A 257,669-nucleotide genomic window follows, 5' to 3' on the forward strand; every position below is an offset into this window, starting at 1 on the left:
CAGCTGCACATTTCTTTGCGCATATTTGCTGCAACATTGATGCTGTAGACTAACTCTGTAGACTATAAACTGTCCAGAACGTATGTAGGAAGAGTTCCTAAAGCCCTATAAATCTCAAAATAGTCAGCAAATGTCTCTTGTGTGTTTAGACGCTTGTCTCTGCCTCCTCTCTGCTATACGTCAGATGTACAGTGGTACCTCAAGTTAAGTACTTAATTCATTCCGGAGGTCCATACTTAACCTGAAACTGTTCTTAACCTGAAGCACCACTTTAGCTAATGGGGCCTGCTGCTGTTGCTGCGCCGCCGGAGCCCGATTTCTGTTCTCATCCTGAAGCAAAGTTCTTAACCTGAAGCATTATTTCTGGGTTAGCAGAGTCTGTAACCTGAAGCGTATGTAACCTGAGGTACCACTGTATTTGTGAGTCTCTCTCAGGCACATCTGTGAAGATGTGCTCCTACTAAAACTTTTGCTGATTTTTTCCTCTGTCTTTCACATTCATTCATTCATTCATTCATTCATTCATTTATTTATTTGTTTAAAAATTGCAAACCATTACTTTAACATTTTCTAAGCAGAGTAATGACAGTCCAAACTGGAACACTGAAATAATAAAAAGTAAGTAAAGGTACATATCAATATACTAGTGGTCCAGGCCACAGTCTTATTGATCAGGGGGAACTTGTGAGATACATATGTCTGAAGCAAATAATTGGTAGCAGAGGGGAAGGCATTCAAGGGAGTTGGGGCAGGACCAAAAAATATCCATTTTCAAGTCACTGCCATACGATGTTTTGCAGGATGTGATGCCAAGAGTAAACTTTCCCCATACAATGTAAATGATCTACATAAAGGTGCAGGTGGTCTTTCAGATCACATGGTTCCAAATTGTTCGGGGCTTTATATGTCCTGAACAACTAGTGCAGAAACCAAAAACTATTGTAATTTTTAAATGGATAGTGCAATTTGTGCTAGTTTTTGTCACACCAAAAATGGGATAAGTCACATTTTGCTCCACCATCTTGATCTGAAATGGCACCCAGCACCCAAATCTCAAGGAAGACTGACACCCCCACCTTTAACATGATCCTTTACTAATTAATAGTGGCTCTCATAAAACAACAACATGTCGAACTTATTTGCTTAACAACAACCTTTATTAGAGGCAGACGTTTAAGGCTCTCCTGGCAGGGCAACACCTTAGGAGGTTATTTTTGTCCCATCACACTGCCATTGGACGCTCATGAGAAATATAAGAGGCAAAACTCTAGGTGGTCTCTTCATTTCATCAGCAAGCAAATTAGTTCAAAGGATGGTTCCATTTTCGTGTTTTAGAAGCTTAAAAGCCTTTCCGTGTTGACTTCAGTTGGACCCTCACTTCTTAATCTAGAGCTTTCACGAAAGCTTCCTTTCTCTTCAGCCACCAAATGATCTTCTACCTCCTTATCAGCAACACTAATAGCACAGAAATCTTCTCATTAGGGGAGCTGGCCTTCTGCCCCTGATGTACATAAGACCAGGACACCATAATACAAAAGACACTTCCAGATTTATAATGATGACAAATGCATGCCAATTTGTGAATCCAAGTCATGAAATGGGTTATTTTAACCCATCGTTCTTTTGAGCCATGGGTTTCTCATACAGAAAACGAGCACAGTGGGGAAAAGAAGACATGACTCCAAGATAATGGATGCAGACCATATATTCAAAGATGGTTTCCTTAACATTGTGTTCCAAAGATAAGGTTTGAGTATTCTCATAAGTGCAGAAGTAGGATGCCACCAACCCAGTTCTGTTGTTACTATGAATTTATTATTACCATGAATTAATTAACTAGATTTCTGTCCTGCCATTCCTCCCAAAGGAATCTGAGCAGCCAACACGCAAATGACAAAAGAGATTTTTCCTTCTCCTAGATGTGCTACCTTGGCATGTTGACAAGCCCCATCTGCTTAGTGGTAGAGCATGATTGCTGAGATGGCTCAGTTGGTAGAGCATGAGACTCTTAATCTCAGAGTCAAGGGTTCGAGCCCCAAGTTGGGCAAATGATTCCTGCATTGCAAGGGGTTGGACTTGATGACCCTTGGGATCCCTTCCAACTCTACAATTCTATGATTCTAAGATCTATTTTGCATGCAGAAAGTCCCAGATTCAATCCCCTAAATCTCCAGATAGGGATGGAAGAACCCTCCATCTGAAACCCTGGAGAGCTGCTGGCAGTCAGTGTGGACAATACTGAATTAGATGGAGCAGTGGCAGCTTCCTGTATTCCTACGACAGGCTTCCTCAACCTCGGCCCTCCAGATGTTTTTGGCCTACAACTCCCATGATCCCTAGCTAGTCAGTGGTCAGGGGTGATGGGAATTGTAGTCTCAAAACATCTGGAGGGTCGAGGTTGAAGAAGCCTGTCCTATGATGTGTAACCAGAGGTAAGCAACAGCAAAGAGCAATAAGGGAGAGTTGGGAGTATATGCTAAATATTTGAAGTGTGTTTGTAAAAAAAAAACTTGGGTCTGTTTACGTAGGATATATAAAGCACTGTATTTTGCTGCCTTAAATACTGAATTGATGAAAATGGGACGCTTTTTTCCATGATGGATATAACGATCATGTAATTCACAAAATATATGAGCCATTAAAGCCCTGTGACATCTCTTCCCCGTGCTAAAGATTGTAAGTGGGATTAATGGTACCAATAAATCCATTCCCATAGGGAAGACTATAACAACAACAATCCCAAAAAGGGGGGAAATGGTAGGAAATATAGCCCACCTGGTAGGTTTATGGCCTTTCCGAACACAGTAATCATTTTAAAGAGATGCTGATTAGTGCTGGCAACAAGATTGGAACTGGAAGCTTACACGACATCCATTTAAACCGGAGCGCTAGGGAGTCTATAAGATCCCATTTTGTGGCTCAGACGGAGATGATTCATCCTGGTTGCAGGTGCGGCTTGTTCCTTGCACGCTTCCACAAATGGATGAAGAAAGCAAAGTTTGCACAAAGGAATCAAACAACAGAATCCAATTCTCAATTTGCACAGGTGGGGCTGGTTTAGCAAATCGACACCAGTGCTGAGCCAAAATCTGTGCTCCAGTTGCGGTTTTGTGTTGCTGGTTTATCTGCATTGTGGTTGTTGTTTTGGTTTTTTAAAAAGAATTTCCTCCCTATTTTCAGGGCATGTTGAGATTTCTTTAGCATTTCTGCAGGAAGGAGTTATAGTTATTTTTATAAATATTTATAAACTGCACTTAAAAAAACACACACACACAGTGATGAAAGCACAAGGGATGGCAAACTATCAGGGAAGGGGGAGATGGAGTGGAATGTCCCATACAGGAGCACTCCAGACTGCAAAGTTTTGTATTATTGATTGAGATTCATTTTTCCGTTGAGACATTATAATTAATGGACTGTTCTAATTTCCTTTGAGACAACATTCCTAATTGCAGTACTTCTCACTTATGACTTCTAGGCATTCCTGTCGGCATTGATTCATTTCAATTTGCATTTCTGCACTCTTCAATTATGGATGCCCGGTCAATATAGGTAGGCCAGCGGTCCAGTCTTTTCTAAGGCTGCCTATCATTTCAGAGGGAGAAAGAAAGGAGTTGTCTGGTGGAAACTGAATGCTGCAATATGTCCTGTTCTTAGCTAGGTCTGATGGTGACAGGGCAGCATAGGTGGGCACAAGGGTGGGCACTGGATGTGCCCAGACACGCCTAAATGTTTCTTTCTTAAAAGGGGGATCAAGGGAAATAGAACGACAGAAAGAGATGCAGGCAGAATTAAAAAGCTGGAAGGGATCTGGAAGGAATTCTGCCTGAGTCTGTCTCTGGAAGCAATGGTGGGGTGATTGGCTCCAGCACCAGCAGTAAGCGGGGAACAGAAGCTCATTTGCTTCACACAGAAGCTGCGGATCCATTCCAACCTTTTTTTTCTGCCTGCATCTATTTCTGTCTTACAGCTCTGTCTCAATTTGAGCTCTGCTTGCCACCTTTTGTAGAGCGAGATCTGTAGGGGTGAGGAGGTGCTTTTGTGGCATGCAAGCAAGGAAGAGCCATCCTGCCCTCTGCCCTCCAGATCTGCCCTGCCTCTGGTCAGCTTGGCGTGGGTCTTCTACTGTACAGGAAAAAGATACAGTGGTACCTCGGGTTACAGACGCTTCAGGTTACATACACTTCAGGTTATGGACTCCACTAACCCAGAAATAGTACCTCGGGTTAAGAACTTTGCTTCAGGATGAGAACAGAAAGCAGCAGGAGGCCCCATTAGCTAAAGTGGTACCTCAGGTTAAGAACAGTTTCAGGTTAAGAATGGACCTCCAGAACGAATTAAGTTCTTAACCCGAGGTACCACTGTACCCTGTTTTGTCTTCTCGACCACTCTTGTTGTGGTTGTTTTGTTAGCTTTTGTGCCTTTTTACCCCTTCTTGTCCTTATTTCTTTCAGCTTGTCATTCCTACTGCTTTTTCCTTTGTTGAAATAAATAAACCTATACAAAAGCCCAGGTGCCCTGTGGAGTATCAGAGGCTGGAACCCTGACCACTTACACCTCTATCTGCTGATGGATGGCCACGCCGACTCGGCCCCGAACACACTGACCAGATGCTTGGAAGCTGTGGCTGGATGGTTTCGTGGGAGCCGATTGAAACTAAATCCTTCGAAGACAGAGGTCCTATGGCTAGGTCAGGATGGCATGGGGATGAGGGACCAACTCCCTTCTCTTGCGGGGGCCCAATTAGTGCCATTGCCTTCCGTTAAGAGTTTGGGTGTAATCCTTGACGCCTCCCTTTCCATGGAGGCGCAAGTTACAGCAACAGCCAAGGCGACATTTTCCCACCTTCGCCGCATCAAGCAGTTGGTCCCTTACCTTTCCCGTCCCGACCTGGCCACGGTGATCCATGCGACGGTCATCTCCAGGCTTGACTACTGTAATTCGCTCTACGCGGGACTGCCCTTGAAGCTGTCCCAGAAACTCCAGCGGGTACAGAATGCTGCAGCGAGGCTCCTCACGGGGTCTCTGCCATGGGAGCATATTCACCCAGTGCTTTTCAAGCTGCACTGGCTCCCGGTGGAGTACAGGGTCAGATTTAAGGTGCTGCTTTTGACCTTTAAAGCCCTTCACGGCCTAGGACCCTCATACCTACGGGACCGCCTCTCCTGGTATGCCCCACGGAGAGCCTCAAGGTCCATAAATAACAACACCCTAGTGGTCCCAGGCCCTAAGGAAGTTAGATTGGCTTCAACCAGAGCCAGGGCCTTTTCAACTCTGGCTCCAGCCTGGTGGAACGCTCTGCTTCATGAGACCAGGGCCCTGTAGGATCTGATTTCTTTCCGCAGGGCCTGTAAGATAGAGTTGTTCCGCCTGGCCTTTGGCTTGGAGCCAATTTGATTCCCTCCCTCCCTCCCTCTCTTTCTTTTTTCTTTTCCTTCTTCTCCTGCGATGAGGCTACATTTTAATATTTTAATGTTCCATTATTTTAATGTTGTATTTTATTTTTGTTTTTAAGTTGTAATCATTCATCTTGTTTTTATTATTGCTTGTAAGCCGCTCTGAGCCCGGCCTTGGCTGGGGAGGGCAGGGTATAAATAAAAAATAATAATAATAATAATAATTATTATTATTATTATTATTATTATTATTATTATTACAGGGTTCTAGTTCATTGGTTTCCAAACTTTCCCACCCTACAGGCTACTTGAAAATTGCTGCCTGTTGCTTAGCAGTTGTGATGCGCTGTGCTAGATGCTAAAGTATCTTCTTTAAAAAGTATATGAGATTCAAGTTTAACACAATAAAATGTAATAAGGCGCCAAGGAAGCAATTAAAATACAATTAAAAATCAATATTTGCAATTTAGCTGTAATGTCCTTGCTGTGCTGGTGCAATGTCGTGTTCAGCCACATGCTGGCATAGCCATTGGTGTTCCTCTGGTGTAAGAATGATCAGTCCATCAGAACAGTAAATAAGAGTTGGTCAACGTATAGACCAGAACTTGTGCAAGGAGCAACCGCGGGCAAGAGTGTAACCTTGCGAGCAAAATTCTCACGCAGGCAATTCCCTGTTTTAGACAACTTGCTCTGATAATAGATGCCTGCAGGAATCCATCGCGGAATTGTAACAAGAAAGTTCAGCCTGCCTCAACTCAAGGGACCTTCTGCATGAAGAATTGTTGCCCGTCCTGAAAACATAGGAAGCTGCCTTATCCTCCATCACAACACTTGCCCACCTGACTGGGAGTGGTTCTCCTGCATTTCAGACTGGGAACATTCCCCAACCTACCTGGAGATGTCCAGGATTGAACCTAAGACCTTCTGCATGTAATACTCTGACTACTGAGCTCTGGCCTTTTCCTGGGCTTCCAGAAACTCCCCACCGATTTTTGAACTCAATTCTTTTCTTTTCTTTTAAAACAGGAAGTATCCACAGGGACGCGGGCGGCGCTGTGGGTTAAACCACAGAGCCTAGGACTTGCCGATCAGAAGGTCGGCGGTTCGAATCCCCGTGACGGGATGAGCTCCTGTTGCTCAGTCCCTGCTCCTGCCAACCTAGCAGTTCGAAAGCACATCAAAGTGCAAGTAGATAAATAGGTACCGCTCCTGTGGGAAGGTAAACGGCGTTTCCGTGTGCTGCTCTGGTTCACCAGAAGCGGCTTAGTCATGCTGGCCACATGACCCGGAAGCTGTACGCCGGCTCCCTCGGCCAATAAAGCGAGATGAGCGCTGCAACCCCAGAGTTGGCTACAACTGGACCTAATGGTCAGGGGTCCCTTTACCTTTATTTTTATCCACAGAGACAAGCAGCTCTCACTTCAGAAGATCACCTTCCAATGCTTGGAGAGCAATCAGAATGGCGCCAGGAGCAGAACTAACACATCCCCTTGCAAGTTTATTTAAAATGAATGCTCAGTGCCTCAGACGGGGGCTGCAGTATTAGCAGAATGAGGAATGTGAAGAGAATACTTTATTTTCATGACAAGGCAGGAGGCGATGCTGAGGCTGTTTGCCTTCCCACCCACACCAGCTGTTGGGAATCAAGCCCAGGTTGAGGGAAGGTGGGAGAAAAACAGAAGATGGGAGGAGCTGTTTGTGTTTTATAAGCCACAGAGAACGATGGAGAAAGGATGGAGGACAATGCCACACAGTGCCCCAGGAGAAGATTTTGAGCATGGTTCATGGTTTGTAGGAGAGAGTGAGGGGGGGGGAGGAAAGCAGTTGTCTATCCCACCCCATGTTTAACCCAATGAAGGGGCTCTTGGATCCAAGAGCTGGGACTTCTGCCTTATCCTCTAGTGTAAGAGGAGTTGTGAACCCTCTGAGGAAAGCGGGGAGCAGGCTTGGGGGAGCTTGCCCACTTTTTTGGGAAGATGTTTACATGCCACCCTTCCTTCAGAGACCACGGGGCAGTTTAAAATAACAATTAAACAGTAAAATTAGAAATCTATCCCCAAACACAGAGGAAAATAAGGAAGGCAAGGATATGTGGTGTGCTCAGATTTGGAAGGCGGCTCTCGTAGAAAAGTTGACAGCGAACCTTAGATTAGTAAACACACAAAAGAAAACGGACATATTCCACGCCTCTCGGGAATGATTTTATCATTTGCACAGAGCACCAAGTAGCCCAATTTCCTCCATCGGCATACACCTGTCTATGGCTGAATTGAAGAAGGATTGGAGATTTTGAGACATCAACTGTAAGGGAACCAGAGGAAGGTTAATTTTCAACCCCACCAACAACAACAGCAACAACCCATCACTATTATCTTTACAGTGGTACCTCGGGTTACAGACGCTTCAGGTTACAGATTCCGCTAACCCAGAAGTAGTACCTCGGGTTAAGAACTTTGCTTCAGGATGAGAACAGAAATTGCACAGCGGCAGCGGGAGGCCCTATTAGCTAAAGTGGTACCTCAGGTTAAGAACAGTTTCAGGTTAAGAACGGACCTCCGGAATGAATTAAGTTCTTAACCAGAGGTACCACTGTATTCTTAATATTATAACTTTATAATCACAATTTCAAAGCATTTCAAATATGTATATTTTCAATAATCTTCAATCCGACCAAAAGTTCAAACAACTTTAGATGAGGCAGTGAAATGAAGAAGACCAAGTCTATTTAATATTTTTTTTATTTGCCTGGCTGTAAATGTTAATTTTTATGTGAGTTCTCTCTTTCTGTTAAACGAAATACTATGAGCAGAAGGGAAAGCTTAAACAGGTGTGCTATTCTTCCCCTCTTTTTCCTTTCTTTCTTTTTGTTACTTTTTCTTCTTCTTGATTTAGGTACAAGTTATGCAAAATGGTAGTTTATGTTGAGTTAACTTTGCTGCTGAATCTACAGATTAAAAAATCTGCAATATGCCCAACTTGATGTTTACTCAATCCATTCATTTATAAAAAAATAAACAGTGAAATTATATATCTATCCCAAACTATAGAGGATAATAAGGAAGACAAAGGACCATGGTGAGAATGATGAGGTTTTGTGAAGAAGCAGAGTCTTCCCTTGACTTCAGAAGGATAAAGGCAGGCAAAGGCAAGGAAGACAAAGAGGAGCAATATGGTCAGAATCTCATGCGAGATAAATCAAAGGGTCAATGTGCTCAAGACAGAAACAAGTGGAGCGAGATGAGAAACAGCAAGAAAATATCGCAGAAATCAATAAGGGATAAAATGAAAACCCGAGCCAAAGTTTTTGCAGACTTGATAGGAAGAAACAGATGGATCTGTGCCGTGTTGGAGAGATGAACATGACAAGACTTCACTGAAGAATTAATACAACGGAAACATGAAAAGGGATGAATCAAAGGAAAAGAGCAAAGCGATGGGCTTGAGGAGAAGCTTGGAGAGCAACACGATTAAAAGAGAATACAAAGAGTGAAGAAATGAGGGGAACCTTTACCATGAGGAAAGAAACATTTGGGGCTTTTTGGTTTAGAAAGAAAGGGGGGGGAGTAAAAGAGGACTTGACTGAGGTATATTGCCCAGACAGGGGCATTTTGTGGCTCACAAGAGCAGTGAAGTAACTGAGGCAGGACGCCATATCCAAGACCGTGTTGATTGGAAGCCCCTCTGTTCCCCTCAGATGGTCCCAAGTCTTCCATCCTGTCAAAACACCCAGAAAACAAGAACCACCCCCTCAAAAAAAATGCCTCTTCAATTTTGGGCCCAAGCAGCTCAAAACAAAAATTAATAACCCAAGTATGCCAATAATACTGCCTCCTAGAAAAGACATCTGAGGGAGTGGCCCTTGCCATTGTGCTGCCATCTCCCCACAAGTGGCTTTCTTCAAATGAACAGCTTCCCTTTGGTGCCATCTCCTTTAGAAACAAATGCAGTTGCCTCAGCTCTCTTGGAAGTTGAACACCCTCTCAGAAGCTCTGGCTTTCTTGGCTACAACCTCCCCTCCAGTCAAGATCTAGGCTTACCCAATGCCTAACCGCCTTACAAAATTGCAAGGATTGCTACAAGGTAGGCGAAAACCAGATGGCCAGCGCCAGTTGGCCAAATGGAGAAAAATCCTGCCCGGCCCCAAATATGGCAGCCGACTTCGTCCATAGCAAGGTCATAGCACAAGTAAAAGCAGTCAAAATTAAGGGAGGGAGGGTGGGAGATCTGATGAAAAAGACATAGGAAGGGTGCCAGGCAGGACGCAATTTAATCATCCGTGGAAGTGGGCCCAAGCATCCCTATTGGTTGGTTGGTTGGTTGGTTGGTTGGTTGGTTGGTTGGTTGGGCCTGCTATCTGAGCAATGTCTGGCCAAAGTCTCCCAGTATTGGCCAGTTTGGCCGACAGCCAGACAATCTGGCCTGCCATTTGTTGGGTCACTTGCATGGTCTGAGGACTGACCACAACACCACCCACTGAGGAAGGTGAGCGGACTTCTTGAAGTGAATTGTGGCAGTCAGGTGGGTATATCTGCTGGTGTTCTCCTCAGCAGTAGGAAATGCAGCAACAGGGCCCAGCTAGAGTAAAACAGGCACAGCTGTTCTGCAGTTGTCCCAGCGGTTGTGTTCGTTCCTACTGCTGGTGTCCTTCACTGTTGCACCATTTGATGTTGTTACAGAAAGGCTAGCTCACAATTCCTTAAAACAGGGGTGGAGAACCTGTGGCCCTGTCAGGGGATGATTGGTGAGTGCTAGAAGAGATAAGAGTCCGGGAATCCAGCCATATTTACAAGATTTATTGGTTTCTTGCTGCTATTTACATGGAGCTCTGAGAGTGCATCTGCATCATGGAGTGTCAGTTGCAGAGACTGACGAAGCTTTCGCTTTCTTCCAGCATAACCACTTCCGGAACCCTCCCCCTTTCCTTCCTCTATTATGAGAGTGGCTGGGCCCCGGAAGCTGCTCCCCCCTCTCTGATTCATTGCTTCCTGACAGCCCTTCGTCCCCCTCCTCATCTGAGGAAGTACAACTGCTAAGTATCGGAGGTTTATCTCTGTAGGTCCCCATTCTCTCCCCCTTCTCTGCCTCCAATTCCCTGACAGGCCCTCCCTGATGTTATTGGACTTTCTCACTGACCATTGACCATGCTGGCTGGGGCTGATGGGAGTTGGAGTCCAGCCACATCTGGAAGGCCACAGCTTCCCTGTCCCTGTCTTAGCACCTTAGATTCAGCCATGAGAGTTCTTGGTATTTTTCATGGAGTTGTGATTAATTTCCAAGACAAGGACTAAAAGAAGATGGAACACCATACTTTTAAAGCACATTCAACACACCTTTAAAGCACATGACTTCTCAAAAGAATCCTGGGAATTGTAGATTCCCTCTCGCAGAGCAGCAAACTACAGTCCCCAGGATTATTTAGGGCAAAACTCCATCTTTTGGGCATTCAACTCAAGAAAAGAACAGGCATCCATGTTGAAACAGCAGAAGTACAATCAGAATAAAAAGAACAAAGGATGAAAGAGAGGAGGCAGTAAGATAAATCTGGATGTCATGTACATAGCAGTGATGTTGAAGATAAAGTGAAGGAACAGAATCTGAACACGATTATAAGACTTTAAAGGGGCTGAAACACAGTGCAATGGCAGCTGATAAGGAAAACTAGGAATGTCAACATCCATTAACGTAAATTTTTAAAGAGTTAACACAAGTTAAGAATGAAACAAGAACAGGACAGTACTATTTTTTAAAAAACACACCCAAAGTGTGAAGATAAATAGGGGATAAGAGAGAAATCAACTAGGTCAAAAACAGGAAAGATAATGATTTTACAAGAAGAACCTTAGAAATCTTGCCAAAGGCCGTTTCAGGGGGTATAAGGAGCTAAACAAAGAGTTTCATTACAGAAATGAAAGACTCTGCAAAGTTCAAGAAGTTTAGATGAAAAACATAAATGCTAAAGGACAATCAATTAGCAAGAACAGAAGGGCCAAGAGTTGGCTTCTTAAGAATGGGTGAGATCACAGTTTGCTTAAAATTAGAAGTGGGAGTACCAGAAAGAAGGAGAAAGGTTGAAAAATGTAGGAAGTGTAGATAAAAAACAGCAAGAGCTCCAGAATATAGGAAATAATTGGGTAAAGGATCAAATTGGGGGGAGTATAATGGGCTTTATCAAGGAAAAAGAAAACATTGCCTGTAATAATGGTGTGTGTGGCTGAATGAATGAGAAATAACTAAGTAGTTAAAGGTGAGGAACTCCCTCCAGCTGTCCCTATTTCAATGGGACATTCCAGGAATTTCAGAACTCATCCCGGCTTCTGATTTGATCCTGGAATGTCCCGGGGACTCATCTTTTGGTGCCGTGTTCTCGCATCCCGATTTTCATCAGGGGGATGTTGGAGGGTAGGGGACTATCCATAAGAAAGAGGTGAAGAAACATCAAATGGATGAAGAGAAAGATGGATGAAAAGAAAGCAGGAAGTGGGGAACCTTTATTAACCCAAGGGCTCCAGGGTTCGGCAGGGCCAGAGGCAAAGGTTGGTGAAGCAATGGATGGCTTGCTTACCTCTGTGCCACACAAAAGCCAAAGGTTTCTACAGTCACATGTATCTTGCAAAGCAAAAGGCCGCAGACCATTTTGGTTGAGGCCTCAACCCTTCATCCCTCTTGCCAGATCCTGCAAAATGATTCAGTCTCATGAGATCTCATGATAGCCTAACAGGGAAGCAGAACTCTTCCCTCCTCACTGCTCTTTGCGCCACATGCCCACACCCTCCAATATTTCTCTTATGAAAATAGGGATGTCCTATTCCATTATTATTATTATTATTATTATTATTATTATTATTACAGTGGTACCTCGGGTTACAAACACTTCGGGTTACAAACTCTGCTAACCCGGAAGTAGTTGCTCTGGGTTGCAAACTTTGCCCCAGAATGAGAATGGAAATGCTCGAGTAGCTTTAAGAGTCTCTGGCGGCGCGGCGGCAGCGGAAGGCCCCGTTAGTGAAAGCACACCTCAGGTTAAGAACAGTTTCAGGTTAAGAACGGACCTCCAGAACAAATTAAGTTCGTAACCCGAGGTACCACTGTATTATCACTATACCCTGCCCATCTAACTGGGTTGCCCCAGCCACTCTGGGCAGCTTCCAACATATATCCAAGCATTATAAACTTCCCTATCCAATGCTGTCTTCAGATGTCTTGTAAAGGTTGCATAGTTAGTTATCTTCTTGGCTCGGGGAAGGGGGCAGTGTGGTGTAGTGGTTAAGAGTGGTAGACTCGTAATCTGGTGAACCGGGTTCGTGTCTCCACTCCTCCACATGCAGCTGCTGGGTGACCTTGGGCCAGTCACACTTCTTTGAAGTCTCTCAGCCCCACTCACCTCACAGAGTGTTTGTTGTGGGGGAGGAAGGGAAAAGGAGAATGTTAGCCGCTTTGAGACTCCTTAGGGTAGTGATAAAGCGGGATATCAAATCCAAACTACTACTACTACTCTTCTTCTTCTTCTCCTTCTCCTCCTCCTCCTTCTTCTTTGCCTCATAACTCCATACCCTCCAACATTTCTCTGTTGAAAATAAGTACGTCCTATCATACCCTCCAACATTTCTCTAATGAAATAGGAACGTCCTAAGGAAAAGCAGGACATTCTGGGATCAAATCAGAAACCAGGACAGCTTCAGTAAATCCAGGACTGTCCCTGAAAAATAGGGGCCCCTGAGCAAAGGAAGCTTCTGTGTAGTGTGCCTGGAACAAGGCTTATTTTCTGGTTCTCAGTGTCTATCTTTTTCTTTTTCGTACTGTTTTATTGTTTAACTACGTCAGCAGCAAAGCCACTTGGACATTAGGGGGCATACCAATAAATAAATAAATAGAAATAATAATTTCCATACATTCTCAGTGGTTCGCTTGGGATTTCAGGCACAACCTCAAGCAACCAACTTGGAGAAGTTTAATTCTCTCTCTCTCTCTCTCTCTCCACTGGCGTCTTGTTCCAAATAACTTGTTTTTGTTTCCATGTGAAGAGAGGCAAGGAAGACAGGGAGGAGGCAGGAGCTGTCACCCGCCTTTATGCTCAGTCACATTCACACTTCTCTCATTCTGATCAATCTGGCAGTTCTGCGGCAGGCCGGGGGAGGGGGCAAGAGAAAGCCCAAATAACAGTATTGCATCGGGTGGGGTGGGGGGGGAGCAAAACGAAACACAAAACAACATTACGGAGTGCACCAGCTGTGAAGGAGAAGAACAACAGGAGAGACGAGGGGAAGATTGATGAGGGAAGCCACGTTGAACTTAACGGCGTGTGGATTGGTCTCGTGCTGTATGGTTAGCTAATGGTTGTAGCCTGTGGCATTGGTCTTTGGCTGGTGGGTCTGGACCCACAGGTGGGTCGCATCCTGACCTGAGCTGGGTTGCATCAGCAACAGCGGGTTGTCTCCAACTAAATGTTTGCTCAGGCTCCATCTGCACCATATCATTAAGGCGGGATAAATCCACTTTAAACAGACATGGCTTTGTCCAAACAATCCTGCAACTGTAGTTTGTTAAGAGTGCTGAGATTAGTTAAAGGTAAAGGGACCCCTGACCATTAGGTCCAGTCGCGGACGACTCTGGGGTTGTGGCGCTCATCTCACTCTATAGGCCGAGGGAGCCAGCGTTTGTCCGCAGACAGCTTCCAGGTCATGTGACCAGCATGACTAAGCCGCTTCTGGCGAACCAGAGCAGCGCACAGAAACGCCGTTTACCTTCCCACCGGAGTGGTACCTATTTCTCTTCTTGCACTTGATGTGCTTTCGAAGTGCTAGGTTGGCAGGAGCTGGGATTGATAAACAGGAGCTCACCCCATTGTGGGGATTCAAACCGCCGACTTTCTGATTGGCAAGCCCCAGGCTCCCAGCACTGCAATTCTCAGAATTCCCTCTTCCAATAGAACTCTCTATGTAAGGCGATCCAAGAGGGCTCTATCCCAGACACATCAAACCAAGGTCTCCATATATTTGCACTTATATGCATACTTTAATGTAATATATGCTTATCCCCCCCCCCCACACACACACATTACTTGGCTGGAAAACTGCACTGCAAAATTCAGAGAAATGAGAATTTTAAAGGGTGGTTGTGTATAAGTTCTGACATTGCTTCAGAAAGTGTGAATTAGGCAAGTTTGCCTTTCAGTGCAACCCGCATCAAGTTTAACCCCCAATCCTAGTTGGGGAGCATTTGCTAATGCACTAGTCATTTTCCAACATATTACGCTTCAGTTAGATGGGGAAGGGTTGTGCCTCATCTGCCTCACATGCAATAGGGTCCCAGGTTCAATCCCCGCCATCTCCAGTTAGATCTGGGAGAGACCCCCCCCCCCCGGCTACAACCCCAGAGAGCTGGTCTTCAACTGGTCCAGACCCAAGGCCCACCTCTGACTCCCAACCTGCAACGTAGGACCCATTTTCACATATTCACTTAATAATTTATACTTAATAGTTTGTATTGAATAGTGCCAATGTGGCACATCATTAATCCTTGGGTGGCAATTCACAGAGCAATAGACATAGTCTTACCTTGGCATTGATGCAAGTTATTTTTACAGGTGTCCTTAGTCACAAGCATGAGAAGCTATTGAAAATCAGTGGGGGGGTTTTAAAAAATGACAAACACTGGGCAACCTCTGCATTCTGGCCCCCACAGTGGTATAGTGTGGGGGGCCCACAGGGGCAGTTATCCCAAGTGCAGAATTGTTAGGGATACAAAATTTCAATACCCAGCGCTGCCTCAATACAGCTGTGCACTTCCTTCGCTGGGCTCCATTAAAAACAGCTTCTCCGTGCGAACCAGGAAGTGATCTCTCCAGTCTATGGAATGAGTCTTCTATTCTTATCTCTGTGGCTGTGATCTCCTGGGTGACTCAGACACTCTTAAGCAGTTGAATGCACATGCGTACTCCGTCCATTTCCCTCCCACCTGCCCACCCTGCTCTGTGTGGACCTGGGTACTGGCAACCCACGCTACATCACTGGGTCCCCAGCATACTTCCATTCTGGGAGAGTTATGGAGAACCAGAGACACGGACTAGATAGAAAGTGTCCCTGCTCCCTAGAGAGCCCCCTCACTACAGGCACTGCCTTAGAAAGGTGGGTCAGAAATATATTTCTCCTTGGACTCAGCTATACAGCTGCAAATAAAATGCTTTAAATGTGTTGTAAAGTGCAATACACATGTGCGACACTAGATGGCAACAGTGAGCTAGGCCGAATTCAACGTATTTTTCAAAACGTTTCTTGAAAAAAAGCATTTTCACAGCCCTTTTTAATGTGTGTAGACTCCATTCTTGTAAAAGGCTCTTGCCTTTCTCCTGCCATTTTGCAGCACTCTCTTGTCAGAAGACTGTGCTCCTTTGGTTTGGTCAGCCTTTAGCTGGAGTACGGCATAACAGCGAAAACAGCTTTGCACTAGCCCCACTGGCAGAGGAAGAGGAGTGCGGGGGGAGCGCACTGCCCCCGGCAGCGCGATCCCAGTGGGGTGCTATCGCTGCTGCCCCCCACCTGTACTTGGTGTCACGCCCCCTCAGGTGGCACGCCATGCCCCCAGGGCGCATGCCACACCCCTGCGGGCGGTGCGCCATGCCCCTGGGATGCGTGCCAGCCCCACCCCGCCTGCTCTCCGCCCCCCAGTGCTGGAGCATGAAGCTCCACCACTGACTGGCCCACCTGGGATGACCTCACACCCCACCTGTGCTGTAGACAATATTGAGTTAGGATGACCCATGGTCTGTCACTGTATAAAGCAGGTTCCTATCTCTCCTTCCTTCTGTTGGAGGCCAATCCAGCCATAGGCCAACCCTACCTTTCTACCTTACAAATGTGCCCCCCCCCAGCATACCCTTGAGCCCAGATTAGCACAAATCAGGCTGGCTAACCAGATCTTGTGTTGCCCATCTGCTCAGAGGCAACCCACAATAATAAATCCAGAGGAGCCCAGCACAGCTGGTGTCTGTAACCGATACAGCCAGGCAGGGTGAGGAGGGGTAGCCGGATGGGGGGGGGGGGCAGTGGCTCAGCTCAACTTCCCAAGACGGTGTGAAGATGAATGAACATGTGAAGAGCCCTTTGAAAATAGAAAAGTGCTAAGTGTTATTAAGAGAAATCAAACCTGACCAAAAAGAGCAGCCCACGCATAATTTCTTTGAAAGCTGACAAAGCAATAGCTGTCACGGTCAGCACATAATATGACAAACAATTCCACCATATTAAAAAAAAAAAAGTCTGGAGAGCTGTACATTTTCTAGCTGTGAAGTTTTATTAAACCCGTTGTGTTTTTTTCCCTTCCTTCCTCCCACTCGCCGGCCCCTCCCCGCCACTCTCGCTTTTGAACTGTCACTTCTACTTAAAACCTTTTCAGTTTAGTTGAGTTTCCCCTCCCCCCACCACCACAACGGCTTCTGCTCCCCCCCTTCCCCTGCTGCAGATTTCATAGGAAGGCTGAAAAGCCTTTGGTGATTCATCGGTACTTTTAACTAACCACAGGAACATGGGAAACTGCCTTACACTGACTCAGACGGCTGGTCCATTGAGCTCAGCATTGTCTCGGCTGACTGGCAGGGGCTCCCGAGGGATTCAGATGGGGTCACCCCCTCAACCCCCCCCAACCCCACCTCAGAGGTGCTGTCTATTGAGCCCTGGGCATAGGTGTAGCTAGGGATGGGGGCGGGAGCAGCTGCCCTCCCCGTAAATCAAGTTAATAAATAAAAATACTTCACTAAAAGTATAAATAATCAGAATATTTGAAATTGAAATGCTCGCTGAGGTCACTTGGATGAAGTTGTGGTGCTCTAGCAACACAACTGGCAATCCGACTGAACGATAGCTGTGGCTTCCACAAACTGACCAATCGCGTCGCAGGTAGCTTGGTCCTTCTGCCGCCCACTCCACCCCCAACATAAATCCTGTGTGTGCCCGTGGCCTGGGACCATCTAGATCAGTGGTTCTCAACCTGTGGGTCCCCAAATGTTGTTGGACTACAACTCCCATCATCCCTGAGCTCTGGTCTTGCTAGCTAGGGGTGATGGGAGTTGTAGTTCAACAACATCTGGGGACCCACAGGTTGAGAAAGGCTGTTCTAGATGGAAATATTGCTCCAGATATTATATTGCTCAGCTACAGTCCTTCCTGCAAACATAGGATGCTGCTTTATGCTGGATCAGACCCTTGGTCCATCTAGCTCAGCATCGTCTCTGCCGATTGGGGATTTGGTTGGGCATCTCTCTCAGCCCTTCCTGGAGATGCCAGCGATCGAACCTGAGACCTTGTATGTGCAAAGTGGATTCTCCACCGTTGAGCTCTGGCTCTTCTCCCAAGACACAGAAGCTGCCTCACACTGAGTCAGACCCTTCGCCTATCTGATTCAGCATTGTCTCTGCTGACTGGCAGGGGCTGGCCAGGGTTTCAAGCTGGGAGTCTCATGCCAGGGATTGAAGCTAGGAACCTGCATTTTGCAGGCCCTGTGGTGGCTGCTTCCCAAATCTCCAAATGTGTTGGCAGATCTTTGCCTATCGCTAAGATATCGTATAGGTCAGGGTTCCTACACTGTGTGTAAAAATACAATTACATGTGACTCCCCACTTATGTGGGGGTTAGGTGTTGGGAAAAAGCACCAATGCAAAAGCCAGCTGCAAGTGGCTGGAATGCAAAACAGGATGTTGTTGTCTCGAACTGTACTGTTGGGAAAAAGGAGGAGTCTATTCTCTGTACTGAGCACCGGATGTTAGCTCAGAGGGTCATATGACCTGTGCTGGAAGTACAGGGGCGGAGTTGTGACTCTTCTGCTGGAGTCTGAAGGGTGCAGTCACGTTTCTATGTACTGCTGAATGACAGGAATAAAAGACATGTAAATAGGACTCTTGTCTGTCTCATTTCCCCTCCCTGGGGGGGGGGGAGCAGGGAGAGAGTAGTAGCAGAGGGTGTGTTCTTCTCTGACGGGGAGAATCGCCGATTTACGACCTTGCCTGCCGGGAGACGCAGACGGAAAGGTCATCAAGTATCTCACTCAGTTTGCCCGGGGGAGGCTAGTTTACCTCTGACTGTGAGCTGAGATACTGACATTAGGCTCCCAGGTACTGCACATATATGTGAATTCACATATAGTGGGGAGCACCATCTCAAAAGCTTCTAAGCACCCTCTCAACCTGTAGAAACCCTTGGAAAAAACAGCAGCACTTACCTGACTGGCAGGAATGGTGGCAATCGTGGCTCTCAGTCTTCCTCAGCAGCGGAGGACAACGTGTAAGCAATTACAAGGGGGTGTGTGCCAGTATCCCAAAGTGATGGGCTGTGGGTCAGACTGGGGTTGCAAAGGTTTGTGGGATTGCTAGCCATTTTCCTCACTCTTTTCGCACCGTTTTTGCAGTTTTTGTGCTCTTTTGGGGCCATCTTGGCAGCTCAAATCAAGTTATTTGTTTATTTCCACGTATATGTGGTTGCGCGTGAGTCAAATGAGCATCAGTGGAAAGTCGCCTGTTAAAATTAGACAGCCTCCAGCACAGTGCATTGCAATTGGTACAACAGGCAGGGAAAATCATTAAGTGGTCCACCAGCGCCACTGGCAACTTTCAAGTGGTCCATGGGGAGTTGGGGAAACTCTGGAGACCATTCATTTAGGTATTTAGTTGCGTTAAATATTCCCAGATATAGGAGAGGGTTTTCAGCGGCTGGGTTTGATGTGTCGCCATCAGCAGTTACAGAAGCGGGATTTACAAGGCTGCCTTGGCACTTGAGAGGCTGCGCTTGCAAAAGCGTCTCATCCAAAATGTTAGCCCATGCTCTCCTAAGCTGTAATTTTTATAGGGATGTAAGATTCCAATTTATCTCCCCGGTGCTTTCTCTTGGGAGACTTGGGTGAATTCTGCATTTCAATTTTAATGGCCCTAAGATTCCAGAAAATATAGCCAAGTACCTCGCCGTAGCCATGAAAACTAGGCCACAATTATTAAAGGGGAGGTGAGTAAAAATCACCAATATTTTTAGCCATTCATGATTGATCATGGATTTTGTTATAAAGCGGACCCGGAACTTATGCTCACTTTAAACACGTGATCACAACCGTATGCAGATGTGGAGGGGAAACAAACAAACAAACAAACAGAGAGTAGGGGAAACCTGCCGTTCCCTGCTCTACAGCTATATATTCCACCACCACCCAGGCATCCAGAGGGTTGTCCTTATTTACTGGGCCCTGGGGAGGTGACTTTGAATGATTTTGCCTTTGTGCACAGATGCCCCGAATCAATCCCTCACATTAGTGATGGGCCAACTGTACTCTTACTCTGGGTGGGTCCTTTTAAACTAGGATACTTGTCCATTTGCATAGGTCTGTTGCAAGTAGGAACAACGGGACATTGTTTGGAAAATTGTGTATGTTGGGCAAAGTTGCATACAAAAATGTGTGAATCAGGAGAAATGCTGAGATGCTGATGAATTTTCACAGGGACTTTTTTTAAAAAAAAAAAAAAAGCAAATTAACGTAGATATATGGAGAACTGAACCTATGACTGCAAAAATGAGAACCTGAAAGAAGTTGTCATCCACCCATCCCTAGCAGTGATATATGAGTTCTTGAATTCCAGACACCTGTTGTGGCATAATGGTTAGAGTAGTGGGCTACAGCTAATCATAGCTAAGTTCAATTCCCAGCCTAGCCATGAAACTGAGACACTGAGTGGCCTTCAACTTTGAGAGTTTTCTTCTTTACCAGTGCATAAGTGACCACCCTGTCTTTGGTCCTGACCAGTGGCTTGCCCCACAGTTCCTGGTTCAACTAAGGCTGTCCCCACAACCTAGCCCTCATACTGAGATAAATGTATGTAAAGAGCTTTGAACACTCACAGTTCTCTCTAGACTACACACATAGGCTTGCATCCAATATACCTGAAGGAGCATCTCCACCCCCATCGTTCAGCCCAGACACTGAGGTCCAGCTCCGAGGGCCTTCTGGTGGTTCCCTCGCTGCGAGAAGTGAGGTTACAGGGAACCAGGCAGAGGGCCTTCTTGGTAGTGACGACCGCCCTGTGGAACGCCCTCCCATCAGATGTCAAGGAAATAAGCAACTATCTGACTTTTAGAAGACATCTGAAGGCAACCCTGTTTAGGGAAGTTTTTAATGTTTGATGTTTTATTGTGTTTTTAATATTCTGTTGGGAGCCGCCCAGAGTGGCTGAGGAAACCCAGCCAGATGGATGGTGTATAAATAATAAATTATTATTATGATTACATTATCATATTAGTCCTACTCAGAGTAAACCCAGTGAAATTAACAGGTAAGACTAATTTAGGTTCATTAACTTCATTGGGTCTTCTTTGAGAACCAGTGTGGTGTAGTGGTTAGAGTGTTGGACTAAGACCTGGAAGATCAGGGTTCTCATCTCCACTTGACCATGAAGCTCATAACCTAACCTACCTCACAGGGTTGTTGCAAGGATAAATTGGAGGAGAACAATGTAAATCATCTTGAGCTTCCTGAAGGAGAGGTGAGATATAAATGTAATAATGAATGAAATGAATGGCGACCACCCAGAGTCATTGCATATTCGACTATGAGCTATCTTCTCACATGACCTATGTGTCACTGTTCCCTGTCACTAAAGTGGTGATGTGGGATTAGTTGGGCACCAGAGAACATTGGGTTATCACCAAAGCTGGTCTTATTCAAGGTATGTATATCCATTGAAATTAATGGGCATTACTAACTTGGGACCAATAATTTCAATGGATCCGCTCTCAGCGTACAACCCATTATATGCTTCAGTCCCACAATAGGCTTGTGGGGAGCTGTGGGGAATCAGTGGGGGTGGGGGGCTGCGCTGCAGAGAAGTTTTGTTTGATCATCTTCTGTTTTTCTCCATGCCTAATTTTTAATTGCTTTCCATTCATCAGTATTTTTGAACAAGGAAAATGATAAATGAGCCCGGGAGCTCAACAGAACAACAATTTCAAATGAACCTAAATCGCTCAGTTTGTATGCATGCAGTTTTGACACCTGTGGGGAGGCGGGGGGAGGGGGGGCGTTGTTGAAAAAATAATCCAATTTAATTTTCAGGTATGTCCATAAAATGTGCAAGCATTCTAATGGAAAAAGCATAATTAAAGTCAGCGGAAATATAAATGAGAAGATTGTGCTATGACTGGAATATTGTCTTGCGACAGAATGGTATATTACACAAACCAGATTATTAATTCATAGGTTTGGCATTTAAAAAATAATAATCTTCTAGAATATCAAAAAGAAGAAAGCTTCATTATTCCCATGCATAATTATTGGCTAAGCAAAAATGTGCTAATAACAGCAAACTCGGCATCCTAGGAATAAGTTTGGTACAGAAGGGAGGGTGGGCATCTTCATCATGAATGTCGCCAGAAGAAGCTGCTGGGGTGGAAAGTGGCAGGCGTGTCTGCAGAAAGAATCAACAAGAAGGGATACTGTCAGCTGCAGCAAAGTGAGATTAATAGGACGTGGAGCATGACACAAATCATCTCAGAGTGGGAGTTGATAACATGGGGGAAAGCCTTCCAGTGGTTTTCAACCAGTGTGTCGTAAAACCCTGGGGTATCTTGAATGATGGTCAGGAGTGCCTTGGGCAACACTGGCCTCTGTCCCTCTTTCTTTCCTTCCTTCCTTCCTTCCTTCCTTCCTTCCTTCCTTCCTTCCTTCCCTCCTCTGATGCCCTCTCACATCTCTGCCTCCCAAAGGCTTGCACACCTGTTTGTTGCAGCAGCCCTGGCTACAAGCTCCACAGGTGAATGGTGCCTCTGGGAGGTACCTTCTTTGGGGCGGTGAGGGGGGCAGCTCAGAGACCAGGGGCGGTGGCAGCAGCTGCTCAAAGGACTCCCAAGGAGCGGGGAGGGGAGAGGAGGCTGAGGAATCACTCCAGAAGGGAAGGTGTTTGAAAAAGGGAAGAGTCAGCGATCTCTGCAGGCAAGGGGTGACATAACTGGGATCCTGAGCCCCACTAATGCAGTAACAGCAAGTCAATTTCATACGTCTGTGTAGCTGTGTGTATTCATTCCTTCATTCATAAAGTCTTTACCCTGGCATTCGACACATACTTTTAGGGCCTGCCCTATTCTTTTGACGGTAAATTTGTTTTAAACTGATTTTAGGTTTCGATGTTTGAGGGTTTTTCCTACACTCAAGCAGTATGTGTGTGTGTGTGTGTGTGTGTGTGTGTGTGTGTGTGTGTGTATATATATATATATATATATATATATATATATATATATATATATGGTGGTTTTTTTTGAAATAAATAAATCATAGAATCATAGAGTTGGAAGAGACCACAAGGGCCATCGAGTCCAACCCCCTGCCAAGCAGGAAACACCATCAGAGCACTCCTGACATATGGTTGTCAAGCCTCTGCTTAAAGACCTCCAAAGTAGGAGACGCCACCACACTCCTTGGCAGCAAATTCCACTGTCGAACAGCTCTTACTGTCAGGAAGTTCTTCCTAATGTTTAGGTGGAATCTTCTTTCTTGTAGTTTGGATCCATTGCTCCGTGTCCGCTTCTCTGGAGCAGCAGAAAACAACCTTTCTCCCTCCTCTATGTGACATCCTTTTATATATTTGAACATGGCTATCATATCACCCCTTAACCTCCTCTTCTCCAGGCTAAACATGCCCAGCTCCCTTAGCTGTTCCTCATAAGGCATCGTTTCCAGGCCTTTCACCATTTTGGTTGCCCTCCTCTGGACACGTTCCAGTTTGTCAGTGTCCTTCTTGAACTGTGGTGCCCAGAACTGGACACAGTACTCCAGGTGAGGTCCGACCAGAGCAGAATACAGTGGCACTATTACTTCCCTTGATCTAGATTTACACATAAGCTAAACAAGCTATAAGTTTAGGGCCTCACTCTCTTGGGTGCCCCCCAAAAAATGTAAATGAAAAAAGAACTGGATGTACATTTCCAAAATGTAAGATAAAAAACAAATAAAATGAAACCTACACCATTTTAAGTTAGAGCTTAATAATTACTTCATTATTAATATAGTAAAGCTAAAGGGACCCCTGACCATTAGGTCCAGTGGTGGCTGACTCTGGGGTTGTGGCACTCATCTCGCTTTTATTGGCCTAGGGAGCCGGCATACAGCTTCCGGGTCATGTGGCCAGCATGACTAAGCCGCTTCTGGCGAACCAGAGCAGCACACAGAAACACTGTTTACCTTCCCTCCGGAGCGGTACCTATTTATCTCCTTGCACTTTGAGTGCTTTCGAACTGCTAGGCTGGCAGGAGCAGGGACTGAGCAATGGGAGCTCACCCCATCGCGGGGATTCGAACTGCCGACCTTCCGATTGGCAAGACCTAGGCTCTGTGGTTTAACCCACAGTGCTCCCCGCGTCCCTATATTATTAGTATACTCCTCCTTAATTGTATTTCAGTTCAACAATTACTTGGATAAAATACATATTTTGTTATGTGTAAATAAATGATATTGTATTTTTTATTGCTGTTATCTACCTTGGGGTTTTAGTGAATGGTTGTATAGAAATCAAAACAATGCTAATACTCATAATAATAGTAGTCGTAATTCCACCCTATTCCCAGCCCAATCTGTTGTTGTTGTTTTTTTAAAAAATCTGCATTAAAAAAATTAAACTCCTATTTTATCATAAAGCACATATTTAAATTTGCCTTTTATTTTAGTGCATGCACTTCCCAATGTATTTTACCCTAAAATCTGTCATTTTTTAAAAAAAATGCATTTTGGTACATTTTTTGAGCCATTTAATTGTATTGCAAGATTCAAAGGAGTGCGAAATCCCAAAGGATAATTTTGTTCCAGTTCAGGAGGTGCCAATTACGGTCAGTTTGCTTAACAAACAGAGACCAAAGGAAACTCTCTTCAATTCCTGATACCTGTATGAAAACTTTAAAGGAAGCAGGAGATGAAAATGAAGAGTGATTACTGCAAGCTGTGACAAACTGCACATATGCTGATTCTGGAATTAATTTAGGAATCTTCCTATTTGAATTGTTAATTCAGAAGGGAAGGGTGGGTGGGGAAAACTGGATCCAGGAACGGAACTCTAAAGGAATAGAACAAGGGGAAGATTTCATAAGACGAAGGCTCCATAAGGACACCAGAAATTGTCTTAAGCCAAATCAGACCATTCTTAAGGAAATGAGCCCTGAGTGCTCACTGGAAGGACAGATCCTGAAGCTGAGGCTCCAATACTTTGGCCACCTCATGAGAAGAGAAGACTCCCTGGAAAAGACCCTGATGTTGGGAAAGATGGAGGGCAGAAGGAGAAGGGGACGACAGAGGACGAGATGGTTGGATAGTGTTCTCGAAGATACCAGCATGAGTTTGACCAAACTGCGGGAGGCAGTGGAAGACAGAAGTGCCTGGCGTGCTCTGGTCCATGGGGTCATGAAGAGTTGGACATGACTAAACGACTAAACAACAACAACAAATCAGACCGTTAGTTCATCTAGCTCTGTATTGTCTATCTCTCTCGCTGGATTATCACCTTGTCATGGTGAGTGGTCTTGCATGTTCCTATAACCCTTGTGAGCGAAGCCATTTGTTTACAAAGCTATTGTACTACCAACCTTTACTGTATGCTTGTGAAACTTATAAACGCCATCTCCAACTCCTCAAAAGATTCTATCAACTGTGTCTCTGGAAAAAAATTACACATCACCTGGGAAGACAGGCGAACTAATGCCAGTGTACTGGAAGAAGCAAAGATCACCAGTGTCAAAGCAATGATTCTTCAACATCAACTTTGTTGGACTGGTCATGTTGTGCGGATACCTGATTATCGTCTTCCAAAGCAACTACTCTATTGCTAACTTAAAAATGGTAAGCGTAATGCTGGTGGTCAACAAAAGAGGTTCAAAGACTCTCTCGAGACAAATAAAAAAAAAATGTAGTATAAACATTGACAACTGGGAAACACTGACCTGTGAGTGTTCCAATTGGAGAACAGCCTTTACCAAAGGTTTCATGGGCTTTGAAGAGGCTAGAACTCAGGACGCATGGGAGAAACGTGCTAAGACAGGCATGTCCAAAGTCCATTTGGGGGTTCCTAATACGGCCCCCAGGCTGGTTTTATCCGGCCCCTGTGGCAGTTCATTTACTGGGGTCAAATCCTAAAAAAAACCTCAACAAGTTCAATCCTTTAAAAAGCTCAGCAACTTTGGCCGGCCCTCACACACGTTCATTTCATCAAATCTGGCCCTCTTTGAAAAAAGTTTGGACACCCCTGTGCTAAGAGGCAGGCACACTTGGTAAACCCTCACTGTGATCAACTCCCGCCTGGAAACCTATGTCCCCACTGTGGGAGGACATGTAGATCCAGAATTGGCCTCCACAGACACACTGACTATCAATGACTTCAGGATTTCAGACCTTCTCATCTCCACCTTGACATGCCAGGGATTGTCCAACTTTTAGTGATGTCTTTCACTGGGGTCCAAGAGGAGAAAGCACAACTCCTTGACAGGACATCTCAGCACCAGCAAAGACACCACAGATGCCCCTCTCCTGCCTCTCCGATTTTGCCTCTGAGTAGCTCTCAGCGTACGATGCCAGAAAAGAAATCATAAAGTACTGCTAGTCCTGAAAGAAAAGCTAGAAACGGACAAGCCAAGTGACTCATTCCATTTCTTAGTTCTCTGGCAAAAACAGAATGTGCTGAGGCAATCCATTCTGTCAAGCTTTGAAATGTTTCGAGAACATCACTTGTGGCTCAGAGAACAGGTAGGGGACCATAATTAGACACGTCCTCCTGTGTCATTTTGGGGATGGCCGGAGAGTATCTTTGGATATTAGAGGAGCAATGGCAGGGCGGAGATCTTTCATGTGAGATGGGAAATGGCATGAGTCTCTGCTCAATTTGACAGCTTGCATTGAAACAAATTTTGGAAGTCTCGGAGAGGTTTCTTTCATGGCTGTTTCTCTCCTGCAGCGTAAACGAGAAACCACAAAAACAGTTACTGAGAGAATAGTTGGGAAATACTTTTATTTATTTATTACACTTATATCTTCCAAGGATATCGAGGTGGCATACATGGTTCTTTTCCTCCCCATTTTAGCATCACAACAACCCTGAGAGGTTGGTTAGACAGAGAGACAGTGAGTGTCCCAAGGGCACTGAATGAATTCTATGGCTGAGTGGGGATTTGAACTCTGGTCACCCAGGACCTAGTCCAACACTCTAACCACTAGGCCATGCTGACTCACAGGTATTTCACATGCTATAATAGGGTGCCATGTGTCCTACTATACAGAGGACAGTCCTTTGTTTGAAGGCACCCTCTGTTTAAAGGGGGGGACTCTGGATCCCCCAGGGGCCAAAAGCAGCCCTCCAGTCCTCTCTATCTCAAAACTTTCCCCAGGCAACATCCTTCACTGGCTGCAAATTCTGCTGTTTCTTCACCCCTGGTCCACACTGACCAGAGGGGTGTCTGAGTGCATGTGGGAAATAGCCAACTGTACAGCCCGGGTGTAAATGGCTATGTGAACAATAAGAAATGGCAGCAGGTGGGTCCTTGAAGTTGCCCATCAGCAGTAAGCAGAGCTGGCTTGAAGGCTGACCCAAGGGTTGCATATGGAATAAGAGAAAATGCAGCCATAGGGAGCTTGCAAAGGCTTTAGTGAAGGAGGCAGGGCTGTGCAAATAACTCTGTGGAAACCCCGTTTGTGTGCATTGGAACCTGTGCAACCAGGCTGTGGGTGCAGGCTGAGCAAGGGGAAGAAGGGATGTGGAAGAATTCAGTTGTATAAGAACAGTTAAAGGCTTCTTTGCAGCTCATGGGAGGACACCCATCTTTCCTACTTTACAGAGGACAATCCCTTACCCGAAGGGCTGTCCTGTCCAGGTCTGGTTTCAAGGGAAAGAATCACAAGATGGGAGAGCAGAAAGAGCTTTGAAGCTGCCTGTATTGTATAGGACGGGTGGCAACCCTAATTGGCCTTGAGGTGGGTGTACAACTGCGGGTGGATCTCAGCAGGCAGCAAAAGGCTAAGCACAAACACACACACACACACAATCACACACACACATTATCTTCTGAGCAGTTTTCCTTTCCAGAGTGCCCATTTGTTTTACAAGGTGCAATTGGGAACTTCACTTTTCTATCATAAGGTATAATTCCACCCTTAGAGCCAGTCTGGGTACATATAAAGCGCAGCCCCTAAAGTGGTGAAGCCACTAACCGCTCACAATACAAATCCCACATGATTAATACTCCTACTATTCACTAAAAATTACTTGCAGACCAATTTGTTTCCTGAGGCACGCCCTGTATAATTACATTTCACTGAATTGCATCATCCACGGCTTTGCTTTTCAAATGAGAGGGGGGAAATGCCAAATTCTCAATTTAGCTTGGAAACTACTTTCTCCTTCCCTGAAAAACCTTGATCCTTAATCGCAGCTTTCGTGAACTGATGCTAGTTTGGGTTCTTCATGGCGGTGGAACACACATGTTCAAAAGAGCGTAAATCTTACATTCTGAGGATATGATCCAGCTCAGTTTAAACACCATTAAATGCTGCTGGTTTCAATAGGAGAGATGTAATTATGTGCTCGACCCATACAAAGAAGCACGGCTTCCGGTGCAATTCTGTGCCTGTCTACTCAGAAGTCCATTGAGTTCAGTTGGGCTTATTTCCAGGTAAATGGGTATAGGATGGCAGCTTTAAGCTTCCCTTTACTGAGATTATCTCCCAAATGAGTATTTCACTTGCTGATTTACTTCATTTATTAGTATTATGGAGCCACAGCCTCTGCCTCTATAAAGGGTGTTTATAAAACTTCATTCTGCCATTATAGTGAGAAATGATGGGGCCACGGGTGCTGTAGCTTATACTTAGAAAATGGCTCAACAACATAATTGGAAACTTTGCGACAAAGGAGAGGAAGGTTGAAGGGTAGTCAATGTCAAATTTGGGGGGGAAAGGATAAGGAATTCCTAACTTTGAACAAGTTAAACATTTGATTGGTGATTCTGGCATTTGGATAGGTACTGCACATTTTCTCCCCAAAGGTTTTGCTACGTTGGGCTTCAAGGGATTTCTCCACTTGTACTGCATCTTCTGGGTTTGTTTTGTTAGGTCAATGAGAACATTTAGGACTGTGCAGGATTTTTATTTCAGGTTTTCAAATCCAACCATGATCCTATGTACTGGAGATGTATGGGAAGAGTCAGAGGGAATGGCTCACCTGTGCCTACTAGGCACCCAGCAGGGGATTGGGCAACAAGTTTAAATGGACCTTTGATCTGGTTCATGAGGCCACTTGCTAGGTTTTTATGGCTAAGTAGAACCTCCAGGCTTAGGGGCAGTGTACCTTGGACATCCCTTGATGGGAAACAATCCTAGGAGGTGGGCTATTGCTTCATGCATAGGTTGCTGGATTCAGCAGGGCTCTTCTCCTGTAATGCTACAATATGTAAAGACAAGTTTGCCTATTATGGCCCTGGTCAGTGTTGGATTAGATGGCGTTCAGTTGTCCTCAAGGAAGAGATGTTTCCCCTTGCATGCAAGCATCTGCATCACATTAAAATATTGTTCCAACGAGAACACAGCTGGCTGCCAAACATTATAGGTGGATAGCAAAACATTTTCTGAAATGCAAAATTTCCAGGGCCTGGTTTATTTTTCCCTTCCACCTTGGGAGCCCCGAGAGGGGTAGACCTTGCTCACTTGCTGCCTTGCTCACTTGTGGCACTAACTGCAACAGTGCCTGTTTCCTCTGCTCTTCCAAGGGGCAGTCAGGACATGGCAACTCAGCTGTTTGGCAGGCAAAAACTCACCACTGTGCCGGATAGAGATGTCCAAAGGCACCATTTTCCATTCCGCTAAGTATTTGTCGCACGCAGCCTCGTTTCCGTTCTGCTGCATTTCATCTCCCACTGCATATTCATCTCGCCATCCACTGTGGCAAGATTACATAACTTATGCGATTTACATACTTAACTGCATAAATTGCACAAGCTACATTGTCGTTACATTATTCCACCGCTTTCATTTCAATGCAAAGGAAATGCAATGCAAATTACAGAGGAAGAGGGCTGAAATCAATTATATATTGCAAATTATATGGCTGGATAGGCTTGCAGAAATAAAAAGTTTTTAGCAGGCATCTGAAAAAGTATTTAGTAGGGTCCCTGCCTAATGTTAATCTTTATTATCGCACTCTCTCCCTTTGTCGTTGTGGGAGAGGGCTGTAACATTTTTATTGGTGTCGTCTTTGGCATAGGAATAAATACATGTGAGGGTTTTGATATTTTTATGTGTATTTTTTGTTTTGTTTTATAATGTAAATAAAAGGGTAAACAGGAGTCCGCTATTATTCTGTTCTCTCTCTCCTTTTTCCAGACATGATGTGCCAGAGCCAGTGTGGTGTAGTGGTTAAGAGCAGTAGACTCGTAATCTGGGGAACCGGGTTCGCGTCTCCGCTCCTCCACACGCAGCTGCTGAGTGACCTTGGGCTACTCACACTTCTCTGAAGTCTCTCAGCCCCACTCACCTCAGAGTGTTTGTTGTGGGGGAGGAAGGGAAAGGAGAATGTTAGCCGCTTTGAGACTCCTTCGGGTAGTGATAAAGCGGGATATCAAATCCAAACTCTTCTTCCTCTTCTTCTTCTTGCTGCTGATAATGCCAGTTGAGCCTAAAGATCCCTTGGTGCAGCAATCAAACTGCCTGGAGATTCCAAAACGTGCAGCCGAATCATGCAGTGTGTGTTTCCTGACTGTGCCAAGGAGGAGCTCTCATGGTTTAATGCTCCCCGCAGGAAGTAACATACTAAGTGAACCCCACCAAAGCTGTGAGGCCAAAGTTTCCCCTGGTGCAAATGGAAGGTTGTCTATTGGCTGGTGTCTATTGGGACTGGTTGGGTGGAAGGCAGGGAGACGAACAGTAGGTGGTGCCAGAGCCAACGATAGGCAGAGCCTACTCATTCTTGTTTTGTTCCCATCCTTCTCCTCTCTGAGTTCTGCCAGGGAAGCACTGAGACTATAGGAGAAGAAGGTGACAAACAGTGTCATCCCCTGGACTCATAAAGTTAGAAGGCAGGCTGGTGGGGACCGGCTAAGGTTGGTGGGGCAGTGCCACCCTTGTGTCCCATCCTCTGTTGGATTTTCTATCCTAAAGTTCATATGGGAGAGATGATTTTCATTGGGCCGATGGGGTGCAGGTTTAACCGTTCCTCCTTTTCCATGTGCCCTGACTCCAACCCTGATCTCTGCCTCAGGGCTGTTATTTGGAATAAAATAACTAGAAACATCCCATGCAATGGCTGGAGTGGCCAAGTGCCCACTGTCTGTAGGAATCCTCTGTTGGGAACATACCATACCTGAAACCCCGGAGAGCAGCTGCCAGTCAATGTAGACAATACTGAGCTGGAGGGCTTCCTGCGCTCATCCCAGCCCTTGGCACCTTGGCAGCAGACTGCAAATGCATGGGTGACATGGTCATAGTCTTCTCCAAGGTGGTGTGACTTACTGTATTTATATATAATTATATGAGAATCTACACCTATGAATTTAGGATGTGCATGTATATTTTTGTAAATCTTTGTCCTTTTTTTTTAGTGGTGCAATTCCTTCCTTCTTATGTAAAAATTGGGGTTTCGCTTTTGCTGCCCAACTCCCCATGGGACTCTGAGTCCCCTAACTCCATGATCAGAGAAAAATGGATGGAGGCTGGATCCAGTGGAAAACAAGGCAGATATTTATTTTTCTGTTGCAACAGAGTTCGCTACCCTCCTTCCAAGGAGGGAGAGAGCCTGAACAAAAGTGTGCAGGAACCTTTAAATGCTTTTGATATTGCCCAACCCTCTTAGCCAAAGACCACCCCCCAATCATCATCATACATACATCATAGGAGATGGTCTACAGCAGAAATCCTGTCTGCCAGGATACCTGATAATGGTCACCGATTGCATTACCTGGGCAGCCTGGCCGTTCTTTTGTGATGGTTCCTGAATCCAGGTCACAGGCCCACCATATTCATACAAGAATACACCCTTAATACAAGATTCGTAACCTAAAAGACAGTGGGAAGGCTTTCCCCATTTGTCTCCCTTACTGCAGAGGAATATTTGGGAGAGTCAAAATGGCTCCAGGATTGCTCTCCTGTACTATTTCAGACACATGGTTTATGTATATATTTAGATATGTGTGCATTTATGAATATTTATTCTATATTTGAGACCTTAGAATTCTTATAACACTCCTTCCTTCCTTCCTTCCTTCCTTCCTTCCTTCCTTCCTTCCTTCCCAATATCTAAGTGTCCAGCCCAGCAATCATCCATTTCACATCAAATCCAGTTTTCCCCTCGTTTAGCAATGTGGAGAAATCTCCCAGATTTTTACTGCTGAGGCAATTTCACCAACCTCCACTGTTCAGATGCTTTGCATGTCCTTTACGAAGACTGAAAACAGATGCCCTTGTAAAACTCTAGAAGTGCTTAAAGGGAGAAGAGAAGTTTCAAGATAGACCCATCTCCCTTAAGGGCTCTCAGCTAAATACTTGAAATCATCCGTGCTAGGCTTATCTGCTCCTCAGAGGTCACCTAGGATCTTAAACAGCATTTGCTTTTTAGATTTACCTGAAGTACTTGGGTTTTAAATGTGGACAGGGAATTAAAAAGAACAATCCAGATATTTTTTTTCTTTTAAGGCCATTGGTTTTTCTTTTTTTAAAGGAAAATTCACTGATAAAGTAAAGGCTTTTAAACCCCTGCATCTCTACTACTTGACTCTTAAACCGAGATGGAAAATTAGCAGATAATAGGGCTTGTTTTGCCAGTATGCTTGATAGGCTGCAGTCTTGCTGCTTGCGCAAGCAAAGGAAATAACCCCAAATTCCTTGGAAAGCCTGTGGTTGTGCATTACCCACAGTGGATAAATAAATACTACTTTGTTGTGTGTGCTGTTTAACAGGGTAGTTTAATAATTATTTATGCAGTGCAGAGGTGGGCAATATTTAGGACCTCACACAGACACGTACGTGTGAGCACACTCCTCTTTTTTCAGGAAAACCCAAAAGGTTTTTTTTGAAGGAAGAAGACCTCAATTTTTTGATTGACTTGCCAAAGATCCAGGACAACGCACCAGATGTACTGCAGTCCTAACTCTCACACACACAACGTTTAAAAAAAAAACTTCCCTATGCCTTCAGATGGCTTGAGGGTCAGATAACTCCATACCCTCCAACATTTCTCCATGAAAATAGGGCTCTCCTAAGGGAAACCGGACATTCTGGGATTAAATAAGAAACCGAGAGAGCTTCTGTAAATCCAGGACTGTCCCTGGAAAACAGGGTCACTTGGAGAGTCTGAGACATGCAAGAGGAAGAGAGAAGGTACACAATGAGATCTATGAAGTCTGCAATATCTCAAATACCACCTCTCCCAATATGAACCAATTCAAATCCTGCAATCATCATCTGATACCCTTCTGCATGTGCCTCTTCCTCAAGAGGTCTGGAGGGTGGCAACACAAGAACAGGCCTTTTTCTGCACTTTGTTGTTTAGTCGTTTAGTCGTGTCCGACTCTTCGTGACCCCATGGACCACAGCACGCCAGGTACTCCTGTCTTCCACTGCCTCCTGCAGTTGGGTGAAACTCATGTTGTGTGCTGGCCCCGGGGGGGAAAGGTACTAATACCGTAGCCGAAGTTCAGTCCAGAGTCACTAGCAGGGTAGACGAACACTGGATGAGACGCGAGGTCCGAAACAGGGAGCCAGGCAGGGGAACAGGAACGCTGGAAGGGCAGCAGCAGGAAGCCAGGCGGGGAACAGGAACACGGGTAGGTCCGCAGCGGGCAGCTGGGCGAGGAACAGGAACACCGGAGAGTAGTAGCAGGAAGCCGGGCGAGGAACAGGAACACCGGAGAGTCAGGAGCAGGAAGCCGGGCGAGGAACAGGCACACTGGGAGTGCAGATCTAGGTCTGGGTAAAGCAGGTACTCCACAACGACGTTGCTCCCGCAACCTGGGACCGGGCTGCCTGACCTTTATCTTCTTCTAAGGCCGGGGGCGGTCCCGGCCCCCAGGAGCCCCGCCTCTCCTGGCCTTAAGGCGAGCACCCCTCCTGGGAGAGACCAGTTCCCTTCGCCTCTCTGCCCTAAGCCTCTGCAGTTCAGGAGAGGCCGAAGGGTTACTGAGCCCCGGGGGAGGCTCACCTGTAGCCACTGAGTCCTCCAGCACTTCTGGGGCCAGAATGGTCTCACCTGGTGCCTGCCCCTGAGGATCTGGCACAGGTGCAGGCTCCTCAGCATCTAGGAATCCCAGGCCATCACATGTTGGTAGCTTCGAGAACACTGTCCAACCATCTCATCCTCTGTCGTCCCCTTCTCCTTGTGCCCTCCATCTTTCCCAACATCAGGGTATTTTCCAGGGAGTCTTCTCTTCTCATGAGGTGGCCAAAGTATTGGAGCCTCAGCTTCAGGATCTGTCCTTCCAATGAGCACTCAGGGCTGATTTCCTTAAGAACTGAAAGGTTTGATCTTCTTGCAGTCCATGGGACTCTCAAGAGTCTCCTCCAACACATTAATTCAAAAGCATCAATTCTTCGGTGATCAGCCTTCTTTATGGTCCAGCTCTCACTTCCATACATCACTACTGGGAAAACCATAGCTTTAACTATACGGACCTCTCTGCACTAGCAACCCACTTTTGGAGTCCTCTCCCCAGGGAGGCTTGCCTGGCGCACCTTCATTAACAAAACATTCCTTTCCACCCAGGCCTTTGGCTAATTAAACAATATTTGGTCTTCTAAATAGTATATTCCTGCCCATATAGCAGTTCAAAACACGTCAAAGTGCAAGTAGATAAATAGGTACCACTCTGGCGGGAAGGTAAACGGCGTTTCCATGCGCTGCTCTGGTTTGCCAGAAGTGGCCTAGTCATGCTGGCCACATGACCCAGAAGCTGTACACTGACTCTCTCGGCCAATAAAGCAAGATGAGCTCTGCAACCCCAGAGTCGGCCATGACTGGACCTAATGGTCAGGGGTCCCTTTAACTTTACCTTTAAATTGTATATGTTTAGAGGAGTATTCATCGAATCCTAGAATCGTAGAGCAGGAAGGGACCCAAAGGTCATCTAGTCCAACCCCCTGCAATGCAGGAATCTCAGCTAAAGCATCCATGACAGATGGCCATCCAACCTCTGCTTAAAAACCCCCAAGGAGGAGAGTTAAAGCCCTGCCCTGAGTTTCTGCAGAGATGGCTTCTGGGATCTTTGGAAGTTGCAGGAGAAGCCACCCAGCAGAACTGAGAATTAAGGGATATGATGGTTGCTTAAGTTACCTCCATCACCTTAACTATGAGTGAAGGAAGTTGAGGTATAAATAAATAAATCTACTTGTCATAGGAAGAGCACTCTGGACTGAGATCTCTCTTCTTATCACCAACTGCATTTCGTCCATAGCATCTGGTTCTCATTTGGGTCAGCTTCTCTGTCCAGATTGTTAGCAAACTAATGCCATACACCAATACAGAAGCTTGTTCCAAATTCTCCTTGGCTTCACTGGAGAGTTCTTAAGTACTTGACTCCAAGGGTGCTGTTCAGTCCAAGAAGCCCAGCCCTAATTTGAGGCATGGAAAAACTCAGAATGTGTAATGTCCTGTGATCAGACTAATGGCTTTAGTGCTGTGTTGAACCTGCCTGCCAATTTCTCAAAAAGAGATTTCCCCCCATGAAAGAGGTTTCAGTTTTTCTGTCTCCTTCATTTCACTGCTTAAGTGAGTACAAGGTTGAGCTTGTCTTATCATTGCGAGGTAGCTCCCAAGGGAAGGCATTACCTCATGAAACCTTCCCTCACATTTTAACTGAAGCACAGGAAGCCAAGGAGGCTGGCTTAGAGGTCACCGACACACTGCCCTCAGGAGGCACCAATGTGTCTGGCAGTACTTCCTAAGGTGCCCCCTAAAGATCTTGGTTTTAAAAAAATCCCCTCAAAAATTCACAGTGCACAAGAGACAGTTTGCATTTCCTGCTCAGTTCCTGTTTGCTCTGGCTCAGCCTCTTGTCCATTGAGCATGCCCCTTAATCATGTCCACATTTCATTGCATGACAGGGTTGGGCACGAAAAGAGGGAAAGTGCCAAGAGTGTCTCGGTGACTGAGCATGGTGGCAACTGATATAGGTGTCTTTTTCATTTTCTGTCCCTCTTTTTCTGTTCTTTTCGATGTGGCTGCCATTTTGTGTTCAGCCACTCACCAGTGTCAGCCATTTTGTGTACTTCCAAACAGGCCCATCCAGAGCTTAGCCCACCAAGGCCCAGGGCAAATGTACTCAGCTGCCCCCTCCATCTGCATGAGCCTGCTTCCACACACTTACCCATCACCAGCTGCCATTTTGTGTTGTGCCCCAGACCCTGCAGCAGCCATTTGTGACTGGCACCATTGGCGCTTTTTGAAAAAATTCAGATGCGCCTACCGGTTTTCAAAGGGCATTTCCTGGATGCCTCCTTAATTGATGGAGAATGTTTGGGGTGAGGGAACAGAAGAAATCCAACCTAAATCATATGGACAGAAATGTGATGTCTTTTGACTAAGTAATTCACCAAACAAGAGCATGAGTTTCTCCACAGTCAGTGGGTAAGAGAAGAATAATGTGTCTGGACTTAGCATAAATCGCTTTTGTTCAAAACAGGATCATATTTCTTCCCTGTCAGAATCCAAACTTCAATATTTCCACTACAAAACATTACATGTCACTTCCTTCTTGGTTACAATGTCAAAATAAAATAATTTCATGCATGATGAAGAAATCTCACTGCTGTATTCTGCTCTGTGAGAAACTATCATGACGAGGTTTAAGAATGAGTCAAGTACAAAAAGACGAGGCGGCTTTTTATTATTACTGCAGTTCACCTCCACTAAATTTACCTGATGGAAACAACCAGTTATGAAAAACGCTTAATCTAGACATGCTTTTTCTTTTAAAAAGGGGGGTGGGGTGGAGGGAGGGACATGATAGAGGTGCAAAAGATAATGTGTGGAATGAAGAAAGTGGATAATAACAGGATTTTTTTGTTTCCTTTTCTTATTGCTAGGACCCGGGATAAGCCAAGGACAGTAACTGGCATCCCATAGCCCTTGAAGACACACCTGTATACGTAAGCATTCCCTTGAACTTGTAATCTAATTGTTTAAATCAGTTTTTTAATTACTAATTGTTAAGCTTTTGCTGCATTTCTGTGGGTATTTTGCTCTTATTTCATTGCAGGTATTTTAATGCTTTTTATGGAATTGTTCCGCATTTTAATGATGGAAGGATTTCATAGTTGATTTTACCCTTGTAAAATGACTTGGAAGCCATTTTGGCATGCAAAGCAGCATATCAATTAAATGGTTATTATATTTACTGTCGCGTTTATAACCCATCTTTCCTCCGAGGGGCTCAAAGTGGCATACATTCTTTCCCGCCCTCTCTGCTTTATCTTCACAGCAACCCTGCGAGGTAGATGGGCAGACAAAACAGAAGTACTCTTTCACACAGCATGCAGTTAAACCATAGGATGTGTTGTTCCAAGATGTAGCAAGGGAGACCGACTTGGATGGCATTAAAGGGGAATGAGACTAATTCATGGAGGATAAGGCAACCAGTGGCTACTAGCCATGACAGCCATGTAATGCCGCCTCTTCCCATATGAACCAACCCCGGACCCTGCGATCATCATCTGAGGCCTTTCCTGGTGTGTCCCTTCCATGAGAGTCCTGGAAGGCAGCAGCATGAGAAAGGGTCTTTTCTGTGGTGGCTCCCCATTTGTGGGAGGCTCTCCCCAGGGAATCTCGGCAGGCACCTTCATTACATATCTTTCGGCACCAGGCAAAAAACATTCCTCTTCTCCTAGGCCTTTGGCTAATTAAGCTATCTATGACGGCCAGGGGTCCCTTTACGTTTACTATGGCTTTCTAAACTGTGTGGCAGGGAGGCCTATTGTTTTTGTTTGTTACTATATTATGCATTTTTGTGTTTTTATATTGTAAACGACCCTGTGATCTCAGATGAAAGGCAGTATAGAAATTTTATTATTATTATTATTAATAATAATAATACCTAAGTGACAAGCAGCAGGCTTCAAGGAATCCAAGGTTAGCAAAGGTACAGAAATTTGAGGGGGTAAAAAAATGCTACTAGAGGAACCTCAGTGACAGTTCAGTGAGGACTGAGCATGGTCAGTGTCCACAAAATGTTTACTATGTGAGAAGGGGAAGAACAGAATGCAGTGTCAGAAAACTCGTGAATAAGGAGCGCTCTGTTTTGCAGCACGTTGTTGATCTTGAGGTCCAGGGTGCATTCAGACAGCACTTGATTCTATTTCCCCGACATTTCCTTACCTGCTGTTTTTTGTGTTTTGTGTGATGTTTTAAGTGTTTAAAAGTGTAAAAGCCACTTTTAGGAAACGGGTAGAATCTAGTGGAATGAGTAATGCTGTCAACTTGAAAAAACTGCATTGCAATGTCACTTGACAAGATTTTGGGTGGTATCCCAGCATGCATCCTTTCCCACTATTTAAAATTCATCACAACGTGGTGGTTTGTGGATCAAAAGGGCATAGTTCCGTAACACAACTGGTAATGCAGTGTAAAAGGAATGTCTGAAATTGGGACGGGGCACCAGCGTTGGCAACCACTAAGGCCTTGTCCTTGTCTGAAGGCAGCCCCAATTATCACCTCACTAATTTGTCTTCACTTTCGAGTAGCCAGGTGAACTTCTCTCAGCCTCTCTGTTCTTCCTTATGAAAGCATTCTATCCTTTTGGCACGCAGCCTTGATTTAAGAACTCCACTACTTTGATGGATGTGGCCAAGATGATCTTTTGGTGGAACAATGCACGGAAAGAATCCTTACAGAATGCTCCCCTTGTAGCTGGTCCTTTGGCAGCTGATCCTCAGGGACGTGTCACATTTGAAAATGATTGATTATTCATTCGCCTGCACTGCCTTGCATGGAACAGAAGCTTCGACATGAGTTGCTTTCTGGTCCATATAAAACACCACCATCTTGGAATTTAGCACTCATGTCCTGTTTTGAGGCTTCCCATCTGGTTGGTCAATCTGAAAACAGCTTGTTGGACTAGATGGTCCATTGGCCTGATCCCGCAGCCAATCTGATGCCAGCCAGATACCCAACTTTCCCTAGTCCCTAGTCCTTTCTATTTATTTTTTAGTGCCTCAGAAAGGTCAGCACCAAATGCTGGCCATGACCAGACAATAAGCCAGGTGTAGGGAAGTTTTAATCCTGTTCTCCAGATGTTCCTGAACTACAACACCCACCATCCCTGGCTATTGGCCATGCTTGCTGGGGCTGATGGGAGTTGAACAACAACTGGAGGGCCACTGGTTGCAGCAAGATATCGCTGCTAATACATGGAATGCTCAATTAAAATGTAGGCATCTCATTGCACAAAAGCTACAGAGGGAAATGTCACAATTTATGCATAAACTCATATTTCAATTTTTGTATTATTATTTTATTGATGTATACACTGTTTACATACCAAAATGGCCCTTAAGCGGTCTACAACTATAAAATAAATTGCAAAATCCATGCATAATTAAAATACACAATAAAACTGTTCCATCAAAGCATTAAAACAGCCTTAATTAAAATATACAACAAAACAAGCCAGTTAAAAAGCATAACAAATAAAGCAGTTATCGTTTTATTTATCCAGTGGTTTTTAATATATTCAGTTGTTTTGTATTTAGTTTTTTTCTGTAATATGAAATGACTTCTAGACGATTCATAAATGAAATAAATGACAGCAATAAATAAAAGTTTAAAATTCTTAACTCTGCAATTGAACCATGCAGACACAGCCAGGTATATCATCCCTGACCACTGGTCCTGTTAGCTAGGGGTGATGGGAATTGTAGTCCCAAACATCTGGAGGGCTGGTGTTTGCCTATGCCTGCTTTAAGAAAGGGGTTCTGATGAAAATTCATCAGCATTTTAGGGCACGTTTCTTCTGGATTTACCATTGTATCTGCTATTTTACTGGGAGGAGCTATGGTAGCCACTTTTAAATATCTAAAGGGCTGCCACTTGAAAGATGGGGCAAACTTGTTTCCTCCTGCTCTGGAGGGTAGGACCCTCAAGTTAAAAGAAAGGAGATTCCATCTAAGCATCAGAAAGAACTTTCTGACAGCAAAAGCTGTTCAACTTTCATGAGTGGTCATGGATTCTCCTTCCTTGGAGGTTTTTAAGCAGAGGTTGGATGGGCACCTGTCTTGTATGTTCTAGTTGATATTCCTGCATTGCAGGGATTGGATTAGATGAGCCTCTGGGTCCCTTCCAACTCTACAATTCTATGATTCTATGACTCTGTCTTCCAGTGGTGGTCACTCCAATTCCCACCAGCCCCAGCCAGCAGGGTCAATGATCAGGGATTATGGGAGTTGTAGCCCAGAAACATTTAGTATGTTTAACCTGCAGAAGAGATGACTGAGAGGTGATATGATCTGTTGTTGTTGTTTAGTCGTTTATTCGTGTCCGACTCTTCGTGACCCCATGGACCAGAGCACGCCAGGCACTTCTGTCTTCCACTGCCTCCCGCAGTTTGGTCAAACTCATGCTGGTATCTTCGAGAACACTGTCCAACCATCTCGTCCTCTGTCGTCCCCTTCTCCTTGTGCCCTCCATCTTTCCCAGCATCAGGGTCTTTCCCAGGGAGTCTTCTCTTCTCATGAGGTGGCCAAAGTATTGGAGCCTCAGCTTCACGATCTGTCCTTCCAGTGAGCACTCAGGGCTGATTTCCTTCAGAATGGAGAGGTTTGATCTTCTTGCAGTCCATAGGACTCTCAAGAGTCTCCTCCAGCACCATAATTCAAAAGCATCAATTCTTTGGATAGCCATCTTCAAATATCTGAAGGGCTGTCACATGGAACAAGCTTGTTTTCTCCCGCTCCAATGGATTCAAATTACAAGAAAGGAGATTCTGACTAAACATTAGAAATAACTGTCTGATGGTAAGAGCTGTTTGACAGGAGAACCGGCTATGTCATGGAGGTTGGACGGCCATCTGTCAGGGAGACTTTAGCTGTGATAACCCGCATTGCAGGGGTTGGTCTAGATGAACCTTGGGGTCTCTTTGAACTCTATAATTCTATGATCTCAGCAGCCACAGGTTCCTCACTCCTGCTGTATTATATGAAGGGCATGTATGATATCACACTGGTGCTATGGGATCAGTATTGTAGATATAGCCAACAATTATATTTTTTTGGGGGGGGCAGCCTTTGATTAGTGTGGGAAAGAGTTTGGGGAATTTCAAGCGCATTTGTCTGGCCTTTGGCTGATTAGGTCACCATGACCATCTTCCACCATGCAAAATCAGGGCTCAGAAAAGAGGTTGCCTTTGGACATAAACCTTGCAATGTAAATCTGTATCCTTGATTATGACATGCAGTTTGGAAATCCTTGACAGAATACCAGGCTTTTACTGCACTCTTCTTGCCTAACTGATTTCAGCTGTTCATAACAGTTTTGAATGGCATGTGATGATGGCATAAAACTCAACTTAAAAGTGTAGCATGGAAAAGAGCAGCCAGCTCCAGCAGTGATAAGTTGAAATGTGTTTTGCAGAACTGGCTCCCGCAGTTTTCAAAAGCTGACAACAGAAGGGAAAAAATAATAACATTTGAGAGAGGGATGGGTGAATCTGTCAATTTCTGATTCTTTCATATTCTTGTTTTTCCATTTTTAAGCTTGGTTCTCCCCGTTTCCACTTGAGTTCACAAAAACTAATTTTTTTTTTAAGTCCTCGTGGAAGTTCATCAGCAATTTAAGTGTGATTTTTTCCTAATATCCAAATTTTTAATACAATTTGCCCAACATACACATTTTTGTAAGCAATTTCTCCTAATATAATGCATTGTGTGTGTGTGCTCTTTTCACCAGTATATGCATTTTAATGCACATTTACGTTTAATTTACATTTTATTGTAGCAAACGCATTGTTGGCAAAATTCAAAGAAGTGCAAATTTCAAAGAATGAATGTGTTTTGGTCCTCATAAAGTAGGTAGGTTTACCTTTAAATGTGAAGTGAGCTAAACTTCTCCCCCATCTCTAGTTTGGAGAAGGCAGAGACCTGCAATGGAAGCTGGGGCTTCTTCTTTTTGACAGGAACCTGTTTCTCATTTACAAAATGCAAAGTGCTGGGATTCATTCCCCCTGCCCCCAAAGCCATGCCTTCTGACCTAGAGATCTGTATATACCCCAAGCCCCTGCTTTATTGGAGATATTGAATGCCTTGGTATTGATGGGAAATCACTCTGCATATCCTCAGAGGCACTTGTGTTATATCAATACAACATTCCAAGGCTGAACCTTGATCCTAAAAATGTAGCTCATTAGCAAACTGTGGCTCAAATCAATCCCCGATAGTCACTTGTGGTAGCAGGAATATATGCCAGAGGTTTTTGCTTTTGTCTTAAGGGTACTTCAAAAATTGTTCCCAACAGAAATCTATATATTCTCCCCTGATATCTATAATATGATTAATGGAACTGACGTTCAAGAGAGCAGGTTCCCTGGGGGAAACTGTTTCCATGAGAACAGCTCCCAGACTTACATTTTTAAATGTAATTTTTGTATCCTTTTTTTTAAAAAAACTGAGAGCTGCACCGCAAGATTCAGACAAGTGCAAAATCTGAAGGACGGATGTTATGAAACCCACACATTAGTCTGAGAGGTGCGGACCAGGTCAGTTCAAATGGAATTCATGAAGAACAAATCCCCAACTCCCAAAAATAAAAGTCCACATATGTGTGGGTCCCTGTGGTGAGGGAACGGTACTCAAAACATTTCATATATGTATTTAACCAAATTTGTATACTGTTTAGTTGGAATAAAACCTCAAAGCAGTTAATAAAGAACATGCTATGGGGCATTGTTCGCTTTTTAAAAAATTTTGTGTACCTCCCAACTGAACCCAGGCCTTCTGAACTGAACTCCCAGGGTTGAGCCCTCGCTTCCATTAAGGTTTAGTTGCTGGCTAGATAATACTTCGGAGAGCAGAATACTTTTTGTGTGTTTATTTCCCATCATCTGTGCAGTTGTCCCCCCCCCCTTCAAAATATGCGCTGCGCCAGATAGAGATGTCTCCTCAATACTCGTGATGGATGGCTAACCCAAATTACTTTGAGGCATCTGAGTTTTCAAGAACTTCCATTAAGTTACCTCATTTCTTGCCTGTTTGTTCTGCAAGGCAACCCTGGGCAATAAGGCGAAGATTCCTGATCTTCGTAAACATGTCCTAGAGATAAAAAAAGAAATTGTTTCAAAATGCTTCACCCTCCTTTCCTCTGTATCTCCACATGCAATTTCCTCCTTGCCAGGCTTTGAATTCAGTAAACTCTCAGATGTGATTTTCCAAAACTCAAGCCCCTTCTTTTTAAAAGCTTTTAATCATAGCTGCCAAAGACTCATCCCCTGAGGCTGCAATCCTGTACACCAGTGGTTCCCAATTAGCTAAGTTCTGTGGATCCCCTGTTTTTCAAAAGCCAAGCCATGGACCCCCTTCTTTTGAAAATGATGATATCTCTGTAGTAGTTTATGTTGTGTGAATGGTGCCACCATATACCCTCCAACACGTCCCAGCACAAAATCAGGACGTGCATTTTCTGGGCCACAGTCTCACTTGATTCACATGAACCGAAAAATGGGATGGTCTGGACAGTTGATGGGTATGTGCCATGGGCCCTTTGGGGTCCGCAATCCGCCAGGTGGTAACAGCTGCTGTATGCACTTACCTGGGAATATTCCATTGCATTCAATGGGCTTACCTCTGTGTGCACATCTATAAGACTACACTGTCAATCAGAGGGTTCTTCTACTAGGCCATCATAGGAAAGTAAATGGCAGCTTTCAATGCAGCTACGAGCAGTTGCTATATTCTTGGGAGCCATCCTGTTCTTCAGATTTCCAGGTTTAGGGACCGTATGTGCATTATGGTGCTCAAATCAACCTCCATGTGAATCACTAGGCTCTGTAATAAACTTAAAGCATTCAATACTCAATAATGGCTGGTGCCCATTCGACCTGCAGAGGGAGAAGGCAGGGAGCCCAAACAGTAGATGGAGCCAGAGCTGTTGACCACCAGAGCTGACTATAGATTTATCTCCATTCTCCCCCCCTGCTGCTGCCGCCGGAGTGGTACCTATTTATCTACTTGCACTTTGACGTGCTTTCAAACTGCTAGGTTGGCAGGAGCTGGGACCGAGCAACAGGAGCGCACCCTGTCGCGGGGATTCGAACCGCCGACCTTCTGATCGGGAAATCCTAGGCTCTGTGGTTTAACCCACAGCGCCCCCCGCGTCCCTTTTTTGATATGTTTACAACCCACTTTTCTATTCATAGCAGCAACCAATTGGGAGGACCCCCCCCCAACCTACAACAGGGGTGGGGAAGAGATCTGGCAGGCTGGATCCTGAGCTCCTGCTAAACCTGCTGTTGTTGTTTTATTTATACCCCACCCATCTGGCTGGGTTTCCCCAACAACTCTGGGTGGCTTCCAGCACATATAAAAACATAATAAAATGTCAACCATTAAAAACTTCCCGACACAGCTCCATTCTGGCATTTGGAGGTGGGGGGGGGGAGGAATTTCCCAAAGGCAGCAGTGGCAAAGGCTCATCCATCAGATCTTTGACTTGCAACATGCAGCTGGAGCTGGTGAGCAACATCCTTCCCAATGTTTCCTGGCGGCTGGGCTGGAAGAAGGCCTGGGAATGTGCTGCATCGCATAGCACAGGGTGGGGAGCTTTTTCCACCTGGTGGGCCAGATGCTGGTTTTCCCCACCTCCACCAGGCCACTCTGGCCAGTGGGTTGGGGTGCCCACTTGTCCATTGCCTTACATAACCATGGCAGCAGGTGAGCTCAAAGGAAGATCCAAGGCAATCTGAGCAGGGCTTGAAGTCACTGTCCATCAGCTGATTGGCACAGACTGCAAGCCCTGCTTGCACTTAGCAGTCCCTTTTTAGTGTAACTGATCCCAGCAGGCTTGAGGTCACTGCCCATCAGCACTGACTGCAAGCCCTGGGCAGGGGTCAGCTGCACTACAGAGTTTCCCACTGGGAACGCCAAAGCACGGCCGATCCCAGTGGACTTGCTGCCACTGCTGATCAGCTGATGAGCAGTGATAACAAGTCTCCCTTGCCAAGGAATCAACAGGAGTGCCCTTTAAGTTCCCATTGGCACCAGTGGAAGCCTCCCATCAGACCAATAGCAACTTCATGGAGGGAGTGATTTTCAGCAAGATAATGATGCATAGGGAAAGGATGCCCCATCACAACCCTATTCACCACTCCCTCCCCCTACAGTGGCTATTTGAAGAATATAATACCTGAGCACTAAATGCTTCCGTGCATTTAATGTCACATATCATTTTCTGACATGCCCTGATGCTCAAGCTTGCAAGCTCTGGCCTTGATACTGTGCGCTGGAAATTCAGCAGTGCCCATACCCAGCAAACCAGCTGATGATGGACTGATGTGTATTTGACTTCAGACCCAGCAGGGTGAATGTGCATCAGGACTGAAAATTGAACTTTAGTAACACAGGTTTCCAAGCCAACGGCTAGAAGACTTTGTTTATACCCTCTTCTTTCAGTTTCTGATATGTCTAACTGATGCCGCTTTGCAGTCAGAGGGGAGACCATTGGTTGCAAAAATTGGCTAGACACAATAAACTGCTTTATTGTCATTAACTCTCCCCCCTCCCCAACCTCAATATGGGAAGCTTGACAAGAAGGCCATTTATACAGCACATTCCAAGACTTTGCTGCTTGACAATGCACCTTCTCTTCTACCAGAGGCCAATCCATATGGGGAAATGGGGCACTGCCCTATCAACCTCAGCCACCCCCCAACCTGCGTGCCTTCTTACTTCCAACTAGGGTCCAAGAACGAGCACTACCTCAACTTCCTACTCCTTAATCCAAGGGTGACTGATATCAGCTCCAATGTATGGCAAGATCTCATGAGAAGACTTTTTCTGAAGTGGTGGGAGAGCCACGAGAGAACCCCAGTTCAGCTGGACACCTGGAGTAACTTACTGTAGTTTTAAGGCTGTTCAAAGTAGCTAGTCTTCATGAATTTCACTTGTAGTGCTCTGTGTTGGCCCCTAATTCTCCCCCAAAACATAAGAACAGCAGTTCTAACTTAAGGAAGAGATCTTTATTCAGGCTAATAAAAGTATGGGCTCAGCAGCAAGCACAGTGTCTAAAAGTCATGATGCCTAGGTACACGAGTAAGGTGAAACATGCAGAACTGAAAGGATGCAATGAAGATGTCCCAACAATTTGTCATGCTGCTTCCACCAAGCTTTTAGATGTGAGGCAGGGCAAGCTCACTGACTCTCACTGACTTATGATACTACCATGCATGCAAATGCATGTTCTGTCTGGGCTGCTGCGTCTGACCCCTCGGTTCCCAATTTACAATAACTTTTGTTTGCAGTTATGTTGCTCTATCTTCTTCTCCCCTTTCTTGCATTCTCTCACTCACTTGTCCTTTCCTTCCATCTCAGTCTCTTCCAGTCTCATGTTTTCCTTTAGTTCCATCCAAGTTGCATTCACACTCCAAACTAGCCCTTTCTCCTGCAGCATAAATCTGCCAGAATTTATCCTTGTGGTCCTGGAACATCCTCCAAGACCCACTGACGCCACAGTGGTCTCATTCTGGGTTGGGTGGCCTGCAAGGATGACACTTTGATGGCTGCTGAGACCCTTCTCAGACTCTTTCTCTCCTTTGTCAGCTCACAGAAGCCAGCTGCAGCAGTCACTTACCTCCTGTTCTGCCTGCAGCTCTCTATTCACATTTGGGATGACAAAATCTGTCTATTTCTCATCGATGTCATTTTCACACATGTTCGCCTATAAGTCTGTTCCATCTGATTTTCGCATTAACTTCCATTTAAGAAATAATAAAGTCTGGACTGAAATTTTAAAGCATATTTCCCCTACAAAATGCATCTTTCCAAATGCCAGAGCAATTCGAAACTACTCTGACAAGTTAAGCGTCGGAGCACTACTTTGCTAGATTCAGAGAAAGTGACACATTCGGTGAGCAGCTAAGTTCTGATTTGCACATTTAGAGTTGCGAGGTGTGGATTAGGCCAGGTCATTATAGGATTTGCAAAGACAAAATAATCTACACGATTATTTTCAACACACCCACACAAAATAAATTGCAGTCATTGCTCAGTTGTTACGGGGAATCTGAAAGTGTTAAGATAAAAGTTCATTGCTTGCTTTAGGGACTCCTTGATAACACTTTTCAAGTCAGTACATCACTTGCTTTGGGGATTACAAATAACATTTCTCAAGCCAAATTTGCATTGCATAGCTAAAACCTTCTCCCTGTGTACAGGGGACTTTTTGTATGGAGGAACATTCTGGCCTATGAGCCCACAGGCTGATTGACTTCCTAGGAAAGGAAAGGGGAACCTGTGGACATCCAGATGTTCTTGATCTCCAACTCTCATCAGCCCAAACAAGCATACCCAAAGCCTGTCCAACCATCAGGCAGAGTCATACCTAACCCTGACCTGATGCCAAACACTGAGTCATCAGGGGATGAACCAAACATTCCACAGGTCAAGGAGATCTTGAGGGGCAAGCAGGGTCTCTTGTAGGCAGTGTGCCTGGAAATCCCAGGTGTGAGAGAAGCATCCCTGGGTAAGAAACCCTGTCAAATTGCAGTCAAAGGGGCTCAGGGGCTTTTGTGCCACTATCAAAGGTGATGGCAGGGAATTAAAAAGCATTCGTTTTCCTCTCTGAGGTTGTGCTTATATTTATTTATCCCTAGAATAATAGAATTGTAGAGTTGGAAGGGAACCCAAGGGTCATCTAGTCCAACCCCCTGCAATGCAGTAATCTCAACTAAGGGATCCATGACAGATGACCACCCAACCTCTGCTTAAAAACCTCCAGTGATGGAGAGCCCAGAACCTCCTGAGGGAGACCATTCCACTGTCAAACAGCTTTTACTGTCAGAAAGTTCTTCCTGATGTTTAGTCAGAATCTCCTTTCTTGTAACTTGAATCCATTGGTTCAAGTCCTACCCTCCGGAGCAAGAGAAAACAGGCTTGCTCCATCTTCCATGTGACAGCCTTGAGATATTTGAAGATGGTTATCATATCTCCTCTTACTCTCCTCTTTTCTAGGGTAAACAAAGCCAGGTCCTTCAACCATTCCTCATAAGGCTTGGTTGACAGACCCTTGATCATCTTGCTTGCCCTCCTCTGTACACATTCCAGCTTGTCAACATCCTTCTTAAACTGCGGTGCCCAGAACTGGACTCAGGACTCCAAGTAGGGTCTGACCAAGGCAGAATAGAGTAGTACTATTACTTCCCTTGATCTGGACACTGTATATACTTCTAATGATACAGCCTTGAATAGCATTAGATTTCCCCACCCCACCCCACTGTGTAAAGCCATTGTAAATCTCTCCTTCTGACTAAAAGAGAGGCATGCCAGTCATGGAGGACCCCTTTGGGAATGTGGTCCTGTGTCTACAAAAGTCTCCTTCCAAAGATCAAAATGAGAACATTGAACTGGGTCCGGAAGCTGTTATAGTGCTGGCATAATGCCGCTTTCCAAGAGAATACTATGAAGAGGTACCAAGTTGTAGGATTGAGTCACTAATCAGCTTAAAACCCAAAACTTCAACTTATCTAAATAATGCCCTTTGGCTGTGACTGGGCCAAGGACATTTCAAAGTTGACCACATAGAGCAAAAGTGCCTTCAGGGCTCTGTGTTTAGAGATGGCGCTTCTCAGTCAATGATTCTGGGCACTGTGGAAGCTCTAGTCACTTATGAGGAGGCAATGCATCCTTGTTAAAGAGTTCTGGCGATAGAAGGTGAGGGCAATTTGGTGACTTAACAGAATGGCCAAAATGAGAGAGTGGGAATGAAAGCTAGCTATGTATTACAGTGATGCTTTCACGAGGAAATGGACCGTGCATTTAATAGCCCATGTTATGACTAAGCCTATTCTGAGTTGGATGAGACCATAGGCTTGAAATTGTTTTGGATAATCACAGAGTCCTTTCATAGCAACCTTCAAATCCATTTCAGTGGAAGAGCTTGAGGATTAGAGCAGGCTTTGCAACTTTTGAGAATGTCTCTAGAGGATCCTCTAAAACTGGGGTGGGAGACCTTTTTGCAGAGGGCCACATTCCCTTCTGAACAACCTTCTGGGGGCCACTGGCCAGTATTAGGTGGGGCCAGAGGCAAAAGTAGATGGGCGGGGTACAGTCATCATCATCATCATCATCAGTGCTTTTTTTTATACAGAAAAAGGTGCTAGTACTCACCCTGAAGTTGTTAGAGTAAGTACCACACTTTTAATGGAGGGGGGAGGTACCGGTACTGCTTACCCTTGAATACCCTCAGAAAAAAAGCACTGAGATTCATCATCATCATTATCCAATGAAGAAGCTGATATAATGTATAAATCTCCTCTACGGTCTTTGTGCTGGCTTTAAAAGAAATATTGTATTTAAAATACACATATATTAATTGTGCAGTCTCACCACTGGCTGAGAAAGTGTCATGCTTTGGATAACAATTTTTCAAACAAAATTTAACACACTAATTTTCTTGGGATGAAGATCAAGTAGCTTTCCATTCAGGATGTACCTAGAGGGCAACTTGTTCAAGTTAAGCTTATTGAAACAGAAGCAACAGAATGTCAATTTGTGGTCTAACAGCATGTCATATCTGAGAATTGAATAAGCAATTACATGAGGCTAAATTGAATTTATTTCAGTGCCAGATTTGTAGTCCACTTGTTGTTGTTTTTTGTTTTTTGACTGAGATAAAATACTACTCTGTCTATACAGTAAACATGTTCTCAGGTGTCATAATTTTTAAGTTAGCAGCTTTAAAAGTTGGCTGTTTAAAACCTCCCCTTTAAAGTGAGATGTGCTACATGCTCTTTTACTAGACTGCAACCAGTTAAACATCACTGTAGGAAAAAGAGAAACAAGGAACTCTCCTGTGCAAATGAGTTGTAAGCAGAAACAATTACGCGTGTATGGAAAAAGTGGTTTCTGGAGACCCTACAAAATCAAATTGGAGTGATGGCATGGCAGTCCTCAGTTCAGATAAGTTTCATATTCTCTTCTTGCAAATTACATGATCGCCATTGCAGAAGTGATGTCATAGCATTGTCATAGCATCATCAATCAGATTTGGCTCTGTGATGACATCACAGAACCAAATCTAAATGAAGACAGCCACAAGCCCATCAGGTCTGTGTCCCTGCGTCAGTTCTGTCATGCGGAAATGTTGGTGAGTTTCCACGATGATTTTTTAAAATTGCAAACTGATGTGGAAGTGTGGAGAACTGAACTTAGCACTGGAAAAAGGCAAAACTAAAAACAACAACAACAACCTGGAAATAAATTCATCCATCACTCAGCACCTCCTGCAGAATGTGTGGCTGGAACACTGGGTTTGGTCTAGGAGGAAAAACAGACATGAATGAGACAGAGCACCTGGAATTTTGTTGGAGCAGCTCTTGAGAAACATGTGCTAATAAGTAGGAAGAAGAGACAGTGTGTACTTGGGGATCTGTGGCAGAAGCAGTATGTCAGTTTCTGAAAGGATGGGCGCTCGCTGAGTCAGACACGATTACTGGCATTGCCGCAGACCACCAGGATGGATTCTGATGCTGTTTGCTACTCATGTTTAATCTGGCCTAACTCCTTGGAAGGCTGTCCTTTGACATCTCTCTAAATCGGAACACGGTCCTCACACGCCTGGAGGTTCTTAAACAGCTGCCTGGGATTTGTTCTCAGGACCGCACCTTTCGACAGCCACCAAGGCAAACCGAGTAAGATCCTTAAGCTTGCAGCACAATAACAAGATTTTAAATGCTTCTTCACATCTTGCCTCTGAGCTCTCATGTCCGGGCTCCTACCTAGCACATGCAGAGCTAGACTCTGATACTTGGAAGCAGAAAAGGGATCTTTATTTGCGCAAGTAATCGTAGAGCATCGCCAGCAGGTGCCGTGCTCAGGAGTCACGACTCAGGAGCAAAGCGAGGAGCTCAGAACTGGACAGAAGGAGCAGAGAGGCTCTCACAGGTTTCCCCTCCTGGCATGCTTTTGAAGATGAGGCGTGGCATGCTCACTTGTGGCACGTTTCTTGTGCTGTGGGAATACCAGAACCTAAGAAGAACCTGCTGAATCAGGCCAATGGCTTGTCTAGTTCAGCATCCTATTCACTTATATATATATAATTTTTATTAAATTTTGTATTTTACAATTTAGAATACTCATTTAAACATCCTTAAAATACCAGTTACTTCCCTTCTTCTCTTTCCATGGTTCATTTTGCCAATCATAAAATCCTGCATATTTTACACATTTTATTCCATTATTACATCCATCAAAACTGTTGAATTTATCTTAATGCTGCCAACGTTTTCAAGTGTACACAATTTCCCCCCATATACAGTCATACCTCATGTTACGTTTGCTTCATGTTACATTCTTTCAGGTTATGTCCCATGGCGACCCGGAAGTACCAGAAAGGGTTACTTCCAGGTTTTGCCGCTCGCTCATGCGCAGAAGCGCAAAATGACATCACGTGCATGCTCAGAAGCAGCAAATCACAACCCGCGCATGCGCAGACACGCCACTGCGGGTTTCGCTCTTTTCATGTTGCGAAGGGGCCTTCGGAACGGATCCCGTTCGCAACCAGAGGTACCACTGTATTCCATAAACATTTTCCAATCTTCTCTAAACGTATGTTCTTCTTGTTCTCTTATTCTATATGTTAAGTCCGCAAACTGCACATATTCCATCAGCTTCAGTTGCCATTCTTCTTTAGCTGGGACCTCGCTCGTTCTCCAAAGTTCAGCATCCAGTTCTCACAGTGGCCAAGCAGACACCTGTGGGAAACAAGCAAGCAGGACCAGAGTACAACAGCTGTCTGCCCACCTGCAATTCCCAGCAGCTGGTATTCATAGGTGTTGGCTGCAGGTGGGCACTCCCATTGGTGGGTCTGCTCCCATCTGCAAAGGCATTGTCTGGTTCTAGGTGACAAGGCTGCACCCTCCTGATCAGGCCACTTGCTGTTCAGCTCCACATCTTGGCTGATCAAAGCACTCCCCAGGCTTCCCTGGGGAAGATCCTTGCTCCCCCTTCCACAGGGCAAAGAGGGGAGTTTCCTCCTCCTCCAACCCAGGTTCCCCCTCCCAATATTTCTGCCTCCTCTTCCATTGGATCCTGCCAACCCAAATCTGATCCTGAGAGTGTTGGGGGACTCACGGCATCTAATGTGTGTTCACCCATCAGCAGAACTATCATTATATCTGATTTTCAAACCTCATTGCAGATAACTCTCTGCCTTCCCTCTGCAAGAAATCCCTTGAGAATGGACCCCAGCAGTAAGGAACAGAATTTAAAAAAACAACCCAAAGAGGATTTCACCTTCTCAATGCATTTCTCATCTGAAGGGGGTCGGGTGGGGAAGCCAGCTCACATTCTGCTTCTTAATATAGATTAATTTAAATCCAATTGCTGTGCTGCAGGACGGTATAAAAATCAGGCCACCCAGTTTTTATTGCTGGGAAGTGGTTGTGATCCTGGGTAACAACGAAGAAATACAGAGCCGCAAGCAGAATGTTGCTTGCATGTTCCATAGCCCAGCAGTTCTATTCACTGGAGCTAAGGTAGGGCATGGTTCTTACACCAATCAGGCCCTGTTTTTCTTAATCTCACAGCAAAGATTGGAGAAACACAGATTTGTAGAGTTGGAAAGGACTGTGAGGATCATCTAGTCCAACCACTTGCAATATTTGTTTGTTTGTTTGTATGCCTCCCTTATCTCAGGGTGGTTTACAACATAAAACTATAATATAAAAATCACAAAATACGTAATCAAATAAAAACAAAGACAACCCAATAACCCCCCTTTCCAAAATACATTTTAAAAGGGCATCAGATGTCAGTCAGCCAAAGGCCTGGTTAAAAAGGAAAGTTTTTGCCTAGTGCCTAAAGGTGTATAATGAATGTACCAGCAGAACTTCCTTGGGGGAAAGCATTCCACAAATGGGGACCCACCACGGAAAAGGCCTGTTCTCATGTTGCCACCCTCTGGACCTCTCGTGGAGGAGGCACATGAAGAAGGGCCTCAGAGGATGATCTCAGGGTCTGGGTAGGTTCGTATGGAGAGAGGCAGTCGTTGAAGTACTGTCCTGAGACATTTAAGGCTTTAGAGGTCAAAACTCGCACTTTGAATTGGGCCCGGAAACTAATTGGCAGTCAGTGTGCTCTGGCCAGGATCGGTGAAATACGTTCAAACCATCTTTCACCCAACATGGGGCTCGACCCCACAACCCTGAGATTGGAAAAGGCAGTGGTGGAACATGTGCCTTGCATGAAGAAGTTTCCAGGTTCACTCTCCAGCAAGTAGGGCTGGGAGAGACCACCCCTGTGGCAAAAAGTGTGTGTGAAGAGCCCATCGCTGAATTTAGAGAGTGTTCCAATAGGCCAGAGTATATAAGGTCACCTAGTCTCCTAGTACCTGGAGGCAATGCAGGTCTGTGGCACCTTGTTCGAATGTGGTGCAGTGGTTAGAGCACCCTTTCTCAACTTTGGGTCTCTAAATGTTGTTGGACTACAACTCCTATCATTCCTAGGCAGCATGGCCAGTAGTTGGATATGATGGAAATTGGAATCCAACAACAGGCTGGGTTCGAGTGTTGGCCCTGGGAGACTTGGGTTCAAATCCTCACTTGGGCATGAAGCTCATTGAGTGACCTTGGGCTAGTCTAATCTACCTTAATGATTGTTGTGTGGATTAAATGAGGAAGTGGGTGGAAACCATGTATGTCACCATGATCTTCCTGAAGAAAAAAGTAGGATATGAATGCAATAAAGTAAACGAATAAACAGAATAAAAATAGTTTTCCTGTCTTGCTTCATGAACTCCTTGTGAGATTGATCTTGGACTGTTCCATAACCTTGTTTTTGGATTATGTTTTAGACTTGGACAGATTCTCTATGCTTGTGTTTGGCTTGTGAAGACTGATCTTCACCTTGAACCCTACTTTTTTGGGTGTTTTCGTAAAAGACTTTACCCTCTTTGGACTGAACCTCTGGCCCCTGGATCATGACAGGGATGGTAGAAGTTGTCACTCAAAACATCTGGAGAAAACCACGTTGGTGGGGATGCTGCTCTAACCACTGCACTACAGTACACACTAAGAGCTTACATGTGTTCTGAGGCACACTCTTGCCTTTTTCTGGATTCCCCACACCTCCCTGTGTAAAAAGCCCTTCTTTGTTTCTCAGATATGATACTGACCTGTCTGAGAACAGAAGTTCAATTGACCCACAGCTGGCCACAAGATGTTAGGCAAGTCTCCCTGTAACACTCCTCTCAGGCACCCCCATTCTCCTCCCTGTGGAGTTCTAGAAGGAGAACACTAAGACCAAGGAGGAGGGAAGCTATAGGCGGTGCTGACCTCTGGACTGGTTAGGTAAGGAGGTAGGCCTATGGGTGGGTGGGAGGTGGTGGAAGCAGACTGAGGTTGGTGGGGCAGTGCCCCACTGGCCATAGTAGGACCAGCCAGGACTGCGTGTGTGGTGAATATATCATTTCTCCAGGAAGGTAAGATTTGGAAGAAAAGAGCAGGGAGGGGGTATTATTTTGTGAAATAAGCATGCCCTAGAGTGATTGCTCTGTGCTCATAAAACAATTCCATTTTCTAAGTCCCTGACACTAAATCTCATGGTGTAAAAACAAATTGTTTGGAGAAAACCATGGATGTTACAAATCATTCCTGTACAAAGCAAACAAGCTATTTACTGAACATCATAATGCTCCCTTTAAGGTCAAACAAAAAAGTGTGTGTGTGTTTAAAAAACAACAACAGAACTGTTAAGCTCTGCTGTAGATCCCTAAGCTAAACACCCTTGCCTTTAAACAACAAATGTGAAAAATGAAAGGAGCACATATGTGGATTTATATGCACATCTGGCTTTGGGTTCTTTATTTCTAACCTCCAAAGTGAGCCGGCTTCAGAAGGCTGAATTCATATAGAAAATCCATGCCCTACTTGTGATTTATGACGCCACATAACTACTCCAAGATGGTGCGATCCAAAATATCTCGAGGAGGAGTAAGAAGCCCCATAGAGCTCTCAAATGTTCCTACTTGGCATTGAAGGTTTCAAAAACGGCTGAGAGAGAGGCAGGATTAAAGAATCTAGAGACAGTTTTCTAACAATGGCTCACAGCAGGGGGGAGGGAGCCCCGGGCTATCCTGACCTCTATCTGGCACTCGGGCTAGAGAACTTGTTCCGTCTGGGGGCCACATTCCTTTCTGGTTAATCTTCTGGGGTCCACATGCCATGGATGGCTGGGGCCACAGGCAAACGTTGGCATAGCAATGAATACGAATGTTGTCTTTCTACATAGTCTAATTTTTACACGTACCTCTGTCTATCCTCCATCCAGATAAGCATGATCAGAGTCCATCTTCAAATATCTGAAGGGCTGTCACAAGGCAGATGGAGCAAGCTTGTTTTCTGTTGCTCCAGAGGGTGTTGTTGTTGTTGTTGTTGTTGTTGTTGTTGTTGTTGTTGTTGTTATTATTATTATTATTATTATTATTATTATTATTATTATTAAAATTTGTATACCGCCCTTCATCCGCAGATCACTGGGCAGTTCACAACATAAAAATACAAAATGAAAACACAAGGTAGACCCTGAAACCATGAGTAAGAACAGATTCCAACAAAACATTAGGAAGAACTTTCTGGTAGTAAGAGCTTTTTGACAGCAGGATGGGCTGCCTTGGAAGGTGGTGGAATCTCCTTTATTGGAGGTTTCAAAACAGAAGTTGCATGGCCATCTATCAGGGATTCTTTAGCTGTGGTCAGTGCATTGCAGGGGTGGGACTAGATGACCCTTGGTGTCCCTTCCAACTCCATGATTCTAGGATTCTGTCTTGGTTTAAGCTACCTTGCAGAGTTGTTGTCAGGATAAAATTGGTATTGAGAGAGAGAACCAGGTGTGCTGCCTTTTGCTCATAAGAGGAAAGGCAGGGAAAAAAAAATTACAGCAAATAAATTAAAGCAAGTCTGGAGAAACAACATCTAGCACTTGTTTCATAGACCCTTAGTTTCTGAAAGAGAGTTTCTGCGACAAGCAAATCTTCTAAGCACAACAGATGTGTAATATGCTTGTTCTGTTCTTCTAAGAAGTAGCCAGCTGAAACCAAGAGGTACTACAATTTAACATGTTAAGCTTTGTGCCCCAAGCAATTAACAACACTTTTCAACCTGAAATCGGTGTTTTACACATAAGGCGGCTTGTTTTATGTGCAAAACAAAAGTTACAGAAGCACAGCTATTACCCGCCTCCCAAAACGTTATTTTGCTCAGTTCTGTGCGGACAAAATCAAGATTGAAGCATAAGGATGGCCTGGCTTGTGGGAACAGAGCAAGCTGCCTTATACTGGATTAGACCATTGGCACATCTAGCTCAGCTGACTAAACCAATGGCAACCAAGCTAACACCCACAGGATCTATGGCACCCCTGAAGACTTCTAGTGGCACCTATGACTCTGAGATTTCTTTCTTTTTAAAAAAAGTTTCTAGCCTTCCTAGATAGAACCTCACGGGGCAAAATGAACTACCTTGTGAGCAATTTCTGTGAAATGAGAGTGGTGTAGCTACCTTGTATTTTTCCTGGTATTGGGTGGCGCTGTGGGTTAAACCACAGAGCCTAGGACTTGCTGATCAGAAGGTCGGTGGTTCGAATCCCCGCAACAGGGCGAGCTCCCGTTGTTCAGTCCCTGCTCCTGCCAACCTAGCAGTTCAAAAGCACGCCAAAGTGCAAGTAGATAAATAGGTACCACTCCGGCGGGAAGGCAAATGGCGTTTCCGTGCGCTGCTCTGGTTCACCAGAAGCAGCTTAGTCATGCTGGCCACATGATCCGGAAGCTGTACGCCGGCTCCCTCGGCCAATAAAGCGAGATGAGCGCCGCAACCCCAGAGTCGGCCACGACTGGACCTAATGGTCAGGGGTCCCTTTACCTTTACCTTGTGAGCAATTTCTGTGAAATGAGAGTGGTGTAGCTACCTTGTATTTTTCCTGGTATTGAGACATGCTCAGGGCTATTAGATCTAGCTGATTCTTCTCGCCACTCCTCAGCACTCAGCCAGTCCATGACAGCAGCGTTTCAGGCAGGGGCCTCTTGTAGCCGTACCTGGAGACGCCGAGGACTGAACCTGGGACCTTCTGTGTGCAAAACAGATGCTCTGCCAGTGCTCTAGTCTATAGCCCTTTCCCCCAAAGGGCACAAAGAAGATCTGGCTATAAATTACTTTTAAAAATAAGATAGTTGAATGCTAACAAGCACTTGCTTGTTTTTGTTGTCTCGGAGCATCCTCGGCCTTCACCAGCGGGCCTGTGCAATCTACCCTTTGGGTTGTGACTTTTTTGTTAGGTCGATAAAAGTGTGCAGTATAAATATATTATCATTCACTGCACACAGTGCTGCCTTTTCAAATGCTTCCCCCCCCCCCGCCCCCGTTGTTGGCTGTTGGTCTCTCTGCCTCCTCCCCCCTGCTCCTTTTTCCTTCCCTCATCTACTTTTCTGACAAATGACCTTGATTTGTAATGCAGGCAGCAACTCGTCCCCCTTCGGCCCACGTAGGCCTCAGCGTTTCCTTCAGGGAGAGCAAACTTCGACAGAAAGCTCAATATTTGAGGACCCATTGGCACATTTCTCAGAAGCAGCCCCAAGACAGCCCATGATATGAGTGGCGTCTCCTAAAAATAACCTCCTTCCATAGGCGTGCCTGCACTGTTGCTTCACAGCTTCCCTGCTCAGGGGCTTCAACCTTCGCTCTAGCTGCTGGAGAAAAACGCCACAGTAGGGAAGGCCCATGGCTCAGTGGGAGAACATCTTTTTTTGTGTAGTGATGGTCCCAGGTATCTCTAGGTAGGGCTGGGAGATAGCCACTCCCAGAGAATCATCAGGGCAGACAGTACAAAGCTAGATGGGCCATAGTTTGATTCAGTAAAGTGAAGGGCTGTAACTCTATGATACTACTTTAAGCAGTCTGGGCTTCCCCCGAAAGAATCCCAGGAACTGTAGTTTGTCAAGGGTGCAGAGAGTTTTCATGCCCCTCACAGAGTTACAATTCTTAGAATAGTTTCATAGTCAATCTCTTTTCACAGGGAACTCTGAGAATCTTAGCTCCCTGAGGGGAATAGGGGTCTCCTTAGGAGACCCTTAGCACCCTTTACAAACTACAGCTCCCAGAATTATTTGGGGGAAGCCATGAGCACTTGGAAGTGGTATCATAGGGCTTTCAGGGTGTGGTGTGAATGTGGCCAGTACTAAGCTAAATGGTTCAATGGCCAAACTCTGTTTAAGGAAGCTTCCTCTGTTTGCACAAGTCATCCATTCTATTTCAACACAATAATGATGAGCCAGAATCTGCTCTTAAAAGGGGGTGGAGAACCTCAGGGCCAATAGAGAGATGAAACCCTGGAGAGTTGATGCCAACCAGCATAGACAATAGTAGATGGACCAATGACCTCCCTCAGTATTAGGGAGTGTTCTAGGTTCTTAAATGCAGCAAGTGGCTGAGAAGGCACACTCTGTACTACCAGAGAACAGGATGGTATCAGCTCAGCACAGTTTATCTCTCCCAGACCTTTACTCCAAAAATGCAGTTGAGAATCTGGCCCACTAACTTCTTAATTAAGAAGCAAAGTACCAATCAATTGTGAGGCTGTTGCTATGCGGGTGCCACATCACAAGAAAGGAGAGCAGATAAGGGGGGCACTTTGACTGTGCAATGAAAAACACGTAAGATAATATTTATTTGGTTCAGCTGAAAAGAAGTGTCACAAAACCTCAGCGTTTGAGGAAATAATAAAGGACAAAAAAGCTAATTGTCTTGAGTAGATTTTTGCAGGTTTCTAGAGCTACGGCTGCAATTGTAAGGCTGCTTTTAAGCAGGGAATTATTTTTACCTATCACAAACCTCTCTGCGTGGCATTCCAAGCGGCATGTTATTATTATTATTTTAAAAACTGAAATCTTTATATCCATTTGTTAGTAATAACCCACCTGACAGCTTTTATCAGCACAAGCTCTAACAGACAAAAGGCTGCGCATTTGCAGGAAACTAACAAGAAAAAGTTGTTCAGGTTTTGCTGAATAATTTAAGTATGATCAGTAGCAGTAATAATATTTTGCTCCAGTTATAGAATCTTAGGATCACAGAGCTGTAGAGTTGGAAGGGATCCCCAGTGGTGTCATCTAGTCCAATCCCCTGCATTGCAGGAATAACACCTAATAACAGGTAGGTGATGGCAGGTACACTGACATTTGAAATACTTAGTCAGCCAATGAGTTGTGTGGTGGCTTCTGGGTGTCCCCTCTGTTGAGCACTCCTCGTGATGTTTTTGAACAAAGCTGCCCGGAGCTTGGTTGGTAGCGGCTATATATTGAGCATTCATTCTGATTTGTTTGCAGGGAGGTTAGATGATGGTGATGCACCAGGCATTATCCCACACTTTCCAGTGCATTTCCCTCCCACTTTCTTTATCACAAAAGTCTTGCTTTTTGGAAGGAAGCGGATTTCATTGCACAAGAGCTCTGAATCAACTCTAATTGCGCAACCTGAGCCTGCTATTTATAGTAAAATAAGTGCTAGCGCTCATTTACAGATTCAGCTAACTTCAGTGAGGATTAGCCCTAAACAACTTAGGCCCACAGCACCTTAAGGACTGTCTGCTTCCTGATGCTCCACATCAGTCACTGAGATCTTCGGATGGAACACCTTTGATTGCCCTTGAGCAGGCATAGGCAAACTTGGTCCTCCAGATGTTTTGGGACTACAACTCCCACCACCCCTAGCTAACAGGACCAGTGGTCAGGGATGATGGGAGGTGTAGTCCCAAAACATCTGGAAGGCCCGATTTTACCTATGCCTGCCCTTGAGGTTTGGCCAGCCTTTAGTATGGCAGCCCTTGCGCTGTGGAACTCTGTCAACAAAGTTCAGATGGTGTGCTTTATGCTTTCTGTTAGGTCTTTTTAAATGGCTACTGTTCAAATAGGCCTTTGGAATGTGATTTGTTTTTATCGATGTTATTGTAGTATTATGTTGTCATGTTGCACACCGCCTTGTATGTGTGTGTGAGTTGCAACATCCTTATCAAAAGGGCTTTTTTTCCAAAGCTCCGCTTAAATGCAATCGACTTGTTTTCAGCAGGACTTACTCGCCAGCAGGTGCACAGTGGCGGAGCTCCATGCTCCGGCACCGGGGGAGAAGAGCAGGCGGGGGCGGGGCGCCCAGCGCGGGCGGGGGGCAGCCGCGATGGAACCCCACCGGGATCGCGCTGCCGGGGGCGGTGTGCTCCCCCCGCCCCCTCTTCCTCCGCCAGTGCAGGTGCATGCATAGGAATGCAGCCTTACAGTCCCGCTGAAGCCCGCAATCTTAGGCGCAGTGTTCCTCCAAACTGTGGCTGCGTACACACACCATCCATACATCCCTGCAAAAATCTGGGAACTGTAGTTCCCCCTCCACGGAGCAACAATTCCCAGCACCCTGAACGAACTGCAACCCCCGGGATTCCGCGGGAGGGCGGGGATGCGCTTGGGCGACGTCTGTGCACGCAGCAATTGCTGCGAGGCCAGAACAACGCGCGGGCGCGCTCCCCCCTTCACACGCCGACTCGCGTGCCTTTAAGAGCGCGGCGTGCTCTCAGGCAATAGCTCGGCACGCGAAGCAGCTCTCGCTCGGCCCAGAGGCTCCCAAAACTGGGAATCGCACCTGCTATAATAGTCGCGGATCGAGCCGCCCTTAAAGGCACAGCTGGAAAGGGGTGGCCGGGGACGCGGGCGCACGGCAGCTAAGCCGGGCGCCCCTCTCGGTTGCGAGCCGTGCCAAGGCGCATCCGGAGAGAGACGCCCCCACCCCCTGCCTGTCCAAAGCCCCCAGACCAGCTTCTCCTCCTCCTGAAACAAGGCGCCGCTCGCTCGCTCGGCTGCGCCGCCGCCGGCTCCTCCCCACCGTCTCCTTTGCGCGCACGCCCCTCGCCGGCCAAGCCCCTCTCCTCCCCTCGGCTCGTCTGGAGCGAGCGAGCGCGGGGCTGCCTCGCCTGCCTGGCTGCCGGAGGGCCGGGCCTCCTCGGCTCCTCTCGCCTGCCTGCCTGCTCTCCGCCTCCTCGGCCGCCTCCGCCTCCTCCTCCTGCTGCTGACGTCTCGTCCGTCTGAAAAACTCCAGGCGGCGGCGGCGGATGCGGCGCTTCTGAGTGGCTCAGCGAGCAGCAGCAGCAGCAGCAGCAATCCCGAGCAGCAGCAGCAGCAGCCGCCGCCGCCGCTGCCTCCGCCGCGAAGATGGTGGTGGTGGCCGCGTCGCCTTCGCCGTCTTCGTCCGCGGCCGCGTCGTGCGCCCGCCGCCTGGCCCGCCGCTCGCGCTCGGCGCTGGTCTTGGCGCTCACCGTGCTGCTCGTGCAGACGCTGGTCGTGTGGAATTTCAGCAGCCTGGACTCCGGCGAGGAGGAGCAGCAGCGCCCGCCGCAGGGCAGCAGCAGCCGCAGCGCCAGCCGCCGCCGAGAGAAGCGCGACCTGGAGAGCAGCAACCCTGGCCACGACGGGCACCGCGCGCACCAGCACCGCAAGGGACCCGGCGCCTTTCGCGCCAAGGCGGCGATGGTAAGGGGCGCCTTCCCTCAGCTCGCGGGAGAGGAGGTGAGGAGCGGGGAGAGTGAGGCTAGGAAAGGCAGCGGCTTCCCCCACCCCCCTTCCCTCCAAAGATGCTCTGAAGGGCAAGCCCTGGAGGGCGCCGCCGGTGGCCCTGGAGAAGACGCCGTGGCCGCCTTTGCGCGCCTGTGCGCCCAAGACGCCTTGGCGCGCGTCTTACCCGTCTGGCGGCGCACTTCTTCGGAAGGCAGCCTCCGCTTCGAAGGGACTTACTGCGGGGTTAGGGGTCGCAGGGTGGTGGGTTAACCCCTTCCCGCCTGCCAGCTGCGTCTTTCCTTCTCTTATCTCCCTCTCCCCGCCTCCTCTCTCGTACTCCCCGCGTGGTGATCTCGTCTATCGGACTGTGTTGGGTTTCTGTGATGGATGTCCCTTGGGGGGAAACAGTGTTGTTGAATTGGGCTCCTTGGGAATTTTGTACAGAGTGGACTTTAAAAACAAACAAGCACGCGCAACATACAGCCCAAGCCTGATCTAATGCGTTTTGGCTCCGAAGTGAGTCCCGCTGAGGGCAGAGCCGCACTATGCAATATATGGGCTTGCTCAAGAGTAAATAGGGATTTCCACCGTGGCAGGGCTTGCTGGAGGAGCATGCCTCTATGCGCTTGGTGGGACTTGGGAGGAAACATTCTTAATATTTGGGGCTGTCATTCTGAGACCTCGGGTGCCTTTTGGGGTTTACCTTTAGGTGGAAGAAGGATGGGGTACTGATGGTGAGTGGAGATGAAGTCCTTAAAAAAAAAAGACTTTAAGGTGGCCAGCACAGAGAAAAAGTAGTAAGATGATTCATGACAAGGTATGTGTGGTATTTTCCCCCTTTCCATTCTCAATCATGATGTTTGGTGTCTTGCTCAAAGAATAGTCCGGAGAAGTCCTGGGAGTCCTCTTTGCACTCTACAGTTCTTAGATGGAACGGGTTGTCTCGCAATGTCTTCTTCTTCATCTTTGCCAAGTAAGACTGCCTTCTATGAACACAGTCTTAACGATGTGTCCATAAGTGACTGCAGAGTCCAATTCTGGATCCACACCTCCTTCTTGCAGTGTGTGCCGTGGTTGTAGAGGTGTCTTAGGGTTGAGCATCAGGCAAGGGATGGATGGCAACCCAGGAGGCTTCCACATGCCAGCTTGCTTTGCACTTGGTGCAGCTCACACATGCAGGTGTACCACATCATCCACAGGATTACGTTGTTCTCAGGAAAATGCCATCACATATAATCTCCCCCCTATTATATCCAGATTTGCTGTTTCTGGGTTTTGGGTTTTTTTTTAAGAAAAAAAGCTTTCTGGATTTTCTGTTGAAATTATAACTCTGGATTAAATATGGGCTGGAAGGCTCTATTTATGAGAACCATGTCATTTGGGCTTAGGGAAAGTGCCCTGAGAACCTGTAGAAATATGTGTCTCTCTTTTATTAACTTGAGTGTATCCTGGTTTTAAATCTGTATCATAGGTGAGGGTGCGTGAACCAGTCAATTTCAGATTATCGTTTTTCCCTGTCTTAAGCTTGATTCTCCACATTCCCACAACTTGTGACAGAGTTCATCAGCATTTTAGTTCGAATTTCTCCAATATACACATGGTTGTATGCAATTTTACCTAAAGTATACATTTTTGCAAAGCAGTTCCCCCTAACTATAATGCATTCCTTTATGTTACTTTCACCTGCTATGTGTGTTTATATGCAGACTAGTATATGGATCTTTGTACATATAGGTTGGCTGAAGAGCTGCACTGCCAAATTCAGAGAAGTGCAAATTTCGAAGTTCGGCAGTGTCTTGATTTTGCTTATTGCTTCAGAAAGTGAAGGATCAGTAAGTTCACCTTTGAGTGTGAACTGAATTGAATTGCTCTCCAGTCCTTATCCAGGGGCAGGTAGCCAGGGTTTTCTTCTAGACACGGAGGAGTTTCTGAAAGTTGGATCTGGGTGCTAAAGGGAAGAAAAAGAAGAAAGAACTCAAAGCACACAATTTGGAAGTCTCTTCCAGCTTGCGATGTGCTGGTGTGGTGCATGTACTCCTACACCCTGTGGCATTTTCTCGAGCCGGGGTGGCTCACCCTGGCCATAGAGCAAACTTTTCTGGGACCCCACTGATTTTGGCAGAGTTGGGTTCAGTGGAGAGATTTAAACCTCTCTGCAGAGCCCAGATATGGATCACTGCCTGCCACCCCAGACATCGGATCAATCATTTGATGAGCAGGGAGGGCTGGCCGAAGGAGGCAGCTCTGTGCATGTGTGCGTATGCAACAATGTTTGATGGGCACGACTCCTCTTTGAGTCCCCTGCTATGTGCCTTGCCCAGGCTCACCATCCCTGGCGTAGGAGTCAACTCCTAGAGGCCAAGGTCCCTTTGCCCCCCGCCCCAATATTTGAGGTCTTGGACCCCCCCTCCAAGTTGAAGGGCATTGCCATTCTTGTGGTGTGCGTGTGCCGTGTCATATGATCGATTATGTGGGGTGAGGCTTACTTGGCTCCTTCCCCAATATTTTCTTCAATACCCCAGGCCTTGGGTGGCAAGTGCAAGCAACCTTTTAATCAAAAGAGTTGTTCAGTTCCCCATATGTTTTAAATATATGCTGTCTGGATTTTCGGAAGTGTTGAGCCAAGGCTTGGGTTGAAAACCTCCCTTTGAAGGCTTGGGCTGAGTCTTGGAGCACGCTGGAATCCTAAATTGGATGCCTCTGACCCTGTGCTGAGTGAATTCCATTGTCCTACCTCTGCAGGTAACACTGCCACTTCTTGTGCAGCTAGGGCAAGAGCTTGTCGAGCAAACCAATAAAATTTTGAGACAGAATCTTTCGAAACTATAGGGATGGTCTTTGCCCCTCTTGAAAGTGACCCAGTGCTTCAGCGGCATTTTCCTTCGCCAGGCTGGCTTTGCTTTCGACAAGCCTACCTGAGTCGACGTTTCCACAGCGCTGCTTTGTAAAGAACTCCTCGGTCCTGAGGTTTGAACCTCCTCCACCAACGCTTAATACAGCTGTAATTTTAAAAAGTGTCTGCCTTCATATTCAAGAAAGGTAGCCAGCACAACTCCTTTGCTGGCGGAGACTGCATGTCTGCCTCACGAGGATGCTGCAGTTTCATCCTGCGTTTAGTCAGTGAGTTGAGCTAGAAGGTGACCACTAAAGACCCTTCCCATTCTAGCTTCTAGAAGATCCCATCTGCCTCACTGTGGTGGCACTTTTATGACTTAAATTCTAAGCAACCCACCTTAATTCTAGCTCAGTCTGTTTGGATTCTCTAACTGGGGAAACTCCCTCCAAGTCAACCTTTTCTTGGAGGGGGGCAGTGCTGAGGTGTTCATTGGGTTAAGAAAGGCATTCAGCACATTCTGAGGCATCCTTTTTCACGTGTTCCATGGGACGTTGTTAAATAGGTCCAGAAAGATCTACAGTACCCCCCAAAAAAACCATTAAAAATCCCCCACTGTGTCTTGGGATCACAATATTTCCCTGAAGGAAATCCTGTAGATCCAATGAATTAACTCTACCTGGCGTGCCGGGTTTAGATCAACAACAGCACATTGCTCCTCTCCTTAAAATTACCCCAATGGTTCCCCAGGAAGGACAGAACAGCCATATTTTGGAACGCAAATATTTTTGTAGCTGGATGAAAATTTCGGTGCATATTTTATTTTAAGGGTAGCTGTCTTAAATCATTTGAAGTTGCCCTCTGTCCTGGCTTTGGGGTTTAACAGCTGAGCTGTAGCAAAAGCATCCTAGTTTTGGATCTCTCAGAAGGTCGTTTTTTTTAACTTTCAAAGCTGCTGTGAGCCGTGTCACACCAGTGCCGAGTTAACTTCCCTACTGAGCATTAATCTCGCTTTTTAAAACACACTCTTTTCCTTGTGCCCTTTGGCGGTTTGCTCAGCTGCTTCGGGTGTGGGAGCCCCTGGCTATCACCCACAATTCTTCCCTTTGGCTATCAACTGATAAGGGGAAGGGGAGCAAGAGGAGAAATGTCCCAGAGGCCTTCGGCACATCAGCAGTTTCCCCAACTACCTTAAAGGCACAGGCGCCTCCCGGATATCCACTGCATTTCTCTTCCATCTCCCTTCTTGCGTTTGCGACCCCGCCCTGCCTCATCTCACTGGAGCCCTTTAGCCTTGGAGCTCAACTTTTTCCCACTCTTTTGAGCCCAGGGGGAAGAGGAGAACAGAAGCCCTAAGTGACCTTTGTTTTCCTTTTGGAGGGTTTGCTGTGCTATACCCACCTGAGGAATTTCGTTCCCTGAAGCAACCAAACTATCCACAGGGGACCTAGTTATGAAACAGCAGAGGGGAAAGTGCTTTAACTGGGTTCTCTATTATTAGAAGCCCTCTTAGGGGACTCAATTATTTTGAAATGCATCGCTTGCTGAGTCATCAAAATCTCCCCCCAAAGTTGAGGGGCATTTTCCTTCGCTGCTAGGATATTTGCATTGGGGATTTTATATATATATATTTGCTTTCGTAGATATATATATTCTTCTCTCTGTGTATAATATTCCAAAGCAAAGCATGGTGCTGAGCGGTCCCTGAACAGGTAGATCAGGAAGGACTTGCGATGCTGATGAAATGGGCAGCAATGTTGCAAGGAATGCATGTGGTGTTGAAAATATTGCCCCCTCACACATATTTTTAAAAATGAACATTACGGGTTGATTTCAGGCGAGTTCTTTCCAGAGCACACCCACTGAAATGAAGGGACGCAAGTTAGTCCTGCCCATTAATTCCAGTGGGTATACTCTGAGTAGGACTAGCATGGAAAACAACTTTATATCTTTCCTGCTAGAACAGGCCAGGAAATGTTTGTTTTACTTACCTCTTAAGGTAAGTAAACCTTAGCTTTATCTTCTCCTGAAGATATCCTGCAAGGCAGCCAAGCATTAGATCAGGGTTTTCCTTCTTCTAAATGGGCTACCTTACCAAGTCGTTGATAAGCCCCACCTGCCCTTTACGTCCCTCTACAGCTCATGCAGAAAACACCTTCTTGACCATTGGACCCACTATTGGTCTCATTCGCTCAATCTGCCATAGCCTGTCTTCACATGCAGGGGGAGTCCCTAACTCACCAAGGGTTTGAGACCCATCGGCTGCCCTCACCTGGTTTAGCCGGCCAATCAAAGCGGCTGCTGTCACATGCTGACAGCTTCTGGGAGCCGCAGGTGAGAGCTGAGTGCAGGGTGAGGACCAAAGGTGGGCAAGCCACCCTCAAAGGAGCAGGATGTGTCCCCTCACCAGCGGTACTCCCCCTCCCGTAACGCCCCCATACACCCCCGGGTTGATATTACCTGTTTACTAAAAGGATTCATATGCCACTTTTCATTCAGGGTATCAAAGTTGTGTACAGCAAGATTTAAACAATGAAATATAATTAAAACTACATCAAATGATATATCAAACAAGGGGCATGTCTCTTGACGACATTCCTTTTTCAGGAAGCCTTTTCAAGCGGAGGTTTTTATCCTTGTCAGTTTCTTGTATCGGATTTGAAATTGCTTTTATTGTTGATGGTTTTTATCCTTAATTGCTCTGAGATGCTTTTATGGGAAGTGATTCATAAAATAAATAAATAAAAGTAAAAATAAGCATACAGTCCTCATACAGTAGGCACAAACGATTGAGCTGGTGATCAGTGGTCTTTAATTCACTCAAGCGTTTGCAGTCCAGTTGCCAACAAGAAACCACCAGTGAAGGTGTCCGCTGGATTTCTGAGGGGAGACTGTTGCACAAAACAGGTACCCCTACAGAGAAACAGCCTACTCCTGGTTGGTGCCAGGTGGGTCAGAGCAGGCTGTGGTGCCACACACGGGGGGTTCTTTATTTGGGGGATGGTGGACCAGGTCCTTATCTTCCCCCACCCCTCACAGGCCAAGTTTGACTGTTGGTTGGGGCCACAGCCCTGTCAGTCACCTGATGCCACTGTGATGCCATCAACCCATTTTTTGCATAGGGCTGCAAATGGAAGGCACAGTCAGCTGATCACTGGGCCTTCTGCTATGATCAGCTGATTGCCAGGACTTGTGAAGTGATGGGCATAGGACAGCCAACCAGCTGATTGTTGGGTGCCTGCAAAGTCCCATTGGCCCAGCCACTTCTTTCCCTGCACCTAATGCCCTATGGCAACAGGCGTAGTCCTGGTGGGTATGGCTTAGCCACAGCGACCTTGCAGGCCAAACGGGGAGCCCTGGCAGGCTGAATTAGACTTGATGCTCTATGTTCAGCCTTTTACCTCCAAGGCAAGGGTAGCCAACAAGGTGCACTGCAGATGCAGGTGGACTTGCAACTCCCATCAGCCTCAGCTAGCGCAACCAATGGCTGGGATTGACTGGAGTTGTAGTCCAGCAGTGTCTGGAGGGTGCCAAACTGGCAAACCTTGTTCAAGACACCACATGTTGATCTTCCCCTTTCCCAATTTTCCTCACTTTCAGCCCTATGAGGTAGATTGTGTACACACACACACACACACACAGAGAGAGAGAGAGAGAGAGAGAGAGAGAGAGAGACCCTTGAAAACCCAGTGAGCTATTTATGGCTGAGAAGTAATTTGAAGCCAGGACGTCTGGCCTGGTATGACTTCGCTATTGCACCTTCCTGGCTTTTTGAGACTGAAGGACTGTCATGAAACCGGAAACTGGACTTTGCCATTCATGACAGCACTGTTAGCACACAAGTGGCTGTAATAAGAATGACCAAAGGCAGTGGAGGCAACAAAATCATTTGACAATGGGATATTTTGGATCTGGGGGTCAAAAGAAAAGGAAAAGTTTCTGCCTGCCCCCCCCCCCTTTAGCACTGAGAGAAATCTTATTACAAAGCTTTCCGTTAACCAGGCTCTGCTTAATAAAACAAACAAATCTCTTCAGCCTCTGAGCTAATGTATGCATTATTTAAGAACACTGTTAAAAGGCGGCAGCCTAAATGGATGGGCTACTGTGTCAGTTGTCTCATTAAGTCTCTCTCTCTTAGGCTTTCTCTTTTTTAATTTGGCTTTTTACGGCCCACCTAAGATTTGAGACAGATTATAAACCACTTGGTTCATATTCACAGCATCTCTGATTGGTGGGCAAGTCGTGCGCTATTCCCGAATGCCGGATCTTTCAGAAGCACTCTGCTGTGAGCTTTGGCAAGTTAACGGAATGCAAAGGAACATAGGAAACTGCCCGGTCCTGAGTCAAACCATTGGGCCATCTAGCTCAATATTGTCTACACTGACTGGCAGCAGCTCTCTGGGGTTTCTGGCAGGGGACATTCCCAGCCCTACCTGGAGATGATGGGGATTGAACCGGGGATCTTTCTATTTATTTTCTCCAAGGAGCTCAAGATGCTACACATAGTTCTCCTCCTTGTTTAATCCCCGCAACAACCCTGTGAGGTAGGTTAGGCTGAGAGGCAATGAAGGACCTTCATGACCAAGTGGGGATTTGAACCCTAGTCTCCCAGGTCCTAGTCCAACACACTAACCACTGCACACCACACTGGTTCACTCAGCACCCTGAAACTGCACTGTGGGACAACCAGAGGGTTTGGATCATGATAGGTGCCTTGTTCTCACTACCCCCCTTTTTAATATTAAGGTTTCATTGGTCCACCAATTTTTCCCACTCCCCCCCAAAAAAATTTTCCATATCACTCTGCAGTTGTTCTTATTTGAAATTAAAGCCTATTCATTTTTCTGCTGTAACAAGAGAGGACCAGCTGTTGTACACAAGAAATCTACGCCTGGTGTGCATATCCCACCAAGTGTTGAAATTAACAGTATGAAATAAGCCATACGGTTACCTGGTTTGTATCTTTTCCTGAAAATACTTTTCTCGTCCTTAATTCTGTGTGTGTTCCGAAGATGCAACGTTCCGTGTAGATATTTCCAAAAACCTCATGTTGATGCTGGATGACTCGAGGGGAGAGGAGCATGAGCTGGGGTATAATTCGCAAATGTTGTTCAGAGCGTGCGGCTTGCAATTCTCCTGATTCGTCTCTGCAAAGCTGGAGTAAATTTTGCTCCTGGCAGAGTCAGTAGGGCCTGTTGCTATCCAGAACATAGGAAGCTGCCTTGCACTGAGTCAAACCATTGGTCCACCTAGTTCTATCTTGTCTACACCAGGGACATTTCTGGCAGGACCTGGAGATGCCGGGGGTTGCACCCGGACCTCCTGCATGCAAATCAGATACCCTACCTCTGAGCTACAGGCCTCCCACTTTTTACCCAGCTACAACTGCACAGCTAAGGTTTTCCTTGGGGTTGACCTTCTGCTCTTTAATTCAATTGTCCCATGTTTCATTAGCTTGCAGCCAGGCTTGAGGTGACATTAACTGCACCTTCTCATTTAACTTGTCCTTTACAAAACAAGCAAACAAAAAAAAAAACGCAGGTAGCACTAACTGTGTATGTGGCGGGTGACAATTATTAGAATCGCTGAAGACAGGGAGGAGGAACTTTTCCCTTTCCCTTTTTGGTGCTTTTCTGATGCTTCCATTGGCATCGAGGAGAAATCCCCTGTCGGTACTTACACGGGATTTTCCCCAAAGCAAATTTAAATCTTCTGAAGAGGGACTTTCCGCTGGACTGTAGCAAGGGAGGAAAGCATCAGAGAAGTTCCTCCTCCAGGCTTGCTGCAATCCCAGTAATTAACTCCCCTCCCGAAAAAACGGATGCTGCTGGCATTAAGCACAGTAGTGCCTGGTGTCCATTGAGACAGGGCAGAAGGCAGAGAAAAAGAAAAGTAGCTCTCTGCCCCCCCCCAAACAACCTGGTACCATCCAGATGTTTGGGAGTACTGTTCCCCATAGACAATGGTCAGGGATGATGGGAATTGTAGTCCAGACCATCTGGACGGCACCAGGTTTGGGGAAGACTGCCCATGATGATGTCAAAGGCTGTAAACCAGATCTTTTAGTGGCTGTAAGTGTGCACGTCTCTGTTATAGACTGTGGGGCTGTTCTGTTTGGTGGGTTGTTGTTGTTGTTAACACCAGCTGAGGATTCTGGCTTTAAAAAGCATAATTACTGTTGCTGTAATAATGGCATCAAACAAGCAATTATTTTTTTGTGTGTGTTTTAAATTTTGCATTGCGGAGCACAATTTCCTCCTTGGATCAGTGCAAACATTTTTATACGTTGTGCACCACAATAGGCCAATAACAATACAGAAAATTTATTCACATTTGTCATCTGGCTGTGCCATTTCTTGGTGTTAGAATAACGGGTTGCTGCCCCCAAGGAGTTGCCACGCCGAATTAGAAAAAGCCTATCCAGTGTCAATGACACTCAAAAGACCTGCACATAGGAATGGAAGGGTTTCCCTTTTTCCCCAGCATGGAGAAGGATGGGGAGAAAACTGGGGCCGGCTGGCTAAGACTGTCATGAGTAGTGTTAGAAGCTGAGGTTTGAAAGCTAGGAGCTAAACGGCACCTTAAACCTAGGTTATGGGCACAACAATGGAATGTCTAGGCGTGCTTTTCTTAAAACAATAATTCAAAGCTGAAAATGAATGAAGGCACCTAAAATATTATGTTCATTTTTCACATGGTCTAGTCCTTCCCCCGGGACGCGGGCAGCACTGTGGTCTAAACCACTGAGCCTCTCGGGCTTGCTGATCAGGAGGTTGGCAGTTCGAATCCCCGTGATGGGGTGAGCTTCCGTTGCTCGGTCCCAGCTCCTTTCAACCTAGCAGTTCAAATGCACCCCAAAAAGTGCAAGTAGATAAATAGGTACTGCTCTGGCTGGAAGGTAAACAGTGTTTCCATGCACTGCTCTGGTTTCACCAGAAGTGGCTTAGTCATGCTGGCCACATGACCCGGAAAAACTGTCTGCGGACAAACGCCGGCTCCCTCGGCCTGTAAACCGAGATGAGCGCCGCAACCCCAGAGTTGTTCACGACTGCACTTAACTGTCAGGGGTCCTTTATCTTTTTTAGTCCTTCCCCTACCCACCCCCCCTGATATTCTTAAGAGGGTCTCTTCTCCAGTCTACTCCAGAAAGTAGCTGGAAGTGGGAAAGCAGAAAAAGGTCCTTCTTTCCTTCCACTCTACAGTTCCACTCTGAAATCTTAGGTGCAGGACTGCGCCCAGAGCTCAGAAACTTCTCGCGCTAATGAAATTCCCTGTCACAAAACACGCCTAGAACAACGGGAGTTTCGAACACTGGTCATGAGCTCTGATGTCACCTTCTGTTTGTTTCCCTGCCAGTCAAAAGCTGCGCCAAATGAACCAATGGTCTATCTTAGTAAAAGGCAGCTTCCTGTGATAAATATGGAGCGCTGGCAAGAGTGATTTGCTCTTCCTGCAGCAGCTGACTGGGTGGGGAGTGACAGACAGAGAGGAGGAAGGATGGTTCCGCCCACCATTGACACATGACCATGGATAGGACAGGTGTGGCCAATGTCCCTAACTCTTGGCCTAGGCCTTGGAACTCTTTTCCCCCAAAATTCTCTTTTCTTGCTGGGAGGCAAGCAGATCTCGAGGTGTAGCATGCAGAATCCAGAGTGTACCATGGAGGATTACCAACTTTTTTAGGCTGGTGGGAACATTCAGAATTCTGAGAGTGTTTTGTGGGTGCCATTCACAAAATGGCTGCCATGGTGCATGGTGCTTCACAAACTGGATTTGTAGAACATGGTGGGGCATGGCAAAAACACAGAATGGATATTTCGTGAGATCTTTTGTGGGTGCCATAGGGCACACTGGAGGAAACTCATTGGCAACACCTGGGGTAACAAAATGGCGGAGTAATAACAAGATGGAACTGGAAGAATATTCTCATTGCTAGTTTCAACCCTACCATTCCAGGTACATCACGTGCATCTGGATTTAAGCATGTCAGTTGCCTCCTAAACCAAAAGGGCCTCCTACTGAAACGGTCTGGAAGGTCCAGAATCCCACTTATGCCTAGAGAACACGGAGCCCTTGGAAGCTTGACCCAAGTTCTAATCCGACCCTTGGGATGAAATAGATTCTCCACCCCTGCTCTGAACTTAACAAGTGTTTATACCTGCATAGCTTTCTGGTCATGCACTGTTTACCGAAGAGAGATTCGGCTTAAAGTTTCCTCACGGACTGTAGCCATAACTCATGAGTGCTGCAAGCATGTTTATATTCACTCCATAACTAGGAGAGTAGTCTCTTCGCTTACCACCATAAATGGTGAGGCTCGAGGAGTCGTGTTCCCGATTTCTGCACCGCATAGCTGTTGTTTCTCGTGCTGAGCAAAAACGGAAGGTTACTGTGGGACACTTGTCATCTGCCCTCTTATTTTGAGAGGCGATTTGGGAATTCTTCAGAGGTATACCATACATACAATTGGCCTCTTTTTCTTTCTTTCCCTGTTTTTTGTTTTTTTATTTTTTGGGTGGGAGTAATAATGGGTTGAAATGCTATAGTCAGTTATTTGGGGAGACTTTAATAAAATGACTTGGCAAAGAGCAGAAGGCTTCATTGACTATTTACAACAGCCTGGCTGAGGTTTTCTCCTTCAGGTTTTGGGGTGGGGCAGGTTTAGCTGTTTTCACATTATTGTTGTATCTGTGGTCTATTATGTTCGGGTTGTGTTCTGGTGAATGGGGCCTTTATTAAATAAATTGGCTGAAAGGAGTGGAGGGATGACACTGCAGAGTCCTGTGATCCCTGGGTTGTGAATAGTTGTTAAATGTCAAATTGCATCTACTCTTTTCTCATAAGATAGAGTTCATTTCAGCTGCGTCTTCCTACTACTATTATTCTTTTGATAAAGGCTAATTACTGTATACACTTGGTATAAATAGCCTGATCTTCAGAAGAATCATTTAAGTGTGTCTGTATGTGGCAGGGTGGACATTACCCCTGATGCCAGAATTTAATTTTGGGTAGGGATCAGTGAGCATCCTTGACCTTGTCCCAAAGGGTTGAGATCTCCAGAGCATTTTGAGATCATCCTTGGTGGAGGAAACTGCCTTATACCAAGGATCAGGCTATTGGTTTATCTAGCTCACTAACTGATGTGATGGGCACTGGTTCTCTAGGGTTTCAGACAGGTAGTTTCCCCCAGTCCTACCTGGAGATCCTGAGGATTGAACCTAGGACCTTCTGCATTCAAAGCAGATGCTCTATGACTGAGCTAAGAACTGCCCACCAAGGGACTCACTGGTATTTTTCATGCAGAATGGGTTCTCAAAAACCTAGCTTGGAGCAGAGGCAAAGGTTTAACTACTCCCGGTCTCTGGAGGAGTGGGCTGCCTTTTATCTTTGGGAACCAGACACCAAGTTCAAGCATCTCCCAACATTTTCCCTACCACACTCATCAAAGAGGAGGCTGTTGTCTGCCAGGATTGGGATGGCAATTTCCATCAGCCCCAGCAAGCATGGCCAATGGCTGGGGTAGATGGGAGCTGTAGTTCAGTAACATCTGGAGGGCTAAAGGTGCCCTATCCTTGATATAATCCAATCCGCTGATCAGTGCAGGAAATCCAGGGTTAGAAGATCTCCAACAAGCCTCTGTTTTGAAGGCAGCATAGTTGTGGGTCATGATGCCCATATGCTGCTTCCATTATCTGGGTCCCCCCGCCTCTCGATGAGTGAAATCTGCCAATTTCAGTTTCTTTCTCTTTCTCATTTCCTCACTCTTTAATTTAAATTCTCCAGTTCATTTCTGCATCAATTTGTGAATATTTTTAAAAATGAAAACTCACCTGCATTTTACTGCCGTTTTCTCCTAATATACACATTTTTGCAAAGGGATTTCCCCCAGTGGAACACATGTTGGAGTGTTATTTTCACTGATGTGTGTGGGGGGGTGTATTTTTTTTTTAATACTGATGTATGTGTTTTAATGCACACTTTACCCTAATATATGCACTTAATGTGCCCTTTACCTGGCTGGAGAACTGAGCTGCAAAATTCAGCTGAATTTCAGAGGGTGGTTGCATTTCAGTTTGTACTAGGTAGGTTCAGCACCCATGGGAATAGATAATTTCTCCTCCATCCTTACCTCTGAATACCTGTCATGGGGGGAGACAATGGGAGAGGGGTCTTCATTTGTTTATTCATTCTTCCATTTACATCCCACCTTTTCTCCAAGGAGCTCAAGGTGGCATCCACAGTTCTCTCCCTTTCATTTTATCATCACAACAACCCTGTGAGGTAGGTTAGGCTGAGAGACTGCAACTGGCCCAAAGTCAACCAGTGGAGCTTTGCGGTTGAGTGAGGATTGGAACCCTGGCTCTCCAGGTCCTGGTCTGACTCCGCAAGCACTGCACCACTTCCCAGAGACATCTGGCTGGCCACTGCAGAGAACAGGATGCTGGTCTGGATAAGGCATTTTCTCTGATTCAGAAAGGCTCTTCTCATGTTCATCCCTTGGCAAGGGCAAGCCCAACCACTTCTGTAGGTAATTGACTCCGTTGTTGAATTGTTCTTACCATCAAGAGGTTTCTCGCTAACGTTCATTTAAAATATCCTTGACCACTTGGATTTCCATGCCTTTTTTCTTTTGTGGTATTCGGAGCTGACTTTCAAACCACCCTAATGCAACAATGCCATGGCCCTCAATGGCATAGTAAGAGCCGTTCTGGCGTGGTGGTTAGACTGGGAAAACATGGGTTCGTATCCCCATTTAGGCTGCATACACAGCACACCTTTGAAGCATGCCCTCCCCTCCCCCCAAGAATCATGGGAACTGTAGTTTGTTAAGGGTGCTGGGAATTGTAGCTGGACTAGATGACTCTTGGAATCCCTTCCAACAATTCTAGGACACTATAAGTTCTTTTATCAAACACACAGAAGGATATCTCACCTATGCTCTGGGCACTTAGTATAATCTCAAGAATGCCATTACAATTATTAGTCACTATATTTTTCAATCTTAATGAGCCTTAAAAAAAAACAAAAAACCCACACTAGAATTTCCACCTTGCCAAGACTGCTAGGAGTAGCAGCAAAAGATACTTCAGTGTCATGCAGAGGCAGCCAACACGTTGCCCTCCAGATATTGCAAGACTATAATTCCCATAATCCCTTACCATGGTTGTGCTGTCTGGGGCTGATGGGAGTTGCAGTTCAACGACATACAGAGGGCCTTTCGTTGACTACCTTTGGCATAAAGGTACCACAGCAAGGATGGGAAAGCTTTTACAGCCCCAGGGCTACCTTCCCTTCGGGGGCCGCATGGCAGTGGTGGGTGGGGCCAGATGAAAAAGTGGATGGAACAGAGGATGCACATTCTCATCTGTGCTCAGTTTCTACAAGCTCAAACCCACTTGTGTCCTCCATCTGAATTCAGGGGCTCATTCCAACCAGGGAAACACAGAGTGTGAAGGAGGGCCAGTGAGGGGTGTGGCCTGGGGAGAGTTCCGAGAGCCAGTCAGAGAGACATGGAGGGCCGCATTCGGTCTCCAGGGCCCTTGGCTGCTCACCGCGGTACAGTAGCTTTTGCTGTCCGCACATTGGCACATCACAAAACTTCCATGTCCTGCAGCCCTGGCGCTAAGCTCAATTGAGGCAAAATGCCAAGATGTTTGCAATCTGAAGTACTGCATGACTACAAGGTATTATTCTCCTGCTGCCCACACTAACAGCTTTGCTGGCTTCATTTACACAAGAACTTCCCGAACAAGCATCCAGCTGCTATCAGGAGGCAGCTCCTTGAAGCAGAAAAGCAACATGGTTGAGGGCCTGTTATTACAACAGTAGCTGAGACTCACTTCAGCACGAGAGTCCCATTAGCAAGGTGTGTACCACATCCAGACATTTGGCAACCAACAACTTGGAAGGAGCAACAGGGGGAAAAGGGGAGGCTGGCTGTAAATTTTGAGAGGATCAACAAGGTTCTCCAGGCATGTGGTGGGTAATGTTGAAGTGCAAGAGCTCACTGTGACAGCCCTTAGAGCCACGCTTCCAAAGAGAGTCGAAAAATGCAGGCAGTTTTCCTGAACTCATTCACATACAGTGGTACCTCAGGTTAAGTACTTAATTAGTTCCGGAGGTCCGTACTTAACCTAAAACTGTTCTTAACCTGAAGCACCACTTTAGCTAATGGGGCCTCCTGCTGCCGCTGCACCGCTGGAGCACGATTTCTGTTCTCATCCTGAAGCAAAGTTCTTAACCTGAAGCACTATTTCTGGGTTAGCGGAGTCTGTAACCTGAAGCGTATGTAACCCGAGGTACCACTGTATATGTATCACACACACAACACACACACAGCAGTATGTAGCAGCAACAGTCCCTAGCGCAATGCCCAAACCCTATGCATAGTTTACTCCAATGCTATGACTCCAGTCCTATGCAAAGTTGCCCTGGAGTAAACTCCCTTGAGCTCAGTGGTGTTTAATTCTGACTGCATAGGTTCAGCTTGTAACACTGAGGTTTAACAAAAGACATTCAGCCAGCTGAAACGCAACTTTTAGTATTTAATAAGAGGTGCAAGCAACCTTGCAGGGAAGTGTAGGAACACCATCCAAAAAAAGAGAAAGAAGTACCCAGCCTCTATTTGATTCCTTGCCCCCATTCTCTGACTTTCTCTGTGGTAGTCTGCCACAAGCAATAGCAAAATCAGAAAGTCTTGTCACCACCTTTGCTTGCCCGGCTAAGAGTGGCAGACGATGCCATGACTCCTGCCCCCCCCAACCCTGTTCTGGAGCTGTTCTCTCCCTTTACTACGCAACCAACAATGATGTTATCAGCCTCTACTCCACTTCTAAGAACTGTGTTGTTTTTAATTTTTCATGTTCTTATTGTGTGGTTTGTCTTCTTTTTACTGTTATAAACAACTTTGATACATTTTTGCAATATTTTTAATAAATATAATTCCGGTGCTCAATTTTTAAAATTAATTTTACTTTATACACTGCCTTTCCTTGGAATAGTTCAAAGCAGAGGACCTGGTTCTCCACTCACCCTCTTTAACTGCTCAGCAACTCAGTAGAGGCAGGTTAGGTTGACTCTGTGTGTGTCTGGCCCAAGGTTTCCCTCTCAAGGAATCCCAGGAGCTATAGGGTGTTGGAAATTGTAACTCTGTGAGAGAGAAACTACACTTCCCATGAGTTGCAGTGCCTGTATCCAAAAAGCTTTTTACAAATATGGAGCCTTGCTTAAGCACCACTGACTTATGTTTAACAGGTCTTACTCTCAAGGAGGTCCATGTGTAGTAATGCAGCCTAACAGACCTACTGAAGTCCACAATTTTAGGCACTCGCTTCCTCCAAATATCGCACCACTGATTTAAAGCCCATTCTGCATCTCAGGCCTAGGGACTCAGGTGGCACTGTGGGTTAAACCACAGAGCCAAGGACTTGCCAATCAGAAGGTCGGCAGTTCGAATCCCCGCGACGGGGTGAGCTTCCGTCGCTCGGTCCCTGCTCCTGCCAACCTAGCAGTTCGAAAGCATGTCAAAGTGCAAGTAGATAAATAGGTACCACTCTAGCGGGAAGGTAAACGGTGTTTCCGTGCGCTGCTCTGGTTCGCCAGAAGCGGCTTAGTCATGCTGGCCACATGACCTGGAAGCTGTACGCCGGCTCCCTCGGCCAATAAAGCAAGATGAGCACCACAACCCCAGAGTCGGCCACGACTGGACCTAATGGTCAGGGGTCCCTTTACCTTTACCTACATCTCAGGAATTCTGAAAAATGTACTGTGCTGGACTTGATGGGCCTTTGGGATTGATCCAACAGAGCTTTGCTGAGTTCTTCTTAATTGCTTTCACTTCACTCATTCCTGCTAGCACTGGGAAGAAACTACCCACAACCCCTGCTCTAGCATTGTGGCTGAACAGGGAATCAGGTTTTTGTAATGGAGCAAACCATGGTGATAAGCTAGGGCTTGTCCTTGGCTCATCAACCATGGTTTGTTTGAGTTCAGAGATGGTGGTTTTTTCCCTCCCCAGGCTAGCAGGGTTGAGGGAAGCAGGGGCAATGAGCTCATGTGTGATAAGCTCTGGTTTATGGCCTATTGTGCCATGTGGGTGTGGCCTTTGAGGTGTTGAAGCTATTCTAGAACAATAGCCCAAAATCAAACTATACTGCTGCATATTGTGCTGAACACAGGCACAATAGTTCTGCTAAGTCTTCAAGGTGCTGACAAGGCTCTGTTGTGTCATACCAGAATATGTCTGTCTGGAGCCGCTTGACCTCAAGCTGTTTGTGTGAAGGATCAAAGAAGCCAGTCAGTTCTTCAGCTAAAGTGTGATTTTTAACAGATGTTTTGGTATCCTGGTTCTCAGATCTCCTCAGGCTCCCTTTAGCATGTGGATGCATGGCTAAGGGTTGCCCAGGTCATAGAAGCTTATGAGCTGCCTTTGATCATGTTAGATCTGACCCAACTCGCTACTCTAACTGGCAGTAGCTAACCTGTGGTCTCCAGCCAATGTCTTGCAGATGTTGTTCTCATCACTTGATGGGACCTTTGACGTGCACAGCACATACTCCACCACTCAGCCTCTCCCACAGGTCGACTTTGACATTGGAGCAACCAAACCAAAAGCTGAGACTCCATTAATTCTGGGATGTGGGATCAGCTTAGCAAATGGATGGGGCAGGCAGGGATGGTCACAGGTCAAACAGAACCTTCAAGAGTGAACACAACCCATATATAACTCTGGTGCGAAGGCCTATCCATCAAGGCAAAGTGGTGGCCGTGAGCACAATGGTGCTCTTGAGGCCTTCCCCTGGCACCCATGAGGCCTCTGAGCCTCTCCACTCAGCTGTCTCTGAGGACATGAGGTAGTGAGGGGAGGTTTCACCCTGACATCTCGCGGGGTCAGGCCACCGCCAGGGCCCAGCGCCCTGAAGGAGGAACAAGCTGCATTGGCTCTGGCGCTTCGCGTCTCATTCCTCCCTCGATTTGAGGGCCAGGGAGCGATGGTGCCTTTCCCCAGCCTATACTTCTGTTGATGCAGCCTAGAATAGCATTAGCCTTTTTTTTGCTGCTGCTGCTGCATCACACTGTTGACTCATGTTAAGCTTGTGGCCCACTAAGCCCTTAGATCCTTTCCCCTTGTACTGCTAGTAAGCCACAGATTCTGGCTACTGCTAACATGGAGGAGGCGGAGTAATGTGGTCTTCTAGCTACTGCTGGACGGCATCTCCCATCATCCCATGGGCCACGTTGGCTGGGCCTGATAGGAGTTGGGAGGTTCCACCAACATCTGGAGCCACCCAGAGTGGCCGGGGCGGCCCAGTTGGATGGGTGGGGTAAAAATATCATCCTCATCATCTAGAGGGTAACAGCTTCCTCATTCATGCTGTGCTACAGAGGAATGCTATAGATCCTCTTAACCCAGCTGACATGTTTCCGTTGAAACAAAAGTTGAAATGCCAGTCTGACCCATCCCCGCCAGTATGGTGCAAGTGATCACATAGGTGTTGGTGGATGTGGTTTCTGATGCAATCTGTTGCTGTCAGGCAAGAAGCAAGGCTGATTTTACTTCTCTTTTCTTTTCAGAATAATACTGTAATAATAAAAATTCTACGGATGTGGTAGGGGAGGGAAATCCTCTTTACCTCAACCAGGAAGACTCAAAAGCACTTTTGTTTTGTCAGTTTTTTGCGGGGGCGAGGTGTTAACAACTTACTTCTACACACCCTTTTCTTGGGAGTAAGCCCCACAGGTTTCAGTGGGGCAGTGGCTTTCAACCGGTCCAGATCCAAGACTCCCCTCTGACTCCCAAGCTGTGACATGGGACCCACTTTTACATTTTTGCATTTGAATTCTGCTTAATAGGGTTAATAACACTCGTTATTTGATCTTAAAAGGGCAGACAATAGGCAGTGTGTTACCTCAGGGTTCCTACTAAATGAAAACTAGTCCTGCAAAGTGGCAAGAGAAAGCTGTGAGCCTGTAGTTAACCAGAAATACGTATCTTATTTAAAAGAATGGTTCATCCCATTCAGCACTCGTGGAAATTGATAAAATGAGCTTCTAATCACAATAGCATGCCCTAGTCCAGACACATGTATAGTTCTGCTCTGATCTGGTCAGCCTAAGCTGGAATCCAGCATGGTAGTCCCAGCTTTGCTGCAGCCCACCTGGTATGGCCTCGCAATCTACCTGTGGGTTCTGACCAGTGTTAGAAACTCAGACATATAAGCTAGGCGCCAAATGGCCCCTTAAACCAGGGTTGTGGTCGCCAAAAATGCCTAGTTGCCATTTTGGGGCCAGACAGCTCGAAAATTGTATTTTTCAATACAACTTTTTGGTTCCGGAAATTCGTTCTGATTGTGCAGATAAAAAATAATGGATAGAATTCTATAGGATGTGTCGCTAATGTGTGAAAACTGCCAAGATCCAAGGATCCCCAGGCATGCAGCTCCGGATGGCGGAGAAGTCAGTTGCCATCCTGGCGCCTGGGCATCTTCACTTGGTCACAAGTGGCCGATAGCCAGGTGCAAAATGTTCCTGGCACCTGAATTTCAAACACTGGTCCCAACCCACTGCTTGAAGACCTGTGCAGTGGGATATACTTCTGAGGAAGCAGGCATAGGATCATGCTTTAGACCTCTTTCAGCAGAAAGAAATAGTGGTTGTATGGTATTGAAAGGCTAACGGATCGGTTTATAGCATCAGTTTTTGTGTTTTGGAGTCACACACCCAGGGTGAAGTAAAGCCTTCATGCATGCCGTGAAGCGGACTTCAATCTTATGATCAAATTATCTTTCTGTTTTGTTTTGAAACTTTCCTTTTGCTTGAAAATGTTCTCGGCTGTTACTGTTGCAGTGTGCATTTTGGTTTTCTTTTTTATGTTTTGTACACTACTTGCTTTTGTCTGAGCTTTTCATTGCTCTTGTATGCCTGCCTGTTGTGTGTGCACACACCTTAAGAGATGGTTTCAGGAAAAGGGGGCAAAGGCTTCAGCTGTGGGGCTGCCCCCTTTGAGAAGTCTGGTGCTGGCCATAAGCCTGCTGTACTTATTGAAGAGCAAGAGTTAGCCAGCCACTTTTAACATTTTTGATTAAAAGAGTAAATACACACACACATATCTGTAAAAAAAAAAAAATCAGAACATGCAATGTTCAAAATTAGCCAGGCACCCTGTGCATTTTGTGACTGGCATGGGTCCAGTTGAGACCATGTGAGATCTCTGGATGCTGGGTTGGCAACTGACACCTCCACCTGGCTGGCCCCTCCAGCTTTCTTAAGCAGGTAAGCAGAAGAGCCTGCGTACTGCATGTATATTCCACCTTTTCCTCCAAGGAGTATATAGTTCACCCTCCCCTTCACACTTAATGCTTACAATGACCATGTTAGGTAAATTAAGAGACTGCGATTGGCCCAAGGTTACCCAGTGAGCTTTATGGGTAGGGATTTGAACCCTGGTCTCCCAGGTGCTGGTCCAACACTCTAACCATGACCTTGGCTTCCTAGAGCAGCTATATAAATTAAGCAGGTAAATAACTATGGGAGAAACAAAATGTCACTCAGAGAAGGATCTGCGATATTTTCCTTGAAGCTTGCATTTGTTTTATTCAGGCTTGTTTTATTTGCAGTTTTAATGTATTGTCAACCGCTTTGAGATTTTTTTCTTTAAAGTCTAAAGCAGGCTTCGTCAACCTCGGTCCTCCAGATGTTTTGGGACTACAACTCCCATCATCCCTAGCTAACAGGACCAGTGGTCAGGGATGATGGGAATTGTAGTCTCAAAACATCTGGGGGGCTGAGTTTGCCTTTGCCTGGTCTAAAGTGATATTGAAATGAAATTTATAAAATAAGGCTCATTGAAGAAGAATAAAAAGTGCCTAGACATTCCGTTGTGGCAACTGTAACCTAGGTTTAAGGTGCCATTTGGCAATTAACTTACATATCTGAGTTTCTAACGCTGAGAACATGTGAACCATAATTATGTAGCCCAGCCAGGGCAACAAGCCCCATCCTATCTGATGGATGGCCCTGTTGGCTGTGACCAGTAATAGGCCTGAGATCTCCACTGCTTGGTCAGATACATCTAATCCACAGTGTTATTCTGCTGAGTTTGGGGTTGGGTATATTGCAGAAGGCCATCCCTGACCATTGGCCATGTTGGTTAAGCCTGAGGAAGTTGGGTGCCCAGCAGTGCCAGGAGGCCCACAGGGTCCTCACCTCTGGGCTGAAGACTGCTAAGGATGTGCTCTGGTGAGGGGAGCTCAGGAATCTTAACAGCAAAAACGCCTGTTGAAGGGCAAGCCATATGCACACCCACAAGCAAAGAGGAGCTGTGAGATTCACCACTGATGGAATGTCATGGCTGCTTTTGAAGTGTCAGTACAATTCCATAATGAGTATCATCAGCCAGATAACATCCCATAGATATGTTCCGTTTGATCTATTTCTGGAGCGTGCAGAATTGGGAAGAAAAATGAGGGAGATGCTTAATAATTTTGTGGCAAAAGCTAAGACTCCACCAAATTGTTGTGGAGACCGCTCCCAGCTCAAGGGATGTATTTTCTCCCCTTCTCACGCTGATATCACACAAGCTTTGTTCTGTGGGCTGCCCTCTCTGAAAAAGGAAACAATTTGTTTCATTCAGACCTCGAAATGTTTCTGTGTATTCCATTTCCAACACACAGCTGGGTCTTTCTCTCCCAGTGAATAGGGTGATCGTAGACGAGTCTGCTTGAAATTGAAGCTCATTGAGTTCAGTGGGATCTCCTTCCATATTGGTGGGTCACATTTAGGCTGCAATCCTATACGCAGTCATGTTCACTTCGTAGAGTCTGGTATGGTTGCTTTGTAAAGTCCAGTCAAAGCTAAAGCTGAAACTGGTTCCAAATTTTATGTCTTAAACCCATAGGTGGTCAAAAATGAGCCATGTTTGCAAGCCACCAACAAACGTGGCTTCACTCTGGCCATGACAGTGTGAACATGCTGGCTCCCAAGAATGTAGGAATGTTTTGTTCCTGGATTATTTAGGAAAACTTTTTGTTGCAGAGCATGGTTCAGGAAGAGGAGACATCATAATCCAGGGTTTGGACAATGTGCTTAAACCAGTAGTGTTCATCTTTTTCACACCCAGGATCCACCTTACCCAAGCATACATTTGGAGACCAATTTATTGATATTTTACCATGTATTTGTACAGTAGGTTGCGACCCACCTTGGATCCAGCCATGACACAGTAATGGTTCCCAAACCACCAGCTGAAGATCAGTGTGCTAAGCCCAAACCTTGGTTGGAGTGGAGCAAAGTGGTTGCAGTCTCTTCCTTGGAAGCCATTGTGTTTGTGCAATGCTGCTAAACCATGGTTTGACCCAGTGCTATGTGTGAATGAGGCTGTTGTGGTTTGCTGCCAGAAATCAAACCATGGTTAGTCCGCTGGGCTGGGGCTGGTTCTGAACAAACCACACTATAGCGAAAAAAACCCTGGCTTGGTATTGAGAGCTATAGTGTTTTGGCTAGGAGTTCATACCCATCCAACACATGAAGGGTGTAATAGAAGCCCTATGACCTTGCTCTCTGACCAATTATATGCATGTAAACAACTCCCCCTCCCATTTGTTGCCAATAACAAGACCCCCACCCTCAAACACCTGTGAATGCACAGACTTTAAGAGCAGGACAAGCGAGTTTGTGCATTGTCCCCTCTACATGTTGGATGTATGCACAACCCTAATGCCTTTCTCCATGTTAATATTTAGTCTCCCCTTTAAGTCTACTTATATAACTCTAGCGGGTGGTGGGATTTCTGGAGCGCAGTGCCTTTCTAAAACGGATATTGCTGTTTTTCTGAAAATTGCTTACTTTGTAAGATGGACTGTTCTATTTATCTGTATGCACCTGAGCATCCTTTATGTATCTCCCCCCCCCCCCCGCTGACTTCGTTAAGCTCCTTCTAAATTACATTGTTTTTATGGGGCTCAACACATTGCCTTGCTAAAGATGCTCATGCGGAAGGTAATTAGCATTGAATTTTGCAGTGTGATGGATTGTGGTGAAGCTTAATTGCAGCTTGTAGGTGCGTTGAGCTCTCTATACATATATTTATGCTTAGCTGTGTGATTTTTTTCTCTCTCTTTTGGAATTGCTACAAGCAGCTGAGTTTCTATTTTGATAGCAACTCACTGCTTGGCCATTCCATAAGAGTGTGTGTTGCTGCTGTCATTTTTTAAAAGTGAAAACAACATTATGCAATATAACACAGGGTCACTGCTTCAGACAAGGGGTGGGGCACCTTCAGCCCTCGAAATGTTGGATTGCAGACCATGCTTGCCAACCTTCACTGTGGCTTGTTGAAACCAGGCAGCTTCTTGGCCCATGGTCTAAAGTTGCCTTCCCCACCCCCCAAACAAACCATAGTTAAAATGAATCATACAAACCATAGTTAAGATTAATGGTTTTAAGTGGCATGACAAGCCACTCGCAGTAGCTCATTCTCATATGGTTTGATGTGACATCTAAACAGTGCCAATACTATTTCACTACTTTTGAGTTATTTTTATCTGCTTCTTCCTTGTAGCCATTATGCAGAACCAGGTCAGAACTTACTAATTTCCCGTACCTTACATTATTTTTAATGGAAGGTATGCCCATATCCATCCTTTTCTTTAGAATCTCTCAAGTTGATTCTACAAGCAATTTGTTCTGTTCTGCAACTGGTCTGCCAATCAGAGGTTGCAGTTTGAACTTATCACCCTTTGTCATCCTTTGTAGTGTTAGATTACCTTTGCTGTTGAGATTACAGGTGTCCTTCTCCTTGTTTGAGGCTGTTTTTCAAAAGGTGGAAGGTCACCAAAAACTCCTCAGTATTAAAGGCTGAGAAAACTCTGTTGTTTTATCCTTTCTTTTACTGCACGTTTTTACAGCTTCTATCATCTTTGACTGTCTCTTCCAGTTTCTCTGGTGCTGCTTTAAATTGTGGCCAAACTGCTGTTCCTTCTATTATCTTAAGAAAAGGAAAAAGTGGTTCCTGCTTTTCTTCACAGCATTCAATCAACCTTTTTGCTGTTTGCTATGCTCTATCTCAGCTCAGACGTCTGATTCGAGCCATTGCTAAGGGAAACTTCACTGTGGTTTGCAATCAGCTGGCAAACCAGAATTCGAAACTGTGGGTTGATGTTGCTGAACTTCTATGTGCCCTGCAGCTTTTGAAAGTTCAGAGTTAGGTCAGGGGGTGGGTATAGCGAAGGGGCAAAACTCTACCCACTACACCACACTGGCTCTCTGGGTAGCATCTCTCCAGGATTGGACTAGATGACCCTCATGGTCCCTTCCAGTTCTGTGATTCTATGCAAAGCATGCGCTCTTCCACCTAGTCACAACCAGCATAATGCAAAAATGGAATTGAACAAACAACAAAATCTAACATTTGATGCAGGAGCAGACCTGCTGGATTAGGGCAAGGGGGACAATTTGCTCCAGCATCCTCTCTCCAGCCAGATTCCTCTGAGACATTGGAATACAGTGGTACCTCAGGTTAAGAACTTAATTCGTTCTAGAGGTCTGTTCTTAACCTGAAACTATTCTTAACCTGAAGCACCACTTTAGCTAATGGGGCCTCCTGCTGCCACTGCGCTGCCGCCGCACGATTTCTGTTCTCATCCTGAAGCAAAGTTCTTAACCCGAGGTACTATTTCTGGGTTAGTGGAGTCTGTAACCTGAAGCGTATGTAACCTGACGTGTATGTAACCCGAGGTACCACTGTATAGCTTACTGATTGCTGTTGACTCCACCCCCCAACCACCACCAAAATTGAGTTTTCAACCCTTCTTAGGTTAATCAGTGGTGTCCTCAAAAGCTTAAAACTATTTTTGGATAACTTGAGCAAATATTGCCAATCCTGTTGGCTCAAAGTAGCCCCTTGAAAGGAAGAATGGAGATAAAGTAAAAGGAATCCCACATGACAAGCTGAGCAGCCTTTGGGGTAAAACTGGAAGATTTAGATAAGCCGCCTCTTCTCTCTAAATGCCTTGCCGTCCGGGTGCCAAAGAGGTCATCCTGGAATTTTGGCTTGCCCAACATTTAATCATTGTCTTAAATATCTCCTTTATGGGCAGATGCCAAAGCCGGATTATTACCACTCCTTAACCTTTGGGCAGTTTTGAGATATTTATGACTCCATTTTTTCCCCAGAAACTGAGGAAGCTGAAAAAGCTCACGCAGCAAGTGTTTTGTTACTTAAAACAAATCCGCCCAGGCAACAAAAAGCAGTTAGGATTGATGGCACATTAGGAGAGGGCCAGGGAAACATTTTTTGACCAAGGGCCACATTTCCTTGGGGTTCCCCTTCTGAGGACTGCATGCCATTGGTGGGTAGAGCAGCAAAAGTAAATTTTGCTTTCGGGCAGGTGGGATGTCCTCTAGATTACACTCACAGGGTTGTTCAGAAGGGAATGCAACGCTTGGGCTGAAAAAGTTTCTTCACCCCTGGCTTAACCGATTCTGGCCTGACTGCATTGGCTTCCAAATAGCTTCTAGGCCCAAATAGCTTCATAGGCTGGTGTTTACCTATGAAGACTTATGTGGCTCAGGACTTCAATACCTGAAGGACCGCTTCTCCCCATATGAACTGACCCAGACCCTGTGCTTGTCATCCAAGGCTCTTCTCTTTGTCCCCACTCCCCGAGAAGTTCGCAGGGTGGCAGCACAAGGAGAGGCCTTTTCTGTGGTGGCTCCCCATCTGGGGAATGCTCTTCCCGGTGAGGCTCGCTTGGCACCATCATTACAGGTCTTTAAGCGCCAGGCAAAAACATTCCTCTGTACCCAGGCCTTTGGCAATTAAGTAAACTCTGGCCTGTTAAAGGTGTGGAGGGGGGGACTGTTATTATAATTATTTTTATTACTATGCTTTGCTTTATGTCTTTATTATTATGCACCGTAAAATATGTTTTTAATGTTGCACACTGATAAAGGGCATTATATAAATTGAAATAATAATAATAATAATAATAATAATAATAATAATAATAATAATAATAATGATGATGATGATGATGATGATGATGATGCCAGGGATGTGAACCTGGGACTGTCTGTATGACAAATCATACATCCTACCATCAAGCTAAGCTCCCTTCCCAAGTATGAGTGGAACATAGGAAGTTCCCAGGCCTGATGACACAAACGGAGTACATTCTTTGTGATAAACCCTGTGTTGTGGAACTACCTCTCCACAGAGGTACATCTGCCACCTTCAATATATTTCTTTTGGTGAATAATGAACATGCACCGCTTAACCTTTACACCTGGGATGTGTGTTTTCAGGACCCACCCCTAACCCTGTGAGTGTAATTTGTTTTAGCTGTAATTCTGAATTTTAAATTGTTGCAATCTGCCCTGGGACTTGCTTGTGAAGTGTGTGTGATTAAATATTATCATTATGTACAGTGGTACCTCAGGTTAAGTACTTAATTCATTCCGGAGGTCCGTTCTTAACCTGAAACTGATCTTAACCTGAAGCACCACTTTAGCTAATGGGGCCTCCCACTGCTGCCGCACCACCGGAACACGATTTCTGTTCTCATCCTGAAGCAAAGTTCTTAACCCGAGGTACTATTTCTGGGTTAGCGGAGTCTGTAACCTGAAGCGTATGTGACCCAAGGTACCACTGTATATGTATGATATGTTAGGGAAGAGGTAATGCCTCTGGTGGGGGACATTTCCTTCTCCTTCTGGGGCATTTTGCCCACCTTTAGTCCCCATCCTGCACTGAGCTCCTGTGGCTCCTAGAAGCTGTCAGCATGTGACAGCAGCCACACACCAGGAAACAGCTTCAACTGGCTGGCTAAACCAGGTGAGGGTAACTGGTGGGTCTCAAATCCTCAGTGAATTTGGGACTTCCCCAGCAAATGAAAACAGGCTCCAGTGAATTGAGTGGATGAGACCAATAGTGGATCCAACCATCAAGAAAGCAGATTCTGCACATGCTGTAGAAGAAAGTGAGGGGCAGATGGGGCTGGACAACCAAGGAAGGTAACCCATCTAGGAGAAGGAAAACTCTGATCCTATTCTTCCACTGTCTTGCGAAATATCCCTAAGTCCCTCCTGCAGCCAAGCTGGTGCTGAATGTATTTTTCTGTTTTCCTTTGGACCACATCAGAGAAGTCCGAGAGGGGAGTCTTGTCATCTGGGCAACCCAGGAACTCCATACACCATCTTGTACACTGTGGAAGGTCACTTAGGTGCTGCTAACGCAGCAGATTGACTTCAACCCCTGGAGACACACCTCATTGTCTCTTGAGAGACAGTGAAAGGGAACAAACGGGTCATCTAGTCCAGCCCATGCAATGCAGGAGGGCTTGTTGTTATGCTGCTGCTGCTACAGCAACAATGGTATTGTGGCTGGACTGGAGGAAGGATCTGCACTTGGGAAAAAGGACTGCAGCATTATTATATGGGATAAATGTTTACTCTTTCCCATTGGCACCCGCATACACACACACACACACACTTTCTCCAACATGGTCATTGCCCCAGTGGCTAAGAAGGCGACAGACAGAGATTGTCATTGTGTTGGCACCCTGCTTAGCACTGCCACATCGATTCACTTTGGGAATGGGCTGGGGGCCGACGGCAAAGAAAACCATCTTAATGGGCTCTGAATGAGCCCCAACCGCCAGCCATTGTTGGATGCCGAAAGGCTGCAATCCCTGAGTTATGGCAGTGCCTGCCGAATGCTGTGCTAGATCAGGGTCAGGAGGCAGCTTAGCATGACATCAATCAAGAGCGGCAACACAGAGGGGGCCTGCTGAGGCTGGGGCGGCATTCCCAGGAAACGCGCAATGGGGGGAAGAGGGCTATTAAATGGTGTCTGTCTGCAGTGCTGGGCTTGGAGCTGCAGCTAGGGACAAAAAAAGGGACCAAGAGAGAGAGAGAGAGAGAGAGAGAGAGAGAGAGAGAGAGAGAGAGTGTTCTGACTCTACATGCTGAAACGTTAAATAGCTGGTTTTGAGCATTAGCGGAGATCTTCATTCCTTGGGCACTGCTAGCCCTCCCCCCAGAGCCTCTCTATCTCCCTCTAATGCCTCTGCTCTTCTGCACTGCCTATCCCATATGCTTGGAACCATTTCCCAGAACCTGTGTGATGCCTCCAGGATTCTTCATGCTTTTAATGTGCACCGGATTTAACGTTAAGTGTGTGGTGCAGATCTGCTCTCTGTTTCCATCGACTTGCTGTTCGCTTGTGAACTAGGGTCAAAAGCCTGTTTTCTGAGCAAACCCCGTGGTTTGATTAAACCAAGAAGCATCACATGCCAGGCAAAGGGAGGTGGAGGAGGGAGGACACAAGCGTTGGGTTCATATCCAGTTCTCCAAACCATGGCTGGGAGGGTCATCTGAATGCAGTCACAGCTAAAAATTATATTGGGATTTCAACAGTCCTCTCTGCACTCCTTTGCAGGCTTGTGTGGTGCAATTCAGATGTTGGACTTAATGTTCTCACCAGGACGGGGGGCTCTTTGGATGTTAATATGTATTGTTTCAAAAGGTGATGATCCAGCACTGTTGCATTTGAGAAACTTACTGCTCATTATTTGGATTGTTACCCCAGGCACCTGCCCAATGGCCTGGGGTGGTCCTTCTTTGCTTTAAAAGCTACATTTTGCTATTCATATTAAGGAAGCAGTGAGCTTTGGCCCATTGCATCAAAAATTTATCAGCTGTGACATTCCTTTTCCTGAGTTGCAATCTTCCCCCAAAACTGGGCATTGGGTTGCTTGAGATTTGACATAAATAACCCTGGAGGTTATTTGGATATATGGCAAGGTCCCATATATCAATGGAGGACTGTTCAGGGATTCTGAGTGACCTGGGATTTCCAGCACAAGATGTACAGAAATGAAGTTCTGAAGATCAAAAGTGGGCTTACAAGGTCATTAACATTAACTAGGTGGTAGGGAAAGGCAGTAAGCCAATATTACCGCACTTGTCTTCTAGATTTTCCTGATCTGTTTTCGTTTGAGTGATTGTTTTCACAACTTGTACACATACATGAACTCCTTGTTCGTTTGCATTAGCCTTGACCAGACTTCCTACAATATTTTGAAATCTAAAGGTCAGGGGTTTTTTTGGGTGAGGGGCTGGGTAGTGTGATGATATATGCCACTTTTATCTCTTATCTCTAAGATAAATGCTCTGAGAGAAATGCAAAATAAAATCTCTAAGATAAATGCAATCTTAAGAGCAAATCAGTACAGTTACTGTTGCCAGTTATCAAAGGTCGAGTTCAGTTGATTGTGGTTGTGCTTATATACGCATTTGCTTCTTAATAAAATGCCTGTTCTAAATTACTGGACTGAATCTGAAACGTCATATAGAATACAACACAGTAAGGTGGGTTGATAAATAGATAGGCCAGGGATGGGGACATTGTTTGACCCTCTTAGATGTTGCTGGACTACAACTGTCATAATTCCTTACCATTTGGCCATGCTTTGCTACAGCTGATGGGTGCTGGAGTCCAATAACATCTAGAGGGCCCTTGCAGAAGGGCCATAGGTGAGTGGTAGAGCATCTTGCTTGCATGCAGAAGGTCCCATGGCACTGTCCTTCTGCATTTCATGCCCTTATTAGTTGGCCACAAAACAGCCCTGTCGTCTCTCCACTTGCCCATCACCCTTCGTTGCTGCCTGGACTGCTCCAGCATGGAGCCTTCCGGGCCTCTCCTATGAAGAAAAAGCAGCGGCCTTAGGCCACGCCACCAGCATGTACCACAGGGGCCACAGAAGTGGATTGTATAGAAATGGGTTGTCCAGTTGATTTGATTTGAATACCTGCAGACAATTGGTTAACCGACTTGATTACTTTTAGGAAACTAATCAATTGCCTATTGATTGATTGATTCTTTTCTATTTTCTCTTTTTTCTGTGGAGGAGGTTACTCATATTTGGACAATTTAAGAACTAACCAGTAGGATTTTAAAAGGAGATGTCTAAGAAGAGAGAAAGGGTGGGCTTCAGTGGGATGGAAGGAAGGAGTGGAAAGGAAAACATGAACTTAGTAAATGTTTCCCCCCAAAATAAAATGACTACAAGGCTGACAGCATCATCAACAACAACAATGGGAAAATGTAGATTCAGATAAACCAAATTTGATAATAGTTTTGAGAAATTTGCTTCTGGCTAGTTCCAAAGTTTTGAAAGTGAAATTAAAACATTCAGAACCAATATAATAAATACTATGAATGATGCAGAAAGTGGATTAGCAAATAGATTGACCTTGTTAAAAACAAAGGCTGATGGAGCATGAAAATAATAAGAAACAAACATAACTAAGGCATTCAAACTATTGGAGCAAGACTTTAGCCAGCGAGAAGTAGACTTTGCATATGCCACAACTGAAGCAGTAGAAAATAAAGTCAGATAGCAGAATATTAGACACAGGGGCTTTAACAAGAACCTCGGGGTGAATTATATAAAAGCTTCTCTCTCTTTCTCTTTGCTGAATGTAAGATAGGAGATGCTAGGTAGAAAGCCTAGCTGCTCAGAGTGGCTGGGGCAACCCTGTCAGGTGGACAGGGTACAAATAATTATTATTATTATTATTATTATTATTATTATTATTATTATTATTATTATTACCACCACCACCATTAGTGATACAGGATCTAGGAATAAGAACATATGTACCCTAGAGACATACTAATTCTGTTTATGAGAAGAAGAAAAAGGGTTAGAACAACCTAAACAACCAGGAGCAACCTAAAGTTGAGAAGTGTTTATATTGACTGATCTCTGCCCAATAATATTCAAGAAAAGGAAAAAATGAACTTTTGAGCAGTTTTTATAATAAAGCACTGTTCTGCGATTGTATTGCACTGATCTGTTACTTTAAAAATTGAGGGAGGAATTACAGATAAAAAGTTAATTTATGACTATAAATGGGAATGGAATGGCCTGAATAGGGCAATTCAGAGATGAGGCTTAAAGAAAATTATATTTTATGACAATCCAGATATTCTGTTTGTTCAAGAGACACATTTCAATGAAAGATAAACAATTCCTGAAATAATTTTTGAGGGAATTATTTACCGTGCTGCTGCATAATAAAAAATGGGGTGAGTTATGCTAGAGCTCAAGACTGCAGGCATAGATAATTGTTAATAAAAAATGGATTCAGAAGGCAGATTCTAGTTCCTAAAAATAAAGATGCAGGACAGAATCACATCAATCCATATTCCTTCTGTTGGATTTTTCCCCCCAAGGACATGATATATCAAACTGCACACCGGATATTAACCAGAAATTTCAGTGTGCCAGTGCAGCTCCTGGAATATAGCAGATTGGTCCTCTAAACAAATTCTGGATTTTCTGAATCATTTTGACATTGTACTTTTACAAGAGGACTGACAAGTTGAATTCATAATTCTTAATAGGTGCCACTACCTGGCAGCTTTTCAGTCTGAGAAGGAAGGGATTGTTAGCATGCATTATTTTATTTTATTTTATTTTATTTTAGTTAAGGCCTATGATTTTTTGCAAACCTTTGGCAATTGCTGTACTAATTAGGCTCCCAGAAATCCTTCTGATGGTGGTCAATGGATACATATCACCCTGCTCTACCAGTCCCATCCATTATGATTAAAAGGATTACAGAATGTGAATAAGTATTTCATACAACAATGCATAAAGCCCCCAGAATAACATGTAAGGCAACAGAAAAGAGAAAAGAAGATGGTAGTCCTTTACAAATATTAGTGGATGCTCCTCGACAACTTATAAAATTTCAAATGCTATTATCTAGTTTAGTGTCTCCAAAGGAACTATTATCAGAAGCATGGAACATGCTATCAGGTATACAAAATGGCAGCCCTGAAGTTAAAACTTCAGTAGTCAGGATAAAAAGGTTTCAAATACTGTTCCCATGTTTCAGTACTGACAGAGACTGGTTCGTTACATATCGTGATGGTCACAAGACTTTACTGATGTTGTGGTAAAGGAAAACTTCTAGATGATGTGTGGTACTTGAATTCGCACAAATCACATGCAACACACACACGAATTACCTATCATTTTTAGCCAGTGGCGTAGCGTGGGGGGTGCAGGGGGGGCGGCCGCACCGGGCACAACATCTGGGGGTTAGGGTTAGGGGGCGCAAATCCACGGGTTTGCGGGCGCAAATTACTTGCCTTGCCCCGGGTGCTGACAACCCACGCTACGCCACTGTTTTTAGCTTAGAGTTGCAGCCAAGATCAAGAGGTATTTAGACACATTTGGCGGAATTACAAGATTATAATGATTTTCTGAATGATGATGATGATGATTATAAATGATTGAATTACAAACCACAATTAGAAATGAACCCCATCAAGGTATACACTTGTGCAGTGGGTCTTTCTCCCCCTCTCTTCCCCCTACATGTCCCCTAAATCTGGGGGTTACTCTACAAAACAGATTTTGGGTAGAGGGAGGAACAGGGGGAAAGTCCCATTTTGCAAGCATGTATCCCTGTGCAGACAGGATGATTACCTAGTGTTACATTGGATGCAAGCCTATCTATTTTGTTGAAATGTTCCAAAGGGAGGTGATAGGATCTGTTGAAGTGGATTCTGGTCCAGGAAAGCTTATGCTGAAGTGAATCTCTTAATCCTCGAAGCTTCTTGTAACCCTGTCTCTCTCTTTTGGTGTATCTGCTGCAACAGGCTAAGACGGCTTCTACGCTGCAAGATTTACTAATGTAATCTTTGCTTGCCAGATTCTCCGTTGGCTAATTCACAGGTTAGGAGTGCTGCTGCAGCCAGCCTTAAGTGGAGCCCTTTGTACATCTCTGGTCAGTTCCATCTTCTCCCCCACCAGCCCAGTGCGAGCTGTACAGTTGTACTTAAAGACAACCGAGCTGATGCAAGTTATTTATGCAGTAATGATCTTGGAAGCGGGCATTTATCATCCTTTTCTAAACACACGACACACGGCTCTGCCCTCAAGGAATACAGTTTAAAAACCAATATAAACATAGCTCTAGTCTGCCTGATTCCATTAGTCTTTGCTGTGCTGAGTGCATATTCAAGGACTCTGAAAGAAATGGCAGCGGTGGAAGGGAGTTAAAGAAACCATTCTTCATTTTGTAGTTACACTTGGGTGTAAACAGCACATTCGTTCAGCAAAATTGGGCGGCGTTTCTTTCTGTGTCTGTTGCCTTGATGGTCTGTTGTGAATAATTTTTGTATTAAAAAAACCCTCAAAAAGGCTGCCTAGATGGAAAGGTTGTCTAGAATTCACACCCTTTCCCCATAATCTTGGGTGATGGCAAGGGGTGTTGACTCACTGCCTTTCAGCAGTAAGTAGGGGGGCTCAGGGGTGCCAAATATTGAAATATTGGGGGGAGGCAGGTAAGCCCCGCCCTACATAATCAATCACAAGACAATACACACACACCATTTGAACACACCGTTAACTTTGGGGAGGGGCAGGCCCCTTGAATATATTATTGGGGGGAAGCTGAAGGGACCTTGACCCTAGGAGTTGGCTCCTGGGGGGGCTACCTTTAAAGCTACAGTATATCATTAAAGCCTTTAAATAATCATGGCTTTCGCCCAAGAATCTTGGGGACTATAGTTTGCTAAGGTTAAAAGGTAAAGGGATCCCTGACCATTAGGTCCAGTCGTGACTGACTCTGGGGTTGCGGCGCTCATCTCGCTTTATTGGCCGAGGGAGCCGGCGTACAGCTTCCGGGTCATGTGGCCAGCATGACAAAGCTGCTTCTGGCGAACCAGAGCAGTGCACAGAAACGCTGTTTACCTTCCTGCCAGAGCAGTACCTATTTATCTACTTGCACTTTGACATGCTTTCGAACTGCTAGGTTGGCAGGAGCTGGGACTGAGCAACGGGAGCTCACCCCGTTGTGGGGATTCGAACCACCAACCTTCTGATCAGCAAGCCCCAGGCTCTGTGGTTTAACCCACAGCACTACCCACATCCCTAAGGTTAGGAGGCTGCAAAGTGTTAGGAGGCCCCTGTTCCCCTAACAGTGCCAAAGTTCCCTTGTGGAGAGGGATCAATTTTTAAATCACTCCTGGAATTGTAGTCCTGGGAGGGACCTTGGGGTGTCCTGGCGCTGTGGTCTAAACCACAAAGCCTAGGGCTTTCTGATCAGAAGGTCGGCAGTTCGAATCCCCACGATGGGGTGAGCTCCCATTGTTCGGTCCCAGCTCCTGCCCACCTAGCAGTTCGAAAGCATGTCAAGTGCAAGTAGATAAATTATGCACAGCTCTGGCGGGAAGGTAAACGGCGTTTCCGTGCACTGCTCTGGTTCGCCAGAAGCGGCTTAGTCATGCTGGCCACATGACCCGGAAGCTGTACGCCGGCTCCCTCGGCCAATAAAGTGAGATGAGCGCCGCAACTCCAGAGTCGTCCGCAACTGAACCTAATGGTCAGGGGTACCTTTACCTTTAATAACTCTAAGTAAACTCTCCCCTTCAGTGGTTTCTGTCAACTGTATTCAGAAGCATTACTGTCTTTGACTGTGGAAGAAGCCTTATCCTCTGTGAATTTGTCTAACCCTCTTTCAAACCCATACAAGTTGGGGAGCATCACCACCTCGAAAGGAACAGGCAATGAGGAAAGGACCTTAGTTCAGTGTGTGTGTGTGTGCGCGCACACACACACACACACACACAGAGAGAGAGAGAGAGAGAGAGAGAGAGAGAGAGAGAGAGGTATTTTAGGTCTCTTTCATTTGGTTGGCCACCTAATTTGTTTTTCCTTGGTCTCGGCACTCCCATGTCATCCTGGACACCACGAGTTAACTTTAGGGCTTAGAAGAATCTGTCTGCGTTGGGCCTCCCTTGAAGGCCACATGAGAGGGGTTTGCTAAGTCTGGCTGGTGTATTAATGGCTTCTTTCATAAGAAGTGTAAAGACTGGCTTCATGTCAAGTTTGGACAGGCACTCTGCCCTGCCATTGCACACAGAACGGTGGTTCTTCAGAGAGCCACGGAGCCAGATGCAATGCGCTTTCTGTCTTTTGAGAAAAGCAGCCATTTCAGAGTGGTCTGCCCCTGACAAGGAGCCGATTGTGTGGCAGGGAGCCTCCTACGTCAGCCAAGGTCATCTGCGACTGAATCACAGTTGCTCTGCACTTCCTCAGAAGCAACTGTCTTAATATGCTGCGTTCCCTCAGCATGGAAGGAAGTAATTTGTAGTAGACTGCTTATAAAGTCATTTCCTTTCTCGGGAAGGGTTTTGACTATACTGCTGGGGGTTTTCATGGGGAAAAAGTGGTGGCAAGCTCAGCTACGTCATGTGCCCACAGGAAGCGGGGAAAGGAGGAAGAAAGGAGGTTCCATAAGTCTCTACCCCTATTGTATCCATGCAAGAACCAAAAAGCAGTCAGCAGCTACAGTCACTTCATATGTTAAAAGCACTGTGATGCCACGTGAAACACTCATGGTTCCACCCAAAGAATTCTGAGAGCTGTAGTTTGTTAATGGTGCTGCGAGTTGTTAGGAGACCTCTAGTTGCGTGTCGAGGTCCCCAGGTCCACCCCAATAACTCACACGTCACACAGAAGTTTTTGTTTAAGATTTTTGGCATAATTTTGGCCACAACTTTATTAAAATACAAATTTGTGAGTGGTTGCGTAGGCATTGGTTGCGACTATCTGCCCCCACCATGGGGGACAGACTGACATTCCGCACGATGCGAAAGTCAGAATGGTGGAATACACTTGGGGGTTACGCGGAGCAGGGAACCTGCCCTCACCCCAAATGCAACCAGGAGCTCATTGCTATGGCCCGAGCCCCCTTGACAGAGTGGACAAGCAATAGTTAGCCCCCAATTCCTTTAACGGAATCCCTTGCAGCAGCAGCATTAGAGGGGCAGGCACAGCCAATCCATGCCCCTCAACCAACCAAACCATAAACCAATGCCTAACCGCCACTGAGCACTCAAGCTCGCCGCCAACGCACTTTCTGGCTCCTTCAGTGGCAGCTGGACAGCGACTGCCACGCCAGGTGCGCCTCTTCAGCAACTGGGACCAAAAAACTTTCACACCCAGTAAAAACTCTGCCAATTCAACTAAGTCCCTTTGAATTGTAAAGCGTAAAGAACAACAGTCTGTGGCGGGCAGATCGTTTTCCCTCAACTGGAGCACGTTAGCTGAAGGGGGCCCTTCAAACCTCACGTGCTTCCGAACAAGGGGAAGCAATTCGGCCCACAGCATTCCACGTCTGGTCAGCCAGGACACCTGCACGTGATGAGGCAGGCCAAGATTGGGTCCAAGTCCACGGGCGAAAAGAGGAAGCTCTAGCCTCGTGCAAGGAGTTTTACTATTTCTGGCTGTCAATCAAAAATTGGCAACATTAACTTCTTCCCAACAACAAGGGAAGCCCCAATCGTATCAGTGGCCAACGATCAATTAGCCCGCCCCCCAACTTTGGAGTGTCCTGGCAGCCCCCACCGCAACACGTGCTCTCCATGAAGGAGAACACGCTTTCTCTCACTGAGTTACAGTGGTTTGACAGTCAACCCCTCTTCCCAGGGCCGGATTTAGGTTTGATGAGGCCCTAAGCTACTGAAGGTAATGGGGCCCTTTATATGTCCAGCCGTCCTTTGTCAACAACAAATTGTCTCTGTTTTTTGTGTTGAATATATGCGATATGGTAATTTATGGACCTAATAGGTATCTAAAGCCATTTGCCACTGCTGTTGTATGTAGGTTTTATTTTATTTGTTTATTTGTTATTTTATTTGGGGGGGCAAGAGAGTGGGGCCCTAAGCTGTAGCTTGTTTAGCTTATACATAAATCCGCCACTGCCTCTTCCCAGGGAAGGCCCATAACTAAAATTATGCATGTCCGGAAGCAGTCATCACCATCCCACCGTTCCAGAGGCCTGCGTGAATTGTTCTCTTTGCCTACACCTCCCTGCAGTTTATGTTTTTTCAAGTGGTAAATAAGAAAATTGAATGTTTAAAAGTAAGGCTCTGGAGGACATTGGATGATAGTGCTTGAAAAGCCTGGTAAGTGGGCTTTTGATTGGATACTCAATCTGATCGTGCGAGTCTCCTTCATTTCTACAGCAGCACCGCTGGTTTGTGTTACGAAAATTTTGGAATGCAGTCTTTTGAGGGAACGCCTGTTCTTCTGCTTCAGAACCCCCCATAATAGGATGAGATCTTTTCTTTCAAATCTTGGGAGTTCTTGGAAGTTTCCCTTTTCCCATTCCCCAATTACATAAGAGTGTGCGCTTTTTTTACAACTTGGTACATACAAACAGAAGTGTGCAAGAAACGAAACTGGACAGATGTGCAGGAAGCAATATATTGCGGCATATTTCTGTTGCTTTTGCAATTTATAAGAAAGTTGCCTTTTAAGTAAAGAGTCCATAGGGCAGGGGGGCAGAGTCTCAGATCCAAGGGCCAATGTGGCCCTCCAAGCTTCTTTGCCTGGCCCTTTAGACTCTCTCTAGGCCACACCCCTCTGAGACCCTGCTTTGCCTCCCGAGCATTTTTGCCTGACCAGAATGTATCCTGTTACTATTTCCTCCTTTTTTAGATGTAGCAGCCATTTTGTTTTACGCTAAAACCAAAGCAGCCATTTTGTGACTGGCACCTGCAGCGCTTCCTCAAAATTCCAAACATGCCCACTGGCCCAAAAGGGTTTAGATAGATCTGGTATGAAAAAATTAATGTGGATTTGCTCCCAAGTCCATTATGAGTTGACTCTCTTCTCCCACCGTCTAATACAAAGCAGTTAAAAAGCTTGAGGAAACCCATAGCAAGAGAACTTGCTATGCTAATAGGCTTAAAAATAATTTTTCCCCCTTGAGGAAGGATTGAGCAGTGTTGATTTGCTCTGAGAATGATGTTTTATATTCTCAAGTAGTTCACCAGAAAGAAAAGCTGATTTGACGTATCTATAAACAAGTTATTCCTTCAGTTGCAGGGTATTTGGTGAGAAAAGCCTATATATATTCTCTTGACGTTTGGAGTTTTTGCAAGAGGAGTGTTTTTACTTAAGAAGGTTTTGTACATCCAATGTACAATGTAATGTCACTTACAAAGATGCTTTTGCACTACTAACACATTTCTGGCCAAAGTCCCATGCCTACCTATGTTACATGGAAATGCTACAATTCATAGCTTCACCGTCCTCCTCCCCAAATGCTGACAGTCTAATGAACTAGATCAGGGATGAGGAGCTGGTGGCCCTGCATATGTTTTGGACTACAACTCCCATCATCCATACCAACTGAGGCTGATGGGCGTTGGAGTCCTTGAGTACCCGGTATATGTTTTGAACCACAACAGCCATCATTCCTATTGGCCATCCTAGCTGGGGCTGATGGGAGCTGAGAGTCCAAAACCTATGCAAGGCTTTGGGTTGGCAAGGGCTGGCCTGCACTGATAGGCAGTGTCTCTCCAAGGTTTCAGGCAAGGATCTTTCCCAGACCTACTTGGAGATGCCAGGGATTGAACCAGGGATCTTCTTCAAACAAAGTAGGTTCTCCATCAGGACTGCCGTTGAACCAGCAGCCCACCTGTCTTGTCCCAGTGTAACAAGATGTGTCTTGCTGAGCAGCCGGTCTTGCTGTGAATTGTTAAACAGTAGAGCACAGAGGGGGCAGACTGATGGGATCTTTCTGGATATACAGTCCTGATCTGGATTAGAGCCCCCTACATGGGCAACTACTGTTGTGGGTGTTTTAAAAAACCAAAAACAGCCCTGCACTTAGAAGGCATGATTCCGTATCTAACATCAACTCGTTATTTGGCCTTTAGACCTTCCTAAGGACTGCAAGAGATAAGGAGTGTACTCAGTGATGGATTCAGCCAAAATCGGTGCAATTAATAGGTTAAGGCTTGCGAAAAAAAGGAAAAGGAAAAATACATTATAAATGTCCATGTGTCTATTTTATGTAATTAGGAAGCTTGTAATGTGTCCAGTTAATGATTAATTGGCATGTTTTCTGCTGACATACCTGCTCCTCTTCATTACCTTATGGCACACAGCACAGCTAGAAGTTGCTGTGGCTAAGATATGAGACAGTAGGTTTCTTTTCAAAGCTTTTAGATCAGGGATGGGGAACCGTCGGCCCTCTGGATGCCCTTGGACTCCAACACCCATCATCCCTGACCATTGGCTGTACTTACTGGGGCAGGTGGGAGTTGGAGTCCCCCACCTTGTTCACCATCTCAGTTTTAGGTTACGTCAGGGCAGAATATAAAGTCCAAGTTCAAAATGTGGGATCTAAGGTTGTATCCAGTGCCAGACCTAGTCAGTGGACCCATTCAAGTTAATGAAATTGACAAACTATGTCTACAGAATCTCACATTCATATCTGGATATGTGCTGCTTCAAGTTCTCTCCATCGTTCTCTTATTGTTTACTTCCTGCATCCGCATTAACCCTGTTGTTAGTTTTAGATTGTCCACCCATCACATAGGTGGTCATCCCCTTGGTCTTTAAAAATTGTAGGGTCTTCATACTAACACTGCTTTATTCCATCAGCCTGAGCCATTTCATTTCACTTTTAATTTGTATACTGTACTGCCTCTCTGTATTGCTATACGCAAGGCAGTTTACAAGCTGAAGAAACAAGCAACAACAAAGATCGCACACCTTGTAACAAACTGATCCAGTACAAAAATATCCTAATAGAAACGTAACTTTAAACAACTTATATTAAATAAAGTAATATTCAATAATACATTTGAATATAACAGCACACCGTAAAATCAAATATCAACAAATAACAATTAAACAGAAATTCACTCTTAACAATTACAGTTAATAATTTCTAAACTATAATTAATAAAAGTCATCTCTTGCCACATGTCCTGTATATGTTGATTTTAACTTTGCGGCATTTCCACTACATCTGTGACTTGATCATGGTTGTATCCAGTTATTACTTTTTCTGTCTTTTAATGCTGTTCCTAACATTGCATGTTGTATTGTTCACAAGCTGTTGATGTTTCTCTGGGTCATGGTCCTGTTCTCTGCTCCGTAACACACCACAGGTAATGTGCATATATTGAACACGTTTTCAAAGGAAATGACTAATTTAGAGCCATTCGTTTCAGTGGGTCTACCCTGAACTGGATACAACCCCCCAGTGTCGCTTTTTTATGCGAAGCTGAATCTGAAGATGACCTTCTATAACATTGCAGATTCATATCTCCATGAGGCAGCGTTCTCATCCTGCAGGCAGGAATTTTAAAGCAGAATGGGAAGATAATGTACCATCCAGCCAAGCTGCAGCAGATTAACAGACTTTTTTTGTATATTGTGGAATGGATGTGTTTGAATTGCCATGTATCCAGTTCTTTAGTGCTCTTACAAATGATGTAAACAACTTTGGTTGTCCTTGTTTGGTCTTTCCACAAACAACCTAAGTTTATACTAATGAAGGGGAAAGCTCTTGGGTTGTATCCAGCAACTCAGAGTAGACCCAAAACACATTTGCTTGCAGTGGTGTTGGTGCTTCGTTGGTGCTTTCCTCTTGCTTCGGGGTCCCAACACCAACAGCCTCCCCCAGAATAGCTTTTTTGGCCTTGAGGGCTCAAGAGCAGCTTCTCTTCTGCTGAGAACATCAGCTTGGGAAGTGGGAGAGAAGCCAGTCCCAATACCAAGTGCACACAAACACACCACAGCTGTTAGTTGACACCCCATTTCCCCACCCCCCAAAAACAAAGTAGGTGAAGAACAATTGCACATTTTAGCAAGCCTGCAGCATGGCTTGGTGGAGGTGACATACTGTAAATAAGATGCTCTGTCTCCACAGTCAGAGGCAGGAGGAATATTAGGTCAGTTGGTTAGAGTGTGGTGCTGATAATGCCAAGGTTGCAAATCTGATCCCTGTAAGGGCAGCTGCATATTTTTGCAACAACAATCTGCATGCTGCCCATCTGACTGGGTTGCCCAGCCATTCTGAGCGGCTTCCAACAATACAACATGAAACATTAAAAAGCTTCCCTATACAAGGCTGCCTTCAGATGTATTCTAAAGGTTGCATAGTTACTTATGTCCTTGACATCTGATGGGAGGGCATTCCACCAGGTGGGTGCCGCTACCAAGAAAGCCCTCTGCCTAGGTGACTTCACTTCTCATAGTGAAGGAAGGTCCTCGGAGCTGGACCTCCAAGTCCAGGCTAAACAACGGGGGTGGAGCCGCTCCTTGGAAGTATACAGGGCCGTTTAGGGTTTTAAAAGTCAGCACCAACACTTGTGAGTCTGTGTTTTGTTTTTCTTGTCCTGTAAATATAATAATTCTCTCTCACACGCACACACACAATCCCACTCTTGAATGTTTGAACTGATTGCACTGTGTTACAAACCAGCATGCCTCATGTTAGGATTTGGATTTAGGCCAGTGTGAACCGAGAGCAGAGCCCAGCTGTGAGTTAGCTCCCTCTCTCTCTTTCTCTGTGGGAGGCTTAAAACAAGAAGTAGTACTTCTGTAATAGTCCCTTGGGGGAAAGGATAATGAAACAACCAGGCTTAGAGTTAGTTCTCTTTCTGGAGGAAGTATTGCAGGAAGGGAAGCCTTTATACCACTACGGCATTCTGTTTTCTTGTTCCCTTTAGCCTCTGACATGAACTGTGACTCAGCCACCGAAAACGATAGGGCAGAAATTTGATTCAGTTCACATTTAAAGGTGAAATTGTAGCACCCTGCTTGTGGTTAACGCTTAGCTGGAATGAAATATTCAACGCAGCAATAGAGAAATTAAAATAATAATTTATTTGTCAGACAAATAAATGAGAGACACAGTGGTATATGGTTACCAAAGCTCTGCCCACTCTAGCCCTGATGGCCAGCACTTATATTTCCTCAGCCCAGCCCCCTTGCTCCTCCTTTGGCTGCCTCTGTCCAATCAGCCTGGTTGAAATTCCTATTGGCTGTTTGCTAGAACCAATCATAAAAGATACACCCACTTCCCATTACCTTTTATGGGAGACAAAGAGCTATATTTCCTTCTATCCATAAATGGCAGACAAGTAGCCATATATCTTACATTTGCCTCGACAAGGCACCTTAATTACCAGATCACCTTTTGCCCTATTGCCCCTTCACTCCAAAACAGATGGCTAAAACAGATGGCTCATGGTAACAGAGATCTTGGGTTCACCTTCTCACACACCATCAATGAAATAAGAATCTAACATAAGAATCTAACATTTCTTACTTTCTAAATCCTTTGCATAATTACATTAAGCCAATATATTTCATACATAACATAGATAGATTTTTAGAAGAAAATGAACTTAGTAAAAACAGTTTCAAAAGCAACCTCTTCAATTTACAACTCCCTTTCCCAGCCAGCTGCTTTTCCTATTAGCTCTTGCCCTTTAACCTTAGGAAGATATGGCTAGAGTCTGATGGGAGGCACATGGTATTATTTTCTGATAAACAATAAATCTTACTATTTACCAACTCTTAATTAGTGTTTTTGCAGCTTGATTGTATTCTGTAATATGTATGGTCAGTATGACCTTTGCTCCCAGCCTGTAATTCCCTTTTACAACTTTGAGGAACGTGTCTCCTGCTACTGCTATAAATCAGGGGGGCCCTTGAGCAGGAAGATAAACAACTGCCAGAGTACTCAGCCAGCTGCTTTATGTATGGCATGAAACATACAAACATTTGCAAATATATCTTTAAGCTCATTTTAAAATACAGGCCTTGATCAGATGCCTCAAAATCACGTTTTTCACCCTTTCCAGAGCAATATGCAAACCAAAATACAGTGGTACCTTGGTTTAAGAACAACTTAATTTATGAACAACTTGGATTAAGAACGCTGCAAACCCGGAAGTAGGTTTTTGGTTTGTGAACTTTGCCTTGGAAGCAGAATATGTTTCACTTCCTGTTAAGTGTGTTCCATTTGTAATCTGAGCCCCCCACTGTTAAGGAAAAGCACTCCTCGGTTTAAGAACGCTTTGGTTTAAGATCAGTCTTCTGGAATGGATTAAATTCGTAAACCAAGGTACCACTGTAAAGCCATCCTTTGGAATTCTCTGTATTTCACAATGCAGTTCTCCAGCCAAGCAACATGTAGAAAAAGAGCATTTGCTAAGGTCAAATGTGCATTGAAATGCATATATAAGGGAAATAACATATAAAATGCATTATAGTTGTGTATGAAAATGTGTACAATGGGAGAAATTTGCACTAAAATGCTGGTGTGTTTTCATTTGAACCTTTTTTAAAAGGAAGAATAAGTACACTTGGAAATGTGTAGAACTGAACTATAGGTTGGGGAAATGAGAAACAGAGAAATTGAAATTGGCAGATTCTCCCGGCCCTGGCTGTAATTTTGCAACAAGCTTTTGTTTCTGAGTGGGCAAGCTGATGTTCAGTCAGAGCTATGAAATTCTCCACTAATTTTCTGTGAGCTGCATTTGTTGGAGACAAAAAGATGACCTCCAATATACATCCATAAATTCCCTCTCAAGATACTGGCATGGGTTGCTGCCTAGCGTTCTTGTCTTGGTGGTCGTTGATGCGATAATATTGCATTAGTGGTGGATTCATACTGGACCATCTATATACATCATTCCACTTTGTTAGTTCCAGGGTGATTCCTCGATATTACAACATTATTGTCATCTGGAGCGGCCACTCTTGCACCGTGGTGCAACAAAAACAAGAGATGTAAAAAAAACAACACCAAACTGGAACATTTCGGCAGGAAGTTAGGGGACATGGATTGATGGGAAACGAAACAGCATGTCTGCCCTGAAAGTTTTGTCAGTGCAAAGGGTAACGAAAGCACGATCACAAATAACTGCCCCAGTACCACCCTAAGCCACAAATGCCCATTAGAAAGGATGCCAGAAGGAGACCTTAGAGAGTGATCTTATTGATTGTTATATGGGGTGGGGGGCGGGCTCTGGTTTTGGTGTCTTTTGTGTGAGTGATGGCACGTCCCCATTTGCCCAAGCTGAAAATCACCCCAGCTTGCTCTCCCTCTCTGCAGGCTTCTCCAAGTTCTCTTTATTAAACGGTATCATTTGTGCCATTGTCGGGGGAAAGATGGCTTTGCAAATGCCAAGCCGAGTATCACCGCAGCCCTATTGTGTGTCAGCTCCTGAAAGGAAAGATAAACCTGCTCGTTAATAAATTAAAACACTGGTGATCGCTCTCCCTGTAACATGTTATACAACATAGCTGGCTTGTGTAACTGACAGGTTCAAATATCTCCAGTGGACAGCTGTGTGATGCTGCCATCTCAGGCAAGCAGGGAGCAAAGAGGACCTGGGAGAATTGTCTCATAGAACAGCATTAGTATAGCTTTCCGTGGAAGTTGATGGATTTGAGTACTCTTGGAGCCCCTATGAATGCATCTTGTAAAATAGAAAAATTGTATTTTTGCTCCTTCTTTCCTGCAAGGTCTAGGTTTTCCCGTTTGTGTGTGTCTACGGACTCCAGTTTGCTTGTTCCAGATGCTATGTGGCAGCAGTGGGGAACATTTGACCCTCTGGAGGTTGCTGAACTACAACTCCCATCAGCCCCAGCAAGTGTGGTGAGGGGCCAGGGATAATGTTTTAATTATTACATGGAATGTGCCGCCTCAGATTTCTTGCATTCCCTTTTAAAATGTGTTTATCAGCAGCAGTTTTGTGGCTGGAAGCTGGCTTGTCTTCCTCTGAATGTTGGGCTTGATCTCAAGCCTTCAGATTTTAGTTGAAGACTGTTTATGGACGGGGTTGCCCAACTTCTCATGTGACGTGGACTGCAATAGTACTTCAACATGGAACCTGCAGGCTGCCCACTGCCTTGTGACGCGGGAGTGGGGAGCGAGGCCAAAATTTGACACACACCCTCATGCTGCCTTCCCAAAACCAGGCAATGGGAAGGAGGTATGGGGGCTGTGTGTGTGTGTGTGTAATGTTGCTGAGAGCCACCCAAAAAGGCTGCGAGGGCCACCCTGTGCTAACACATTCTCATGATATTTGTACCTTCTTCAAAAGGATGTTTACGTTAGCTGATGGTCCAAATCTTTTAGTAATAAGCCACATCAGTTAGGTCTTTCCATAAACGTTATTGATGTGCAAGGGTGTTGCCAAGCAAAATTTAGAGGACATACAAGGCTGCCTTGTACCGAGTTAAACTATCAGTCCACTTAGCTCCATATTGTCTACACTGACTGGCAGCCTCTCACCAAAGTTTCAGGCAGAGGACGTTCCCAGCCCTGACTGGGGATGCTGGGGATTGAACCTGGGACCTTCTGCATACAAAATAGATGCTGCGTCACTGAGCCATAGCCCTTTCCCACATAACCTCCGGTTTAAGGACATCCATGCACAACAACATTCCATGTTAACTGCTCATAAAATCTGCTCTGTGACTCATCTTGGTGTGTCTTTTGAGTTTTCGGAGGGTCCTGCTGATCATTTGGATAACCTGGCTGTTGCCAAACATCAGCTAACCTTTTCTAGGACTAGACTTGCCTTCCTTCTGCTGCACTGAGGGGCCATTTGGTGGGTAAGCCATATAACATAGGACTCTCCAGCAGGAATCAAGCAACGGAAACATGAGCACGTCTTTTGTTTGCATGTATGCAACAAACCACATTCAGTGAAACCACATTGTTGGGCTAATGTTTTATCACTGAAATTCCAATTGACTTCAGTGTTCATTATCTTCCTTTCTTTGAAGGAAATAAAGCAGTCCCCAACTGCTGCTAGAGATTAATGATTTACATCATCTGGGCAATGGGACGTTTGACCTTTATTTTATTTGATGAGATGATTATTTCAGGATCTGATTGGTAATTTCTCTGCCCTCCAGATATTTAAATGGGATGAATTGTAATGCAGTTTTAAAATCATGAGGAGATCGGGGGTGGGGAGGGAGAGAATGCGTATACAGGGCGCTGTTAATTTGGCTTTTCAAAAATACAGATGTGGAAACCCAATTGCAAAGTTTAAGATCTGGTGTAGATTAGTCCTACTCGGTGTAAGGCAGCCTCTTAAAGTGGAAACACAGGTTTCAGTCAGCACCTAGCTGTGAGCAGGGCCCTATGTGCCTCAGAGCTACTCATAAGTTTTCAAATTGGGGCTGGCGGCGCTTGCTTTTGAGAGTTCCCTTTCTTTAATATTTCTATGTAGGAGGTTGTCACCTGATGTCTCCCTGTAAAACATTGTCCTGGGTTGTCTCCAAACTATCAGCATTTTGCCGGAGGGATTCAATCACATACATCCCGCTCATCTAACGGGAGTGGCCACCAGGACCATAGAACACCGGTCCTGAGAGATCTGCATTGGCTCCCAGTACGTTTCCGAGCACAATTCAAAGTGTTGGTGCTGACCTTTAAAGCCCTAAACGGCCTCGGCCCAGTATACCTGAAGGAGTGTCTCCACCCCCTTAGTTCAGCCTGGACACTGAGATCCAGCGCTGAGGACCTTCTGGCGGTTCCCTCATTCTGAGAAGTGAGAATACAGGGAACCAGACAAAGGGCCTTCTTTGTAGTGGCACCCACCCTGTGGAACACCCTCCTATCAGATGTCAAGGAAAAGGCAGCTATCCTCCTATTTTTAAAAGACATCTGAAGGCAGCCCTGTTTAGCGAGGTTTTTAATATTTAATGCTGTATTGTTTTTAACACTCGATTGGGAGCCACCCAGAGTGGCTGGGGAAACTCTGCCAGATGGGCAGGGTATAAATAAATTATTATTATTATTATTATTATTATTATTATTATTATTACTACTACTACTACTACTACTACTATTACTATTATTACTATTACTACTACTACTATTACTGCTATCTAACTGGGTTGTCCCAGCCAGTCGGGGCAGCTTCCAACATATATAAAAACATAACAAAACATTAAACATTTTTTTAAAAAAATCCTCTGCAGGGCTGCCTTCAGATGTCTTCTAAAGGTTGTATAGTTACTTATCTCCTTGGATTAGGGTTCTCATAACTCCATACCCTGCAACATTTCTCCAATGAAAACAGGGACATCATAAGGAAAAGTGGGACATTCTGGGATCAAACGGGAAACCGGGACGGCTTCTGTAAATCCGGGACTGTTGCTGGGAAATAGGGACACAAGGGCCTGTGGTGTGGCTGTGGCCTAACCTCTGCATAAAGCTTCTTGCAAGCAGATCTGGATGAAAGTTCGATCAACAGGTTGTCTGAAGGGGCCCTTAGGCTTCAACCAGGAATTGCCCCCTTGTGTCATGACACCCCCCCCCCCCGGAGCTTTGGCTTTGCTTTCTCACATGTCCTGCTGTTGCAGTTATGACAGCTGCTCCCAGACTGTCTCACAGGCCTCGGGCTACAGGTTTGTTTTTTTCTGAGCTTGGCTGTCTTTGACACAGAGTACCTCTTGGAAACAAAGCTGCTGGAAACAAAGCTGTTGAAGTGGAAGTTTTTGAGGGAAGGAAAGGAAGAAGGGATGGAGGGGGAGCCCACACCATTGCTTCCCATTCTTGAAAGGCATCCATTGTGCCTGTCAAATGTGCGTTTCCACCAGCTGTTCCTTTTGCAATAGTGCTGGAAGATGCCCCAGTACTTTGAAATGCTGTGAGTTTGGCCTTCCTGCCTGTGAGAATAAGCCCCCGCTTCCCCCCTCTGAACCCCATGCTTTGATTAAACAGGACGTTTCTTAGCGGCGGTGGAAGCAAGAGGGTGTCAGGCCCGAACCTCAGCCTCTCTCATTTGGCCCACTAGATGCGATAACTTCTGCTTTGACAGCTGCACAAACGGCGACACGTCAGCTTACGGCACACGGTGTTTCTTTGCCCATTAGACAGGAAGTGTGGCGCTGGGTGCCAAGCCTATTTGCAGGTTCCCCAGCCGCAAAATAGCTCTCAGTTGTGTAGGAGCGGGTCCAGCTGAGGAGAGAAAGAAGCTATTCTTGTCAGGGTGTTGTGTATTGGAGAGAGGTGTGTGTGTGCGCTTAAAAAGAGAGTTTGTGCACATATATATATGGGATATTCAGGCATGGTATCTGTTGCCAGCTTGGCAAATAAGAATGCTTTACGTGAGTCAGGCATTGCCCAGGGTTTAACCCCCGAAGCAGAGAGCGGAAGGGGCTGCTTACGTAAACGAGCTCTTTCATTCTTCTTCTCCCTTTCTTGCAACTCCTGCTAACAATATCCCAGCTGCCATTCATGAAGGAGGGTGCCGGGAGGTTGGAGAGGATGAAAAGAGGGTCTCCGTGTAAGACCCTCTTTGCAGAGGATTTGGCAAATCCTGCTTCATTCCCAACCCCCATCCTGGCCCTCCTGCGAGAAGCAAATAGGAGAAGGAGCAGGGTTCTATTCATATTCCTTGGTTACCGAGAAAAAGGGGGTATTTTTCTTTACCCGGTGTCTCATTTGGGAGGAAGGAGGCAAACTTGGGTCTCCAGCTGTTTTTGGACTACAATTCCCATCATCCCTGACTACTGGCCCTACTAGCTTGAGATGATGGGAGTTGTAGTCCAACCGCCGGAGACCCAAGTTTGGGAAAGCCTGATCTAAAGAAAGGTGCAGTGTGTGGTTTATCAACCGCTGAATAACTGCAGTCTATACTCTATACATCTTGTGGTTGCGGTGAGACGGTCTTCCCAGGGACTCGTTGCAAGTCTTGTGCTTGTAACACAAGAAACCCCCTGCTGCTGGATCAGGCCAAAGGCCCATCTAGTCCAGGATCTTGTTCTCACCATGGTGAACTAGATGCCTAGGAAAAGTCCACAAACAGCACCTGAGCACAGCAGCACTCTACCCACTTGTGATTCTCAGCAACAGTAGAAGGAGAACATAGCCTTGTCCCCCCATGAATTTGCCTGGTCCCCTTTTAAAGCCATCCAGATTGGTGGCTGTCACTCCATCTTGTTGGAGTTGGGTTCCGTTCAGTTTAACTGTGGGCTGTGTGAAGTAGTTATTCTTGTTTGTTCTTCATCTTTGTTGGATGGCCTCACGTTCTAGTTTTGTGTGTGAGAGAGAAGAATATTTCTCAGCTCACTTTATCCACACTCTTCATCTCTTACCGTCTTCATACACTCTTATTGTGTCCTCTCTTACTCACCTTTTATATGATTAAAAAGTCCCCCAAAGCTCAGTGGTAGAGCAGATGCAGAAGATTCCAGGTTCAATCCATGGCATCTCCAGTTGAAAGAATTAAGTGGCAGGTTCTGGGAAGGAAAGTCCTCTGCCTGAGACCCCAGGCAGGTATATCAGGGGTGGGGAACATTATTGAACCTGGTGAAGATCTGTCCCACCCTCCACCAGCCATTTTTCTTAGGTGGGCAGGGTTGCCCACCTGATATCACCATGATATCAGGTGACAACTTCACATGGGCTCTTTTTTCAGTCTTCAGGATCTCATCCCGACCCACCGCTGACTGTTTTTGCCAAGTGTGGTATGGTAACTGGTCCAAGGTCAGCCCAAGAACTTCATGGCTGAATGGAGATTTGAACCTGAGTCTCAAATATGAGGTGTGTGTGTTTTGCTTTTGTTTCAGTTTAATCTTTTCAGTTATTCTGTGTATTTGCACATGCACGAGGGTATTTGTGCATGCACACACGCACACACTCATATATCTTCTGTTCAGTCAGCAGTTCTGCATCTCTGTTCTGTTTTGGACAGGCTCCAAGGCTCCCCGGGACTTCAAAACTTTCTGGCAGCAAACCCAAGCTTTGCTTCCACCTATTTTCATTGCTCTCTCCTAGAATTCCATTATCTCACAGCATGTTAAGCTAACACTTAAGAAACATTATTGCATGCCAAGGTCGTAATGGTGGAACCCTGGGGAGCGAGACCACACAATATGGTCTACAGGCACCATGATGTTTGACTTTTCTTTCTCCCTCCTTCTTAGCAGCTTAAATTCTGTTTGGTGTGTGTGTGTGTGTGTGTGTGTGTGTATAAATCTTCACTTTTGTTAATTGGATAGCACCCTTAATTGTAGAATAGAAGCTGTTGTGGTCTATTCTCTTAAGCTCTGTGGTCCAGGGCTGGTGTTTGATGCGAAGGTTATCAGTTTCTAACCGGAAATGTTACTGGAAAAACCTCTGCAGCGGGTGTGAGGAACCTTTGGCCCTCCAGCTGTTGTTGAACTACAACTCCCATTATCCTTTTTTAAGGGTCCAGGGCAGGGGCCACCCATGGGCCCTTCGAGGGCATTGGGGCCCAAGCTGCTGTCCATGTATGCAGGCAGCTCTTCAGGTAACCTAGTCAAAATCCATTTATAGGTCCATAAACAGGCCCCCAAACTGGGTAAGAAACGTCAAGCATTCAGAGGGGCCCAGAATTTTCTAATTGACAGGCTGTGTTGAGAAAGTAGCAGCAATTCTGTTTCATGAGTTGAGCTTTTGATTGCTTTTGGAAGCCATGCAGAGTTCCGTGTAGCTTATAGCATAAGTCTTCCTTGGCTCCGAGTTCAAAATCAAATTAGCGATGAATAGTTTCTGACAACTTTATCATAATAATGTAACGGTGATACCCAGTGCAGTGAATAGTTTAATTATTCCTCCTTTTGACAGACGAGTTTGGTGCCAGGAACTAAGTATATAATTGTTTTCTGTCTCTCTGGAATACAGTTTGGGTGCACCTGGAGCTTGCCCTCCTCTTCCTTTCATGTTGCCTTCCTTAGCTGTTAACAGGGCCTGAACAAAGTCATTCTGGACAGCTTAACCAACCATCTGCCAGACAATGGAATGGTTGGCCAGTAGTCATAATGCCCATTGCCAGGACCCAGGTTTTGGGGACCCTTGGGCAAGATGCCCAAACTGGAAGCCCCTACCTGAGTGGGCTCATTTCCTTCTCACTACCCATTTTATTGCCCCCCTTCCCTCTGGTCCAAGTCCATACCACCAGCCAGAGAGAGCAACATTCATATTCCAGCCAGGCAAAAACACTCAAGGAGGGTGTGAAGGAGGACTTGTGAGGGAAGTGGTTTGGGGAGAGGAGGTGTGGCCTGAGGGGAGTTTTGAGAGCCTGAGGTTCCCCACTCCTGCTCTTCACATTTGTCTGGAGAGAGGAACATGCTAAGAGATGATGGAGGAGTTGAGTGGCAAGACATCCAGGGACAATAATGGGCCCTCTGCAGGTAGCCAGCAGTGCCAGCTCCGACACTAGTCCTGGTAATGGCAGTAACCAAAATGTGAGTGATTTCTTTGAAGTAGCTTTTCTTGTAACATGTAAGGGCCAGTGCCGTATTTATGTTGGGACTTCAACTGGCATTCAACCAGCAGTCTTAGAGATGGGAACCCTCATGCCTTCCCAGAGCACTGCATGGAAGTGCTTGGAAGATGCTCAGTGCTCCCCTTCTCCTTCTACCCAGCTTATCTCGAGGACCACCCTTCTCTCTACTGATATGGCTTCTTCCGAAAACTCTTTCAATGCTCTCTTCCAGGAAAGTGACTGTCAGGGAACTGCCATCAGTGTCTGAGGGAGAGAGCAAGCTCCAAAGGGATTCCAGAGAGCGTCCCGGGAGTGGGAGAGGCAGCCCATCTTCTGGGGAAGAGAATCAGCATAGCTCCAGTGGAGAAGGGGGGCAGACGGGGGAATCAGCGAGGCGGTCCCATGACTCCTTGACCGGTGAGGAGAGGAAGGGTCCTTCGCTGCCTACGCCCTCCTTGCGCAGAAGGCTTCCGCGCAGGGAGAGTAGGAGGAGACTTGGCGTCAAAGAGCTTTTTTGCTGGAAGAAGTTTAAGAAATGCCCACTGACGGATTCTGCCAGCGATTGAGACAGTCACGGGCGAGTGGCTGCCCGGACAGGAAAGGCTTATGCACGAGCAACCCCTAGAACCATTACAGTGACCTTAGAAGAGGGCATCAGAAGCTGCCTCAGACTGAGTCAGACCTGTTTATCTCAGTTCCATGTAGCTTGACTGGCAAGGACTTAATAGGAATTCAGACAAGGTTGTCTTCCAGCCCTACCTGGAGATGCCAGAGACTGAACCTGGGACCTTCTACATGCAAAGCAGATGTTCTGCCATTGAGCTGCTAACCTTCTGGGTCTTACCTAGCAGTGCAGATGTCCCTGTTCAGCTTTGTCACTGCATCCCTGTAGCTTTCCTAAGCAAGACACATCAATCAAAGAATCATAAAGAGCTAGAATGGGCTGCTGGGGGCATGTAGTCCAACCCTTGTCATGGCAGAGCTGACAGTCAGTTTAGGCAGCTCCCAGCTAGATGGCCCAGTGGTCTCACTTGGTATGATGCAACTTCCCGAGTACCGAATGCAGCCACTGGTCATTGGAGGACAGGACACAGCTCAGTGGTAGAACACAGATTTTGTATGCAGAATGTCCCATGTTCAACCTCCAAGAAGTACAGTGGTACCTCAGGTTACATACGCTTCAGGTTACATACACTTCAGGTTACAGACTCTGCTAACCGAGAAATAGTGCTTCAGGTTAAGAACTTTGCTTCAGGATGAGAACAGAAATCGTGCTCCGGCGGTGCAGCGGCAGTAGGAGGCCCCATTAGCTAAAGTGGTGCTTCAGGTTAATAACAGTTTCAGGTTAAGAACGGACCTCCGGAATGAATTAAGTACTTAACCCGAGGTACCACTGTATAGCTGGGGGAGACTCCTGTCTGAAAATTGCTGCCAATAGGCATAGACAATACCAAGGACCCAGATAGATCAGCTTCCTGTCCTCACTAGATGAATACGAAAGTTGCTTCCCAGAATTATTAATGTTTCTTTTAGCATGGAATCGTGCAGCTATAAAGCCATGCCTCATCAGGTTCATAAAGAGGAAGAGGAGCATGACAGTTACCTGTTGCTATTTTGCCCGGCGGCTCTTCAGGAGTAGATTTGCAGGTAGTTGCAATAACCAAGATGGTTAGAATTCTTCATCTCGGAGGGAGTGGGGGTGAGCCCCCACCCCCATGAAGTGACAAGCAGGAACCAACTGTAAACAGAAGCCTTCTAATTCCGACAGGCGTGATGGATGAAAGAGAGAGCATCATTGACCTGGTTTCACTTCGTTAAGCTTTCCAATTAAGCAGGGGTGCGATAGAAAACGAGTCTGCAGGAATATCTGCAGCCATCAAGCACAGATGTTTTGCAGAAGTGTGCATGTTTCTTTTGTACTTAACAAACAAACAAACACAACTATTTTCCTTAAAAAAAGAAAAATCTCATTGAGCTTGGGGAGGGGGCAGGGTTCTTAAATTCCCATCTTCTTCCCAGAATTTGAGTTCTGGAAAACATGGTCATAGTGGCTAGTACGCAGAGTAGTACAGTGGTACCTCGGGTTACATACACTTCAGGTTACAGACGCTTCAGGTTACAGACTCCGCTAACCCAGAAATAGTACCTCGGGTTAAGAACTTTGCTTCAGGATGAGAACAGAAATCGTGCTCCGGTGGCAGCAGGAGGCCCCATTAGCTAAAGTGGTGCTTCAGTTTAAGAAAACAGTTTCAGGTTAAGAACAGACCTCCGGAACAAATTAAGTACATAACCCAAGGTACCACTGTACTAGCATTGGATACAACCCTTTGTTCTTGGATTATTTCTGACATACATTGACTGAGATAAAAACTTGGAGCTGAACATTTCAGTCCTACTGGAAATTATGTCTGAGGACATTAAGGGGTGGGGCAGGCACTTGCTCCCCTTCCACATCACACCATTGAATGGAAACTGCCTTACGCTATGCAGTGAGGAGACCACCAGAACGTTTTCAGCCTCCTCTTGAGCCAGAGGACAGGGATTTAGAGCTGCTCTTGATCCCAGTTCTGGGACCGAAGGAGCTCCAGCTTATCCTCAGGAATGTAAGGAGGCAGCGATTTCCATCCTGTTCTGGATTCATGGCAATCAGCACTGTTTCTATTCTGCTACAGTTCGGCTTCCAGTGAAATCTTTTTTTTTTCCCCTCCCCTTCTTTTTTTTTGTCTTGCTATTTGCTGCAACCAAAACATACAAAGTTAATTAGATAATTAATTTTAGTGAATTTCAATGAAAGGGAAATGTCAAAAACAAAGCAGAAAAATAATGTATTGGCTTATGTAATGTTTGTGGACTAACCCCCCCCCCCAATACTATGAATATTAATAAATAATAATAATAATAATAATAGGTATGTCTACTTGCAATTGGCCTCTTTGAAATAATCCATTTATTCTTCTGTGTTCTTCTTGCAGGATCAGCCTCTCAATCCTTACAAAGGCTTGGAAACCCAGGTTAGTTCTTTATTATCATGTCCTCTTCTTGAAGTCTTTATTCAAATTCTGGGATGTTCTGGCATGCCCTTCCTTTGAAAGCCAGCAAAGCCAGGATGTCGCCTGTCATTACATCTCGACTGTGCCTTGTTGAAAAGTGTACATTTTGTCAGTTCTAAGGATGTCATTCCCACCTTGGAGGTGAAGCAACCTATTTGCACTGCACTTTCTGTATCGTCTCTTTATTTCTTTGCTCATCCTCCCAGACAGATGGCACGTTGGGAAGGAAGACAATGGCGTCTCTTTTCAGATTTTCACCTTCAGTGTAAAAAAATGCATCGTGTGTCAGACGTTGCTTTTAAGGTCACCACGATGGGAAGTCTTTCACATATTCAGTGAGAGACATGTTCAGTTTATTTATTATTTATTAAACAAAATGTTGGACCACTTTGCACCATAAAGCCATTGAAGTGGGTAAGAGTGGGGAGAACAGAGTACAAGACAGACACACAAGCTCTAGGCATAATAAAATCAGTTCAGCAAACTCTGAAACAATAAAACCATCCATACAAACTCTATAAACAACAAAACAATTTCATCAGGCTTCCATAAATGACTGAGTCATATATTTGCAGCCCTTTGTGTGATGGTGTCATTAAATTCCCTTCTTCATTTCTTTGATTGGGGGGGGTGACAATTATCTTGGTGACAGGGATGCAGCGAGATGGCACAGATTTAATCCGTTTGCCTCAAGTGTGTCTGATATCGTTGGCAGCTAGAATAAGTATTTCTGCCCTTGCCTCCTGATCTCTTAGGGTGGTATCCAAAGCTAGTCCTACTGAGAGTAGACCCATTGAAATTAGTGGCCTTCACAAACTTAATTTCAGCAGATCTTCTCTGAGTTGCCTACAACCTTTAACTCTTATTGACAGATCTTCTTTTTATGCCATTGGCTTAGCTGCTGTGATGTCACAGCAGCAACTCATGGAAGCTGAGTGCTAGCTACAGTCCACAATGAAGCTGCTGTTAAACTGCTTCACCTTTTGCCCATGGGCAGTAGGTTTTAGAGGTTGTTAAAAGGAACTTGGCTTGTGTGGTTTTCTGTGGCTATTTCATAGCCGCCTGTTGAAGAGGGAAGAGGATGGTTGCAGCTTGTGCATAGAATGGCTTTTAAAAAGTGTACTGGTGGGAGTGGTGTCTACCACAACTTTACCTCATCATTGAGTAAAAACAACCAGCGCTGCTACCGGGCAAAGACCTTTCCAAAGCTTTTTAGATGTGATTTCAGTTCTGCCAAGTAATTCTGCCGATGCTACTTTTGTGATTTTGTGACCTCAGTTTATTTTGTCATCAGTGCGTGTAGTGTGTGCGTTGTTGTTAATCATTTTATTCATTTTTTTTAACCACCCTGAGAACATGATTCAAGGCAGTGTAAACCTACTTTAGAAACCAAAAAAGGGGGGGTTAAGAGCAGCATGCCTCTTAGGAATGGGGGACAAATTCAATTTAATTTGAATATAACAGTGAACCTGCCTAATAATTCACACTTTCTGGAACAGTACAATGCAAGCATCCTTCAAAACAGGAAATTATTTGCATTTTCCAATGCTGTTCTCCAGCCCAATAAATGTGTGCAAAAATGCGTGTAGTGAGATCAATGGGCAGGGAATTCCAGAGAGTAGGTGCTGCTGCCACACTGTAGCTTGGATTCCTTGGAAGCGTGGAACAAAAGTCATGTGGCAACTGTAAAAAATGCCAGTTATCCAATTGGTCACATGATTGCTAATGGTGGTGGTTTGGGGAAAGGGAGCCAAAATGGCACCCAATCTTACCGAGACTGGTGAATCTTTCCTGCCTCAGTTCCTCCCTGAACACAGCTAGGTAGTGTGCGCATGTATGTGCGCATGCATACAGTTGACTACAGTAGACATCAAGCATTTTAAAAGTCAGGAATTGCCAAGCCTGAGGCCTGTGGTTTTCCATTTAGCCACAGAGCGTGTATAAAATGTCTTTGGCATCTGCCCTTCTAATTTGCCTTCCCCAACCCGAATGTAGTTCAGCCTTCATGCGTATTAATTCCTTGCTAAGTGAGTGCCAAGGCGAATGCCAGCTGGCTTTCAAAGACTCTGTGGTCCGGTCCCCCCCCCCCCCACACACTTTTTTTCCAGGAGGACATAAATATTTCCAGCAGGCAGAAGAAACTGTGCTTATACACTCACACATGCACACCTGTTCTTAAATAATTAAGATAGAGATTAAGTGTGTGGTTCTACATATGGATAAGAGCAAATGGGGGAATTGCTGGGTGTGTTTCAGAGCTGGGACTTCTCAGCCAACTGTTTTGCTAGTCTCTTTTATTTGAGATCTATTACGGGGGCCGGGAAACAGCTTTTCATGTGCGCCGTCTTTGTACCTTGCGGTGCTGAGACCGAGTCAAAGCAGTTCAAAAGCAGGAACTGAGATCAAGGAGGGCTTACCGGGGAGACAAAACTCAAATGATCGTGTTTTGCATGTTGTGAAAGGGCCAGAGTTTGAGCATCAAGAGAGATGATCATCGGAGGCAAAAAGATTTGGTTTTTGCTGCATTTTCTTCTTCTTTTCTGAAGCCATATTTCTCATGTTCAAAGCTGGCAGCAGAAAGTACGGAGGAGGAAATCTCCCATGGCTGTCAAGCAAACTCTGCATTAGGTTCTGACTTAAACTATTGCACTTACTCCCATGTGTGTATGTTTTGAAAAGAAGAGCACATAGCAGGTTTGAAATGTTCGATGCAGCTGATTTTTTGTGTGTTTGTGTGCGTGTAGCAATATCTAATGTAAATCTATTAATTTTCCACATCACACACAAAACACCATATTGCACAACACATCATTCACTTTGCTTTAAAATAGTGTATCACATTCTTACAGTTCACTCCAGTTCCCCCCCCCCCCCGCATATTGCCATGAGATCTCAGGAGGTTATAAACACAATGTTCTTGATGCATATAATCCAAAAATGTTTGCCACACATTATAGCAAAGATGGGGGTTAGAATTCCCTTTGGTCTCACCAATCTGGCACGTCAGCTTTTCAGCCAGGGCTATTGTCCATGCTCTGAATGCAACTGATTCTTGAAAGGTTGTAAAGCCCTATTACCTCTGGCTGCAGAAGTTTGAGGAATAATGGTGGTACTAAGCCAGGAATAGTAAACATGATGCCTTCTAGATATTGTTGGACTCCAACTCCCATCATCCCCAGGCAGCATCAGCAGTGGTCGGCTGCGATGCATAAATATAGGATGGGGGACACCTGGTGTGGCAGGAGTTCAGGTGAAAAGGACCTAGGGGTCTTAGTGTTTGTCATGAGTCAACAGTGATGCAACAGTGAAAAAAAGCTAATGGTTTTGTGTACCAGATCAAGGGAAGTAATAGTATCACTTGGAGTCCTGAGTCCAGTTCTGGGCACCAGAGTTTTAAGAAGGATGTTGACAAGCGGGAATGTGTGTAGATGAGGGCAACCAAGAAGATCAAGGGTCTGGAAACCAAACCTTATCAGGAACAGTTGAGGGAGCTGGGTATGTTTAGCCTGGATAAGAGGAGACCAAGAGGTGATATGAAAGCCATCTTCAAATACCTAAAGGGCTGTCACATGGAGATGGAGCAAGCTTGTTTTCCTGCTGTTCCAGAGGGTAGAACCCAAACCACTGGATTCAAATCACAAGAAAGGTGATTCTGACTAAACATCAGGAAGAGCTTTCTGATGGTAAGAGCTGTTGACAGTGGAATGGACTATCTTGGAAGGTGGTGGGCTCTCCTTCCTTGGAGGTTTTTAAGCAGAGGTTGGATGGCTACCTGACAGGGATTGTTTAGCTGTTTTGCTGCATTGCAGGGCATTGCACAAAGATGACCGTTTGGGTCCCTTCCAACTCTACAATTCTGTGATGCCATGATGGGTGTCACAGTCCAACAGCACTTGAAGGGCACTGGCTGCCCCTGTGCTAAAGGACTGGAAAGGAGGGGTGGATAAAAAGAAATCTGATTTCATAACTCCTCTTATAATCCGTATGTCCAATACTTGTGAGCAGCAATTTCAGGATAAGAGCATCATGGGACATTGCTAGTTGTCCACCAGCTTTAGTTTGCTGTTGGCCATGTTTGGGGCAAAGGGTTGTTGCACAGTGGTGGTGCATCTGCCTTGCATGCAGAAGGTCCCTGGTTCAGTCCCAGCATCTCCTGGTAGGGCTGGGAAAATCTCTGTCTGTAACCCTGCAGAGCCACTGTCAATCAGTGTAGACCAGGATTTCCCAAACTTGGGTATCCAGCCGATTTTGGACTATAGTTCCCATCATCCCTGACCACTGGTCCTGCTAGCTAGGGATGATGGGAGTTGTAATCCAAAAAAACCTGGAGACCCAAGTTTGGGAAACACAGGTATAGATTGTACGGAGGTAGATAGACCAGTAGTCTGGCTTTGTATGTATATGGCAGCTTCCCATGTTCTTCAAAGTAAATGCAAGAAAAAATCAAATCAGTTGATGGCTTTCCTTTAGGTCTTCCATTATCTACTCTCCAGATGAGTTAGTGATTATCAGGCCATTGCTGATCTAGAATATGTTGCCAGCAAGGGGTGTGGGTGGATGAGTGAAAAGCAGCAGTTAACCATGCAGTTTGTACTATTAGACTAATAAATTGGATTTACTGGAAAATTTTACAATGATATAGTATTAACTCCCAACTCGTTGATGCTTCCAGAAGTCTTATTAACGTCAGTTTCATAAATATTCTCCCTTTCCATTTTTATTATTATGCTCAAGGCAATTTTCATCAAAACTGACAAACGTGTAACAGCAATGAACACATCAGCCTGTGAAACAATTACACCACAATATACACAGAACAATGGAATAAACTGAAACTGTTCATAATAATAAGACAGTAGACATAAATATCAAGACACTGATATCTGGTAAAAGAAATTATTTTTTGAAATATTACTCAGTATAATAATCAGTAAAGTCAACCACATCAATCAGTTTATAATTCCATGTTCCCAGGGATTGGCCTTTGCCACCCAGCAGTGGAGGGAGAGAGCAGCCAGCGTCTCAGTCTCCCATATGGCAGGAAATGCTTTTGCATGTGAGACGGAGAATTTGTGCGGGAACTTAGGAGCCAATCAGTGTGCACGCTGGGTATGTTATAGAAATCTTCACAGCGTTCTATTGGCAGAAGAGGCATTAGGCTGCAACATTAGTGAGGAGGAGTGCCCTTCCTGATCTCTTAAGGGATCTTGGATCAGAAATCCAGTTCAGGGGCTGATGGGCCACAGCACCCTCTGTCAGGAGTCAGGTGGTGGAGTCTACCAGAATCAGTTTGCGCCATAGGCAGACCCCAACAACAGTTGACTCACAGGTGGGCTGCGTGGATCAGGGATGACAGAAGTTATAACATCTGGAGGGCCACAGTTCCTCATCCATGGTTTAGGTTAGCCTCTTCTCCACAGGTACGTGGGCGCTGCTACATCATGGTCGCTGTTGAAGGGTCGGAAAGGAATTTTCCTGCATTGGCAGGTTTTGCCTTTCCCGTAGCAAAACATCACAACTTTGGCAGTTTCAGGCCTTGGGCGGAATCCTTTAGACTATCTTCCTAAAGGGGGGGGACATAAAGCAGTGACCCCCCCTTGTGGCAGTGATCCCAGGGTTCCCTGTTAAAGGGGTCTTGAGGGGAGGCATTGGCCATACGCCAAGAGCTTGTCATTGCTCTCCCCTGTGATGGTGGCAAAACGGGGGGCGGGCTCTCTGCTTGAACATATGTTCTCCAGAGCCAGCCCAATCCCCACACATTCTGGATAACCCTGATGTCTCCCAGAGTCCCGGTTGGGGACTGGGAAAGATAAACGCCCAGTGCCTGAGCCAAGTTCTCCCTACATCTGAACCTTAATAAAGTTGTGGCCAATTTTAATCCCATAGCATGTTGTCTTGAGTCATTATTCCACTCGGGGGTTGCCTGGGGTTGGGGAGACTCCTCCTGTCCACGCAAAATCTTTATAGCCAAGGAAACATTTGAACCATGGCCAAAGCTCAAGAAGGCTGCATGCAGGACTTGCCCCAAAGAACCATGGGAATTGTAGTTTATTCAGGGTACTGTGAGTTATAGCTCTGTGGGGGATTAACCACAGTTCCCAGGATTCTTTGGCGGAAGTCATGCGTTTCAAATGAATAGTATGTACGCACCCTAATAGGACAGCTGTGGGTCATGTAAACTTTCAAAGTTACATAGCCCCTACTTCTGTAGAACCTGAAAATAACTTTATAGAAAGCTGATACCTCAAATCTTGATAATAAAGCGGCAACAAATCAATTAAGTTTTATCAGTAAGCTCCAGATCGGCTTCATGGTAACCTTTCAAAGCTGCCTTTTTCTTTTGACTTTGAAAACCCAGAAACGTGTCACTTGAGAGCTGGAAGAAATGGAGGTCGCCACCTTTTATTTTTGGCATCAAACTGATGACTGGCAGAAGTCTTCTCCCCCCCTCCCCCCCCGGCCGCCCACCACATTTTTTTTTTAATAAAAAAAATTCATTTATCCCAATCAAAGAGTTTGAGCACATACAGCATTCTTCACAGTTTGACCTTTTAAAACTGTCAGAATGATATTAAACTGGGAGCATTATCATCTTATTTCGACTTGCCAGCCAGGGTGCCGTCTAAATCCTGCTTCGAATGGCGACTTTTTAATGTGACCTTTGGCAAGTTGCTTGTGTCGCAGCCTCACAAGGACATGTGGCTTGGAGTTGTTGTGTTGGAGACAAAGCCTCAGAACTGGCATCCTCCCTGCAGCCGTTGGAGAGGGTGGAAGTCACCGTTTCCACCCAAGGAGCTGTGGGGTTAAGCTCTTGTTACGACGATTATTGTCGTTTCCTTAATTGCCTTCCAAGCAACAGTCATGAGGCAATTTACACATTAGATTATTAGAAGCGGTTAAAAAAACACAAAAACAGCCATTACCTCATAAAATAAATTCTCAAGAGACTACATGCTGAATTGAATGTTAACAACAAAAACTGACCCGATACAGAAAAAGAACAAAATAAATGCTATGAATACAAAAATAAAGCCGTATTTCATTGGGACTTTCCATCTCCATAATAGACCTTTCATAAAGATAACAAATGGCCGACAAATGGAGGCAAACTCCATAGGTTCAGCTGCATCCAGAGATACTCTTAATTTTATAAGTCAGGTTTTTTTTTTCTAGGAATTAGAATAAACATTACTTTGTGGAACCAGATATTTAAAGACAAACCCTAGGACTCCCTGTGATATGGTCAAAGGGGCAGCTACTGATAGAAAAATGACAAGCGGTTTGCATATTGTCAGGGGTTCAGGGACAGAGGCACAGGTGAGGGGGGAGACGGAGAGCGATGGGGAAGAATCCCAGGACTGTGAGGAAGAGGAGGACAATGACTTGAGGTCTTCCATGAGTCTCTCAAGTGAATCGGAGGATTCCCAGAAGGGGGCGCCCCTAGTCAAGCCAAGGGGGTTCACAAGGGGGACATGCCAGGGGCAGGGAAGCAGCAGGGAAACCCCGAGTGGGAGTGGGAGATCGGGGCCGGCTTCCCAGCAGGAACGAAGTGAAGAGAGTGGAGCTCCCAGTGTGACACACGGAGCAGAGCAGGAAGGAGACAGGGGAAGGAGATCGGGGCAGAACGTCCTGCCGGAAGAGGCGGACAGTAGTACAGGGAGTAGTGTAAGTGTCAAGAGGAAGGTCAGGGGTAGCGAACGCGCGCCAAGTTCAAATGTGGAGGTGCGCGGAAATGGAGAGAGCCCGGAGGAGGAGCCTGGCCCCAAAGCACGAAGGAGAGGGGGACAGGCATCTGAGGAATCCGCTTCAGGAGAGAGCAGGAGGGAAGGGACCCAGGGGGGCAGAAAGACCCTGCGGAAAAGGAAAGACAGGAAGAGGTGGACTAGCACAAGCCTCTTAAGCTGGTGTAGGGGCGGGACCGATTCAGAGGGGACTTAAAACGTCTAGGCTAAGAGACGCGGGGCTGCACGCCTCGGTTATGGAACCAATAATGAACTGCAATAAACATCCTTGTATATAAGAAGAACCTGGCGTTGGTCTTTTGTGACCTGAGACCTGAGGCAGCCCTGACACATATGAAGTCTGTATTTCACTCATCAGAAATTGGCAGAAGATGCAGTTTGGGCTGTGAACTCTGGTTTTGTTGTTGTTTTATACTTTTCCTTTTCCTTTTCATTTTATTACTGGAGGGCTGTTTAAACTTCATAATGAAGTCTTGAGATTAAACAACAACAACATCTAACATAATATTAAATCCATACAAAGCAGACCCTTTCGACTAAGTCCCATTTATCTAGCTTGATAAAAGCCTGTTTGAACAAAATGTCCTTTTTTACTATAAATATTTTTATTTCGTTTTTTTGAAATTATACAGCCTAAGAAGATACACGTAACAAGTTACAATAGCATTTCCCTGTAATCCCTCCATCTCTCTCCCTGACGCGGAACGGAGCGGTGTTTTTAATGGAAGATGTTGTTCCAGAGCTGCAGGTCTGTGTGTTGAAGATGCCGCACTGCAGAATTGTCCATTGAAAAATAGTGAAGGGATACCAAGTTTTTATAAAGTCATCTGCATTTTGTTTACCCCTCAGGGCTTTCAGGTGTTTAGTGAACTTTTCCATTAATGCCGCTGTCCATATATTTTTGTCTGCATATGGAGACAATGTGAACTGTCTTCGCTTGTTTCCAGAAAGTGCAGATATAGGGCGCCTGAGCTTGGAAATACGTTACATTAGGGGAAATTGCTGTGTCAAAAAAAATTAAAATGTGTATTTTAGACAAAATTGCATACAACTGTATATTCTGGAAGAAATTCTTATGGCAATATTGATGAAATTTCATGAGAACTTAAAAAAAAAAATCACAAGCTGGTGTGGAAGTGTGCAGAACTGAAATTAAGTTTGGGGAAATGAGAAATGAAAATAGACAGATCCACCCATCCCTAATCTGCAGTTTCTAGCAAGTAGCAAGGTGAATCCTGCAAGCCTAATGCCTACCCACCTCTGCCCTAAGCTTCAGAAGGGGATATTGGCAGCTTCCAACGAGATGGCACCAGTGTGGGCGTTCTGGGGTCAACACACACGCTTCAGGTCAACGAGGGCTTTAGCTAATTGGTTTATTATAATGGAAGCTCTTGTAAGCAAGCTTCTGCTTCATCACTTGCAGATATTGGACTAAGAAGGAGATGGGGGTGTGTGATAGATTTTTACATTCGCACAGTGCAATATTTAGCCATCGGTTAGTGTCATCTTTTTCAAATGACTGTATCCACCACTCCATCCGATCCACCAGGTCCATGCCTGGCTGGAGGTCCATCCTTTGGTGAAGGTCTGAATTGTATTTGTGCAGCCTCCTCTGTGCAATCAGGGCTCCAAATCACATGGAGTTGCCTCTTCCAGTGGTGCTGAAGTCAAAAGGCTGGGCCAGTGATGTGACCCAGCTCTCCCTTCCCCATCAACCTTAAGAACCTAAGAAGAGTCCCTTGCGTCAGGTCAGTATCCCATCTAGTCTAGCATCCCATTCTCACTGTGGCCAACCAGATGCCCTTGGGAAGCCCACAAGCAGCACCTGAATGCAACAGCCCTCTCCTCTCCTGTGGTTTCCAACTACTCACATTCACAGGTGGACTGCCTTTGACAATGGTGGCTTTTTGCTCCAACCTGTATGGAGGAAGGAAATATCATAAGAGACCTCTGCATGCTTCCTTCTTGTTCCAGCCCACAAATCCCCAAGGCTATAAAGCCACCCCGGTGGTGGAGGGGTGCCCATAAAGCAACTCCACAAAGCCATCTGCACTTCATGGTAGCTGGTCTTAATCATTTTTCCAATCAAAGGCCAGTTGGCATCCTAATTGATTTTATATTATGTCCCTTACCAGAAGGGAGAAGGCGTGTGCTTACCAGGGCAGCACAAAGAGAGCAGGTCTATTCTTACTGCTGTATTTAATGCTGCTGCTAATCACGGAGATTAGGCTGAAACAATTACAACAGCTAATTAAAGAACAATGCGGGTTTTGGCATCTTTTTTGCAGACAGCACTACCGGGAATTCCTAACTCAGGCAAAGTAGAGATAATTAAAAATCGAGCTCCGGTTTCCTCGCACGGGCATCTGGATCATACTGATTAAACTGCAAACAAAACAAACGCACACGCAAAAACAGATGAAACCAACACTTTGCAGCCTATCCAATTTCACTTAAAGGGCCTTTTGGACAATTCATAAGCAGGAAAGTAGAAAGGGAGAAGAAAAGGCAGGGAGACAGCCAACTCTCAGCAGCCAATTAGGTGACTAAGCTATGAAGATGGATTGTGACTCTCCCTCACCCTTTTAAATGCCAAACGCTGAGTATTGCGAGCAATAGAGCCTCGTGGAGCACTCAAAATCGTTGGCACTGCTACTGACCGTGTCTGGACAATCAGCTTAATAAGCCAAGAGGGGAATGAGCCTTTTGGCTGCACGTGCCGCTAGGGATGGATGGATCAGGCTCAATTCAGGCTGTGCCAATTTTATATGTGGCTGGTATTAAGTTTATTCAGTCCTGTTATGAGCTGCATGTGTAGTTCCTCTCCTCCTCCCAGCCCCCCAAAAAACTGCAAAGATTATTCAGCTAAGGAAAGCTACTTCCATTGAGTTGTTTGGATGCCAGACAATAGGAATCCCTGGTGTCCCAAAGGTCTGCTTTTCCCCCCTCTTCTTTTGTGCACCTTTCCTCTTTCTGGTTGCCCTTCCTTTTCCCCTCGCACTTAGGATGCAGCTTTCCTGTGGTGGCTTCGACTGAGATCAGGTAGTCCCTAGAAGTTGTTTCCTGCAATTGCTGCTTTGCGATAAGTGAGGGTGGGTGGAGAATCCCATTCCTCCCAAAAGGCAAATTTGAAAACTTTGCCGAGAGGCTTAAACAGCAGTTGAAAGCCAGACACTCGTTAAGAATTCACCGTACTGTACAGTTAATTTATAGTACAATGGTGTACATGTCTGCTCATAAATGAGTCTCTGTGTTTAATGGGGCTTCCTCCCAGGTTAGTGGATACAGGATAGCAATGGGTTGGTGTTGGAGGAAAACTGTGTTCTTGTCAGTGCTATTTTTCTAGAGAAAGAGATGCCAGAATTCACCACGAACACCTCCCTTGTTCTCTTATTATGGCAATGGCACCCACCTGAGAGTTGCCGGGACTGAGTTCCGGCGAGTTCCGGCTTAAAAAAGCCCCGATTCTTGTGCCTTTAACAGCTGCATGGCAGGCAAATTCCGCAGGTTAAGCATTTTCTAATATGGAAATGCAATTATGGGGAAAGCTGCTCTCTAATTTTGAGTGAAAACATGCCCTCCATGGCGGCCATGTTGTGTTAGGCCGCACTCCCATTGCAGCTGCTTTCTGATTGGCATCCACAGGACTCTCTCAAAATTTTAAATCTTCCCACTGGTCCATAAAGTTTGGCATCCCTTCAGTTAGGTGATGGAATCAAGGACTTGCAGGAGTTCTTCAAGAGGAGGCTGGGGACAAGGGCATTTTTAGTTCTGGATTTCATGAAGTAAGCAGAAGGCTGGATTTGGACTGCTTCACAAGGCAGTTTATTCAGTTTCTCCATTTGTGCGTGGCATGTGAACTTCCACATGACATCAAAGCCACTTCTGGAGAACTAATGGAATATAGCGCATGGTTGGAGTTTATTTCCATGTTATTTGATTCCAGGAAAAAAACATATTTGCAGCTGCTTAACCCAGAAAATTGCTGGAACAGAGGGACAAAATTTGGGGTGTTATACTGGCATATGATTCTTCCCTGCTGTTTTCTTGGGAGAATCAGGGGGGAACAGAAGTACACATGTGCAGAAAAAAATGGGGGAGTAGTACAGCATCTTAAAAAGTAGAGATATCACCTTGCCAACAAAGGTCCGTATAGTAAAAGCTATGGTTTTCCCAGTAGTGATGTATGGAAGTGAAAGCTGGACCATAAAGAAGGCTGATCACCGAAGAATTGATGCTTTTGAATTATGGTGCTGGAGGAGACTCTTGAGAGTCCCATGGACTGCAAGAAGATCAAATCTCTCCATTCTTAAGGAAATCAGCCCTGAGTGCTTACTGGAAGGACAGATCCTGAAGCTGAGGCTCCAATACTTTGGCCACCTCATGAGAAGAGAAGGCTCCCTGGAAAAGACCCTGATGTTGGGAAAGATGGAGGGCACAAGGAGAAGGGGACAACAGAGGACGAGGTGGTTGGATAGTGTTCGTGAAGCTACCAGCATGAGTTTGACCAAACTGCGGGAGGCAGTGGAAGACAGGAGTGCCTGGCGTGCTCTGGTCCATGGGGTCACGAAGAGTCGGACACGACTAAACGACTAAACAACAACAAGTGACATTGTCCAATGACACCGATCATTGTGTCACACCCTGTCCATTGGTTTATAAGACATGTATGCCGTTCCAGTATATCGGTCAAAAAGCCACAGTTCCATAGACAGCTACTGCAGTGAGGATGGAACATAAGAAAATGGGTCAGAAGCACTAGCATTATAATCGGGAAAACTAATATAGTATTACCCACATCTGAATGTGTGGTGGTCTGTAAGACTTCCTCCAATCTTATGATTCTCTCAAGTGCAATACAGTACTGCATTTTGGGGGATCAGAGTTTAAAATAGATATTACTAATGTTGCATGAACAATATTTACATGCTTTTGTGTGTGTGTGTGTGTGTGTGTGTGTGTGTGTGTGTGTGTGGCACAAGGTGCCGCACTTAACATTGCTTGAAAGTATTTGAGCACACATCCTCTCATAAAATGGGACGGCTAGATTTACAAACCTAGCTCACCTTGGAATTCCCAGGGACGGCAGCATCGCTTAACATGCATAAACAACGGTGCAATATAAAAGATATTGATGTAAAAAGGCTGTAAATTGCTTTCCCAAATATATGCTTTCATGTCTCGTCCAATGCACACGATTACTCATATTTGTGCAGGGCAGAAAGGGGAGAAAGTTAAGCCGTTTATCAAACAATACATAAAGCTCAAAAGCTAATGCAAAAGCAGTGGGTCAGTTCTCCCAGCAAAAGGGATAGCACACAACTGTGAAAAGTTATTGGCATGTTGCATTAATTCCCCACATTCTGCCCCCCTTTCAACAGAAATGCTCAGAAAATGTCAACTGGATGCCCAAAATCCAATCATCCTTGTTGTTTAGTCGTTTAGTCGTGTCCGACTCTTCATGACCCCCTGGATCAGAGCACGCCAGGCACTCCTGTCTTCCCAATCATCCTTACCACCATCCAAATTCATGTAGGAGCAGCAGAAGCTTTCGGCACCAATCCAATGCAGCAACAGAATCTGGCTTTGCACAACATTCTGGTAACAAAGGAGGGAACTGCTGGCCATGTCAGCCAGGTCTTGCAAATAACTCAGTTGGTTGGAGCATGGTGCTGATAATGCCAAGGTTGCAGGTTCGATCCCCCCTTGGGACAACTGCATATTCCTGCATTGCAGCGGGTTGGGCTAGATGATCCTCAGGGTCCCTTCCAGCTCTATGATTCTGTGAATTCTATGATTCTCTGTCAATTTAAACAGCCTGAAGGGGACACCTATATGCCTCATTAGAAGGGCATAATTTCACTAATGGGCTGGTTCAAATGCATTGTCAAACCATGGTTTGCAGTAGCAGTAGATTCCATACCATGCCAAGTGTTCCACAGAGACATACAATCCATAGTTTCTGCTCTTTACCTTTTGCCCTGTCTTTCTTCATAATCTCCCAAGATTAATAATCCCCTGGTAGTGCAATGTCTCAAACCAGGGTTTGTCAGTTGAGGGTGCTGGCACTGATTTCCCCAAATATGGATTGCAAACAAACTTCAAACCATGGCTTCAGATCCTTTTTGAGCAGATGCTCACAAAGCATGGCTTGTCCGAGCCTGTTGGTTGAGAATTCTGGGAAACCATGGTTTGGCATTATGTTTTGGGTCACTCTCAGTGAATCCTGTCCTGTAGAGATGTGTGGTGGGGCAGTTACCACACAAAAGGGCCACAGACCACAAATACAACTCTGCTCTGCAATAGTGCATTTGCTGTACTCCAGCTCAGTTGATGCTCCCCTGAAGTACAACCCAGCCTTTGCCATGGCTTAAACAGAGAATCCCCATTGCACAACTGCTTTAAGAGCCCTGCCAAAAATTGCCCGTGCTGCCTTATTTTATGTGGGGGTCAGGCCCACATAGGGTGCATTGCCGTAATCTTAGCGGGGCCAGACCTCCTCCAACCCCTGTGGGCCATTTTGACAGGTGAGCAGAGACTCCCACCTGTGAATCACTTGACATCACAGCAATGCCAGGTGACCCATCGTAAAGGTTTTCCTTTGCAAACACCTGCAGAGGAGTGTCCTTTGCATTGCAGGCTTGAATTGAAACTGGCAGTGCAAAGGGTTATTTGTGCTTACAGCAAATCAGTGTAGTTCTCAGTGGGGAAGTCTGTAGCACAGCTGATCCCAATGGGTTTGTTGTCATTGGTGCCAACAGTAAGCCTAAGCTTTCCAGGGGTCCTCTATCCCTGGCATGCATCAACAGGGGCTAGACCTGGTTTCTGCAGCTGAGGTTGTGTAGAGGGCATTTCTGGGCACAGCAGCTACCTGAGCATCTAAGAGTACTGCCAAAGGTTCCCTGGCTGCTAGTCCAATGTCCTACTCTGTGCCGGAAATCCAGAGCTAGCACACCCCTGCCAGATGGCTGTCCAGCCTCTGTTTGAAACCTCCTGCAAGGGAGAGCCCACCACACCACTAGGTAATTGCTTCCTTTGCTGAGCTGATCATTGAGATGTTTCTCCTAATTTCCAACTGGAACCCACCTTTCTGTCTCTTATGCACATTAAGGAAGTACAGTGGTACCTCAGGTTACATACGCTTCAGGTTACAGACTCCGCTAACCCAGAAATAGTGCTTCAGGTTAAGAACTTTGCTTCAGGATGAGAACAGAAACCGTGCTCTGGCAGTGCGGCGGCAGCAGGAGGCCCCATTAGCTAAAGTGGTGCTTCAGGTTAAGAACAGTTTCAGGTTAAGAACGGACCTCCGGAACGAATTAAGTATGTAACCAGAGGTACCACTGTATAGGGGATTTTCTTCTGCAAGTTCCAAAGATCTCAGAAGACCACTCCTCAGTAACCCAGAGCAGTGTGGCTGCCCCTGTTGTGTGGAATAGCATTTCTGCTGAAATACAACAAGGCACCCACTATCTGAGCTTTTCGGAAACAGCTGAATACATTTTTGTTTCGACAGGCGTTCCCAGCTGACTAAATGGGACTCTGCCATGAGTGTCTATTTTGTATGCTTTTAGATTTGTCTTAACCGTATTTGCTCTCTTGAGTGGGACAGCCCTTTGGGTATTTGAATGCTGTCATTCCCACCTCCACTACCAACTCTGTCTTCTCTTATCCAGGCTAAACATACTCAGTTTCTTCAACCTTATGCATATCTTTTGCAGTGTCTATTAATCCAGTTTCTGGCTGTGACCCTCTGTCTTCCCAGAATGCCTCTCCTGTGCCTTTAATGTGAAATGGCATTCAGGATGTGCCAGCTGGGGAAAAGAGACCCTGCAATTTCCAGCTGTGGGGCTTAGGAACAATTTTGTATTCCACCCTTCCCCCCTTTTTTAACGAGATAATTGCAAACATTGGGGCCAAATCATTGCTTCCCTTGTGCCAACCGTGGCCTGGACTCCTGCACTGTGTGTAGGAGGTGCATGCATTAGTAATCTGGCATGGACACACCAGTTGAATATTTTGTATTTCCCGAGAAGCAGTGCTTTGTGTTTGTGTGTAGGCACACACACAAAAACCCCTCTTTCTACAGTGCTCAGTACAGCCTTGGGGGTTATCATAACAGTTTTGTCTGACTACATTTGTAAAGGGGGAAAGCTGGCAGGAGGGAGGGAGAGACGAAATTGGTTTCCACATCCAACAATCTGGTCAAACCCAGTTCAGTTATGCCTCATTCTGGCTAACCACGGGAAGGAGGAACAACCAATAAGGTCTGATTCTGTAATAATATGTGGCATTTTTGCATATGCATGAGTCATCCATAACCGGAGCCACTGGCCGTTTTCATATAGGGCAGAAACTTTTACAGTCCTGGAGGTCTGTTCTTAACCTGAAACTGTTCTTAACCTGAGGTCCCACTTTAGCTAATGGGGCCTCCTGCTGCCGCTGCGCAATTTCTGTTCTCATCCTGAAGCAAATTTCTTAACCCGAGGTACTATTTCTGGGTTAGCGGAGTCTGTAACCTGAAGTGTCTGCAACCTGAAGCGTCTGTAACCTGAGGTACCACTGTATTTCCCACAAGTAGCAATGCCTGCTGTTGCTTTGTAAAACTGTAAACTGTGTATTTGTAACATTTGTAATATTTGTAACATCCCATGCTTGTTTCTTTTTTGGAAATAGCACTGAAATGGCCCTCTCGCTCCAGTAGCTATAACATATGGGATAAAATGTAAGCTGTATTTAAAATATACATTTATTGACAGGCTTAACCTTTCCAGATAATATTGCTTGCAAAATACAGAAATATTAAGCCTATCCCCAGATTAAACTAAGCACTCTGAGATTGCTTGGATCGAAAAGGCCACCTGTTACAAAACTGGCTGCCGGTGAGAGAACTGTTGGGCATACCAATTATCCAGAGCTCTGATGAAGCAAGGAGATGCACTTTAGATCTGGGTATTCTGCTGCCTTATCCTAATATACTGAAGGGGAGAGGGATGGTGGTGGCATAACCCCAGCTGTCTTGTTTATTTATGTGCATTTATATCTTGTGTTTCTTCTGTCGAGGAACTCATTTGCTTTCCATTATCGGATCACCTATCCATTTACGCCATCCTTGCTGCTCAGATATATTTAAAACTGGCCTATAAAACATAAAGGAGTACTAGTAGAGGAACATAGGAAGTGACTTTGTACTGGTCAAGTACCAAAACGATCAAGGGGACGGATCAACTCCCCTATGAGGAAAGGTTATAGCATTTGGGACTTTTTAGGTTAGAGAAAAGGCAAGAAAGAAGTGATATGATAGAGGTTTCTAAAATATTGTATGGTATGGAGAAAGCAGCTAAAGAAAAAGTTTTCTCCCTCTCTCTTAACCCTAGAACTCCAGAGAAACTGAAAGTTGGAAGATGCAGCACAGATAAAGTTCTGTATTTACTCGATCCTAATGCGCCATTGAATCTAATGTGCGCCTCAAATTTCAGAACCTTGAAACCAACAACAAAAACAGTATTTGCTGGAGAATGTAGTCAAATCTAATGCCCACCTTAATTTTCGCATCATAATTTGGCAAAAAAAGGTGAGCATTAGATTTGAGTAAATACGGTATTTCTTCACTCATCGTTAAACTCTGGAACTTGCTCACACAGGAAGCAGAGAAGGCCACCAATCTGGATGGCTTTAAAAGGGGATTGGACAAATTCATGGAGGAGAAGGCTATCAATGGCTGCAAGCCACAGTGACTGTGCTTGGCCTCCTCAGTCAGAAGCAACATGCTTCTGAAAACCAGTTGCTTGAAAACGCAGATGGGGAGATGGCTCATGGGCTTCAGTCTGTCTTTCAGGTTTCCCTCAGGCACCAGGATGTCCACTGTGAAAACAGGATGCTGGATTAGATGGGCTTAAGCAGAACCTCCAACATTTTTCTGATGAAAATAGGGGGTTCCTATTCAGTAATGATAATAATAATAATTTTATTATTTATACCCCGCCAGTCTGACTGGGTTGCCTGAGCACTCTGGGTGGCCTCCAACATAAATAAAACATAAACATTTTTAAAACATCCCTATACAAGGCTGCCTTCAGATGTCTTCTAAAGGTTGTATAGTTACTCATCTCCTTTGCTCAGGGGTCACATAACTCCATACCCTCCAACATTTCTCCAATGAAAATAAGCAGGTCCTATTCCATACTCTCAAGCATTTCTCCAAAGAAAATAGGGATGTCCTAAGGAAAAGAGGGACATTTCAGGATCAAATCGGAAACCAGGACAGCTTCTGTAAATCTGGGACTGTCCCTGGAAAATAGGGACACTTGGAGGGTCTGCCAAAGTACGTAATTTTTGCTCTCTGTTCCTTTCCTGCGGGCAACTCCCAGCTTGGCCGGGGATTCTGGGAGTCATAGTCCAGCAGCATCTACAGGGCTGCAGGTTCCTAATTTCTGTCATCATTATTGTTGCTGTTATTTCAATTTATTATTAATAATTTATCTCCCACCCTTCTTCAAGAAGGAACTCAGGGAGGCAGCAGTAACTCCTATGTGAAGCAGCGAGAAACTTTCAGTGCCAGCTACTTAATTGCCTATAAATCTATCAGCCTTCCATTATTAAAAAGTAGTAGAAGAAATCAGCCTCCTAGTCCTCTTCATATCATGGGTTTCTGATATTTATTTTAAACCCCTAATTTTACACCGAGGCATTTTAATTAGTGTTGTTCACCCTAGCTTAGCTTCCCTCAAGCAGAAACTTGCTGGGATGAGCCAACAAAAGCTTCTCTTCATGAGGTAAACTCAAAAAAGGTTATTTCTCATGTTAAGAGTAATTCTTGCAGCCTAATCAAATGTCTGGGGACAAGTAATAAGCAATAATTGGCAGTCTTGGCTGTTTGTAACTAGAAAGATTGATTCAGCCAAACCCCCAAAAAAGTTATTTTTTCTCCTCTCTCTCTCGAGTTATTTTTCTGCAGTACCGTTACATTACTAACGTCATGGATATTAATTGTCTCCAATATTCATTCCATGGGGATTGCAGAGAACAGTGGTTCCGTCAGTTAATAAATTCACATAGTTTGAGGAAAGTTTTAGTTTATTAGAGCTACAGTATGACTTATTTTTTTCCAGGAATTGGTTAGGAGTGAGATATTTTGCAGTCACCATTATATATATATTTCTCTCTCTATTTTTAAAAAAATAAAATTTAAAAACCTCCCCAGGCAGCTAACATGAAAACCATGACATACAGATATGTCAAAGCAAATTAATGGAAGAGACACTTACTCGCATTATTTCACCCGTTCTTGGTGAAGCTACAGAATGGCTGCTGGGGTCTGAAGCTATATCCACACCATCTATTTAAAGCACTATTGTACCACTTTAGCCATCATGGCTTCCCCCAAAGAATCCTGGGAAATGCAGGTTGTTAAGGGTGCTTAGGTTGTTATGACACACACACACAAAATTCCCCTCACTGAGCTTCAACTCCCAGGGTAGTTTAGCGATGAATTCCTTTCCCTAGAGAACTGTGGGAATTGTAACTCTATGAAGGGAATAGTGGTCTCCTGACAAACTCTCAGAACCCCTAACAAACTACAGTTCCCAGGATGCTTTTTGAATCTCCATTTGAACACATTGGCTCAGGTCCAACCCTCTGGAGCAGCAGAAAACAAGCCCGCTCCATTTCCTCAGTGTCTCAAACATAGTGTTGGTGTAGGGTATCACAAGAAATTTTCGTAGCCACTGCAAGCTACCACAATGGTCAGATAAGTGATGCTCCTTTAGGTGCTTGCTTGCTCTTGAGAGGACAAGTTGACCAGTTGCCCCCAGTATTGGAGCCATGGGGCAGATCAGAGGGAGGGCTATGCACAAATCTGTGTATAAATCTTCCGTAATAAATGATTAAATAAGCCCACTGTTCTCTCTTCCTACCCCAAGAAGTGCATTTTTACAAGGGACCTCTCAAACCTGGAGCTGGCTATATTGAGGGGCCAAGACAGACTGATGAAAGGGCCTTGCTCTTCCTCACCCCTCTCTTCCTGCTAAATATAAACATCAGAGCAACAGAAAACCCTTTTGCGATGACTCATGAGTTTTGGGACTAGGTGTTGGGTACAGCGAATGATCCTTAGTTCCTATGCCCAAGAACTCCCCCTACCCTATAATCATTTTTCTGCAGTTTCACCACAGTGAGTTTTGAGATAACCACCTCATTTTATTTTAAAATTTTACTGGAGGCAGGAGGGAAAATGTGCTTGTCTTTTTGTTCCCCGTTCTTTCAGCAATGCCGCGTTTGTGCACTGGAGGTTGGCAGTTAGTTAATTTTGAGCAAGTATGTGTATAAAAAAAAGAGAAGATACTTCCTGTTGATCATAAAGAAGAGCTCTGTCTTCTTCCAGGAAAACCACACACACACAGACAGACACACACACACACCCCCAGGGCACTGAAAGCTGCACTGTAGTATTTCACAAATCTGTTTTTTGTCCACATTGTATTTTGGACCTCCGACAAGGGCAGTCCAGTCGCCCTTCTGCACAGGGTTTATTCAGAGACCGGCTGTTACAACACAACCTCATTGAATCTGCAGCTGCGGAACAAGGGATTCTTTCAGCCTCCAGTCTATAAATGTTGTGTTTTCCTCCATTGTGAGGAAGCAAAGCTCTGCCACTCTTTAAGGAAAGGAGGACGCTGGCCTAGTTTTCACCGAGACAGTCAACCCAGGGCCAGATTAAGATGGCAGCGTGAGGGAAACGACAAGATGGCAGCCCCTCATTCCTCAAGCAGTCTTGAGCCCTGTTTGCTATATACAGCTAAAGCACTATTATACTACTTTAAACAGTTATGGCTTCTCCACAAATCCTGGGACCTATAGTTTGTTATGGGGGCTGAGAATTGTTAGGAGATCCCCACAGTTCCCCTCACAGAGCTACAATTCCCAGAGTTCCCTGGGAAGAGGGATTGATAGTTAAACCACTCTGGGAACTGTAGGGTTTTTGGTTTTTTTGAAAAAGGAATCACCTTTTTCTCAGCACCCTTAACAGTTCCCAGGATGCTCTGGGAGCAGCCGTGGTTGCTGAAAGTGGTACAGTATTACCACTTCAGAAGAGAAGAGCCCTGAAGAATCTGGCCAGGAGCCCATCTAATCCAGCATCCTGTTCTCACAATTAAAACAAAAAAAAACCTTGTCCAAATGAAGCCGTGTATGGCAATCGCAACATTTTCAGTGATGAGGATGAGCTGCTGACAGAGCTTTCGTCCATGAGCAAATTCTACCTTCCTCCAGAGGAGCTCTCAAAAGAGCGGTGGTTGGCAGGTTCCCTTCCCTCAATTAAATCCTGTCAGCTGAGAGAACATCCTCTGGCCTCCTCTCCCCCCTCCCCCTTCCCTCAACCAATCTACCCATTTGCTTTAGTGCTGGATAAAACCAGCTGTGGACCATATGGATACATTGTAAGCTCTTTTGGATTCTCTAAAGTATGATTTAATGACCATGTGCTTGAATGAAGAGCATTACGATGGCTATTAGTTGACCTACATAATCAGGGGAAATGGGAGCCGTCAGCATTCCGCTGCCTTCACTTCAGGATTATTTAGTTAAAATGTCCATTCTCACACACACCCCACCTCTCGCTTTCCTCTGCTCTGCTTGCTGCTTTTCAGGAGATGCAAATGCTTCTGTCTCGTAGAGCTGGAGTGAACTCATAGCAGCTCAGGCAGAAGACTTGCTCAGGCTTTGTGTTGGCAAGGTTTCCAGTTTGGCTCTCAACATCTTCATATAGATATATGAGCCAAACTACATGTGACAGTATGCATGGTCTCCAGCTGAGTTTTACTCAAGAGTAGACTCACTGAAATCAACGGCCCTAAGTTGGCCATGCTTATTAATTCCAATAGGTCTACTCTTGAGTAGGACAAGCGTTCTATGCAACCCTTGGTATACGAATGCAATTTGCATGCACGTTTCAGATTAGTTTTTTTTATATACTGCTTAATCCCAAAATAGGTTTCTAAAGCAGTTTACAAGTATAAAAGCACCCACCAAGTCTTAAAAGTACAAGCAGCCACAATTAAAATTTGCAATAAAACATGGCCGTTTGAACAGCGCAGTAAGTAAAGCAGTAGACTTAGGCCAAGGGAACCAAGGGAAGGCCTGTATAAAATAAGGGAATCTTAAAAAGCTGGCAGGAAACCAATACAGATGTGGCCTCTCATCTGTCGGCAGTGAGTACATTCCCTAATACCAAGTGCCATAAGTGGAAAAATCCTGCTTCTGCATCACCACTAGCCAATAATCATTACGTCATGCTGAGACTAAATGGGTTCCAGGTGTTTATCTTAAGACCATCATCAGGCAAAGGTGGGGAACTTGAGTCTTGTAGGAGTTTTTGTACAAACCCTGAGTTGCAAGCTGAGTTGCAAGTTGTTTTAATGTGCCCTGGAGTGTTTAGGGGCTTGTCCACCTGAAGTGGGATCTCTGTGAGACCCTTCAAGTTGTGCATATTTCCTCTTTAAATATAAAAATCAAAATTTAGAGGCACTTCCCTTCCTGTAATTTGGCGTCCTTGAACCATTCTGTAGGGGTTACAATGTCTGCAAATTTCATCCACTTCTGTAAAAAGGGAGGGTGGAAGTTTGAGCTGCTTTTGACTCCCCATAGCAGTGATGGGGAAGTAACAGAGATTGTTTTTCATGAAGCAGATTCTGAACTGGACCTGGAGTCAAACTGGGCAGTGCACAAAACACTCTGGGATGAGGCAGGCTGTTCCTGAAGTAGGATCCAAACTGAATCTTGATCCCACTGCACACACCTAATAAATAGCTTTAATGAGGGAGCCTGAGCAGCTTTGAGACTGTACGGAAGGAGAGTCCAGTTTTCCCTCTCCCTGCCACGGTCCTAACAACAACTGCTTCTGCATAGTTGCTTTGAGTTTCCCAGGAAGCTCCCGTTGGCACCAATGAGCTTCACACATCCATGCACCGCAGATTTTCACTTAGTTGATTTAAAACAGGGTTGGGGGACCTTTTTCAGCTGAGACCCACATGGGAGGGGCAATGAATTCAAAATTTCACCTTTTGTATAGGAGGCTAAAGGTAAAGGGACCCCTGACCATTAGGTCCAGTCGTGACTGACTCTGGGGTTGCGGTGCTCATTTCGCTTTATTGGCCGAGGGAGCCGGCGTACAGCTTCCGGGTCATGTGGCCAGCATGACTCAGCCACTTCTGGCAAACCAGAGCAGCACACAGAAACACCGTTTATCTTCCCGCCAGAGCGGTACCTATTTATCTACTTGCACGTTGACGTGCTTTCGAACTGCTAGGTTGGCAGGAGCAGGGACCGAGCGACGGGAGCTCACCCCGTTGCAGGGATTGGAACCACCAGCCTCCTGATAGGCAAGTCCTAGGCTCTGTGGTTTAACCCACAGCGCCACCCGCGTCCCATAGGAGGCTAAGCTCTGCACAAATTCACATGGCGTCTTTTCTGTCCTCCATCCAGACAAGCAAAAGGCATTTGTTCAAGGACGCATGCCAACCAAGCAAAAGCTCTCCATGAGAATGCCAAACAGGGCTGGTGACTCATGAGCAGAGGGGTGGCCTGAGGAGAGTCATGAGGGGCAGCTGAAGAGGCCTGTGGGTCTGCATTTGGCTCCAGAGTCCCCCTGTTGCCTTAAAACATACTTACAGTGCACCTGGACACGGGCTAGCCAGGATTTATGCTGGGGGCCAGAATCTCAGTTAAGTATTTTTATTGATTTTTATTAATGGGGGGGGGGGGTTCCCCCTGACTACACCCATGTACCTGGAGCCCTGCTTACTACAGCAAACAGAGTGGGGGCATGAACGAAAGGAAACTACCTGCAGGGAACGAGGCAGTGACAGTGTTTCCTCCTTCACCAGTAGCTTCAAAGGGATGCAGTGAATATCCGGGTTGCCACCTGGCAACCCTAATTACACACCTGATAACGTTTTCCACACACGTCTTTTGAAGCCTAGATAATATACACCCTGCTGTTCCAAATCTTGTTGTGTTCTCTCAGGTGTGCCTTAACCAGCGTTCTGAAACCGCTCAGGCTTCTGCTTCAGATTACATTGATCTGCATCCTGTAGCCAGCTATTAGCTTTGCCTTAACTCATTGCTGATGGCTGCGCTCTTTTGTAATGGGGAAAGGAGGGCTTAGGTGCAGTGACTGCAGCTTATCTGTGTTTTTGACAAGCACACAGAGCAGCCTGGTGTTCTCAGTTACGCCGAACCTCTGTGGTTCACCTGTTACTCTTGGCGTGTACATCTTAGGCACTTTTGTTGTTGTTGTTCTGCTAATCCCTATACAATGCTCAACTCATTCTCAGAGTGTGAATCCTAATTAGCCAACATGGCGTCATCCATGCACACAAGAGATGCGTCGGCAGGCTCAAGAGAACTAAGGGCTTAGGAGAGTATACTGTAAAGGCTCCCCTCTTCCCCTAGCCTGGTTTGGACTTAGGGCACATCTGCACAATACACTATGAACCCCCTTTAACAGCCATAGCTTCCTCCAAAGAATCCTGGGAACTGTAATTTGAGATAGATAGATAGATAGATAGATAGATAGATAGATAGATAGATCACTTAACTACAAATTTCAAGTGGTATATGAAGATACAATATGAGAAAATAAAAATCAGTTTAAACTGTAAAATCAAACATAAATTAAAATGCCTCTCAGTATTACACCGTATCAAAGCACGGGCATTACTAGTCTCACTGAAAACAGTGGGAAGCCAATGGGATCTTTGTCTTATTTAATTGCCTCTAAAACAGGGACATGCTCCCAACCAATGTTCCTGAACTGGGGAAAGGTCTGGTGCATTGAAGGAAGATTAGAAAGCTTAGCAGTTTCTTGCCGTTTGGATGGAAAATGTAGGAATTAAAGGCACCAGAAGTCTGTCTGGGTCTCCCTTTGAAAGCAATGGGAATCTAATGTGGATAACAAAATGAATAAACTAGTGTGGAATCGCTTGTAAAGCAAATGAACCAGCCATTGAAAGTTCTAAATGGAATGAGTAAATGTGGGGTGGGAATCTTGCACACTGCTAGGACCACACCGTAAAAGGATTATCTGTCCACTTTGAGGTCACATTTAGTATAGCTTTCCCTTATATGTCAGGTCATTATTTCTCTTTCAGCAATAAGAACGACAAATTTAAGTGATATTGGAAGTTAACACATGCAGGAAACAAGTTGATTGAAAAAAGAGACAAGGCCCCAGTGAAAGTCACCAAGTTCCAACTTCTCGGCTGAATCTCTTAAGCACCACGAGTGCATCTGGTGTGTGTTCTTATTCCGAGTCTCTTGGGTACGGCCCATAAGGTTATTGTGAAATCATGTTTTTGAGATCATCTCGGCAACAGTGTAAAACAAATTAAAGTTGTTGGGGGTTTTTTTCATTAGCCTTCTGTGGTTCTTGGAATTAAAAATTCAAGAATACAGAGAGGGTAGCATTTTTTTAAAAACCCCAAAAAACAAGTTGAATATCTGTTGACATGGAGAGAGAGGGGAATGACCTAGTTTCCCCCCCCCCTCCACACCATAATACATGTATCCTTGTATACATTCCTCCTAGATTTCAAGCAGTGGGTTGTAACAGCCAAGGTTTCAAGTGACCTCCTCCAAAAAGAATAATCAGGGGTCATAGGGAGGTTTCTACCAACACCCCTTGGGATGTTAAAAGGTTTTTTTATATATACTTCTGCAAACCTTGGGGGGGGGTCCCCTGAGCATGCTGACACCTCCCTCTTGTTTCTCACTGTCCCCTTTTAATTATGTATCTGTTGGCACTCCCCATCTGACTTTGCTATTTAGAAGGAGAGATCAAACATCAAAAGCAGTAAAAAAAATCATAAAGTTTGGGAGGGGGTGTGTTGTAATCCAATTAACCAGCATAAAACCAGGAAGGTTTGATCATAAAAGCTCTTCTGGAATTAAAGAAGAAGAAGTATCCAGAGCTTATCAACATATGGGAAGAGGTGAGGCTTCTCTAGAGGAAAATATTTCATAGCCGTGGTGCCAACACTGAAAAGGCCTGTCCTTGCTACCCACAGACCAGACCTTTGCTAGCAATGGGTCCATTCTTAGGCCTCAGGTAAATCCATATAGATGGAGGTGATCCATGAGGTAACCGTGTCCTGGTGCCTAAAGATTAACAACCAGCATGTTTGACTAAGCATGGAAATGAATCAGCATGCAATGATCAGTCTGTAGGATCGATGTCAAGGTGTGCGAACTGCCTTTCTCCAGCCACACCTGTTGCAGTTTCCAAACTGCATGGCCTTATAACAAATCAGACAAACTAGTTTGGGCAGCAGCTATCCAAGATTTCAGGCTGGGCTTTTCCATAGCCCTAACCTGGAGATACCAGAGGTTGAACCAGGGATGAAGTGGATGCTGTATTACGGAGCTACAGACCACCTCATCCTTCAGTTTGCTGAGGAGGAGGAGGGAGCTCTGTCTAAGAGAGACAGTGTTGTGACAGCAGAGGCCACCAGTTAATATGTATTTAATCTAGTGTGCTTCTGCTGTCCCAGTGGACCTTTTGTTTCGGCTGCCTTTGTAATGAAAAGTGACAGTTGTTTCACCTACTGGTAAAAATCTTGTATAATTGGTCCCTGGATCAGTATCTGAAGGGGGAAATTAAGATTATGCTTTCCAGTGTGTGTGTGTGTGTGTGTGTGTGTGTGTGTGTGTGTGTGTGACATAATTCTTCTCTAAATGTAAATACAATGGAATGGGAAGCTTCCAAACAGGAGCTTTGCTTTGTTTACTTCATCTGTGTTGCCCGTAATCTGCAGCCTGTAATTAAAAGCCCCAGTACTTGGTGGTAACAATTAAAATAGTCCATGGGTGACTGATGACTGCTCTGTTGAGGTTTGTGCGATGTTTGCCAGTCAGGGATATCAAATCCAATTATCAGGTGGTCAAGATAGGAAGCACTGTAGCTCAGTGGCATGCAGAAGGTCCCAGGTTCAATACCCGGCTTCTCCACGTAGGGCTGGGAAAGACTCCCTGCCCTTTTTGTTAAACCACTTTGAGAGGTTTTCTTACAGTCAGATGGTGTATAAACATTGTGGCAAAGCAATAAAGAAATGCTTGGAGAGTTGCTGCTGGCCAGGGTAGACAATACTAAGCTCAATGGACCAGTGGTCTGCTGTCTATGTTCCTAAGACCAGTGAGCAAGGGCTTCTCAGATATGCAAATATGTGTTGCCACCAGGTTCATTGTGGGTGCCATCTTGTTTTATGTGATTGTCTGCCAGTCACAATAGAACCATGAATATTGAAGTCACCATTCTGGTTAGAAATTTAAGGATGAAGGATCAGGGGGAAGAAGAAGACACTTTTCCAAAGTGTTTTTAAAATTTTTAATATTCTATTCCCTTCTAGGTTTGATTGTGAAGCTCTTTCTCCTTTCAATTGCTTGCAGACAATTACCATTACCGCGAGATCATTTTGCTTCCTGACCCTTTGCATCAGGGCAGAAAGTCAAGCACACATGAATTAATTTCCTCACCCTTATTGGCGCATTCATTATGTAAGAACGTCCAAAATTTACAGAGATGAGTAAAGATTCCTTAACAAACTCTACTGAATGTCGCCCCCCCCCCCCCGCCAGCCACCCACATTGTTTTGTGGATTTTCCATGCCAGCTGATTGGGCTTCTGCGGGCTCATGAAAAGGATCTTTCCATCAACTTTTGCTACAAATGGGCCAGAAACTCATTAAAATCAACATGATGGTTTTACAGCAGGAGTAGTCCCCACCAAAACTGGTTGCATTCCAACTCCCATCATCCCTGTCAGCCAGCAGGGCCAATGGTCAGGGTGATGGGAGCTGGAGTCCCACAGTGCACCATATTGACTATCCTTGTTTTATTTATTTATAAATGGCCCTTCCTCGTGTGGCAGGAACAACAAGGGTGATGTACATCAAACATAAGAACCAACAGCAATGCTCATAGCTGAAAAATGCACAGAGTTGCTAGCCCTCCTCAAAACAGATGCATTGAGATTAATGAATCTAAGTTAGGCCTTTTAGATGACTTTGATGGGTCTAACCTGAAGAGGACCAGCCTTGGATACAACCCGTATGCACTAAAAATAACAATAAAAATTGGATAGCAAATCATTAAAGAAGGAATAGCAAATGTATTTTTTTTCTAGAGCATCCTGGTGGATCTAGGCAACTGAGCAGCCATAATGTTGGTTTTCAGCATTATGCTAAGAAGTTGACCATTCCAAGGAAAAGGGATTGTTGTGGTTTGTGGTGGTTGTAGTTAGGGGTTAGAGCTTCCATATTCACCTTGTGATATCTTCTTCCCTCTCCGACCCTTGTTTATATCAGGGACCGCTGGTATGGCCAGATTTGTTCCAGTCTGTTTGAGAAACATTCTAATTTGATGCTAATACAAAATAATAAAGGCCAGCCAATTCAGACCTGCCTACAATAATAAGCAAGGCTGACCTCTTTCTCTCCCTCTCTTTCTTTCTTTTCAAAATCAATGGATAGCATCCTATGGCTTGTTTTCCCTCTGTGTGTGAGAGAGCTTTATTATCACAAGTGCTGATCACAGAGATTACCATGCTCAGAATTGCAATGTGCTGGGCTGCCAAAGAAGCTGATCCCTGGCTGTTTATTTCTTCCATGACAGCATTATTACACACACACACATGCACACCCTCCTCCCTTCCTCTCACCCTGCACACATTGTTAAGCATCGCTGCTTAGTTACATTGGTATTCCAGCCAACGTGCTCTTGAGCAAACATTTCTCTGCCGTCGCCGTCTTTGCAAAGCCTCTTTCGCCTATGGCACCCAGACAAGGACATGGGGAGGGAGAGGAGACTGCGGGAGGGAGGAGAAATGAGTAATAATCAGAAGTATATTAAGTGAGGCACCAAATTCTCTCTCCTCTCCTGCTCCATCCCCCTGCAGTAAGAGCTGTCTTGAAGTCACCTTATTCAAGGCAGGGAAGGGTCGCTGTTCAGGAGCAAAGCACATGCTCTGCATGCAGAACGTCCCAGGATTATTCCCCGGCATTTGCAAACCAAGCTGAGAAATTGCTGGCCTACAGCCCCCATCAGTCCCAACCAGGGATGGTGGGAGCTGTGCTATGCAAAGAATGTGAGAACAGAAGAGCTTGCTGGATCAGGCCAATGGCTCATGCAGTCCAGCATCCTGTTCTCACAGTGGCCACCCAGCTGGCCCAATGGGAAGCCCGCAAGCAGGTCTCAAACTCAACAGCGCTCTCCCTTCCAGCAGTTTCTAGCAGCTGGCATTCAGAAGCAGTGTTGCCTCCAGCCGTGGCAGCAAAGCATAGTCACTGTGGCTAGCTGATAGCTTTACCCTCCATGAACTTGTCCGGTCATCTTTTGAAGACATCCAAGTTGGTGGCCATCACTACCTCCTGAAAGATCTGGAGGGATCACACTGGCTAGGCAGAGGGCAGGCAATAGCTGGCTAGATGATCCAACGTCTGCCTTAGTGCAAGACAGCACCCTCTGTTTAGGGAAGGAGGTATAGCTCAGTGGTAGAGTACGTGCTCTGTATCCCATATTAATCCCTACTTGGAGAGCCACTCCTAGTCGGTGTAGGCAATAGCCAGCAAGGTGGACCAATGGTCTGATGGTACATAAGGCACCTTCCTAATTTCCTATCCTTTTCATAGAGCCTAAATCTCCAACTGTCTTGTGTGTAGTCATGCCAGTGGTCCATCTACCCCAGCATCGTCCATTCTGGCTGGCTGCGCCCAAGGTCTCAGGCAGACTTTTCCCGGCTCTTTCTACGTACAGTGGTGCCTCGCAAGACGAAAAGAATCCGTTCTGTGATTCTCTTCGTCTAGCGGTTTTTTCGTCTTGCGAAGCAAGCCCATTGACGGATTAGCGGATTAGTGCTATTAGCGGCTTTTAGTGGCTTATCTGCTGATCGGATCAGCTGATAAGCGGCTTAGCGGCTTAGAAAAAGGGGGGGAGGAAAAAAACCCAGCAGGAACTCGCAAGACATTGTCGTCTTGCGAAGCAAGCCCATAGGAAATTCGTTTTGCAAAGCACCTCCAAAACGGAAAACTCTTTCGTCTAGCGAGTTTTCCGTCTTGCGAGGCATTCGTCTTGCGGGGCACCATTGTAATGACTTTTTTTTTTTTACAACTGGAGAAGGCGAGGGCTGGAAACTCTGCCTCCCAAGTACATGATCTGCCGCAGAGCTGCATCCCCTCCCCTGGAGAAGAGGTGTTGAATCTTCCTTATTGACACTGGTAGCTCACATTAACATATATAGCAAAGCAGTCCTCTAAGGCAAGGATAGGGACAATGATTGTTCAAGGACAATTTTTAAAAAGAAAATAAAATAGGGACTTCTTGCTGGCAAATGAGGATAGTCAGAGTATATGGGATCTGCTAAAAAGCTTCGCAGTTGTTGCCTTATCCCTTGCTCTGAGATGTCCTTGTGCATCCTGCCCTTCTGTTGACAGGGTGGGGCCTTTGAACCAAAGCAGATTGTAAGTTACAGGGACAGGAGAGGTGGCAGCATTTGCCCTGGGTGGAAGAGGGAATGCAGAGCTACTCGTGGTGGTGTCCTTGGCCAAGGAGAGAGATGCTGGATTGCAGGATGCCTAATTATGACCATTTTCTTGCTGCTGTGTAGCTTGGCTTGTGAGCGGTGTTGGCTCCATAGTGCCATCTCCTACTCATTGCTGCGGCCGCTGGCCAGTCACTTGCCCTTGTCCCTCTGGCCCCAGCCAACACCACTGCTCAGAAATGGGGAGGGGGGGAGGGTGCCAAGGCAAATGGAATCTGCTTGCTTACATGGAGAGGACAGGTGCAGGAGGAAACAACATGGGTTAGTGATCTTGTGGTGTGGGGCCTCAGTAAGTTCCTGAGAGCACTGTCCCCTGAGCACAAGTCCCTTGGGATATCCATGGTGGTGAGAGGCAATTCCTGCCAAAATCAAGCAGCCCCAAGCATGATTCTTGCATTGCAGGGGGTGGCACAACCCTTGGGTTCCCTTCCAACACTACAATTCTATGCTCCACTTAAGCTGCAGTGCAGACTTCCCCACCTACCATGGCCAATGGAACCACCATCACTGCAAAAGCTGCAGCCCTGCCGCAAGCAATGGCTGGGGCAGAAGGAGAGGGCAGACAGTTCCTGTGCCAGCCTGCAGTTGTCACAGCAGTGATTGTGTTGCCAGCTCGGGATCCAAGAGATCCTGAGCCAGCTTAGCCTCACCCCTTGAAAGCCCCATTTTGGGGCTTTTTGCTGGCCACCACTAGCCCATGCGAAGTCCACCGAGGTCAGCAGAGGGGAACCAGCACCTCCAGTCCAGTCCAAAGCAGCACATTGCTCTGCTACCCAGTGGACTGCACCCAACCAAGTTCTCAAAGTAGATCCATTGAAATGAATGTATCCAAGTCAGTTGTGTCCATCAGTTTCAATGGGTGAACCAGACTGACTTGGATGCTGCCCAATATCTTAAAATTGGGACGCAGAAACATTTAAAACAAAGCAGTGCAGTGCAGTAGCAAGTAGCGCTGATGGTCTCATCTACGCTTGGTTGGAAGGCAGTAAAAGCAAACATGCATCCCTTGACGACCTTCAGTTTAATAAACCTCTTTGCTGGCGCCTCCAAATCAGAATGCCCGTTCAGCAGCAAATTTAGCTTTCACATTAAGCTCTCCTTGAGACCTGTCACACAATTATTTTTAGGCCTGCTGCTTCTAAAACCAGAGCTGACGCGCCTGGCTCTGGACAGGCCTCTTAATGAAAAGAGACACGAGGAGAAACCTCAAAAGAATTCAGCAATATAGATCTCTCTGGCAATCCCAACTCAGGGAACAGCCCAGGGCTGAGTTTAGATAAAGGCTAAATTGCTGCCTGACAGTTGCGATTGGAAGAGAAAGGCCCGTGGAAAGCAGTTGCACGAGGAGGTGCGGAGTCGGGAAATGTGTCTGGAGAAACTACCGGATACAAATGCAGCTGCTCACATTAGCTTGTTAAGGGCGGAGATGGTTTCGTTTGCAAAAGACGTTGAGGGGGATGTTTGCATTAGAGAGGCATCAGAGGGGGTCTGTCTCTCACCTTCTGTAGTGGCCCGCTTAGTTGTTCTTTTTATTTTATGGATTGCCTTTGTATCCCACCTTTTTCTCCAGTGAGCATACATGGTTCTCCCTCTCCTCATATAATCCCCACAACAACCCTGTGAGGTAGGTTAGGCTGAGAGTGAAGTGAGTGGCCCTCAAGGTCACTTGGTGAGCTGCATAGTTGAGTGGCGATTTGAACCCTGGTCTCCCCAGTTCCACGCTAATTACTGGTTGTCAGGGAACTGACATCAGAGCAACAGGAGAAGGAGAGGCTCTCCGATTCTGCAGGGGAAGGTACCAGCACAAGGGGGAGACGTAGCTTGATAGAGGGGGAAGGAAATCAGCGTAACACCAAGGAATCCAGGAGAGCAAATGGCAGAGGAGGTGGAAGGGCTCCGGGATTCTTCCTTGGAAGTCAGTGAGGAGAGCACTGGTCCTCCACTACCCACGCCCTCCCTGCGCAGGAGACTTCCGCGCAATGAGAGGCGGAGACGATTGGGTGTCAAGCAGCTTTTATGCTGGCAAAGGTTTAAGAAACGCCCACAGACAGATTCTGCTAGCGACTGAGGCAGCCACGCTGAGATGGGCTGTGCAGTCAAGACGGTTTAACCCAGGCAGTTAAGCTCCCAAACGGGAAGGTTTACGCACGAGTAACTCCCAACCCTTACACTGGTGGACCATGTTTTGACTAAATCTGGGGTGGGGGCTGTCAGAGATCATGGGTTCCCATAAGGGCCTTCCTCATATTAAGAACGGAAGAATCTAAAGTTCTGTTTTTAAATGAGCCTTGGGAACTTGTGGCCCTCCAGTGATGGACACTAACTTGGATGGCTTTGAAAGAGGAGGAGACAAGTTCATGGGGGATAAGGCTATCAGTGGCTACCAGCCACAATGACTAGGGTCTGCCTCCCCGGCTGGAGGCAGCGATGCTTCTGAATACCAGAGGCGAGAGTGCGCTTGTGCTCAGATCCTTCTTCAATGTCCCCCCCCCCCCGACATTTGGCTGGTCACTGTGAGAACAGGTTGCAGGCTCTTCTTGTGTTCTAATGGAGTACGAGAGGAGCAGGTCCTTGTCTTTATCAATCTCTGGGGCTTAAGTAGATCCATCCATAATTGTGCATGTGATGAAACCATGCAGTTTCTTCACCATGCAGACCAGGCGTTGTAGCTCAACCCACCTGGACAGCTTTGTTAGAAGCGTCATTTGTGGGATGCGTGGGGTGATGGGTATGGACCACTGTTCATGGCAGTAATGGGGGAACCCGTTGTCTTCCAGATCTTGCTAGACTACAACCCTCATTAACCCTGACCATTGGCTGTGCTGGTGGAGGATGATGGGAGTTGGGAGTCCATCCACATCAGGAGAGCCACAAGTTCCCCAGCCCTGCTGTTGGGTTAGAGGCAAAGCATCTCAAGATACCAGTTGATGGGAGGCAAGCATTCATATGGTTGGCCACTGTGGAAAACTGCGCTGGGCTCAAGCGACCATTGATGTGCTCAGACATGGGTGATGCCAAGAAGGGAGGGAATTTGCACCTGTCTTTGCCAACCTGACTGGGTCTCACAGAAGCTGCAGTCCAAAATACCTGGAGGGCACCAAGTTGGGGAAGGCTGGACTAGAGGAAGACTGAACTTTTAAGAGTTGCAAAGAGTGAGGCAGTTTAATGGATGCCCCTAGCACACTGAATCAATTTTTGACTTTGGAATGAAATGTACTGAAAGGAGCTCTATCGATCTGTGTTGAATTAGATGTAATGAACTGGCTGGGTTTAATGAACTAGATTTACTGAATTTATTGAAATTAACATTGGTTGTACACCAGGATGTTAAAAAGTGTTGGAAGTCTTGCAGTTGCTATTAGAAAACTGAATTAAAATTGAGCTCGGAATGAAATGAATTAAAAGAGCCATATGGATTTATATTGAATCAGAATTGGACAATAAATAAAATGTCGTGAGTTTACTGGAACTAGAAATTGAACTGATTAGCTGCAGTGAATCAGACTAAGGTTGTATTCCTGTGCACACTTTCCGTGGGAGAAAGTCCCTTTGAACACAGTCAGATTTACTTCTGAGTAAGCATGCATGGGGTTGCACTGAAATGCTACAATCCTATTCCCAGTTTCCTGGGAATTCCCAGTATCCATGCAACTCAAACTTACTTTCTAAGTAGACATGCATCAGATTGTACTGTTAATTAATGTATTGGAACTAGGGAAATGACCCTATAGGATAGGATTAATGGGCTGAATATATTCATTTGGGAAGTAATTGTACATATATAACAAGTAATACATTTAGAGGCTATAAGCTGCCTTTGCTTATTTTAGAGCACTGGGGGAAATAATGGCCTATTATAGTTGATGGATAAGCTGACAAGAGAAAAAGAGAGATGAGTATCTCATAAAAATAAAAGCTTTAAAACATAAATCTTAACTGTTTCTTAGAAATCATAAACTGCAAGAGGGAAATAAAAAATATGTATATAACACTCCAATGTGTTAGAAAATATTAGTTATTTATCAAGATTTACATACTGCTTGGTTGCAATAGAACCTCAAAAAGAAAGAAAACAATAAAATTATCAGGTAAAAACAATTACTACTTAAAATGTTCAGAAATGCACAGTGGTCTGAATTCCCAGCTGGCAGGAACAAGGGCACTGGACAGGGCTAGCAAGTGTCTCTCTGCCCCTCTCGCCTCGCATTCTCAGTCCACACCTGAGCAGGACTGGTGAGATGCGGAGCATTCTGCTGTCCACCAGGTTTTTTCAATGTTTGAGGGTCAGCTGACATGTCTGCAGGTGGGGAGAGTTGCTGTTGTGGTCAGATTCTGCTTGTGGGCTTCCCAGGGGCATCTGGTTAGCCGAGGGGATAAAAGAATGCTGGACTAGAAAGCCCTTTTGCCTGATCTGGGAGCAGGACCCAGTTTCTGTGAGTCATAAGCAGGTAGGGTGCTATTGTCTACAGGTCCTTCTTCTGGGCTTTCCATGGGGATCTGGTTGACCACCTTGAGAGCAGGATGCTGGGCTACGTCTGGACTACTGGCTTGATCCTTCAGTTCTTGGTCTTATGTTTCCCCCTTATAATTAATACAGTTTTTCTCTGCAGAAGAAACAACACAAGAGTCTGATTGCAATCCTCAGTTAATGTCTGAAGCCTCTGAATTTCCAGAAACCAACAATTGTTAAAGTGCAATTTAATTTAAAAAAAAAATTAAAAGAGGAAAGCATATGGAAAGAGCAAACTGCATTAACATCTGTTCTTTCTCCCATCTGCTGTCTTTGGCTTTGCTCTTGCCCAGATCTGTCCAACTGGCTAGATTTCCAAGGAGGCTCATTGCTTATGAGCTATTTCTTCCAATAAAGTTCATTATTTTTTCTTCATCATGACTGAAATGGAGAAAACGTCTCTCTCAAATGCGGAACAGCTTTTTGAGAGAGGTTTGTTGTTGTTGTTTTCCCCTTAATGAAAAGAGCTGGATGTTGAGAGAACAGGTGGAATATAAAATGGATCTGGCTGGGTTGTGGGTTGTTGTTTTTTAAAATGTCATGCTATCCAAAACAATTGTGAGATCACCTGGATCTGTTATCTTTTGTTTATCTCAGAGTCTGTCTCCCGTTTCAAGCCTTGCGCCACCTTTCTGAAATTCAAGGTATCTGCCACATAACAAAGAATAATATTTAAAACCAGTTGGCTATTACAGTTTCTTTCTTTTAAAAAGGGAGCCAGGAAGGTCATGCTAGGCAACAAGCCTATAAGTTTATATGTGTTTTTCGCTGATTGTTGTAAGTATCGTGGGGGAACCTCTCCTGGTAATCTGTTCCTTTATATCAGGGCCACAGCACAAAAGGCCCTGCTCCCGATCTGACCAGTTCAACACTGAAAGGGATGGTCTAGGAGAGATGTGGGCAGGGCAGTGGAGGAAACCAATGTATGCTTAAGCTGCAAGGGTTTGATGTACATTCGCTTTCCTTATGTCTTTTGCCAACCGGCTTAGCCCAAATGAAACTGTAGCCAAAAGTGTGTGTTAGGTTCCACTATAACAAGGTCAGGGAGGTCTGTGCCCTCCAAGTGTTGCTGGACTACATCTCCCCTCATCCCTGGCATCTATCATCCACTACCCAGGCAAGGCAGAGGCATTATCAGAGAGCCAGGACACATACCAGCCGGTCAAAAACACTTGGAAGAGGGTGCAAAATAAGCAAGAAGAACCCCACTGGATCAGGCCATTGGCTGTTCTAGTCCAGCATCCCGTTCTCACAGTGGCCAACCAGTGGCCGTAGGAAACCCTCGAGCAGGACCCGAGTGTAAGAAGAATAAAAAGAAAAGTTTGGATTTGATATCCCGCTTTATCACTACCCGAAGGAGTCTCAAAGCGGCTAACATTCTCCTTTCCCTTCCTCCCCCGCAACAAACACTCTGTGAGGTGAGTGGGGCTGAGAGACTTCAGAGAAGTGTGACTAGCCCAAGGTCACCCATAGAATCATAGAATCATAGAATCATAGAGTTGGAAGAGACCACAAGGGCCATCGAGTCCAACCCCCTGCCAAGCAGGAAACACCATCAGAGCACTCCTGACATATGGTTGTCAAGCCTCTGCTTAAAGACCTCCAAAGTAGGAGACTCCACCACACTCCTTGGCAGCAAATTCCACTGTCGAACAGCTCTTACTGTCAGGAAGTTCTTCCTAATGTTTAGGTGGAATCTTCTTTCTTGTAGTTTGGATCCATTGCTCCGTGTCCGCTTCTCTGGAGCAGCAGAAAACAACCTTTCTCCCTCCTCTATGTGACATCCTTTTATATATTTGAACATGGCTATCATATCACCCCTTAACCTCCTCTTCTCCAGGCTAAACATGCCCAGCTCCTTTAGCCGTTCCTCATAAGGCATCGTTTCCAGGCCTTTGACCATTTTGGTTGCCCTCCTCTGGACACGTTCCAGTTTGTCAGTGTCCTTCTTGAATTGTGGTGCCCAGAACTGGACACAGTACTCCAGGTGTGGTCTGACCAGAGCAGAATACAGTGGCACTATTACTTCCCTTGATCTAGATGCTATACTCCTATTGATGCAGCCCAGAATTGCATTGGCTTTTTTAGCTGCCGCGTCACACTGTTGGCTCATGTCAAGTTTGTGGTCAACCAAGACTCCTAGATCCTTTTCACATGTACTGCTCTCAAGCCAGGTGTCACCCATCTTGTATTTGTGCCTCTCATTTTTTTTGCCCAAGTGTAATACTTTACATTTCTCCCTGTTAAAATTCATCTTGTTTGTTTTTGCCCAGTTCTCTAATCTGTCAAGGTCGTTTTGAAGTGTGATCCTGTCCTCTGGGGTGTTAGCCACCCCTCCCAGTTTGGTGTCATCTGCAAATTTGATCAGGATGCCCTTGAGTCCATCATCCAAGTCGTTGATAAAGATGTTGAATAAGACCGGGCCCAAGACAGAACCCTGTGGCACCCCACTAGTCACTCTTCTCCAGGATGAAGAGGAACCATTGATGAGCACCCTTTGGGTTCGGTCAGTCAGCCAGTTACAAATCCACTGAGTGGTAGCATAGTCAAGACCGCATTTTACCAGCTTCTTTACAAGAATATCATGGGGCACCTTGTCAAATGCCTTGCTGAAATCAAGGTAGGCTACATCCACTGCGTTCCCTTCATCTACCAGGCTTGTAATTCTGTCAAAAAACGAGATCAGGTTAGTCTGACATGACTTATTTTTCAGAAATCCATGCTGACTATTGGTGATCACAGCATTCCTTTCTAGGTGCTCACAGACTGTTTGCTTAATGATCTGCTCCAGAATCTTCCCTGCTATTGATGTCAGACTGACTGGGCGGTAATTATTTGGGTCCTCTCTTTTCCCCTTTTTGAAAATAGGGACAACATTTGCCCTCCTCCAGTCTGCCGGGACTTCGCCTGTTCTCCAGGAATTCTCAAAGATGACTGCCAGTGGTTCTGAGATCACATCTGCCAGTTCTTTTAATACTCTTGGATGCAGTTCATCTGGCCCTGGAGACTTGAATACATCTAAACTAGCCAAATATTCTTGTACTATCTCCTTAGTTATTCTGGGCTGTGTTTCCTTTGCTGAATCATTTGCTCCAAATTCTTCAGGTCGGGCATTGTTTTTTTTATCGGAGAAGACTGAGGCAAAGAAGGCATTGAGGAGTTCAGCCCTTTCTGTGTCCCCTGTTTGCATTTCACCATCTTCTCCTCTGAGTGACCCCACTGTTTCTTTGTTCTTCCTTTTGCTACGAACATACCCATAAAAGCCTTTTTTGTTGCTTTTAACCTCTCTAGCAAGCCTGAGTTCATTCTGTGCTTTAGCTTTTCTGACTTTGTGTCTACACGTGCTGGCTATTTGTTTGAATTCCTCTTTGGTGGTTTCCCCCCTTTTCCATTTTTTGTACACATCCTTTTTTAATCTTTTTTAACCCAGCAGCTGCAGGTGGAGGAGAAGAGACGCGAACCCGGTTCCCCAGATTACGACTCCACCGCTCTTAACCATTACACCACACTGGTTCTCCTCCTTGTCATTTACAGCAACTGTTATTCACAAGCATTGCTTGCCTCTGCTTGTGGAAACAGAGCAGAGCCATCCTGGCCTATAGCCATTCTCCCCCCATGATTCGTCCAGTCCTCTTTTAAAGCCATCCACATTAGTGGCCATCACTGCCTCCTGTGGGAGAGAGTTCCATAATTCAACTCTGCACTACATGAAGAAGTACTGTCCTGAATCTTCCAGCATTCAGCTTCATTGGATGCCCACAAGTTCTAGTATTGAGAGCCAGTGTGGTGTAGTGGTTAAGAGCAGTGGGCTCATAATCTGGTGAACCGGGTTCGATTCCCCGCTCCTCCACATGCAGCTGCTGGGTGACCTTGGGCCAGTCACACTTCTCTGAAGTCTCTCAGCCCCACTCACCTCACAGAGTGTTTGTTGTGGGGGAGGAAGGAAAAGGAGAATGTTAGCCGCTTTGAGACTCCTTCGGGTAGTGATAAAGCGGGATATCAAATCCAAATCCTCTTCTAGTATTATGAGAGAGAGAGAGGGAGGGAGGGAGGGAGGGAGGGAGAGAGAGAGAGGGAGAGGAAGGGAGGGGAAAAACTTTACTCTGTCCACACTCTCCATGCCACACATAATTTAAAAAACTTCTGACACCTTGACTAGCCTTTCCTCTAAACTAAAAAGTCCCAAACACTGCAACCTTTCCCTATAAGGCAGACACTCCATCCCCTTCAGTGCCAGATTTACGTACAGTGGTACCTCTGGTTGCAAACGGGATCCATTCCGGAGCCCCGTTCACAACATGGGCAGAACACAACCCACGTCTGTGCCTGCGTGAGTTGTGATTTGCCGATTCTGCGCATGCGCATGACATCATTTTGCACGTCTGCGCAAGCGGCAAAAACCCGGAAGTAACCGTTTCCGGTACTTCCGGGTCACCGCAGGACGTATCCTGAAAGAACGTAGCATGAAGCAGAAGTAACAAGAGGTATGGCTGTATAAGCTAAACAAGCTATAGCTTAGAGCCCCACACTCGGGGGAGGGGGGGGAATAAAGGAAAAAAACCTGGATGTACATTTCCAAAATAGAAGATAAAAAACTAATAAAATAAAACCTACATACAGCAACATTGTTTTGTGTTGTGTAGGCTCCTATGATGTAAGCAATGGGCCCCGCTTGCTAGCCTGCTCCCTAAAATATCACTGGTTTGCTCATTTTTATATATAGGGTGCCTACGCTCTGCATGGACTGGTTGCAGGGCAACATGTGCAAATGGCTTTAGATACCTATTAGGTCCATAAATTACCATATAACATATATTCAACACACAAAAAACCAGCGACAATTTGTTGTTGACAAAAGACAGCTGGACATATAAAGGGCCCCATTACCTTCAGTAGCTTAGGGCCTCATCAAACCTAAATCCGGCCCTGATCCCCTTGATCATTCTGCTTGTGCTTATCTGAACCTCTTCCAACTCTACCATATTCTTTTTTGAGGTGAGGCAACCAGAACACAGTATACCGAAAGTGGCTGCACCACAGACCCAGTGACGTGTGTTGCCTGGAAGACAAGGAAGTGTCTGAGGAGTGGGGTGGCCGGGGGGGGGGGCTGGAGTCCTGAGCACTGTATTTAGGCCCCCAAGCATGAGGCTTCCCACCCCTCCTTCAAAGCCTAATGCACATTGACCCTAACAATAATGATAAGAAAAAGTCTCAGCCTGTTTATGTTGTCGAATTTTATCCCTCTTCTTCTTGAAGGAGCTTGGGGCAGTTATAGAAAGCAAAGGGGTTGGGGGGGGTTGGGGGCAATGTTGAGCTGAGAAATGGAACTGGGCCAAATGCCAGCTCTTGACCTTCATGGCTCAGCTTAGCCATGTTAACACATCAGCCACCTGCTTGCAGCGTTTCCGCCCCACAAATGGCATGGGAAACAGGCCTTCAGCATAAGGCAAACATCTGTTTGGAGGAGCAGAGGCTTTTAAACATCTCCAGGTTTTGTTTTTTGTTTTTAATTTTTTTTTTTAAGTTCACCTTGTTTCCCATTTTTTTCACTCGTGCTTTTTAAATCGAGCAGTTTCACTCAGCTCAGTCAAGTGTGTTAGGAACATCTGCTTTTGGAGTAACTGGGAACAGTTTAGAGAAAGCAACTGATAGCAAGCGATGAGCAGATGCTGATTCTTGAGAGCTGGGAGCCGAGAGGGAAATTAATGAGAGTCTTTCAAGGGGGCTTAACCATGGAGTGTTCTCAGTCCACTTTTTATTGGCCTGGGAAACAGCCAGGTTGGAGCTCAACAGGGCACAGCCACGGCACGTGTATACTAGTCTCCTAAGTTCTATTAGTTTTTATCTTCATTGTTAATGGTGATGGTTTTTAATTGGTTTGTGGGTTTCGGCCATGTTTGATCTATGGATTTGTTTGTACTGCTTGGAAAGTATGCGCACATCTCTAAATTTTCTAAATCAATAAATGAAATATGGGAGGCAGGGAATGAATGGTCCCAGTGGGAACAAAGGCACCAATAAGAGTGTTGTGTTTTTTTCAAAGGCTGATCACAAGAGTGGAAGGGAGGATTTTCATTGAGATCACAACTTGGGGAGCATCCTGGGGTTCCGATAAAAATCACCACCTTGCACCAACCATGATGTTGGTGAAACATCTGGTGCTCTGTTTTGGAGGATAAGGCTATCAATGTCCACGAGCCGCGATGGCTTTGTTTGACCTCCACTGTCAGAGGAAGTAAGCCTCTGAATGCCAGTTGTCAGAAACTAGAGTGCTCTCGCGCTCAGATTCTGCTTGCAGACTTACCAAGAGACATCTAGTTGGCCGCTGTGAGAACAGGATCATAGAGTTGGAAGGGACCCTGAGGATCATCTAGTCCAATCCTCTGCAACAAAAGAATATGCAACTGTTCCATATGGGGATTGAACCTGCAACCTTGGCATTTTCAGTGCCACACTCTAACCAACTGAGCTATCAGAGACTCAGGATGCTGGACTAGATGGGCCTGTGGCCTAATCCAGCAGGGCTCTTCCTACTTTCTTGGAAGCTGTTTTTATCCACTTGTCTAGAAATGTTCCCACTAAACCAAGGCTGGCCAACGTGGCTGCTCTCCAGATACAACTGGACTCCCAACTCCCATCTTCCCCCATGGTCAAGGACGATGGGTGTGGAAGTCCAGCAACAACTAGAGGATGCCTTATTGGCTACCCCTGAACTAAATCATTCAAGTTTTTCATACATGCAGGTATGTTTTTTTGAGCAACATATGTATAATTTCTGTATATGTTATCTGTACCCAACCCATGTCATAACTGAAAAGAAATCAGGCTGAGGACGTTGGCAAGGCATCGTAAAACACTACTGTGTTTCTGCCATTCCTTTCCAAAACATATGAACAACTGCGCATGCACAGCGACTAATATTAATATTAATTGTATCATTACCAAATAGATTCTGTGGTTCTCATCCGCGGGGGGCTGGGGGGGGGATCCCAGCCCCCACAAAACGCAAGAACATCCCAATAATCTCATTAAAATGAAAGAAGCCGCCATGTTCAATTAGCATAAGTAACCCCAATTTGTAGCAATTGCTTGAGGATAAAGAAAACAGGACAACAAATCATGCAAATGAATAATACTTAGTCTGTCACAGCAGTGGGAGCGACAGTTCAGTAGAGAAGTTCTGGGTATAATGTTAATAAGCTTTACATTTTTTACATTTGTCTTGCTCTGCTTGAATTATGTTTTCTTTTCAAAGCGATAATGACCCAAAACTACCGAGAGCAAAGAGTTTGAATGTAGGGCGGCAAACATGCAGAATGCTTCCTCCGAATTCGGCTGAGCTGAATGGCTCTGTGCCCCAGAGCAGAATTCGTTTTACTTATTATTTATATCAATTGTTCTAGGCCGCATTTTGACCCAAAGGGAGCCAAAGCAGCTCTCAATGTAAAATCCCCCCTCACCCACACAAAAAACCCATCCTAGTCATAAACCATTGCAACAAAAACAGATTTTAAAATAATGTCGCGAACAGCACAGTGGAACGGAACCATAAAATGGATGGAATCGAAGCCATCTCTCCAAATGGAAGACCAAACAGCAGTGGGAGCTAGTGCCCATTGGGCAGAAGGCAGGGAGACCAACAGTAGGGGGAGCCAGAGCTAATGGGAGGCAGAACCACCACCTGACTGGTTGTAAGGAAGGAAGGCAGAAGTTGGTAGGGACCAGCCTCCCAATGCCAGTAAGGCAAGAATGGGTAACCCATAACCTTGTCAGAGCTAAATAATTCTAATTAGGTTCTCATCCTCTTCCCTTCTGTGTTCTACACAGTTCTAACTTCCATGCAGCTTTATATTTCAACAGGAACTTTAAAGAGTTTATATAGCGCAAGAAAATCCATTTTTAAAAGAGATTTTAAAAAAACAGAATGGAAGAGACAGAAGAGAAATGATTCAGTTCCATATTCCAGGGGTGGCTAGCATGGTGCTCTCCAGATGTTCCTCAATACATTGCTACATTTCCCAGCCCCCTTCACAAACAATGATTCATGTTCCCATGGTTCTTTGGAAGGAGCTATTGTGCTTTAAATGTGCATTGAATGTGCTTTCAAGGTCTGGTGCAGATGTGAAGACGGGCCAACGGTCTGATTCAGTGTCAGGCACCTTGCAGATCCACACAGGCCAGTGACCATTCCAAATTATCAGAGCAATAATCGTTGTCCCCCTTTGCTTCTGCAGGACGGCTACTTTTCCCACCGGCCGAAGGAGAAAATGCGGACGGACAGCAACAACGAAAACTCCGTCCCCAAGGACTTGGAAAACATAGACAATAGCAACTTTGCTCCCAGGACACAGAAGCAGAAGCACCAGGTGGAGCTGGTGAAAAAGCCCCTAAGCAAGCAGAAGGAGCGTTTGCGGAGGAAGCTGGAGCAGGAGGAGAAGGTGAAAGAGAACTCGCTCCTGGGGAAAAGCTCCAATGAGGTGCTGCAGTACGGCCACCCGGCCCCAAAGACCAGCATCAATGGCAGCCAGTTGAAAGACATCCACAGGTCCCAGGCCAGGCAGCACCATCTGAAGAAGAATGGGAACAGCTCTCCTGAACTCGCCTACGAGCAGCCCCCCAAATGCGAAATCTCAGGCAAGGAGGCCATCTCCGCGCTCTCCCGAGCCAAATCCAAGCAGTGTCGGCAGGAGATTGCTGAGATGTACTGTCAGCACAAGCAGGGGAAGCTGATGCCAGAGCAAGTGACTCGTTTCTGCCCTCTGGAAGGTAAGTCGGCCCATGAGGAAAGGAGAGATGTGGCTGCCACTCCCGATTTTCAAGTAACATAATACAGGGAGCCCTAAAAATGTGCTCTCGAGTTTCAAGTGTGGGGAGGGAGTTTCGCGACTTAGGGACCGCCACAGAGAATGCCCTCTCCCCAGCCCCCACCACCTGAGCTTCAAGAGGGGCATCCTCCACGGATTTTAGCCCCCGAGAGGGTCTGTGGGGAAGGAGGTGGTATTTGGGGCTCCCACCATTTAGGGCTTTGAATGCTAATGATAGTGCATGCTAACACACTGCTCACTCTACTGCTTGGCTGCCTTCTTCATCAGCTCTACTTGCTTGTTTCAAGATGGACACTGTCGATCTTGCTTGCTAGTAATCTGGGGGCAGAACTGCTGGATTCAGTCACATTTCAACCAATCCTCTCTGCTCACGGAAATCAAACACATAGGCAGATGGTTAGACTAGAAAAACGTTGAGGAGAGCTCTGCTAGATCAGCCCACCAGGCCTAGCGTCCTTTTCCGGCATTGGCTAACAAGCAGTTTGTTCCTCAGCAACTGGTCTTCAGAAGCACAGGGCCTCTATGGGTAGCAAATAGCCACGGCCAGCCTTATCCTCAGGACAGACAAAAGAAGGTACTTCTTCACACAGTGCATAGTTAAACTGTGGGACTTCTTGTCCCGGAGGCTGCCATGTTGGATGGCTTTAAAACAGGTGGACAAATTGGTGAAGGTGAAGATTACTGGGGGCTGCTAGCCCTGATAGCTGTGTTCTGCCTCCACCTTCAGAGGCAGTAATGCTTCTGAGTACCAGTTGTTGAAAACACAGGAGGTGAGAATGCTGTTGCACTGGGGGTCCTGCTTCTGGGCTTCACACAGGCATCTGGTTGGCCACCTTGAAAACAAGATGCTGGACTAGAAGGGCCATTGGCCTGATGCAGCATCTTCTTGAACTGTTCTTACATTCTAATAAAGGTAAAGGGACCCCTGACCATTAGGTCCAGTTGCGGATGACTCTGGGGTTGCGCCTCATCTCGCTCTATAGGCCGAGGGAGCCGGCGTTTGTCCGCATGCAGCTTTCGGGTCATGTGGCCACCATGACTAAGCCACTTCTGGGGAACCAGAGCAGCGCACAGAAATACATTCTAATACCTCCATAAATATCTCTCGTTTGCCATTGGTTGGTGGCCATTACCTCATCCTGAGGAAGGAAACGCCATATGTCAAACTACACACTGTGTGAAATGGCATTTCCTCCTTCTGTTCCTTCTCCTCAGACATAGAGTTTTGGAGCAAGTTTTGATCAGTGCATATGCCCACCTGCATTCTGTTGTCCCCAAAGAGACTGTCAATCGAATCCCAAACAATGTCTATTTTTTAAATTAAAAAAAACAGCAGTTCCATAATTTTCGGCACGACATCTGTATTCTGAGCTATGAAACGTTTACACTACAGTATTAAATTCCTTGTTGAAGCAGCTGATTGATTAAAGAACAGCGTCTTCTGGAACTCAGAAGTTCACATATAAATTACTTTCTGGTGTAAAACCAATGACGCTCTCTCTCAAGTTTTGCATACCTGAAATTGCTGGTTGTTGTTTTTTAAGCCTATTTTCTTTTAATTACCCAGAAGGGAAAAATAGATTGCTCTGTATTTTTTCAATTAAATGGAATGAAATGCAAATGGGGAACATATTCTGTTACTCAGTATACACTTTCAACATAGCTGGAAGTTCAGGCTTCAAGCAACCATTAGTTCAGCATTTTGAACACCCGTCCTAAAGCAGTTATTGCTGGGATCTTGAAAATGCACAATTACGATTCTTAATAACCTCTAAAGGGATGTGACTGTCATTTAAAGGTCCCTGTGCAGCAGGCCTGCTTGTTGGTTAATAACATGCTTCTGCTGCCCAGAAAAGAAAAAAAATGGGTAGCCCTTTTTGAGCTTGCTTCACTTCCATTTTGAACAACATGGAAATAAGGGACAAGGTAAGGCAGGGCAGGGCTGCGTTTTGCTGCCCAATCCTTGGCATTTGCAAACACTCCCCTTGACACCCACTGGGACATCAATCTTGGTTTCAAATTCTGGAGACACTTGCAGTTGTTTATGCTGCACTCACAGATACCAGGAACATAGCTGTCAACTTACAGATTTGAAAATAAGGGACCAGCAGCCAAAATAAGGGATTTTACTATTGTAAAGAGTTACATACATTGGTAGGATTGACAGATGCTGTCAATCCGGCATGAGGCGGTTGCGGCGCTGTGGCGGCCGCTGAAGCTCCACCCTTCTGCGTCCCTCCCCATCCCTTCCTCTTCCTCCTCCCTCAGGCCGCCTCCGGGCTCGCGGGAGACCTGGGCGAGAGTCTCGCTCCCTCCCCCCTGTCTCTTGGGCGGGGAAGGGCCGATGGAACTCCTCGCGCCAGGACGGCGGTGCCAGCGCGCACTCTCGTGCGCGGCGGAGGACCCCGAGCTGCTGCTTCCCTCCCAAGCCGGGCGAGCATGAAACCCGGAAAATTTAAGGGACATCATCAGTAAGGGACAACAGTGGGACATGGCGCTGGGATAAAGGAGTTTCCCATCAAATAAGGGACGGTTGACAGCTATGACCAGGAAAGACATACGCAAAATCGGGTTCTCCAGCAAAGATAATAATAATAATAATACCAATAATACCAAACATTAAAAGCTTCCTGAAACTAGGATAACATTAAAAACTTCCCCAAACTATGATACCACTTTAAACAGTCATAGTATCCCACCCAAGACTTCTGGGAGCTGTAGTTTGTTAAGAGTGCTGAGTTGTTAGGAAACCCTCTGTTCTGCTCTCAGAACTACAATTCCCAGAGTTCCCTGTGGAGAGGGATTGATTGTTAAGCCACTCAGAGAATCGTAACTCTGTGAGGGGAATAGGGGCCTCCGAAGGACTCTCAGCACCCTTGGTGCTCCAGTAAACAACAGCCTTGTTGTGAAGAGCGAGGGAGACAGAATTGTCACTATCATTGGAATAATGTTGCTTTTTACCTGATTGCCGCGAATGAGTCTTGGGTTTGGATGAAAGGGAGTTAATGGGCCAGAATGACTGTCTGATGTCCCTTAGTGGTCAGTGAGCAATTTGTGCCAGCCACATCCTTTGTTTGGAAAAATTGCAGGTAATTGAGCCAAGATGAGTGATGGATGTCTCTTTAAGGGCACTAATTGTTAGAGGGTGATTTCCCAGTCCCGCATCTTCCCTGGAATGTGGAAAGCTATTTGGGGAAAGTGGAACACCTTCCCCATCACCCACTCCTAGCTAAAGGTTTGGGGTTGATGTGTGAAGTCTCTGTATGAGAGAAGCTGCACTTAAAATTTGGAAGACAGACATAGGGAGAGAGAAATGAGCTCAGTCCCTGGAAGGTTGAAAATATCTTGGGGCAGCTCTCTCTGGGGATGTGGTGTGGGGCAATGGGTCTGCTGATTTGATAAGAGTGCTTAAGCGATTAATCTCCGTCGTTGCTGGAGGTGCAAAATCTATTGCCCTCCTATTTTCTAGACTCCAACTCCCATCAACCCCATTCAGCATAGCCAATGTTAAGGGATGATAGGAGCTGCAGTCCCATAACATCTGGAGAGATGCAGTTCCCTACCCCTGGCCTATGCCCGGCTTGCATATTTGAAAGTAATCGCTCTACAATGAGCTCCTTGGTAGTGCTGGTAGACTCTCCCTGGTTGGAAGTTTCTAAACCAGCCTTTCTCAACCTGTGGGTCCCCAGATATTGTTGAACTACAACTCCCATCACCCCTAGCTAGCAAGGCCAGAGCTCAGGGATGATGGGAGTTGTAGTCCAACAACATCTGGGGACCCACAGGTTGAGAACCACTGTTCTAAACCAGAATTGGGGGGCCATCTGCGAGGGATTCTTTAGCTGTGATTCCTGCTCTTGGAGTCCTTTCCAACTCTACAATTCTGTGATTCTGTTTTTCTGTGATCTCTCCTCTCCAAGGAAGCCAAACCCTTGCAAAGCATTGCCCCTGGAACATTTTACTCCTTTGGGGTCCCCAACACATTTTGAAATCTGTTGTGAGGACCACAAAATACCCATTTCACAGAAGGAAAATCAGCAATGCTTAAAAGCGCCCCCCAAAAAAAACCCAGATAAAACATCTGCATAGACCTTAAAATGAATTAAACATATATATATATATATATAAAAGGAGGCAGTACCCTATAAAAAAGGCACCTACCCCACCCTAAAGCCATTAAAAAAATATAGAGGGACAGGGGGTCTTGAGAGGCACCAACCTGAATGTTTGCAGGTGTCATAGCACCCATGGGTGGGGGGGTGGGGGAATCGGGGTGTAGCTTACAACAAATGCAGACAGGAGCCTGGCCACTTCCTTTTTATTTCCCGGATGTGCTATGCTTGTGTCAGCATCGCTTCCCATTGGCACAGGAATCGACTCCTGCCAATTTCCATTTTGTCCCCATCTCTGGGGATAATTGATAGTCCAGAGAACCAGCCGGGGTGTAATATTTAATATTAATGCCTGCTCTCATGCTGGTTGTGAATTAGCTTTGCTAGACTCAATCATATGTCCTCAGCAGGCACATGTGTAATTAAAAAGGAGCGCACGTCGGGTTCACAGTTGCACTGAGATCTGCCTGCTGTAAAAGGGCCGTATGTTCCTTTGGGTTTGCATACTGGAGGAATGTAATTACGGTATTGCTAAATACTTCTAGGGTTCTGGTAGATTCTCCCCCACCAAAAATAAATAAATTATTTTTTAAAAGAACACTCTCCTTACCAGGAGCAATGCTATTTCCAAAATAGAAGGGTGGGTTGTTTTTTAGCACAGGATTTCTTGCTGTGCTTTCCTAATGAATAAAAGCAATGGATGCACAAAGGGAAGCTGGATTTTTGCTGAAGTTCAGTTTTTGCACACACCAAAAAAATGGATGGGGTAGGAGTAATGTTCACAAAAAACCGACTTTCCACTCTTTTCTTTCATCTCCCTCCATCCCACACTTGTTGTTGCTGTTGTTTAGTTGTTTAGTCGTGTCCAACTCTTTGTGACCCCATGGACCAGAGCACGCCAGGCACTCCACTGCCTCCCACAGTTTGGTCAGACTCATGTTAGTAGCTTCGAGAACACTGTCCAACCATCTCGTCCTCTGTCGTCCCCTTCTCCTTGTGCCCTCCATCTTTCCCAACATCAGGGTCTTTTCCAGGGAGTCTTCTCTTCTCATGAGGTGGCCAAAGTATTGGAGCCTCAGCTTCAGGATCTGTCCTTCCAGTGAGCACTCAGGGCTGACTTCCTTAAGAATGGAGAGGTTTGATCTTCTTGCAGTCCATGGGACTCTCAAGAGTCTCCTCCAGCACCATAATTCAAATAATTCATAATCCCACACTTAGAAACATAGAATTTTTGAGTGGAAAGGGACCTGAGAGTCATCTAGTCCAAATGTAGGAATCTCAACTAAAGAATCCCTGACATGTGGCCATCCAACCTCTGTTCAAATTTGAAAGGAGAGGAAAAGAGGTGAACCTGGGAGAAAGCTATATTTGGCAGGGAAGAATCAGAGAGAACTGGGTTGTTTGAAAGGAAGGGAAAGGTGAGGATGGGAGAGGGGGCCCTGCTTCACTTCAGATCAACAAGCACCAGCTTGAAAGGCAGGAAAGCCTGGTTTAAAAATATGTCTTGTTAATGAATGGTTAGGAGATACAGAGCAAATCACATTGAAGCATGGCATTTGAGATGTGGTTTCCTTTGGGCCTTAATTGGATTAGTGGGATCATATTAAAGATATAGCGACTATGCAATGTTTAGAGGATTATTCAGCCCCTTTCTCTTTTTCATTTTTTGTATCATCTAATCCTGTTGATTGGGAGCTGCTTTAGAGTTAACTGCAACCAGGCAAGCAAGACCCAAGTTTCGGTCTTCCATCTGTTCCCAAGTGCCTCTTGCCTTACCGCAATGGAATTTCACAGAAATGGAAACTAGCATGGTGGCTTTTCCAGAAGATGCCCACACTATAGCTAAGCCCCACTTTCGCTTAGTGCTGCACCAAATACTCCAGATTGCGCACGTCAACCCTGATGGTTTCCCAGTCATTTAAACTTTAGAAAACGCTTCTTAACTATCAGAGCATTTCCAGGAACGCGGTAAGCTCCTGGAGATATCAAGAATCCTCTGTCCCTGAAAGTCCTTTTTCTTTCTTTCTTTTTTTTAAAGGCTTTCAGGGATGTGTTTAGATATTAGAGTCACTTGCCAAGGTTAGGGCAGGAGTGGTCAAAGAAGGTGGTTAAAGTGGGGCCAAATTAGGCAGAACATATGAGAGTATGAGATGCCCCTATGGATGGGAAGATCTCAGTTTTGGTTTCTCTCTCAGTTCTTCATGTTTCCAGTCTTAAAGTTCACTTCCCCACATTTCCACATCAGTTTGCAACTTTTTCCCCCCTAAGTCCTCATGAAAATTGATCAGCGTTTTAGTGGGAATTTATCTTAAAATACAAAAAAAATAATAATATGGCATTCTGCCTGATGTACTCAATTTTTGCAAAGCAATTTTCCTCAATAGAATTAATTTGCAAATAGATGCATTTTTACAGACACTGTCCCCTGGCATATGTGTTTTCGTACCCTTTACTTGGTGGAAGAGGGGCATTACAAAATTCAGAGAGAAGTGTGAATTTGAAGAGATGGCTGTGTTTTGCTTCTTGTATTGTTTTAGGAAATGCAGATTAGGTAGAATTACCTTTAAATGCAATCTGAATTGTACTTCTCCCCCGCCCCTGGAGAACCGGCCAGTGTAGACAAAACGGATGGACAAATAGTCTGATATGGTATGAGGCAAGTTTCTGTCTTCTTTAAGGAGGAAAGGCTCCTCCAAAATTTCCTCCCCGTTAGTGAGAATGTCTTGGGGAGAGAATTTTTCTATGGAGTTGGGGCAAGCCTTTTGGTTCCTGCCCACCTACCTAGCAACAGACTATTGTTACACCCCCACCTTGGCAACAGGCATTTGTCCTGAGTCAGTACAGGGTTAACATACGTGGAATATATTTTTATCATAAACTTTTAGCTACAGGGATTTTGATGTAAGGTGGTGAAGACAGAAAGGCTCTGTTTTGTTATGTGTGTGCTATTGTAACTCAGCACACACACGCACCCCCTATGAGTAATCTCCCAAAGCCTGCCAAACAGAACCAGTGTTAATTGCTTATGCTAGAATCTATTTGCTGTTGGAAATGTCACACCATAAATTATGTTTCATTTCTCCATCTGACAAGCAATGTACCCGAAATAAATTGGTCCCGTTTCCACTCTTCTCCCTCCGCTCTGATGTCAAATTTATTTGCGGTATCCTTCAATTGATATCCACGGCGTGTGTCGTGGGTTGCGTTGCTGTTGTTTTTTGGAACTGCAAAAAGAAACCCGCAAAAAAAACCCTCTAATCAATGTTAAAATAGCTGAAATGCTGTTAATAAGCACAACAGCAGCAGCAACAACAACAACAGAGTGTGGTTGGTGCAAACAGTCCAAGCAGGATGGTGCAATTTAGTAGATTTGGGGGGGATTAAAATTGCACTGAGACCATCCTTTTCACCAGTGGGAAGCAAAGCAAAGCCGATTGACAGCCTTGCTAGGGAGAGAAACGACTCTTGCTTATTCATGAGTGTCAGGGCTGGAGTCCTAAACAGGTCAGTGAGGAAGGATGCAGATCTCTGTTGTCAGCGAAGCGAAAAATGTATTCAAGGAAATGAACATACAATGCGGCGTAGTGGTCTCAGAAACCCTTCCCAGTAGGTCTTGCTCCTGTGGAGCAGTTGCCAGTACTGAAGGTCCCTGCCTTCCACCTTTTCTAAGGCTCCCATCTAAGAAGGCAAGAGTCCTGAGCCCTCTTTGAGTGAGCTCCCGATTCTTCCTTTGAAGTAAAATCTCCTGGTGCCAGGTGATTGACTGGTGAGAAGCCCCACCCACCTAGCAAAGGTGACCTAAGGAGGGTGGGCCTATTCTGCATCCATCCCAATGTCCAGATCCAGTTCCCCATCCCTAGACGACACTGGTAACTGGGTGAACTAATGGGGGATAGGGCTATCAATGGTTACTGGCCACAACTGCTGTGTTCCACCTCTCCTGTTGGGGGCAGTATACCTTTGAATGCCAATTACGTGGAATCACAAGTGGGTGGGAGTGGTCTTGCACTCAGCTCTTGCTTTGGGGATTCCAATTGCGGCCTCTGGTTGGCCACTCTGAGAACAGGATGCAGGTCTGGATGGGCCTTTGGCCTGATCCTGCAGGGTTCATCTTAAGCTGCTAATGCTCTGAACTCAGTAAACAACAGCTTCCTATCTTTGCCATGTTTGCCTTTGGATCTGCTGCCCCCTGCAAGAAAGTGAAGATTCTGCTCTGTCCTGTTTCACTGTCCTAAAGAGAAGGAGGGGAAGTTACGTTATCGATCAACCAGGCTTTTAATATGCCCGAAATAGAGCAAAATGAGAGATGGAATCAATAAAGATTATTTCCCTGAGTCTAATTTGAGCTTTTTGCCTTGATAAATCCTCCCCCCCCCTCCTTTCTCTCACTTCTTTTTTTGGTGACATCCATGGTGTTTGTTATATTACATCAATATTGTTGCCTTTTCGGTTAATTTATTTCATCTGTGACGCTTTAGAGGCCGTGGTTAACTGCCCGCAGTTACCTGCGCTTTGAAGGATTAGAACCTAAAAATGGATTATGTGAGATCAAAGCAGAGGAGAAGAGATTTGAATCAGGCTGCCTGAGCATCCATTCCTGCGAGGGTTGGCATAGTTTTGTTCCTTCTATCTGGAAGGGCGAGGAAATCCGTGCAGAGTTTAGGAAAGACAACTCGATCCAACCAGGGCATGGGAAGCCTTATACGGAGTGAGGCTTTGTCTACACTGGCTGGCAGTGTCTCTGTAGGGATACAGAAAGCAGTCCCTCCCAGCCCTAACTGGGGATCAAACCAGGGACCTTCTGCACACAAAGTGGATTCTCTCTCCCAACGAGCTGTGGCCCTTGCTCAATGCTTGCATCAGTACCTCAGAAGAAAGAACCAGAGTGTCCCCAGATCTCCTTGTACATCTCTGAACTCATACCTGCCAATGCTTATCTGTTACATGTGCTAACAGAAGTACTCATTTAGAGATCTTTACCGAAAATCAATTGTGCCCCACCAACACTTTAAAAAAGAATAAAGATGAACAGCATTGCGGTTACCTTAGAAATCTTGCCTTGCTTATTACTGCAGGGGAAATAACCAGTAAATGCCGATATTACCTTAGCTAGTGCAATGGAATTAGCAAGAAGCATGTGGTATAAAAACGTTTATTTGAGCAAAATGGCCAACAGAAAGTGAAAATTGCTTTGCAGCTTGAAACACCAGCGCAGAGATGTGAAATAGTAAAATGATAAAGGTGATTACAACTTATACAGGCTACCATTCCCCCTGGGGCCATAAACTTAAACTGCTTCTGGTATAAATCTATAATATATAGGCAGGGGGATGCCTTATATAGACTTATTCAGGTGTTTCCCCCACCACCACCCATTTAAACTGGGCAAATTGTTTTAATGATTGTTGCTGTTATGTATACAGTGTGTTACAAGCTATTGTGAAAGACCCTAGATGATACAGAAATCGAAATAATTCAGAATTATGGGATATTGAGGCCTTAGCTCAGGATAGGTTGCTATAAGAAGGCCTCCAAATAATTAGCGGTAGAGCAAAGATACAGAACCTGTGGCCCTCCAGATGTTGCTGGACTACAGCTCCCATCATCCCAGACCATTGGCCGTGCTAACTGGGGCTGATGGGAATTGGAGTCCAAAAGCATCTGGAAGGTCAAAAATACCTCCCTCTTCCCCTAGTGGAGGCTGGTCCACTGCTGACCTCTCTATATAACCAGTCAGGTGGTGGCTCTGTGTCATGGACTGGCTGGATGCAAGGAGAGATGGGAAACACCAGTTGGGGAACCTCCAAGGGAACCCGGCTCTGAGCCAGAGGACTGGTGGTGGAACAACGATGAGCGGTCAGAGAGAGAAGAGGGAACCGACTTGAGTGGAGGTGGTGTTGGAAGTTGGAGAGGCAACAGGGTTTAGTGAGCAGGACAGGGCTGTGGCAGAGAGCAGTCCAGAAGCAGAGGCAGAAGCTGAGGTGGGTCAAGAGGCAGAGATGAGGCAAGCTGCTGAAGAAGCCTCTTACTTCAACCAGCTTTCCTCCCAGAAGAAGCATGAAGAGGGCGGAACAAAGAGAGACAAGACAAATGAGAGTGAGGCTGATGGGGAAGGAAGCAAGGGAGGAGGAGACTTAAGGAGCAGTGGGAAGGTGGGGATCTTCAGTCCTCACAACTGCCTCATCAGGGCAAGACCTATTGGGAAGAGTACCAATGGGTGCTAGCCACCACTACCTGGAAGGGGTGGTGGGAAAAAGCCAACGTAACCAGCCCTTCCCAAGAGATTGCGTCATTTATAGACATATTCTCAGCAGAGCTGGAGCTTTTCGTAGCCAAGGAGCCCTCGCAGGGCGGGCAGTACATCGAAAAAGCACCTCTCTGCATCCACCAAATAGATGATCCTTGTATAACCATTTAGTATTCACTGTGATCGTGTTGATTATGATGAACTAATTAGCTGTTAAGTGATGTGATAGGTATTTTTAATAGGGAATTCATTCTAATTCCACAGTAATGAATGTACTGTTACTTTTAAGTGCTATTTGTTTATGCATATGAGTCGATGGAGGAGAGGGGGGGAAACACTGCGGGCTCATATGCTCCAACAAAGCAAGGAAATAATTGTGATTTGTCTCCGAGGGATGATAGCATCTTCATAATTAGAAATGTCAAAAAAGCAAGTTTGCTGTTAAGATTATTGGTCTGGCAAGATAGCTATCCTTGTAAATTAGATTCCGTATCGCTGTATCTCGCTTGTACATGTCGCGTACCAGCGTCCTGGTTATTAGGCGCTGATTTGTAAAACACAAAAATGATTTCAGCAATTGCTTATGACTATGAAATCCTAAATGAAGAGAATTATATTTTGTTTTGAGGTTTTGGGGTTTTTTTATTTAAAAATGCATAAACAGTTACTTTGCCGGTGCATTCTGGTTCCATATAGAATGCAGTTTGCATATGACTGAATAGTAGCTAGGAGAATATTCAAATAACAAAAATGACTGGCATGCTGATCAGACTCCGTATACTTGTGAAATGCAGGTTGAAGAGGTTAGTTTAGAGACCATAGAATCATCGAATTGTAGTGTTGAAAAGGACCCTAAGGGTCATCATACCTAACCATTGGCCATCCTGTCTGGGGTGATGGGAACTGGGGTCCAAAATAACTGGAAGGTACAACATTAGCTATCCTTTGATTTAGACCAGGGGTCAGCAAACTTTTTCAGCAAGGGGCCGGTATACTGTCCCTCAGATCTTTTGGGGGGCCAGACTATATTTTGAAAAAATATATAAACGAATTCCTATGCCCCACAAATAACCCAGAGGTGCATTTTAAATAAAAGCACACATTCTACTCATGTAAAAACACGCTGATTCTCGGACCGTCCCTGGGCCAGATTTAGAAGGCGACTGGGCTGGATCCGGCCCCCAGGCTTTAGTTTGCCTACCCATGTTTTAGACTTTCTCCATGCCCCCCAGATCGTGTAGATTAAGAAAATCAGAGATTCACAAATTGGGCTAGCCACATCACCCTCCACATTAGTTGACTGGATTTCTGCCGTTTCCCTTTTTTTGCTGCAGAGAATCAGACAAAGTGAATAACCAGACAGGCTGAACAGATGCTGCCACATTTGGACCAATTGCATTTCCAGGCCCAATTCAAAGTGCTGGTGTTACCCTTTATTGCTGTAACCAATGGAAGTTGATAAGCATTTCATGTGTCGTATCCAATGCTGGTCCTCCTCAAAAGTAGTCCCATTGAAATTAATGTTTTTAGGCCTTTCCAATCTGTTTAATGGGTCAACCTTGAATAGGCCTTGAATAGGCCTTGAATACAACCCTATCAATCACAATTTGTAGCAAACGTAGATTTTATAAAGGAGTGTGAAAACTTTAAGGGAAGGGCAGAGGTGATGTTTATAAGGAATATTGTCTTTTCCAGATATTCTGCTTTGATTAGCAGATATCTTGTCTCTTATCCATGACTCTAGAAGATGCTTTAAAATCATGCTTTGAGGGTGAGGGGAGCAAGGATCCTGGAAGAAAAAGAAAACCACAGCATAAAAAAGACATAAGTACTGGTAGTGCAGTGGCAGAAGAAATCATCTAGAAATCCCCCAGAGGCAGAATATCGGCTAGTCTGAAAAAAGATTCAGCCCAAGAGGTGAAAACAGTGATTGAAAGCAAGTGAGTGGGAGGGTGTGATAATGGTAAGATGGCTTCTGCAATTGTTGCTCAAGCTGAGTAGCTATTTTGTCGCCTGTGTTGTACTGTTGAAATCAATTATGCTAATTGTGTGAATAAGTGCTATTAAAAATAACAAAGGGTTGCAGAATTTAGCCCTACCCTGTGGTTCCAGTAATGCAGCTATAATGATCATTTATTGGCACACTCTAAATAAATAGTGTGTGGATCTGCAAAAGGAATGGCGTTCTGCTATGCCTGCTACCCATTTATCTTCGATAAGTGATGTACACAATGCAGCTGCGTAATGTGTCAGTAGGCAGAAACATTCTAGTATGCATTATATGTTAGAGCATAGGAAGCTTGCCTTTAGACCAGGTCAGACCCTTGGTCCATCTAGCTCAGTGTTGTCCACACTGGCTGGCAGAAGCTCTTTGGGGTTTCAGACTGGGGGCATTCCCAGCCCTACCTGGAGATGGCGGGCATTGAACCTGAGACCTTCTGCACTCCCTTCTGGAGTCTTTGAACGTAAAGGATAGAATGTTGTCCTGAATAGGCAGGTCTGGTCCCACTTCTGACACCCTGTTGCCTAATTCAGGCTCCATGCAGGTGTGGGTAATGTAGCAAGCATGTCAACAGGGGTTTATAGCACTCCCTGGCAGGGTCCTAAAAAAAACCCCACAGGCCTGTTGCAGCACTTCTGCTAATCCAAGGGGAAGGAGATGGACAGAACCAACTAGGTTGTACAGTGGTACCTCTGGAGCCCCGTTCCGGAGCCCCGTTCGCATCCTGAAGTGAACGCAACCTGCGTCTGCGTGGGTCGCGATTCGCTGCTTCTGCGCATGCATGTGATGTAATTTTGAGCATCTGCGCATGCGCAAGCGGCGAGACCCGGAAGTAATTCGTTCCATTACTTCCGGGTCACTGCGGAGCGTAACCTGAAAATGCTCAACCTGAAGCATATTTAACTCAAGGTATGACTGTACTTTATGGGACAGCACATAGCTAAGCCGCTTGCCTCCTGATTGCAACGCAAAGCTCACCAACTTCTATTTTGATGTCTTAACTTTCGGCACAAATATCAAAGGAGCTCAAGGTGGCATTCATGGTTCTCCCCTTCCTCATTTAATTCCCTCAACAACCCTGTGGGGTAGGTTAGGCTAAGAGGCAATGACTGGCTCAAGGTCACCCAGTGAGCTTCGTAGCTGAGTGGGGATTTGAACCTGGTCTCCCAGGTCTGAGTCTAACACTCTAACCACTGCACCACGCTGGTTGAAAACATTCCAAATTATAGTACATAGCAGTTTATGGAAGGCCACCGAGGCCTTTAGAAAAGGCAGGAATCATAGAATTGTAGATTTGGAAGGGCCCATGAGGATCATCTAGTACAGGCATGTCCAACCAGTAGATCGTGATCTCAACAACTCTGAGCAATCCACCCACCCCACACACGCTCCTCTTCCCTCCAATGATAATGGGTAGATCACTGCCAGTTTTTTATACTGGGAGTAGATCACAGTCTCTTGGGAGTTGGACGTGCCTGATCTAGTCCAATCCCCTGCAATGCAATAATATTTTGCCCAACATCGGGCTCGAACCCACAGCCCTGAGATTAAGAGCTTCATGGTCTACTGACTGAGCTAATAGGGAGTACAGATCTTTTCTTACTCAACCAAGCACATGCTGCTATCATTGTATGTGGCGCAAGTAAATGCTGCATAGGGGGTTATTGATCATTTAAATGTCATCCCCAAACGTACACCTCAGCTTCTAAATATTAATAAATAAAAAACTATTAAGAGTAATTGCCATCCTGCTGATTCTCAACAACCAATTGTTTTAGCTCTATTATTATCTGCCTGTTCTTTAAACAATTTAGAAAGAAAAATGCAATTTTATATCGATCTTTTTTTCTTGTTCCATTAAAAGGAATTGATTGGCTTCCCTTGTATAGCATCAAGCTGAAATTAACCTGACATTCACTGCTTGAGAAAAGAAGGCATCTTTTGAAGAGGTTGGGGCCCCCATAGTGGTGTTGCTGGGTGAGAGATTCGGGAACATGCTTTTGTGCACTGCAGGAAACTTTCAGGCTGATCCCAAGACTCACTGCGCTGGGAAATGAAATGCTAAGAATAAGCCCTATCGAACACTCTCCTAGCGTAATCTCACCCAGACATGATGACATGCAAATGCTGCCTCTAGGGGTGGGAGAACCCCTCAATTTTGGTTTCTCTCCATTTCTTATTTTTCCCCCAACCTTAAAGTTCTCCACATTTCCACATCAGTTTGTGATTTAAAAGAAAAGCCTCATGAAAATTCATCAACTTTGTAGTGTGACTGTCTCCTGATGTACACATGACTTTATGTGTACAAAGCAATCTCCTCTAATCTAAAAAATCTTTGCGTGTTATTTTCACTAAAATATGCATTTATTGAGCACATTTTGTACCCTTTCCTGGCTGGTGAACTGCATTGCAAACTTCAGAGGTGGGTGTGCCTTCTGAAGGATGGGTGTATTTTGACTCTGGTATTGTAGATGTGCTTTCACACACAAACGTTCTCCTCCATCCCTAGTTATTGTTGCGATGTTGTTGCCCGTAAACACTCAGAAGCCAAATCATAGGATCTGGGTGCCAGATTTGACCACTCCAGTGGCATTTTGGTCACTGAAAGTTTATGATCAAACAGCCACTTCTTGTAATGTAGTCAAGTTTCTTTTTGGTTCGTTTGGCTTGGTGGTTTTCTACTTGTTTCTGCCAAGCTATGCCCACTTGCAACACACTCTGACTTCAGCTGATCGCTGCTGCTTTGCCTACGCAGGTAGATTTCAAATGGGTCACCTGGTGTCATTGCAAACATCAGGTGATGGAGAGGTGGGAAGCCTTGCCCAACAGGGAATGGGGGAAGATAAGGATCAGGCCCACAAACAGAATCCAGGATAATTCTCATTGGGAATATTGTACACAGGGAGGGGAGGTTGAACTCTCCCCCCCCATGCTAAGAAAGGGGAGTTCTCATTGGCTTCAACTTCTTTTTTAAAATGCTAGCGTGATTCCAAACGGCATGCTCAATGTCACATGGAATCACTCATTTTTAGGACTCATTCAGATCTAGCACTAAACAAGTGGGTCTGGGCAATAAACGATGGTTTGTTAAAACAAAGAGAGCTCCATAAACCATCATTTAGCACCATATCCAGACAAGGTCTTAACACTGGCCAGCGTATATTATATTTTAGTAGCATGATAAAACCCCTTTTCGGAAACCATCTTTCTGAGAATGGTTCATCCTCCTCCATTCCATGAATATTTTCTAATGTTTCCTAAGCTAAAATGCCTCATATGAAAGAACAGAAATTACAGGGGTCTCTGATGTCCTGCTTTAAAAGATATTGGTTTCTCATTGAAAAAAACTGTTACTCCAAAAAACAAACACCCAACCCATCAAGGATGGGAAACCTGTACCTCTCCAGATGTTGGGCTTCATCAGCCCCAGCCAGCATGTGTCAGGGGTGATGTGAGTTGGAGTCCAGCCACATCTGGAGGACCAGAGGATCTCCATCCCTTATACATCAGGCCCCACTGTGGGATCTCACTTAAATCTAGAGTTCAGTGAGTCTTAACCGAGCAGGCTGGTATCATGCACGCTAAAGTGAAATACGTTGATCTCTTCCTAATGTAGGGGAACAACCATAGCTCAGTGGCAGAGCGCACACTTTCTGTGCACTATTCTGTTCAGTCACCAATATCTCCAATCAAAATGGTGCTCCTCAAACATTTTGAAGTGGGAACCACCTATAGGCTTAATTAATCTTCTGAACTTTGTTTTTCCTGTTTATAACAGAAAACACAGAATTATTACATTAGATTACTAGCACAAGACAATTTTATGTTTTATTTTATAAAATAAAATAAAAAATGTCCAGTAGCACCTTAGAGACCAACTAAGTTTGTTCTGGGTATAAGCTTTCGTGTGCATGCACTGAAACAGAAGTCACCAGACCCTTATATATAGTGGGAGGGTGGGGTGGTGTTTTTCTCAGAAGGGTAGTAGGAGATGAGTGATTGACTCAATGGGTATGGTAAACCTGTTGATGACTGTTAATGACTATAATTAGTCCTACAGGGAAAAGCAAGGGATAGTACAGTGGTATCTCAGGTTACATACACTTCAGGTTACAGATTCCGCTAACCCAGAAATAGTGCTTCAGGTTAAGAACTTTGCTTCACGGTAAGAACAGAAATCGTGCTCTGGTGGCACAGTGGCAGCAGGAGGCCCCATTAGCTAAAGTGGTGCTTCAGGTTAAGAACAGTTTCAGGTTAAGAACGGATCTCCGGAACAAATTAAGTACTTAACCTGAGGTACCACTGTATGCAGATGACCAAAAATAGCTTTAGCATATGTAATGAGACAAGAATCCAATATCTCTATTCAGACCAGGTTTCTCCATAGTTTTCAGTTTAATAATAAGTTACTAAACTTTAGCATGCACACAAAAGCTTATACCCAGAACAAACTTAGTTGGTCTCTAAGGTGCTACTGAACATTTTTAATTTTTTTAAAATTTATTTCTACTGCATCAGACCAACACGGCTACCTACCTGAATTTATAGTTTGTTTTTTCATTAATAATGTCTCTCTGTGTGTTTGTACGTACATACATATTGTATCTGTTTACACGTTTTATATTTATTGTGCCTACTTAATACATTTACTTTGTACAAAGATACAGTTCAAGGCTGCATTCACATGGAAATTTATTCCCGTTTCTTGATGTTTCCCTTATTACAATATGAACTTTCCCATGACCTAAAATCCACTTCCATAAATAGAACGGAAGATAACACAAGTTTTGCAAATTTCTGTGTTGTTTCCAGAAAAAAAAAAATCATTTGCAAATAGCACAGAAAATGGAGCATTAAACTTGCAGTGCATTCCGTAGTATTTCCAGAAGTAGCTTTTACGTTGTGTGAAAGCTCAAAGTTCATGGCAAAACCCAATCCAAATGAAGAGATTTCCTCCTCTCTTTTGAGATCCTTCTGAGTTCTTTTGCAAGGCAGAGTGGGGTAAGACTATTTTTCCTTCTTAATTCAGAAATACTAAGTTCTGTCATTCTTGTTTTTATTGGTGTTGCCCTTGGGAACAGATTGCTAAGGATGATAAATTGAAGAAATTGAGGCTATATAAATAGAGATTTATTACTTGCCTGTCTAGTTTGTCTGTTTTCTAAAAATGAATCATTTCCCCCCCTCAAAAAATAAATAAAAAATAGGGGATCAAGTAATGATTTCCAAACTCTCCAGTGTGCCCTCAGAAAATGTTTGCTACTGCTTAAGTCTGATTCATCTTTTTCTGGCACTCTAATAAAATTATAATGCTGTGGGTTGCTGTTGTTTTCATCTGTGCATAGAAAATTCCACTCTCAATTTTGGTAGCCCTAATGCTGGAATAATTTGGTTTGAGGATCACCTCTGAAAAATTCAAGGCTAAATGGGGGTGGGGGGGGGGAGAGAAAGGAAACAAATATATGTATTTGAAAAGAGATCACCAGGCCCTTGAAAAATACAGAGCCACAACTATTTTGCAGATCACTTTAAATCACTCCTCCCCTGAGCTGGATGACAGCGGAGGAGAAAAATTGAACCAAATCCTTATTTTGTGCATATCAGGAAAGCTCTGGGATTTTGGTGCAAAAGCAGCAACCGTTTGCAACAGCTGAGAGAGTGGCGAATTTGTGAGAGAGAAGTAGTGATATCTTTGCTTTCCTAAGCCTAATTTTAGACTCGCCCAACCATGTGCGCACACCTCGTCAGCTCCCTAGCCAGCTAGCAACATAAAGCTTCACATTCCGTTAGGTATGGCATGGAGTTTGCCATCTAGCCTAATGGATCTTGCTCGCCCGTAACGGCCGCCCTGCTAAGCATTCAGTAACTGACAGTGTCCTCTCAGAAATTGGAATACTTGTGAACATTCCGTGACATTTCTGTTACATGACCTCAGCTGAGGTCTTCATGGGAGTCCTCCCCCCGCCCCATTTTCTTACTTCCCATTTAAAGGCAGCATGAGAGGGAGTAGCAGGGGATCAAAGAACCTTCCTAGCAGTGTTCAAAATTCTTCCTGATGTATGATCGGAATCTCCTTTCTTGTAACTTGAATCCATCGGTTCGAGTCCTACCCTCCAGATCAGAAGAAAGCAAGCTTGCTCTGTCCTCCATGTGACACACCTTTAGATATTTCAGTGTGCCTCTTGTGACTCCTCACAGTCTCCTCCAATCCAGGCTGAACATACCCAGCTCCCTCAACCATTCCTCATAAGGCTTGTTTTCCAGACCCTTGGTCTGCACACGTTCCAGCCAGATGCCTCTGCTGTTAGATTCCAGCTCCTGTTTTTCTTTATTTTAATAAATGTATATACAGTGGTACCTCGGGATGCGAATGGGATCCGTTCCAGAGCCCCATTCGCATACTGAATGGAACGTAAGATGCGACGGCCTGTCTGCGGGTCGCGTTTTGCCGCTTCTGTGCATGCGCGTGATGGCATTTTGAGCATCTGCGCATGCACGAGCGGCGAAACCCAGAAGTAACGCACTCCATTACTTCCGGGTTGCCGCAGATCGCAACCCGAAAGTGCTCAACCTGAAGCACATTCAACCTGAGGTATGCCTGTAATGCTGAATGCCACAGTTTCTAAGCCAAACACAACAGGGGATGCAGGAGGGACACCACAGCACAAAAGCAGTAGCAATAACTGGGGAAAACTTACTTTAAACGCCTGCCGAAATAAGTTCAAAGCATGGGGAAGTTCAGCAGGGAGGGAGTTTCTGACCTCCACCTTGAGGGAATGCCACACAGTCTTCAATGATAAGTGTGTGGCTCCTAGTGGATAAAGGCCAAAGCATGGGTCCCACAAACAATGACACCCAAAGACCTCAGGCAGGGATAGAAGGCATCAAATGGTCCTCAACATATCCTGCACCCAAGCTGCATTCAATGACAAGGCCCTTTGCAACCAGCCCTCCTGCCAACATAGCCAATAGTCAGTGCTGTTACTCTGGGGAAAGTGAGGCCAGCGTCTTCCCTCCCAAGGCCATGTCTCTCATTGATGATTGCTTAGGCGGAAGGGAGGGGGGAGCTCCGCCTGCTGAAATGTGATCCGAACTCGTCCCCTCAGCCCACCCGCCCTGGTACAGCACTCTGCAGATGCCCTGACTCTGTTTTGTTTCCAAACAGGCAAAGCCAACCACAATGTACAGTGGGATGAGGACTCCGTAGAATACATGCCAGCAAACCCAGTCAGGATCGCATTTGTCTTGGTTGTTCATGGCAGAGCTTCCCGGCAGCTGACGCGCATGTTTAAGGCTATTTACCATAAAGACCATTTTTATTACATTCATGTTGACAAGGTAATATATCACTGGTTATAAATTGCCTGTCTCGCCACCTGTCAATCTGCCCCTCTCCATTGCTTTTGCCCATCTCCCTCCTTTTCCTTCGTCATCTTTACTCTCCATTTTTAATGTCACTTATTGTGTGTGTTTCCCCCATACATCATGGTTTATGTATGTGTATCGCCAGCCTTTCCTCCTTTTCACTGTGTCCATCCATCCCTTTTATGTATCCCATGTCCGTTTCTACCTGTAGTATGTGTACAATGCTAACTGATGAGCTAACTGATGGGAGACTACAACTCCCATCAACCCTCACCACCAACTATGCTGGACGGGGTAGATGGGAGTTGAAGTCCAGGAACATCTGGAGGGCCATGGGTTCATCACCACCCCTGCCATTAAAGGCTCATAATACTAATTGAAAAGAGCTTCAGTTCTCCCCAGACCAGGTGGAAGAGAATTAAAAGAGGGGGTGTTCTTCTTGATGCTTCCACATTAGTTTACAATGAATAAATGGATTTGGTCTGTGATAAGACTTGGAGAAGAAGGTGAAATAAATATTAATGGTGCATCCTTTGCACATCTACTCAGAAGTAAGCCCCATTGAGTTCATTGGGGCTTGCTCCCAGTTGAATGAGAGGGAGGGTGGCGCTGTGGCTTAAACCACAAAGCCTAGGACTTGCTGATCAGAAGGTCGGCGGTTCAAATCCCCTTCAACAGGGTGAGCTCCCGTTGCTTGGTCCCTGCTCCTGCCAACCTAGCAGTTCGAAAGCACATCAAAGTGCAAGTAGATAAATAGGTACCGCTCCTGCGGGAAGGTAAACGGCGTTTCTGTGCGCTGTTCTGGTTCGCCAGAAGCGGCTTAGTCATGCTGGCCACATGACCCGGAAGCTGTGCGCTGGCTCCCTCGGCCAGTAAAGCGAGATGAGCGCCGCAACCCCAGAGTCGGCCACGACTGGACCTAATGGTCAGGGGTCCCTTTACCTTTACCTGAGAGTGAGTCTGGTTCACCACCTACAAAGTGCGGCACTTCCCTGTAAGTTACCCATTGTCTATCCGTATTAAATCTCTTAATTGCAATTGCTTCAATGGGGGAATAATCATAAAGGTGTTTTTCTTTCTAGCAGATTTTATATTTCTCCAAGACTCTATACAAATTCTTCCTGAGAATGTGGTTCATAAAACTCTTATAATTTTTTGCTTTCCCATACCAAAGACATGCATGCCAGCTGAATTTTAAGTCATGGCCTTCCACATCTAAAATGTCTGCATTATCCAATACAATCCATTCCTTTAAGCAACACAAACAAGCTGCCTCATAGTACAATTGCAAGTCTGGCATAGCAAAGCCTCCTTTTTCTTTTGTATATATCAAAATTTTATATTTAATTCTTGGCTTTACCCCCTGCCAGATAAACTTAGGAGGGGAAATCCATTCTTTGAAGCAGCTTGCATTAGTTACCATCAGAATTGATTGGAATAAAATCAGCATCTTAAGAAGTACATTCATTTTAACAACTGAAATTCTACCTAGCAGGGGAAGTTTCATCCTCCCCCAGGTCTCCAAGTCTTTCCCCAATTTAATATAATTGTTTACAGATAAGTTGAGGTTCCTTGCTGTCAGCCGAATTCCCAAATATTTGACTTTTTAACCTATTTTTAAACCAGACCTTTCTAAAATGTTTTTTCAATTGCTCACCCATGTTTTTAACCAACATTTTGGTTGTGTCTGAATTTATTTTAAAACCTGCCACTTCTCCAAACCTTTTAATTTCTTCTAGCACTTTGGGGACGCTCTCTAATGGTTGTTCTAATGTTGACACCACGTCAACAGTAAATGCCCTTAATTTATAGACTCTACATCCCACTTCAATACCTTTAATTTCCCTATTTCTCCTCATGTTCTGAAGCAATATTTCTAACATCTAGATACAAATGGGGACCATTGGTCAGGGGTGATGGAGAGCTGGACTCCCAAAAATATGTGGAAGGCCCCAGATTCCCTGTGCCCATTCTAGGATGAATTGACGATTGCCTTGGACACCCGTCATTCACAAAAGCAAAACTGAATATTGTAAATAGATGGAGTTTCCCAAAATGAAGTCTACCTCAGGCTACAATCCTGTACACACTTGCCTTGGGAAGAGGACTTAACTTGTAAGCAAGCATGTTTGGCATTCTATAGGTTTTTTTTCTTTGCAATGAGTCAGTAAATGCTTTGCCACACGAAATAGAGAATATTTCCACCGAGCCTCTCTCTCTACCTCTTCCAGTTCCGTCTGCATTTAAGGAACATTGGAGGAAGATAATGATGGGGAACATGGCTGTATGGTTCATGCATGTTCAAATGTGTCAGAAGCCTTTTCATTAATTTTTCTCCTCCTTCTTGCTCCCCCACCCTGTCGCCATAAAGCGCTCCAATTACCTGTACCGGCAAGTGCTCCAGTTTGCGAACCAGTATCCAAATGTGAAAGTTACTTCTTGGCGCATGGCAACGATCTGGGGAGGAGCGAGCCTTTTGTCGACCTACTTGCAGAGTATGCAGGATTTAATGGAAATGAAGGACTGGCAGTGGGATTTCTTCATTAACCTAAGTGCTGCGGACTACCCGATCAGGTACAGTGATTCACTCCTTTTGGAACTAGTTATGGTTTCCTTGTTATAAGAATTGCCTTGGCTGGATCTGACTTAGGGTTCTTCTAACCCAGTGGTGTGTTTCCAGCGGTGGACAGCCAAATAGTTTCAACAACCTTCCAAGAAGCAAGGCAGTAGTTCAGGCATGGCCAGCTTAAAGTATCAGCATTGTTATTTCAATATGTATGATGCTTTTCTACCCAGGTATGTCCAAAGTGGCTTACAACACGATAGCAAAAAAAATACATCTCAATGCATCATTACAGTAATAAGCAGTCTAATAGCAACTCATTTCAAAACATAACTTGACAATCCAATTTTCTTTTAAAATCATTTGGATAATAACAACATTGTAACATTTAAAATTCATTATAGAACGGGCAATGATCATTAAAATGAAAATGAATTTATATGTTTCTGTGCTGAAATATAGAAAACTAGAATAAGAAAAGATGTAACTTTTCAGTGCAGACAGGTATTAATGAATGGTATAACCAGGAGCCAGTTCATCAAAAGCACCAAGTTCATGAAATGGCATCCAGATTGCTTATACAAGGGCTGCCAGCCTGGCACCCGTGGGCAGAGAGATGCTTCCCGAAGCCTTCCCTGGTGCCCAAAAAGATTGCCAGCCCCTTCCTCAGAGCCTGCAGCAGATGATCTCTCAATGTTCCACTCACTAAGGCCAAATCTGCACTATACATTTAAAGCAGTGTGATACCACTTTAAACTATTACGGCTTCCCCCAGAGAATTCTTGGAGCCATAGTTCATTAAGGGTGGTGAGAGTTGTTTGAAGACCCCCTGTTTCCCCTTCACCAAGCTACCTTTCCTAGAACTCCCTGGGAAGAAGGATTAACTATTGAACCACTCTGGGTGTGTTTAGTGGGGGAAGGTTGGAGTTTGACCTCCACTTTGCTTGACCTTGCCTTTACCCTCTGCTTTGTGGGACATTACCTTGCTAGGACTTGACCTTTCTTTGACCAAACTTTCCTTGACCTGGTTCTGGAACAGGGCTGGCAGTATGTGGCCGGGTGTCCCCTGACTCTCCGCCTAGTGCAAGTTCCCACTTGAGCTAGAATTCTGTCCTGCAGTTGAGGTCACCGTCTGGGACAAAGCCAAAATGTCCTATAAAAGACCCATAGGTTTGCATCTGTTTTGCATGCAGAGGGCCCCAGATTCAAACCGTGGTAACTCCAGTAGGGCTAGGAGAGACTCCCTCTCTGATACTCTGGAGAGCCCTTACCACTCAGTGCAGAAAATACCGAGCTTTATGGAGCATTGGTCTATGTTCCTAAAAATAAGAGCTAATCAAAAGTGGAACAATTCCGCCTTGGCAGGTTGGGTGCTCTTCTTTGATGAAGATATTTAAACAGATACTGACGGGGTGCTGTAATTGCAAACTCCCTGCATTGCAGATCCATAATAATAATAATAATAATAATAATAATAATAATAATAATAATAATAGAATGCTAGGTGAGGTTGTTTAGAAAACACCTTTATGTACTCCAGATGGGCTTGATAGACTCTTTAACTGCAAACGAGCTGATGGCTGGTCTTTAAGGAAAGGTCAAACCAAATAATATGCAAGTCAGGGGAGTTGTTTTGTGCTGTCATAAGATGCATTTGCTTCGTAGCTGTTATCCAGAGTACAGGCTTCTCTCTGTTCTGGGTAGTGAATTTCCCGGTAAGAAGGAATGTTCTTCTTGTTTGTTTTTAAACTGTACCCAGAGGTGCCCTAAGGTCGGAATCAAGGAGGTTGGTTTGTCCTTTCTGTTCCTGCCTACCCTCAAAGGGAGGAAGGTGGGGAGGCTGGAGGCGGGAGACATTAAATCTGGCAGCTTTGAGAAAAGCCACTTCTTTCACAGTGTCACGGTTGGGCTGTGGGCAGCAGTCTGGGGTGAGCTGGGAATAGGGGTGGAGGGAAAATCCTATTCAGTTTGCATTTAAAGGTGAGCCAACTGAATTTGCACTTTCTGGAACAAATAGGAGAAAAGAAACACAGCCAGCCTTCACAATCTGCACTTCTCTGAATTTTGCAGTGCCAAATAAATGTTTACCAGAATGCATATGCTGGGGTACAGCGTGCATAAAAATGCATCTATTAATGAAAATAACACACACACACACAAATGAATTGCATGGGAGAAAGTTGTTTTGCAATAATGTGTATATTAGGAGAGGTTCGCACTAAAATGCTGATGAATTTTTAAGAGTTGTGGGGGGGGGTTGTGCTTTTTTTTTTTTTACAAAAGCAAACTGGTGTGAAAAACCTAAGACTGAGAAACAATGGGAAACCAAAATGGGCAGATTCACTCACCCTAGTTGGGAGCCGACAGCTGTAGGGCAAGCTGGCAGCCAGATCCAAAGGACAAGTGAGTCAGGATTGATGGTCCACAGAGGCAGGACCACAGAATAACAAAGGATTCAGGAGCACACCTGAGCTCAGGAAGACCATGTTGCTCAAAAAAGAGATGGGAAACCTTTTTCAGACTGAGGGCCACATTCTCTTCTAGGCTACCCTTCAAGGGCCACTTGCCAGTGGTGAGTGGGGCCAGATCCAAACTGGGTGGAGCAATTGTTTTAAATTGCACAGCCTAAATGTCCTGCATCACCCCAGCAATCAGTCAACATTATTTGGCCATTGTGCAAGGATAAGTCATATTTTGACAACAAAGGCACTCTTCTCTGAACACCAGGAGTAATTAAAATGTCTGCCCAAGGAGAGTCCCCACAAAAGCATGATGTTGACCCCCCCCAAAAAAGGGCAGATGAGGCATTGACAACCCGCCTCTCAAAAAACATTGGTTCAAACTTCTTTTCAGAACTTTCTGTCCAGAATTTAAGACCATTGTGTCTAATAGCTGTATTGACTAATCCTCCTGATAACAAGAAAAAAGCAAGACTAAACGATGAGTGTTTATTGTCTCAGTGAAACCACAGTGGACAGATTGCCTGACACCACTCTGTTGACTTGAGTTGTTTGCTAAATGTGATAAGCAAAGCTGTAATTTACATTGAAGCACTGCTGTTCAGCTTTCACACTAGCTTTGCAAAACCTTGAAGGGGAGAAAAGTTATTTTATAAAATGCAGAAATGATTGGATGCCTTGCGGGGAAAGTTCCCTAGTTAACCTAGCTGTCATAAAATAAAATAAAAAATGTAATGGCAATGGGAAATGAATCCAGTTGGCTAGAGATGCACATTTCAAATGCTGCTCTTCCTTGTTTGCAGTATTCAGTGACTGAATGTGCTTTACTGAGTTAAGCTGCAGGCACAAAGCCAATGAGAATCTGCTCTATTCTGCCTTGGTCAGACCCCACCTGGAGTCCTGTGTCCTGGGCAGCACAGTTTATGAAGGATATGGACAAGCTGGAACATGTGCAGAGGAGGGTAACCAAGATGGTCAAGGGTCTGGAAACCAAGCCTTATGAGGAACAATTGAGAGTTTGGTACATTTAGCCTCTAGAAGAGAAGACTGAGAAGTGAAATGATGGCCATCAAATACCTGAAATGATATCTGGATGATGGAGCAAGCTTGTTTTCTGCTGCTCCAGAGGGTAGGACCCAAACCAGTGAATTCAAATGACAAGAAATGAGATTCCGACTAAACGTTAGGAAGATCTTTCTGATGGTAAGAGCTGTTCAGCAGTGGAATAGAGTACTTTGGAGGGTGATGGACTCTTCCTTCATTGAAGGTTTTTAAACAGGTTGAATGGCCATCAGTCAGGGAGTGTTTAGCTGTGATGGCTCCATTGCAGGAAGTTGGATTAGATTACCCTTGGAGTCCCTTCTCACTCTACAATTCTATTCTAACTGGTCTGCTCCCCTCACTAACCTCCTAGCAAGCTGATATATGGATTTTCACCTACCACCTTAAAGAAGGAACATCAGGTAGCTGTTGGTGGATCAGCCTAGGACAGGGCAATCTGGGTTCAATCCCCACTCATCCACGAAGCTTACTGGGCATACATGAGTTAGTCAACACTAATTTAACCCTCCCTCACTTAATTTAACCCTCCCTCACTAATTTATTCTGATGCCCCAGAATTCCATGTTCAGCCTGTACATTTGTCCATCAACACCCCAGAGAAAACAGACTTTACGCAAAGCTGGAGAAGTGTGCTTTTGGCCTGACCCAAGTTCAATTTGGGGGATTGTTACAACCCCCAAAGTCATTAAAATGGATCCCTGAAAAGTTCAGGCTGTCCACACCAAGAGTTGTGAAGGTGCCCAGCATTTACCTGGCTTCACAGATTATTACTGGTGCTTTATCCTCAAATTTGCCACAATAGTCATTTCATTGACAGATTTGTTGTGAAGTCAGTCCATCTTCGACTGGGCCCCTGCAGCTCAAAGTGCTTTTCTCAACCTCAAACAGGAGTTCACCATGGCATCTATGCTTGTCAACTCAGATCAGACAGAACCATTCATTTCCAATGCCTCCACTGTGGTTGCTGGGGCAGTCTTACACCAATCTCAACTTCTCCATCCATGTACATGTTTTTTCTTGAGAACTGCCCCCCCCCCACTGCAGAATGCATCTTGCTTGCAGAAATGTGTACATTAGTCAAAACTGCATATTGAAAATGTGTTTATTTGTACTAAAATGCTGATGAACTTCCATGAGGATTCTTTTAAAAAGAAAAGAAAAGAAAGTATAAATGGCTGCAAAATGTGGACAGCTGAATTTAAGATTCGGGAGGGGGGATTTTTGGGTTGTTTTTGTTTTTATTATGTATTTTGTCTTTTTATATTGTGACTTTATTTTGTGAACTGCCCTGAGACCTGTAGGATTAGGGCAGTACAGTCGTACTTTGGATCCCAAACACCTTGGTACTTGGATGTTTTGAATCCTGAACGCTACAAACCCAGAAGTGAGTGTTCCAGTTTGCGAACATTCTTTGGAACCCGAACATCCAACGGGACTTCCGCAGCTTCCAGTTAGCTGCAGGAGCTTCCTGCAGCCAATCAGAAGCTGCGCTTTGGTTTCCAAAAGTTTTGGAAGTCGAATGGACTCCTGGAATGGATTCAGTTTGTCTTCCAAGGTACGACTGTATACATATTTAATAAGTAATAATAATTTTTAAAAAATGAAAAAGTGAGAGAACCAAAATGGACAGATCCTTCCATCCCTACCTGGGAGACTCTGCATTAAAAGGGGTCCCACTTTCTCTGTAGGCCCACAAGAACAGGAATGAATGTCATTGAAACAAACTCTTCCCTCCGCCCCTCCACCCAAAAAAGTATCATCTGAACAATCTGTGGAAACCCAGGCAAAACCCAGCCTTTGTTGTTAAAGCAAACATTTTCTTCCCGTCAGTGAAATGAAGAGGAAACAATGAAGGAAAGGGGGAAGTATTCAGGTTAAGAAGCTAGTCCAAAGAGTTGCAGAGCACATCCTACCATGTTGATATGAGAGAGGGAGGGAATTAAATGAAAATCCATGCGCAGGCAGGCCAGGCCATTGGTGGTGCCTCGCCTGTGTCCACAGCTCTCCCATTTCATTTTGGAATTGGGAAAGGTTGGCCAGGCCATGGCTTATTAATACCTCAGTCCAGACAGAACAGGTGGCGTTCATTTCTGAGCATTCATTCAGCGCTTCTGACCTTCAGGATGCCTCATCTATACCAGCCACACAGGGAAGAGCTGGAGCTCAGTGGCAGAGCATCTTCCTTCCATACCAAAGGTTCCAGATTCTATCCCCAGCATCTCCCGGTAGCGCTGGGTGAGACTTCCACGCACAATACCCTTCCGCACACAGTCCCTTAGCAAGCACCACGTGCCGGAGTGATGTGTACATCCAGCCACAAAGCAGCGTGTTTTCATTCATCGTAAGATTTCACTGCCCTGTTTAAAAAGATGCCAAACACTCTGGTGAAACCCTGATAAGCTTTGAATAACCACTGGGACTTCAAGTTTATCCAGAATACACACCGCATGTTTTCCTTTCCATCACTGAAGAGCCAGAGCAAAATCCTGGGCCGTCGCTATCAGCTTTCCCCACCCAGCCGACGCTTCACCCAGCCCCATGATCACTTTCCCAACCAAGCGCGTTCAGAAGATCCCAGCCCCTCCTTCTTGCAGAAACACACAGAAACGATTCTGATGCCATTTTATCTGCCTGCGTTGCAGCTTTGCACCAAGGTGACGCTTCTTTCCTGCTGTGAAGGCAAGGAGAAATATATTTTGCTATATGATTGCCATGCCAGTTAAAAAAACCCAAAACCACACTAAGAGAGGGTTTCCCGATTCCTTATCTTTGTTCTACAGATGTTGGGGTTGCAAATCCTGGCTTGCAGCCAAAATTCACTCCCAAAATTAGGATGGGCTTCCTCTTACTTCAAACTCATGAAAAGCTGGGATACGGGGAATGAGGCATCGTGTCATCCATTAAAATAAACAAAAACAAACCAGGGTTGGCATCACTAGAGCAGCATCCAGGGTCCAAGTACCCCAGGAGGGCACACAGATGAGGCCCAGTCCTCTGTTCACAGAGCTGACTTCTCTGGCAGCAGTGGCAGGGTCTCAGAAGCAGCCCAGCATTTCAGATTTCCTGTATGTCACCCAAGAGATGTTGGCATGGAGGGCAGCTGAAATGATGGGCAGTTTGCAACTACCTACCACGAGTGCTGCTGCCCACCACCACCACCAATAAATGAAGTGTGGAAGCCAATGATTTCAAGAGGGAAATGACACTTTGCAGGTGATCGAGGGGCAGGGACTTAAAACTGAAGCCAGCTCTAGGCTACATCCGCACCATATGTTTAAAGCAGTATCATACCACTTGAAGCAGTCATGGCTTTCCCCCAAGGAATCCTGAGAACCGTAGTGTGTTAAGGGTGCTGAGAGTTGTTCGGAGACTCCTATTCCCTATACAGAGTTCACTGGGAGGATAGATTTACTGTTATACTGTAAATTGGAGTTATAAGAGGGGAATAGGGGTCTCCTCGGCACCCTTAACAAACCGCAGTCCCAGAATTCTTTTGGGGAAGCCATGACTGTTTAAAGTGGTCTAAGAGTGGTTTAAATGTGTAGCGCAAATGGGGTCTTAGTTAACGGAGCTATTGGGAATTGGAACAGGGCTGTTCAGTTCCACCCATAGATGGTACCCTCCAGGCAGCAAAGTTGATGATGGGTCCAGCACCTTGGAGAGCTCAGAGTGATCAAGTTGCTCCTGCAAAGGTTGGAGGTGAATTGAAGAGGAGCTGCTATTAAAATGGCACCATAAATGTCCTTGATGTTCACTGGGGTCATCCAAAATAGCTGAAAGGTGGAAGTTTCTGGACAGGTTAAGGAAGCCATCCTTCACATAGCACAAAGATAAGCCAACAACCACTGTGGGAAACTGGACTTTGGCCTTTATATAAGAGTTTGGATTTGATCCAGCAGGACTCTGGTGCTTTGGTGACACCATCTATCTAGATGCTGCTGTCAACCAGCCATGGAAGCAATCTCCATGGGACAGACTTTGTCTGCCAGGGATGATGGGAGCTGTAGTTCAACATCTAAGTAAAAAAAGGATGTGCATGAGCTTGCGTTTTAAGCCATTATTATTAGCGGTATTCAGTTTAGAAAAGGTTCTGGGCCTATTAAGAAATACTTACTTGGCACTAGGAGGCGGGGTTACCCCCAACCCATTAACCAAAGACATTTCAAGGTTCCTTAGGATATAATCATAAAACATTCCAAGCAAATGAAGTTCTGCTTTCTAAGGATAATGAGACATTGAAGGTCTTTATGAACTCTCAGCTTGAATAAAACTAATACCCCTAGTTAGATGAAGAAACCCCCAATGGAGGATTTTCATTGGTGGCTGAGCCTCTGTTTTCCTTTCTTTCCAACAGAGCATTTACATATCACAGCATTTTTGGGGCTGAAGTCCAGGAGATAGTTTTAATTTTAAACTCATTTTCTTCTCTTACCCTTGCCACATTCTCTCCTAGTCCTCCCTGGGTTGTCATGTAAGCTTGACCTGATGTTTGGTTTTTGCTTTGTTTTTAATGTCATCTTCAAAAACTTTTCTCAGCTTAAACTTGGCCATCTGAGGAACGATACATTTAGAAAAAGAGCCCCCAAGGTTTTCAAAGTGGGTTCCTTGGAGTAGTAAGAGACTGGTACACCTTTTTACAAGCAAGTACAGCCTGATATCAATGGCTGCTGACCACAACGGCTATGTTCTGCCTCTACTGCCAAAGGTATTATGTCTCAGAATAGCAGCTGCTGGTAGTCAGAGACAGGGAGAGTGCTGCTGTGCTCAAGTTGCTCATACAGGGAAACCACCACCTGCTGTTTATAGCATAATAATAAAATAATAATATTTTTTTATTTATACCCTGCCCTTCCCAGTTCAGAAAACTGGGCTCGGGGCGGCTAACAACAAATTTAAAACACTTAATTGATGCAACAAAAAACAGCATAAAATACAGTATGAAACGTGAATAACAATAAATTCAGAATTCAAAAATCAATTTAGGGGGGAAATCCATCCAATAAACATTAGATGATCACCAGGACTAGCTGGCTAAATTAGTCCTATTTGGGCAAGATAGGAGACCAGGAAAGAATTAGCTGTGGGATCCCAAAGCGGGTAATCTTCATAAAAAGGGGAGGGGGAGGGAAGGAAGGGAAACAAAAGATCAGGCTAAGTTCAAATTGAAAGCCAGGCAGAATTGCTCTGTCTTACAGGCACTGTGGAAGGAAGTTAAATCCTACAGGGCCCTGGTCTCATGGGACAGAGCATTCCATCAGGTTGGAGCCATCACTGAGAAGGCCCTGACCCTGGTGGAGGATAATCTGAGAACATAAGAAGAGCTCTGCTGTATTGGGCCAGAAGACTTCTCATAGCGAACAACTAGATTCCCCAGTGGGAAGTAGGCAAGCAGGACTGAGCACAACAGCACTTTACCTACATGTGATTCCTAGAAACTGGCATTAAGACCGTGGAAGCAGCCTCAATGTTTCTCAGCCTAACCTACCTAATGGTTTGGGGCAGGGGACTTGGTAGTGTGCCTTAAGCTTCTTGGAGGAAAGTTAGGATGTACTAGGGTTGCCATGGGACATGCTAAGGAAAAGTGGGATATTCCAGGATCAAATCAGAACTGGGATGGCTTCTGTAAATCTGGGATTGTCCCTAGAAAATAGGGACACTTGGAGGCTCTGAGAGTCAACTTCCCAAAGCCTGATGGAACAAGAAGTCACCTGTCAGAAGAAGAAGAACAAGGAGGGAGCCAGTCTAGCTTCTCTAGGGAGGGACTTTCAGATTCTGGGAGCAGCCAGCTTCTCCTGCTTTTTTCACTGGGGCTATTCTATAGATTTGGGATGTTTTTTGTTGTAAGTGTTCTTTTTATATTTTGGTATTATGCTTTATGGGTTGTATTCCACTCAGTCCTGCTCAGGTTAGATCTGTCGCAATTACTGGCCCAGAGGACCTTGTTCATTAATTTCAATGGCTCTGGACCGAGTAGGATTAGCACTGAGTTGTATTCAATGCTAGTCCTACTCAGGAATATACCCATTGAGATTAATGGACATAACAAACTTCCGTTGACATTAATGAGCCTGTTGGGTATATCCAGTGGATAGCTAGACACTGGAAAGAAGCACATCTGGAAAGAAGTACATCTAAACAGATGTCCAAGAATGGTATAACATAATTTGGGACATAGCATTTAATGAAAAACTGATGCAATAAATTTCTGTGGGTAGAGGGAGGGAACTGAAGAGACTTTTATGGCAGACTGGTGGTCATTTGTCCAGCCCATGAACAAAGGTTCTACAGAACAAACTGTACTTGCCGCATTCCATAATACATTAATATTCTCCTCCATATTGATGAAACTTTCTGTTTCTCTCCACTTCTGTTCCTGTATGAACCTTTAATATTATTGTTTACATCTGACTATGCCTTTGGGTTGTGGAAAAGGGTTTGTAAATGTATTTAAAAATATATATGGGAGTGAAATGGAGGGAGAGAAATTAATGAGCCTGTCTACTTTGAGCAGAACTTGGGAACAAACTTTTAAAAGTCACAGTTAAAGGCTCTTTTACGTAGCAAGTGACTAATACATTGAACGGATAACAATAATAAATAAATATAATTAGCTCTTCATCAGGGGAACGCTGGCAGTAGAAGCAACGGTTGAGAATTTTGCATAGCTGCTGTGTTTTAGGATTGTGGTATTGAAACACAGTTCAATGAAAAGATCGCAAGAAACAAGAGAGCTCAGCATTTTCTTTTTAAAAAATGATTATTGCACTTGTTAACTTGTTAAATTCATTCTTGGAGTAAACTTAAAGTAGGAAAGTAAAGATAATCTCTGAAAAGATCATCCGAGCACGCCGGTGTTTGCCTAGAAACGAACCCTAAGATGTCAGCCATTGAGGCCTTTTCATGTGGAAAGATCGCTAAGTAAATTCCCTAAATGTCTATTCATCCCCCATAAGATGGCAAATCAGTGAAGCAGCAAATGTGAAAATCGGCAGGGCTTTACGATAGAGAGGGAGAGAGAATGTGTGTTTCTTCCCCTGCAAATGCTAAATTGAAATGCAGATTCTGACCCCGGGAGACTTTTAAAGCTCACTTGAGTGAGCATCAAAGGAAGGTCTCAGGCTTCTGCAATCTAGCCATTTAGGTTGATTGATAGACAGATACTCCAATTGGTCTGGACTTAGTCAATGGTTAACTTGTTCGTTATTCATCAGGGCAATAATGAACTGTTCCTTGAGATGGTTGGAGAGTTTGTAAATGCAGGCTACTTAGGGGGATCACTGTGTTGATAGAGTTCCCTGGCTGGGTTTGCTCCCTGTGCAACTTGGAGTATGAGTCATTTTGCTCCACAGGCAACGTATTCAAAAGGAATTGCTGCAGCATTTGAAAAAGAAGTTCCCTGTTCCCGACTACAGGCATAGAGTGACTCAAAGCACATTTTCGTGGATAAACCGCTGCAAATGTGCCTCTTTCCCTTTTTAATGTCCAGCTGGGTGTAAGTGGAATCTGCAAACCAAAATCCCACAAGTTCAGGGGTAATAATGCTTCTTGAATACTAGTTGCTGGAAATTCTGCTGCACTCCGGTCCTGCTTGTGGGTTTCCCAGAGGCATCTGGTTGGACCTCAAGAAGAGGATGCTGAACTAAATGAGCCACTGGCCTGACACATCAGGCTCGTCTTATGCTCTTAATTGGTAGTGGAACCTTGTTTCCTGGAAGAGTTTCAAGCTAGCTAACCATTCCCTCCTTCCAGAATGCTGTAGTCTTGTTAGACTTCTCAACCTGTGGGTCCCCAGATGTTGTTGGACTACAACTCCCATCATCCCTGAGCTCTGGCCTTGCTAGCTAGGGGTGATGGGAGTTGTAGTTCAACACCATCTGGGGACCCACAGGTTGAGAAAGGCTGTAAGAAAAACATTCTGCTTCTTCCTTTGCAAGTTTTCCATTTTTTCTTTTCCAATTAACCATCAACATTCTGTGACTACTGAGCATGCTCAAACCTCAATGAGTTGTTGGGAGGTGAGTTGCCTCTTTAAGAGGGATAGGGGTTTTTTGTATTTCTGCAAACTTCAGGGTTCTCAAGAGCACGTCGCTCTGTCTCTATCTTTTTAAATAAATGTTATTAAGATTTATAGGAAAAAATATAGAGTTTAATATCTTTTCCTTTAAAAAAAAACACCAAACCAAGACTTTTATCTAGATACTATAAAAACACAAAAAGGGGGGAGAAAGAAAGAGAGAACAATGAAAAAAGTAAATAAACAGAATAGAATAGAAGAGGTTAAAAGAGAAAGATAGAGGAATAAGATTCAGAAAGTAAAGCACTTCCAGTTCTTCATCTGCCTGCTATATAAAAACAATATTCACTTTGTCCAATCCAACATAACACCCAACAAAGCTTCTTTCTATAAACAAACATTATATTCATTCCTCAGATCCAGATATCATTATTTCTTTTTCTTTTTCACACAAAAAGTTCCTTTCTCTCTTGTTTTTAAATTCCAGATCGACAGTGCAAGCCTCCCCCAAAAAGTGTTTGGTGGCTCCTTAAAGACTAGCAAGTTTATTGGCATAAGCTTTTGTAGATACCATAATAAATCCTTCAGTCTTAATGCACCAAAACACTCTTCCCGAGTGACTGCTCATTTTAAAACCTTCTTAGAGCTGCTCCTTTCCCCAGGTGCTGCTTCCAAGCACTTTGAAAGGATGTGAATAATTTTACAGGTGTGCTCCCTTCACACTTGCTGTCAGTTTTGTACTTGTGCTTTTCACAAGGCTGTAGTTTTGGAGTCAGGATCATTCAGAGCTAGGTAAAGTGAGTGGGCAGGTGTAATTCAGTTTTTTAAAAAATACGTATGGTTAACTGAACTACATTTTAAATACGAAATAATAGATAATCTGAATGGAGAAGCATCTTCAATATGAAGTGAAAATCTGTTTGCATAAATTGCCATTGAATTTTCAAACTACAATTTAGTCAGCGATGTCTTTCAGTAATGTAACATTTTATCTTCTTTTACGAGGAGGGAACCCTCAGATTTGATCAAGAAATACACTGAATTTTTGTTTCAAGAAGAGAAAGAGGCAAAGAGGCTCTGCTGGAATATGTCTCACATGATATCACTGACTAGGCAACATCTGCTTGCAAATCTGAACTTACATTTCAGTGGTAAAGTTCCTGGTGTGTATGACTAACTGTTAGTCTCTGTTTTAATTCTTTGTCCCAATCATTTCACAGGACAAACGACCAGCTCGTTGCCTTCCTTTCCAGATACCGAGACATGAACTTCTTGAAGTCCCATGGAAGAGACAATGCAAGGTAATGTGGACTTTTCTGTGCCTCTCAGTATAATAATAAAAATTTGTGGTGATACTTCTCATTTCTTTTCTTTTCTTTTCGCAGTCCAGGTAAAAGTTGGATCACTTTGTGTGATCAATAAAACCTGCACTTTCAACTGCAGTTTTCCCATGAAAGATGTACAGATCTGTGTATTGGGTAGTGCAGAGCCAAGCATTCTCAAGACAGAACGCTTGGATCAGAGTTTGAGGGTGGCATTCAAATTATTTGTGTGCACACAGTGGAGGCTGGTTCATGAGAGTGAATGGGGCACTACCCCACCAACCTCAGTCTATCCCAGCCTTAATTCCTAAAAAGAGCAAAGTTAGATGTCAAGCCTGGGCCATGGGTAGAAGTTTGAGATGAGGCCTTAAACCAAGAGACCAACCCATTATTTAGGACCAAGGAGTAAGTCAGAAGCAAAGGACAAACAAAGATACAGGAACAGATCGGGGAGCCATTGTTGTTTAAACAAGACTCCGCTGCAACAGGAAGTCCTCTTATATTGTTTCCTGTCCTGGGGGCAGCCTGAGTTTCCTGTCCTAGGGGGCAGCCTGAGTCCATCCAGGGCCTGAGGGTCCTTCACTGAGAAGCTGGCATTTGCAATTCAGTGGCTGACCACGCAGGGCAGACACCCACAGAACCCAGTAGCTCCTGACAGTGGGAAGGTGATGTCATCTTCCCAAAACCCAAGTTATCTGCCCATTCCATGCAAGAACAGGCTGTGGTTGCTCAGAGATGACATTTAAAAATGCACTCTGACCCAGCTCAGGGGCACCATTCATTATCCACCTATTCTACAATTTTAGACAAGCCGTTGAAATAAGATTCCAGAGCTAAGCCAGGCACAAAATTAAGCCCATTTCGCACCTTCCAGTTAAACGGTGGCAGATTTGAGAAGGCTTACCACTTCATGCATATATATCAAGTGGGCTGGGGGAGAGAGAGAGAGATCTCTGTCTTTCTGTCACTAAAGTGACAGTGTTGTCATTTTATTTTCTTGCAGAGTATCAATCTGCTCAAAAATATGAAAAGCTTATTATATGTTTATCTACTCTGATCTGGTTTCTCTTTTTTTACAAAGAGTTTCCTGAGATCAGCTTACATATTTTATCTCTCTTGCTAATACAGTTTAACCATATCTTAGGACAGTACTGTGTCATATTTTTTAAAGGAGAGACTGTTACTTATCATTCTCAATAGTGCTGAACTTGGATGGTCTCATACCAATCCCTTTGCAAGTGACACTGGGCCACCAAAAATATGTTGTTGTCGTTTATTCCGTGTTTCAGGATACTGTACAAATCCTTCCAGGGTTTCCAGTAATATTAACACTTATTAGTAGAATCACTATATTATCACTGTAACTATACGAAAACAAAACAATTCGCCAGAGGGTATATCCACACCATACATTGGAAGTACATTATTTCACCCAAATTATTCTGGGAACTGTAGTTTCCTATGGGTGTTGGGAACTGTAGCTCTGTAAGGGGTAAACTACACTTCCCGTGGTTCTTTGAGGGAAGCCATGTGCTTTAAGTTTATGGTGTGGGTGTGACCTAAACCCTTTCCACACTGAGCAGCTGGTAGGTAGATGCTGCTCTGCAGAGATTGGACAGAGGAAAGTCCAGCTGAGGGAAGCTGTTCAGTGACTTTTGCACCCCTTTCTCTCTCCCATAACCCTTCCTACATGGCAGTCTGTGGTAGATATGTTTGGGCTGTGGGAAGCTGGAGCAGGCTTTGAAGTCTGCCCACACCGCTTGGTTTCCTGAGATTTTTCCCATAGCGCCCCACATGGTCCCAGGAGATATGTCTACAGCAGATCCATTCCTTGATCTGTTGGTTGTGGAACTACCAAGAGGGACCCTCCCTGCCTATCTTAACACCCAGCAAAATTTGTAGGAGCGGAGGTGGTCATTTGGCTATCAACTCACTTAGGGCTGTGTGAGCACACCTTGAACTGGGTCCAGAAACAAGCCAGCAGCCAGTCATAGACTGGGGCCTACAGTCTTGGCTTCCTGCAAAGAACCCTGGGAAGTGTGGAAAGTTCAGGGTGTTGTCGAGGGACCCCTATTCCTTTCACAGAGCTACGTACAGTTCCCCAGAAAAAAGGTTTTGTTTCTTAGACTACTCTAGGAATTGTAGTTATGCAAGGAGAATAGGAGTCTCCTAATAACTCTCAGCACCCTTAGCAAACTACAGTTCCCAGGATGCTTTGGGGGAAGTTGTAACTGTGAAAAATGCTGCTTTAAATGTCTGGTGCAGATGTAGCCTAAGTTGTTTAGGGCTTTGAACAAACGTGAAGGCAACTTGAATTGGGCCCAGAAATGAACTGGGAACGCATTGCTTCATTTTGACTGGCAGGTTTTGCATTAGCTGGCATTCCTGTCAAACGATGGAGTTAAATTAGAAAGGCAATAAGAAAGGGTTATGGAGATATGCCTCCCGTTCACTTCTGACTCTTGTGATCATTGCTCCTCAAATACTGTCAAAAGAAGAAATAAGAGCATGAATTGTGACTGTTCCACACAAATCCATAAGATGCTCACCTCGGCTGGGACAAGAGCAATTTGGATGAATTAAATCTGCTCATCTTCTCATTAATTTAATATTAAATTGTGCTAATGTGCCACTTGGCCTCTCTTCTGGGGAATAATAGGCTGGGTCTTTAATGGGGATTCTGCCTTTGGAATACATAAACAGTTAATTGCATCTTAGGATGTGCTGTGATATATAGGTAGGGCTGACATATCAGTTTATGTATTATTCAGAATCAATTATCTCTTTTAAAAAAAATAACTGAAAGAGCTTCAAATTAATTACAAAGAAAGCAGTAACAAACTTGAGGGGTTGCGATGGAGAACAGTCAGATTTCAGGAACACATCAGTTCAGGTGAGCTGTTCTGGAACCATCTGTGGGCAGAAAGTGGTTGGGCGAAGGGAGAATGTTCCCACAAGTTGAAGCCCCCTCCCCCAAAGCTGCTGTTCACTTGCAGAAGAGAATGGTGTGGCATGGTTTCAGGGGCACTGTTGTGGTGGAGTGGAGTGGCAGCCTCCATTGGATGGGGTAGGAGGAGTTATGGCAGACTTCCTCAGCCCTCCAGATGTTTTGAGACTCCACTTCCCATCATCCCTGACCATTGGCCCTGCTAGCTAGGGATCATGAGAGTTGTAGGCCAAAAACATCTGGAGGGAAGAGTTTGAGGAAGCCTGAGTTATGGCACAGAGAAGAGCATTGGTAGTTAAGAACCCAAGAAGAATTCTGTTCTGGTCCACCAACCTGTCCTCACAGGGACCAAAACAGATGTCTATGAGACCGTCACAAGCAGAATCTGAGTGTAACCTGCACCTTCCCAGCAGCAACTGGTTTTCAGAAGCGCACTGCCTCCAACAGCGCAGGTAGAGCACACCCATTGTGGGCAGTCGTGGTGCTTTAGTAAGTTGAGTTAATAGCGCACTGTGTGAAATGCTGTATGGCACCAGCAGCAGGGCATTTCAATTCTGCTCCCAAGCAATTGCTGGAAAGCAGTTCCTCAGCAGGGAGGATGCACTCAGTGTTATCAGCAGAGTGTTTCTGAGCAATTAATCAGTATGCTGGTCTGAATGGCACATCCAGTAAATGCTTGTGTATTTCTGTAACAATGAATCACCCATTTAATACCCAGCACTACTAAGTACTGCACATAAAGCAGAATTTATTATCCCTGCGGCCCAAATATTTTAACCTCTTTGCTCCTGGTAGCATTAATGGTCTCACTAGTTTTGGGTGCAGCTCTGGGGTTTTTTTTGCCAGGGGTGGGGGAGGCAAGTTACATGTTTGAAATTTTAGCCAAAGGACTCATTGAAACACGTTGGCTACAAAATTCCTTCTTATTGTACCTGGGAAACATAATGAAATAATTGCAGGAGCTGTATACAAAATAAAATATTATTAGCGCACAGGATGTTGTTGTTTTTGTTTTAATTTTTTTTTAAAGTGCAAAGCAGGGGCATTTAGAAATGTGTATGTTTTACAGCGACTGCTCTGTTTCTCCACTTTATCACCTGGGTTGCCATAAAACAAAACAAAACAAAACTTTACTGCTTGTTTTTGGCAAAGCACCCTCACTTGGCTTTCTATCCTATGCTATTTAAGGAACAGATTTTTGTTTTATTTTTTTGAAATTGGTGCTAAAATAAATAGGTGTGCTGAAAAACTCAGGCTGCAAGGTTAGGGGCAAATGCATGGGGGCAGTGTGAATTCCACTGCAGACGAGGGTGCAATTGCAGTAGTGGGACCAGGATGTGGCCCAGATCTGCAGGGGGACATTGGGGCATTTTGCATACAGCGAGAAAACATCTTGGGCCACCCCCGGTAGCCCCATTCACATAATTGCTTGAGAATTATATGAAAACAGACCCCTCAGTGCAGTTGCAAAAGGTTCGGTCTATTGCCTTGATTCAAAATGGCTTCCAGTTGTATCTCAACATCGATGAAAACATTCTCATTGATTTCAGGAACCATCATGCAAAATCTGGTACAATATCTTAAGGGATATTTAAATGCACAGCAAAGATGAAAATTACTTTCCAAAATATCTAGTAGATGTTTTTTGGAAAGCAGCGTATGATAAAAATCTTAATTTGCCCCTGTTGTTGGCTACTTTTAAAGAAACCCATTGATGTTCTTGTACTTCACCACAACAAACTTTTCCATTAAAGTATTGGAAACAAATACATTTTGTGGCATAGATACAGCCTCTCTGCTGGTTGAAATATGTGACTATTCGAACCATATGTTAAAAAGTAACAATGACAAATGGTTTGTTAGTAAATACTCCCAACAAATCTGTTGGTTGTTAATTGCTAGGAAGAAAAGCGGGGGGAGGGGGGACACCAAACCCTCTGCCAACCTTTTTAATTCAAGAAGTCATTTAGATTTTATTGCAGAGCATTAGAATGATTAATGCTGGAAGAGGAATATTTAATCTCCAATGGACAGCGCTGATTTAGTTTTCTTTGTTCCTTACCTTTCACTGGAAGGACTTATCAGAGGTGGGATTTCAGGTTTTCATTTCAGTTGTTGCCAAGTTGCAATCAGCAATTAATTAGCCTCGTGGGTGATATTACTCACTTTGAACTGGGAACCGGACAATCCCTGAAGAGTATCTTGGCTCTAAGCTTCTGCAGGGACACACACACATACACATACACACTTTTTTAAAAAATCAGGGGTGCAAAGCCTTTTCCAAGCCAAGGGCCACAATCCCTTCTGACTCACCTTCCAGGGGCCATATGCCAGTGGTGGGCAGGGCCAGAAGTAAAAGTAGGTGGAGCAATTAATGTAATTTCATAGGCTAGTTTTTACACATTCTCAGCCCCTTTGTCTGCCAGCCAGGCAAGCAACAGGCATTATTATCCAAATTCAAGGACACATTCCAGGCAGGCAAAATTTTCTAGAGTGTGACTTCATTATACAGCTTTAGGTGCTAGGCAAAAACTTCCCTCTTTAACCAGGCCTTTGGCTGACTGGCATCCAATGTCCTTTTAAAATGTGTTGGGGAGGGGGGAAATGTATTATGTTGTCTTAGTTTTCATTATGTATTTTGTGTCTTTATATTGTGATTTTATGTTGAAACTGCCCTGAGACCTGCAGGTATAGGGCGGTATACCAATTTAATAAATAATAATAGTAATAATAGGTCCTGTAAGGAGTGTGGCCTGGGCTGAGGAGAGTTCTGAGGGCCTGAAAATAATTCATGTAAATTGCATATTCAAAGTAAACACGGTTTTTTTCAGAGGCGTCCCCACCACCATCACCAAATAATAGAAATAAATGACTGAACTTTCACATGCATGCATATTTAATTTCGCAGAGAATTGCATAAATATTGTATTTGGAGATTCTAGAACACCCCATTAAAATTGCAAGACATTTCCATTATCCCTTTTATAATAGAATGTGGAATTAGGAGCTCATCTATGGAAATAAAATGAAATAAAAAATTCTCAACTTCTTATCTTCCCTTTTGTCCTCTAAGCGCTGTAAACGCACAGAGAGGCTCGTATGTCTGGGCTTTGTTTTTCATTAATTAGATTTGGAAAACAGCCCATTTTCTTTCTCTGGGCTCTGTTGCTTTTTGAAATAAATTCTAATCAAGGATAAGAATGCTAACTGCTTAAGCACCAGGGTTTCGTGGGGACCAGGAAGGTACACAAAGGAGTTTAGTACAATGTTTAAGAGAGAGAGAGTCAGTGTACACACCATATACTTAAAACACATTTCCCACTCCAAAGAATGCTGGGAACTGTAGTTACACCTCACCGAGTTACAGCTCCCAGCACCCTTAAGAAACTACAGTTCCCAAGATTTTTTGGGCAAAGCCACGTGCTTTAATTGTTCACAGTGGAGGGTATTCTACTGCTGCTTTAGTTGTTTTTGTCTTTCCCCCACTGCCTTTTATCTCCTGCTATAATCACATATGTTCCAAGAGTCTCTATCTTTCTTACTCGTTACGTGTGTTTTTAACATTTCCTTTCCCTCCTCTCCAGGTTTATTAGAAAACAAGGGCTGGACAGGCTTTTCCTGGAATGTGATACCCACATGTGGCGCCTTGGTGACCGGAAGATTCCGGAAGGAATAACGGTGGATGGCGGGTCAGACTGGTTCCTCCTGAACAGGAAGTTTGTGGAATATATCACCTTTTCTAACGATGACCTGGTGACAAAGATGAAAAGGTTCTACTCCTACACATTACTCCCAGCCGAGGTGAGCAAACTTGCGGAGAGCCCTGTCCCACCACAGAAAAATAAAAACAGCACAGGGGTAATTCCTGAATGCCTGAATTATAGCTGTTCAATGTTATGAAAGGCTTTTTCCTTTCCTTTTTCCTTATTGGTTGCTTGCTTGCTTGCTTGCTTGCTTTGAAGCTGCTCCACTTTAACATACATGACCTTTCAAAAAATCAAGGCCAGCCCTATCATTAGGCAGGGTGAGGAAGCTGCCTCAGGTGATGGAACCTGATTGGTATGTTGTGGAGGGAGCGGAATTCTTGCCGGCTGTTCCTCCTGAGTTCATGGAGGACAAGGCTATCAAAGTGGCTCCTCATCATGTCTACTGCCTTCCAAGGTCAGAGGTGGCATTCCCCTGAACGCAAGTCCCTGGTGAGAAATGATGGAGGAATGCTGTTGCCCTCTTGTCCTGCTTTGGACTTCTCACAGGCAGCTGGTTGGCCACCGTGGGGAGGGGGGGAGGAAGGATGCTGGACTAGACAGGCCTTTGTTCTATGTTACATTGTATGTTACAATCACCCTGCTTGATCAGACCCAATGTCCACCTAGCCCAGGGGTCAGCAAACTTTTTCAGCAGGGAGCCAGTCCACTGTCCCTCAGACCTTGTGGGGGGCCGGACTATATTTTGAAGGGGGGAAATGAATGAATTCCTGTGCCCCACAAATAACCCAGAGATGCATTTTAAATAAAAGGACACATTGTACTCATGTAAAAACATGCTGATTCCTGGACCGTCCGTGGGCCGGATTTAGAAGGCAGTTGGGCCGGATCCGGCCCCCGGGCCTTAGTTTGCCTACCCATGACCTAGTCCAACCTTTAGCGTTCCACCAGAAGCCCCCAGGCGTAAGCCCAGGGCCTTTTTTCAGCTGGAATTCGTTGGAACTGAGTATGGGAGGCCTTTTTGACACGGCTGCAGCCCCCCTATAAAAAGCTCAACAAGTTCCAGCACCTCTTTTTCTAGGAAAAAAGAAGCCCTGCATATGTCTAAACCCAGTGTTTGACCCACAGCAGCTGGCATTCAGCAACTGAACAGGGAGACTCAGTTTAGCTATCATAATGAACAGCCTAAGTCAGCCAAACCTGTTGCCCTCCAGATATTTGCAGGCTACAGCTCCCACCATGATTGATCATTGGCTACACTGGCTGAGCCCAACAGCATCTAGAGGGCAACAAGATAGGGAATGGTAGCCTAAGCTCTGCGAGATTAAGAAAACTTGTGGCATATGGGGTTTTCAGTTAAGAGGAAGGGTGAATAAGAAGCAACATGATACAGTTTACAGAATTATGTGTGGCATGAAGGAAATGGCTAGAAGAAAGTATTTCTCCCTCTTTCATAACACTAGAACTCGTGGACATCCATTGAAGCTGAATTTTGGGAGAGTCCAAAAAAAGAAAGTTACTTCTCCATGCAGCACTTTGTTGAACTATGGAACTCCCTCCTGCAGGACGGCTGCCAATTTGGATGGCTTTAAAAGAGGTTTAGGGATGCGGGTGGCGCTGTGGGTTAAACCACAGAGCCTAGGACTTGCCGATCAGAAGGTTGGCGGTTCGAACCCCCGCGACGGGGTGAGCTCCCGTTGCTCGGTCCCTGCTCCTGCCAACCTAGCAGTTTGAAAGCACATCAAAGTGCAAGTAGATAGGTAGGTACTGCTTCGGCGGGAAGGTAAACGGTCAGGCGTCCCTTTACCTTTACCTTTAAAAGAAGTTTAGATGAATTTGTGGAGGAGAAGGCTATCCACAGCTATTGGGCATGATGACTGTGCTCTGCTTTCATTGAAATTATTCTGAATGCCAGTCATTGGAAGCCACAGGAGGGGAGAGTGCCTTTGTCTTGCCTGCAGGTTTCCCACAGGCATCTGGGTGGCTACCATGAGAACAGAATGCTGGACTAGACGGACAAAATTGTCACAAAGCCCATGTCCAATGCTACCATCTTGTGGCGGCGGATTCCATAAATTATGTGTTGCATTAACTGGATTTTTTTCTTCCTCTGTCATTCGCATTAGTAATGGTGACCAAAAGTTATATTAAGCGTGTAGGTGACATCCATCTTTCTTCTATCCACTAGACCTTAGTGCAGTCAGAAGGCGACTGATCCCCTTTCTCCTTTTCGCTTACACATATATTAAATGTTCTCCTTTTAATCCTGCTTCTCCTAAAGGGAAACGAAAGGTATCGTCTTCCCTTTCAACTCTGTTAACCTTTTATTCTGCTTATCTTTGCAACGGCCTTCTCTGCTAGTATAAAAGGACAGGGCAGTGGGTAATTGGGTAGGTTTCTCTTCCCCTCCCCTCCTCAGTGCCGGCTTTTTGCCTGAATGACAATGTATGCCTTAATGGGTTTAACTAGACAATTCAAGCGTAAAATCCATATTCACTGGCCTGTCATTTAACATTTTTTTAAAAGGGGGCAAGGGGCTTGTCCAGGGGGATAGGCGGTCAACCATACTAATGCCATTCCGTGTGTCTGTAGATCACCCTATAGTTGATATTTTACAAAAGAACTCACTGTTCTGTAAAGGCCTTTTGCTTTTTCACCGCCCAATGTTTATCCTGTTTCAGTTTTTCTACCCACAAGATTTCCTCGGCTAGGTTTTGTATCCAACTCCTTCAAAATAATAATAAAGATAAATAACTAGGGAGCCCACTCTTATGTTAACCTAGCCCGGCCTTGTCCAACCTGATGTGAAGATGTGTTGGACTATAACTCCCATCAGCCCCAGCCACACAGTCTGTCAAGGAAATTGGGAGTTGTAGCTCATAACATGGGGGGGGGCATAAGGTCCGGGAGAAGAAAAATCCTCTCCACTGTCCCAAAAAACAAAGCCTCCCTGGACATGGGAAGATAGGAAGCTGCCCTTAAATCGAGGCCACATTCACTCCATACATTTAAACCACAAGGATACTGCTTTAAACACTTGTGGCTTGTACCAAAGAATTGTGGGAGCTGTAGTTTGCTAAAGATGCTGAGAGGTTTAAGGAGACCCCTTCCCCCTCCCCTGCAGAGCTACAATTCCCAGAGTATGATAATAATAAGTCTATTCTAACAGGGAACTCTGTGAGTGATCCTAACAACTCTCAGCACCCTTGACAAAACTAACCAGGTCCCAGAATTCCTTGGGTGAAGCCATAACCATTAAAGTGGTGCCATAGTGCTTTAAATGTATAACGTGAATGTGGCTCTCCAAGGCTTCAGTCAGGGGTTTTTCTCAACCCTAACTGTAGACGCCAGAGATCGAATCTGGGGTCTCCTGGATACCAAACAGATCCTCTGCCCCCCACCCCAGTTATGAATGTCGGCAAAACTCCTCAAAGATGCTGGGGCCCCAGTAACTGCCTGAAGGCGCCTTGTGGTGGCGCTGGGCCTGCCAGTCTCCATTACTATGGGATTTAAGCAAACCCTGAAATTACAGTGGTATAATTAGAAGAAGAAGAAACCCATTGGAATTTCTCACTGCCTTGAATTGGCAAATAGACTTAGCAGCTTCAGAAATAATTGCAAGAGACAGAGCGTCCCTTCTGTTGCCTTAGGGGCAAACTGGGTCTTTCACTGCGAGGTCATTTTCACCTATGGGCACATTGCAACTTCCAAATAAATCAGTGGTAGTAGACAGAGAGGAATTGGCTTGGTTTGGGGTGGCTGTCTTTTCTTTTATTACTTTTACTATTTCCTCACGTTAATTGGTGGGAGATTTTGACCTTGAAATCGCCACCACCACATTGGGAAAATTATCTGAGGCGAAAAGGTCCCTGGCCCTACCTGACTGGAGATGCAACTTTAAATGCAAAACAACGGAATTAAATATGATCTCCTCCTCCTTCAGGTGCTCCTTCCTGTGGCGCTTTTCAGTGTTGGTGTTATAAAACCACTTTCCTGTTCCAGAAATCTAAAATGCAATGACTCTCCCAGGCTATCTTCTAGAATTGTCATTTTTAAATAATTAATAGGAAAATTTTCCTCAAGGTTAATCCCCTCCCCACTACAGCAAAACACACACACACACCAAAAAAAACCCCACAATGAGAGATCTTGTAATAATCAAAAATACCGAACACGTCAATTAAATTATTAAAACAGCAGCCAGAGAGAGACAGAAAACGATGTATTCGATTTTAAAATGCATTACACAGCAGCTTAATAAAATCTCCTCTGTCTTCCTAAAATTCAAGAGAAAAGGGGTCGGCATAACTTATTTTGGGGAGGGAGCTTCATAATCTTGGTACCTGGGCTGGATTTAGGTTTGATGAGGCCCTAAGCTGCTGAAGGTAATGGGGCCCTTTATATGCCCAGCTGTCTTTGTCAACAACAAATTGTCGCTGTTTTTGTTTTTTTTTGGTGTTGAATATATGCCATATGGTAATTTATGGACCTAATAGGTATCTAAAGCCCTTTGCACATAGCAAAATATGTATTTTATCAAAGTAATTGTTGAACTTATCTTATATTTTGGAAATGTACATCCAGTGGGTTTTTTTCCCTTTAATTTTTTTGGGGGGCCCCAAGAGAGTGGGGCCCTAAACTATAGCTTGTTTAGCTTATACGTAAATCCGGCACTGCTTGATACCCTTTTCGTATACCACTTGAGAGTCTTTTTGGCAAAAGGGTGAGGTATAAATGCTGCAAATAAATAAAATACAGTGAAAACTCGGGTTACATACACTTCAGGTTACAGACTCCGCTAACTCAGAAATAGTACCTCTGGTTAAGAACTTGGCTTCAGGATAAGAACAGAAATTGTGCTCCGGTGGTGCAGCGGCAGCAGGAGGCCCCATTAGCTCAAGTGGTGCTTCAGGTTAAGAACAGTTTCAGGTTAAGAACGGACCTCCGGAACGAATTAAGTACTTAACCCGAGGTACCACTGTAGTAATAACACACACACACACACACACACACCAGCGGTCCACAGAGAAAAATGGTTTGAGAACAAGTGCAGCATACTACGTGATCTCTTCAGCCCATATGCTTGTAACCATCTCTTAATGTGCTTGGCTGCATACATTTAAGCATTCCTACCCCCACTTTAACTATAATTGGTTAAGGGTGCTAGGAATGGTAGCTCTGTGAGGTCGGCACCCTTAACAAACTACGACTCCCAGGATTCTTTGGTGGAAACCGTATCGTTAAAGCACAGGATGGATGTGACCGTAGTGTCCTCTCACTTTAATGTACCAACGCCACTGAGTTTTGTGTTTCTCCCCGCCTCCCAACAGTCTTTCTTCCACACCGTCCTGGAAAACAGCCCTCATTGCAACACAATGGTGGACAACAACCTGCACATCACAAACTGGAACCGCAAGCTGGGTTGCAAATGCCAGTACAAGAATATTGTGGACTGGTGTGGCTGCTCCCCTAATGATTTCAAGCCGGCCGATTTCCACCGATTTCAGGTCAGTAAGTATTTTATCAGGTTTGTTAGTCACACCGTCGTAAGGCTGGATCCAGCAGGTCTTTTCTTACGTTCTCATGTGTGAGAGTTGGAGTCCATCATTAACTGGAGGACACCAGGCTGACAGCTTCTGCTCTATCCCATACTGTCTGCTCTACCTGACAGCAGCTCTCCATGAGTTCTGGTCACTGCCGCCTGGTCCTTTTTTCTTTCTTTTTAAAAAGATGATGCCAAGAGTTGAATCTTGGACCAGCTGCCCTTCCCTCCCACAGAAGCTCCATCTGGTGTTTCAGTCCATGGTGTATCTAGAGATTTGAACGTTAGTTTTTTTTAAAGAATCTAGTTCAAGCTCAACATGTCCAGAAAGGAACCAATGCAAGTTCGCCTTCATCCCTTTACATAACAAGCTAGTTCAGTTCACAGTTCAATTCAAATTCAACCAAATGACCCTCCCCCCCCCAAAAAAAAACCAACCCCAACATGCAGAATGTTACTGGCTGCTGTGCTGAAGTATAAAATATAATTAAAGAAGGCTAAGAAGATATCCAAAAACTCATGCACACAGTGGAATGTGAATTGTTTACTTATAGCTCGGTCAGCAGAGCATGAGTCATGGATTTGAGTCCCACGTTGGGCAAAAGATTCCTGTATTTCAGTGGGTTGGACTAAATCTGACCCTCGTGGTCCCTTCCAACTCTACAATTCTATTATTTTTTTGGCTCATCTTTTCATTCTATGATTCTATTTTTCCTCAGAAATTATGATCTTGAAGCTTAAAGGCCCAAAGTGTCTGAAGCATAAAAAACCCCCACACATGTAAGAGAATGAACTTGATGATGAACTGGAAATCGGTCAAAGTCCTGCCCCAAAATGAATTTAGTTCACATTCTGTTCTCAGCAATTATGGGAGCTATATGTTCAGGCATAGTCCAGATATTTTTGAACTCATTCAGTAAACTTCATTAAACCAAACTAGTTCATTCCAAACACTGGTTGGAGGGCTCCCACTTGCACAAAGGAGGTCCCAGGTTCAGTCGCTGGCATTTTCAGTTTTAAGCATCTCAGGTAGCTGGGTTGCCCAACAAGTTCTGGAGGGTCACTGATTTCCCACCCCCTGCCCAAAAGTAAACCTGTGTTCCTGGTGAGAATGCTTCATGCATTCCAGGCATTCTGGCTGCAAATGGAGAGAATAAACATAATTGGAGCCACTTCGAAAGCAAATTTGACGGGTGGTGTTGACTTTTCAGAAGGCATGTTGCACCTTTTGATCTCGGTGCTTTCAAGCTTGACACTTTCTATCCCTCTTTATTAAAAAAAAATGTGCAGAAAACAAAGAAGGCTTTTACAGTCTAACAGAGCGGTGTTAGAGAAACACATAAATCGCGAGCAGCATCCCAGTTCAGCCTGTTATAGAAAAATGTAAGAGCCCCCTATCACCAGCATCCACTTTCCCAAACACTTGTTAACATATCATGGCTTCCACAGACACCAGTGTACCCACCAGTGTGTCCTGTGGCGTTCACAAAAGGTATGAGTAAATATCCCCTCAAAAATACACAAGAGACAATTTGCTTTCCCTGCTCATTTCCTGTTTGCACTGACTCAGCCTCTCTTACATTGAAGCTTAATGTCATGCCCTCATAGCAGCCATTTTAAGTTATGGCACCCACCCACACATGGCAGCTATTTGTGTTATGCCAGGCTCAAGGCAGCCATTTTGTGAATGATGCCAACAGCATTTTCTCAAAATTCTAAATGTGCTCATTGGCCCAGAAAGGTTGGCAACCCCTGTACTCAAACAGCAAATCACCCATACACAGAAGTTCACAATTAAGTTACTGGGTCTCATCTTTTTGATACTCATTCTTCCAACCTGCCAGGACTGTGTTGACACTTTGCCAGTGGCTTTTTCTCCCCCCCCCTTACCCCCGGTTTCTCTGCATCTGAACTTTTTATGTCCCTTTTTGCTGGAATTTTCTGACATCCGTTCTTGCATCAGCATGACGTGTAAGGTGGGAACCTTGTGTTCTTCAAAAAAAATCCACAGAAACCACGTTGTAAAAAAATTGTTCTTATTGACACAGCAAACCACAAGACCCACCTTCTTTGCGCGCAAATTTGAAGCGGTGGTGAATCAAGAAATAATTGGCCAGCTGGATTACTACTTGTATGGCAACTACCCATCAGGCACTCCAGGCCTGAGATCGTACTGGGAGAATGTCTATGACGAACCAGACGGGATCCATAGCATCAGTGACGTCATGCTGACCATGTACCACTCATTTGCTCGCTTGGGCCTGAGGAGAGCAGAAACCTCCTTCCACACTGATGGTGAAAACAGCTGCCGGTAAGTTCAGAGCTCCTTCAGTCTACAGCAGGTGCCAAGTACCTCTTCTCCTCCATGCAGCTGAGGTCTACATTCCCTCTGGGCTAATCTGTCAGCAGCTGCAAACCAATGGGAATCAAGAAGCTAAGCTGGTGGGCTCAGGACAGAGTCAAAAATGAGCAGGGAGTCCGCTTCTCCCTGTTTCTCTCTCGCCAATCTCCAGTCTCCATTTCTCTTTCTCTCCAATAATACCCTTTTCACTCTCTTTCACTCATGGATTGCGACTGCACGTTTCAGCTTTATTTATTTATGTAGACAACAAGGGTAAGGTAAAGGTAAAAGGACTCCTGACCATTAGGTCCAGTCGTGACCGACTCTGGGGTTGCGGCACTCATCTCGCTTTACTGGCCGAGGGAGCCAGCATAGAGCTTCCGGGTCATGTGGCCAGCATGACTAAGCCGCTTCTGGAGAACCAGAGCAGTGCACGGAAATGCCGTTTACCTTCCCGCCAGAGCGGTACCTATTTATCTATTTGCACTTTCGAACTGTGCTTTTGAACTGCTAGGTTGGCAGGAGCAGGGACTGAGCAATGGGAGCTCACCCCGTCGCGGGGATTCGAACCGCCGACCTTCTGATCAGCAAGTCCTAGGCTCTGTGGTTTAACACACAGCACCACCCACGTCCAGACAACAAGGGTAGCACTTGTCTAATATTTAATGGGATGGAATTCCAGAAGGGGGGTGCCATAGCATTAAAAGCCAGATTTGTATATCATGAGGCGTGGACTCTGCAAGACGCCCTGTCCTGCAGAGCACAGTGATTGATTAAGTATATAAGGGGCAAGATGGATATTTTAGGTATCCTGGTCCCAAGCTGTACAGTAGAGGAGTTTATACACCACATCCAACACCTTAAACTTAGCCCAGTAGCCAGCTGGCAGCCAGTGCAATTTTTAAAAGTTTGTGAGTCTGGGAGCTGCCATTTAAATTTCCCACAGGACCCGCAAATGTTGAATCGCCCCAAGGGGTTGTGGTGAAAGTAAATGGCAGCTCTCAATAGCTCTCAACTGCTGCGGATTGAGAGTCCTTGCTCTCTGGGGTCCCATCTCGGTGCCCTTTGCCAAGCCCCCACCCCACCCAGGCTTAAAAACAGAGGTTTAAGAAGTAGTGCAGCACATCTTCATTCCAATGAACTCAACATCACTGTAGCTGTAAGAACCTCACCCACTGCCAAACCACTAACTCTGTTGTTCCGCAGCTAATCAGAATCTTCTCCATTGGCATTTATGTTTTCCAGGTATTACCCAATGGGCCACCCATTCTCCGTCCAACTCTACTTCCTTGCTGATCATTTTCAGGGTTTCCTTGTCAAGCACCATGCTACCAATCTGGCTGCCAGTAAGCTGGAGACCTTAGAGACATGGGTGATGCCCAAAAAGGTGTTCAAAATTGCAAGTCCACCAAGTGATTTTGGAAGGCTGCAGTTCTCTGAGGTAAGCATTGCTGTTATCTTTTGTTTCTTCCTTCCTCTTTTAAACTGAACACGGTTTCCTTTTCTTTGTTCTGAAACTACCATGGCTCCTACTTCCTAACTGAGGCCAGATCTGCCAGATATGGACTTCTCCACACTTTCATTTGACCCCTATTTTGACTGCACTGTGTTGTGTACCAATTCATTCCCCTGGGTCCCAGAGCTTTTCTCGCTGTTCTGAGGCTGTACCTTGAGAAGATCCAATCTTGCTTGGAAAATTCTTATCAGGTGTGCAAAAAATTCAAAGAGAGATGTAAAACCCACATTGGGCAAAAACAAAACCTGCACTGCAGGGGGTTGGACTTGATGACCCTTAGGATCCCTTGCAACTCAATAATTCAGTGATTGTAAGCTTCAGTTCAGCAGGTAAGATCAGATTTTCTTAGCCTGCCAAGGAATTTCCAGAGGATGTTTCCTTGTAATAATTGCCTTAATTTTTTTTTATTGATTCCATTTAATCCCCACCCTTCCTTCAAGGTGTTCAGGATTGTGTACATAGTACTTTCCCACCCTCAACATTTTATCCTTCCAACAACCCTGCGAGGTAGTCTGGGAGAGTGACTGGCCCAAGGGCATCCAATGACTTCGATGGCTGAGTTGGATTTTAGTCTACCTGATTTCAGTCTGACTCTGTCAAGTGCTAAACCGCTCTCATCCTGAGCCACACATTCTTTGCAAATGGCACAGCTGCCTAAAGCTATTTATTTCATCATTTTTTCTTGCTAAATCACAAATTTTAATTAAAGCCCACACAGCTAATTGAACAAATTTTTGTTCGTAGTCATTATGTCCTGGCCTATAAATTCTGCATTTTCTTTGGCAATTGAGAGAGGCTTAGGTAGGCTTCAGTGTTTTTAATGGCATGTGTGGCAAATCGGCGACATTAATGTCCTATTAAGGAGATGGATGCTGGTCTTGTTCTGTTTATTGAGATATTGGTGGATTGAATTGCCGTTTTCATGTCCTGACAAATGATCGCACCAACTGTATTTCTTGGGATTGGCAATTCTTCTGTTGTTTTGCTGGTGTGAGGGCATCTCGCAAGTTAATGAGTAACACACATGCAAGATAACAGCTGAAACAGTATGTCTAGGTTTTACTTGCAGTATAGTCACAAGCGTCAACCTAACCTATTAAAAATCCTATTGGTTGAACTCAAATTGGGGGCTGGCACCAGTGGTCAACATTGTTCAGCAACCACCAAGACCTACAGCTTTCTCAGGGGCCCTGCTGCTGCTGCACCTCCTGCTTACAATTGCTGCCTGCTCACCTGCCTTCTTCAAAGATCAGTAGCCTCAGGACTCATTTTTCAGGGGTCAGAATTGATACTCCTCCATTAGCATCAGAGCCTTAAAAATTGGACCAGGCCAATACATGTCCTTGGCAACAGTCAATCATATGATCGATTCCCGCAGAAAGCAGGGTTGAAGTCACTGCCTTGCAGCTGATGGGAACTTGATCACCCTACAGAAATCAGCTTTGCAAGCCCTATACTCAGTACTCAGCAAGCAGCTCCCAGGTGCCTGACAACTAGCTGGCTGTTGGAAAGCACCCAGCCACTTCAACTAGTGGTTGGGGCAACGCATCTGTCAATCATCAGATGCTATCATGATATCAAATGATTGGCCAACCAGGTGATTGTCCCACCCACCAGTCAAAGTTGGTCTGCAGGGGTGAGGATCAAGAAGGTTCCAGCCTACCAAGCCCAAAAGCTTTCCCATCCCTGGTAGTGACAGTACAGAGCCAGATAAACCCTATATTGTTCACTGGGGCACAGAGATCGGGAGCCTATGGTCTTCCAGATGTTGCTGGACTACAGCTCCCATGACCCTTCATTCTCAACCATGTTGGCATTGGCTGTGGCTGTTGGGAGTTGTAGTCCAACAACTTCCACAGAGTGGCAGTTTCCCAGTAGGAGGTTAATTCCATATGACGTAGGTATCACCTCTTCATTTGTGTTTGTGTTTTTTGTTTTTTGAGAAAGATGACGTCCGTCCAAAGGGAAGGAGAAAGATGGACTTGGGTTTCATTTAGGCATTCAGGGACTTCTGCACTAAGCCTTATCGGCGGAACTTGAAAAAAGTTTGTTTCTAGCCTCGTTAGCAGTTGCAATTCATCACAGAGAACAAAGTGAACTGGGCGGCAGGCAATTAGTGTCTTCTGTGTGGACCTAATGGTCCCCGTTTGTGGTGAGCAATGAGACACAAGCTAGTAATCAAGGCATAATTTATCTTGGGCAAATTTTAAGTGCAAACCCAAGCAGGGACCGGAATAAGTGATGCAAAAGCTGAGTAGGGAGTTAAGGAGCACCCCTCCCCCCCACCTCTTCAAAGGAAAACTGCAGCTGAGTGGATTCTCTGATGGCACAGAAGTAGAAGGGGATGAATGAGACACAATGGTGATCAGCCTGTCTGCAAGTACAGAAAGTGGTGACTTTGGGAGTTTAAACGCTCAGCAGAAGTGAACTTGATGCAGAATCCTTGTTGCAATCACACTGAGACTGAGTTTAGAAAAATAAGAAAGCTACCTTTATTGCAGGAAATGCATGCTTGATAGGACAGGTCCTAGTCCTGACCAGCTGAGGTGGAGAATGCAACTCTTGCATCTCAGCAGGAAAGAGACCAAGTTGGAGGCAATAATGCTTCTGAATGCCACTTGCTGGAAGCTGCAGGAGGACAGAGTCCTGTTGCGCTCAAGTCTTGCTTGTACACTTCCCATAGGCATCTTGTGGACAAGATGCTGGACTAGGTGGACCACTGGCCTGATCCAGCAGGGCCGCACTTACGTGAACTGCATGGGGGAAGTCAAAAGCTAGTGAGTAACTGGGTCCCAATCTGCGCATTCCTCCAGGAGGTGCCAATCAGGTCAGTTCATACAGGAATTATCGAAGATCAGATTCCTTAAGCATGATCATCCTGAGCCCCTGGATTTTCCCGAAGTTAAATTTAGCATTCTGAGAATCTGTTCCTTTTATTCTTTCTGGCTGGGACAGGGGAGGAAATTCTTCCAGGTCTTGGAGATACTCAGATAAAATAAACACAATAGGGTTGTCACCTCCAACTTTGCTTTCTGTTTCTATGCTGTATACCAGCAGGCCAGATCCTTATCTTTCCCACCCCCTGAGGGCCACGTTAAATGGGTGGGTAAGGCTGCCAACCTGCCAATCATCCACCATCACAATGACAACCAGTGACCCATTTTTGCCCCAGCACTTTGAAGCCCCAACAATCAGCTGATAGTCGGGGCTTCAAATCTCCACACGCTGCTCTCTGCAAGGATCACCAACCAGTGGCTCAGTGGTGCTTGCAGAGAGACCTGAGTGATGATCTGAAGGCCCAAGAATCTGCTTTTGTCACCAGTGGAGGCACCGTCTCTTTGGTTTTGTGACTTCTGTACCTTCTTCCACCTTCTTCCTCCTTGTGTGTGTGACCTGGGGGGTTCATAGTTTGCTGATTACAAATACTTTCAGCAACTGGTGCATGCCACATTTAATTGCAGTTACTTGTGTCCCTGTTGCCCCTTGGATAGTAGCAAACGATTACAGCTATCTCAAGCATAGCTGAAACATTGGGGTGATGGGGAGAGAACAGCTAAGAAAATGTAGTCTGTTAAATGTTTGTGGTTGGTTGTAAATCAGTGTAGTTCTATATAGAAACTTGTTGTTCTGTGATTCTTCCCTTCATTCCTGCCACCACCTACTGGGCGTTAAAAAAAAATCAGTTGAAGCTGTTCCAGGTGGTGTCAGGCTGAGCAGGCAACCTGCAGGTAACATATTACAAGCATCGGTGCTTTAGTTCCAACAAGAATTATGAAGGGTCCTCAGAAGTAATGCCATGGCAAATGTAAAAGTGCAGGTCCCCTTCATGATAAGTCACAGCTGTGACCCCCTCATAGCCACACCCCTTTCTGAGACCATACAGCTTTCTATATTTATATAATGATCCTATGATTTTGCATTAATAATAATTAGGGATGCATTGCAATAATGCACTGGCTCTCTACTAGATCTACTATTTTCTATGCACATATAACTGGGGCAGATGGGGCTTGTCAGCCTGAGAAGGTAGCCCATCCCATCTAGGAGAAGCAAAACTCTGATCCTGAACTTCCACCACCTTGCGGGATATCTTCAGGAGAAGAACAGGCTAAGGAGTAAACCCTACACAAATCCAGAGTGGAGTCCCTAAGGCAATTGGATGGTGCCTTGTACGCCTTCTTCCGGCATCTCCCGCAGCCAGGCTGGTGCCAAATGTATTGCTCTGCTTTCCTTTGGACCACATGAGCAAGAATGAGAAGGGGGTCTTGTTGTTTGGGTAGCCCAGGGCCTCCATACATGCTGCCTTGGCTTGCTCCTCAGAGAGGTCATTTCTGTGCTGTTAATGCAGCGGTTTGGCTTCATCCCCAGAGGTGCACTCCATTGTCTCTTGAGACAGACAGATGCCAACAAAATCATTTTGAGTATTTCAGGGAAAATCAAGTTGTGTTTCCCTTGTATGTCACAGAACTTGCACACCATTCTCTTGATACTCACACATCTTGTGTTTCCGACATTCCTAAATGCTTAGCTTTAGAGCTACAGAACAGAAGAGCTCCACCACCTCAATGCTATTGCCACTTGCCTGTTCTAGAGTGACCCTAGGAGCCAGCCCTCAGGGACTGACTCACCTCCTTTCAGTCTGGCTCCAGTGAGCACAAAAGGTGAAAGCACTTCTTCTCAGTTGCGCAAAAGCTCCCCCTTCATGCCGATTAGGTGGCCCCAGGGTGCTGGATATGAGGACCCTGCTGCAGGAATAGTAATTGGTCTTTGACTCCCTGCGACCCCACAGAACCCCATCTCTGGTCCCTAGCATTGAGACAGAGATTGCATTCAGATGCACAGGAAGGGTGGCTACTGGCTGCCTCCGTCAATCATTTAGCTCTATTTATCTCTCCCTTAGAAGATAATTCCCCCCAAAATACCAACAACAGTGGGATGGAGAGCAGCAGAGCAGCTCCCTACCCAGGACCTTGTAGCAGCCATCCAATGCGACAATTACAAAAAAGAACAGAACACGTTGATTTTTAAAGCAGTTGGTTGCTTCTTTCAGTGTTACCTGATGTGCAGTGCTTCTGTTTACCCTTCAGATTGGAACCGACTGGGATGCTAAGGAGAGAATATTCCGGAACTTTGGGGGACTCATTGGGCCCATGGATGAGCCAATCGGCATGCAGAAGTGGGGGAAGGGCCCCAACGTCACTGTTACTGTCATCTGGGTGGACCCCACAAACACCATCGCCGCCACGTATGATATCCTAATAGAATCCAGCGCGGAGTTTACTCACTACAAGCCACCATTGAATTTGCCTCTCCGCCCCGGAGTCTGGACTGTTAAGATCCTGCATCACTGGGTCCCTGTAGCGGAAACCAAATTCCTGGTCTCTCCTCTGACATTTTCCAACAGGCAAAGCATCAGGCAAGGTAAGACCTTTTTGCGAACCAAACCATTATTTGCAATTACAGCTTGGCCACAGGTGCTTAACTAAGATGGGGCTTGGGTCAGATCCAGAAAGCGTCTTCTTATTTTTCTCATAACGTGATGGTGGCCATCAACTTAGATTGCATCAAAAGGGAATTAAGGAAATACAATGGAACGTAAGGTTTATCTACGGCTGCTAGTCATGAGGGATACATGGTACCTCCAGGATCAGGCAGGGGGGTATTGCCTCTGAATTGTCGTTGTTTTGTGATTGTCAGTTTATTTACATACCACATTTTCCTCAAGCAAATCTCTGCTCAAAGCAGTTCACAAAGTCTAAATACAGTGATATGGTAACAATGCATAATAAGACATACAATATCACTGCAACATACTAAAAAATTGATAAGCAGCAATTAACATTTCATTTTGCATATATAAATGTTTAAGTAAGCATGCAGCTGGAGAGTAATAGCAGACGATGAACACATTCTGCCTGTTGGTTTCTGTGCTGCATCCTAGAGGGGGAAGGCATGTCAACAAAAGCATGTTCCGTATCTTCCATAGGCTCACACCTAAGGGGTCAAAGAAGGCACTGACTCCTGTCCGGGCTGCTGTAAGGATGGATTTATTTCAGGTCTGTGGCTTCACAGGCCTAACTATTCCGGCCTGTTTCCGCTGTCCTGCTTCTCTGAGACTGTTTGCATCCTCCTGGGTCACATTCACACCATACGTTTAAAGCAGTATGATACCACTTTAAAGAATCAAGACGTCCCGCAAAGAATCCTGGGAGTGCTAATTTGTTAAGGGTGCTGAGAGCTGTTAGGAGGCCCCAATCCCCCTCACAGTTAAGCCATTCTGAGAATCGTCATTCTGTGAGGGGAGCAGGGGTCTGCGAAGAACCCTCAGTACCCTTAACAACCTGCAGCTCCCATAATTCTTTGGAGGAAGCCATGACCATCTAAAGCGGTATTGTACTGCTTTAAATGTGTGGTGCGGATGTGGCAAAGGTTTCCTGTCCTTTCTCTTTGGGCTGAGGCAGCTGTATACCTCCCCTCCCATCAGGCAGGTAAATGGGAGGACACTGCCTAGCTCCTTCCAGAGCAGGAATCCAGGCAAGGATTCCTCAGAAGCCATTCCTTGTTTGCTGCTTGGTGGTAGGGGATCAGGGCCTCTTTAAAGGGCAAAGTGCTGGCGAATGAGCCCCTGCAACTCCTTACAGCATCCCAGAAGCATCTGGCTGGCCACCATAGGACAAAAAGATGCTGGAGTAGATGAGCCTTTGATCTGATGCATCATGACTGCTTCTTAGTACAACACAGGATGCAGTCCAAACAAAGTTAAAGCACCGTTAACTTTCCTTAATTTCAGCAGAAGAGCCTGTTAGAGTCAAGCGCTTTGATAATGACCACAGAGATTCTACTGACTTGAGGAAGGAGTTCATTACTGGGGGAAAACATTGCCCTTCTATTATTTATTGTACTGGTGCAACTCAAGGTGCAAGCGGTGGCTTTAGGTACTGATTATACGAAGGAACCAATGCAGTGCTGTCGCCTAAAATACAGGTATAGAAGGGGGACCTGTTGCAGTTTCAAGTGTTCCTGTTCAAGCAGACAGTCATGCCCTCTTCCAGGACACTCCGTTCCTGTCCCACCCCCATTTTCATTTCCATCTTCCCAAGGCTACATGGTAGTGATGGATGAGGCCAGAAGCACAAGGAGGCAGAGCAATGTGTGTATATTTTGCCTTTGTTCTGCAGCCCTGTGTAGGGAAGTTTTTAGTGTCTGTTACGTCTTACTGTGTTTTCATTTGTTGGAAGCAGCCCAGAGTGGCTTGGGTAACCCAGTCAGATGGGTGGCATATAAATAATTTTATTATGATAGTTTCTATGCACCCTGACACCACCACCCCTCTCTAAGCGCCAACCAGGCAAGCAAGAGGCCTTATCAGGGTTCCAGGACACATTTCACAGCCAGGGAAGAAGAAAAAAGGAGCGAGACAAAGCAGGGGTGGTTCAAGATGTGGCCTTGAGAGAGCCCCGAGAGCCAGACAGAGAGGTCTGAAGGGCCACATTTGGGAGCCTGAAGTCTGCACAGTTGGAATATCGTGGAGAAGGATACATGATTTCAAGAGGCACACTGAGATTAGAGCAGAAGTTTAGAGGAGCATTCGCAGTGTGAGCTTTTGAGTGTGCCTCTCCAAGACCTTACAGTTCAGAAACATTATGCTGCACGCGGAAAAATTGTTACAAAGCCTCTTAGCTTTCTTTTCTTTCTTTTTTCTTCCTTTTTTCAGCATTTTTTCGCTTTGCCACCACTTGCATTACTTAAACTTGCTTCTAATGCCAGATAAATGCTGTGAAACTGACAGAAAAATTAGGACATCTCTAAGAGCCATTTTTCTGATATTTTGTGAACAATGCTAAGGCTGCCACACACAGAAAATCACTACACACCTCTAGATTCAAAGAGCAGTGTAATGAGACCTGCCTTTTATGAAGGATAAATAATAGGGCAGAACTAAAGGATGGGGAGAGGGTAGCTCATTTTCCGTAAACTTCTTCAGCCACAGTGATTTCCCCACCCCCCACCCCACCCAAGGATCATGTCAAAATGGGGCTGAATGCCTATTCAGAGTGAGGGCAGTGTGATGGAGGGCATGGCACATGTCAGAGGCAGCCTGCCTCTGAATGACAGTTGCTGGGATTCGCAAGTGAGGACAGTTCAGCTTGTGGGCTTCTCACAGGCATCTGGTTGGCCAAGAACAGGATGCTGGACTAGATAAGCCCTTGGTCTGATCCAGCAGGTGCCTACAGTGAGAGCTCATGCCATCTGAATAAATCAGGTAGAATTCGACTGCCTTGGCAAGCGAATTATATGATCAAAGCCATAATAAGCCAGACAGAAACAGCATATTTAATATAACTGAATAATCGGGGTTGGCCACGGGGGGCTTGCAAGGGAGGGGGGTCACCTCAAAATATAAAACTTAAGTCTCAGAGAACCATGAAGAGTGTCCAAGCAAGGGAGACGGAGCCTTAGCCAATTTACAACAGAAGATCAAACCGTTGCCTCCTTGCACAAAAGGAAGAGCTTAGATAATTGGCACGAGTTGCAAATTACACAGGCGACGTGGCAGGAATTGTAGACACTAGTATGTCATTCCTGGCCCACAGACCCACTGGAACACACAGCATAGTTCTCCAAGTCTGAGAGGGCCTTCTTGAATGAAGGCATTTTGCCCTGGAGGTGGTATGTATGTTTTGGCAGAGTTCAGCAAGTCCCTTCCTGGCATTAACCCCAATTTCCATATGTGAATTTTGAGCTAGTTTCCTACAGGCAGTTTTAAGCACCTTTCATGTAGCACCGTGGACACTCAATGAAGCTGGATGTTAGAAAGTTCAGGACAAATGAAAAGAAAGCACTTCTTCACAGAGTGCAAAGTTAGACTATGGCGCTTGCTCCCACAGGAGGTAGTGACCAGCACCAAATTGGATGGCAACAGAATCCCAATTGCTGGAAACCACAGGAGGGAAGAGTGCTCTCATGATTGAATCCTGCTTGTTGGTTTCCCACAGGCAATTGTTCAGCCACTATGAGAAGAGGATGCTGGACTAGACGGGCCCTTGGCCTGATCCAGCAGGCACTTGTTATGTCCATTCCAGTGATTGCTCTGTACACTGGTACCACGGGTTACATACGCTTCAGGTTACAGACTCTGCTAACCCAGAAATAGTACCTCAGGTTAAGAACTTTGCTTCAGGATGAGAACAGAAATCGTGCTACGGCAGCAGCAGGAGGCCACATTAGCTAAAGTGGTGCTTCGGGTTAAGAACAGTTTCAGGTTAAGAACAGACCTCCGGAACGAATTAAGTACTTAACCCGAGGTATCACTGTACTGCTTTTAATGAAGGGGGCGTTCCTATTTTTGTATTGCTACACACTGTGCCAGTATTTCATTAGGAAGTGTGGTCTATGGGTACTTTTACACAGAATTATTTATTTATTTATTTCATAACATTTATATGCTGCTTGATTTATCAAAGGGAACTCAAAGCAGTTTACAAAAAAACCCATAAAGCAGTAAAATTATCACCAAGAAAAGTTAACAACAGTAATTTAAGACGTTCGAAAAATTAAGGTAGCAATAGATTAAAAACTCATGCCAACTTTCTAAACATCTGGGTAGCTTTGTCTAAACAAAAATGTTTTTAGCATGCACTAAAGCATGTCTGTGGTTTGGGAGCTGCACGGCCAGGGAAAAAACAATGCTATCCAGGGTTGTAAAGACTGCAGAGAGAATAATTGGCTGCACTCTTCCCACCTTAGATCAAATCTATGCTGCCAGGTGCCATAAGAAAGCGGCAGAGATAGTGCAGGATAGTGCACACCCCGGAAATGATCTCTTTCAGCTTCTGCCTTCTGGAAGAAGGTATAGGGTTATAAAGACCAGGACTAGCCGCCTGAGAAACAGTTTCTACGCAAATGCAATTCTGGTTCTAAACGCAGCATAAAGGGTCTCTATAGTATAGTGTATTTTATAGTATAGTATAGTGCATTTTAAAATGGGGTTTCAGAGTTTTTAGGGGGTTTTGAATGTTTAATGTAGTTTTTCAATTTCATTGTTCTGTATGGGACAATGGCAATAAAGATATCTATCTATCTATCTATCTATCTATCTATCTATCTATCTATCTATCTACCTATCTATCTAGAAAGAGCACAGTGAAGGTGCCTGCCCGTTATCAAGAGGCAGGGAGTACCAAAGGGTCGGTGCCGCCACACTAAACCACAAAATGGTTTTGAATGGCAGACCTACGCAGAGCGTGCTAACGGTAGTTTTGATCTGAAGGTCAGATTGGTGAAGCATCTCAACTTTGGATTTCGGTTTGTTGTTGTTTTTACAGAAGAAGCCACGAGGTTGCACGGCGGACCTCCGAAGAACGCCTACATGGAGCAGAGTTTCCAAGGCCTCAACCCGGTTCTGAATATCCCCATCGACGCTGCGCAGGTGGACCAAGCAAAGAAGAATGCAGCCCTTACAGGCAGCAAGCTGGAGAACTGGGTGGACAAACTGGTGGGAGGCATGTGGTCAGCTGTGGATATCTGCAGCACAGGCCCCACCTCCTGCCCAGTCATGCAGGCCTGTAGCCAGACATCTTGGAGTTCGCTCAGCCCAGACCCAAAATCTGAGCTGGGGCCTGTTAAACCCGACGGCCGTTTGAGGTAGCACAGGGTGCACATCCCTTCACCGGCTTTTAAAAGGGAATTTAATATGGTTGCTCTTGTGATACGGGGGGAGGATTATCCACCTGCCCTCCTAAATTTGGGCTGGTTTCGAAGTGGATTAACTGCCAGGCATCCTTCAAGAAAACGTACGATTTAGTTTTCACGTAGTTCCTGGAAGTGGTATGGAGGGTCGCCAGCTAATTTCATCGAATGGCTATCATTTTAAGCCCCGGGAAGGTGTGGAGAGAAGGAAACCGGTTTTTAAAACATGCCTTAAGTTTTTAGCGCGGGTGCAGTATCAAGACTACAGATTATTTAAAACCTCAATCTGAGGTGTGTTGGCTATTTTATCACACACACACACACACACACACACACACACACACACAGAGAGAGAGAGAGAGAGAGAGATGGGAAATGAGTAGCAAAATGGCAGCCGGTTGCAGATGCTGAAATTGCCATCGCTCCCCATGCCATCACTTCCCAAAGCATTCCCACAGCAGCCTAGCAAAAGTGTTGACATTATCACTATGCCAAGCCGTGTTTTCACTGGCAAGGACTTGGGGCTCCCCATCCCCCTTTTCTTATGTATGTAACTATGTATTTATTTATTTATTTATTTCAGTCTGACACACACAGAGACCCCACAACTCTCTGATATTCACAAGAGTTCAATATTTGTCATAGCAGACTACAAAACACTTGCAGAGAGCCCCAATGGGAAGAAACCCCTTCCTCTACCCCAGCATTTTTTCAGAAGTGGTTTCAGGCAGGGGAATAACAGCTGTTTAGGGAAGTTTTTAATGTTTAATGCTGTATTGTGTTTTTAATATTCAGTTGGGAGCCTCCCCGAGTGGCTGGGGAAACCCAGCCAGATGGGTGGGGTATAAATAATAAATTATTATTAGTATTATTATTATAATTATTATATAGTGATAACTGGGAAAGAGTTCAACTACTCCCACCAGCCTGTGCTTAATCTTGAAGCTACAGGGACCTGATGATGGATAAGGAGTCTCTCTGCCTCAGGCCCTCAAGAGCTGCTGCCGGTCAGAGCAGTCACCCCTGGGCTTGGTTTAAGGCAGTTTCCAATATTCTGATTTTAGAAGGTTGCAGGAGGGAATCCTGGGTAGGGTGCAAGGCAGGAAGACCAGCAGTAGGTGGCGCCAGTGCAAGGCAGAGGCAACTCATTTCTAGTCTTGTCCCCATCTTCCTCCCTAATAAATTTCTACTGAGGGCAAGGAGAAGGAGGAAGATGACAGCACTGTGCCCCCGCCCCCCCCCCAAGAATGGTTGTCAGCCAGAAGACAGGCACACGGGCTTATGGGAATCAAGGCCGAGACTGGTGGGGCAATCACCCCAGTGGGTCACTTTGGGACAAATGACTCTTTGGGGCTAGTGTTAAAAGCTGCTCTTCCATAGGAGGGAGAGCAGCGCCCCCTGGAGTGCATTTATGTGTTTTACCTGTGACATTTTAGCAGGTCTTGAGCAGTTTTTCCACTTTTGGGAGCTGGTGGTATATCATTTGGTCCCCAGGCAGCCTAACATTGAGGAAAAAGTATAGATTCTGTTAACATTCAAAAAGCATTTTAGTCCAATTAATTTCTAGCTAAGCTCTTTGGCATAAGTTGTGCAATCTACATATACAAGTGGGTGTGTTTGTGTAAAAATAGCCAGTTAATGTATTTTTTCTAAAAAGGTTTCTTTCTCTTCTCTCTCTCCCCCCCCCCCACATTTTGCGCCTGTGTAAAACTTTCAGGCCTACTCTAGTGCAATCCTGTGCATGCATACCTGGGTGTAAGGGCACTTCCAGGCTGCCACTGTTTTGCTGTGGGATTCAGTCACATACTGGCAAGTTGAAGTTGTGCAGTTGTAATTGATCGGGAGGGTCCTGTGTGACAAACCAGCTTCCCCTGTCCCACCCCAGACTGAACTTCCTGGAGATAAGGAAAGTGATGGCAAATTGCATTGGAAAGTGTTGGCTTTTAAGACCACATCACCTAACCTATCTCACAAACAAAGCAGAACGAATGACCATTCAAACAGCCATCTCCTTGCAAACAAATGAGGTTGGATGGTCAGTAAACTGGTACCCTGGAAGCAGCCTCAATCCCAATTAGTTTAGTGGAGCTTCCTTCTGAGTAGACCTGCACAGACTTGCACTGTTCTGTAAGCTCACCTGTTGGGAGAGCCTGACGACAGAAGAAGCACGTCGCAAGAATCCGTTAAATTCCCTTTTAAAACAACTGCAATGGTGACCGTAAAAAAAAAACAACTTCTGAGTTTCCAGTGGCTTGCTAATGTTTTTCCTCACCATCCTGTTTGGTTTAAAGCTACTACCGTTCGCTTTGGACTTTGAAATTGCAGTGTCAGCTGTGCTGGCATGAAGGCAGAGCATTAAATGTTTAGAGCTGGCAGCAAAGGAGGCTACATAGGAGGGCGGTTTTAGGTATTTATTTGTATTTTTAGTCAATGACTAATTAGTAGGTGCTGCTTATGCAGCTTGGAGATTATCTTATCTTACTAACGAAAGCTGCCTTTATTAAGAAAAGGCCTTTTTTAAGAAAAACAAAACAAAACAAAAAGACATCTCATTTCTCCCCCTTCCCTTTTCCTGCATTCTTGATTTCCACTCAAATAAGAATTCTGATTACAAAAAAAGAAAACCTAGATGTTCCAATTGCTGATAAAAGAGGGGAGAGAGGATGGAACCCATTCCGTCAGAAATCGTCCAGTCAGAGGTAGCAGCTGCTCATATCAGTGTACCAATCCATGTCTATCAGAATCCTAGAAAACCACAGTTGTATAGGTCCATGATCTCTGCCATTGTCCCTGCTGGCAAGGGCTGATGGGAGTTTGAGGCCAATAACATCTGGAGGGCCATGGATTCCCCTGTCCATGGCTTAGGTGCTTCTGTAAGAAGACCTTCTCTCCTGGAGAACCGTCCCGAGTCCTAGCAGAAGACCAGGAGCCCAACATTCTCATGCTGAAACAAGGAAAACCCAGATTTCCATCCAGCCTTGCGGGGCTTATTCATTCATCTGTGTTCATCACTCTCTGAGCTGCACCCAAGTGGTCTTCCTTGAAAACGACTGTGCTGAGTTGATGTGAGCCAATGGCGTTTGATGTTTGGCAGGCATCTCCCATGCTTGGGTCATTGCTTCAGGTTGTGCTCACTGAGCGCCAAACGATGCATATGCAAATCTGCCCAAGCTGGGATTCTGTCCCTCAATCTCCTTGAGCGTCTCAGGTCAAGGCAGCTTCCTAAATCCATGGCACAGATCACTCAGCATGCAGCACTCCCCACAGTTGCTCCCAGTAGACTCTGATGCATCTTGAGCTGGACTCCCTGGTTATGTGGACTGTGGAAACAGATCCACCGCCTGGAGCTTCTAGCACACAGATGAAGCCCCACACTGGGATTCCCAAAAGCTTCATCCGTAGGCTGAACCAATGGGAAAGTAACTGCTGAGTCCACCAGGTTCTGCTTGCCTGCAACATCCGCTCATTCTTAGCACATCAGCACCCTGTGGATGCAACTCTTTGCACATTTGCAGAAGAATGAGATCTGCGGCTCAACGGGCACGTAACCGTGTGAGGGATCTGAGCCAAATTCTTTAGACCATTCCAGGCGCTCCACTTTCACTCCACCTACCCATCAGCTCTTGTGCTACAACACCTCCATGCGGAATGCAACACGTTTGAACTCGTGCAAGGAATCTTTGTGGTTGTTCAAGAGCTTCCAGGGAGCACAAAACCCCAAGATACCACTGAGCAGCGTAGGGAGGGCTTAGCTCAGCTGTAGATCCTCTGCTTTGCACGCAGAGGGTCCCAGATTCAGTCCTTGGCATCTTTGGGTAAAGCTGGGAGTGAAACCTCTGAAACCCTGGACAGCCACTGCCAGACAGTGTAGACAATGCTGAGCTCGATGGACCAGTGGTCTAACTCAATATAAGGCAGCTTCCTATGTTCCTTTCATTAGGCAGCTGTAAGAGTCCTTATGTAATGCAAAATATTCTTTACTCTCCTCCTTCTCCCCCTCCCCTGATTCCTGATGCTTCAGAAGTGGCCCTTTGCACTTCATTCCGAAGCATTAAATATGTATGTATGTATTTTCCAGCTTAGTATCACGGTAGCAGTTTATGTCATCTGTTTTTCTTGACAAATTCAGATGCTGTTAATCAGGCATGGTGGGGAGAACTGTGGCCCTCCAGATACTGCTGGACTACAATTCCCATCATCCTGCAGGGGGGCCCTCCATCCTTTACTTTCCTCCCCAAAAACACCTGTTTTCATTCTCTCAGTTTCCTGCCCAATTGCTTCTGCCTTGGTTACGTTCTTTTGCTACCAAAGGTACTACCTCACTAATACTTTGAAACGTGTTTACCTAATGAAAACAAGAAAAGAGGGTTTGGGGAAAGTGGGGGGAAATAGCTGAATGTACAATCTATGCAAATTCTTTCTTTCTTTCTTTCTTTCTTTCTTTCTTTCTTTCTTTCTCTCTCTCTCTCTATTTTAGTAATTTAAAATAAAAAAGACAAAGAAAGAAAACTTATAAGTATTAGAACTTGCCAAATAAACAGCAAGATACTGTACAGGTGCCTCTGATAGCAGAGCGATCTTCTACCCGGCACAGTTCATTGTGCCGTATTTGTATATTATAAAAAAATGAGTTGTCTTTTGGTTCCGTTTTTGATTAGAATCACCCTTGATGGAAAGGAGGTGGTTGGCGTTGCTTTGTTAAAGAACAGCACCTTCAGATTTGCTGGGGAAATATGCCGGACGAAGAAATGGAGCATGCTTTGTAGGGGGGTTTTTTTATGTTGGTTGCCATTAACAAACAGCGATGGCAACAGCAAAAAAGTGTGGGGCACTGGCTCCTTTTTAAAAAAAGCTTGGGAGGCTGTTGGTTGAGAGATTTCCCTATGGGTAAATCAGGTTATCTGGACTGTTTCCAACTCAGTGTTCATGCCATGGCATCCTATGAGTTGCCCCTTTTAGAGAAGCCTTAAGTTCTTTCATCTTTTTTTCAATGTGGCCTTAAAACTGTGTGTGTGTGGAAATTTTAGCTGTTGTATATTCTTTCTCTCTTGACTATTGTCAACGTATTAAAAAACAAACGCACCTTGAGATGACTGTGGCCTTTTTTTCCCCTCACCCTCCTGCTGCTGCTGTACAACTGTCACTTTTTACACACAGTGCAAGTCCACGAAAGGACATGTTTACAACTGCAAGATCCTGGGGGAGGATGGGGACGGGGCAACATTATCCTTTTGCAGAAAAGATCAGCAGTATCCATTTTTGCAGAAAGAAAGGAGGCTTTGCAAATATCGGCAGTTTTGCTTTTGCAACATGTTGATGGTAAGACAGTATGAATCTCTCTCACTAATGGGAAATGTGCCTTGGAAGAATTACTCCTGGGTTTTTACACCCATAAAAATCTAGTTACAGATAGGTAGCCGTGTTGGTCTGCCATAGTCAAAATAAAAAAATTCCTTCCAGTAGCACCTTAAAGACCAACTAAGTTAGTTCTTGGTATGAGCTTTCGTGTGCATGCACACTTCTTCAGATACACTGAAACAGAAGTTGCCAGATCTATATAGGATCTTCCCACCACCCTTCTGAGTAATACCCCTCCCCACCTTCTCACTATATAGAAGGATCTGGCAACTTCTGTTTCAGTGTATCTGAAGAAGTGTGCATGCACACGAAAGCTCATACCAAGAACTAACTTAGTTGGTCTTTAAGGTGCTACTGGAAGGAATTTTTTTTATTTTGACCATAAAAATCTGTTCCGCACACCTATCTGAGTGCAGAGAAAGATGGCCAAGAAGATAAAGGGTCTGGACACCAAGCCTTATGAGGAATGGTTGAGGGAGTTGGGTATGCCTAGTCTGGATAAGAGGAGGCTGAGAGGTGATATGATAGCCAAATATCTGAAGAGCTGCCGCATGAAGATGGAACAAGCTTGTTTTCTGCTGCTCTGGAGAGTAGGACCCGAACCAATAGATTCAAGTTACTAGAAAGGAGATTAACAGAACCAAGAACTGTAGAGACAATAGTCTATTCAGGGAGGTACACTGACCAAAGACTTAGTCCAGTGCAGCTGATCAATAGAAAGAAGGAAGCGTTGGACAACAAAACATTTGCAGGATCACAAGTCCTGGGGTTCAGCCTGCAACAGACCCAGTTAGTGGAGGAGTTGTTGTGACCACCATCATTTTGTATTCGGTAACTGCCCTTCACCCAGGGCAGGTTACATATATCTTTAAAAATATAATGCAATGAAAATGTACCTATTCATTTGCAATCTAGCTGGGTTGAAAGTTTCCACAGGAAACTTCTCCAGTGAACTTCAGGAGGTGGAGGAGAACAGGGGGATTAAATGGGGGAAATTTCAGGGATTGGGGACACCATTTTTTGCCACTCAACTGATTTATTTGATTTAAAACAAAAAAAAAACTTTCTGACTTCTTTGTCCATGAGACAACCAGTTGCCCAACCTTGTTTCTGTTTTTCACAAAATGGCCTGTGGGAACATCTTGTATGGGGTGCCTTGGGACCCCTCAAGACTGTTGGTGTTCATTCTGTCTCATATCATTAATGCAATAATAGTGCATAAGCGATAGGTTTATACTGGACCGTCTGCAAATCATCCTGTTTTGTTAGTTTTTCTCTGATTCTTCCCCACCATTACCACATTACAGTGGTACCTCTGGTTGCGAATGGGATCCATTTTGGAGGCCCTTTCACAACGTGAAAAGCCCGCAACCTGAAACGCTATATCTGCACAGGTGCGCAGCGCGATTTGGCACTTGTGTGCATGCACAAAGCGTGATTTAGCTCTTCTGCGCATGCGTGAGTGGCAAAACCCAGAAGTAACCCTTTCCAGGTCGCCACAGGATGCAACCTGAAAAAAACGTAACATGAAGCAAACGTAACACGAGGTATGACTGTATTGCTGTCTGGAGGGGCACCCCGGCATTACAGTTCAATGAAAATGAAACCAAAAAAAGCCCAGACGTTGGTTGTATAAGTGACAGGATTCCAGCAAGAAGTTTCAGGACATGCACTAATTGGCCAACGAAGCAGCATGTCTGCCCCAAAACTTTTAGAGGTGTGAACAGAATGAAAGCAGGATTATATATAACCTCCCCAAGACCATATTGAGCACAGGCCATTAAGGATTCTTCAGCTGTGATTTCTCCATTGCTGGACTAGATGTCCCTTGGGTTCCCTTCCAACTCTACAATTCTGTGGTTCTATGGACGTGCAGTACGGCCTAACAACATCAGGAAGGCTACAAGTTTCCCAACCTTGCTTTGGGCTGTTCTTCTGGAAGGAGCAGTGTATAACCTAGCCTTAGCCAGAGAAGGGGGGGATTATGCTCCAAAATGCCTGCCCCCAAAAGGTGTTTCACTGAGCTTCCCTTCCTCCTCCTCTTCCAAGTAGCAGAAGAAAATGCAGCTCTGCTCTAGGCACAGCAGGGGAGCCTGTTCCTTGCTTGGCCCCATGCTGTGTGTGCTCACCACATCCCTGTCTAATCCACAGAGGATGATTTTAGCTTTTTACTAAGGCGATTGCATCAGCACTGGTCAGGAAACCTGGAAGCAGAGGGAGGGCATTTCCTAAAGGAATGTGAATTTTTAGGAGAACGCCTCCAAAAGAGGGATGAGGAACCTCTGATGCAAGGCCCAAATGTGGCCCTCAGGACCCAGGCCAGGCCAAACACCCCTTCAAGTGACACCCACCACTGACCCTGCATCTCATCTCCACGTGTTTTTGCCAGGCTGGAATGTGTCCTTGAACTCTAATGTCTCCAGTTGGTGAACATGTGCAGAAACCAGCCTACTGTACATACGTTTAAAAAAAATAAATGCATTCATTGCCCTGCCCACTTTTACCTCTGGCCCCACCCATCACTGGCATATGGCCCCTGGAAGATTGCCCAGGAGGGAGTGTGGCCCTCGGGCTGCAAAAGGGGCTCCCCAGCTGTGATCTAATATAACAGGGAGCATTGATACTTTGTGCTATGGCACCTGGGTTGGATTTCCCTCCCTGCCAAACCACAGTATTGTATTTTGGGGAGACAGTGGCCAGGAATGTGGGTGGGGGGGAAACGGGCAAAAGCATGGGAAATGGAGCTTCGTACCCTCATTTGAAATGGCAGCCACCTCAGGAGAAAAAAAGAATATCAAATTTAAGGGGGGAAATTGGCCTTGCACTTGTGAAAAAGCTTGAGCTCTGAGAAATTCCTATATTTCTGTGCAGTCTGGCAACCCAGCACAGAAGGCGTTGCAGGAATATTGGAACATGTGACATGGAGCATAAGATCCCTCCAAATTCCCCTGTAGTGATAATTTTACTTCTGCTAAGAAGTGTAACAACAATGCTTTCTATTGGTGCTGTTGGGGTTCAAGTCAGATGTTCTTGATCCAAGTGGAAGCTGGCATCTCTCCCCCCCATGACCCCCACTATGGACCCTTCTAGATTTCCATTTATTGTGCATTCATGATGACTGGCACTCATGATTGTGTCAGGGCTGGTATAATCCCACTCCTAATACAGTTTGCACCCCTATTACCCTCACAGAGCAACAACCCCCAGAGTTTCCTATGAAGAGGGATGAATTGTTAAAGCACTCTGGGAATCGTATTTTTGGGAGAAGAATAGGGGTCTCCTGTAGCTCAGCACCCTTAACTAATTTCAGCGCCTGAAATTCTTTGGGGGAAGCCATAGTGATATGTTTTCGCATTGCTTTCTTCAGAATATGGTGAGTCAGTCTACCCCTTTGCTCATTCTGTGGGGCCCTGGACTACTCCCTGGCAAGTCCCACACTGACAGCACTGACGGGAACTTTTTCAGTCTACAACCACACCTCCACCCATCCCCATGTTCTTCTTTCATGAAAGTTCCCATTTGTGATGAGAAATGTCACAAATGGAAAGCAGAAATAGCTAAACCTTTGGCTAAGTAGCTGTTCTTGGATGCCACCAAAGCTTCTCTTGCCATGTGGATTTGTTAATTTGCTGCGGTGCAAACAGCAACCCACTGATGGGCACAATTTATGACTTGTGAAAAGTAAAGACACTGCAAACCCACCCTTAAAGAGGAAAATGAAACACTTAAAGCTTTTTGTTTTCTGCTTACTAAAGTGGTTTGTTGCTAAGAAACTGAACGAACCATTGCCCGTTAGCATACATCCACAGCTTGTTGTGTAATGCCAATATTTTCTCTGCAAAGATGGCATGCTAAGTTGGCCCTACAGAGCAGAGCAGATATGATCAATGGGTTGCTTTTGCGGTCCAGAAGTCATTCCATGTCCCACAGTGGCTGTAAATAGCGGTTTCTCTCTTAGTTGGGTGTGTGTTTTTTAAATCCACAACCAAATTCTTTGAAACTCTTGTTCAGAAGTCATTCAAATTCCAAACTTCTCGGCTTGTTTAGCATCAAAATTAAGAAAAAAGTATATAATTTGCCTAATAATAAATGTTGGAAATGTAAGGAAACTGAAGGAACATTCTTTCACCTTTGGTGGACATGCCCAAAGGTTAAGGCCTTCTGGGAAATGATCTATAATGAACTAAAAAAGGTATTTAAATATACTTTTCTTAAGAAACCAGAGGCCTTCCTTTTGGGCATTGTCGGCCAAATGGTGCCAAAGAAGGACAGAACTTTCTTTATGTATGCGACAACAGCAGCAAGAATACTGATTGCAAAATACTGGAAGACACAAGATTTGCCCACCTTGGAAGAATGGCAGATGCAAGTGATAGACTATATGGAGTTGGCAGAAATGACTGGCAGAATCCGAGACCTGGGAGAAGAGTTAGTGGAAGAGGATTGGAAGAAGTTTAAAGACTATTTGCAAAAACACTGTAAAATGTTGGAATGTTAAAATGTTGGAATGCTAAAATGATGCATGATATAAAGACAAGGTGGCATTAGTGATATAAGTAAAAGGAGTATGTAACAAATGTTTCAAAAGATAAGGGTGAAAAAATTAGAATACACTGTGTCAAACGTAATCAAAGGGATACAAAGGGAAAAATTGGAGACACAATGGGTTGAAATGCATAATATAGACTAAGATTTGAAAGAGGGTAAGATATTGCTGAATATGATTTGTGTAAAAAGGAACACAGAAAAGGGAGATGTGAGGAAGTCAGGAAGTAGGGTTATGAAAACAATAAGTAAAAATTTGGATTTTTATGTCTTTTATGCCTTTTTTATGTTTTTCCTCTTTGTTTCTTATGTTTTTATTGTATTTATCTGTTTTGCTTTGTGTGTGATAATGTTGTTTCCTTTTTGGTTTGATTGGAAGGTTGGTTTTATTGTTTAAAATCTCAATAAATATTTTATTTTTAAAAAAAATTAAGAAAAAACACAACCCTATCCATGCCTACTTAGAAGAGAGGTGAGGAACTTACAGCCCATTGACCAAATTTGGCGCAACACTGGTCCCAATTTGACTCAGGAAGCCACTTCCCCAAAACCACACCCATCTGCCTCACAGCTGGTGTCATATGTGACATCAGGTGAGCGGCAGGTAGAGATGTCGCCGCAAAATGGGGGACCTGATCGTGCAGCCCACCCTTTCTGAAGTTGTTAGGAGATGCTTATTTCCCCCATTCCCTTCCCAGGGAATATTGGGCACTGTATCTCTCTGAGGAAATAGGGTCTCCTAACAACTCTCATCACCCTTAAACTACACTTCCCAGTATTTTTTTGTTTTTTTTGGGGGGGAGCCATGACTCTTAAAGTGATATAACACAAGTCGTGGGTGGGGATCCTCAGACCTTGCTAGTTTGGATGGAGAATCGAAAGGCACATCCCTGGCCTGTGGCCCCTGGAATGTTGCCCTGAAGGAAATGTGGCCCTTAAGGCTGTAAACATTCCCCACCCCTCTTCTAAGGTCTGCTCCCTTTGCGTGTAAGCAGATTGTTGTCTTTCCTAATATAAATCAGACCAGACTAAGCTGAACTCGGGTAGTTGTCAGCTACCAAACAGCTAGTTGTATGCTTTCTATATACAGTAAAGCTTCCCTCCACCACCAGTGCAAGTTACTCTTGTCTGATCACAGCAAACCAGAGCTGTCAGACTGCCTGCGTTGGCACCAAGTCGGTGCAGCTGGAGGTCGAAGAACATGGTTTTTACAGTTGCAATATGGTTGATGCAGCCCGTGAGGCCTTGCTGTTTGGATAATAATTACCTCCTATTGACAACAGCTGAGCTTCTCTGAGAAGCGCACAAAATCAATGCGCTGGGCATGACTAGCTGGATGACAGGAGCTCCCTGTATTACTCAGGAGGAACTTTCCAGGGGAAGATCAGGCCAGACTGGCTGCTTCTCCATTTGACTGATGAATAAACTTATTAAGGGCCTGACAGGGTGCCCTCCAGAGGAACCATCTGCCGGCATTACTCGCGCAGAGTTACAACAGCAAGGTAGCGGTTATGTTTTAGTCATGAGTGCCAACAAGTGGTTTCAGCAGGTTCTTTCTAGGGGAAAGAAAAGACTCTGAGCCTGCCAAGTATTTGGAAGATACTGAAGGAATGCACATGGCACTAGGTAGGCAAACAATTACTTATGAAGCAAAGCAGCCACTACGTCAAGGGGCTTGGCACCCGGAAGCTAGAGAATGCTGGAGGCCATAGACTTGTGCAGCACATGTCAGGAGGGTGCGCGCTTAGAGATTCATTTCTTTCCATGTCAATGAAGGGAGAAGGAAGATGGGGGGATGACAAGACAAACAAATAAAGGCAATGAAAGTGTAAAGAAGAAAGGGGTTAACAACCTCAAGAGCAGAAAAGAAGCCCAAAGAGATTTTGTTCCTGCAGACAAAAAGACCTGTGCCAAGCTAACCAGAGGCAAGGTGGACCTGAAGGACGGGGGGGGGGGCTCCTCCTTCTCCTCCTCCTTGCCTGCATGCCACAAAAGATGCCTCTCATCCCTACAGATCTCTCTCCATAAAAAGTGGTGAGCAGAGCAGAGCCATGAGCCATGAGACAGACAAATGCAGGCAGGAGAAAAAGGCTGGGGTGAATCTGCAGCTTCTGCCTGCGACTGTCTCTGGAACTGGTGGGGGGGGGGATTGGTTCCAGCGGCAACAGTAAGAGAAGAAGAGGGAAGGGAGCCAATCAACACAACAGGCAGAAGCTTCAGGTCCACCCCAGCCTTTTCTTCTGCCTGCATCACTCTAGGTCTGCTTCCCTCCTTCATCCCTTCCAGCTTTGTTGCTACCCCACCGCTGCTTCTCCACAGGTTGTGGCAGCTGAGGTAGCTACTCTCCCCTCTCCTTTGCCACAATCCCCATTTAACAACAACATGCCTATGCTGGAGACTTTGGAAGGAAAAACCTCCATCCTTCCCCTTCCACCTTATTGTCCGATTACGTCTCCACCATTAGTTTCCATCTAAAATAAAAGAGTTTTATTACATGTATGATGGCTTTGTAATAAATTGGTCCTCTTGAATAGAACATGGAAAGCTTTTTGAGATTTGACTGTTGAGGTATTGCCCAGTGCCTCTCCAGGTATATTCTGCAGAGTGTCATTGATGGAATAATATTGGTGGTGGATTCATACTGGACTGTCCACACATTACTCCACTTTATCAGTTGTTCTGTGGCGCTTCATCCAAGGTGGGGGGGGGGGGTGTCTTCACTCCCTCCTGTGGAAATGAGTTCCATAGTTTAACTATGTGCTGCAAAGTACTTTCCTTTGTCTGCCCTGAACCTGCTAATCGTTCAGCTTCAATGGTAAAGGAGGATGGGATTTCTAGTCCTGCAAGATACGGAGGGCACCACGTTGGCCACGCTTGCTCTAGAACTGCTTTGCATCCTTTCAAAACAGCTGCAACCTTCACCTCAAATGTCCACCGCTTGCGTGTGGTTATTCTTTAAGAAATTGGGGGAAGGGACCGTTTCCTGCACACAATGACCACAAAAGCATCTTCCCTCTCTTCCTTGTGGCAAGAACTGACATTTTATACATTAGTGGGCATAGTTAATGCAACTCCTAGGAAGGAAGGACCATGCCAGGCATTTGAATTTAATTCACTGCTGCACCCTTAGGCAAATGAGATCTTCACTTGTTTTCTGCTCCTTCTCTGTTTGCAAGCATGTTTCCTGCCCCCTCCCCACAAAAAATAAAATCAACAAAATTGTAAGTTTAAAGAAAAACCACCCTCCTGCAACTTGACATTTACAATGCCTTTAAAAAAAAAACAAAGTTGTCTGTCTCAAAAGCATACAGAGAAAGTACCTAAAAAATGTCCCAGTTTTCTAATATCCAGGTTTCAGCATCAAATGGAAACGATGAGCTCATTATCCTGCTTGACATGTGGGGAGGGGGGGCAGCATCTGTGTCTTCCTCTACATAAAGAGCAGCCTCCATAAAAAATGGAGAGAGCCAGCACTGGACCAGCTGGTTTACTGCAGGTGAGGGGAACCTTTTGCAGACCGAGGGCTGCGTGTCCTTCGGGGCAACCTCCCAAGGGCCACAAGCTAGCAGTGGAGGAAGCCGGAGAACGACAAGTTGCAAATCCTGTCTTTTGTACAGTAGACTCCACACAGAGAGAAGAGGGCACAGCTTTCTCTCCCACACCCAGGCAAGCGAGACTCATGGTCAGAGTTCAAGGACAAATTCCAGGCAGGCAAAAACATTGCAGGTGTGATGTGGGACAGGTGAGAAGCGTGATGGAGGATGGGATGCAGCCAGGAGAGTGTCCCAAGGAGCCTTTGGCCTGAGGTCCCCCCCCCCCCAGTTTATTGCTCAAAGCAAGTATTCTTCAAGGAAGATGCAGCTATATTTGGCCCGTCGGCAAACTCCCCAGCGTATGTATTCGTGGCTCAGTGTGAGGGGTTTTCCCTCCCTCTCTTCTGAATATCACCTTTATGGCACATTTTTCATACATAACATTCTTAGGCTTCCTAATCCAGTTCTGCTCTTTGTGTCTGGAGCCAGGGCTGGTATGGCTGCTTTGTACCTAGGGAATGTGAGGGGGGTGGAGGGGTGGGAATCTCTTGGGGACCCAGCTCTGCAATTATTCTCCTTCAAAATACTAAAATGGAAGCGTTGTCGATTCCGGTTGCCATGGTGATATTCTCCACGCCGCTCCTCCGTGGGCTGCGTCGGCCCACAGGCCCTAAGATTCTCTAACTTAGCCCTTTGTTTTAGTTTGTTTCGGCTGAGGGAGAAGAAGTTCACACAAATTGGCCCGGGGTTGTCACCACATGCAAAAACATGAGGGTCCTGTCCACACCATATATTTCACAGCCATGACTTCCCCCATGGAATTCTGGGAACTGTTGTTCGTTAAGGATGCTGAGGGATGTTGGCTCCCTTTTGTGTGCCTGGTGGCCATGTAGCGTTCTTCATAAGTTCTGGTTCATAAGTGTCCAATGCCATCTCCACCATCGCAGGTCAACAGCTAAATCCAGACACTTCTATAGCCCCGATCTCCTGAAAAAGCCCCCTTAATCCAGCTTGTATTCTTCTTTCTGATGGTCACTAGACTCACAATAGCTCAGCAGCGGGAAATCACTTTTGAATTGCCCCTTGAAATGCGGCTCAATAAAGACTGAGGGATAGCTGTGGGATGTAATCCACTGGGAGCAGTCAAATACAACAATCCTTGTTTTGCTAGAGTGGACATGCAAGGGAATGTTTGGTTCAGCCAGTCGAAACTTCCTGTTCCTCCTGGCTGGAGCATCCTTCCTTGCATGTGACTGGTAGGTGGGCGTGACCTTTCCAGACCTGGTAAAAGGCCAAGGCATGCTGCCACTCTCTCTCCTTTTCCATCTTCCTTTTGTCCCGCGAACTTCCTGGAATGAACTGCTGGCTGCCAGTCAAGCAGTCCCTCAGGCCATCTCCCTTACGGGGTAAACCTGTTTTTATACGTTTTTAACTTTAAGCCTAAAGCCTGCCTTCAGGGATCACACCATGCTCTGTTTGATCATGAATAAACTTTCTTTTTATTGCTTATGAATGGTGGTGTCTTTTTTCTTTTAGGAGGGATTCAAGGGGTCTTACCAGGAAAATATGAGAACACACTTCAATCTGGACAAGCCAGATGGAATTGTGTATTGTCTTAAGAAACTCACACGAGTTTGCAACTAGTTTTCTACTGTGTAAAGGGGAATGCACTCTGCTAAGTAAAGGAACTTGCTGGCGCAAGTTACGAAGGTTATTAATAAACAATATATCCTCTCCTGCCACCCTAAACATTCCCACAATAGCTTTGTCGGAGCATTTAACCAACGAAGGAGAGCAACAAGAGGTATTTCTAAGAAAGGCAAGTTTTATGGTGCAGACTTCCCCCTTCTCCCCCCCCCTTCACAAGGAACAGCACACATGCATTTCTCCTGTACAGTGGTGCCCTGCAAGACGAATGCCTCGCAAGATGGAAAACCCGCTAGATGAAAGGGTTTTCCATTTTTGAGCTGCTTCGCAAGACGATTTTCCCTATGGGCTTGCTTTGCAAGACGAAAACGTCTTGCGAGTGTTCAGATTTTTTCCCGCTTTCCCCCCCCCCTTTTTCTAAGCCGCTAAGCCGCTAATAGCCTTTTAGCCGCTAATCCGCTAAGCCTTTAATAGCCGCTAAGCCTTTAATAGCCACTAAACCGCTAATAGCGCAAATCCGCTAAGCCGCTAGTAGGGTTGCTTCGCAAGACGAAAAAACTAGATGAAGAGACTCGCGGAACGTATTAATTTCATCTTGCGAGGCACCACTGTACCTCAAACTCCAATGGGGTGTGGGGGGGTGTTACTCCTAAGTAATCTCTGAGGGGTGCAGATTGATTTACTATGCTTCTGTACATGGTAGGTACAATTTCTACAATTCTATGATTTGAATGCTTGCTTTAGTTTGACTGGATAGTTTATCTGCATCACATGAGCAACAGGGTCCGGAGATGAACTGGCATCCAATGCCAGCTAGGAGGCCTTTAACACAGCTGAGAGTTTCAGCCACCAGTTGTAGCCAACATAATTGTTTCCCACACTTTTTTTTGCAAAAAAGGAAAAAAGGAAGGAAGCTGGAACTTTGCCCGAATCATTCAACTTTCCTAATCAGCCAAACATTGCTATTAGAAACCCAGCCCAAGATTCCCAGTGCATCATTCTTTGTACACACACACACACACACACACACACACACATATTACACAGCCAGTCAATCTCCTTTGCTGAACGGTGTCTCCTCAGCCCCCTCATCCTCAGCACTCAGCCAGGTCCCTTGCACGAGCACTTAACACTGAATTAATTAGCACATCAATGGCTGCCTCTTTCCCATTAGTAAGTTCTCATCTGACACTAATTCTCTTTGGGGTGGGTGGGAAGGGAGCCTATTTAGGCCTAACTCATGTAATGGCTTCTGAAAAGTCCTAATGCAATTAGAGAAGTGCATTAAAGACACTTATACTTAAAGAAGTGGCAAAGAACTGCCTGCACCACAGCGATTGTATACGCATGATAAAGTCAGCACAGCAAGCAATGAATCACATTCAGCTGGGAAGCGTCCAAACAACAAGCCTGCTCTGAGGCACCTTCTGTGAGCCCTCCTCACACACCCCTCAAATGCCACAAATTAAGTGGGGCTCCATGAATTCATGGAAGCCGCCCCGGCTTATGTTTGAAGACTGGTGTCCTGCTTCCATCGCCTCCATGTCCTCTGGGGCAGACAGAACAGCAGCCTCCGCCATAGGTTTTACCACCGCCGTGGCTGACCTCTGCCACCACCATATTCCCGGAAGTGGGCACAGCGCTTCCGGTGGCCGTGGCAAGGCCGAGTAGGCTACAAGAAGACTAAGGACTAGCTTGGGGGGGGGGGGAGAAAGAGCCGGCACAGGTAAAGCGGGAGGGTTGGCTGGGGCACGAAGATTGAGCAGGGGAACAGTGTGCCAATCTGGTGGGACAGAGTGTGTGGATCACATGGGGTGGGTGGGAGAAAGAGCGCACAAAGGTAAATAAAATAATAATAATAATACTTTTTATTTATACCCTGCCCTCCCCAGCCAAGGCGGCTAACAAGCAATAATAAAAACAAGTTGAATGAATACAACTTAAAAACAAGATTAAAATACAACATTAAAATATAGAAACATTAAAATATTAAAATGCAGCCTCATCACAGGAGGAGAAAGGAAAAAGAAAAAAGAAAGAGAGGGAGGGAATCAAATTGGCTCCAAGCCAAAGGCCAGGTGGAACAACTCTGTCTTAGAGGCCCTGCGGAAAGAAATCAGATCCTGCAGGGCCCTGGTCTCATGAGGCAGAGCATTCCACCAGGCTGGAGCCAGAGTTGAAAAGGCCCTGGCTCTGATTGAGGCTAATCTAACTTCCTTAGGGCCCGGGACCACTAGGGTGTTGCTATTTATGGACCTTGAGGCTCTCCGTGGGGCATACCGGGAGAGGCGGTATAAAATAAAAGTGTGTGTTTTGTTCCACCCACTTTTCACTTGGCCCTGCCACCATTGGCATGTGGCCCCTGGAAGGTCACTCACAATGGAATGTGGCCCTCAAGCTTAGAAGTCTTCCTGGATTACATCCAAGTTCCACTCACAACAGCCCTCCCATCGCCAACCTGAGCTATTGCTATGAGAGAGATTCCCTCTCCTTTGCCCTTAAAATATGATAAACAGAAGCGCGCCACTGCTGCACATCAATCTTCCATTTTTAGCTGTCACGGCTAATAGTCATTGATAGGCTTATCCTCTGCGAATTTGTCTAATCCTTTTTAAAACCCATCTAAGCTAGTGGCCCTCACCAAGGAATTCCGTAAGTTAATTAGGCAGCGCATGAAGAACGGGCTTCCTTTTATTCTGACGTGCTCATGGGATTATCAGATTGTTAAGTGCCTCGGCAGATAGAAAGCTGAAATGTGTTATACACAGTTCGAGACATTCCGATTACTTGAAAAAGTCTGGGAACGAGATGCTTGGAAGTTTGTCAGCTGAAACCTGGGACACAGAAACTGGCTGCGTGAGAGAAGCCGGCATTCCAGTGGGGAATGAGCCAACCTGCTCATAGAATGCAAGGAGGTGATAAATAGTAACAGAATCACAGAACCGTAGAGTTGGAAGGGACCTCCAGGGGACATCTAGTCCAGCCCCCTGCAATGCAGGAATTGCAGCTAAAGAATCCCTGGCAGGTGGCCATCCAACCTCTGCTTTAAAACCTTCAACGGAGGAGGGCCCACCACCTTCACTGTCTCGACCCAGTATACCTGAAGGAGCGTCTCCACCCCCATCGTTCTGCCCGGACACTGAGGTCCAGCGCCAAGGCCTTCTGGTGGTTCCCTCATTGCGCGAAGCAAAGCTACAGAGAACCAAGCAGAGGGCCTTCTCGGTAGTGGCGCCCGCCCTGTGGAACGCCCTCCCAGCAGATATCAAAGAGGTAATCAACTACCTGACATTCAGAAGACATCAGAAGGCAGCCCTGTTCAGGGAAGTTTTTAATGTGTGACATTTTAGTGTATTTTTGGTCTTTGTTGGAAGCCGCCCAGAGTGGCTGGGGAAACCCAGCCAGATGGGCAGGGTACAAATAATAAATTATTATTAATTATTATCATCATCTAGGTGAGCATGGGGCTCCAGTGGATGCTGCTCTATTGGGACAAATAGGGTTTGGTCATCTTCCACCTGCCTGCCTCCATCCTTACAACCAGCTCTACCTGTCAACTTCCTCCTCCAAAGTTCTGCCCTTGTAGAAGCTCCTACTACTCCCAGTTTTGCCAGCCTATCTGTGCCCCCCCCCCCCAGCAGATTTCCCCGCTTTGGATTGCTGTGTAAACGCTTACGTTATTAATCCTATAGCCGTCGCGTTCAGACTAACCAAGAAATCAATCATATGTTTTGAGAGCTAATAAGAAAATCCATAAACTGGACAGAACAAATAGCTAACAGATTTTCTCTGCCCTCGGCTGCAAATCAGGACAGTATCAAATACAAACACAAGCCCAATAAAATTAGTCTAGAGCAGGAAAAAGCATCGATTCTTTTAAAAGTTTTTTTTAATTCAGTTTTTCTTCCTGTCCGGCTTGCAGAGCCAGTGTTAGAGTGTTGCAATTGGACCTGGGAGACCAGGGTTCAAATCTCCACTCGGTTCAAATATTTTCTCGGAGGAAAAAAATAAGGTAAGGGGGAACCATGTATGCCACCTTGAGCTCCTTGAAGGAAGGGTGGTATGTAAAAACAACTTGCTGAACAATTTGCAGGAACTTCATTTACCTCTAATAAAGTGAGCTGTGGGTTTTGAAATGTTACAATAGATCAACGTATGGCCTCTGCTGTTTGGTGTGTGTTTCTTAAGCCTTTGTGAGTCACCTTAGCAATTATTTTCAGCCAGGATTACTGAATTATAAAGAATAACAAAGTTTTTAGAGCAGGCCAGGAAGAAATGTGAATAGTGCCATGGGCCGCTACAAATGATATACCGTGATGGTTTAAGGATTTTCATGACGATCTCAGTATTTTCTGCGCAGTTGGAGGGTATGCCATACAGCACATTTATATATACCCTATCAAGGGAGGACATTGGTAATCTTTAATAATACGGCGCCGTGAGAGACCAAAATTTGCGCCCCAAGAGGGAACTTGTCAATTGTGGATCTTCTCCATTTGCACCCCTTCAGCTTGGCATCCTGTGGGGGAGAACCACCTTAAATCCGGCGCTGACCCTAAACCTCTGGCTTGGGCCTACCAGTACAAATGGACCTATTCTAAGTTGTAATCCAAGGAGGAGGAGCCTCTGGCCTTCCAGATGTTGGTCTCCCATGCTGGCTGGGGATGATGGTTGGACATCCGAAGAACACATCCCATTCGGGCAACAGCACTGCAAAACAGGATGAGGGAGTGGGGTGGCCAGGGAGGTATTTCAGGGACCAGATAAAGGGTCTGGAGGCACATTCACACCCCAGGCCTGAGGTTCCCCACTCCTGACCTAAAAGCAAGGGCATTGCTTTAAACTTGGGAAACATGCAGCCAATTTACTCAGAGTTATCCAACAGTTGGAAGACATCAGATTTTTCCTTTCACAGTTGATACTTTGCCTGTCATTTTCAGGGCTCGCTTAAAAAAAATTAATGCACATAGAATGTTATTAAAGGTTTTAGCCATCCTTGATGCTTTTGAAGCTGAGTGGTTTTAGTTTATATAGATCTGTAAATCAGTCCTGTGGCATCCGCTGTGATTTATTAATTCATTCAGTTTGCACCCTGCTCTTCCTCTTAAAGCAGCCAAAGGCAGCGAGAGAATCACTAGAACATTATCATTAAAATCCCAGCTCTAAAAATGCTTTGAAACCAATCACAGTCTCTCGGCCACTGATTTCAGGGTTAGTTTCAGCTATTGATATTAGGGACCAAAGCCTTTAGTGTGGCAGGCTTTGCTCTGTGGAACTCCTTGCCAAGAGAAGTCCAGCAGTTCTTATTGAAATATCCCTTTCCCACCAGGGGAGAAGGGTTTCCAGCAACTTCTCCCCCTTGTGGTTCCTGGGGTTCAGCATCTGTCTCCTAGCCTGGGTGGGACACCAGAGATGTTCTGTACTTTTGTCCATTTAGATTGCAGCAGGAACACGTCCATTTCAGAGGCCAGCATCTGAAGAAGTCTTCCAGACTTCATTACTGTATTATGGAAACACTGCAGTCCCCAAGAGAAAGGCGTATCAAAAGACCTGGAGGCTGCCTGGCATGACAAAACAGCTTCTAGGCATCTGGATGCTTATTTGAAGTTCATCTCAGTTCCTCCAGCCTGCAGCTGGACATCCTCAGCAGCTGATTTGATCCGGCTGAGCTGAGGACCACTTGAAATAGCTTCTATCATTTCCTGACGACGTTTCAGAACCCTCAGATCTCCAGTAGGATGGAGCCCAAAATACCCCAAAGTCTTCTTTCCGGTGTTGCATTTATTTCATTAACCAATTGAGGACGACTTTCACTGAAAACTATTTCAAACAGGTGTGAGGAACTTTTCCAGCCTGAGGGCCACCTTTCACTATGAGGAGCCTTTTGAGGGCTATATTTCTGAGTTGGGTGGAGCCAGAAGCAAAAGTGGGTGGGGCGATAGATACGACAGTATAAATCTGAGGTTTTGACACAAACACCTCTCTCCAACCAGGTACATGAGAAACATTGTCTCAGTTCAAGGTCACATTCTGGCCAGGCAAAAGATCTCAAAGAGCAGGGGGCAGGGGCATAGCCTGGGTAGTGAGTGGACATGGCCTCAGAAAAGTCCCTGAGAAGCCTGAGGCCCCTCACTCCTGGATTAGAACTTTGTTATTCACACAATTTTTGCCACAGATGCTCAGCTTTCAACTAAAAAAGCCAAAACTTAGCATAATGTATGTTTTGAGAGGAAAAAAGCTGCAAAAATCTGTATTTAAATGTAACATTTGGGCAGATTTGTTAACTACAAGCAGCAACAATTTTGCGCAAGGGCTCCATTCCTGGTGCCCATATGCGTTGGTGGAGCACGCAGAAGCCCTCTCCGCCCTGTTAAGTCCTATTTATGCCCCCATTATGTCCTGCTCCTGTTACACCCCCATTCTGTCCTCTTCTGGGTCCAAAAGGCCACACACATCTGCAATTGAGCGTCAATTGGACGTGCACAAAATGGTCGCCACCTGTACTTACCTGCAAATGTGAGAAAGTGACACACGCCATGCTACTCAAAGTAGACCCACTGAAATTTTAAAAACCTTGTTAGTTGTGCCCATTAAAATTTAATGGGCCTACTCTAAATAGGACTAGCACTGGATACAACCCAGAGTGATTCATCAATCCCTTTCTTTCAAAAAGCATTTGTAACAGTAGTATCAGGCGATATTTATCTTGTTAGCAACACGGACAAAATAAGCGGTTTTTGCTTCTTTCATATAGCAGTGACATTTTCATTTTATCCCAATAAATCAGCAATGGGGAACCAGTGGCCCTCCTGATGGATATGGCATGATGCTCTGACGTGGAATTTAGGAACCTACTTTAGACTGAGTCAGACCAATAAGTCCATGTGACTTAGTATTGTCTACACTGACTTGGCAGCGGTTCCCCAAAATTTCAGATGGAGCTCTCTCCCAGTTGAGGATTGAATCTGGGACCTTCTGCACACTACAGCCCATCCCCTTAGGATTCCTGACCTATTTCACAGACCACAGATATTCCAGGGCTGTGTCATGAAATGACCTGAGAATTTAAAAGAAGTGAAAGCGTTGGTCCCTCTGCTAGCAAAACTGTCAAAACCTTAAATAAAATGAGGATCACTTTCCATGCAGCCTTTCTTTCCTTCTTCTGCTCTCTTTTGCCAACCTGTTATCGGTCCCTTCACTTTCACCTGCATATTAAAAGGAAGCCGCTTCCATAATTCATTACAAAGAAGTGAAATAACAACTGCATCAACATGAAACAAAAAAGTCATGTTCATTATTAGCATACAAATGGCACATTCTGTCTCAGTGTCACAAAATCACTTACGTTTTCATTGATCACAGCACACAAAAATTAATTTTTGATAGCCTTTTGTGAATTAGACTAAAATTCGTGTGTGTGTGTGTGTTAGCAGCACACTGTGGATATGGCTATCCTCACCATATTTTCTTTTAATAATGAAGCAATTAAAAATACATGGATTGAAGATCTTATCTGATTTTTCTTCTGGCCTGCCTCTCCATTATTCATGAAGGGATGTGTTTAATTCAGAATTAGTAATTGCAGTTATTTCTAGCACAAATTGGGCCTTCTATTCTGTGCCATACTTCAATTTATTTCAGCAAATAGATAGATAGGAATATAAGCATGCCTGCCTCCCCCCCAAAAAAAAAATTGAAATGGCACGTCAGCAATGCCAAACAAAATGTCATGAACGGTCTTGTGACCCAGTGGTAATGCAGAAGAATGCTTGCAAATCAGAACAAGCTAGGCATGCCCAATAATTTGTTTTAAAGACGCGTTTCCAACAATAAAACAATAAAAGAAAGCAAATTGTCTCTTGGCAGCAGAGGTAGCATAAAACAATTTGAAGAGGGGACAATAAAATGATTTTTACCTGGTCTAAAGAAGATGCTATGTGACCCTGCCAGGGGAGACATTATTCCATCAGTCAGATGCCACCGCAGAAAAAGCACACGCTGGGAGGTGCTCACAGCTGGGCCTCTGAAGAGGATCTTCAGGCAGGGATGTAAAGACAGGTGGGGATCTTTCAGGTAGGCTAGTCCCAAGCCATCTAGCACAGGGATGGGGAAACTTCGTTTTTCTTGGCGATACTCCACGTGGTTGTGAGTTTGGATGCTAGGAATAAGGAGTTCTGAATGAACACGCTTCAAACCCATTGGAGGTGGTAGGGTGGAAGGAAGGGAGACCCACAGTAGGTGGCGCTAGAGCCAGTGAGAGGCAGAGCCAGCTAATTCTTGTTTGGTCCTCATTCTGCTCCCTGATGAGTTCTAAAAAGGGGTAAACCGATACAAAGGAGGAGGAAACGAACAGCAAGGACTACCCTCTGGACGGGACTTGGAGGGATCAAGACTGAGGTTGGTGGGGCAGTGCCCCATTTGCCCTAATGGACCAGCGTCCACTGCATCCATACGTTCATAACCTTGAAGTCAGTTATTTTAATGTATTTTTGGAGTGGGTTGGAAGAAACAAAAGAAATACTTTAAGCAGAGTCCAAAAACTGATTGTTCTCCCTTCCCCTGAAAACAGAGAATAAGAACAATCGGAAAGAGAAAAAAGAGTAAATTGATGTGCGGCAAGGGGGGGGGGGGGAGCGCATCTCACGATAACGAAGACAAGAAAGGGATACGCAGAAACACAAACATTAATTCTATCAGAAGCATTTGTTTAAGACAATGCAGCCTTGAGTTTTGTTGAAGTTCTTGTCTTAATATAGTGACTGAAAATTGCTCAAATGTTTCCCCTCCCTTTTGATGCGCCATGTCTTGTTCAAACAAAACGGCAACATTGCTTTCTCGGACTATTGTTACGTTCAATAGCCAATCTAGCAAACAAGGCTTTCAAGTTTTAAACCATGTCGAACAAAGCAGAGATACAACATCCTTTGCAAGAAACAGGATGGCAAGAGAACTCAAAAGGGTGACCTGGTATTTCAGCCGAGTGAATCGAGAACACTATAGACTGCCTGATGAGCTCAGACGCCAAAATAAAAAGGATTGTTACTGGGATTTTTTTGTTAAATCAATGAATAAGAAGCATCCTCTGGTCATTCCACATTAATCTGTTTCAGAGACGCTGCTGCATGGAAGGCATGTTTAATTTTGGTACTAGTTTCAAATGAGTTCCATTGTCACCGCTTCCTGCGATTGTCGGTAAATCTGAAGTTCCATATTATAAAGTGCCACATCTGGCCCAGACCACGGAGTCCTCCAGACACCTCACAAGTCATGTACCTTGAGGAGCAAGCAGGCCTCTCTGAATCCAATGAACAAGGTAGCCTTGGTTTCGTGACAGCTGAAAACACCACAGAGCATTTCAGCAGCAAAAAAAAGCCAGTGTTCCTTTTCTTATTCCAAATGTTCTCATTCCAAAACCAAGAAATGGAACATGTGAACCATATGTCTAGCTTCCCTCTTTCTTTTCTATTTTGTATTTCAAGTTGCGGTGGTTTTAACAGGAATGACAAAGGAGGCGAAATTCCATTGGTTTTAACAACGGAAAGCCCTATCTTTTGTGTCTGTCCCAGGATGCACTGCTGGCCATCAGTCAGATGGCTTCAAAAGAGAAGCAGGCATATTCATGGCGGAGAAAGCTATTTCCATGGCCATTATTCATAATGACTATATATGGCAGGGACGGATCATACCAGTCATGGCTTCTCCCAAAGGAATCTTAGGAGATGTTAAGGGTGATGAGTTGTGGGGAGACCCTTAGCTACAATTCCCAGGGTGGTTTAACAATCAGCCCCTCTCCCCAGGGACCCCTTGTCATGCTACAGTTCCCAGGATTCTTTGGGGGAAGTCACAACTGCTTAAAGTGCTACAATCCTGCTTTAAATGTATAGTGCAGATGGGAGCCTAGTCATTTAGGAGCAACAGCACAGGAAGGATAGTCTGCTTTGCCACTGAGAAACTAGACTAGAGGGGCCTTTGGTCTGATCCAGCTGGGCTTCTTAGGTCCATATGTTTAGAGGACCATTGACTTCAGTGGGTCTACTCTGCATATGACTAAGTTGGAGATTTCCCATTGATCTTTACATTTTGAATGAGAGCTCTGCATTCACCACAGCTTTTAAAGAACACCAGCTCAATGTTATACAATATTATCAGTTGCCATTCCAAAATTGTTCATTAAAACACAAGAGGTCATGCCCTCTAGATTAATTGATTCCAGAGATGAAAACACACAGAGAGAGAGACACTACTTAATTGGGAGGGACATAAAAATAAAACTTACCAGCTCAAGTTGTAAAATCAGGTAAGCAATAAAATTAAAAGGAGGCTGGTGCATTGCAAACTGAGAATCCGTCTCCGGCATTGCCAGAACTCTCGCTTTTGCACAGCATTAGCCAGAGATTTATCGTTCACTGGGCGCCACTAAAAATATCTAAATGCCTGGACAATGGCACATTAGAGCCTTGTAAAATGAAAATTGAAGTAGGACTTGAAAGAGAATAGCATGAAATAACAGATTTAACTACTTCTGTACAGCTATGAAGAAAGCCAGTAAGACTGAGATTATGGTGCCAAGAAGTACACTTGCCATTTTTGATAGATTGTGGGGCCACATTCACACCATACAGTTAAAGCTCTGTGATACCACTTTAAACAGTCATGACTTCCCCTCCCCCAAAGAATTATGGGAGCCAGCCGCAGTTTGTTATAGGCGCTGGGTGTAGTTAGGAGACCCCTATTTGCTTCTCAGAGATACAATTCCCAATGTTTCCTGGGACTAATTGTTAAACCACTCTGGGAGCTGTGGCTCTGCAGCAGAATAGGGGTCTCCTAACAATTCTCAGCACCTTAAAAAAAAAATAATTCTTTGGAGGAAGCCATGACCATTTAAAGTGGTACCATACAGTCAGATAGGGATTTGACTCTCAGAGTCTAACTGCCAATGTGGGCAGTTGGAGTTTGGATTAAGTGGACTCAAGAGAGGGAGTTGGTCTGTTGGGATAAGCTAGGCAGTGCAGTTTGATCCCATGAGGGGAAAGAAAATTGATAAGGGGCTGAATGGGTATTGTTGGTTAAGAACAGTAATAGCCATTCTTGGTGGGGAAAGTCTTTCTTGAGACTTAGTTTGGGAAAGAGTGTCATTTAAAATTCTCTGTAAAGAGTGTGCTTCTTAAAACCAAGTTGTTGTGCCTCACTCCTGAAACCATCATGCTTTAAACCCTCCAAGAGTGTAAATAAATAAACAATATGTTGGACTTTCTTCACCAACCAAGTTTGCGCAACGACTGGAGCGATGGAATAAAAACTTGCCCACAATATCTCTGCATATCTTTATTTTAAATAATAATCAAACAGCTGCAACTCACAACCTCTCACCACTCTACACCAGCCAGTGCCATACAAAGCATTTGGTCAACTTAAATACAGTTTTCAAAATAATCAATTACCCTATCACATCGCTGCATTCGGTGCAGCAGGTAAACTCCCCCCTGCTAATTAGTCAAATTGTTAAGAACTCACAGATGTGCTGCCATGCAGGTTATAATTACAAACACACACCTCTGCGTAGCACCATTGACCACATCAATATTAAGGAAACCTAACACAATATAGTTTGGTTTCAGCAATTCATCCGCATACTGTGACCCTCTGGGTGGGGAATGAGTGGACACTGGGCAGCCTTCACAGAAGTACAATACATCGTTGTTGTGTAAACAAACACTACCACAAATGGTTAATCCCAGGTCTTTCCTGCATTAGCATTGAGTAGAGTATTATCTATTAAGACACCCATACAATCTGCCATGTTACCTAGCACCCATCTTCAGTAAGGGTGTCTGTGACCATAAAATGGGGGGGGGGGCTTTAACAACCCAACTCCCAGAGTCCCCCAAATTCATTATTGGTCAGAGAAGAATGAACTGATGCAGGATCCAGTGAAAGCTAGGCAGATTTTTTTTTATTTTGTTGCAACAGAAGCCACACACACTTTAGGTAGGCGAGGATCCAGAACAAAAGTGTGCAAGGCTGTAGAAATTGCCCAGCCCCTTAGCCAAGGACCACCCCAAAAGCATGGGTCACAGAAAGAGGCTGTCTACAACAGAAATTTGAGTGTGTGGCCTGCTTCCTGTCTGTCAAGATATCTTATGTTTGCTAGGTGCACCTGTGTCACCAAGCAATAGACAGAATGACACTATTAAATTCTACAGTGATGAGAGCTCATGGAAGAAAGAAGTCGTCCATGGGTGATCAGCAATGGTGGCTGGTACCCACTGAGATGCAAGATCAGGGATGCCAATAGCAGGTGGCGCCAGCGCCAATGACAAACAAAGCCAACTCATTCTAACGTTGACCCCATCTTCCTCCCTGTTGAGTTCTAGGAAAGCAACACTAAGGGTCTGTACATGCTGCCCCTTTAAAGCACCCTTGAAGCACATTCTGCCCTCCAAGAATTCTAGGTACTGTAATTTGTTAAGGCTTGCTAGGAACTGTAACTCTGTGGGGAGGGAGTTATTTGAAGGGAAAAGTGTGCTTTGAATGCACTTTATCATTTGCAGGCAGCCTGAGACTATGGAGGAGGAAGCTGACAGCCGGGGCTATGCTCCTGATAGGTCGAGAAGGCAGGTCTGGCTGAGGGCAGACCGAGGTTGGTGGGGCAGTGCATCTATCACGCTCGGGAAACAATCCTCATTGTCTATCAGGGAATTAAATATGCTTCCTTGCAGCTCACCAGTCTCTCTTGAAGGTCTCTCGCTTGGCGATCAAGCACAGCTTTCTCTTCCTGCACTGACTCCCCATCCCAGCCTATCCAAGCTTCCTTCGCCACCCCCTCGCACGCCAAAGGCTCAGCAATAACAGATTATTTTTTGCGACCTACTTTGTCGAGAAAATTGCCTGTATTCAGCCTGACTTTGCTGTCACAACTCTTGAGCAGTGATAACATTTTTGCTACATTCTTCTCTCTTATCTCTGAAAAAAATCACCATGGTAATTTTCTTAATGCTTTCAAACTTCCATTGCATAGCCAAAAGACTCGGAGCGCAATGGAAGCAAGCAACATGCCTGGGAGAGAACACTGTTGTTGTAACCAGCAATAATGAACACTGCCCAAATTGTCTGCGCAAGTGTGCCATTTGTTGAAGGAGGCAAAAGTGGCGTTGGTCCTGTGTGTGGGAGTGTAAGGGATGCGTGTGGACGTACATGTGCTTGGCTGTCAGCTTACACCAGGGGGAGGGACCCTTTTTCTTCCTGAGGGCCAAATTGCCTTCTGGGTGAACCTTCTGGGGGCCACACGCCACAGGCAGGTGGGACCATAAGCAAAAGTAGGTGGAAACAAATGTAAATTCTACTTTTGTGCAGTAGGCTTGATTCTACACACAGTCACACAACCACACACCCCATTCACACCCATCTATTGTAGACAGATGCCACCCACCTCTGTTGTAGTCCCACGCTGCTCAGTCACGGCAGAGCTCAGGGGTGGGCGAGGCCAGCTAACCAGCCAAGTCTGAGGGGGGTACTTGCCTGGGAGCAGAGTCCAAAAGCAAGTTTCAGTCCAGTCCTAAGGTCAGGAGTATCTCAGTTCACGTAGACAGATGGTCCAGAGGTCAGAAAGCCAAGAGTCCAAGGTCGCAAGAAGCAGCAAGGTCTGTCCAGGAACGACAAATGTCGTTTCCAGCAACTGACTGAGGCTGGGAACTCTGCTTAAGGAGGCTGGAGCCAGCTGGTTCTCATCAGGAGCAAGAAGGCTGATCACCCACAGGTGGAGTCACTCTGCCTCCTGCTCCTTCAGGCTGCTGCTCAACAGGTGAAGCCGACTCCTGGCCCATGAAAACCCCTGTCATTTGCCTCTGATGCCACCCACCTCTGGCATTTGACACACAGATGGTAAAGGTTGAAACCACAGAGAAAAACCAGCTGTATGCCTGCCTTCTCATTACTGCGCATGATTGACAGTTATTGTAGGAACAGCGTTGTACGCTTCACCTTTTCTGTCTATACTGCCATCTTCCCTACAGACCCTCTTAGGTGTTTAAGATCAGCAGAGGCCTCCTTCCCAACTTTTTCCTACACAAAACTGGGAGGCCTGCCTTCCAGGACATGCTCCTGGGCAACTCACATGACCCACACCTCGCAAGAGAGAGCAAGATCGCTGCACCCAAAATGGCCGCCAAGATGGCCGCCATCAAAAAAATGGGATGTTCCATTTTTCCTGAGGCACTTGGAAGGTATACAGAGGGTAGTTTCCAGTCTATGGAACTGGCACTGTTACACGTGCCACGTAGCACTCTTAAGAAATGTATATTTTATGTGGCAGCACTCATACTTTGGAACTTCCTGCGTATTGATATCAGCCAGGCACCAACTTCACTGTACTCCTTTCAGTGCCTGCTAAAAACAATTTTATTTAGACCAGCCTAGCCAGAATGCTGACATGTGTTTTAATCTATTTTTAGTTTAGAGCTGGTTTTAATTATTTGAATGTTTTAAATTGCTGTTTTTAACTCTTCTGTTCTTTTTGTAAATTGCTTTGAGTTTTTATTTGCAGTCATGTGGCATATAAATTTTATGAAATAAATAAATGAATGAATGCTGGATTTTAAATTGCTGTCGGCCTCCCTTGGACCTGCTGCTGAAGGACGAGTAGCAACAACAACAACACTACTGTGATTTAATACGTATTCGATATCAAAATCCCATTATATGTAGTAAAGAAAAAGAACATTAGCAAATTTTAAATCCTGCAATCTTGTAGATTTTCCTCTGAAGGTGTCCCACACTTCTCTTCTAATTCGTTAGAGAATCAAATCTGTGGTAAGCAAAGTAAATTAGATTCAGTGACATTCTGCTAATTGAGTCATTCCCCCTTCTCCGTGGCTTGGCTGAGTTTTTAATTACCAGCTAATCTCATCAATATGGTGGATGACTGGCAGCATGCAGATCACTGTATTACAACCACAGTGAATTAGAACGAGATGTTTTATGGCTCATTGCTTGACCCAGGGCTCTCCTGTCACCGCACACTGGGATGAACAGGGGAGCTGTGGTCATCAGCTGACCTGGAAGCAAAATAAATAATCGTGCTGATTGCTCTAGCAAATAAGCAAGAGCGAAGGCGGTACCAAAGTCTGAAGCTCCCCTCCAGAAGAAAGTGCAACAAGTGTTGAAAAGGAAAGTGAAGAAAATATAAGTGGTTCTGGAACACAGTCTTGAACAGGGTCTGACATCAGTGTATCCACCAGTCCCCCCAAAATTGTCTCTGCCATTGATAAGGTTGCCAGACCTCTTCCAGGTCTGAAGCCTTCGAGTTTGCTTCGACCTCTCCAGGGAGCAAGTAGAGGACCAGAATCTCAAGATAGAAAAGACTGCCTTTAATAATATATATATATTTAATATTATGAAGCGTGTGCATGCAGCTGACAAGCTTCAGCTACAAACTGTAGCATGGGCACTCTGGGGACAAGGGTCTGCCCTCCTCTGCTCCCCCCCCCTCCAATTAGCTTCCATCTCCAGGACCCGCCCCTATGACATCACCAGGGGCTGCCCCTGGGTCTCAGGTTAGGGCCCTGAAATCTGAGGGTTTGGGATGCTCCTGACGTGGCAAATCTAATCACTGAATATCCTGATTGGGGCTGATGAGAGCTGGAAGTCAACAACGTCTGGAGAGCAAGCAGGTGGGCGGATGCTTCACCCTATTCATTCATTCATTTTTAAAAACAAAAAAACCCACAAAGCAGTTTACAAAGAAAAGGCAATTAAATACCATATGGAAAACATCAAAATCCATATATATAACACATCAAACTTCAGAACACAGCATTTCACTGAGCATGCTTAAATTCATTCAAGATCCACATCAAGACCTCAACCAACCTACACTCGCATGCTCTCAAAAATTACAGAATCCCAATAAAGGACAGCAGCCCTAAGTAGATATATAATAAAAGTGTTATTTCAATTTGAGTTCCTCCTTCAGGGACTGTGGACCAATGGTCCATAACTAAGAAGCAATATATTCTGGGGTGTTCATGCTGTGAGCCCCTCCATCCTGTGTTCAGGTTGTATAAATGGGCAAATAAAACCATGTATCCTAAAGATACATCAGTGGTGTGCAGTCAGTGGACTAGGGGGAATAGGCTAGCTCACTAAATTAGAGTATTAAAGTATTAAAGCCTGGTGCCTCCTTCCCAAAGCCCAGGAAGCTTCTGCCTGGCTTAGGGAGGGAGGCGTGATGCTCCTGTATGTGACGTTCCCTCCCACTGCCCTTACAAGCTGGCACTTCTGGCTCTAACTGTTCCCCATGAACAATTTCACTGCGTGCCACTGGTCTCCATTGACCTTTCCAAGGAAGATGAACCCTGGATAAGTGCTTGGGACCCGTGGAGTCTCTCGCTGCTCAGAGACTGGGGGGTCGTGGAACTACAGCGAAGAGAAGCAAGCATAGACTTCTGCTCCTTGTTCATGGGCAAGAAAACATAAAGGAAAAGCGGAGAAAGGAGTAAGAAGAGGGGCAGAGGGCTTTACGGGATCAACAGCACGGTCCCTGCTGGTGTGGGCATCAGCAGATGCTCCATGGTGCAAACCTACAAAGCTGGCCTAACAGACCTTCTCATTTAATGACACCTAGACACAGCCACCCCTAGTGGGCAGGTGGGCAGCCACTTGCCACCACCAGGCAAGCTTCTCTGGGTCCACAGGAGAGGACAGTAACCAGCAGAGGGGGCTTAATCTAGAGCCCTCTCACACCTGGAACTGGCCCTGTTGAAGTGTTACTGCTAGAGGCCACCAACCAGATACAAGGAGCCCCCTGCAGACCAGCTCACTGGCATATTGTCTCCTTCAATGAAGTCATTCTGGCCTTTAATACAAAGAGGATTCATCCCATCTGAAGCATGTAACATCTTCCTTGTTTGCAAAGAATAAAAGAAACTCGTGCTAAAGAAAAAGGGCTTTCAAAAGATTTTTTTTTATAATTGGTGTCTTCTGAACCAAAAGGGTAAAAATAAACCCAAGATACGAAGAAAGGCATAATGTTCCAAAGAACAAATTAGACATGCAAGAAGGATAAATGCTTTTCATCTTGACATGTTGTTCTCCAAGATGAGGAGCCTTGGCTGCTGGGGGGGAAATCAATGGTGGCTTTTGTCATTTACTTCAGTGAGTCCAAAGGTCAAGCTCTTGATCTTCCTTTGGCAGCATCTGAAGGGCACTGACCAGAATATAGATCTAGTAACATTTACCCTCTGGCTAGAGGCCAGTTAAGGACATAAGGCGGGCCTGCTGGATCAGGCCAAAGGCCCATCTAGTCCAGCATGGTGTTCTCACAGCGGCCAGCAGATGCCTGTGAGAAGCCTGTAAGCTGGACTCAGCACTCTGCCCACCTGTGATTCCCAGAAACTGCTTTTCAGGGCCATAATGCCTCTGACAGAAAAGGTAGGGCACAGCTATGGTGGCTAGTAGCCATTGATAGCTGTGTCCTCCATGAATGTGTCTAATCCTCTCTTGAAGCTGGTGGCCAGGCCTGTCTCCTGCATAGCCAAGCATCCTACTCTCAGTGTGTTAACCGTCCTGCCAAACATGCCATCACCCCGAGGAATGGAAGAGCAGCCTGCCCTACTTGGATCTCAAAGTGGACTTGCCAGATCCAATCTGGCAGTCCGTTATGAGGTGATCCGAGGGTTTGAAACACACTTTAAAGTACCAGTGAGGTGATCTGAGGGTTGCATGCTCCTCCTCCCACCCTCCAAATAATATTTTGAACTTTTGAAATGAGCTTGCTCAGGAGATCAAAGCCTGACCGGAGCATCAGACTCCTTGCCATGTGCTTTGGCAAAAGGGCCTTTTAACTATTATTTTTCTGCTGGAACAGAAAAAAAAATTGTTCCAAGCAGTTTTTATTAAGTAGAAGTAAGTTTTGAGCTTTGTCATAAGTGATCAGACACACACACACACACACACACACACACACACACACACACATTGTTGCTGGCATCCATCTGTCTCAAGTGACAATGGAGTTCGCCTCCAGGAATGAAGTCAAACTGCTGCATTAGCAGCACCAACATGACTTCTCCAGGGCTCAAGCTTGGGCAGTGTGTATGGACGGAGGTCCTGGGCTGCCCAGACAATAATTTTGCTCCTCCTAGATGGGTTACCTTCCCAGGCTGACAAGCCCCATCTGCCCCTCACTTCCACAGCATGTACAAAAACTGCCTTCTTAACCATTGGATCCACTATTGATCTTGTCCGCTCAATCTGCTGGAGTCTGTCTTTGCATGCAGGGGAAGTCCTTAACTCAGCGACGGTTTGACACCCATCAGCTACCCTCACCTGGTTTAGCCAGCCAATCAAAGCCATTCCTGGACTGTGGCTTGTGTCACACGCTGACAGCTTCTAGGAGCCCCAGGTGAGAGCTGAGTGCAGGGTAGGGACCAAAAGAGGGCAAACTACCCAAGCAGGAGCATGCCCCCCCAGACATACTACCCACCCCATATGTGTGTGCATATATATAATCATACATATTAATTTGTGAATTGTGAATGAATTTTTTTCCTGCATTGATTTTGGATATCTGTTGATTCAGGTACCCTGCGTGGTGGTGAGTGCATGAACTAAAAAATGGGAGGGGACTGTCTGTCTTTCAGAGTGTTTTCCACTTTACAGCCATGTGAATTTGCTTAACTCCCTCTCTTTTAACTATTTGCAGTTCTATAAAAGCTTCACATTGAGTTATAGCTGTTCAAAAATCTGGGCAGCATTTGATTTGTGCAATGCTTGCAGTTCAGCCCTCTACATGAATAAAAAGAGAGTTAGGAAGTTATGACTGCTTCATCTCAGCAATGCTACTGATAATTAATTGAGTCTGTATTAGAAGCAGATGGGGGAGGGGGTGCAAGGCAGTGAATTTGGGGGAGGGATGCTTCAAGGGAAACCCAGTGTTTTGATGAAAATGGCATTATTGTTGCATGGAGTGATATTACTTTCTAAGAGACGAAAGCTACTGCCATCAATGGTCACTTTGCCTCTTCTAACTGCACAATCCACAATGTGTCCCTCTTAGGATGTTTGCACCATCTTGAACATTTCAATATGGGCAAACAGACTGGCATTGTATTCAACTAAATTCTAGAAGACTATACACTCATTTAAATTATGACTAATTTAGATCAGTTAAGTTCCAGTCGAGCTACTCTGAGTAAAATTAAATCAGATACATCCAGGGCTTTCCACACACACCCCAGCCGGAACTCGCTGGAACTCAGTTCCGACACCTCTCAGGTGGGCACCATTGCCATTACTGTATAAGAGAACAAGGGAGGCATTCATGTTGAGTTCCAGCATCTCTTTTTCTAGAAAAATAGCACTGGATAAAACCCAATCTTCCTAAAGGGCTTAGTAGTAAATATCTTTACTACCCAAGTTCTGGTTAGAGTAAAGGCAGATGAGACAGAGGGTGTGTGTGTATAATTAAATGTATGAGGCATCTTGAGGTGATTTACAGTTCAATAGAAACATACACAGAACAATTACATATATAAAACCATTTTAAGACACTGCGTATGTAACCCGAGGTACCACTGTATATACCTCAGTGGTATATACAGTGGTACCTCGGGTTAGACGCTTCAGGTTACAGACGCTTCAGGTTGCAGACTCCGCTGACCCAGAAAAAGTACCTCAAGTTTAAGAACTTTGCTTCAGGATGAGAACAGAAATCGGACGGCGGCGGCAGTGGGAGGACCCATTAGCTAAAGTGGTCTTCAGGTTAAGAACAGTTTTGTGTTAAGAACAGACCTCCGGAATGAATTAAGTTCTTAATCCGAGGTACCACTGTATATATGCAACTAAAAACATGTCTATATATTGTTATAGGTTAGGGGGCCAGTGTGGAAAATAAACCTCCCTCCTCACTAGAAAACTAGAATATCATGGGGCAGGGCTGGATCTGAGACTCCCTCATTCACTGTCTATGTCGCTGTGGTGCCAGGATTATTCAGGCGACATTTTCTGTCCTCATCCTTTGGATCCCCCCCCCCTCTCAATTTACTAAGGAACCATTTTGACTGAGGACGTCCAAGGCAAGAGAATGAGCCTCGCTCGGCCCATGATGGAGTCAGTGCCAGATTTAGGGTGGTGCAAGAGCTTCCCCCACACAGGGAGCTGAGCCAAGGGGGCACAAAACTGAGAAGGTCCATAACCGGGAAGAGCCACTTTGGGGCGCCAAATTTTGGCCTCGCACAGGGCACCATACTACAAAAGATTGCCCAAGTCCTCCCTTGATAAAGATAAGCCAAGCCTTCCCTTCCCTCTGTATCTGGTGTTTGTGGCCCTCCAGATGTTGTCAGACTCCAGCTCTCACTCCTGCCAGCATGCCTAATGGTCAAGGCAGTGAGTTGGAGTCCAATAAGATCTAGCACAGGCACCCCCAACCTGCGGCTCTCCAGATATTTTGGCCTACAACTCCCATGATCGCTAGCTAACAGGACTAGTGGTTAGGGATGGTGGGAATTGTAGTCAAAAACATCTGGAGGGCCGAAGGTTGGGGATGCCTGATCTAGCAGGACACAGACTCCCTACTCCTTGTTTATATCAAGCAATAACACACATAGCCAGACAATTTTGCACTACCAGGTATGTTTGGAGTTGCTGGGTGCTCCGAGTTTGTGTGCTGTTTGTGTGCTGCAAAGGAGGGGAGGAGAGATCATTTTCTTCTTCTTCTTCTTCTTCTTCTTCTTCTTCTTCTTCTTCTTCTTCTTCTTCTTCTTCTTCTTCTTCTCCTCCTCCTCTTCCTCCTTCTTCTCCTCCTCCTTCTCCTGTGGGAACTCAAAGCAACTAACAGCACAAAAATGGAACACAAGGAAGATGATGCAGAAACGAATATTCCCTCTATTTCTAATGTCCAATCTGAGTGCCATTTCTTGTGTTGCCAAAATGGCACAACCCATGAAGAAGATGGAGATATTGGCAGTATTGGGGGGGGGGAGCAAAGTTCTGTAGAAGTGCACAAAAATATTTAGGGCAGGAACCCCCAAAAACACCCCCATGAAAATTACTCCTTGCTTCTGACAAAAGCAGCAAAAGATTGATACATACATACACAATGACAGCATTCATGCAACATTGACAGGTATCTCTCCTGCATTGATTCACACATTCATTGTTTGGTCTATCATGACATTGTCAAAGACTGAAGGTAGCTTGCAAGCTTCAGAGCAAGTCTGAGTTTTCCAGCAGATGGAAATTGGTGTAATTGATTTTTTAAAATGTGAACATTTTTATATTCCTGGTATTGTTGTTGTTAATTGAGATATTTCATAGGAAGCTGTTGATAAAATAATAAGAATAATGTAAGTACACTCGTACATGTGTAATTAAGGGAATGATAACCGAGTGTGATCTAGAGACCCAACACCAGGCAGACCATGGGAACCCTGAGATTTCAATATTTGAATTCTAATTTTGCAGTAGCATTACTTTGTTGCTCTTTCCATTGAATGGTGGGTTTGATTCAAAGACACAACATTGCTGAATCCAGGGAAGCAGCTGGGAAGTCTTCTGAGGTCACCTCTGGTAGGGAAGATGATGTCTTTGCTTGCCTTGGATGCATTATATATGCCAAGAGTGCCCTCTGCTGAAATGGAAACTTCCACACAGATTACTCCCATATCAATCAAACTGACAAGTCTCTTCATTTCATCCTTCTTTTTGAGGCTGAGATCACGGTCTTTCAAGTACCAAGTACAGGAACATGATTTTCAAATGGCAGGGAATAAATAGGGCTGCTGGTGGCTGCCACAAAAAGTTAAGCCCATATTAGGGTACTGAGGTAGAGGTGAGATAGGGGAACTCCCTGCTCCACTCTGAAGCCTCATGTCAAAGATCCTAAGCCAGCCTCCCTCTCCTCCAGCCACAAATTGTCACTGTTAT

General features: G+C 45.1%; 1 protein-coding gene and 2 long non-coding RNA genes across 3 annotated transcripts; 2 read left to right on the plus strand and 1 right to left on the minus strand.

The window, feature by feature from the left end:
* Positions 1 to 35,297: 35,297 nt before the first annotated feature.
* Positions 35,298 to 56,899, plus strand: LOC308573136. Its single transcript, XR_014001952.1, has 3 exons — positions 35,298 to 35,994; positions 36,453 to 36,515; positions 53,423 to 56,899. It is a non-coding gene; the product is annotated as an uncharacterized lncRNA (long non-coding RNA).
* Positions 37,563 to 50,658, minus strand: LOC308573140. The gene is made up of 3 exons (XR_014001956.1): positions 49,811 to 50,658; positions 42,587 to 42,662; positions 37,563 to 41,014 (listed from the first exon to the last, which is right to left on the minus strand). It is a non-coding gene; the product is annotated as an uncharacterized lncRNA (long non-coding RNA).
* A 3,784-nt stretch (positions 56,900 to 60,683) lies between the features above and the next one.
* Positions 60,684 to 225,756, plus strand: XYLT1 (xylosyltransferase 1). Its single transcript, XM_081169484.1, has 12 exons — positions 60,684 to 61,117; positions 115,044 to 115,082; positions 158,193 to 158,724; positions 178,310 to 178,482; positions 180,881 to 181,083; positions 193,828 to 193,908; positions 200,461 to 200,677; positions 205,911 to 206,087; positions 208,171 to 208,433; positions 209,709 to 209,904; positions 215,067 to 215,400; positions 220,305 to 225,756. Exons 1-12 carry the CDS (start codon positions 60,800 to 60,802, stop codon positions 220,625 to 220,627), a joined length of 2,856 nt encoding a protein of 951 aa, XP_081025610.1. The 5' UTR covers positions 60,684 to 60,799; the 3' UTR covers positions 220,628 to 225,756.
* Positions 225,757 to 257,669: the final 31,913 nt, after the last annotated feature.

This window comes from Podarcis bocagei, assembly GCF_964188305.1.
Source record: "Podarcis bocagei genome assembly, chromosome: 14".
Classification (NCBI taxonomy): domain Eukaryota; kingdom Metazoa; phylum Chordata; class Lepidosauria; order Squamata; family Lacertidae; genus Podarcis; species Podarcis bocagei.

What these genes read in the sequence shown, in the direction of transcription:
- XYLT1 (XM_081169484.1), top strand. Translation starts at nt 60,800, where the DNA reads ATGGTGGTGGTGGCCGCGTCGCCTTCGCCGTCTTCGTCCGCGGCCGCG. An exon ending in TTCGCGCCAAGGCGGCGATG is followed by an intron (nt 61,118 to 115,043) that starts GTAAGGGGCGCC and finishes TTCTTCTTGCAG; the next exon opens with GATCAGCCTCTCAATCCTTA. An exon ending in TCGTTTCTGCCCTCTGGAAG is followed by an intron (nt 158,725 to 178,309) that starts GTAAGTCGGCCC and finishes GTTTCCAAACAG; the next exon opens with GCAAAGCCAACCACAATGTA.